We start from the raw sequence: 224182 nt of genomic DNA, 5'->3' as shown, positions 1-224182 counted from the left end.
TACTATTCATCAAACAAAGGCTTTTTCATGCTAAAAGTCGACAAATTTAGATGTTTGCAGATGTAATTTGATTCAACTTATGCTAGCTGTGCACTGACGCATATTTTCAATAACTTGTATTTAATCGATGACACTACAGAGACAAGATATCTAACTGCTCAACTTTATTGTCTTTTGCAAAATATTCACTCATTGTGAATTAGATGCCTGCAACACATTCCAAGGAAGATGGGACAGGAGAAAGAAAAGACTGGGAAAGTTAAGGAATAATCAAAAACACCTGTTAGGAGCATTCCACCAGTGAACAGGTTAACTGGAAACAGGTGAGTGTTATGATTGGGTATATAAGGAGCATCCTGGGAAGGTTCAGCTGTTTGGGAACTGGGGCGAGGTTCAACTGTGTGAGCAAATAGTTTAAGAACGTGCAATGGCAGTGAATTTAAGGATGTCATCACCATGAATCTGGAAAATTCTCACGCACATAAGGCTCAGAAACCCTTCAGAAAACCATCATCCGTCAACGCAGCTGGTCGCTACGTCTACAAGGGCAAGTTAAAACTGTACCACGCAAAGGGAAAGCCCCAGAAACACTGGCAATGTATGCTGTCATCCAAGCTCTTTTTCACGGACTTCCCTGCTAGACCGGACCACTGACTGTATATACTGTGGACAAAGCCATCGTGACCTCATCCATTGGATTCTGAACCTTGGTCGCCGTGTTGGATGAGCTTTACTCCGTCCACACTCAGGTACTCTAAATATGGACATGGGGTGGAGCTAAATCAGCCTGGACGATGAGACCCGCCCAACCAACCCTCTGCTACCAGTTAGCTCAGGCTACCGCTTGTCACTCACAACGGGGACGCCCTTAATTATGCAGAATTTTAAACCTTAATAAAAAAATAAATGACAGTACAATTGTCATGAGTAGTGAAATAAACTATTGAAACCAAAACCATTTTTGTACCAGGCTGTAAACATGTTTAATAATGCTGTAAAGTTGAAGAAGTTTAATATGGGGGTCTATGGGGATTTTCTCCCTTTTGGAGTCAGCCTCTAGTGGCCACTATATGAACTGCTTTTTTTTCTTTTACAAAAATAATATTTCAGTCATTGGACATTTCCTGGAGTTCAGTTAAATTCATCATTAAGAGAGAGTAGGAACATGGCACATGTAAGTCTGCCCAGAGGGAGACAAGACACCTGACGACTCTGAAGGAGCTTCAGAAGCTGAGAATCCACGTATGCTACTAGATGATGTTCAGGTGGCACAGGCTGACATGTAGCCCAGGTTTTACTTTGTCCCATCAATGTGCAGACCAATAAATACAAATGACTGATGGAGGCTGCAACATAATTCCACAAATCCTTGATGCTTTTTGCATCTGTGAGAGGAGCTAAATATGCCATCTCATGATACAGAAAAATACACCAATGAATGGTGGTATGATCTTTAAAGACAATCCAATACTTGTAGAAGGCTATAACGCCAACCCTGTGTTTCAGGTTAAATCCTTTTGTTTCAGATCAAACGGCCCAAGGTCTGAGAAAACTTGTGCACATTAGTGAAAACAAGTGGTGCAATGCTACTCAGTCGCCAGAGGACTATCTCTTGCTCCCTCTCTCTGTCTGCGCTTCATCCATTATTCAGCAGGATAACAAAAATACCCTTGAAGGAGACTAGAGGATAGAGCTGAAATACTGGCTTGTTCTGTGTTTTTTTTTTTTTTTTTGGAGCGGCTGTGAGACGTTCTGCCTGGTCATATCAAATGAACTTACGTACGACGACACATGCAGAGGGACGCGGGCTGACACAGCTACTGGCTGCTGTTGTCATGTGTGTCCTGCACATAGAAAATTACAGGGTGGCGTTGAACAGTTTGACTGAGAACGCTTGTTCTGTTGCGTGCTGGGAGACAAAGAGAAGAGAGAGAGACGGAGGAATACAGATACTCAGCTGTCAGCACATTTATACACATACCAGTGAGCACAGCACATTTCTCCCCAAACCCCTGCAGCAAATGTAAATACACCGATCAGCCACAACATTAAAACCACTGACAGGAGAAGTAAACGACACGGACCATGTTGTGATAACCCATAGCAGTGACGCTCCTTGATGGCAGCAGCCATCCCCAGTAGGATGCAGCCTGACACATACACGAAAACAAAATTAGGAACAACCCAAAAAAAACATGAAGGACAGCACAAGGTGTTGACCTGGCCTCCAAATTCACTAGATCCCAAACTGAACAAGTATCTGTGGGATGATCCACAGAGGCCCCTCCCCTAAAACTCAACATAATACAGGAAAGCACATAAAATACTTTTTTTTTTTTTCAATCTACCACTTCATGATACATCCAAAATTAAGTTGAAACCAGGGCAACTTGTAGTATCTTGAAGATGTTTCACCAAGTAGCACAGCAAGTAGCTTCTTCAGTTCTAAAAGCATGGCAGTGAGTGTGTGGTGGTTTTAATAGGAATGTGTCCACCCACATCTAGATGACTTCCTCTACTCCCTTTTTCAAACAGTCTATCTTCTGTGGGTCACTTGAGGATGTTGTTCTCCTCAAAGGAGTGATCTTGGTCCTCCAGATGGAGGTGGACACTTATGGCTCGGCCAGTAGTGGGTCATTAGAGAGACACTTATTGCAAGAAGGATAACAGGATCAAAATAGGTATTTACTGGTGAATATCTAGCCAAGTAGCTATGCAAAAGCAAGAAGCTGTAGGATCAGACGATAAACATCTCCAAGAAACTCTCCATGTCTAGATTACCTTGTTTCAGTTTGATTTGGGTGCTGGTTGCATATATTAATATTATGTAGTTCTAATTATCTCAAAATACATGCATAAGCTGTTCATATATATTATATCTATAACATTTTCTATCATTAAAATGACATGACTTAGCACAGCTGACTCTTCCTGGCAGTGTGGCTGCTCTGTCCTAAAGGCGGTTTTTGGCCATTAAAACTTCTGGCTGCAGTGGGATTAGTGTGTGCGTTCACATACTGTACATGCCCGCGGGCAGCTCCAGCAGCAGCATCCCTCATTGTCTACACCTCCACTCCCACACTGCCGTATTTGTCATTCTTCTCTCCCCTCAGACTCGTCTTTTTTTTTTTTTACCATCATGTCTCTGCACTCGTCCCCCCCTGAATTTCCATCCCTCTCCTCCTCCTCCTCCCCTCTCTTTTCTCCCGGTGTCGCTGACACAGTCTGGGTCGCAGTTTTAGCAGAGTCAGCGTGTTTCAGCAACACACACACACACACACAAATAGAGGAGGAACAGGAATACCCATGCGACCCTCGTACACGGACTAAAATCCATTCACTCAAATGAGCAAATAATGGGCTGAGTATGTATTATTGACGGTAAAGAGGCTGAACCCGAAGTAGAACCTCTGTAGGAAAGTAAAGCCTTCATGTTTTGTTTGAACTCTTCTATTGGCTGGAGGTTGGTACAACTTGGTCAGTGTTCAGGAAGCATACACAGATGTCTTAAATTTAAACCCAGTGTATACCATCAACTAAAAGTGCTGTACAATAAACTGTATAATGGTGTCGGCTTCTTAATGTATTTTTTTTTCTTCCTTTATTTGTTCTATGCAGTTACGCTGCACTAACCACGGTTTAATTCTTGACTCACTACGCAAAATTAACACCAACCTGTCACAGATGGCCAAGTTTTATTTTGTGCCCTTCTCTTGGAGCACTCCAAATCTGAAATGTCAAATAAGAAATCCAAATTCATGACTTTGAACATGACACAGCAATAGTGGTGCACATTAGTAGTAAACGAAGATGTGAGACAACACAAGATCTCACACTGAAAACGAGGAGATTCAGGGTATGTGTAGTGTGTATTAGTCTAGTATTTATTTTTGACTTGAGAATGAGGTAATCCTTCCTCTGCTTGTTCTAAAAAGACATGCTGGCATACCTCTTTAAAGGCAAAATTGGGAAGTGTGTGTGGAGGGGGGAGGGGGGGACTGGCCTTACAATGGTTCAACTTGGAGGTCAGGTTTATGTAATGGAGGTCAGGGGGAAAAAAATCAAATGTGCCAGGGCCAACATTTACAGCAGACCAAGGGAGTGAGGAGTGATGGAGGAGGGGAAGCTCATGAAATGCTTTCGTATGCTGTGAGCATGTGGACATACAACGTCCCTCTGGAGAGAGGGAGGAGGAGGAGGAGGAGGAGGTGGAGGAGGAGTAGAGGCCAAACAGAAACAAAATGACACCAAGCACCAAACACAATGAAAGATTTAGAGCAGAGGTGTCAAACATATGGCCCATGGACCAAAACAGGCCCTCCAGAGGGACTGGTTTGGCCTGTGGGATGGTGTGAAACATTTTCAATAAAATTCTTAGTTCATTATACATGTGCTTCTTTGCACTAAAACAAAGGTAAACATTTGGAGTAAGTTCTAGGTTATAATGCTACTGGTCTGGCTGGATTGAAATCAAATTGGACCGTATGTGGCCTCAGAACTGAAAGTTTGACAGCCCTGATTTAGAGAAAGTGTAAACAAAGACTGACTCAGACTGACTACAAGCCTCCCAGGCTGCATGAAGATAGAACATCTAAAATTAACTGCCTCTGAATGTGACACACTTGTAAACTAAACATAATTTTAGTATTTACCTGCAGGGAGACATCGTTAAAAAAAGTCAATGTTTATCCGTCTGCAACTGATTTTTTTTCTTTGAGTTGTATATGCTGTATAATGGATTTAATGCTGTAATGCATAGGTCTTCAACAGGGGGTCCACGACCCCTACGGGGTCCGCAGTAGTACTGCAAGGGGGTTTGGGTGATAAGACATTTTCTTTTTTTGTTTTTCAATTCCAAAAAATCAAAAATCAAAAAATAAAAATGTTTGCCTTGTTAGAACACACAGCCAACACCTGGATTTGACATTTTGCAGATGATACAGTCCTTCAGATTTGGTAAGTAGAGTTAAGTTATTTGATAAACACTTAACCGAAAGACATGAAGAATATCTGACCAGTTGCAAGATTTCACCAAACTCAGTAAATGTATTCAAGTTCTGTACCAATGTGAAACTTTTTAAATTAAAAAACAAACTTTAATTCTACTCTATCATTTTTTTTTACTTCACTATATTTATTTGATGTGAATGCTTGGACATGCTTAGAAGATATCTGTAAAAACTCAATATAATATGGAAAATATAACTCATGATGGACATGGACATAAAACTTACCTTGAAGTACATTTTTCCAATGATAGTTTTATATTCTTCTCATAACTTTATTAACATTACAGTGGTACTTTTTCTTAAATAAATTATCTAAGTAGTTCTCCTTCCACATTTTATACAATAAAACTCAGATTCTTTCAGATTCTTTTGATATGACAGAATTAATCTCTTTCCTTCTTAAACTGTCGCGGGAACGTTTTTCTCTAGGTAAAATGTTGGGCTTGTCTGTGTGTGGGTATGAAATCTGATGCAGTCTTTTGTTATCGTGCTAACAATCAATCCATCTAAATGAGTTCCCTATTATTTTAAATGTCGTGCAACAAGCTCTGGCACTACTGTACATAATGATGGTTCTGCCAATAAAAGGATTTAGCATTTGAGAGCGCGGGCCGATCATTAGTTGCACACACAGATCCGAAGGGAGACGAGGAGGGAGTGGAGAGGAGCTGGCTGAGGTGAGGGACATGACATGAATATCTGCACAGCCACAATGGCGGACCGGAGACGTGCAGGGCCAGTCGAGAGGGGTGGGGCTGCTCGCTGTTACGCAAAGGGAAACCACTGCAATCTCTCCCCCTCTCGTCTCTCTCATTCTTGTACACCAAACCTCCTCGCACAGCTTCTCATCACACTTAGGACTTAAGAACTATTCCACAAAGACTGAGCTAATGTTTTCTGTCAGCAGACTGTGTTTTCACTGCCCACGCTGAGTTACAACAAGCTTTCTGTGTTTGAACATGTGAGTATGTCTGTTTTGTGACTGACTTGTTTTACTTAGTGACAGTGACGGCTGGAGAATGAGGGGGAGACAAAAGCTGCCAGCTCTTTTTAACCCTGACATCTTATTCGTAGGCCTCAGATCTCACTATCACCTTCTTGTGACCGTGTCCCCGTTTCTCCTGCGTCCACTAGTGAACCAGGGCACTATCGCTGCATCCTCAAAGGCATGAAATGACCTCTACTGTCATGTGGGGCTGGGCCTTGTAAATATTTGTGAGGGATGAGGAGCAGAGGAAACGCTGACACCTGGTGGTAGAAAATGGTTTAGTCCAAGCTGGAGGACTTTCACTGAGACTGGATACCCCGGCAAATTCAAGACAAAAAAAGAAGTCTAAAAGAAGAAACCTAAAAAGTCTTAGCGTGGTTTTCAGGTACAGCTGCAAATGTTGCTGACACAATCGTGTCTCCACATTTAGGATGAGCGCACAAATTTGACCTGCTTCGTAAGGTTTTTAATATCCAAAAAGATTTTTTTTTTTTTTTTTTTTTAGCAATTTCTGCATCATCAAAATAGTCGAAGATAATGGAGCCTCGTACTACGGTGGCCGACAAGGGCCAAACGGAGGGCAACGGCCCAGTACGTCTCAGTTTGAGAAAAACAGCTTCAAGTATAGAAACGATGCAAAATCACAAACTCAAACACAGGTCTAAAGTAGGTACAAAAAGAGGAACGTGGTTAAAATGGAAAAAAAAAAAGATAAAAACGTGCTGCAAAAAAAAGACGGATGCATCATTATGAAACGCGCCGCAAATAGAGAAACGACGCAAACCATGAAAAGACGCTGTCCTTTATCATAATCATAATCAACTAATTAAGGGCAAAATTATGAAACTACTCAATGGTCATGACGTTTCGAGAAAAGTATCGGTATAGGCGATACTAACGTAGTATTTACTTGGTACTGCTTCATGAGAAGGAATGGAGGGTTAATGGACCAGTCAAACCCAGGTATAGAAAAAAAAAATCTGAGGTTAATGGTATTTACACATCCTAAATCCCAATAAAAAGTTGCAAGAACTCACAGTTAAATTAGTAAAACAACTTGCAATTATTATTATTATTATTATTATTATTATTTTAAAGTAAGTTATTTGTGCTAAAGGGGGCAAATCTAGCCCCCGAGGCATAGTTTTACCATAGAAAAATATTACATCTCTTCATATTTTGGTTGTTTTGAAAAACACAAAACAAATTTTCCTTATATTGTTGTTCAGTACCACTTTTATCCTGGCACTACAGCAAAGTGATTCACATAATTCTTCAAAAATATGTCTAAATAATTCCCTGGGATACTTTTTCTGTGCGTGTCTGTATGTGGAATACATTAACTCAAATTTTGATATATACAACATAATGGCCCCCCAGCCGTCACAACGTGAACTGAAAAATATAATTTATGACTAGAATTCCAAATGAAAAATACTCTTTATTTTCACCAACTACTAATTCCGCCGTCTAGTCAGTAAAAACACACTGTCAACACTTTTTCCTTTTTCCACCTCAGATGTTTTGGCCTGTCAGCGGGGGGACAACAGGTGTAACAGCATTTAGAGGACTGCATTCCATTCAGGTGACCTAATTCCACGGTCACACCAAAATCTGTTACCATCGTCAATACAGTGTATCTGCTGTGAAAAAAGAAAAACAAATCCTTGTGCTATCATAACAGGCGTTACCAACAACATCCACCACGGGTTTTACTCCCCTCAGGTGTCCCTGTAAGCCATGACAGTGACTGAACCAGCGTGAAACATACCAAGAACTTGAAAGTGAAACAGCTGCGTGGAATTCAGGCATCACCGTGTTCAATCTCATGCTTGTTTTCCCCCGCAACTACGTGTAAATAGAGAAGTAGGAGAGCACACGGCGGTTCTGTAATATTACTGTAGGTGGAAATCCAGTTTTATAGATCATGGAGTAGAAAGAAGAAGAAGGACAAAAAGAGGAAACATACTTTTATGATACTTTAATCAGAAAAAAAAGACAATCCAAAGTATCAACTATACTGTACATTTTTAAAAAGTCATTGATTATAGTAATTAAAAACACAGTTACATCAATGATGTAAATTGGCTCTTTGACTACATTCACAACTAATTTCATTTAATAATTTAAGTTAATTTTAAAACACACACATGTGTATACATATATATATGTACACACACATATATATATGTATATGATTTGGCCTCGGGGGGTGGTGGCCAGTGCCGACTGTGTTTTCTGAAGTGTCTATGAGCAAAACTGAGTCTCCCTCTGCATAAGTAGTCCCCGGGAAAATAGCAAACCTCAGCAACAAGCAGACAAACAAGGGATGTGGGTTTCAGGATTTTCCAGTGACATTCACAGTAAATAACAGTCTTGTTGACTGAATGAAAGGTTGCGCAACATCTCCAAAAGACACCAGCACAAATACAACGCACTGGAACTGGACGGCGGCGTGTTTTTCAAGATGTCAAGGGGTTACTGGTATTTTCTGACTGAGAACTTGATGCCGTGGTTGTGGAGGCGCTCGATCAGGCTGGTCTTGTAGAAGGCAGCTCCCGGAGTGTAAACCCCTCCCCTGTCAATAACCACAGAGAGACAGATTAGAGCGAGGTGGGGAGATTAAACAGTGATAATACTTCAATAAAGGAGACAGGAAGACGTGGATAAGACGGGATGACAACTTAATCCTCTCATGTGTGACACAGTGGGGACAAAGGGAAGTTGACTGACCTCCTGGGGAGAGAGTGCAGTTCATTCAGGATGGTTACAGCTGCTTGTACCATAGCAGAGACCGTCGCTACGTAACCCGGCTCTGTCAGCGACAGACACAGAGCTCAGGCACAGAAAACAGTGAGAAAATCAGCAGTTACCCAAACCCTGAAGAGACCCACAAAAGTCTTATGTAAGCGTTCCCATTGCGGTAAATATTCACCAGTGCATATGAATCCAAAGCTGAAAACGGTCCCTAACACACCATTTACTCCTGCATGAGCAATGATTGTTAAAAACGTCCAGCTGTGTGAGTGAATGACACAGTAACTGAATGATGAATCCTATACGTCCGCTATGGAAAGTTGTGGCGGTGTTACCTGCTCCAACGACCTGAGTGCAGATTTTGGCGTCGGGTCGACCCTGAGAGGGATCCGTCCCCACGGAGTAGCCCTCCCCATAAAACGCCAAGCTGAAGCAAGTGTCTTCTATCTGAGAGAGGATTCATGGAGAGGCACAATACAAGACGTTCACATCACAAGGAAATATATACAGATATGGTAGGGATCATAAGCATTCACAGAGGAACCAAACTAGAACCATGTAGAAAAATGTAATATTATTAACATAGAGTAAAAAAACAGTAATAAAATAAGAAGTTAGCCTTAGATTGACTGTTGAGAAGGGTTCATTTTTATTTTTTATTTTTTATGCCTGTAGTGTGAACACAGCATTACGGCTTCCATTCAGGACGTTTTGTCAGAAAGGCTTTTTGAATTTGTAACACATTTAATGTTGCGACAAGATTGACTGCTCCCACATATGATCTGTTCTGACAGCTAACCAAGTAGGTTAGTTACGTACAACAAACTGCTACTGGACACTGTGAGAGGACAGGGAGCGCGTTTCTTAGCAGCTTGTACTGGATCTGCCCGAGGAAACTCTTATTTTCTTGAGATAACGAAATAAAAGAATCCATTGTCACAAGGACATTCTCTCTATTGTTGTGAGAACTAAATATGCACAGCATTAACAACATGAACAGCATTAATAAATAATTGTTAAAGGCAGCCATGCCTGGCTTCATTATTAATCAGTGCATTCATAGAAACACTAGACTGGCAGCGAACTCCAGAATTGTTAGCTCTGTTGGGAACTGATTATGCTCCTGCAAAGAGCCTGACAGGCCAATCAAATCATGATATCCAGGAATGGACAGAAGAGCATGTGTTTAGATTGGCTGTATGCTGTATGTGGTAAGTATTTTTTTCTCTGTATCTCTGAAAACACGCCCCATAAATAAATCCAAATGGAGTGTTACCACAATCAAACTCTGATAACAATAGACACCACATGAATCTGTTCATCTCACTGAGTGTTTGTGTCACCTGCTTCATGGTTGGACCCGCTTTGCTGAACAAACCGAAGGAGAAGAAGGATGGAAACTTTGGGCGAAGACAAAAACAAAAAATCAGTCAGAATATGTACATGTAACCTTTACAAAGCCACACTAAGTTTGACTCTACAAAAAATGTCATAATAAATTTACTCTTCATAAATCTACATGCTGCTTCTGTTTGAAGTGCAATGCTGGCAAATGAATATGAACCGTGCCATTTGGAAACATTTCTGTAGCTTTCTGCAGCTGCATATGAGCAGCTTTGCATGAGCCATTAGCAAACATACAGTACATAATGTAACCGACACTGATCCACATTAAAGCTTTTGCTGTCTCAGATCAACTCCACATAGAAGGGTTTCAGATTATGAATACCAAGGCAGCATAAAGATGCTGGTTAATTATGCGTGTCGTTACCGTGGTGAGGAGTTTCCTGCCCAGGCTGAATTTGACCATGACCCAGAAGAGCAGGCCACCACAGAGGAGCTTCACTACGGAGAAGAGGCCACCGACCCCGACGTAGGCGGTGTACTGGACCTGTGGGTGGGTGGGGGTGGGGGTGGGGGGGTCAGGAAGCAAGGAACCATGTAGATGTTAAAAAGGAGAATTAAAGGTGATGAGGAAGGAAGCAGATGAGGGAAGAAGATTACAGGTGCAAGTGAGGGGGGGATGAAAGATGAAAGAGGAGCGGTGGGTTGACAGAGAGGGGAGGGAGGAGGGGCTGAAGGGGGGGATAAGAGATGAAAGTGATAAAAGGAAAAGGAGGCAGGTGGTGGAAGCAGAGGATGGGAGAAAATTACATAGGTGAGAAGAAACAAAATCGGATAGACGGACGAAAAGGGAGATGGACGCAGAGAGGAGGAAAAGATGAGCTTGAGATGAGATGTCAAAGGGAGTAATGAGCAGCGGGGAAGATGACTCATCATATTTCCACTTGGATAGTGGAGGGCGATCTAAACAACATAATGAGATAGTTTCATTACGGGCCTGTGTCTCTGCCTGTGATCAAAACGGTGACAGCTGCAGAAATTGCTGACCTACTTACAGCAGGTACAGCAGGGGAGAAGGGTTTTTTACTTTCCACAGTCGGGAGGCAGAGAAGCCACGCAGTCAAAATAAGAAGGAGTGTGTGTTCCCAATGCTGAATATTTAAACTCCTCGCGTCATTTCATACATCGCACCAAATGGTGTTCTTCCCTGGGGACGCAGACAGCTCCAAGATGCTGCAAGTAGTTTCAAAAGCACAGATTTCTACAGATTCTAACAGAGCACGCCAAATCATTGAAAACATATATATGTTGCACAGTCTAGATAGTCTCATAGTTGGAAGACAACAGGCTGTTAGATTAGAAACATTCACACTGGTTTAGACCCTCATAAAAATTGTTGCAGATCTAGTTTGCGGTTGTGAACGTGGCCTTAAAGTCTTCTGGTTAAATCACATCATCATCAGAGCTGTTGACGCCTGTGGTTTAAAAGTTTGAACCACACAACTACAGCGGAATTTGTTCAAATAAAATGTCATAATTTAGCCCAGTTCCCACAGTATAGACTAAAAATGGAAAACAAAAATAGCTTAAATCAAGACTGGAGCTTTCACTGAACATTAGCCTCTGAGGTCGAAAGCAGTAATTACAAGACAATGGTAAAATTAGGCTCAGATTTAATCAGCAGCACAAGTGGAAAACTGGCACGGGAAGATTAGATGGCAAATGTTCACCTCAATTAGTTCACAGTGATTCAAAAAGCCCCCATTGTTGGTTATTAGGTTATCCAAAAATGTTTGGAAATTTTTATGGGTACAGTGATTCAGATGAAATGGGGTGATGATCATTGTGGCATCATGGCCAAAGGGACTGTTGTTGAGCCCACAGCCTGGTATTTGAACCCTGATAGCCAGACCAACTTTTTTTTGCGCCAGACAGTCGGTCTGGAACAGCTCCGTTGGAAAATGATGATGCCCCAGCAAAAATCTGACAGGCCAATCACATGCGGCGATGGACAGAAGAGTCATGACATATTCATTCAGGTCATCTGATCTATGTCAAGTTAAATTAGTTTACAATAAACAACTCTTGTCGGACTGTCCAATTGCTTGCAGAATTGAATGTACACGATGGATATACCAGGCTATGGTATTAGGAGTATCTGAAGTTTTGTTGTAAACACTGTATGATAGTATTCAAAGTAGCATAGCATAGTAGCAGTGGCTCCATACTACTACAAAAACACCACATAAGTAATAGGAAACATTGTCATTTGTTGTGTTTGTATAACCTTACTGGTGACTGTTGTTCCTCCTCGTGAAGGAAGCGCTGGGTCCTCTTGACTACTGAGGGGTCAGAACCCATAAAGGGGATGGCATACTGCTCTATCTCCTTGCTGAAAAACACGAAACCCCTGGACACACACGTACAGAAAAATATCCACAGGAATTACTCAAAGAGAAAGCAAAGCGGTTTGCACACACCAAATGTGTCTCTGCGTGCAGCCTCAGCACCGCAGCTCATTTCATCCACTGATAGTCTCCTAAATCTGCCTCTCCATCCCTGCCAGGCCCCACGTTCCGATAAAATCTCATTACAGTGAACGTAAGTCACTCTGCCAGACAGTAACAGTCTGCGAATTGCAGCCATCCTGCAGAAACTTTGATGTGTGATGGATTTTTACCGTTACTTAGAGCTGAACTTGTAGAGTATGTATCAAAGCCCTGGGACTAAACTAACTGGTCAAAGTTTCACTGTGGATCATCAATTCACACCAAATGTTTTTAAATTACATCCGTGTGGTGGTGAAAGTATTTGCTCAAACAACAAATGTATTCACCACTTTAAAGGGGCAGTTGTAAAGGCATTTAGAAATGGGGCGGTGTTAAAACTTTTGCATGAAGTGTAAGCTAAGAGTAAAACAAAAAAAATACAATTTTAGAGGGAATCTCTTCTTAGCTTACCGCGGACAAGTTTCACGTTCTAATAAAAAAGCTTCCACTCAAACTAATGTGTTTTAGCCCGACAGTAATTGCTCAGTTATAGCCTCACCTCCTCCTGACTTTGGCTCCGATCACAGGCAGCGGCTGGTGGCCAAACTTCTTCCTCAGCTGGCGGAGAGATCCGCTGTCTGCGAAGCCATACACCGCAGACTGCCAAGTGGCATCGTGGCCAGTCGACCCCTGCAAGGATGGAAAGCATGTTTAATTAAGTCACCGTGCAGGATACCAGTGATATCCAAAGTTTCCCCCAATTTCCCCTCAGTAAAGGCTTCATTTGAAGAAACAACTCATTTCTTTTGATCGACAGATTTAAGTGACCTGAGCCTTCTATGGCTGATTCACTCACTCTGCCACAGAGTTTCACAAAAGAAACTAATAGCCATATATACACTCACTGGCCACTTTATTAGGTACACCTTGCTAGTAAAAGGTTGGACCTCCTTTTGCCTTCAGAACTGCCTTAATTCTTCGTGGCATAATTTCAACAAGGTGTTGGAAACATTCCTCAGAGATGTTGGTCCATATTAACATGACAGCATCACACAGTTGCTGCTTCTTCTTCAAGGTTTGACGTCTTGTGTGTTCAGAGTCTTGATCACCTCTACATGCCTAAATGCACTGAATTGCAGCCATGTGATTGGCTGACTAACTATTTGTGAATTGAACAGGTGTACCTAATAAAGTGGCAAGTGAGTGTATTATCTATATTTGCAGATTCCGTTTCAAGGAAAATTCAACATGTAGTGATACATAATTCAAACAGGATTCTGTGTACCACGGCTTCACTCAAGGATTCTCTCGATCATTTTCTCTTAAATTACATGTGTGTGGCTCCTGTGACTCATTGTAGAAGCTGTGGATAATAACCTTACCCTGGGCCCACTGCGAATATTCAGGAAGCTCTCCACTGCCGTAAGAGTTCCTGCAATTAGACCAAATCAAACGGATGAAGTACCACTCGAAACTTTTCAAAACACATTTAATTCAAGGGTCAAAATGACTCGAACACAACAACAATCTAAAAGTTAGGCATTCTGAGTGTAAAATGTGGCTCTCACACACAAAATGTTTGAACTTTTCACATATTTTTGCTAAATGAATGTTTTATTCCCACCTTTAAACTGCCTCTGAGTGTAAAGGATACCCAGATCTGCTGGTATGGAGTCAAACCCACAGCTACCAATCACATACACTCCCTTGTCCAAGGCCTTAGTGTGGTATTCCAGCTGCATACGCTCCAGAAACTGCAGAGGGTAAGATGTTGCACAGACAAAAATGTACGTGTATGCAAAGATGGCTCATGTCTCTTTAAGAAGACTAATTCCTAACAGTGGAGAAATTGACTTTTAAGCATCCACCAACCTGAGGCTCCCCACAGATGTCCACGTAGTGGGCTCCATTTTCAACGCAAGCTTTGACCACTGGTTCACCGTAAAATCTGTACTGAGAGGAGAAGGAGAGCGTAAGGCAACCTGGCCAAACGCGAACCCCCGGCACACTCGGACGACGACAATACTCACTGGTCCCACACAGTTGAGGATCACCACACCTTGTTGGCACATGATGGCCAGTGACTCCTCAATAGACACATCGGCAACGATGATTTCAACGTCTGTGCTCAAGTCAGGCATGGCTGATGGAAGGGAGAAAAGATCATCTTTCACGGGCTATAAGAGGAGTGACTCTAACTTGTGATCAGGCATAACATTAAGACCACCTGCCTAATATTGTGTAGGTCTGGGTAATAGTGCAAAATATGCTGAAAATGCCAGCTAATGTGAGATTAATAAAACATTTCCCTAATAGTTAAAAGTCCACTTATAATTTTCAACTTGTAGTAAGTTAGGCAGAGATTCAGCTGAGGGCTACACAGCTCAATAACCTCGCATGACCCTTTTTAAGCAGCAAGCAGTCGAGCTATTTAGCGGTCAAGTTAAAAACCGCATGATTTAACCACCCACCAAACCACAGCCACAACAACTCTGACTGCCGCATGTCTCAGCCTAGCAGCTCTGCTGCCCTGCGACAGTGAAAGGCAATCTGACATTTGATCGTTAAGAGCCTGACAGCTACCACTCTCGTCTCCGTTAGCTACAGCACATCCTGTCAGAGAACATACACAGCCTCCTCGCTGCTTGCTTCAGCACGTCTTCCAGGCGCTGTCTGCTTCTCCCGGCCACGGCCCATTTCAGAGGTACGCCGCCGGGACCCTCTGAGGCGCAACGGGCGACCTCCTCCACAACAAACTGTCCGGTGAACCCCGAGGCACCGAAAACAACAACGTGATACGGTCTGGCGGAGGTCACGGCGGCCATTGTTTACGTTTCGCTCTGAGGTCCCGCTGCCGGGTAACGTTAGTTCCGGTTCTGTGAGTTGGTTGTCTCAGCAACGAGCGGAACTGTCGCAAAGTATCAAACCAGTGGTGTGTTAATTTATTAACCAACAGCAACCGTGGCATGTTGTTGACTACATTTAAGATCATTTATTGTTTTATGTTTTTCCACTGGTGTGGGGTTAGACAACCATTTAGTAAAGTATAAAGTTCACCTGTTAAAGGAAACCAGGGCCCCTCCACCAGCCATTAAACTACACTATAAACATATTATTAATGTATTATAGCTTAAATACATACACTCTCTTTAATCTGGCCTTAATGTTTTCTTCAAATTAAGTATTAACATGGTGGACAGGACACGCTAGTGGGTCAATCTCCTATGTACTGCAGATAGCGATATCCGTCCAGATCCATACATTCTGATTCATATATTTCTATGGTCAACTCTTAACTGCAGCACTGCAGCAGTATGTGGGTGAACTTTCTAGAGAAAATGGTTGGTGATACTGTGGTGCGCAGCGGCATCTAGTGGTCAGTATAGGACTTACACAAACTTAACTGGGCCAAATATACTAAAATACTAAAAATCTATTAAATGGGACACATATTGATTTATTTTTTTTCTCTTCCAAAACAGGACAAGCATAGGAAAGAAAAATCGTAATGACAATGTTCCTTATTTAACAGTTTTTTTTTCTAGTCCTTTGTAGACACAACTGAACATAAATAACGAAACATATAAAGGTGGATTGCATAATGCAACACGTGTTGTTGAACAGTATCCACAGTGGCAAATACAGAGGTAACGTCTGAAATGTTGTAATAACCATGAACTCAAAAGGAAAGATAAAGTAATAACTTCAGTACAAGCCAAGGGATAAAGGAACACTGGTCAAATTTATCGCCATTCTACTGAAATGTGGTATACATAGGTATGCTTTCTGTTGTATCATTTGAGCCATTTGTATCATTTGGTATCATTTCTTTAACATGACATTTTTTTTAACGTGACGCAGTGTGTGCACGAGCAATCCAAATGTGTCCTTTCTTTTTAATTGTTCACCTGAAACAAAAGACTAGATGTTATCACAAATCCTTATGCAGAACATAAATTATAGAGCAACACACATAAGGATGGACATGGAAAGATTGAGCACCAAAAGCATAAACTTAAGGTAAATGTCTTTTGTGAAGTGAATGTTAAATTCATGTATTGCATACCGAGTAATGACCATGATGACTGAAATCACACAATGTATTATGCTTCTATTTGTCTGGTGATACTATCATCAGACAAATGATAAGAGTAATGTAAAACATCTGCACTGAGGTAAACAGTTATGAAACGATCCATTTAAAGGGATCATAAAGGCATGTCTGTATCTGTAATCAGGGTCTATCCAAACTAATAAAGTCTTAATTTCCTCGTCCTTTTCTCATGATGTCAAACATCTGTATGATGTGTCTGGCATAAATACACACCCCTACAGCATAAGGGGTGAGCATAGATGGCTAATCTACAGAGCAACAGTTAATGCAATTAAATAAAAATGAAAAAGGAAAGATTATTTGGTCCATTAATGCTTATTCAAAATATCCACAAACATATGATTATATTAATATTATAATGAAAGCATCTCTCTGTAAAAGCCAAAATAAAACGGCCTAAACATAAAATCATCTGCAACAAATAAGACACATTTATCCACAGTTACGACTTGCTACAACTGTGAGGGACACGCAAATACACACATCTACTTTTTCCGTTTTAATATAAATATAGAGAGCCCCGTTGGCTGGTATCTCTAACAAACAGTAGTAAAGAATATTCTTTTTAATCATCAGACAACATGCTCACTTCATCATGTTTTTCATCTTAGGCGAAGAAATGTGGATTGTGACAGTCTCTACTGTTTGATGTTGCTTTAAGCACCCGTTAAATTATACATCAATCTTAGTCCATTTGATCTAATTCACACGTCTTAGAGAGACAAAGAATGCAGGCTCTTTTGTTCACACAGCCATCGTAGAAGAAATCAACTTGTAAACTCTGTGGACGGCAGAATCTGTTTGACGCTGGTCCTGTTACCACCGTCTTGATTCTAAACTGCAGATTATGTCCACTGCAGATAAAATGTCCAGGCAGCGCTTGTCTGGGATGCAGAAGAAAGGGTCTAAGTCCGGGTTGGCAGCCAGTGTGCCAGCCCTTCAAAGAACCTCCGTATGTTTATGACGTAGAAGTCCACGTTGTGAGCGAAGTCAGTGCAAATGTTGGAGTATGTGTCCACCAGGGTGCAGTAGAGAGCAGTCCCTCCTATGCTGATCACCACAGTAACCAGACACAGCAACAGCAGAATCAGGCAGGAATCACCACCCACCTCATCTACAAGTAAAAGATGAAAAATGTTAAGAACATCAGTCATAGACAAAACATTTTAACATCTGCTGCTTCCTTTGTTCAATCAATATACAGTCCAGTACCACAAAAATGAGAAGAGTTGTGCACTGTTCATGATTGCTTTAGCATTTGAGCCGTACCTTGCTCAGTGCCGTCCTCTGGCTCACTGAAGCGAACCTTGCGTTTGGCATTCTGTTTAATACCAATATTGTTTAGAGGAGGCAATCCATCCAGCGATGCCCGCCTCCTCTTCAGAATGGAGACCAGACCATCTGGGGAGGAGTTCTGAAAGAGACACAAAGAAAAGAAAATCAGAACTTCTTGTCTGAAGCACAACAACACTTTAGGATACACACAATAAGGCCACCCTCCAGTGTTGGATAAACATTGAATTAACAGATATTAAAAGAAAACTGATTTTTGGTAATTTTAATTATGAAACCAAGAAACCAAATGACAACGTACTAACTCCGACCAATTACCAAACTATTTCTACCTTTCTTTTCTAAAATGCTGAAAGACGCTCTTGCGCGATTATCTCTATGAGGGTCAACAGCAGAACCTTCTTTGTTGCTGTTGGAAATGTTCCCATTTTACTCCGGGCGTTCCCCAAGGGTCAAACGTGGGTCTGCTCAGTGTTGCCAGATACAGCTGATGGTTTCCAGACCAAAAGCCGTTCAAAAACCCTCCAAAAACCACAAGCAACACCCCAGAACATTAGATCGATACTTTGTTTAGTACTTTACCCACTCAGATTGCTTATGGCATAAGCACTCTGAGTGGGTAAAGTACCACATTCAGCCCAATTTCATTTCAAGTGGGCCGGACCAGTAAGATAACAGAACAATAACCTACCTAGTAATAACAAACTACAGAATTTTTCTATTTGTTTTAGTGCAAAGAAGAGCATGTACATTGGAGAATATTTATATTTAATAAACTCTCCTTCAAAAAAAAAAAAAAAGTGCAAATGGGGTACATTTCTCTCTGCTCTGAGAAATAGGTCTCAGTGTTGTGTTCTATTCATATTTCTGACTAATATTTGTCTCTTTGCAAATTAATGTTTTATTTATTGCGGGCTAGATTAGACCCTCTGGTGGGCCGCTTTTGGCCCACGTGTGACTCATGCAATCTCATGAAAAACAATGCAGTGGAAGCACAGAAATTATCCGCCACAACTGCTCACATACAGCGACTTCAAAACCATGTGATGACATTGTGTATTCTACTTATAGGCATATGGAGCTTCTATACTCTTCAGAAAGTAGGGCAAGAAGTAGCACATTCAGTTCACTCATGTACAAAAGTGAAGAGTCTTGGGAAAAGTAAACGCACTTTGTTTTTGTTCTTTTTATAAAAACCTCCTAAATTATCACAATCGAATTTTCCCCCCAAATTTACCCAAGTGGGGACGCAGGCGCCCTATCTGGCAACACTGGTTGTGTTACTCTTATCCATTTACAGTATATGTTGCCCTGACGACAAGTCATTAGTAAATATAATGTACAGTATCTTTGTTGCTGTCTACTACCCATGGCAGATTCAGATTTAGCCCTAAAGCCAGGGTCAATTCATATCCAATGTAAAAACTTTGAATTCTAAATGCAATTTTCTGCTTTGTATTTGTACACAAAGGTTCACAAAGAACTTTACAAATTGTTGGACTATTTATGAATACCATTAATCCCTTGCTCCTCTCCAGTGACAGCCTAACATCAGACTCTGGGTTCGGGGCACTGTGGCTAAATCCATCTTTTAAATACAGTCTGGGGTCTATACTAATAGAAGATTTACCTTTAAATAAGGACAATAAAAACATAGTAGCATCATCAAAGATAAACAACAATGGTTGATAGAGCAACTAGCATTGGAGCTTAGCCACAGGGCTTGGCAGAGACAAGTAAACACAGCATTTCTGAAGCACAGGTGCAACAACAGAAGCACAAGTTATACTCTGTGTCAGGTCTGATTAATGTGTTTCATTTGGGCAAGCTCAGGATTATATGGCTCCCAAAATGTAATTGTAAGTCCTTGGCACTGTTACAGATTACAATATGGAGCCTCTGTGTGAGGTTTAAGCTCTCGTATCAAGAGACATTCCTAGCAGAGTGTTAAAAACCACCCTCCCTAATAATCTCTTAACCCTTTATAGGGCTATGGGGTTGAAATTTATAATTTCCCTATCTTCATTATTACTATTACTATTCCCTACTTCCCTTTCCCTTTCCTAACAGTTAACAAACCACGTTGTGATTGTATGGCTACTACTGAAATGGAGTCATCTCTCTTACTGTCAGCCTCATCTGCTGTCATAATTTGTAGGTCAATTACTCCGTGAGGTGAGTAGGTCATCACATTCAGTTGAATCTATACCGAGTCACATTAGTACATCATGTCTGCCACGCACACTGTAAAGCCTGTCTTTCTCTCAGTGCTACAAATGTCAACCTCACAATCATACCCGGGAAATTGTGTGTCCGGTAGTTTCAGACATTTCAATCTGAAACCAAGACACGCCAACATTGCCATCACTAGGGCGATGGCTAAACATGCAGCCAACAGTATTTACAGGGAAATTAGCTAATCTAATGAGATAGTAATGGTTCTATTGACACATGAGTATTAGCACAGGCTGTGAGTCCTGAGTCTCCAGGCCAGCTGGAGAGCTGCCTGACAGAACAGAACAGAAACACTCAAAGCATCATAAAACATGGCTCATCCACAGAAGAACCTGTCTTTCAAATATTTCTAATGCTTTATTGAAGCTCTCAGAGCCCATTCAAGGACATTTTGAAAGAACACGGTTTGGCCTTTTTAAGATGTCACGTTGTCAATAGTGATGTATTATAGAGGCTATAAACTAATGCTGCTGCCTGCTGCTCAGTTTTTTCCAGCACATCACAGGATGAGGACTGAATGAGCAGAAAGCTGTCAGGCTGAATGGCTATTTCACAGCTACTGTACTGTGCATTTGTTCAGTGTTATTTGCTGCCTTTAATTCCTTTCAAAAACCCACCAAATCTGAGGACCTATACACTGATCAGACATAAAATTATGACCACCTTCCTAATATTGTGTACGTCTCCCTTGTGCCTCCAAAACAGTTGTGACTCATCAGAGAATGGAAGTGGGCCTTTTGAGGGTGTCCTGTGGTGTCTGGAAACAGTGGGGGTCTTTGGGTCCTCTGGGTTGAGGGGAGGGTCCTCATCCCACAGATACTTGATCAGTTTGGGATCTAGTGATCTAGTAATTTGGGATCAAGGATCAAGGTCAACACCTTGTGCTGTTCTTCGTGTGTTTTTAGTTGTTCTTGAACTGGTTTTGTGTCAGGCTGCGTCCTGCTGGGGATGGCTGCTGCCATCAAGGAGTGTCATTGTTATGGGGTGGGTGTGTCTGGTCTGGTCTAGGTGGGTGGTACATATCTACGTACCATCCATATGGTGGTGGTCCACATGGTGGTCACAAGGTGGTCAATGTTGTTTACTTCTCCTGTCAGTGGTTTTAATGTTGTGGCTGATCAGTGTATATGAACCCTGACATATATTAAAATGATTTGGAACAGACCTGAGGAAGAACCTCCTTCCATTTTGGTGGATTAACATTTTATTTCTTAATTAAGGTTCTTATTTAAGTTAGCAAAATACAACCTTCCTTGTAAAACACAACACAAAATACAAACCATCATGCACTGAGATACAACACTGGAAAGGGGTCGCTCACAGTCCAGCCTCAACTGGATTACATAAACCACGGGTTAGGCCTTTAGCCTGCATGCTTGTTTGGAATAACTCTGTTTTCATCCCCACCTTTAAGAGGAACCAGGCCCTTCCAGCTGTGTTTGAGCCAGGACATGATATCTTGGCTCAGGCCCTGGCTTACTAATCTAGCACATTTGGCAGAGTAGACTTCCCAAGCGTGAGGCCCCACCAAGTGAACATGGGTGGAGATTCTTTAACAGAAAAGTTGACAATGATCTCAGAGGAGAACCACAGAGATCCTTCTTAGGCGTGACCCGGTAAAGACAAAGAGCTGGCCAGGATGTAAGGGTTTAAACAAATAGTCTTATTTTCTGCAGGCGGAAAGGATAATAGACAGTGAAAGCAGATAAGAGAGAGAGGAAGGAAGGAAGGAAGGAAGATGCATCTAGAAGGTGGTAGATGAGTGTGGAGGAGAAAGGCCAAGTAGAGATACTAAGACATTTTATGTTTACACTGCACTTATAATTGTATAATTTATTCAAAAATAAACAGGAACAAGAACACCAAGGGAAACTACTACTGCAGGTCCTTAGGGCTTGGACCCAGAGTATGGGAACACCCAGCAAGACAGACAGAGAAAGCTAGGAAGACAAACAAACAGTGAAAAAAACAGAGATCATCAATGTGTAAAGGAAGATTAACCAAAAGCAAAGTGTTTCCCTACCCCTTCTGTGTGAGACAGTTTGGCCAGGTCCTTGTCTGAAGCCTGGGGTACTCCTGTTGGCCACTCGACCTTCACCTCCTCCTCCTCTGGAGTCTCTTCACACTGCTCCTCTTCCTCTTCTACTTCCTGTCCTTCCTCACATGTCTCCTCTACTCCCTCTCCATATTCCTGCTCTTGGCTCGTCTGTGGCGTGAGGAGCTCCTGCTCTGAGTCCACGCTTTGCTCTTTTTCCTCATCCCTGTGTGATGTTTCAGGCTCATTGCCTGGAAGGTGGAAGAATGAAAGGCCATTTATTAGTGAGGCTTTACTGTATGTCAGCTTGTGTGTATTGATACAGAACGCCAGTTTATGTTAAAATAGAAGGTCAGGATTAAAGGAGATCAAACCAGATTAAAGGCGATGGTGTAAACATCCACCAGAGTTTACTCTATCATGTGTAATGTTTCCATGGTTTAAATGAAGACCTGTAGCAATGGAATCGACTGCATCCTCCTGTTATTGTACTCTATGATACGGCACACAAACATCACTTACAATAGCTGATGCATGACACTTTGAAATGTTTCTTTCGAGTTGTTGTGTGCCTCTACAGTATCTGGAGGCCATATGTTGATTCAGATAAAAACACAACCGCTGTTATAAGAGAATATAATCCTTCTTTATTTGTCCCATATTTATAAACGATCATCTGAGAAGAAAAGAACCATTAGCAATGAGAGCCTTTTAAAATACTCTGACCTTGAAAATAACTAAATGAATGAAATGCTTTCATACAAGTACACTTTGTGTGATTCTGTTATTAAAATCTGTATTATTGATGCAATTATGTTGATGTGTTGATGTAATTTACATACACTCACTGGCCACTTTATTAGGTACACCTTGCTACTAAAAACTGCCTTCATTCTTCATGTCATACTTTCAAAAAAAGTTTTGGAAACATTTCTCAGAGATTTTGGTCCATATTGACATGATAGCATCATGCAGTTGCTGCAGATTTGTCAGCTGCACATACATGATGCCAATCTACTGTTCCACCACATCCCAAAGGTTCTCTATTGGATTGAGATCTGGTGACTGTGGAGGCCATTGGAGTACAGTGAACTCATTGTCATGTTCAAGAAACCAGTTTGAGATGATATGAGCTTTGTGACATGGTGCATTATCCTGCTGGAAGTAGCTGTCAGAAGATGGTCCACTGTGGTCATAAAGGGATGGACATGGTCAGCAACAATACTCAGGTAGGCTGTGGCATTTACACCATGCTCGGTTAAGGAGCCCAAGAAAATATCCCCCACGCCATTACACCACCACCACCAGCCTGAACCGTTGATACAAGGCAGGATGGATCCATGTTTTCATGTTGTTTATGCTAAATTCTGACTCTGTCATCCGAATGTCGCAGCTGAAATCGAGACTCAGACCAGGCAACATTTTTCCAATCTTCTATTGTCCAGTGTTGATGAGCCTGTGTGAACTGTAGTCTCAGTTTCCTGTTCTTAGCCGACAGGATTGGTACCTGGTGTGGTCTTCTGCTGCTGTAGCCCATCTTCTTCAAGGTTGGACGTGTTGTGCGTTCAGAGATGGTATTCTGCATTCCTTGGTTGTAACCAGTGGTTATTTGAGTTACTGTTGTCTTTTTATCATCTCCAACCAGTCTGCCCATTCTCCTCTGACCTACCACATCTACAATGCATTTTCGTCCACACAACTGCTGCTCACTGGATATTTTTCTTTTGGACTATTTCTGTAAACCCTAGAGATGGTTGTGATTACTCAGACCAGCCAACACCATACCATGTTCAAAGTCACTTAAATCCCCTTTCTTCCCCATTCTGATGCAAGTTGTTTTGATCACCTCTACATACCTAAATGCATTGAATTGCAGCCATGTGCTTGGCTGATTAGCTATTTGTGTTAACAAGCGATTAAACAGGTGTACCTAATTAAGTGGCCAGTGAGTGTATTTCAATCCAATCAATTATTTACCTTGATTACCAGAGATTTATCTGTCACTGCTACAGACAGCTCAGAAGTGAAATTACACTGCATATAAAAGGTTTCAGGTTTCCAGTTATAATCTGAGCTTGTGCTAGTCTCAAAATTACTAACCTCATGGCAGAGATCAATACATAAATAATAACTGCTTTCAGTGAGACGGTGAGAGACGCAGTTTGTTTGTTTAAAAATAAGCATCATTTTTCTAGTCATGGCGCACATGCAGCACACAGCTGTTCATCATGGTGAAACAGGAGTAGTGACTCATTAGAGACAGCAGCTGTATTCAATATCATGTACACCTTAGATATTGGTGTTTATTTACACACAGCAAAACTGAGAATGAATCGCAAGTATTGGCTGGGGACGCATGTACAGACTCATTTTAATGACAAGTGTGAACATAGGTGGTTAAAGCTAGACAGTTGCAATTGGATTGCCCATGAAGGATGTAAATGCAAGGGCTGAAAGGGGCCGTTGACACAAAGATGCAACTGAAGTGTTGCTCAAGTGCTTACTGACAATATTTTGTCGTCGTCTGTCTGATACTGAACCTGTGAAACACACATAAAACTGGTTGACTGCCTCATATGAGTACTGCAAAATGTTAAGACCGTCTCAACCAGGTAATGGCTTCATGTTCCTGGATTCCATTCAAAAGGACCTGCAGCCAATTGCTTTTTCACCATTACTCTGAAGACACTGTTGATCCTGTTTATTCGTCCAATGCTACTTGTAGCCAGTGACACATGTTTACCTTTGTCATGATGGGATTGTAGTGTATTGTTCTTTGTCTGAATGACTTTCAGCGCTGTGTTCAGCTTGTTCTATTGAATGAAACAAAGTAAACGTTTTGTCACGTATAAAAAGTCTGGATTTGAGCAAAGACCAGCATATAAAGGAAAAAGGTTGCATGTCTTACCTCTTCCACACTGACGGATGGTCTGAGTGATGCCAAAGAGAGATCAAGAAAGAGGAGACAGAGGAAGACCAGAGAGACACAGAGCGATAGAGAAAGGTCGGTTACATTAATGCCATCTTACTGAACTTGAACTGAACTTCGCAACAGAGGCTGGTGTCTAATCTTCAGCAAAATCAATTCCACCTGCATCAAATGACCGTGGGCTGCCGTTACATACCAAGAGTCAAAGCAAACGTGGGACGTGGTGTCTGGCATGCAGACCCGAGGTATTTGTCTCTGTCTGTCCGGAAATTACTATCCTGCAGAAATCTTTCATGCCCTGTCTGAAATATTGATTTTCACATTCATTCCTATGTGCGTTTCCATCCTTGCTGTATCCTCATGCATTATCAGTGCATCAAGCCTTTCTTTACGACTTCTCAATGTGGTCTCATTAAATGCAGACGACAGCCAATTGGAATAAAGTAAAATATGGTGCAAAAAGGTTTCTCACTAAGAGTAATGAAGGTAATGGGAGGAAATGCAGACAGTGTGAGAGAAATCTGATCAGTCGTTTGAGTTTCTGCCTTCTGTACATGAGCGGACAATCAAAAAAGCTCCACATCAAAGACACAGTTGTACAAAATATGTGTGGTAAGGACACTGAAATGTGAGAAAGATCTGCTGCTGTGGTGTACCTGAGGTGTGTTCTGCAGATCTGACTCAGCGTCTCGATGTGTTTCTGACTGAGGCTGTATGTGTCATCTGGTAAACAGCTCTTTGTGTCCTTCTTCTCCTTCCACTGGCTCTCTGGGATCACACATAATAAATACATCTTTTAACAACCTTTACATTTAAGTTTTTGTTTTCTGGTAATATTTTAAGTAATAGAGAGAAACAGGTGCGTGCAGTACCCCAGTTCTCCTGCAGGGCGGCGAGGTTGGAGAGCAGACGTTGATGGTAGAGCTTCTCTAGCTGTAGGATCTCGATGGCACAATGATCTGAAAGCGTCACCAGTTAAAGGTGCAACACACACTACGGTGCTAAAGGAATTGTGTACACTTCAATTTAGGAAGGTTGTGACTCATAAAGGATCACGGATGCAGCCTTTAATAAACCAGAAACAATAAAAAGAAAAACACACATGGGCGACAGCATAAAAGGTCTCACCAGGCTCATAATCCAAAGGTCAGTTAAAAGACGAGCCACTAAAGGCAGCTCCATTTTAAGTCAAACAGGTCAACAGCATCCACTACCTAACAAAAAAAAATTACAAAAGCTAGATGTCACATAAAATAGAGATTAATGAAATGCTTCATTGGCCAAGCTAAATTTACATATAGGCTGTGATCATTTTGACAGAAGATCAACTAAGGCGTCCAAGTTGCAGTTTCTTTTTCCCAAAATAAGGAAGCAAGACAGCAAAAAAAACAAAAACAAAAAACTCTTCAGTATATTGTGAATGATTCAGTTCTCCATAGACGTTTAACTTTGATCCTTTACAGGGCAAGGAACCATATATGGTAACTTCAGCACACATTTCAAATTGTTTCTCTGCTCCTCTCAGTGAGGTTTAGAAGCATTTTCACTCAGGCAATCAGAAAAGATCAAGGCAACATTCTCAAGTGAAATCCTTTCCTAATGTGATCTGCAAGGGTTGAAATTATGGATTTCAGAGTATTTTAATGGGTGTCCTATAAAGGGTCGACTACCCTTTCTGCTAATTGTATTAGACAATGTCTAAAATGTCTAAAAGTCACTATGAACCAAAACTATTACGAGCTAACGTCACAATATATGTTAATTAAAATAATGTTTTTTTTTCATAGAAAAAGAAGAAAAATATGTCAACAAAGATACCAGCCACTAAAATGTTTAGATTGTGACATTTTGCATAAGTGGGTAGTTTATTCCATTAAAAGTGTTTCCTGCTCCACATCTCCCCTATTATCCCAGCTTTTGCTGCAAGCTTGTTTCCCTTTCTCTCTTATAAATCCTCTCTTCCCACATTAAGAATTCTCTCTGTCCCTGCGTCTCTTTCCCTCTCCTCTTACACAAACACATAAACACACACCATCCTGCTTTGCAGCAAGACAGTCTGACAGCTGTTACCAGGGCAACAGCACAAACAGCGCCAAAGGAAACTACTACTGCAAGCCCTTAGGGTTTGGAGCCAAAGTATGGGGAACACCCAGCGACTGAGAGGCAAATGAGCTGATAAAAACAACAAGTGAGATGGAGAAAGCTAAGCAGATAAACAAAAGCGGAAAAAACAGTGATCAAAATTACTTTGCTCAAAGAAAATAGACGAACAAAATGAAGATAATTGCAGCATGCAGTTGGTATCACCATCCTACACATTCTTTTTTTTTATCATCGCATGCCAGTCTGGTTCAGTCACGACTCAGCTGGATAATACAAGTGATTCAAATGTCACAATTCATTAAAACATGGGGCCAGTGTGCATGTGAAAGGATACAGTCCTCTTTGAGCGAGTAGGCCTCTGCAATCTTTAAAAATAAAAAGATAATGATTAAGCAGGAGGAGGTAGTACACTGATTTTCAAGTTCTCCATGTCAAGTTACTGTGATGTCAGCATTAACCAATGAAGCATCGAAACACAGGGCAAGGTTCAGCTCCACTGACGTGCGCTGAAAATCATGTTACAGTAATTAGGCCGTTCCAAAATGTAGATGGTTTTGTTTGAAATTCACTAAATCCCTTCAAAAATGAGAATCACATGGAGGGAGCCATACCAGGAACAAGAACCATGCAGACAACCTGTGAGACACAAAGTCACATGCAAGTACTTATGGTCTGGATTAACATGTCTCTGTGGGCTTGTTTCCCATCCAGATGCTTTTACCTTCATCTCACCCACAGTACGCTGCTCAATCAAGTAGTAGTTATGGTTCTGTATGATGATACTTGGCATATCATTTAGACTTAGACTTACTTTAGTACTTTTACTTTAGTAAGTCTAAGTCCTGATTAGTCAATAGTTGAGCTGCAGCTACATTCCACTAAACTAGTTTGGTCATTTCTTTGTTCCATACAGCTGTGTCTTCAGTGGCCTGCAGTTCTTGATTATTTCTGAACCAGCAATTACACCAATCAATCTCTCATGGGAATGTTGCTATGAAGTTGCTCCATCACCTTTAGGTTCAGTAAGAAGACAGACAATGTGTATAATCAGTACGAGGACCCTTCAGGCAGTGTTTTATATACACTACTAAATCTCCCAAAGTGCACGAAAGCCTATAGGTTTGTTGGAACACATCCAGACTGACCGTAGACTAAACATTACGCGCAGTAATACACAGGTTGTGTGCGATTATGACCCCTTGAGCCAAGAAACGATAAAGGTCCCCTCTGTTGCCAAGCGTTAAGAAACCCTTCAGAGTGAAGTTCATTGCTCACAGTTGCGTTGCATCATTTTCAGCAATTCTGAACTCAGGCTGAAGTGCTTCTATTGGTTCAAGATATTTTGTTGATGGTGATGATGAAAAGAAGTCTAAAATATCCGGGGGCTTTTTGATCCTGCAGACTGACACTTCAAACAAGATTTTGTAGAACATGAAATGTGTAAAATATCCAACACTTCCTTCAAAGGAATTCTTGAAGCATACTGGGATTACTTTTTCAGTACATATACATGCATTTTCAGTTTACTAAAAATCACTGCAACACAGAAAACAGAGGGGGCATCTGAGCAGACAGTGTGCACTGATCCGAGAGAGGCGTAGCATAGCATAGAGAACTAAACTATTCAATTTTATTCTATGCTATGCTATGTAGTTGTACTGTGTTCCTGAATGCTTTTATTTAAATTTAATTTTATTTTGTGTTTATTTATTTTTTTTCAACATTTTTTAGCCTTTAGTTTTAGACAGATTGATTCAGGCCATAAAATATTCTAAGTACTAACACAGCAGCACGTATGACCAAATAAGGAGCTTTAATTCTAATACGCGATGACAGACACTGACCGTGTTCTAGACAGAAGTGGGCCAGGCACACTAACAGTATTCGCAAGAACAGCAGAAATCCCTCATAATTGGGACTGAATTCGCCAGAAGAACTCTGACCATGCCTCTGGCTCATGCAGTAACATGTCACATATCTGCCTTTGTCAAGTGAGTCTAAATGTGTAATCCCTCTTCTCTCCCTTCCTTAGCATTTTTAAGCAAAACAGCCTCCCTGCTCCACGGTTACTAACGCAAAGTAAACTAAAAGCTCTTTGCTGCACTGCAATAGCTCAGACAAATTAATCATGTTGTGGCGGGTGTTTGGAAATTCTAGTCTATAATGCGTTGCACACGTAAGACAATACCGATGATCTTGTACTGTGATCCTTTTCGACGGAACTCAGAAGCAGACTATATTTATCACACATCTAATTAGCCCGTCTGTCGAACACCATAATTGTGATCGGAGGCAGGGGGCGGCAGGAAACAAATAAAGAACACAGGGTTGCCAGTTCAAATCCCTACAACAGAACATAATGTTCTTTTCTACCTCAGTAAGTGCTGCTAATGTTTTACTTTCGTTTACAGGCTTATGTAGAGGACAGGCTAAACATTTCTAAGTTCATATTTGTCTCTGTTAACACAGAAAAAATAGACTTTGTAATCAGCGTACGTACACACAAACATTGTGCAGAAGCACACCTACTGTACGTATTGTAGGTGTGAGCATCCAGAGAAGTCAGAGAACATGTGCCACTGCATCCACACCCACCCACAACCCTTTTCTGTCTAAATAAAGACGCACAGAATTCCCTCTGGATTCGGCAGAAAATACTCTTCGCAACTTCTCTCAAACGTTCGACCGCACACACACGGACGGACACACACCTGGTGCAGGGAGTGTGGCAGCACAGTGTAGTCGCTGTCTTCTCCCAGGGTCTGCAGGGAGGCCAGCAGCTCTGGGCTGGGGCTGTGCCGCCCATCTCTGGAGACGCTTCCTAGAAACACAAACAAAATGAAATGCATCTACTGCATGTTGGAGAACAATATTATAGAGATTTGCATCATCTTCGGCTTGTAAACTACATTCGCAGCATATTTGCTCCTGTATTTCACAACTGAATCACTCAGTAGTTGCCATTATCATTTATTGATATGAAAATATGTGCTGCACATTGTTACCAGCAATGTCACTGGTCCTACTCAGCCAGTGAGACCAGCTGCATTATGTCTTCTGCGGCTCTGGAGGGGTTTCATTAAGTCTCCCCTCCCATAATCACATCACGTTGATATCATCAGGGTTAGGTCAGCTCTGGCCTGGACAACGGCTTCATGACAACTACTGAGACTGTGGTTACGACATGGGAAGTCACGTACATTTTTACACTAAATTACAAAGTAAAATCTATACAGTTAAACTTAGCATCCACACGGCCTGAATGTATTTCAGACTGCAGGTGGTGTGGTCTGTGTCGATGAAAAATATAGCTGCGTTTCTGTGGGTGCATGCTCTGCATCCAATCCAACAGACAGGCTAGACCAGTGTGGGGGAGAACGTACTGTAAATTATTAAAGTTTCAAGTGAGGGCTTGCTTTAAGGGCTAGGTTAAGTTGAGGTTACCGGTTGATATTAGACAAGTAGTTAAACAAGCGACTGTGTGTGTGTTTGTGTGCGCAATCCCCAGTGGGTTCGTTACATGCTAAAGCCAAGAGACAAACCTCAGCAGGTTGCCATTGGTGACAGCCTGTGAGCCTGTCACCGTCAGTGTGACAATGAATCACTATTAGCTGTAGCTGCACGCTGCAACTCTTACATAACACGGCTTATCAACTACAGCAGTATAGGACATTACAAACATCCACGAGCATTGGCCGTAGCTTCCCTGTGGCTTAGTATCATCCTGATGATCGTAAGCTCTGCTTTTTCCGGCGCACTGTAACAGTTTGTGGGAAAACCCTGGTCCACAGATGGACGTGGCTAAGCTTTGAGTTGTTCTGAAAAGCTTTCAATCAGCAGTTCTCTGTAGTTTGTGTGCTCTCACTCTACTGCACTGTGGTGTTTAAAGATGATTAACAGGCATTTAATCATCTGAGGCATTTTATTGAATGGAGCGTTTTATGTGCCTCTACCACCCACATTAGCGGACTCTACACACCAATCCAAATTTCCTAAGGTGCATTTAAAAGGAAATACTGCAGTTTCCCTGTCTTGTACACAGATAAAAACTGAAAAGAGTTTTACCTGGGGTGCTATCAATGAACACTCTTTCCTCCTCCTGCGCAGCTCCGGTTTCTGGGCCTTTCGGCAGGCTGGTGTTTTTGTTACCCATCTCTTCTGCTCGTGCAGCGATCTTCTCCCCCAAGTGCACCAAAAGCTGCTCGGAGACCCTCCAGTGGGCCGTGGCTGGGTCTCTTTTACACGCTCTCACTGGAGGAGCATTAACTGACTGACTTTTATCAGAGTGCTTCCTTTTAGCAGAGATAAGCAAATTACTTGGGGAAGTGTGTGCTGTTCTAAGGTTCCAGAAAAAAAAAGCATAAATGGCCACTCGAGCACGAATGAGATCTTGGCAGGTTTGGTCTGTGATCACTCTCGGTGGAGCATGTGATTTAATCCTCCATCGCCTCTTCTGGGTGGCCAAAACAGAGAGGTCTGACCACCGCAGTCTATGAACACTCGGCTGTGGAGGACGTAGTTCTCAGCTCTCACAGGTTTCCTGCGGTCCTCCAATCCTGAGTGGTTTACTCTGCCTCTTATCTTATCCCTTGCACGCTGAGATCAGTGCAGTGTCCTTTCCTTGTCCCCAGAAAGCTGTCAAAAAAAAAAATCAGGCAGATTTTTAACAAAGAACAAAACATATGCTACTTGAATGCAATTCCAGGAGGCATCGGGGAGGGCAAAGAGAAGCGGCATTGCTGGTGAAATGGCAGTTATGTCTGTGACTAAATGGACTTTCTTTGTGTGTGAACCATGACGGCCAACTGAGGCATGGTGAAGTGCTGCACTCTGAATAAGAGGGGTTGAAAATAACTATAGTGGACTGTGTATTCGAACAATTAGCAATGAGTACTGTATGTCACAGCACAGACAGACAGACTGTGTACTATTTATAACATATCATCAGTCCCAACAGAAAGGACATTTTGTAGTACGGATGACATTTTTGTAGGCTATGAAATACTATCCTGGTGTAGCCAGGCTCAGTTCTTGCCGGAATATGATACTGGTGACAAGTCATTTAGGTTTTATTATAAGGTTTAGCCGATACAGAGTAAAAAATATCTCTGTGTGCCAAGTGGATAATCAGAGCCATTGTGATGTGACATGAGGAGACGTGTATGACTATTACTTTTCTGTCTCACACGGCACAACACCAATTTGATTGACCAGACAAATCGTTGCAACAGCATGATTAATTTCCAACATAGCTACTCCAGACCACCTAAAATAGTCTAAGAAATGCTAAAAAACACACAAGGGTAAAGCATAAAAGAATGCACTGAATAAAAAGGAAGCAAACAGTAAAATTAAATATATAAATTTGACTTAATTAACAATTATCAATAAAATTAGCATTATTTATTGCTTTTGAAAATAATATAAAATAGAATACGTCTATACACTGATATAATGTGTCCTCCCAAAATGACATATGAAGAAAATTGACTAATTGGTGTTAAGATATAATTAATTTCATTCCCAAATAAAATGTGTTTGTGCCACTGGACCCATCTCTTCATGTTGCACAGTCTCTGTTGGCGTATCATACTGAAGACTTCTGAAAGTCAGCTCAGTCATATAACATAAACTGCATGAGAGCACAGAGATGAATGTGAAATCTGATGATGACACTTATCTATTTTAACAGTGCCTGACAAGGGTGGGGTTTAGTGTTTGGCCCTCAGGACAAGTTCACAAAGGTTTACCTATAGCTGCAGTAACACTGCTATAAAGGCTGACATTATCACAAAGAATGACCTTTTACAGGACAGTCACTCTAACCTCCAACCAGCCCTGTCACTGTAATTACCACAGAGAACCAAACACAGCACTGTCAAGGCTTTATTTCTACTTTTGCATTTTTTTTTATATTAAGTTTTGCAGACGACCCTGCTTTTGTGTAAACCTCTGAAACCAGTGATTAAAATCTCAAATGTTGCAATGTTAAACACATTCCTGTTCAAGTTTACACAAACGCAATAGCTCTATATTTGATGAGCGTGTGCAGGCAATATAAATGAATTTCCGCCTCACGAATTGACAGTTTTCAGCCTGAGTGGTCTGAGGGCATGAAAGCTGCATGACACTTAGCGTTCATGCAGCATGTTAGCAGTCATGTGAACGTTGTGGACTCTGCAACATGGAAAGTGAAACAAAGTACAAACACCAGGAGCAGAGAGTGACTCAAAGGATGTGTGGCATAAAATTAAGAATGATTCAGGGGAAGCTGAAGATGAAAACTGTGTAAACTAAAACACATTAAGTCAGTTGAAGGTTTGGTTTTACATTCTTTTCACTCATGAATTGGTACATGCTACGTGAAATCCTTACATTTTTCTCATATTAGCCCTTGACTGAACTGGTACTGTACTGACATTTTCAATTTTACCTACTTTCATGAGAGTCAGTTAATCATATCTACCACGCTTACGTCTGAGCCAGCAGATAATAAGTTTTGCTTAGTTTAACATAAAGATCAAATATGGTAGAAAAACACTGGCTCTCTTCATAAGTAACTCATAGCAAGCCTGGCGTAACTGGACTCAATACTTGTTAAGAATAGGGGAATATGGATTTCATTATGGGGCCTGTTTCCACCCATACAGAGAATAAAATACCTCTGCACAAAAGTGGATAGTCCTTCAATCAATGAGAGCCATTTTGTTGTAAACAAATTCATCTCCACAGGGCTCATATAACATGCGTGACTATATTGCCGCTCCTCCTCTGTCCATCACCACACTAAACCCGTCCAAATGATTTGATTTCCAGGGCACATCAATTCCCACCAGAACAACTCAAACCCAACTTTACGGGGAAGTTGGTCTGCACCGCCAAACTAAGACATATCCAAAGACATAATCTGTCATACATCATGTTATTTGGTGAGACTGGTGTTGTTAGATTGTGGACAGATCCAAACTAGCCATTTCTCCACATACCTATGACAATACCTATGATATGAACACTAAACTAACCAGGTGCTTGGCCAATTTTAATATTTTCTGACCAGACTTGAAAAATCTCAGATAATTCCTGTAAAATTAGTCACGCTTTCCTTTAGTCTGGTAAGTAAATAATAATGATTAGTCTGAAAATCTGAGGACATAACACTGTGTCGAAAATGTTAATAGTGCATTCGTCTCCCTTTTGGGTGATTTAAAGTTATTTTTTTGATCTCGACGCTTGCACTGATCACAGTGGACATGTTTCTTTTTCCAATAAACACATCTTTGCTCACCTCATCTCATCTCATCTACTACCGCTTATCCTTACTAGGGTCGTGGAGGTTGCTGGAGCTGATCCCAGATGCGCCTTCGCTCAAGTTAATAAATTAAGTACATGAATAAAACCTGTCAGCGGTTCACAGAGAATTCATCACCTTAAGCAGTTTTTCAATTTTCCAGTCTTTTATGTGATTTAAAACTGCCTGGAAAAAAGAGCAATAGCAGCCTTGAAGGTAGAAATACTCGCAGTCAAGAATGGTGAGCAGTGAGCAGAATAGAATATATAGCCTATATACACTCACTTGTCAAATCATTAGGTACACTAGTGAAAACTGATACATTGTAATGTAACAGTCCTGCACTAAACCGCCCTTCATGACTGCTATATGGTTCTGTTTATGTTGAAACAACGTCAGAAAGTGTTTTTGCCAGGCCCACTGACTAAAATGGGTTTGTGGAAACAACACAAACATGTCTGTACAACACAATAGAGTTCTGTAGTACTACAAATGCAAACTGTTTTTTAGTCAAACTGTTATTTTTAAACAAATGCTGAATACTATAACCTCCATAAAGCTTACGATATTGTGCAGGACTATTATATCAGAATGTTTTCACTAGTGTACCTTATGAACTGGCAGGTTAGCGTGTACCTATATAGGCTGTATAAAGTGATTTGCCTAAAACAAGTAACAAAGCTACTAACAATAATACATTTTCTAATAATATAACGCACATATGGGGACTGCTTTTACGTGTTGTCTGGGCAGTTTTCCGCCGTGGTTTTAATTAATTTCGCCTTTTTAAATAAAAATGCCACACAAGCAGGTGGCAAAGCGCGTGCGTGTGCGCACGTGTCTCTGACGCTTCCGTGCGCATAGCCTCGCGCTCATTAACCGTTATTTTTCTTCCAGTCTCGTGTTTCAGCCCTTTACATCACGCAGCACGTGCACATTATACAGATGTTGAGCTAAAAAAAAAAAAAAAAAAACGCGTTAGCTTGTTTGAATTAGCCATGTTTATATCGTCTTCTGTGCTCTAGTTTAGAATTGCTTCAACGTTTGCTGTCCCGTCGTCATAGGGTTATCGCCCTGCTGATAGGGGAGGATAACAACCAGCGCATCCAAGTTAATGTCTCATCATAAAACGCGGTGCATTAAGGATGGAGAGCCGTACTCACAGCTGGATGGTGGTCCTCGTCTCAACATCAGCGTCGCGGTGTTTTCCCTCTCTACAGCCTCGCTCTGTTATCTGTCCGTCTCTCACACTCGCTCATGCTTCTTGTTTACGGTCCGATCCGGGGATTTTCCAGCTTCCCTCTCATTGCAGAAATATCGATTCCAGCATGACACGTCTAGTTATTTATTTCTTGCTCTATATATTCAAACTAGCGGCCGAGGCTGCCATCTTCTGGCAGATGTGTCACACCTGCTGCTGGGTGCTGGCTGCGGGTTATGTAACCGCGGATGAAGTGGTCATATGATGTTTTAAACTGATGACCCGACGGATAACAAGACAAATACTCGGTCTTTGCATAGAGTATATACATTAGGACAGAACAATGGTTTCAACTTGTCATTGCTACAGTGACTTGACCTGATTTCTGAAATAAAATCCGGGGACATTTACAGCTCGGAGATAACAAAAAAGAAAAACATCACTTAATGTTATCAAGATGAAATGAAGAAACAGAGACAATTACGGTTTCGTTCCTTTTGACATAATTATTCATATTTAAACACGTTTAAACTGCTGTGCAACCGGCTACCGTAATAACTGTTGTTGTAGTCTGCGCGCAACATGCTCACTGGCACTTCCTATCCGACTGCCGTAATAACCGTTGTTCTAGTCTACGCGCAACATTTTATTTTCTCATTCACAAAACTCTAAAATTAGGAACATTTTCGGGGACAGCTTTAGGTTATCCAAACCGGGGACTGTCCCCAGAAATCAGGTCACCCTAAGTTACATATCAACTATCTTAAACGTGCATCTTTAGCCTCTCCCTCTTCCTGTAGCCCAGAATATACCCTGACAAGGAGGCTCAGAGGAATGAAATCTTTCATCGATTAACACAGTTTTGGACTGACTTGAGGTAAATGAGCTCAGTTTATAAATCCTGGATATGGATATTTTAATGTGAATTATGAGTAAGTTCTTCCATAAGCTATTACAAAGATTTTATAACAGTAGAAATCATGTATGTTTTTTAATATATATATAAATCAGAAGAAATTAATGGAATGTACAAATGTACAAAGGCATTTCAGCCTTCACCGCAGATGGAAAATGAATTATTTTGACCGATATTATATTATCTTCAGTTACTTCTCAGAGGCAGGCGTTGCCAGAGTGAGAAATTTTGCACCCAGCTGGTTGGTTTTAAATACTGTTTTGCGGGTAAAAACAGAGTTGGGCGGGTGAACCAAGTTTGGGTTGATTTGGGTTTGTCTAATTACTCTTTAATAGTGATCTGAAGCAAGACCAAAGTGCCTGCTCACCTTCCAAGACAGAAGCATCTTCCCGTCCAGAGCCACTCAGTCACTCAGGCTGCTGCAAACAGCATAGCCTGCTCTGCAAAGGATCTCACAAACTCTTCTTGCGTGTGCTCTATTTGTGCGAAGAGGAAGATGCCTATTATAGTGTCATTAGGCTGTCTTCACGTGACAGCTGTTTGGGCTGCCTCTTTCTTACGAATAGAGACACTCTAGTGGATATCAGTGGGTTACATAACATGGCTGTGTAGTTGCCAGATGTGAACACTTGTGATGTGAATACCGATCCGCCAGACACAAATATGGTACTTTTTCATATTATTTTCCCTAAAATGTACAAATGAATTGGGCATGACAACCAAATATGGAGAAGCTGCTTGCTAACCAAGTTCCTTGAATAAATGTGCATGTGCGGGTCCTTGTTTTTCTGAAATTGGCCAAACTCTTGCAGATTACATTGTGTGGTCACGTTTTTGTCCATGTGGCCCCAAAACCTTTTCTGGGTTAAAACTTCTTAAGACGATTAGGTTAGGGCTAGGCACTGTGGCGCCTGCGGTTTTCATATCTCTGCCGCTGCTGCTGCTTTTGTGGCTTCAACAAGGCAACGAGGAAGTGAAGCAGAAACGGAGGAAGGGCAAAGTCGTGGAAGGAAGCATCTGTGCGTATGTTTCTTTCCAGTTTTCTGTCTCTCCTTTAACAACACTGCCTTTTTAATTGGGCAGCTTAAGGGGTATACTCTGCCTGTTCTCATTACGGACAACAAACCCCATCCTATTGTTGATGTTGTGCTGCGTCGCAATATTACAAGAGATTGTAACATTGTAGATTGTACAGAACGACCATGCAAACATAACTACTCCCTCTTTCGGTTCAGACATACAGAAGACAGAGAAGTCTGAACACAGTGGCCATTTATTCACAGTGATGTACAACATGCTGATTAATAGGATTCACTAAACAAACATCCAGTAAAAGTCTCCTTTTTATATGTAAGTGCATCGATCCAGGTAGACATCCGAGCAATGTTCTCTGATTACTATTCATCAGTACGCCCTTGACGTCTGATTGGCTCAGAGCCACAGGGCTAATGACATTATTCCTTTAAACTAATTACTCCTCCATTACAATTTGGAGAACAATCTGCATTTTTTTATTCTGTCCCCATTCATTCCCTAATGTGTTTTATCAGTCAGTTTATCGATCACGGACCACCCATTCTCAGAAGAGGGTCGAAAAAAAGATTCACAATTTTCTCCTGGCAGGAATTTCAGCTAACTTGTATAGATTATTCACTCGTCTCGTCCAGCAGCTCAATCGCACACTGAGATCGCTGCAAAACGCTTGCTTCAGCGCGGCGTCCTTTTAACCCATGGAGCTTCTTTACATTAGTTTCTCTGCACAGTTTTAACTGTTTTAGCACCAGATATCTATAAAAAAAGGCGTCAGGGGTGGCACGGTATTCCACTGTAAAAACATGACCAATCCCTTCATTAGTCTGACACAGCTTTGCTACAAAATAGAAATTCTTCTTCAAGTGATGTTCAAGTCAGTATCTTGGCTGATTTACAAAAACAACAACAACAAAAACAGCTTGATCAGTCAGTAAAGAATATAACATAAATGTCATATTAAGTTTTAAAAACTTAATAGTAAGCTGTATTTTATTTATTAAATAATTCAAATTGCATGACTTTTTCAGTGAGCGGCACTGTGCACTTGATTGTGGAGATGCTGAGGAACATGTATGCATCAAGTTTCCCCAGAAGTTGCTTAAACGGAGTGATATTGGATTATTAACACACTTACAAAGGTGCTTGACTTTGGCCCTGTACAGTTAAGCACCTATGGTGGTAATAGCCAACATCAAACATACTGTCTGTACAGTATTCGACGGACTGGAAGACTTCCAGAGAACTTGGATAAGATCAAGAGTCTCTTTTGCTTAAAGCGAAAAATGGTGATGTTTTGAAAATTCAACAGATTCTATACAAGGACAGGAAATGATGCAATACTTTGGTGACACTGACATTCCCTGTTTCTCCAGTGAGCTGAAAAAAGCACACAGAACTAAAAGTGAAGCACGAAGACCCTGTGTTAACGGTTATTTACGGGACAGATGTAGAATCTGCACATGTGCAGTGCACGTGGCTATATTCACATGGACACTAGGATTCTTCAAATGATCTCCTTAAAAAGGCCATGTCCCTCAGAATAGACTGAGACCAGAAGTTTTGTGAAGAGTGGAGTAAGGCTTTGATGATCAGGTGAACAGGCGCCTCATAATATGATTGACCTAGTATGCTCTCCAAGTGGAATGAGTATGTTCTTCCTGTGCATGTTTGCATCAGCGTCAGTTGATGCATTCTGTTATATTTGTGGATTTGATGAAAACATTAAAAATCTTTGCACATGCCCAAGGGGCACATGAGCACATATATCCATAAGGTCATTCTACTTCGCATCCATGTAAATAGTAAAGTCAGAACATCTAATCAGAATGATTTGAATCAGGTTGGAGACATGATGTCCATATAAACGTAGTCATTGCCAGGTAACAGTGTAGGTAAGGTAATGGTTTAGCCCTTAGTAAGTGCCTGAAAAATTGCTGCCAGCCTTTAGGACCTTTGACCTCCCAGTGAGGGCATGTTATAGTGCCCTCACTGGGCTGCACTGTGGTGCTTCAGTGTGTGTGTGTGTGTGTGTGTGTGTGTGTGTAATTTCAGCAACAGTGAACACTGCTGATAAAAATCTGAGTCTAAAGACAGGACATCAACCAGGTCTTATGTCTTACTAAGGTACATTTCAACTTAAAACCCCTTCAAGGCCCTCTGTTCTGGGGCTTTTCGCCGTCGCTTCTTATGGCGCCTCCTAGTGGCAGCATCGAAGCAGGTGACCATCATGATGTTGGCCTTGCAGAGGCTCACCCTGTTCTCCAGCCGAGCTGTCACCCCTTCAAGGGCCTCCAGGTGCTCCAGGGAGTCCACCTCGAAAGTCTGCCACAGGTCGACTGGGGACGGATAACAAGATATTATTGTTTTTATTATTTATATTATTGCTTTCTTATGTTCACTATTGTTATTTCAAGACACTTCCTGACCAAAACTATGTTAATACTGACATCTGTTCAACGTGACCATTACTAAAGCCTCATTTAAGGTACTGTGGGACATAAACACCGTAATCTGTGCACGCAGCCTACACCGGTGTAGGTGGTTTCCACGTCCTGCTTCACTTTCAAAGATGGCGACTGAGACTTTTGGCGGAGAAAAGTCAAACTGTGCCTCTGCGCTGTAGCTACCGCATCATACTGACGCAGAGGACTAAACTGCCTAGGAGTCATAAGATCCTACCTTCCAGAACATCACCACATTATCTGTGTATGAAGTAAAAATGCTTTGTGCTTTAGGCATTTTGTTTAAAATGGTAAACCCAAACATTACGACTAGGGCTGCATCCTTTTATGACTTAATTCTTTTTGTGTGGGTACTTTTTACCAATTTCTATATATTCACCCGGTGGTGATTAACACTCAACACACAATCTATTTTTTCTTTCCTCATGCCCAGAAAAAATCCAGAGGTTCTGAAACCAGCAGTCATCACCATATTCTTATCATAATCATCTGTCTCTGTTCTCACAGAGCAATAACTCTTGGGTGGACCGTTCTTGCTTTGAGTGGTGTTACTTCTTCTTCAACAACTTACTACTTCTCCTTTTTTTTTTTTTTTTTTTTACTTTGTTGAACTGTTAAAGTGCTTGTCTGGAAGATTGTTTTTTTGAATTAACATGCATTTTAAAACACTCTTGTGTGGATATAGCATTAAACAGTTAAATATGGTAACAATAACTGTATGATTAACTGAAAAATAAATCAAGACACTGTCCTAATAAAATGGGAGTTTTACATTACAGTCCTGATCTAAGGTGATCTAAGGCCGTAAGCCTAAGCACTGTGTATGGCACCCATTCACAGCAAAAATAGACAAATGTCACTGACACTCGTGGTTCCACTTGGCGGGCTCCAGCATGAGGTCGTGCTTGGCGTCCTCCAGCTCTCTCCTCAGGTTGTTGTATCGGGCTCTGACCCCTGAGATCCTCTGCTGACGGTGCTCCAAAAACTTCAGCTTGGCACTGAAGCACGCTGGCCCCTGGTGGCAAAAACACATACACACATTTCACTGCTTTGATTTATGCACTTGTTATGCATGATAATAATTTTTTAAAATGATAGCTATTTATTATTTACAAATGCCTAACTTTGTGTATGCTAACCTTAAATTCACATTCTAGATTTGGATTATGATACTCTCCACTCATTTCTTTGCTGTCCTCATTAAAATTAAAGTAGCTTGGTCTGAATCGTCCGCACAGACAAACAGCCTCAGAGAGAGAGGCCGAATGGAAAGCACCACCTCCCTCCCTCTCTTTACAGACAAATAAACACCATGTTAGGGAAGAGACATCACCTCTGGGGAGAGAAACAAAACAGATCTGTAGGCGACTAAATAGAGTTACTCTCTGATTTCATTAACCTAAGTAAAACTCAGCAAGGTTGTGCACATTAACAGGAAACAGAGGCTCTAAAAATGATCCTGCAGTATTCCTCCACCACAGCTATTAGGAGACCTTGCTTTTTATTTATTCTCTAATATAAATATATAATAATAATAATAATAAATCAACAAAACACAGGAAAAGATTCAAAAATCTTTTTTTTTCATTAATTGAAATTTGTGCAATGTCTTCTACCTACAGTGCGTTCTGTTTGTCCTTGCGTGTTTCTTTGTTTCTTGCTGCAGCACTGACCCAATTTCCCCCATGTGGTCATTAATATTGTATCAAAGTTGTCGGGTCTGAGGTTGGCGGAGGCAGGGAGCAGCCTCTTGAGGCCAGACCTCTCCTCGAGGGGCCATCACGTCACCACATGGCCCCCAATTTGTTTTCAAGCAGATCTCAACTGTAAATGCAAGGCGGGGTCTTTTATCTGGGCTTTGCTTAACTCGCAGACGGTTCATCGAGTTTGCTTCTCTTAAGCAACACGACGCTTCTGTTTATATAATGAACACCTGATAGCTGCCTGGTACAGCCACAGGCGTCTTCCTGAAGGGCAAATGTCAGGCGCTCTTCTCCCCAGATAAGAGAGGAGGAGGGATTTGCCCTCAGACTGTAACCTTTTAAACCAGAGTTGCTCTCACTGAGATGAACCCAATACTGGAAGTGGGACATTACAGCTGACTGTGTCTGATACGCTCAACTTTATGAGTTTCACATACCGGAGGTGTCTATCTAGGAAGTTGAAAAGCTTGTTAATTTAGCCTTAAACCATGCCCCTGTCTTAAATCCCTCTCCAGCCAGAAAAGTCATAGCACACCATTCCTGATCAAGGTGTACATTTTGATATACAATCCGTCTATATTGTTTCAGAACTCTGGGAGTAGCAAACGAAAAAATTATGGAAGAAATATCACAATCATAACCGCAAAGCGATTGCAATATAGCCACCCAAATTTTTGTCTTGTTTAAAGAATCATTTGTCCGAGTTCCTTGTAGCAAGTTCCACTGAGGAACTGTGGCCCGTCGGCTGCCAGGAGAGGTTGATAAAGGTCGTATACTACCTAATGCCCTTTAACCTCTTAAAAACAAAAATCAAAATTAAACCCAGCACCTGTTTGCCAGCACCTGCTCTTTTCTGCATCCTCTGCACATTGTCGATCTCATAGACCTTCATCTCGTAAGCCTCCGGGATTCCCCGGTCTGTCCAGCGAGACCGCACACCGCTCGCAGAGCGTCTCAGGGGCTGGGGTGCATCGTGGGAAACACGGCGCTGGTGACCACCTACAGCAGGGAGAAAGCGAAAATCCAGGCGAATGCTATTCTATTTCTTAACTTCTCCCCCATTTTCTTTCTCTTCGTCTATTTTTGAACATGTGCGAGTAATTTCATTTAATTCGTAAGAAATGGCTGATCGAGCCATGTTTGATACATTTTAGTTGACCCGTAATCGAGCTGATTTCAGTTTCTGTGTTTGGCATCACATCGAGCCAGCATTTGCTCTCGGACTGGTGCTGCTGCATCAACAAGGTGGCTACTGCTTGAGAGCATTCATGCAACCCTACATTAGTCCTGTCAACCGGCATGCTAAAAGCATCACCCCCACAATAAGAACAAATGTGTATGAAAAATGAAGGTTAATCTCCCTAAGTGGCCTTCGATATTCAGGCCATGTGCCCTTCTGGGAAACTGAGGAAACAGATTGCCTGAGGCCAAAAGCAGCTTCCAGGGACACCTCTTTGGGAATTAACTCAGTTTGCCGGTGCAGATAAAGTAAGTGTTTGCTTTATGTCATAAAACAAAAAGAACTGAATCACTCAAATGAAAGTAGACTATATCAGATGACTTTCAATTCAAAATGACCATCCAACAAAAGCTTTGTCTCCTGTTTTTATTGCCCCATTAGCAGTATCATCTCCGTTAACCATCTTTTCAAAAAAGCACTATTAGAGGTTTCTCAGCATATAATTCCATTAGCAAGCATTGTTAGTATGCACACACATTCTAATTTGCTTGATTTTCTGCATTTATGCTTCCATTAGTAAGTGCCGCCACTGGGTTCATATATTAATGATGTAACTTCCTACACAATTTGGCTTTTAATGCCACAAAGGAAACTAAGACTGACTGCACACACAGATGCGCCATCTCTAATTAATGTCACATTAATATGTTATGCAGCCAGACTGCAAAGCAAAAATGTCTTCATAGAACTATCATTCATGTAAAAGAATTGTTCTTTATGGTTTGAAGATACTAGCTCTTTTTAGAAGAAGGAATTATTGGCTAACTTGGTCAGATTAAAACGCTATACACGCTACTTTGTCTTTCTTCTAAAGTTATAGATTTAGAGCTGTAGACACTGGCTTGACAACTCCATCTGAGTTCCTATTGCATGTTTAAATGACTCTGACCTATTTTACATTTCATGTTAAGTTGTTCTGGCATGAATCTACACCTTATGTCCCTATAATGATTGTGGCAATAGACCACTATGGTTACTGGCGATGCAAACTTAAAAATTAAAAATCTCTTTTACTCAATTGCATTAATAATTTTTTAAAAACATTGACACAATTAAAAGACAACACTGTTTTCCCAGCTAATTATCCACCCCAGGCTAAAAAATGGTATTATTTACATTGTATTGAAATCAATAGAAACCATTGCTTGCTTGCTCTATCTAAAATGTCCAACTCAAGTCATCTGTTACAGGCTTAACGCATATCCTAACATTTTTGCTGGGCTAATCAAAATATTGTGAGATCAGCAAAACTACTCCAGAAACAACAACAAATAACAAGCGCTCGGATTGGAGTTTCTAATTTCTCCAGAGGAGAGAGTCATCCAGTTCAGTTCGTAAAAGGCCAGTTAATACAGGTTTTTACCTGTGTTCCCTCGCCTCCGAGATGATCGGCTGCTGCGTGCCACACTGAGGTGAGAGCCGCTCCTGTCACTGACAGAATCTCTGTTTGACGTGCTGCTGGTGGTGGCTTCACTGTCCCTAAGCATGCTGTCATAACCACTGCTCACCAAACTGTTCCTGTTAGAGAAATGCAGGGATGTCTTCCCCATGGCCGGTGGTAAATCCCCACTCAGAATGCTGGTGGTGTCACTTGCGTGCCCGCTCATGTGATCAGGCATGCGGGGAGCGGTCACCTGACTATATGGGGAGGGAAGTGCAGCCATTTGGTCTGGTCCTCCTGAAGTTGGGCTAGAAGCCCTTTCCTTAAGGAGGTCTGAGATCCGACCATTGACAAACCCCTGGATGGCTGATTTTGTGGATGAGCATGTGGAGCTCTGGCTTGGAGTCCGACTGATAGAGCAATAAGACCGTGGAGGGGAAGAGGAAAAAAAGGAGGAGGTCCGCTCGAAGTTAGTCGTTTTACTGTCTGGGGAAAGACTGGCGCTACGGTTGATGGACTGGTGCAGGTTCTTGTGGGAGAGGCTGAGGTTCTTGATGCTGGGAGCGGACAGCCGACGGACTTTGGGGCTTGCCAACTTAAGTTTTCCAACAGCAGAGAGCTTGGTGTGGGTGTGTCTAGCAGAATGAGCTGCAGGGTTTTCAGAAGGGAAAAAGTGATGACCATGGTCAGACCGCGGATTTTTCCTTGGGCTCCTGCTGGCCCTTGGAAAGGTACAGTCTGCCCCATTATTTCCTTTATAACGTGCCTTACAAGCCCCTTCAGTACATCCCTTGGAGTTCCCCTTAGAGCTCATTGAAGTGCTGCTACTGCCTCTTTCCAGAGCTGGGAAATCCCTTGGGATCCTCCCAAGGGAATTAGTCCTACAAACCAGCTGCTCCAGTTTGGCACTGAAAAGTCTGCCACTGTCCTCAATGGGTGATTTCAGCCTGCTGTTTGTATTATCAGGTTTCATAGCCAGACTTGAGGTCTCAAACATAGATCCAACACCCTTTCTGGGAGCACTATTTGAATCCTGTTTGAACTCTGATCCATATTTTTGAGGAGACGAGATATGGAGGCTGTGGTTTCCAGAGGAAAGCTGCCTGCCCTTCCTCCTGTCTAGAGTTACCCCTGGGCTACACGGAGTGGATGATGTCACCCCCCTTGGGTTGTCCGCCATGTGGCAGCCAGGGTAGATGTCCTGGCAGTTGGCATTTTGCCAGCCCCAAGGTAAACTGCCTGTTTTTGAGGAAGCAAGGTTGGTTTCTAGGCAACCAGGTGAAACACCAAATCTCTTGGGATTATTGTCAACATGTCTACAAATGTTTTGTCCCCCCTCTGAGACCCTTAGTGTGTTAGTGGAATAAACATGCTCACTGTCTCTAGGGTGGCTCTTGTCTGTCTTATGTGGGCTCTTGTCACACATTTTGTTTTTAGCCAGTTTGTTGTGGATACTTAACTCAATTGGATCATAAGACATTTGGCTACAAGATGGAGATGTCTTGTCAGACTTTTTGACAGGTGTCTCAGGGGCAGAAGGCCCACTCCTCTTACTCTCTTCTGGACATTTGACATCTCTTCTGTTGAGCTCAGACCCTGACTTGTTTTGCTCAAAAGTATCATGAGACCTTTCTTTTTCTTTGCCATCATCCAAATTATAATCCTCGTCTGTATTCATTAACATTGGATTTATGAAAGAGGGCAAAACCCTTTTTTCCTTTCTGAATTGATATTGGGCCTTTTCACTGACAGGCCCTGTACCTTCGGGCTGAACAACTAAGCTTTTGGTTGTATTAGAGGCACCTGCTGTTGCAGATTCTTCACTGACATTACTAATTATCCTGATTGGTTGAGAGTTAGCTAAGCCTTGATCATGTCCCTGTGACTGGACAGTGTCTCTGATACAAATAATGTTTCCACCTGTCCTCCCCCTGTCATATGCTCCACTAATGGTCACCTCCTCAACCATAGAGAAGACAAGTTCATCTTGACCTTTGAGATCCAGAGGCTGTTGGACAGTCACTGTGATAGTGGCCTTCATTTCCTTAATGTTCTCTGCAGGGCAGTTAGGTAAGACATCTCCATGTATAACACTTTCAGCCAAGGAGTGTGAAGATGAGCAGGATGGGGAAGGAGATATGGGAGAACTCTTGCCAACTGGTGAGGTCCTTTTATCTGGTTTGAACCAGTCAGCAGCTTCAAGACCCTCTTGCTTCCCTGAAGGCTGAGGTGCACGGGAGCTATTGGCAGCTTTGCCCTGTGCATCTATACCAGTGCTCTGGGAAGAGAGTTCCTTGTATGACTTGTGAGTTCTAGCATTGGGAGGCTCGGAACGACACGTATGGTTAAGACCAAGAGTCTGATTCAGCAGTTCCTCACTGGAGCTGTTGGCACTACACTCCTCACAGTCATATAAACCCGAATCCTCTCTCTGAAAACTGTCTCCAGGGAAGGCACCATCTGCTTCCTTTTCTCCGACAGCACTCTGGCTGCAACCTAACCCATGATTCAACATCGTCTGCGTCGCTTCTGATGCTTCAGTGTCTGCCTGTTTTCTTGTTTCCCTCTGAGGCTGTGATGTAGTTGTGACTGTCTTAAGCGAAGCACCTTTTATGGAAGACTTGAGCATGTCTATAGTCATTTCACTTCCGTCAATACAACCCAACCGTTCTTGAAGTTCAGCGAAGGTGTCACATTTAAGACACTCCCTCTCTGGCTGTTCCTCTGTCTTCTTGTCTCCCTGCAGTTGAGGAATTCTAAGAAGCTCTTGGAGAAGAGCAGTAAACTCTGGGTCATCCATGTCTGCCTTGTTAGGATGCAAAGAAGGTATGATGGGCACAAACTCGGGCTGTGCCAGCCTTGGGGGTGCTTTGGAGTGGACCAAGCCATCTGAGTCTATTTGGATCACGGTATCACAGGACTGGTCACTACTGGAGTGCTCATCTAATTCACCACGCAGCCGGAAAGGACGATTGTCGACATCAACCGCATCGGTGGAGTGAAACGCCCTCAGGGACAAAGACTGAGGCCCTCTCTTTTCTTTGGTCAGACTCCTCCCACAAGGAGAACATGAGGTGGATTGCTGTTGGACATAGATGGATCACATCATTTCATCAGGATTTTCTTTGAGATTCAAAATAATAGTCAACAAGTGGAAACAATCTCAGAGTCGCACAGAACATGCCATAAATTATAAGCGTCCTTTCTATTTTATTCCGATTCAGATATGTTACTATGTTTATTTTCTACATATGCTATGAAGGACGCACCTCAGAAGAAAAAGACATGCTCTGGAGACATACAATCGCCTTCTCTAAAATGTCTCAATTTGATTGATTTGTACACAGCCCCCATTTTTCAAAACAATACACTAGGTGTGAAAACACCCTACTTACACTTTATTTTGTAAAAAGACTGTACCTTTGTCCTCTTCTGTGACCTGCGTATGCGAGAAGCCAGCTGGATGGTAGAGATCGTCTCTTGAAGGTGCACCAGTGAATTAGCGACTTCAGCAATCACTGCAGTATGGCAATTTGCATGACTCAAGGACTCTCGAAGGAGCATATTCAATTTACTGCCCCTGTGCAAACAGTGAAAACACCTAGATGTTAATTGTATATGTTATAGATACTGTTAGTCTTGGTTGGACCAACAGCATCACAAAGTCTTTACAGTGTTTACATCAACAGCAATATTTTATAGAGTTTTTATGGAGTTCTTACTTGCTGGGGGTTGTTTTATGTCCATTTAGAAGAGACAGAACAATAGCTCCCAGTTCAGCATGGGGCGGTTTATTTTTGTTGATACCCCTTATGCCATTACACACATCTATCATGGTCAACTTAGTGGAGCCACGTGATCCTAAGAATGGGAACCAGAAAGTATCAGACAGTGTAAATGTAAAAAGATTGCATGCCTTCGGATACGTATATAAAGAGCACAGTAATTACAAGATATATTGTAAACTGAGTCAACTGTATAAGAATTTACTGATCAATGCTTAAATCGCCAGGTACATGCTAGCTGAATATTTTGGTCCAACCTTTTCCAATGGTGCTGCTCTCTGTACGAGGGGGCTGGACGTGAAGAGTGAAGAACATTATGGAGCTGTGGGACAGGTACGTTACAAAGTCATTGTGTCTGCGTGCGGCAATTGCTGCGTCCAGAAGGGAAGCAGCTCGCTCAGCAGTGGGGGCCTTCACCCTGTTGTGGTTACGTAGCTGAAAAGAAGGAAGAATATATCATATAATCTTACGGGGTGTGAATTTGTTTTGTTTTTTACAAAAGACTGCTGCGTGACTTTTTATATTTTGTTGCATTCCAATATGTATCAACAAAGGTATACAGTAAAGACAGTAAAATAAAAGCTGCAGTTGGCTTTAACTCAAGTTTGCACTGACAAACATTTTCCTGTATACAGTAGGTTTCATTTAGCACAAACAGAGTGAATGGCATACCCACACTAATGACGTGGTGGCTTGCAGTTAACAAACAGCAGTGCGAGGGAGGAGAGAGCTACGCAATCATAATGTGATCAGATGTAATCTATTATGCAGTCTAATAGGATTCACTCCCCACCAGCATTATCTTCTCCAGTACATCGTAGACCATTATCCAAACTGTCTCAATAAAAATCCTTATCACACCTGGAAGGCAATGAGTGAAATCTAGCTGAGAGTGATCACACCAGAAGAATTGCAATGTGAGCTCTCTAGATTGTAGTTGTTAGATAGTACTGTTTATTTTATCATTTAAGGACTGTACTGTACATAATCATGCCAATATCCATCAAATAAGCCATCACCAATGTAGGTCACTGGATCACACTACTTAGGCTGAAAGAGGCACAGCAGAAGCAGTTTAACAATCCTATTTTTCCAAATCAGAAACATCCATCCATCTACCTGTATCCCGTAGACTGGGTCCTCCTGAACTCTAATATGGGCTTTTGGGCTGTCCTGGATACTGCCTAATGAGGGGACGACCTCCCCCAGCAGATCCCTCAGCGTATCTTCCTCTCCACAGCACAGCTCTACAGCAGACACTGACACGGTCAGATCTGTCCAGGTCTTCTCCCGGCGCCGCTCGATGGCGCTGTACAGCCAGGATATGGCACAAGGAATCACCCCAAGCTTCTGGATGTTCTCACCGCTCCCCACCATGCTGGACCAGGAACCTGAGGTGGACAGCAGAGCGTGCAGATCTTTTTACCTATGTATACATACAGCGCTACACATACAATATGGCAATATACACATGGCCACACACACACAAGCTTAATATGAGTCCAAAAAAAAATTTATTTTCCTTAAAGGTCATTATCAACCTGGGTAGGGATATCACTTAGCTTAGCCAGCTAACATGCTAATTTCAAGCTGTGCTTCATGTGACAAGTGCCTATGAAAAATCAATCCATCAGTAGGGTGCTTTGCTTTCACTCTTCAGCTCCATGAGGGTAAAGTCTAGACTGGGCTGTCCATTCCATGTTTTCAAGTTTTCCATCATGTTTTTTTTATCCTGAGGTAGTTCTGGTATAGCTTGGACTAAAGTTTTGGGTGATCATCTTGGTGTAGGATGAAGTCCTGACCAGCTATATCAGAGGATAATGCATGTTGTTCTAAAACTTTTGACTGGTAGTGTATAATGCAAGAGTCCTGAAACACGGATAAATATTGTAGAACTGCTGAAGATTGGCACCAACACAATACAACATGTAAACTCACAACGATACACAAATGGATGCTTTTAGGGACTAAACTACCCACATCCTAGTGCACTTTTGCCCTACATTACTTTTGACTTATGGGCCTGTTTTACCCCCTCATGTCTTATCCAAACTCTAATTGAATGAGGCTAAGAGAATCGGCTCGCCCCAATTAAAGGCCGAGCTGGCTGCCGTTATTCAGGGCGAATAGTATTCTGTGGAGGAGATTGATATCCTCCTGGCTGTGGGCCACATGTAGTCTGTATTGGCCAACTAATTCAATCAGATTTACGGAGAGTGGCGTCATGTGAAAAAGCATCTCCAAGGAGACCTTGTCCTTACCCTGTGTGTGTGGGGTGGGGCGGTGGGGGGATGGGGGGTTGTGTGTGTGGGTGTGTGTGTGTGTGTGTACTCTTGTACAGTTATCTTTCTGAGGACCAGTTTGCAAAGTGAGGACATTTTGGACCATCCTCACTTCTTTACCAGACTGTTTGAGGGTTAAGAACTGGTTTTTGGGTAAAGGTCATAATTATGCTATGGTCAGGATTAGGGTAAGGGTTAGTGTTAGGCACTTAGCTGAGATGGGTAATTGGCTTGGGAATACATTACGTCAACGAATGTCCTCACAAAGATAGCCATACGAATGTGTGTGTATGTATGTGTCTGCCGCAAATCTATTAAACCCCTTCACCAAAGCTAAGTGCAGGGTTCCATCTCTCTAATAGCAACATATTATAGTCCACTTTGTTTACAGTCCCTCCTGAGCTCAGCTCTCTTTAGCAAATATAAAATATTTTTGTGCAGCATGCTGAAATGTCAAGCAATGGGACGCTTTTAAAAAAGCATATGTGCTGCATAATTGATGAGAAGGCTTTTATACACAAAGTAACAGGTAAAAGATGAATAACTAGGGAAGGAAGAGTTGAAATGGCAACACTTTTCTGTCACTACTTAAAAAAATAAAGAAAAAGAGAAAAGCGAAAGGAGAAAAGGGACACATGGAGCAGGATAGGAAGGAGGCTGGAGATGTGTATCAAGATTGATACCAGGACAGAGAGGGGAAATGGAGACACAAGGCACAAGGGATAGAGAGAGAGAGTGAATGATAGCAGGAGTGGGACAGGGGTGCAAGAGGAGGGGAGGAATGGGAAGAGGGGAGGGAGGGCATGTAAAAGCCCCCCACTCTCATCTCGAGACTTTAACCCGTGGCCTCTCACAGCCACCGATTACTCACCCACATCAGCGCATCCCAAACCGAGAACACATCCATCGCTGCCGCTGAGCACACAGCGGATGACGTCAGCCAAGACGCCAGCACACACCTCGGCCTGGTCAGAGAGAACAAAGGACAGCAGGCATCTTACGATTCAAAAAACTGCATCCAACACTGAAACAGAGGCAGGATGAATACGGATTCCACAGATTCCCTTGGGCTAAGATATTGTAAGCAGAGCTTGGAGAAAGTTGAATACAACTGATGGACTGTGTTATTGTGGTGGTGATCCAGGCCCTATCAGTTTTCAGGTCATCAGACAAAAAGACTGAACCAACCATGGTGTCATGTAAACAGGAGGGAATTGTTGCACTGTATACACTGAATACTTGAGAGAACATGTAATGCTAATGCTCCACCATCAAATATCTGTCAGAGTAGCACAAATTCATTGAGATAGATTGGTAAGTATACACATTTGTTGAAACAGTAAGGAATAGACAAACCTGACTTGACTCCTGAGGATAGGCAGCATCCAAGTTGAAGGTCTTCAGAGGACTTTTTCCCTCCCTACCCAGTGTCATTATAGTGTGGGGTTGGCTTCTGGTGACTGGTTCCATTACAGTTACTCTCTTCTTGGATGGGTCAATCCAAAGAACAGGTGGTTGGCCTTGGCCCTGAGACAGCATTGGGCTCACTCTCAGCACGACTTTGACCTGGATGCCGAGGGAAATGAAAAAAAGCCAAGGTGAGATTTCCGTACAGTGAGAAGGGGTTGCAAACTGATTTATGTCCCAGAAGATGAAGTGTAATAACTTCAAAATTGTCTGAAATGATGTCTTCATGAATTTATGAGCTATGACCATAAACATACATTCACCATCAGTCACAGCCATACCTTGTGTTTAGTGTTTCTAATTTTCGTGACCTGCAAAACTATGTTTTAAGTTGACAGACGCGTCCTATGAGTAATTTATGTGTACCTTTCATGCGAACACAGTAAACATGATCCTCTACGAAGGCTCTATGTGGGGATGGACAGAAGAGTAAAAATGGCTAGATGTCATCTGAGCCCCGTGGAGTTACATTTTGTAAATGCCTCGGATTCTCTATAGAGGGTATGTACGTGACGTCACAGCAAGCAGACGCCTCCATGGTTACGGCCACTGAGTCTCAAAAAGTGACAGTTGAAGATGGAGATTAGCAGCATTAGTTTGAATCATAGGCTTTGATACCGCCTAAATAGTAAAATTAATTTTAAAAAATGGTGAAGAGCTATTGTGCGATTGACTAAACCAACAGATTTGGAAAGCAGTCTGAACATATAGGTATGGAAGAAGTGTTTAAGAAAGCAAGTAATTCATAAGGTTGTATCCAAACTGTACTCTGAGCTACGCCAAGCCAGCTCTCACAGTTCATTGTATATAAAACAGAAACAGGAAAAGAAATGTGGTCTCTCACTGTCTGCAGATGACTGGAAAAGATTATGTATATTACAGTGGCAGACAACATGTTCAAACAAATGGCGAAAACACAGCTGGAAAAATCTGTCAAGATTTTTCATTACACCCTTGCAACAAGGAACACTAATACCAAACACAGGTTGTTGGAGAGCCTGTGGTAACAGTGAAGCTAACCACTTTCATATCTTTTGGGAATGCCCGGTTTATATACTGGAGACAAATATACCGTCATCTGGAAGTGTTTTTTTGGTGTAAACATCCCACATAGATTTGACAATTTGTGTTTAGAGAATATTACTTTTGACCGATGGGACTATAGAGATTAAAAAAAAAAAGTCTTGGCCAGATCCTCCCACCATAGAAGAATGATTAGATGTCATAACTTGAACTAACTGAAACTGAGTCTAATCCACTTGTCCAAATCCATACTAGTTCGTATGGATCATTGTCGAGTCCAGTTGTCCTTAATTTGACTTGACAATCCACATTTTTCCCTGGTCTCTCTGTATTTACTGATACATTTCACCCATATAGAGTCAATGATTTCACCATGTTTTTGCCACTCGCGGGGGCGTGGTCGCGGGGGCGGCGGTGACGTCAATACATGCCCTCTATAGAAAGCAGACTTGACAAGAGGTGGTGAAAAATGACGGGGCTGTACTATTTGAATTTTATGTTGGGGAAAGGATCAAACAAACTACAGACACCTTAATATATATAAAAAAAGAGTGATATAATGAAAACAGGGATTCACAACAGCCAGGTTCAAACACATGATCATCACCATGAAGCGTTATGAAGCTCCATTATTTCTGACATCAAATATAACTGAACAAGAATATGGAAGTAGTCATACTTGTGCTCTGGGCCCCCGCTGCCCAGCAGTGATAGGAAACTGTTTTATGCAATATATGTTGTTGGCTAGCTCTGTTGTAAAAATGAAAACCTGGCACAACAAAGTGACACATGTCAAAAGGTATTAGGGTTGAGCATTGGGAGGATGAGCTAAGGATGACATGCTTTGATCTTATGAATCTTTGCAGCTGATATTATTAGGTAAATCTGTACCATTCTGAACACGTCTGTGTTCATGATTCGTGGTCATTAACGCATTTATAAACATAAATCTTAATGAACTGATTGTCAAGGAGAAGAATATGTAACTGAAACATCTCTAGGCTGCAGTAGATGAGTTGATTCAGTTACTGCAACAACTAAACATGCACTGACAACTGCAGGCATACCTCCGCATGTTTTGACGTTAATTCCTTAATGCAGTTCTCTCCAGGAAGCCTGAGATTTAGAGGCTTTAAGGTCTTAAATTCAGTTAGATCCTGACTCTGACAGCCATTCGACATGGCTTATAGGTCTTGGTCCGCAGCTGGAAGTCAACATAGACAGTCAGCCCTATTACGGTTTGTAAAACAATTATAAATGTATTCCTGCTCGAAATTCAGGTCAGTAAGATTTCGAGTAGAGCTGTGCGTCATGACAACCAGTCGAATGTTGTTTTCTTGAAATTACACAGACCTGCATTACACCGCGATGACATCATCCCTCATTGGCTGAATTTGAAAACCTTATTCCATCTGCCACATGATAAGTTCCCGGTGTCTGTGAAGGATTTTTTTTTTTTTCACTTCCCTCCTCTTAATTTTAATACCTTGCGTAAGAAGTGACTCCCTAACCCTATTGAACATGTGTCAAACTCTATTTATGAGGGCTAAATTATTCAAGAGACCCATTTACGAGCGAAGAAAATCTACCTCCGCTCTCACTTGGATACATTTTCTTGCACACCGAGGTACAATAAGCTGAGTGCTTGGGCCAGCGAGGCTGGCGGCTGGGTCTATCCGAGCCCTTTATCTGTAACTCTAGACAAAACCCAAGAGTCCATCTACGAGACAAGGAGAGGGCAGGCAGCCATATTGATCTCCCCGGTTTCTCTCCCAAAGGAGGGGAGGAGAAGGGAGGGGAGGAACAAGACGGAGACATTAGCACCACATTACAGTGTATCACGGAGGAGGGCTGATATAGGATCTCCTACAAATTGACTGTGATCTCTTTACTCTGCATCATGGATGGTAAAAACACTTCCAGGGTGTTGTTTGTGGGCAAGGATGGTACTATATTCTCTCAAAGATGCATCACCAGTTCAAACCTGTTCTAAGCATTTACACATTGCAATGTAATGTACAAAGAAAAGTTGCCCAAGTACTGCGCTACTCAGCTATAGTACACATTTTTTTGTTTGTTTCCATTCTGACAATGGAAATGGGCTAAAGTTTCATTCTTCGGTGCATTATCAAATGACATTTAATATCAGCGACCAGTTAGATTGCGAATAATTGCTGTAATTTGAAACAAACTGCCCCTAAAACCGATAGATCTGCATCGAGATGTGTTAGAATTTGAAGTCCACCTTGCCAACATTGGGCGAGTCTTTGGTCCTAGTGGCAGCTTGTAGCAGGCAGGGGGGTGCGGACGGTGGGTTTTTCTGGATTATCTCCCTGAAACAGGTGGAGAGATGAGAGGGAGCTGGACCAGAAGCCTGGTCCTTTTTCCTCAACGTCAGGTTGAGTTTCTCTGCTGCCCTGCAGGGAAGGAAGAGGGTGGCATGTCATACAACTGAAACCTATGGTGTAACCAGTATAAATCATTTTTACATTGCTACACTCAATGCAAAGATCTGCCCTACCTACTATATGTGTTCTATATTGAACTTGACCTAGTGCTATTTACACATTATTATCATCATTTTGCATTCAATATTAAGCTATTCAAATAATACACAGGTTCATTATTCTTTTTTTTAATTTCAAAAGTGCAACAGTAGGATGGCCATGCAATTGCCATAAACATACATACAGTATAACTCTGTGTGTGTGTGTGTGTATATATATATATGAAATTAAAAGATAAAGAAAATAAAACAAAGCGATAGATTTTGGCTTCAGTAGCTGGATGAGGCGGAGCGAACTGCACTGTTAGCTTCTATTATGCTAATAATCAGTGTGCTTCTGGATGTCCCCTGGGGGCTGAATAGGCTCTTGGCCAATTGCTGACCTGAACCTGACAGAGTCAGTGTGTAATATGTGGCCTTGTGATTGGTTCAGCAGCGATGGGGGCGGGGCCTACTGTGCACAGGAGGCTTAAAGTGACTCTGTGTGAAACTCTGGCTGTTGAGACAGCTCCTGTATCGCTGAATGAGTAAAGTGCTGACTGGAAGATGACGTCTTCTAACTCCATTTATCCCTTTGTTAAAATATGTTGGATTCATGTTAATATGCATCTAAAGAAATTTAAATTTGTGAGAGAAAATTAAAACATCTACCAAAGTGTTTGCGACCCCCTTGCAGTACCTCCATGGACTGCTTAGGGGTAGCGGACCCCCTGTTGAAGACCTACGTTGTCAAGGACATAACTTTAAAGGACGAATAATATGCTTTGTCACTCTGCTGGTTGTAGGACTAGCTGCCTCTGCAATGGTGGAAACACGCCCTGCAATGAAATCCTACACCATGCTAGGTATCGATATATTTACCTGGCCAAAAAGGACATAGCCGCAGTGTTGGCAATGGTCACCACTCTAGAGATGTGAGGGATCTTTGAGCTTGTCTGTACGGTCCCGGTCTCACCGCAGCTCAGAGTGGCATCATCTGCAGCCTGCCAGGGGAGAAAGCTCATTATAAAAATCCAAATCTGTAATTGCACTCCAGCACCGACTCCAAAAGGGGCTATTATCACGGGAATTACTCTAGGGAGTAGCATGGGGTACGTCTGTGTAAGTAGGGCACGGAGAGCGCAGTGGGTTAAACATACACCATTAGTCTGGCTGCATTTGGAGTGTGAGGAATAGATTGTGAAGGCTGTAGCGGCTGCAGACCGAGTTTAAAGCGTGACTCAGAGCTGCAGGGGCGCAGCGCACACACTGCCACACACCATCAGTTAAGCAGCCCCATGAAAAGATAGTCCAACACTTACTACAGCCATAGCTCCGAGGTGCGTATGTGCTCTGAACTCATTCACAACTGTGTGTGCAGCGTGACCCATTCAGCATGCGTCTGCTGCAGGTCAGCAGGAAGTCAGCGAGCCCCGCAGCGGGCCTCGGAGCTAACATTTTTATATTACTGCTCTCAAGCTCCACATCATCAGTGTCCCGGCCTGTTAGGCCACATAACAATGTAAACTCTGCTTTCTTTTAATAACATCCAACCATAAAGTGCCAATTAGTGCCAGAGGAGATCTGTAGTGGTTTGGAATTAGACTCGAGTGGAAGCCTATATGGATAATGTACACATTGCCTCCCTCATCCCCACCCTCATCCTCTCTTCTTTTTGGTCAAAACCTTGGTCAAAACCTTTTTTTTTCTTCACTTTCTCTTTCTTATACGCTGTCCTTTTATTGTCTCTTGTTTTCTCCTGTCCTCCCCCACCTTCCGTCCCTTCCTTCTGCCTCTGATCCTAACAGACTTAATTTGTCTTTTTTCTTACCTCCCTTCTTTCTTTTTTTTTTACTCCGCTGTCTCTGTCGTTTCCTCTCTCCTCACTCTTCGACCTCCACGTTCACTGTACATAACCTGTATCAATCCACTCTGGAGCTGGACCCGCCTAGCTAATCTCTGGTACAGTCTTACACCACCCGAGCTTTATTTAAGGTGTTGCATTGTCATTGTTACATTTAATTAGACAAGTCAATTGTGAATAACAGGTTTATTCAATTAAAGACTCTGTCAGCCCTCTTCCACTCCGGCCAAGCATTCCCTAATGGTCCCTCACTTATGGTTGCCTTCAAATCGCCACACTGCGCATAATGATAGCAATGGTCGATAAAGCAGTAAAATTCCTCATGGATTGTGTCCTTGACTTCGAACGGAAGCAGACAAAAGCAAACCGCTCATTTCAAGCTGTCAGTTTTGTCGCCTCTCCGTGGCAGATTGTATCAGCTCTTCAATTAGGGTAGGCAAACTCCTCCAATCGGATGAAAATCTTGTCTATGGATGACTCATCAGTGTTTCGTGCTGGCTGGTCTGAAATGAGAATCCATCTGAAAGGGCTCATACGTGATGTAATGCTCAAAGACCGCGGCGAAAGCTGCCCGTCCCAGGCAACAAAAAGGAAAATGATGATTCATGTAGAAGACATAGGAAAACAACGCTGTTGTTTGACAGTGAAGTCCTAGAATTCATTATGTAAGATAAGAATGTTTTATGAACCAAAATAATGTGCAGGCTTACAATACTGTATGATTGGACAAGCAAGACAGATGAGAAAAGATGAAGAGTAACTTTAATTGGTGTGTCCTGAGAATAAAACAGCATTCATGGATTTGGTAGGTGGTGTAGTTTGTTTGATGTAACTTTAGTATGAAATGCTGCTTCTCCTTGAAGGTAATACTATACTGTGCGATACTTTAGCTACATTTAGGTTTCTGAGTCAGCTGTACACAGCTCCTATGTTGTAGCTTTAAATGCACCTCCCAGGTCATTGGAGTTGAATCTGGTAAAAGTCAATGAAATCAAAGAAAACAGACAAGACATTTGTGCAGATCGTGTAGGAGGCAGAAGCACAGAGAATTTTATTTGCTTGTTTTGTCCACTTAGAGACAAGGAAATGCCTTTTGGACCAATTACCGTCGGCATTGCCGCCGCTTGTTGTTTTTTATGTTTTTATGCATTTTATGTTTCACCAGGCTACATACGGTGTAAGGATACAGCATAGACCTACACCTTAACTACAGCCAGACATAGGTCTGGCTTTAGCTAGATATGCTCGTGGTAGAGCAATCTCTTGCTCTGTTTCTGGCTCTGTCATGACAAAAAATGACCATTACGCATCAAACCAACCAATTGATGTCACCACCTACAGTTACTTTGGTATGACATTGCTGTTTGTGGAGTGCTCAAACAAACAGAACCAAGTGACAAGATAAAGCCAACAATATCCTGTAAAACAAAAACAGCTCTCACTCACCTTGAATGGGTTCAGCTATAACCTTTTTTATTGGGGACTGGGGAAGGACGGCTCAGTCTGCAATGACTTCCATCACAGTAATGCATATTTCACCAGCCGCAATGTTAAATATGACCATCCCCCTATTGATCACAAGTGCTTTTTGACTGGCTGGCTTTTATTGCGAGGGTAAATCATGACCCAATTCCATTCCATTAGTAAAGTACTTTTAAGCAACGTGCTCCAGCATGGGATTGGAATAGGCCCTGATTAGGCACTATGAGGCACTGGCTTGCTGACATGTGCACCCGTAAAGACATACATTACTCATATAGCTCAATAAAAGGGGGAAGTACACTGGGGGAAGTGTTATATATGATTTAGTGATGAGAGAAGGCTTTTAGGGGTACCTGATGGTAAGTGTAGACTGCGACACCATCAGCACTGGAGGCAGATTTAGAAGTCACCCGATGCTGCTGCTCCTCTACCCATCGATCCATATCGGGGTTGGGGAGCTTGGGTCCCCTGCGTCGGAGGGTTTGAGGGGTCCTCTGAGGTGTCCTGGGGCTTCGCGGGCTGTGAGGACTGTAGGTTTGACTGCGTGGTTGATGCTGAGCCATGGCAGCCTCTCTTGAAGCCCTGTCTCCATGCTTTGTCTCACTTTGTCCCAGCAGTGAGCCGGTGCTGAGGCTGGCTTCAAAAGGGGGCTTGGCTAGTGGCTGACCCCTACTCAGAGCCAGGTGGATGGCCTCCTGTTTGAGCTGCTTTAGACTCGTACCACATGATCCACACTCACCCTGCTGCCTCTCCCTTTCCCTGGACTCAGCGGTGGACCGACTTTGGACGCACAGGTTGTCGTGAAGAAATGCCGACAGGTCACCTGAGTCCTACAAAATGTGAGAAAATGGTAGCAGGAATCATTTTAAAACTATAAACTGGAGCAGGGGCTGCCTGAGATGTACTAAAAACACTCACTTGTTTATTCCTGCACAAAACCTGCCCGTAATTGACCTAAGTTCCATTTTCACAAACCTAATGAGATCACAGATCCAGCCTGAGCGTCTGGTGGAGACATAATACTGAAGTTAATTGGCTTTGTTTGCTTGAGAATTATATGAATGATCACTGGGCGTATGAGAATTGAGTCGTGGGAAGGAACTGCAGGCAATCTTAGCACTTAGTGAAGTAATCATGGAGGGAGCCACATTGATCAATGCTATCCGTGTGATCTGTATAAGTGCAATGAAAAAAAATGTGTTCGCTACACCTTTAAAATGGATGAAATGTGTCATAACATGTCTCTTCCAATCCTCAACAGCAGCACATTGTGGGACAACTGGAAAAACAGGAGACCAACGTGTCGTTGTTGAAACCTCTCATTGTTATAGACAACTGTTTTGGATAGGGGATTTTTTTATAAAAAAAGAACATTCTGAAGACAGGAAGTTTGAAAAAGTTGAAATCACCCTTCTAAAAAAAGGATTCTGACACCAAAGTTGCCAACGTGTATCCTGGTAGTCAAGTCTAACAAAATGGAATCAAACATCAAACGATTGTTTCACTTTTCATCCTGATAAAGACACTCATTTGTTCAACGTCAAGTACACTCATTCCCTTTTTGCCTCTTCCCACCCACCCCATCCATCCTGCAAGCTTCCAGCCATCAATGACCCTTGTTTCCCCAGAGGAGTACTTAAGGGGCTCTCACCTATTATGCAAAACAAAGTCATTTAAACACTTGAGTGCTAAAACCACTGGAGGTACATGTAGCTGCCCCATAGAAAAAAAAAATACTCAAAGGTACGTCCTGATATTCATTGTCAAATAGGCAAACCAGCCTCCACTCATAAATAGAAGTGATGACAGATATATGGCGTAAGACTGTATAGTTGCCAGACGTACGACTGGACTTTCCGTCTGAGCCACCCCTTAAAAAGATGATATTACAGAGCCACGATGCTTTTAAGAAATCACACTCAGATCAATAAACCTGCAAGGAACCTAGCCATCTTATCAGATTTCCACTGACCATGTCTACGGCCGCAACGATACCATACTCTGTGGTCTCTCTTTAAAACACGATGGTAGCCGTGCCCCATCCCACTTAAGAGGACAAAAATAAATAGCCCTCCCTCAAAGGAGAGGACCGTAGAGATGACATGGGGATGTCGAGATGAAATATTCATTCCCATTTAAAACCACTCGCGTCTGAATGTCACTGGCTTCCTTTGTCGATCTGACTCCCAATGATGGATGTTTGTGGTGATAAATGTCCAGATGAGCATTCCTCTAAAAGGCACCGGTGCAGAGACAGATGTGCCCACATGAGCATTAAAACACTTGTTAATAGTCTTGAAGATGCAACACTATATGTGTCCAAACATGTCAAAGCCTATAGTGCATGTTTTTATGAGGGCTGCCAGTAAGTGTTCATTAGTAATACATTTTTCAAAATCCATTGTTCATTTAAATATATTACAAAAATATAAAATATACAAAATCCATTCATTATTTTCACACCCCAACTGAAATATTAAGATTTTTCCATCCAGTATGTCAGCCAATATTAAAAATTCTTGTAATGTTGTACACAAATTTCAGCATATTTTTTTTAAATAAATTAAAAAAATTTAATAATTTTTAAAAAAATTATTATGTGCTGATGTACTTTATATGGTTTTATAGTTTACACATGCGGGGGAAAAATCGTTTAAATTCGTTTTGTTTTACAACACAAATAGTTGCACGAATAAAATGCACAGATATCAGCACATTAATGTATTTACTATTGATACTACCACCTGGTCAGAAGTCTGGAGATGTGACTTTCTTATATTCTATATATTGAGCTCAACCACAACATGAAGATTTTGCTCATGTTAAAACTAACTAAGTCCATTCTATGATCCTCTCTCTGCTCTCAGCCACCTTCGCATCACAGCACCACTGTAACTGACCTTGTAGGAGAAGTGATGGTGCACAGCCAGGCTCAGAGCTTGTTTCTTCAGAGCAACAAGGGTCCCCGAGCACTTCTCGCAGCACGCAACTTTCCGCTCAGACCTCCCATAACCGGGATTCGCCGGCATAGATCCTCTGCACAGAGTCCTACTTCCGAAAGACATGGTGCTCCTGATGCGGTCTCCTACGGTTCCGGGCAGGGACTTGTAGGACGGGACATCATCTCCTCCCTGCCACATATTCCGATGTGAGTCGCCCCTGGACCCTCCGGCGCCCTCAGGAGTGGGGCGCTCCTTGAGCTGGCAGTCCTTCCCTCTGATGCTTGCAGGAAAGCAGACGGGCTCGCAGTGATGCTGCACTTCTGAGCGCTGAGAAATAAATCATTATTAGAAGGATGCATGTGGGCTTTGGTAGTGGGAAATTAGATATCAGTCGACGTGGACAACTGTAACCACACCCAAAATGTGTTTTTTTTTTTCAAGCAGTGCAACAGCATCACCATCCAACTCTACAGACAGTTCAATATTTCACACACACGTACAAAAAAAACATTACTCATAAAGATTAAACCTGACTTACCCAGTGCGCTGCTCCACCGATCGAGGCTGGAAATCTCTCTCCTCTTCCAGTCAGAGATGACATGACAACTTGTAAATATTTAAAAAGATATCCGAACAAAGGCAGGGGGCATTTTGATTTAATTTTGACAAAGCTCCTGGAATATAAAGCCCAGAAAGTCCACTCATATTAGGTTTGAATTGAAAAAAATAAAGACAGAACAAAGTGAGCGGCTGGGTGCAATGTTTAAGAGGTGAAGTGATGGCAGTGGCACATCGGCGAAGGAAAGAGCGCACTGGAGAACACTTCATGAATTCACTTGGCTATTTATTATGACCTCCTCAGGGAGGCGGTAAGGAGCAGCTCAGACAAACGTTCAGGCGGCTGCATGGGGCTGAGTAAAGGTGTTGTTCTTTTCACATTATGATTCGTTAACAATCCATCTCCTAACTGTCTTTTATGTCACTGCTAGTCCGTATGGCCTGTAATACATTCTCGTATAAAGCTGTAAAAAGACTTTTGAAACCGACATTGTGCAATAAATTCCATGTAACAAGGAAACAGTATCGTGGATTTCGTTTCAACTAAATTGACAGAGAAGACAAGGACAAGACAAGGATCTCCATATGGATATACTGTACATCACACTTTTAAAATTATGACATCAGCCGGGCACTGTAGCAGACTGAAAATACAGTATACGCATTAATCCACTTATTTGGCATGGAATGTATATAAAGTTTCACCTGATCTTTCCCATAATGGCGGAAGAATAATATTACAGTGCTACACAAAAATGTTAACACGTCAATTTTAAAATGTCAGGAATAAATAGATCTTGTAAACAAGATGTTTTGATTCTAATAGCCTGTAGTGATAGCCTGGAAGTGAGTCAACTTCCCCTCCCACAATTGTTTTCTGGCAGAAAGTTGGCCTGGAGTCTAGCTGTTGGAACGTGATTATCCCCAAATAAATCATTTGGGCGGACTTTATGTGATAAACAGTAGTGTAGTCATAAATATTATCTGAGCGCCAAACAGTTGAATTTGTTCTCAAAAAAATGACTCTGATTGTGTACACTGGCCAAAAAAAAAGTTGCCACCTGGATTTAACTATAAAGATTGGACTCTGGAGGAATGGAAGAAGGTCACGTTGTCTAATGAGTCCAGATTTACCCTGTTCCAGAGTGATGGGGCATCAGGGTAAGAAGAGAGGCTGATGAAGCGATGCACCCGTCATTTCTAGTGTCTACTGTACAAGCCTGTGGATGCAGTGCTATGGTCTGGGATTTCTGAAGTTTCTCGAGTCTAGGTTAAATGAATGACCAGGTTATTCCATCAGTGAGATAGCTCTGGTGGGGTCCCTGGGAGGGGGTGGCGTTTAAGGGCAATCTTTCAGGCTTATAATGTAATAGATACACATGTATATATATATATATATATATTTTTTTTTTTACCAAATTAAAGGTCAGACATTGACAAATATTGTAAACAAGGAGCTGGTCTTGGTGTTGCACAGAAAATTGTATTTTCAGAAAATACTGTATTTTGCATGTAATTACATACATATGTATTACGGTATTCTGTGCATATCTCTATCCACGGCACTAGCCAGATTTAAACTATCTTAGGAGTACTCTCAAAAGCCCTCTTAGGCTGAATCATGATGAACTAAGAGCGATCCCACACATTAGTGCCATTTTTTCCCACAACAGTGGTTTCTGAGAGGGTGGAGGGGAGTGATTCGTTATTTTGGCAGCGACAGATGGTCTGCGGTCCATGGAGTGTATTACCATGCCGCGCTGCGTTCTGGATAATTACGGTAGAGACGTCATGCTCCTCCCCCACACCGCAGGCTCAGTACTGCTCTTTGCCGGTGGAAGATTGGTTGGACAGCGGGTGCCATTTGGCGCAGTTTTGAGCTACATCCGTTGATAAAGGCATTCGTTTATTTATTTATCGTTGTATTTTTAACTAATCTCGCAGTCAAGCCGTCACAATGAGTGAAATTAACGTCAAAAAGCTTAAAGTTAACGAGCTGAAGGACGAGCTGAAAAAGCGTAATCTGTCGGACAAGGGGCTGAAGGCCGAGCTGATGGACCGCCTGCAGGCCGCGTTGGACAAGGAGGCCCTGGCTGGGGACTCTCCGGTCGACCAGGAAGCAGGGGCGGACGATGGCTTCGGTCAAGCCACCGAGCAAGAGGGAATGGGAGAGGAGGAACAGGGCGATGCGCTGGTAGAGGAGAGCATGGAGGCCAACGAGGACGAGGGGGAACCGGAGAACGGAGGCGACGGCAATGGCGTTGCCGAGGACGAGGAGATGGGTGAGGGGGAAGAAGACGGGGACGGGGACGGGGACGAAGACGACGAGATGGACCCCATGCTCAAGGGAGACGTTGATGACATGGAGAAAATAGAGGCGGAGGACGGTGAGCCCGGGGACCAGGCTGCTGAGGGTGAGTCGGCCGAATTGCTCATGGAAATGTGGCGGCTGCTTGGATGGACTGTGGCTGGGTGGCGGTTTTTGTATATAACGGTGTATCAGCGGCGGGAGGGTGCCGGTTGGGAATGAATCAACTGAACGCGTTACTATACAACAGGGCGTCCATGTTGAGATAGACAGCGTGACCTCACTACCAGGACTAGCCACATAGCTCATGAGCTAACATTGAGGTTAGCGTCGGTGCCCGCCTCGGTTAGTCATTAGTTAACCGTAGTTCGGACTCACAGGCGACGACTTTATCCGCGTTAGCGCACTTTGTTACACGAATATCGGTAGTAAGCGTTATTATCGCGAAGCGAGGCAACCGAGAAACAAAATCCGGTGTAGTTTGGCTTTTCGTTTGGCTAGCTTTAGCTTGCCAGCTAGCATCGTTTTCTTTGTGTCGGTGGTGCAGTGCTAACTAGCTTATCAACCGGTTAGCTTATTTTCAGAGGTTCTCGCATTGACGTTTGGCCCCAAATATTAAAAAGATAATACGTTGTTAGCATTAGCGGTACAGAGACATTCACCACTCACACAAACAGTGCACACATAGGTGGACTGTATGGGGAAAAATGGGAGTGAATATGGAGGGCTGATTACACGCAGATAAAAGCAGTCATTGTAAACAGTCACTTCCGGAAAGACGGAAAGAAAATGTTTAGAATGAATGACTGACTATGGACTGCAGCATGTCAGGCCATGGATGTTTTAGTGCGAATCGGGCCGGGGAGAGCTGAGCTAGTTATAACCGTGTAAACCGTGTTACCGTGCGGAAAAGGATCCCGGCGCTGCACCGCTTGTCTAGCTAGCACGTGGTTAGTGTGTCCGTGGTTTATAGAAAGGATTATTCTTTTTGGATGCACATTGAAAATATTCATTTACGATTTACAGCCACATGTGTAATTCAGTGTACCTTACTGGGGAGGGGAGGGGCTTACTCCAGGTCTGGGTAGGTTTCCCTGCATGATGCATTTGTCCCTGGCAACAGTAAACTTGCCCTCCTTAATGATAAAGACATGTGTCTAAACCTCATTAAAATCAATATATTTGAAACCCTTCATTGTGGGCTTATTGGCCCTTTACTTTGCAGAGACTTGTTTGTTCTAGCCCCATCAAACACAATGTTCACGATGTTAATCTGGGCCAGTTTATATTGTAATTTTACTACCTGGTCTTTAGAGCTGTTAACTATTTTCAGAATATGTTTGTATTGTTTTAAGTGTAATTATTATGAGGTGTTGCCTCTTAACTTAACATTGATGATTGTGGTCGACTCAGTGTAACTAATGAACGGGCTTTGTGGGCCAGAACCCCACTGCCAGTCCGACCTCTCTCTCTCACAAAAAGGAGCACCTCATTCTATATCTTTGTTCTATTTTCAAAGGGGATGCGGACAAAGACACGAATGCTGATCAGAAGAATAAGAAGGGTGTTAAGAGACGCCGGGAGGAACATGGAAGGGGCTACTTTGAATTTATTGAAGAGAACAAATACAGCTGGTAAGGATGGGACAGAGCAAAAATGGCCTTCAGCATCCCTGAAGCGCCATCCATAGCTTTGTTGACTTGTATTGGCTTTAAGTGCCAATGCACATAACTAGCAGGAGGAAAACCCTCATTTTCAACTATTATACTATTTATTAATAACACTACTTCCACACACATGTTTTGAGGGTCATCCCTGACTACTTAAAGAGCCTTACCATTACCCTTTACAGTGCCCACTCACATTGTGTCTTAAGTGGACTGCATTCTGTAGCAGAAGTGCATCTCTCAAGTCTCTATGAATATTTTCACATCTGTTCCTCATGCCACTTATTGTTTTGCAAAGCCCGTTGTGTCATCAAGGTGAATCGAGGCTGCTCAAAGTGAACCCAGAGGAAAGTAGAGGATGCACACTGTTAAATAGAGGGCGGGGGGAGGAGTAGCTGAGAGGCGTGGGAGGAGGGGTCCATTGCTGCAGGATAGCACTCACAGGATGTAGGAAAATTCCCAGTGTTTGGAACGTCCACGGAGGAGCTCGCTATTGACCGTCCATCGTTTTGCCTCGAAATGGTCCTATTTTTTCGTTCTGTTTTTTTTTTATTATTTTTATTTCACTGGTTGTATGATGTCAAGATGCTATTTCTGTCTTGTGTATCATGTTGTGTGTCATCATGATGTGTGAGTGCATTTGCCACACTCTTCCTCCCCTGCATAGATGACATCATGCATGGTGTGCAAGGGTGGTTGGGTGTGTATTTGTTTACATGTACTTACTTCTTGGTCAGTGTTTTTTTTCATTGCGCTGTTGAGACATTGCAGTATCAATGGGCAGATTTTTTTTTTTTAATCTTTAGGATTTTTTGGGAGAAGAATAGGACTGTTGACAAATGTTCAGGGTGAATTATTTGCACATAACTGTGTTTCCGATGCTTCAACTGTTTCCCCACACAAAGACAATTTAATTTTTTTTTGCAAGAATCTATTACTTTCCTTCTGAAAGTACATTTTTAGCTTCCCCTTTTATGACCCCGCCCTGTAAATTTGTGGACATTTAATATCCTCTGTCTAAAATATGTTGAGAGGCAGCCAATGAGTGACCCCACTGCAGTGTCCATATGCTCCGCTCAGATGGTGAATTGTCCAGACTCTAAATCTCCCTGCTTTTATTTAGCGTACACCACAGTTTATGGACAAATATGAACCTGCTGCACAGGGGTCACTGAGCCCCAAATCAGTTTCTTCCTATTAAATATTTAGTGGAGTTGGACCATTGCTTCAGCAAATAAGTGCATACAATAATTTGTTATTCTTTACCAGATTTCAATTAGATTCTTTTAAGCTTCTCATTAGAGGTTTAGTTACTTCTTCTCAAGCTACAGACTTGGTAAGTTGTCGTAGTTCTCACTACACTGATCGCTCTGTTCCAGCGGCTAAGCACAGTGACAACTTGTACTACATAGTTTCACAGAACAGCAAGTTAGTCATGACCTTTTCATTTAGAATGAGAAGTTAAATATAACTTTACTAGCTGTCGCTGCAACGAACCCCACAGCCAGACACACTCATCTGTAATGAGAGCAGTCTGTTTTGACTTCATCATTTTGGCCAGCGGAAAGCCTTGCATGCTGAGGCTAGATGGAGGTGCTTTCTTTCTGTGTATCTTTCACATTTTAGACTTCTCTGGATGCTGCAAGGTAAGTGAAGCCTTCCAAGGCCAACAATACAGCTGACTATCCAAAACGTTTGAAGGCTCGTCTGCCCAATTCACTTCCTATTTTGTTCTCACTAGTCTGTCTCTCCACTTCTTTCCCTCAGTATTTTTCAGCAAGTGGTACCAAAGGCTGGTAGATATTTCACGTGAATTGTCTAATGGATTTGTTGGGATCTCTTTTCAGGGCCTCATTTAAGTCTCCTGTGCCCCCCTTGGAGGAAGAAGATGAAGAGTTTGATGACACAAAAGTCTGCCTGGATACCTGTGAGTTTTTAAACCATATTTGTAAAAAAGACTGACCCAAGAAGATTCAAGTAACTAATGTCTAGAACATTACCACCATTGTGTTTAGTCTACCGTCATAAACCGAATGAACATGACTGTTTTTGTGTTGTAGACAATTGTGACCTGCACTTCAAGGTGTCACGGGACCGTTACAGCGCCTCATCTCTCACCATGGAGAGCTTTGCTTATCTCTGGTCCGGAGGCAAGGCCACGTACGGTGTGAACAAAGGAAAAGCCTGTTTTGAGATGAAGGTACAGAAACAATGCTCATGAACTGTAAATATAGGTTTCCTGTACATTGCCTTGCAGCACTGTTCTAATTTAATATCAGTATTTATACACAAAGGGAGTCTGTGCACGGTGCTTCAAGTTCATCAACTAAAGGGTCAAATTAAGACTAATAATAGTTAATCCTGAAATTGAATGTATTTTGCTCTGTTTGTCCAGATCACTGAGAAGATTCCGGTGAAGCACATTTCCAGCAAGAACATGGAGATTCATGACGTGCAGGTCGGCTGGTCGCTGTCAACAGGCACACTGCTGCTTGGTTAGTGCCGTTACACATGCTCTGTGCATATTACACTGCTGGGGGTGTCGTTGATGCTGGAACGATAATTTCCATTTAGTTTGGTCAAAATCTATTCAGGGCCTTACCAGAGTGATCACTGAATGAAAATTGTAGCCTGTCAACTTTTTTTTTTTACTTTTATAATGGCTTAAAAACGTATTGGCTCCAATTTTGTGTCTGTTTTATACCCATTGAATATTTGTCATTTTATTCATTAGTTGACAGTGAGCTTTGTATTAAAACCCAGTGAGTGTATTATGTGCATTTTCTTGAAGGTCAGCCCAATCAGATGGCTGCTCTGATCCTCTGCCTCCAGAGGTCCCTCTAGTGGGCTGTTAGCAGTATGACATATTAATTTAAAATGGCTTCAGCGCTGTCTGCATCATGGCAACTGCCAAGTGCCACATTTACAAGATTTGTCTCTGAAATATGTCTTCTCTTAAATGTTTTGTTTCTCCTGTTAATGTGTAGGTGAGGAGGAGATTTCCTACGCCTACTCTGGGAAAGGCAATAAGACCACCAACTGCGTAACCGAGGACTTTGGAGAAACTTTTGAGGAGAACGATGTCGTCTGCTGCTTGATTGTAAGATATAATTTTTATCAAATATTATTAGCATCATTGCTCAGTAGGGATGTATAGACCAGTGTTGTTTGGTACCGGTACCGACAAACAATACTGTTATCGGTACTTTTTTAACATCTGTCTCCCTAACCATCCCGTAATCATAACACATAGGTGATGACGTCTAGTCACTTTTACGAGCTGGAGCTTTTTTATGTACTGCAAATTGATGTGCTCTGAAAGCACCTAGTCACTGATCATGTCCGCGGAAAGGTCTAAACCAGGCATCACCAAATAGCGGACCCTGGTCTGGGCACGGACCTGTTATCATTCCAGTATTAAACCTTTAAGACCTGAACATCCGTGTGCGCACAAAAAGAAGCTCACGGTACTTGAATTACCGTAACTCACTGATGGAATTCAAAGTGGGGTTGAACACTGGGAAGTTGTGCTTTCTGGGAAAAAAAAAAAGTTGCCATTAGGGTAATGATGACGCACCGCTGCTGTCGGCTCCAGGTTGAGGAGCGACGCACGATCACGGAGCCGCAGGAGGAGAGAGATGTTTGGAGGAATTCGTTGGTAAAAACAAAGTTAGTCATACCCTTGAGATGCCAACTTCCTGGTGTTCAGTCACACTTTGAATATTGTTAATAGCGCAAACAACTGTGAGTCAAGGTAATTCAAAATTGGTGTGCTGACAGATCCTTCAGGCTTTACATGGTTAATAAAAAGATAAATCATTCCCGCATGCGCCGCTAATCTTGTTAATGTGTCAGGAGCATCATCAATGGCCAAGCCAATTAAATCGATTCTATAAGTTCAGACTTATTGGTATGTTTAAAGTATAGGCTCTTACTTTGAAATCACTTTTCAATTTGATTTTATTTACATCTGGGTACACTACTTGTGACATTAGATTCAGACCTTTGCTGGGAGGAAAGTTTTGTAACTGGAGCTCTTTGAATTTTAATTGAATACCTGAGCGATCTTAAGTGTGGGCCTACTTTATCAAAGTTGACCAAGATTTGTCTCGATGCAAAATTTGTCCGAGACAAATTTTGTCCAAGGGAGATAACACTAGCAACAGCATGAAGCACTTGCAGCGCACTCATAATATAAAACTGAAGGAGTGCGCTGTCTCTGACTGCTTAGACACGGCAAAAGTTTGTTCGCCAAACGCTACTGAGTGCATCGCCAGCGGCACTTGGCTTCTTGTCTGAATCTTCTAACGTCTTGTAATGTTTTTATGGTTTACTCTAAATTACGTTATCGGTATCGATAAAATCATAACAATATACATCCCTGTTGCTCAGTACACGGCACAGTATGCTATCATTTTACAGTCTAAAAGCCAAACAAAGTTAATTAACATGCAGATGAAATGAATGAGTATAGTATTCTCTCCTGTGTTGCTGTACATCAAAAAAGTGTTTCGTTTAATTTCCGGTTGCTCTCTTGCCTTTTCTTAGGACTTTGAGGGTGAGGAGGTGATTCTCTCCTTCTCCAAGAACGGCGCGGAACCGGCTGTGGCCTTCCAGGTCACCAAGAGTACTCTGGATGGCCAGGCTCTCTTCCCCCACGTCATCTGCCACAACTGTGCTGTGGAGTTCAACTTTGGCCAGATGGAGACTCCATATTTCCCCCAGCCCGAGGGCTACACCTTCCTGCAGCAGATCCCAGTCAGCGACCGAGTCCGGGGGCTCAAAGGTCCACAGACCAAGGCAGACTGTGAGGTAAGCAGAGGAAACTGGGTTGACAGTTTTTCCCTTTCATTAGTCATTCAGTAATGATTGACAAACAGTAACCACAAGCTTAGAGTAGTTCAAGGTGAATATTTTTCATATATAATACTTTTTTTTCTTCTATAGATCATCGTGATGGTTGGTCTGCCAGGCTCAGGGAAGACTACATGGGTCAAGAACCATGTCCAAGAGAATCCTGGGAAATACTACATCCTGGGCAGTGACACCATTGTGGACAAGATGATGGTCAGTAGAGATGCCAGCTCTATCATTGCAGAAAAATCCATTTTTCATTTAAAAAAAATAATCCTAATAACTTTGTCTACTTTGATTTATTCTAGATCAACAGCCTGAAACGTCAGTCCAAGGACATCACAAAACTAACCGCCATTTCCCAGCGAGCACCACTTTTCTTGGGAAAGTTCATTGAGATTGCCGCCCGTAAGAAGAGGAACTACATCCTGGATCATGTAAGTGGCTAAATATGATCAGTGTTTGTGATGCAGACGTGACTGTAGAATCAAATATTGTGGTAAAATAACACTATAACTGAGACTCTCCCTCCCTCCCCCTCCAGACTAACCTGTCTGCCCCCGGCCAGAAGAGGAAGATGTGTTTGTTCGCAGGCTTCCAGCGTAAGGCTGTGGTGGTTTGTCCTTCTGATGACGACTTCAAGCAGAGAGTCCAGAAGAAAGTTGAGACTGATGGCAAGGAAGTGCCGGAGCACGCTGTGCTGAAAATGAAAGGTGAAGAGCCCATTATGCACTTTGATTGACCGCATGCCAAGAGATATTTGTTCTGTGTTAGAGCTCTTATTGCACCCTATTCACATCCTGGTTTGTTTTCTTTCCATTACAGGCTTCTACTCTCTGCCTGAGGTAGGAGAGAGCTTCAGTGAGGTCATCTACGCCGAGCTGCAGAAGGAGGAAGCTGCCAAGCTCCTGGAACAGTACAAAGAGGAAAGCAAGACGGCCCTGCCTGCTGAGAAGAAGCCCAACCAGGGAAGCACCACACCGAAAAGAGGCGGCGGCCTGCGCGGTGGTGGTCGCGGGGGCAAGAACCAGTTTGGCCGTGGCGGACCTGGACAGAGAGGCGGTGGCCGTGGAGGCTTCCAGAACAGGGGAAACTTTAGAGGAGGTAAGATTGATAAACGCAATTAGGATTCACATTCGTGCTACAATAATGTACTTTATTCTAACTACTCCCCATCTGTCTGCAGCTCCTGGCCCACGTGGTGGCTTCAACCGTCCTCCTCGTGGCTTCCTGCCTCCCCCTGCCTTCAGAGGAGGATTCCCCAACCGTGGAAACTTCAACCGAGGTGGAGGCCACATGCCTAGCCTGGGCGGATCTCCCAGGGGCGGACCAATGAGGGGCAACATGGGCCCCAGAGGAGGACCCATGAGCAGAGGTGGCCCAATGAACAGGGGAGGCATGAGCAGGGGAGGTGGAGGCAACATGAATCGTGGCGGAAACAGGGGACATCCCGGCCAGGTGGGTTTGGTGATATCACTATCCATGGATCAGATAATAAATGCCATGATTTTATAAATTCAGTCACATTTTTACCATTTCTTTCATGGTTTTTCACCTTTGTCCTGCCTTTGTTCCTCCACAGTTTCAGCAGAGAGGTGGTGGCCGTGGCAACTTTGGCAACAAGAACAGCGGCAACTTCGGTAACAACAGGAACAGTGGCAACTTTGGCAACAGGAACGGCATGGACAAGGCCCAAGCCTTCAACCAGAGCTGGCAGCAAGGGGTCAGTATTCCTGCACATGAGATTGCATGGCATTGTTACACATTGTTCACATGAAAGTTGATATTTTATTGGAATAAGATGGATAGTTTTTGATAGTTTGATTGATAGAAACATAGAGAACAATTAGTTGATATCAAAAGAGAATGTTGTCTATGTTGGCTGTTTTCCACTCCCCTGGTTGCATTTGTTTTTGTGTTGTAAGAAACAATAACATCGTTTTGACCAAATGGAAAAATATTGATTTGTAATGGGCAAAATGTCTTGATGGTTGATAATATATAATACAGTTTGAGGGTGGTGGTGATGTTGAGTATGATCCTTCAGTAACCTCTCCGTCCTGTCTGTCCTGTGTAGTTCTGGAACCAGAAGCCTTGGAGCCAGCAGTATCAGCCTGGATATTACTAAGACACTTGTTCTAATGGACTGGTGGCCGACCCTGAGATATCCACCACTTGCCACGGAACATCCCTGTACCCCGCTGTTTGATTTCCTTTCCATAGAACCCACTTTTAATCATCACAAACCCACCAACTTACAACAAAGACTAAAGCAACATGGAGCAACAACATTCCATCCGAGCAAAGACCAGGCAGCGCGAGTGTAATTGGAGCGTTATGAATCAAAATATCAGAATATACATGTACAGTGTGGGTTCACGCAATCATCGGTTATTTTAGTTTTTGTTGTATATTTCATTATCTTTTCCACCACTTTTAATGACATGCTTTTAAAAAAAAAAACCTGTAACGTCCCAAAATTCTCAAAATGTTGCTGTCCAGCAGATATGATTTATTTTTGTTTTTTCCTTTTAATTTTTTCAGGGTTGTGCATTTTATCTGTGCTGTGACTTTTGTTTTTTGCTTTTTTATTACAAATTGTAAATATTCTTTTTTTTTTTTTTTCGTGTAGTTTGTATAAGAAGCTTAAGAGACCCTAACGATTTAAAGGAACCTTGGCTTCTTGGCAGGGAGCATGATGGTCGATCATATTATTAGACTGTACGTGTCCATAGAGTCAAAGCAGCAGGTAAATTACAGCAAGTTTTTGTCTTTTGTTCCCAATATCTAATCTGTAACATAACCTCCATAGACCTACAATAAACAACTTGTTGGCTTTTTTACATTCTTCCTGGCTTATGACTTTTAATTCAGTTCAAAGGTGTGTTAAAGACCTTTGTACGGGCTGTGGCCTGGTTTGCTACTTCAAACAAAATGGCTACAGGCCCCATTTGGCGCCTCATTAGTTAAGTATTCCCTTCAAGTGTCTAGTTTTTGATACGTCATTCCTTCTCCTTTAGTTATTCTAATGTATATTGCTCTGAGGAAGTGTTTTGGCCAAGCCACTTTTAAGGATAGAAGTAAGACATTATTAGTAATGCACTATGCCTTTTTATTCGTATGTTTTTAATTTATATTAAGATTAGGGCACTGACTATGCTTGACTCTCAGGAGAAAGTTTGTTTTCTAGTTTGTCTTTGTCAACGGTTCCTTTAGTGCAGTAGACTTCTGAGAAAAGTGCAGATCAGTCCTTTTAATTAAACGCAAAATCATGGCGGAATTAGACTTTTTAGTGCATGTATTTATGTTAAAGCCACTTTTTAAATTTCAAACAAACTTCTGACTCTACTAGCTCAGCGCAGAAGTGCTAGAAAGCAGACGGGGTTGCTCATTTTCACCAGCAAACCAAAAGGGCTACGCAGTATCACAAATACTTCCATCACCGGCACCACCCCCCCAAGTTCAACAAGATTCCCCCCCCCTTCTTTTTCTTTCTTTTTTTTCTCCTTTAAAAAAAATTCATGAAAAAAAAATTTAACTATTTTTCACTACAACAACTTACCAAGTCAGCTTGAAAACAAGAGACTAAGCGGTCCAAGAGTTCATGTTTGTGACTGTGTGGCCCGGCAATAATGGCAGCTCCCCATCCCAACGGCTCGTAGTGCGTCCTGGCACCCAGCTTACGTTTCAAGCTCTAGAACAAAAATAAAATTATTACACTAGATCAGAAAGATTCCAGTGGTATGTGTCCATTGCTTTTATTTCTATCTGCCCGTGTTGATATCTATTAAACGTGTAAATACTAATTCAGCCATGCAAGAATGTTCATTAACCAGTTGACTGAGTAATAAATGTGTTGTGGTTAAGAAAGTATTAGTCTGCCCGCGTACTGCTGTGTGATGAATCTATTTAAATGTCTTGGAGAGTTCGTGCCCTCCTTTTTCTTTCTTTTTTTATTGTACTGGATACATAAATCTAGCCGAATGCAAGCTTTGAGTTTACAGTGTAATCTATGATACAACAGACACTATATTTTTATCGCTTTGTGTTGCAGGTTGTATATCAGGTCTTTTACTATTAAACCAACAGTGCGAAAGCTTTGAGACTTTTTGAGATTTGTTGTCTTTTCTATCTGACCGTTTTTAATATTTGTGTTTAAAAATTGGAATTGTATTTTTTTTTGTCTCTATTAAAGTTAAAGAAGCTGGTATATAGTGAGTTTGTGGTTTGTTAATGTACGTGTAAAAGCTTTTCATGCTTTATTGTCTTCAGTTTGTGTTTTCGAAACCGAACGCCTTTGAAAGCATCTTTTTAAAATCAGAATTTATCAGGTACCTTTGGACAAATCTAAAATACATCCTTCTTACAGACTGTATCAAGTTCTACTCATTTTGCCGTTTTCCTGTCTTCCAAAGGAGCCCTCTTGACTGCATGCTGCTGCCACCTCCATGCTTCACAGCACACTTGTGATCATTATTTGGCACCAAACATGCTGTCTTATCTGATAGCCACACAGCTGCTGAATGACTCAGAGAATCCTTCTCTGTAAAAGTAAATATTTTGCCAAATGTTGGATGGATTCTCATGGATTCTTTCAGTTATGAATCTGACAAGTCGATATTTCTGGTTGAATGTTTAGTTGTCGGTATCCAAGTCAACAAATAACAGAGAATGTGTTCAAAACTGAACAAAAAATAAATAATCCGTCACATCATCAAATTGATATTTAGTAGTCCTGCCATTAGCAGCAGTAGAACTCTGATCCCCTCAAGCCCTTCACACTGTAGAGGGTAATCTTGTCCCATTCTTCTTGAATTTACGCTTCTGTTTACGCTTTGAAACAGACCTTTTGATAATCAACCACCGATTTTCAAAGGGGCTCATGTCCAGGGATTGAGCAGGCCACTCTAAGACCTGGATACTGAGCTCCTGCAGCCAAGTTCTACTGGCCCTGGATGTGTAGCAAGGGGCATTATCTTGTTGAAACATCCAGTTTCGTGTGTAGCAGGGAGCATGTGGGTTTGGAGAATGGCACAATATTTGACAGAGTTCAATGTGCCATCACAGACAGTGAGATGACCAACTCCAGCAGCACTCATTCATCCAAGCCATGATACTGCCTACACCATGTTTGACAGTAGGTACTGTACATGCTGGAGATAATGCTTCACCTGGTCTTCTGTGTACCCTCACATTAGCAGGAGGAAGATAAAGCTGGAAACTGGACTCATCTGACCACAGAATCTTCTTCTATTTCCTGACTGTCCAGTTCTTGTGTGCTTGGACCCAACGATGCCGGATTAATTTATGTCTCTGACACAGGTTAACCTGGCATCGTTGGGCCCCTCTACAGTGATCAGGGGCTTCTTGACAGCCTTCTTAAGGACTTTAAGCCATGATCTAAAAGTCGACCACGTACAGTGCAGATGGAACACTGGACACTAGTTTGATTTGACCACTGCTGTTGGAGCTCCTGTGATGTCATTCGGCGGTTTTCCCTGCACATGTTGACCAGAATGCAGCCATTTCTTGCTAAAGAAACCCTTGAATGCCCACATCTTGGTTTGTCTTCCAAGCTGTTGGTTCGTCTGTGTTTCTGCAGAGTGGATCCAGCTGCTGGAGGACTGCGTCTGCATTTCCGGGCCATCTGACAGCAGCTATACTCTCCCTGACTAAGAATCTGTATCTTCAGGTGTTTCCTGCGTGAGGTTCCCTGTTTTGGTCATTTTTGTCTCTGAAGAACTTTCAAATGTGCTTGCTTTATATAGACGCAAAGCACGGCAACAGAAAAATGTGTCTTTTCATAAAAAGCACGGCCTACATTAGTGGATCACTGGTACCAAAGTTTCTTACGAATTTTTATGGAACCACTCAATTTAAAATTTTTAATGGCTGTTTTGGGATTTGTTTAGTATTTTGTGACTGTACTAAAAGAATTTGCACTTGAAGAGCGAAGAGTGACTCTTAATGCAATATTTCACAAATGCATGGGGTGTCGTATTTGTTCATTCAGGAAAATGAGCCAATATCACATATCTTCGAGGCACAAAAGCAGGCAATGCTCGTTAATTAACTGTTAGGTTAATATTAACAATAGAAATTTATCAGAGATTTATCCTCACAACGCAGGAAAAGGTCACAAAACCTTCTTTTAAGGGTTTGGAATCCACAAATCCACAGTCAGACAGACTGTGAACAAATGGAGGAGATTTTTAAAACGACTGTAACCCTCCACGGGAGTGGTCGACCAACAAGGGTCACTCCGAAAGCAAGAGGCATAATTTGGAAAAGGTTTTGTGGACAGATGAGTCCAAAGTAAGTTTGGTTGGTTTAAAGGAGGGACTCATGACCGGAGACTAACCAACGCTGCATTCCTTTGAGTCTCAAGATAAACTGGGTCATGCAGAGAGACGACCACTGAAAGCACACAAATGGCTCTACAAAAGAATCATTAAAGAAGAACCAGATGAATGTTTTGGAAGTCCTGACCTTAATCCAAAAGATGTGTATTTTAAAAAGCGTGTTGTGAAAATTTTTATGCCGAAATGTAGAAAATTCTGAAGGGCTTGTAAAACGCATAATTTGCTCCAGAGATGATGACTTGTAACAGCTTTATTCACCATGTCACAAGAGTATTTGTACTGACATTTCCATCAGCCTCAAAGACGGTGATCACAGCAAACGACACTGAACTATGTCTGCTAAAACCTACCGGGCGCGCTTGTGTGCGTCTTCACTATTTCATATCGGCATCTGTCTGTCTTCATAAGTGTCAAAATACACTCCTTAAGTCTGCTTTGATTTATTGTTACGAAACCGGTGATGAAAGCCGACACTGCAGCTGAAGGGTTGTCAATCCAACAGTGCGTAAGGCCTTTTTCACATGCGTGTTTACAGTACCACCTGTGCTTCTTCTATTCACTGCTGCTGCGTGATGGCAATTCACTTCCCTCCCAGACAGACGGCTGCTTGTCTTTGGCAGGTCGGCATGTTTACCTACAACAGCAGCATATTAGCGAATGACAAGACCCCCCGCTCAGACAGCAAACAGTGCATTAGGTATTGGCTCTGATTGCCAGTGTTTGGCCCGGTCTAAGCCTGATGTCAACGCATGAAGAGCCAACTCTGGCTTAATGCGAATTGACTTCATGTTGCCCCGTATGCCCTGCCACGTAGATACCATCCCACTGTAAATAAAGCATTACAAGCAGGTTTGACCGTCGTTGTAAATGACGGCGTGCCCCCAGCGTAACAAGTGTTATAAGTCATTAGGCAAATTATTTGCTCTGTTTTACATCTTCCTATAAGTGCAAATGACACGGTGAAAGACCCGGGCAGCTGCATGCACTGTGACTGCATGTGAATGCCATGATGAATGTGAATGGGGCCCGAGACAGCAGGGAAGAGGAAGACCCGGAGATTTAGGTGAAACAAAATACTTTATTTTCCATACAACATAAAACTCATCCATATTATGTACAGCTTGAAAATATAACACATGGGACAGAATTTGAATGACTGCAGCAGATTCGACACAACTCATACATCAAATTCGAATAAAAAACATATCAAAAATCTAGAAAATATACAAAAGTGCTTGTGGTGGGAGATGGCAGTTCATTGGCAGCGGGACCGCCGGTTGTGTGTGAAACCCCCAGTAAATGTCCATTTAAATAGAAAGTACTAGACGTGTGTTAGAACCTTTAAATACATCAACACCCCCGTGGAGGAAATACTATAATATTCCTATAACGCTTCCCAGGAGTCTGTGACTATAGGACTACTACAGATGTCTCCTGTAACTTCACACTATGGAGACATTGTCCAGCGTGCATGCACACCTCTCTACAATCATGTTGGGGAACTCGGCCACCTCGATCTCTGTGTAGTCCCCTTTCTTCACGAGGTACATGATAGGCAGCGGGGCGCTCTCTGACGCGGTGCACCGCCGCTCGCCGTAGCCGTAGTTGCGCTTGGGCTGCTTGCAGCCTCCGGTGCACCTGAAGGCCTGGTAACCTGCCGGCTCGATGATCCAGTACTGTGTCCAGGTGAGCGCACGGAAGTTGATGAAGTATTGCTCTCTGCAGCACGTGTCCTTGTTTTGGTTGGCGTCGCAGTCTCCGCGAGAGCTGAGGGGAAAATGATAAAAATAAAGTTAGATGATTGCTGTTAAAACGATCAAGAATGGGGGGCTGGGGGGGCAGTACAACGGGCCCTGGATCTCTTAGCTACACCCTTGTCATCCAAATGCCAGTTAAACTTTAAAAAGTCACTTAAGATCATGACTGTGAAATGGTGAGGTGTTCTGAATATACAGAATATTCTTGTTGGACGTGTTGCTAAGTTTCGTGGTGCCAGCAGGCAATTTGCTACTACAATTCTCCAAATCATGAGAATTAGTCAACTAACGCCCCCGTGCCACACTACAACACACCTATCAGTGCATGCAAATGGCGACAGGTCAAAAACAAAAAGAGGACATGGGCTAATTGTCACGCCGATACAATATCCTGTATATCAAAAGTTCGCGCCCTTACCCGTACTCTTCGAGGTTGAGTGTGTAGAGGATGAGCTCGGGCTTTCCCAAGGTGTTGTCCGTCTGCTCCTGGGTGGTAAAGCGGACACTCTTGGCCATCTCTGCCGCGTAGCTGCCAGGTCTCTCGCCCTCGATCCACACCTCCAGGTGCATAGGTGTTTTCTGCTGCGTCTTGGACCAATAGTGCACCGCCTGTGTGACATCAAAGCTCTTCCAGCCGGTCTCGTGAATGGGGATCAACCTGTGAACACGATAAGGACGATCAATTAAAATGAGATGCAGGTGACGTGAAGATCAGCCCCCGCGAACACGACTGTGTCGCTGCAAAATTATTTTTATTTTTTATTTTTGAAGAAAAAGAAACTGTAAGAAACAGAACAATCCCGTACCGTGAATCTATCAGTGATGTCCGGTTAGATCCGTTGGGCAGCACCTCCACCCAGTAGATGCTGACCCTGGCGTTGTTGACGGGCCGGTGGTTCTTCCTCTCCACCGCGAAGCGTTTGTGGTAGGAAGCCCGCTGGTAGAGCTTCAGCTCCGCCATGGTCACCTCGCTGTTATCCGGGATCCTCGCTTCCATGTCGAACACCATGCGATGCCGAGTGGTGTCAGAGTACACATACTCCCCGGAAATATCTGAAGCACACAACATTACCAGCGTTTAGTATTTTTTTTCCTCTTGGGTAGCTCTAAATTGCTATTTAAGTAAATATATTTAGATGCGTAAAACTGTCTTTGCGCACAGGCTTCACAATTACGCACGGAAATACAGTGCACGTAAAAACTATTTCAAACTATGTCATACAAATTGCGAGTTGCACATTTTAGAAACGGAAGCGTTTCTTACCGGCGTTGCCAGGGATTCCCCTCAGGATGCCCGCCAGGCTGGGCAACGATCTCCGTCTCCTGCTGTGGTGCATCTTCAGCATGGACGCGTACTTATTTTTGATGTGCGCAGGAATGATCAGGTTCTCCAAATCCCTCTTGTGGATCTTCGGGACTTCATCCAAACCGAGCTTCTGCAGAAGCGCGTCCTTCATATCCTGATGCGTAAAAGCCTTGGAGAGGCCGAAGAGAGCGGTGCACAGGACACAAGCGCGGAGGAAATCCATGAGTAAAAACTTCAGTGTGACAGACAGGCAGCACAGTAGCAGATACACAGTGTCCCCCCGACGCTCCCACCGGCCCCTTATATTGTTGCGGCCCTCCCAGCCGTTCGCACTTTGTCGATGGGGGCAGGGACCATTATCAGAACAAAGGTGCGACCATACAGCCCCATCCTAAACAGGATATCTAAGTGACCATACTTCAAACAGCAACAATTAGACTCGAGTGCCATCCGCATTGTGGTGGTGTAATTTCACCATAGCTCCCCTATGTTTGATGTTGTTTCGGCTTGGGTTGCAATGGATGCCAGAACGGGGATAAATAAGGTAATATAGATTCAACTGGAAAGTGCGTATATGACAATTCATTTACAATCTCCTCATGCAATATCACGAGTTTTAGTGGTTGTTCAGCTTTGTTTTGAAGGCCACAGTCATCACAAAAGCATAGAGCGAATGTTGAAATACTCTTTCAGGGCCTTCCCTTGCCTACAACTAAGAGAACACAGTTATTAGAAGAGTTGTTTGGAATAGACTTTTTAAATTTAAAATATTTGAATCAGTATTGGCGTCGTTATCAGTGAAAGCTTTATGACAGTATGATTTTCTATTGCTTTCCAATTCAAGTTGATTCTTGAAGACTACTGCTGCTTAGTTGATTGACTTCAAGACGTTGCCAGCGCTCTCCTTATCTGGACAATTAATTTCTCCTGAATTAGACACACGTCCTCCTGTGGTGCGGTCTCTGCTGCTGCACATGTGCCCCCCAGACAGACATCTCTTGACCCTGTGAACCTGTAGTGCCCTCTCCTCAGTAGCACCCTTGTCTACACACACCCGACACTCGGGACGTGTACATTCCACTGGACGATGTCAGGCAGGTCCAGTCTGGCAACAGTCTGTCACACTGTGGATTTATTTCTGTCTGGGTGGCCGTAAAAGCAGTTCTATCCAGGAAAGGTGGAAGATCTGGACGCGGCAGTCTGTAGATTTCGGTGCAAGCGAATAACTGGGGAGTCCAGGAGGAAGTAGTGCACATGGCTTGGAGGGAGGAGGAGGAGGAGGAGGAGGAGGAGGGGGCACAGGATTAGATGTTTATTCCGAGCCCTGTCACCCATTCTTGGCCCTCTCCAGCAGATTAAAATTATTAGCCAAACAGACAGTTAATCCAGGGGCCGGGGGGCCGGCGAGGATGTGGATTGGGGCAGGCTCTTCACAGGTTGGTGATTATCTGATTCCATTGCGAGGATTTGCCTTGCCTTTTTTGTCACACAAACATTAGAAGAGGGGTGCTCTCGCTGGCTGCCCAGAAGGCCCGGGCTCTGGTTGTGTATTGGGCTGTGTTTGCTTAGAGATGTCAGACAGACTGGAGGGGCACACAGGAAGAGCAAATGACAGATGACTGCCAGACCTGCTCACTGCTTCTGCTGCTGCTGTAGCGCCTGCAGCCTACCGGCGAAACAAATTATTAATTAGGGCTGGAGAACTGATACTAGGCAACGCTATAATTACATGTGTACAAGTGTCATTTATAGAGATCATCCCAAACATACAGTGACAGGAAATCTTCAAAGCAACATACCGCTGCGCTTGTCTTTAATTAACTGCAAATCTTGCAAATGTTTGCTCTTTTTATGTCCGTTTTGCAACTTTAATGTTTAAAATTTTCACCTGGAACTTTCAACTCTGCAAATGTTGTTGGCTCTTTGGACTCATGCGTCATATTTGTTGCTCTTTTAGGTTCATTTTAATTCTGAGACTTTTTTTAATTTGATTTTTACTTTAACGAGACACATTATTGATTTTTATTAGTTTAACTGATGGGAACAGAGCTCATTAATTAAACACTGATCAGTTCTGACAGTACTGTGAACCAGCCTGTGTTTCATTTTTATCCCTGGCCAGATGTTATAAAGGAGCTTTCAACTGCAAAATAATTTTAATATAAAATGTATATTTTATTGTATATATTGTATTGTTTATATTGTCTTATTGTATATAGGTCTTATTCTTCCTCCTTTTTGTTCTTATATTTTTTTTCACACGATGCGCGTATTCTAACTATAATTATCTACTTACTCTTATTTATTCTTATTGCCTTCATTGCTCTTGTTCTTAACACTGGTACACTCTGAGTAGGAGCTGCTGTAACAAAAAGTAATTTCTCACTGGGATCAATAAAGTAATTCTGATTCAGATTTTTATGTGTATATATAAGAATATACATGTTTTATTGTTATTGTCCGGCACAAAACAACAACAGTTTTACACTGTGGTTTATTGAAGTAGCTATGATGAAACCCAGCTTCCCACCTGGGATTAATAGTTTTGTCTGATTCTGATGCAAAATAAACATATATGACCACAATACTACACAGAGTTAGGCCACGCTTTGATGACAGAACTTTTCGGCCTTTCAAACACTGAGAATCCATTCTAATGGGGTTATTTAGCAGCCATCTCCTTCAAAGGTGAGCTCCAAACTGCTCTATTACATTGTCTGATGTCAGGATCATCAGTGCAGACATGTAAATTCAAAGCAGCTCTTTTGTCCAGTCCAGTCAAGGGCCAGTCTAAGCGCCTGAGCTCCCTCCACGGCCTCGAGTACATATGCCCGCGCTGTACCTCTCTCTTCCTCACATTACAAGCCCTAATTCGGGAAATTAAGATGGCCTCTGTGTGATATTTCTCAGTCTTTCTTCCTTCCCATGCCAATCAAAGACGAGCTGCCTGTAGTTCAAAGCTACATCTGATGCTCCTAGGTGCCATTTCTTTTCAATCAAAGGCCAACAAGCTCCCACAATCAACAACGCAGGTGTTAATTAACATCCAACCATTTGCATTCAAAAGCAGTCCAATTTATAGGTCATTCCCTTCCATTTGTGAAACATGAAATCCCCTTTGCTCGCAGGGGCTGCTGTTTGTAAATGGCTCGGTTTAAATGGTGCCTGTGAGACAAATATTCCAGTGGGCTCCTTCCCGGGGAGAACGACTGGTTCCCCGGCCTCAGTTTGGTTTGGGCATTAAGTTTAGAGCATCTCATTATGGACGTCTCCCTGAGAGCCAGGCGGAGCTGCTGCATGCTCCAAACAGTCAATATTGAACTTGTGTTGGTGGTCACCACAAATTCCTCATTATTCACACGGCTGCTTTGTCACCGACTTCCTGGCCTGCCGTTGCCTGCTTTATCTGAACATCAAATATTTGGAGAAATGAACCGCTCTAGTTTGCAAATCAATGACCATTCACAAGGAAAAGAAAGGAAAACACACGTCCAAGATGTACTCAGTGTCTGGATCAAATCCATCCAGCTGGCTGCCAATAATCATCGATCAGTCTGTGAGAAGGGGAAAGTGCTAGACCTGCGCAGGGGGCAATAGGCTACAATTATTGCCTCCACATCTAGACGAAGCGCAGGACAGTCTAATTGCATTTCACACAACTAATGACGGATCAATCAGCGCAGAGACATGGGGTCTAATCCAAGAGTAGACCGAAACAAATAGGATCAGACATGATTAGTTGGGGGCTAACGATAAATATTTTCATTAACCTTTGATAAGTGCTACTAATGAACTGGCCGATAAAGTCAAAGTCCCTCTAGTGGATGAGAAATCCAGTGACTGTAGAGTCGGTATTATGAAAGATATTCTGTGATGGAAATTTGTTAAAAACTGATTTGCAAAACAGGCAAGATGCACAGCTGCAGTACCCTGTAGAAATACTCTTGGCTGTCAATGGTTGTGGGGAGACAATTTGTACACTAGAGGGCGCTACTGTAACACAGGACACCTCTTTAAGGGCACTTGCTCACTTTTTGTTTTGTGTTTTTTGCTTTATATCCCTGTTATCAGTCTTATTGGTATTATTATTTGCGGTAGCAGTACAGTAATGCATTATTTTTATACAGCAATAGGATTAGTATTATATTTTATTTTATTTTGTTGAAGGGTACATAAAATTTTCTATTTAATTCCATACCATTTAGTTCAATTTTTTATCTCATTATTGTAATGTGTTTTTCTTAACGATATGTTTATTAATGTTTTTCTGCTTATGCAAATTCAGCAGCGTCAAAATAAAATAAAAAAATTATTTTAAGAAAAACAATTGCGCCTCCACAACCAAACTACACATGTACATGTAGATACACGAACAAAAATCTTCTCAGACAAAGATAGAAAAGGAGAGAGAGAAAGAAAGAAAGAAATGCACAAACACACAGTCCTCAAGTTACACTGAAATTCAAAGTCCATCACAGTCCTCCCATAATTAAACGTAGGTTGAGCTTGTTGCGAGGTTTATCTATCTATCTACCTGAACACCAGTTTTACTCATCAGCTTTTATATTCCCAAACTGAACTAATCCATACCCTTAACATGCAACTATTTTTATTGGAACTGATGAAGAGGTGTTTCTTTCCTGCTTATTTTTGACACTCAGAGGATTCATAGCCTTTAGAGCTAGCGTGTGGTACACAGACACACTCTTTTAGGCCTGTGTCCCCACCCCCCCTCAAGACTCAGCTGCCGTCTAGGCCGTTAATGATTAATAGATGTACTTTGAGCTGTGATAAGAGCTGCACTTCAGAAGGATGGGCACCTCCAAACACATGAGAGCACCACGCTCTAGGCTACATAAACCCTGTCCACGCGGGTGTTTATATGCTGCCCAACGGTTGGCTAATGCAGCGCGCCGTTGTCACATTATCACGTTTTAGACTTGTCATTACATCTAAAGACGGAGTGTAACTTGAGTTTGAATGCCTGCTCGTGGCTGCTCTGGAATCAGCAGGATTGATTATCCACATAATGTGGACTGATCTTCATGGAAGTCATAGACAAACCAAACAATTAGCACATGTCTGAAGCAGGAAAAAGTAAGTGAAGAGAAATGAATTGACTTGTATAACCTGATTTGGCAGGAGTAGCAATATCTCACCTTATTTCCGGTAAACTCTTAAGAGACTTGCACAACAATGAGGAGGAGTTTTCCCGTTCACGTGCAGAGCACTCTCTCTCCATAAAGTTCAGCCAAGACTTCGCCTTTTGTCTCATGTGCCCACAGAGCATTGTCCCGGAGGTGTTTTGGAACTGTAGTGGTCTCCTGCAACCTTGAGATGTTCTTCAGAAAGCAGGGATTTCCTTCACGTTGACCTTCCATCGATAACGTTCTTATGTTGTGCTTACACAAATAAAGATTACAGCAAGCTGTAGCTCCTTCTACAGATGTGTTGCTGTTGAGCTTGGGCTCCCACCCACTAGCATAGGGAGAGCAGCATCAATCCTGAATTTCATTCATTTGGAGACAAGTTGTCTTTTTGAGGACTGATGAACACCCAGGTCTTAACAAACACTTCTATGGCTGTTTCAACTCTCTATTATGCTTCCCCCAAAGTTCCTGTGATTAAGGCATGGCTCACACCCACCCAGTCTTTCTCATGAGGACTTTGTCACTAATCTCGATCTCACCTGCAGTTGTGTTTAGCTTTGTTAGTTTGCGCTCAGCATTAAGCCTCGCTAACTCGCGAACAAGAGGTAGTGACAAACATGACACAGCATGACCTTGTAACCAGCTCTGAAACATAGGAAACACATGTCAGTATTACAGATACAATAAAGTGCAAATATTTTTACATACTGGTAAATCATTTTGATGTATAAGCCAAGACCACACATGCATTGCAAAATGCTCTGGTGTCATCTATTGTAATGCATATTGCATAACTGAGGACGGCCCTGAGTTCAGACTTGCAGATATATAGCCTCTGCCTATTAGGGGTTCCAGCTATCAAGTCTCAGCACAGGTAAACTTAATGTTTTGCATGCAGTTAAAGGGACAGCAGTCATTGTTATTCCCTTCTGAAGAATATGTGTCCTCTTCGCACCACGCCACCAGCAGACTCATAGACGGCCTGCAGTTCCCATTCACAATATTGACAGCCCCCACCACCAGAAGCCCACACCAGCAGCCCCCTCCCTCCGCACAGCAGATGCTATGACGGGCGCCATGATGATGATCTGGGATTTTGCCTGCAGCAGCAACCAGAGATGCTACAACTATGGCAGATGGGCTACGGGCGCTACATGATTAGACGGATTCAAGCCGGGGCACAGCAAAGATGGAGGACAGCGGTTTAAGCGCATGCGTGGAAGTTCTTATAATCTGTTTTTGTAAAAACAACGGACAAATGTCAGACTTGGGGCGCAAGGCGTTGAAGCTAAGATGTTCTTCATTAAAACGAATAGTTTGTGTATTTTGTAAACGCTCACGTGGTGTTTTTGAAGCCTGAAAGCAGGCTAACGAGCTATGCGTCCATTTGTAGCTCATTCATATTTTACAGCCGAGCCCTGCTTCCCATAATGCAGCGCGGCGTTGCGGATGCAGCTGTCTACTTGGCTATCTTTTCTGTCGAAAGCCTCTGGCTGCGAGCTGCTGGTAGCTTGACGGTGCAAAGACGGCGAGAAGCGAGCGGCCGGCGGGGGAGGCAGGCGGTGCGAAGGGAAGGACGGGGGGAATCTAGGCTGTGTCCCGTATTTGGAATAAGCGAGACGAGAACACAGTTCTCCTCTTGACGTGAACAGGCTGCCGCGTAACCTTCAAAAAGGAGCCGCATTTTTGACGGCTAACGCACGGAGCGTCGGGACTCTTGAACTAAGCGTCATTTGGGAAAAACCGAAGAGACATTTGGTTTCTGGACGAAGAATGGGATTTAAAGAACATATCTGCCAGCGCTGAGTTGTGGAAACAAGGAGGTATTTTCCAGCTGGACGAAAAACTGTCGAAGAAAGACCGAATTAAGCCGAGCTTTATTGACACTACACAACACACGTCAACTTCTTGGGAAAAACGGGGGCAATGTTGGCATTTAGGCACGGAGGAAAGTAACGTTAACGTTAGCTCAGAAGCTAGCTAAATAGCTAGCCTAGCAGGCTGCTAACTAAGCCTGTGTCGCCTTCCATTCCTGGAGCAGAGGAGGGGCGCTGGGGCTTTGTAGCATTGCAGATCTGCCTTGCATTTTTTGGGCTGCAGTAAGAATGGAGAATCCCAAATATCCGCCACAGCAACAACTCAGGGAGGTCTGCTGAGCGACATCGACTCTATTTTTTTATACATTTCGATCCGAGAAGACCTGAAACTGCCAGCCAGCGTTGCGAATTCATCAAAATCAGCCGGCCCGGGGCAGCAGGGTCTGTAATTGTGACTACTTCTTTTCTTATGTGCCCCCGTGGGGATAGGTATAAAAAATGGGGAAGTGCTTGCATGTCTTACCCACCTCCTAGATTCTGGATCTCGAGAGGGAGATCATGAATAGGTCGGCTTTAACGCAAAATTAGCCCCGGCCTGCCGTCAACACAAACTTTTATTATTTTCGAGGCACACTCAAGGTGAGAGAACTTCTTTACAGGCCCCTCTGCGCTATAACTTAACAGGCCGATCCGGCGCTCGCTCATTTCCCCCCCCCCTCATCCCTCCATCATCATTACTTTAAGAAATCAAGAGCCGGAATAAACATGTCGGGAGAGGTGCGTTTGAAGAAGCTGGAGAAGCTGATCCTGGACGGGCCAGCTCAGTCTAATGGCCAGTGCCTGAGCGTGGAAACGCTGCTGGATATCCTGGTGTGCCTCTATGATGAGTGCAACAACTCACCGCTCAGAAGAGAGAAAAATATCCTGGAGTTTTTGGACTGGGGTGAGTAAAAAGCCTATCCCCTTTCTTGTTTGGCCTGTGCATTCAGCCTCCGTGTCTTTTTGGTAAGATGATAAGCTAATAATGTTGGTGGTGCAGTGGCCCTCCCTTCCCCATCACATTCCTTTTATAGTAGTAGTGAGGCTCAGTTGGCCTGCTCTCTTCTCACACAAACCCTCCCTAAAACTAAAAGCAAGGCCACTTTATTCTTGTGCAATTAAATGTTTTATGCGCTTTGGAAAAGCACGGAGCGCCTGCAGCATGTTAGGATTACAGCAACACACGTTAAACAGAAGACACGGTTTATTGCCAAAAGCAGATACGTTGTAAAAGACGTGCTACCAAGTTGACAATGGGACGGAAGGAACGACCGTGAAGAAGATCTTAAGCAGGCCCTTTCTGAGTTTTGATATGAATCCAGGAAAGATCTAATAAAGACGCCCTTGCCTTGAAGCCACTGCCTGAAAAATCACTCTTACATAAAGTAGATGCTTGTCTGTCATTGGCACGCTCCCTCCACCTCAGCTTTCTATTTTACGTGTCAGTTTGTTTTCTTTTCGTATGGGTGTGTATGCGAGAGCTTGTTGATATGCTTCTGTCCGTGTCACAGAGAGGTTGCGCTGAAAGAAAATGAGTGGTGTTTTGTTCTCAATCCTGCGCGGAAATCAGATGCACAAATGTTTAACCCGAAGTTTGATTAGTTTCTGATGAAAGAGAGGTGTTTGCACTTTTGTAACTTTCCCACTCTGGTTAAAGCAAGGTTAGAAAAAACAACACACAGGAGGCAGGAGGACCACACACACACACACACACACAAACAACGCAAGCATTTGTGCAGAAGGGCTGTGTGTGTGTGTGTGTGTGTGCATGTGTGACATTGGGGTTAGGTTTGTGCATGAAGCAGGAATGTGAACAACTCACCTTTTTTATCTAGCGCAGAGGCCCAGCTAGCTGCTGGAGCACGCCTGGATGGCCTGCTTGTCTTTTAAAGCCCTGAATGAAGTGCACAGCAGTGAGGCAGGAGCAAATTGTTGCCCTCACAGACAGAAACGTGGATCAAGACAGATTAATAATACATACGGCAATAAGAGACAGGGTTATAATGGACGGAAAGTGCTGTTTGATGTGCTTACTGGCATCTTTGCGTCTAGCTTCATTTCTATTCTACGATGTTAAACAAGCAGCATTTTGGCTCATCGTTGACAGTCGGTGTCAAAGAGAGACAGGATGGATGGAAAGCCAGTGAAATGGTGGTAAACCTTTGGTCTCCTCCACCAGCCGCCGTATGGAAAACCTATTTTGTTGGAAAAATGGAGCTATTCTAACTGGAAGTGGTTGGATTTGGGTGATTATTGCATCTGCATGAGGGTGAAGAGTTGCGTTCCCTCCCATTTAAACCTAATATGTATTTTCCCCTTAGGATGTTTTTTTTTTTTTTTTCCACATTTGCAAGATCTCAGCTGATCTGCTGTACTCAGCTGGCCATGCAGCGATGCCAGTTAGTCCTGGCCTTTAAGGAAAAGTGCTTGGGTGCCAAGTGGTGACTACATCTTGACATTTCCCTGTGTTGACACTAGAAACTCCTTGACTGAACTTGGCCAGACACAACACACAGATGCTCCCAAGCAGTCATAACTGTGGAGAGGTATCTTGCTGCTTATTATTGTGTCCCACTTTAGTGGGGTTGCTTTTAAAACTTCCCGACTTCAACAGTTAGTATCAGTGTATATAATTCAGTCGCAGTTTGCCTACACACAATGAATTGATCAGGAATCCTCTATGCAGTCAAAACCTAGGCTGCGTTTGTTTATTGGGGATTGTCCAATTCTTCTGTACTTAGTCAAAGAAAACCCAAGTATACGTTCACAATGCTTCACGTCTCTGCCATGCTTGTACATATATATATTGTGTACACAGCTAAGGGTGCAACACTGTAGCAGTTAGACTAGAAATGTAGTTAATGTTACGTTCATCATTGAGTCTCTCTCCAGTTATTATTTGTTTTTTTTATTTAAACAGCATTCATCCGTACAAATTGTAAAGTACAGCAGCCTGATGTCACAATGGACATCTGAGTGAAAGCTGAGTTGCTCTTAGTTCTCTGTTAATTTTATGTCTTTTGAGAATAATTAATTGAATAGCACGGCACCAAGAATGGATCCATTATAAACAGAGACTCCCAAAGGGTCTTTTATTATGGCTGGGGTGAATTGATGAATTAAGGGATTTTGTTATTGGCACTTCTGGACCAAATAGTTGTAGGACGTCTCATAGATTAATTACCAACAGGAGGCGTTCCCCGCGAGAACTACATACTTCCAAGGAGCCTTTCCTTATTTCTGTTTTCATCACTATAGCAACATAATCGCCGGCAGGTAGTTTTACAACGCAACAACAAACAGCAGCGTCTCGCATGTTGTCAATAAATGGCATTTCTCTATGTTTTGTTTCAACCCTTTTAAAGCTAATGGCAAGAACTGGTGCCTGCAAGCTAATTTCTTCCTAATTTTGAACCTTTTTTTTTTTTTTAAATCGGCGGCGGGCCAGTGCTCACTCATGTGTTGGTCAGTCAACGTACAGTTACGTCAGGACTAGTCACTGTACAGTTGCATCACTACTACAGTTTTCTGTTGTGCCTCCTCCCCTGAAGTAGGAGCTACAAAAAAAGTTCTAAAAACAATGATCTCACATCTGCAATTTCGACACATGAAATAGGGCTACTAACAAAAGTCAAACGCGCACGATAGTGGACCACACCTTCGCGGCATAGCCATCAACAGAAAATATGGCAAAGGTGAGGTCAAGTCTCTTCTTGTCGTAAAATGTTTTTAGAACGTCACCACTCCCATGTTTTCTTTTTTCTTGGCAGAACACTCAGGTCAAAGGAAAAAGCACACCTGTTACACATGAAGAACATTTTGCAGTGTTTGGACACTTACTGGCTAGATGTTAACAGAAGAGGTGACTTAGCACCGTTACCGTTGACTGTTTGTACTTTGCCTGAGAGTACATGACCAATTGTAGCCTATAAGAAACAGATTGGATCAGAAAGATAGTGTTAAGTCATACTCAAAACACAGTTTAATCCTACATACAGCAAAATGGTTCAAGATGGGCCCCATGAAATCTAAGACATGTTCAGCTTGTGAGTGATCTGCCTTTGTCAGCCACACAGAGGCTGCACATCCACATCCCCCCTTTCACAGCAAAGGCGCATCATTGTAGCTTAGTCACTTCGCCCGTGTACCTTTTTTTTTTGCCAAAGCAGCACAGTCGTGACAAAGGTGCAGCAATACTCCTTTTTCCTCCTGAGAACGTATATGAGCCAGAAGAGAAGGCAAACATTTGCATCGGTTTTGCTTTTCTTCTTGTTTGGTGACCTCATTGGAGCTGAAATAGAGACCCCTACATGACCTGCAGCCACAGGGGAAATGAACACGGGAAAGTACGCTGTATCCTGACTCCTTACATATACCCCAGGTTTTACACTGGCTGAGGCCTGCGCTCATGGTTATTCTTTTAACCCTGGCTTGTGCAATTCAATCCAAGCCAGTTAATCATCCTACCTATTTGTAATCTCAGGTGTTTGCATTCAGTTGTGTCAAATTTAAAATATTTTTATGTTACTGATTGTTGCTAATATAAAACAACTGCCTTAAACCTTAAAATAATGGAGACATTACAGAGTTAACACGAAGGCTGAAAATGATTCCTCGCAGAATACATATTTCTAAACAGATGAACTACACCAACTCCTTTTTTTCTACAGAACAAGCAATTCTCAATGAGGATGACTAATGATTTTACTGGAATGCGACGCTCTCAGTTTCACATTGACCTGTGGTTTATGTTGGCCGTTTGTATTAGTATTTCTGTCTAAGCCCATCCATGATGTTGATGCCTGAAAAACCGATTACAGTCTCAGTTCTCAAACAGCCCCCCCATCATGACCTGCTTCTTGACTGGTCCCCATTCCTTCATGATTTGAGAAATGAATTGCTGGACAGTCAAATGAAAATGGGAAACCATGCCAGGTCACAGTTGGCAAACATGGGGGAGGCTTCTTGACCTTTTCTCCATCCGGCTCAGTTTTAGTCTGCAGTGGCCAGCTGTTCAGCTGCAGCTGATGTGTGCTCCACCCTGCAAGGCTTTCATTGGCAGCATGCCGCACACACTACTCGCAGCGGAGACGCGCACACACACACACACACTTATTATTGTGGTTTTTCCTAACTTGCCTATCTTGTAGTGCTCAGACTTTAGTTCCTCCCTGTTACTCCTGTTCTTGTACAGACGAGAAGAGCAGTGATTCTGTAAAAAAAAAAGATAAATTCAGTTTTAAAGTTCGCAACCCTTTAAGCCTCAGAATTCTTGATCTTCATGTGTGTGGACTATTTTAAGCGATGTGACTGCTAGCTACTTTGCCGACTGTGTTGTAGCAGCGAGCCCAGTTCAAGTGGAGATAAAGAAAGCAGGAAAGGTGTTCCAGTGCTTTGAGTTTTGCCATCCTTAGGAAGTTAATAGGGAGTGGAGAGTAGATTGTGAAACAGTATTATATGACGAGGACGAGATGCTTTGAGACGATAATAAACTGACAAAGAAAGAAACTGAAATAGTTGCTGTCTCATTACGGGAATTTCAAATCACTTGTAAACAGTTGACAGTGACATGTTCTAAATCACAGCTCAACCACAAATAACGGTTGTGAAAATACTTGTAAGCATCATTGACCATCTGTGTCAGCCTACGTTATCTCTTGTCTAAGGTCTTGTTTGTCGGTGTTTGTATCAGACGTTAGAATCCTGTGTGGGCTGGTCGCTGTGAGGACATCCTCGTTACCTCTCTGGCCATTTCCTATCGGGCTATCCACAGGGTGTAGCAGGCACAGAGACAGGAAGGAACCGCAAGGACTCACTGAGCTAGTGCGGATCCGAAGGGTACATGATGTCATACCAGGAAGCGGGACAGCTGTATTGCATTGTGTCATTGTGTACTCCGTGCTCATTCATTTCCAGCGTTTTGGTGTTGGTGGGAAGACGCAAGGTCACAATGTTTACTTCCTTGCTGGTGGATGTTGACACATACACAGCAGATGCCAGCGTGATCACTTGAAAACCCCAAGCTCTTTGAGTATTTGTCATTTTTTTCACATACACACACAGCTTTTTACATTGTCCTAAAGGGACTCCTGAACAATCAGACATGGCAGAGGGGCCCATGTATCCTGTCCTCGCTCGCTGTCCACTAATTCACACCATAGTTTAGTGTCCAAAGGGGGAAGTCTAGCAGCCACTTACACTTTATTAGGCTTTTTTACTCTTTCATTTCATTTTCTCTTTGTCTAAATAACCTGCGGCATTCCAAACAAACAAAAGATTGTGTAATCTGTTTAAGTGCCTGAAACATGGATACATTTTGGCATAAGCACTTTTAGGTATTTGCTTTATTGTTAGATGTGAAATGTTCAGGTCAGTACCAGCTGGTTGGCTGCTGGTGGTAGAGACAAAAACAACAACAGTAGATAAGAGCTGTTCTGGTTCTGCTCCAAGGTTGCCAGTAAAACTACAGTGTGTTGCTTTTATACATTTTTATTTTTAAACTGATTTAACATAGAAGACACCATACAACTCAGTAGGCTTTAGAGATGCTGAATGTGGATATACATGTGGACATATCCAATCTATATTTTCTAATTCTTTGGCTACTTTAACCGAGTACTGGTCGTATCTTTGTAGTTGCTATACAGGTTTGAGAGTGGTATCAAATGTTCTCATGTCGACTTCAAAGTAGAATAGGATTGAGGGAGTTTCCCAAAAACTATTCAGAGTCACTCAGTTGAACATTTAATATGGGAAACTCCAGTCTGACAATAATTAAGATGTAATGTTTGAAAAAAAAAATAAGTAACAGGCCAGTCATAGTTTTGGTGACTTTTTGTCATTTTAATGTGAAACATGATGGATTCATGACTTCCTGCTATGAAGTTTGTCTGGTTTCCTGTGTTGGGACGTCAAGAGACTTTTGTCATATTGTAGAAGTTCTGATGGGACTACCAGCGAGGAGTGATGGATTAACTGGCACCTGTGATACCTGATGGCACTGTTGGATGATTAACTGCACCTTTAGCAGGGGAATGAGTGCACGGGGAATTATTCATGGCATTTTCAGCAACATCATATTCACAGATGGCCTTTAAAAACACTTAGTCGATCCGTCTAGGAGCTTGGAAGGCAGAGACGCGCCTGCTTCTAATTGTGACATGTCATTAAAAAGTAGCAGAGGTAAGGTTAGCTTCCTTTCTCCATGTCCCAGAGGACAGACCGTAGCGCAGGTCATTAGCCAGCCTCTCAGGACCCTTGGGATCTGACTGCAAATGGCCTCTCCTCCCTCGTCTCTTTTCCTTCTCTTCTTCACCCGTACTTCTCATCCTTCCATCTCTTTCCTTTCCTTATTTCCTTTTCTGCTTCAGTCTTTCCCATCAGTGCCTGCTATTTGGATTTGGCCGACTTCTCCATTCAGCTGTCTGTCCCTCATTTGGACGAGTGTTCTCAGACCAAATGAAAATGAAGCTGCTCCGTTGGCTGCCAGTGGCTCATCACTTTTGAAAATAAGTCAGTCTCTGTTGGATGGACACAAAGGTGTACACTGTATACTTGCATTAGCAAAGAAAAAAAATGTCATAATTTCCAGCTTGTTAGCCGTTGTCATGGTTTATATTTAGTACCCAGCGTTCACATTCCCACAACCTCAACCAGTGGTTTAACTCTATTACTTACTGCCCATGCAAACCTATTGGCATTAACATGAGAGGTGTGTTTCATTTATGTGAAATTTTAAAAGGGTTTAGTGCTACTTCTAACGCTTTTAAGTATTTTGTTTCACACCGTTCATACTGAAGGCTAAATGTTTGTCTACTCTCCCCATAATGACTCTTCAACTCAGAAGAGCAATTAGCAAGTCTCTTTTTGCCAGCAAAGTCTGCACCAGTGACACACTCATCAACGCCACAGACAAAGTAACATTGTATTCTCACAGGACTTTTTTTTTTTTAATGTTGTCAAAGGGTGAATTCGGGAGAACTGCTCAACCCCTCCAAACGTTCAGCTGAAATAGTCCCACAGCCAGCTGGCAAAGGCTCGCCCTTGCATAGTTTCGTCTCTTCCCATACTCAGTGAACCGGTAGTATGTTTCCGTGAATGGGAATGTATCCACACTGGCCTTCCTGAGAAAGATGTAAGCAAAAGGCACAAACACACACATGCTGGGTATTTATTCTCAAAACTATATGCAATCTATATGAGAAATGAGCTTTGACTGAATGGATACAGCAGATTGAAAGGATATTCCATCTTTGTGTCGAAGTGTTAAGTTAAATTAATTTGGGTAATGTCTTCCTTCAACTACCGGCTTTATAATATAAACACCACATCCTCTCCAATAGTGTATTTCTTCCATTTTTTTTTTAATGTGTTATGCCTTAGATGTGGAAAGAAGACAAATATTATGTGGATCATTCCCAGTCTGGGGGAAACTATATACCTAACCAAAGCAAAATCTTGGGATTAGGGAATATAAGACTCTTGAGCAGAAGCCATAGAAACACTTTAGCTTGCACGTTATGCTGGGTTCAATTCAGACTGAATATATCATTTGTTAATTATTTCACCATAATATTGACGTTTTGTGACATGCTGATTCCGTGCAAAGGAAGGCTGAAGACAGACTTCAAAGAGGCAGAAATGTTAAATTTAATCTTATTACACAAGTTTTTATTTGTATAAATTTTGGAATTTTGTGTCTCCATTGTGTCTGAGCCCTGGTGAAAACCTCTGAAGTGTTCATATAATCCCAGGATCCTCACCAGGGCACGAATTCATAAATAACATGGAAGAACATTGCAGCATGTGATCCTCTTTGGCCCTTTTGTTTAACCTCCCCCAGTTTCCTTTTTTTCCACCCCACTTTCTTCTATCACTGGATGTTTCTCTGACATGCAGAGAATGAACCAGGGAATTTGGCGTGGAATCCCATCTGTGGTAGTATGAGGAGGTGCCAAGAAATTCAATTCGCCTCTGCTCATGTCCGCACGTGGTGGGCATGGTAGCGGGGACATAGAGTTAGTCCGATTCATTTTATTGTTTACTGTTGTTTTGTTTTGTTTCAAAGTAAATTCCCGTTTGCACCAGCACAGTTAGCACATTAGATGATAGCCTAGGTGCGTAGGATATGTTTTATTAATGGGGATGCTGTTCTTCGCTTACTGCAACAGCTGCGCTATTGTGTCCTGACTTTCTTTCACTTAGATGTATCAGTAACTTTCTTGTTCAGATTTGCATAATAATACGGCTACTATGATCATCAGTTTTGCCGTATCATTTCAATTAGGAAATATTGTTTTGATGCCAGAAATCAGTTTTAAGATTTGTCAACAACTATGGTTTCAGAACATGATGTACTGAAGTGACACTCGAGTGGTTCAGACCAGACTCCTGAGGGGGAACAAAGTCAAATGTGAACCTATTTTTTATTTTTTTTGGATTTGAATTTCACTTTCACCAGATGTTTAACTGTTTCTGTAGATTTTCTATCTCCTTCTCCATCTCCGCCACTCCTTCCTGTGTAGAAAAAAAAACTCTGAGCTGAGCTCCACACCTCTGGCAGTGGCTGCTTTATGCCCCCTCTGCACGTGCTGCAGCCAGTGCATCCCCTGGCTGCTTTGAGCAGAGGGCTCAGCTCTGTGTGTAAAAAGCGCTGACTCAGGCCCAGCCCCTCATAGCCGGGCTGCCTGTGGAATTTAGAGCTGAGGTGCAATGTTAGGGAGAACGACAGCTGTTTAGATGAGGCCAGGTCTGCTTCTTTGTCCACCAGCGCCACCCACCCCATTTGCTTTCCTTCTGTCTGCCTGTCAGCTCTTAGTGTTGCTCTTGCTTTCATTGTTTAGCTCAGTGTCAGTCTGTAATTTGACTCGATCTGCCTTGCTTTTACTTTACTGCTTTGTAATGCTGCACATATCTTATTGCTCATGCCTTTGCCCCCATATCCTCCCTCTGTAGTCCTCTCCTCTATTCTATCTCTTGCTGTCCTTTATTTCCTCTGTTTGCTCTCTCCTCCTCTTGCCCTCCCCCTCCCCTTCCTGTCTCTCACAGCTCCTCTCCCCACCTCCCTTCCAGACTGCTGCATCCTAGCTTTGCCTAGTGACAGACGAGGGTTGGGTTGGCCTGTGGCTCTGTGTAGGGCATGCACCAACAATATCATTCATTTTGGATGTATGCAGACACGTGTCTTATTGGAACAGTACAGACTTTAAGTTAGTGTATGCAAAAGAGGCATCCGCACAGAGTCAGACAAGTCAGTGCGGCCAGCAGTGTTCTGACAGCATAGAGCTGAGCTGCATTTATAATAAAGCGCCTCTGCTGCATCTACACACACACACACAGGCTTTGATTCTCTGTCTCATGCTGTCATATCTGTAAAGGAAGCTTCTTGTCAAATGGAAAGGATCAGTATTTGCCCTTTGAATTTGTTTAAGCTAAATAAGGACTAGTTTCCAAATTAGCTGCTTAGCAAGACCGGTTCAACAATGCAGCAGCAGTGTAGCAGTTACACAAGCAGACTCCCTTGAATCCCGGGCTGCTCAGAAAACGTGGACAAGGGTAAATTTTGTCCCCACTTCTTATCAGTGGTGCTGCAATGACGCAGCTTTTAAATCAGATGCAGATGTGCAGAACTTTTAAACTGACATCAGTAGATATTGATGTGCATTCACGTAAGACTCGAAACAGGTTTAGCCAGTCAGACGTTTCAGTTTTAAAGGAACTGATTTTAATTGATTAATTTTTGTACACTTCTGATTCACAGTATCCACCCAAATGCAATTTGGTTAGTGTTCATTTCCACATGTATGCATCCCGCTCTTGTGTTATCTGGGTTACATGAAAATCAGGGTTATCCCTATTTTAGCGTGAAAGTGAACATAATGCTTAAGAAGCTTGAGAACTGCCAGGCCAAGTCAGAAGTTTATTCATATAACTTACCGGATTTATATTCTATATTCTCCTAGAGAAAGACAACAGTTTTATTTTTAGCCCCTCTCATTCCCACTTAATATTTAAACGGCAGTGGTTTGGCTGATCTGGGATCAGATGCTGCAACAGTTTTAGTTTTAGTGTACCTTCTGTATGGCTGAATGTGTTACTTATCTCAAGGACTGCCACATTGTCAGTGGCTATTTCCGCAGCAATCTTGCTGATGTAGTTACGCTCTGAAGAATTTCAATGACAGATGAATTGTGACGGACACCTTTTAAGTATCTGGTAAGAATACATATAAACCTCAAATTTAATTCTAGATTTACAAAAGCAATTCTCACTGAAACAGCCCTTGTGCTTGTTCACTCTGCTGTTGACTCACTAGCATTCAATCTTGCATTTTGTGGCATTTCTGCTCAATCTTCTTAAGTGGATAATGAAAGAGGAATCGTGAAAAATTATGCAAAGAAGATGACAGATGAGGACAAATTGAAATAGTTGAAATAATTAGTAAAGCCCACAGAGTTGGCTCGGATTCGATGAAGAAGATATCAGTCAACATGATGTTGCAGTCTTTGTTCCTCTGCCTCAGTGCCTCTTGCTATAGCTGACGCTAACGGTGTGTTGACCTTGGCTTGTGGTGCGTTGGTGAATTTGACAATGACCTGACCTATTTTTAGGCCTGTCCATATATCTGTGCCGCTTTATCCGCGCTTGTCTCTTGCACTCACTGTTCTGACCTCACTGTCTTTCATAGTGGAGACGCATGACTCAAATAATGTTGGATGGGCGAGCGGTTTGTCAGCAAGCATTCATCCGTCTCTCACCTGAATGGCGCTCTTTCACACCGGTGGGTCTCACATGCAACTGATCTGATTGTCCCTCAGAGCTTCAGCAGAGGACTGAATCACTGTGTTGTCTGGGTAGATTCTTAGTGATAAAATGAAACCCCTGTGCAGTGCCTGGCAATCTGGTTACACATTCACTCATATGCATGTTTCCTCTTCAGCGCCGTTAAATTCAGACAGTGATTTGGTGGTTTTGTGGCATCTGTTTTGAAAGGGGTGTTGTGGGTTGTGGGTAAACGTGTAATGTGGCACAACTGAAAGACTGGAAGTGGATGTTTTAAAATCTCTTATTTATTCCAATGAATTGTATATGCGGCCTGACTAACCCACTGCCCGCTATCTTCAGCTGTCCCTATCTTGCGTCTCCTCTGAGAAGTCTCTGGTGGAAATCCTGTGGTCTCTCTGATTGTCATCTCAATTGTTTTCCAGAGTCGTCTCTGTTGTTCACCCCTATATATAGACAGCTGCCCCGCGCTGTTTCCTCCCTCTGCTGAAGGTCATGATACAGACACAACAATTTGACATGCTGCTGATGAGTAAATTTCATCACCCCCCAAATCCAATTGTTTTACCCTGAGGCGTTTGCAACAAGACTAAAAAGTACCACATTAGTTACTTCATTTGCTTTTCCCCTTCCTGTTTATTGATTGCTCATATTTTGTAGTCGTCAGATTGGGCCGAGTTTGAGTAGAAATCTGTTTAGAATGACCCAATATTTTCTATCTGTTGTCCATTATCATATTTTGTTAAAAAAAGGAAGTGTATGTCACGTATATTACACAAATTTCTGTTTCTGTCTTTTGTTTGTTATTACACCGAATTTGGAAAATCTTATTTTGTGTAGCGACTGGGCGGAGCGGAGCTGCAAGCGTTACTCTAATGTTCAGATGAAACCTTATACATTAGTCGTGCGTTGTGGAAGGCAGAGTCTTGAACGGGACTTTATCTGATGTAACAAGAAAAATGAAGATAGATAATGACCTGACATTTGCCTTGGAGGGCACAAATGCATTCATCAGTGCTCTAAACAATTTAGCAGGATATGCTACATTAGAGGATGTTTTGCTGCTAAAACCAAAAGGAAAAGAAGAAGAAAAGAAGCCATTCTTTGAATTCTTCATAAGTATATACACTTTTACTATGGCCCCAAGCACAATAATCAAATCACCAACTCGAAAAATCACCTGCTTGCTTGCTCAGCTGTGATTGCAATTATTGTTTTATAGAGGTGCAGAGCACGTGGTCAGTTAGCCATAAATACCGGTCTTTGTTTTCATCTAGATTTATTGTTTTTAATTGCGAATATTTCAAATATTTACTCTGAAGTGAATGGTCCCAAGGAGCGCCATGTATGTTGTGTAACAGTGCAGTTGCAAAACAGGCCTTGTCCCACTCTGTATTACATTCAGGACACTGCAAAGTGCAGCCTGTGGTTTATCAGCCTGATGAGATAGTTGGTGTCTGCGATCACCTAGAAGTCTCACGTCCTCGTCAAAACAAGGGCCCGCCCCCTGTAGCCTCCCACGCTGGCTCAATCTACTTATCAGTGAGGTCATTAGCCTCGTAACAGTTATCTAGGTGTCTGCCTCCTATTGCGTGGCCGCTGTTTGTTCTCGTAGCTTACTGCATTGGGACTGAGCTTACGGATCAGTCCTAAATGGATAAGGCCTGAGTTTCCCTACCAGGTAAACTCTTGGATGGATCATTTAATTGGTGGTCCATTTACCTGAATTCATTGAAAATATGGGGCTCTCATTGCCTTGTTGATTTAAGCATGGACATAAACACTCTTTTAAAAAACAACAACAACAACAAAACACTCGCCTTTGTGCTTTTGGATTATATTTAGCCCAATTTAGTCATAGCGTTTATGTTGGGAAGAGTAAACTTTGTAAAGGACTAAGCATCCTCTTTGCTTATCATCTATGTTTGTGATATAACATTGGATAGTCTCTCTTTAATAGCAACTTGGAAAAGACCCAGCCCTGCCCAGATCAAATCTTTGCATCTCTGTTAGTTTCGGATCCTAGCTTGCACGATATCCTCACTTGCAAATATAATGAATTTTTTAGTAATGGTCACATGTGTGCCTTCCTCCTGCTGTGAACGGGCAGCATGTCCCAGCTCGCCCAGCTGTGGCCTGATGCATATTTTCAGGATGCTTTTGGTTACAAGTCCCAGCACTGACACCTTTCTTCTGGAGGTTATAATTAGTAGCCAAGCTAGTCTTTTGTGCAGTAACGGGGACTGGTTGTGGCCTAGAAAGTGTCTGCTGTGCATGGCTGCAGCAGAGGGGGAAGTGTATATATAGCGTAGCACTTCAGTCCCCTCCATTTATTTTGGGAGCAGAAAGTGGTAATTTAGTGGTTTTCTCCAGATTTCAGTGTCCGTTAAATTCACAGCCTACCCATTATTGTTTTGTTACAAGAGGGGCCACCACCTGCCCTAGAAAAGTTTGCTGCAGTGTCGTATTAGCAAGGAGTTCCATTTTTATTTTTGGGTTATATAGCATGCCATCGATTTTCTCTTTTACTGTCTGATATCTGTATTTTTGGGTTTTACTTTCCTCTAAACACATCCCAGTGTGTAGACACAAACAGGAAGAGTTTGGTTTACTGATCCTCACAATTTAATCTTTCTCTCAGACCAATTCCAGTACAAAGCAAAGACACATTATGTAACCATAAATGTTATGTGTGGTAAGCCATGACAAATCACAGTTTAATTATGATTCCTGGTATTGTGAGTGATTTGATTCTCAATTCAAAATGATTTTTGCTTTACTTTGTTATTGCTGGAAGACCCTGTAAGTGATGGGTTATGAAGTTGAAGTTGGCCTGATGTAACCAGACACAGCTTTTATCAGTCTGGTAACGCACCATTTGGACTTAACTGTGAAGCTGCTTTCAACTGATGTATAGTTGGATACTCATTATAACTGTATAGCAAGTTTGATTGAGTGGCAAGTGTCCAAATTGCACCGTACCAGACAGGTTAGAACAGGCTACACATTTCTAGTGTTGTCTCAAAAGTTCAGAGTGTGGAAATGGAGACAAAAGGGACACAGTGCAGCATTGTTCATTGCTGTTTCCTGTGTCTGACCTGATAACTGAGGCATCTAGGTGCAGTGCTAAATGTTAGCAAAGCTGACTATACTACTTGGTCAACTCTGAAGAAAGCGCAGGCATATTAATGACGGCTGCATTCCTCTTAGGGGAGGTCCAGCTCTTGTGCTTGCTCTATTGGTTTATTGTTAACAGAATTCCACCTGTGCTTTTGCTTCCTACGTTTGCAATGAATACGGTCTATTATTCTTTCCGTTTTTATTTTAAACTCTGAAACAAATATACCCCAGAAAATTATGCCTCGTGCCAAAAAACTGTTAGATAAGCATTAGCCCGTCCTTGAAATACAGCTGATTTATATTTCTTCTCACAATTCCCGGGTCATTCATAGTTCCCGGAACGTTTAATTAAACATCAGGACAAACTGAAGGCTACTGATACAACATAAATACTTCAAGCAGACATTCTGTCAGTGTGTGAAGGTTTTTGGTAGCAACAGTGTAGCAAGCTACAACTTTGAAGATGACCTCACTTATTAGCAACAATACATGAATAACCATAGATAACCCACGGGGATAAATAGAGTCCTATCCTTTCTTATCTTCTTTTTAATTATAAGCTGCAGTGTTCTTTAGGCTAGCTATGCTCTAAATGCGTTACGATTTCTGTCCCTTTCTCACACGCCCCACCTGTCTTTCTTTTGGTCCCATTACCTCTTTCAAGATTGTTCGAGTTTAAGTGGGTTATGTCAACTTAAGGACAAACTAAAGCACAAAAGTAAAAATCCATTTAATTAACACTCACTTCTAGCATGGAGCAGTTTTGGCTTTGTTTTTGTGTCGGCTATTGTCACTTGCGTTTTTGCCATCGCTTCAGGTCCTTCCTGTCGCCTCAGCGTGAGCACACCTAGCTGGGCAGGTTTCCAGAGAATGAAAGGGATCTTGGGTTACCTCCATCATCATGACACATATTGCCACAGGGAGCCTGCAAACACGTCTTAATGTAGGATAGAAAAGACCTGGGTCGTCTGTATAGTGTAAGGCACTCTGGTTGTTTTCTCCAGTGACAGCAGTGGGGGGAGGTGTATGTCCATGTATGTCAGTGAATAGTTTAACTACGTGTGCATGTATACAGATAGTTTTACTGTCTGTGAAATCTCAGTGTTTTCTGAAATCACTCCCCATCACACTCTTTTATTTTCTTTCATCTCAAACGCCCCTTCTTTGCTGTGCCTCCTCCCTTCTTCGCCACCCATCTTCCTCTTTCCTCCCTGTCTGTTTCCTTTATCTCTTTTCATTGGACTCCCTTTGCTCAACCCTTCTGTTTGTCTTTTTCCTCAGTGTCCCTTTTCCTTTGATGTTCCTACAATCTTTCTCCATCTTATTTACCTGAGACACGAACCCCCCATCTGCGCCAGATCCGTCTAAATATGCTCGTTGGCATCGGGTTAATTTTTGTGTCTAAGCCCCTGATAAATGGACAACAAGTGGATGTGTTAATCCATTTGGGTGGATCCATTTATAGCATGGGTGGTCCCAGTGGGAATCAGATCCTTAAATGGTGCAATGTCAGTGCTGGGCTGTACCAGTTGAGCCACAGAGCACAGCAACAACCCCCCTCATTTTCCACAGGCTGTTGACATCCAGCAAGGGGGAAAAAAACAGAGGGAGAGGATGAGCCCAGAAAAGGCAATGGGAAACTTGTGCTGTAATATCTGTCAGAGTGTTGTGACATGTTGGTGCTGGAGAACCACTGGTAATAAAATCTTACATTTATTTAAGTGACTGCCTGGTGACTTTGATCTAACTGATCTCGAAGTTTACGGAGTGCTGCTAGAATGTGACAAGGTACCACAGTTACAGCTACATTCTTGTGTGCACATCGTGCCAACCGGAATTTTGAGCGCTCGGTATTGGAAAATACTGTCTGGGTTGCTGAACATTCCCACAGCACATGCCCGGTATTCCTAGCTCCAGCTCTTGTAACCACACTTAGTGAATTTTCCTTTCAGGCTCATGTGGGAGCTCTGGCTTGTGAAGGCTCTAAGAGGCTGCCATAAAGTCATTTGTTCCTGGTATTGAGCAGCAAGTGTTTCTGCTGGCAGGAAAAGCAAAAGATTCACACAGCTGCCATCGCCTGTTTCTCCAGTGGTCAACTCCAGTGCAAGAAACAATTTGAGAAGGGGAGATGGTCTCAGGGTGAACATCACATCTTATCATTTGATATGCACTCGGCTGTTGCAGGAAGAATTGTCTGTAAGAGTGAAAAATCACTGCACTGCAAATTTTAAACATTTCTAAACCATTTTTTCTTAAGTAATGACGTTGTCCAAAATCAACATGAAATGCGTGTATAATCTAACCTGTCCATCTGTACTGATGGGAGACCCTTAGACCTGCCATCTGAAAGACCCTTGGCCCGTACAATAAAGGACGTTCAAAGAGGACACCAACTGCCGCCTTAACATGACACAGCTGTGATGACCCATTTATCAAGTCAAGAAAATTTGAATTTTCATTTGATTTTGAATATCTCACATAGTAACTCACTACATGTACATTCATTAAGTAATTTTCAACAACATGATGTACTATATTAATATAGGAAATAATAATGGTAACATTGTTTTCCAGCACATTCTGAGTTGGGATTCAGTTCTTGCACTGATAGCATTATATGATCAAGATTGTCTGCGTGACTTGAATCCTACAGCGCCATCCTTATTTTGGCATCCTGCTGCCGTATCATTGTCATCGTTCTGCTGTTATCAACACACAGGAGAGGTACAAAGGAGCATTGCCATTTCCACCACCAGAGTGGCAGACAGTAAGGAAGCCCAGCCGCTCTGGGTAATGTGGCCTGGCAGGCTTCTTTCAGAGTAACTCTTTATCTGCAAACGGTATCGTGATGCTATGTTGACACAGAATTGTGTAAATCAACTTGTTTGCGATGTGGGTTAAACAGGTTGATGTGCAGGCTTAGAGACTTCTTTGAAGTACTGGGAAAAACTTTGTGTTAGGAGAGCAGAAACCGATGTAGCTCAGCCACTCCGAGGTAGCTTTTCTCACGATGCTTGCCAGGCTCCATGCTCGCTGCAGCAGTGTGAGCTTTAACACACACTAGATCCAATCTATTGTTTTGTCAAGCGCTGCCTCCCTCCCTCCTTTTCTTAGTTGGGAGTTTGTGGTTTCTTAATATTTTGGGAACATCCTGTTTGTTTGTTTAACGCTGTGCGGCACAGATTGTCTAGTTTATAGCCTCAGACCATTCCTGCCCTCTTATTAGTGTGACAGCGCAGTAAAGACAGACTGAAGATGAAGGAAAAGACGGAGGACGAGAAAGAGATATCGAGAAGAGGCCGAATCAAGTGGTCAAATTGGAGAACTTGCTCAGGAACGACTAGAAAAGAGTCAGAAATCCTGGAAAAGAGATGAAGTGATGGAAATAGAGAAAAATGGGTAAGGATGACGGGGGGAAAAGAGAACGGCACTGAGGGGAATTTGAGGTTGACTGTGGTATAGTGGAGGGGGGCGGGGAGGGGAGGGTTACTGCAGACAGACAGCACTGGGAATTCTGGTGTCACTGCTGTGCAGCCTAGCATTAAATGCAATTTAATGCTCTAAGGCATGTTTACAGACTATGTAAGTGATTCCCAGTTTTCCTTTCCTTCCGGTGCTTATCAATGATTTAATGGTCTACTCCCCCTTCTTTGATAGATGACATGCATCATACATGACAAAATATGTGTTCTGTCAGTGCCCCACCACCTGTGTGTACCCAACGTTTGTGCATGTGTCATGAGAGAGAGTGTCACAAACGGAAAGCTGTTATTGGGGCTGGTCGGGCCTCCAAGCTCACATATGCTGGGAGAAACTCAGGTTGTGACATAAAGGGGTCTGGTTCTATTTCCATCTGTAATTTGCGTAATTTCCTGGATGTTTTTAAGCTACCTGCAATTGAATTGCTTAAAGGGTGGTGTTTCTGAAGTGTCTCTGGCCCAGAAAACCTTTCCCTTTTTAGGACTAGGTTATTAGTATCACACCACTTCAGTTTTTCCTTTGATGACCTTGGTGCACTATTTATTCAGCCCTCACTTAATTGTATTTATTCTGCCTTTGTTTAACCAGGAAGTAATTTTGTAATGAGGCTGCTGTTATTTCTTGCAGACCAAGACTTTGTATTTACAAGACAAATAAGCCATGATGGGTGTGGAAGAGATTTTAGCACTTTTCTAAAAATAGAAAATCAGTCCTTTTGTTTTAAAACTTGTCTAATGAAAAAATTAGTTTTTGTAATGGTACAAATCAAGAACCTATTATACTTTGTTTTAGGAATGATGGGAATATTACTTAATTTCCAGGCCATAAGTTGCTTTATTGGGAAAATGATACAGGAGCTGGTGGACAGTTCTTGAGTTGGCTGTGCATATTCTGCTGACACTGTGGTGCCGCAATGTCACATACGTAGCCGTTTTCAAAGGGAACGTAATGTAACAGCCTGTCCTGCCCCATAATTATGGGTAAGCCTGTGACCTAGCGAAACTTAAAGCTGGACATTTATTTGATTCATTCCTAAAGGCAGGGAAGTCAGAATAGTTGAGTTGAAAAAAGAGCCAAACTTGCAGTTAATGCGTTATGTTCAGAGACCTACGCCGACCCTAGCTTCATAACTGACACTACACCCCCCAGAGTTGTAATCACAAGAGCTGTGATTGGTCCACTGGGGAGTAGTGTGTTTTTGCTTCAGTATTTCCAGCCGCTTCTCTGCGAATTGATTGTTTTGGATCACTAAAGGATTGGTAAGGTGACTGAAGAGGCTTGGACATGCAGACATTTGTATGACTCGTGAATTCAGCAGAAACGAGGCAGGAAGTAGAAACAAACATTTAAAAAAGACACAGCGCCAACTAGTGTTTGGATGGCGTTACAGAGCCAGACTGACGAACGCACAAATATAAATGGCTTACACCAGTGTTAGCTCTGTGCGCAAGTCAGCGCAGTACTGTGATTCACCTTAAGACCGGTCATTTCTGATTCTGGTATAATAATAGCCCCAAGTTATTCAGGTCTGTCGTCATAATTTATGATGCAGAGTATTTCCTCTGCAAAGGTTTGAGCAGTCTCGCAAAACTCCCGGACTGCTTATGACGTGTGGTAGGTTTGCCCCCACAAGCAGGCCTGCTTTGCTCAGATGTAGGAAGGCGATCCATGAGTCTCTTCCTCTCCCCTCTTCTGTTCTCCCTCTTCATGTCAGATCCTGGAAAGCCTCTCTTTCTCTCTCTCCATCTCTCCGTCTCCCCTGTCTCTTGCGAGCAACATTTTTTAGCCGTTACCTCACCCATTATGGCTTCCAGATGTCCCTCCGTCCCACTCTGGAATTGGGGATGGGGTTGGAGTGCGGTGCTGGTGTAAGGGTTGGACACTTACTGTAACTGGCTCAGCTGCTGACTGGGCCTGAGTATCTGATGCCTTTTTTCATCTCTCCTCTCTCACTTTTTCTCAGTCCAACTCAGTCTCAAGTTCTCTCTAGCTTGATTTTTTTCCCCCGGTATACTCGGTCTCCATTTCTCCTGACTTTTCCCTCTCATTGTTTTTATCCCACAGTTGTCTTCTGCCCTTTCTAGTTTTGTCCTTCCCATGCAATTTAGTCCTGAAGAAAGATGATCTATGGAAGTGACTATTCATTCAGCTATGTCTATTGAATGATTTTGTATTAGCCCTTCCAATCAAATCTCAAAGAAATCCTGAAAACCCCCAAACTATCAATTCACCTGGAGTTGGTACGGATTGATACGTTAGTTGGAAAGCTGTTTTTGTAATGGATGAGTGACAGATGTCTAAAATGTCATTCAACCTCTGTGTGTCTCTGTTTTTGTCCAGCTGCATCATCATAGATTATCTTTTGTCCTGTGTAGCTCCCTTTTTTAATTTTCTCTTTTCAGTTGCTTAAAATCCAAAAATAGCAGCAATGTGTAAATAGTTACAGATTCCTATTAACATGCATATAGTGAATATACACGTATATGTATATCATGTGGAAATGGTTACTTTTCAAAGTGCCCCATGGTTAATTTTCCATGAGTAACACATTCTGCACTTTTAAAAGCGCCTTCTCATGTAGATGGAGTTTATGCTGTTTTTTTTTATAGAAACTTTAACTAAAGTGGGTGTGCCACTTTACTGAACATTAAGGAACAAAATGTACAGTAGTGGGAATACATTTTTTTTGTTCTAAGAATTTCAGTTACTTATAGATTTAGTTATTTCATTACAAAGCAGTAATTAAGTTACACCCAGCGCTGAGTCACACACAGACACTAAGCATGTATAAGAGAGTTCATACTGCTTGTAGCACCTAAGACACACGCATGCACTCCCCAAATTTCACGTGAACACACCCTTGAGACATAGCATGCGTGAAACACAGTCTGAGGTCCATTGTGTGTGAGTGAACACACTCGCCTGTAGTTACTGCGTTTCACAAAATGGCTCTGACTATGGAGAGAGATGGGCCCGATAAGCATGCAGAATTTTGGGCTAAACCAGTCTGGCTATGTGGATTAGATGGCGTCACTCATGTTTTTCCAGTTTCGCTGCATCTTAAGGCCTGCTGCTGAACGTGTGTGTTTCGCACAGTACGGCCTACAAGTGTATGTGTGTCTTCCACTGTGCACTCGTCGCTTGTCTGCGGATGGATGTTTTCCCCACAAAGCACGCAGTACATTTAATGAGACTGACATGTCATCTTTTTCCAATCTTGGCTCACTCGCCCTACACATTGCAAAACTCTCTGAAAACAAAGACCTCTAGTCATGTTAAAGCTTGGATAGCCACCTCCCCTAGTGTTGCCAAGGGTTTCTGCCACACCTTGTCTTAGTAACGGTTGCTATGTTTAAATCTACCTGTATATTTTGCTAGTGATGCATGATGAAACTGTGCGGTGTTTTTTCTTTGTTGTCAAAGCCGTTGTAGCGAGTCTTTATGAATCCATGTCAGATAGTATAGAAAGTACAAACACACTGAACCCAGCGTAAATAAGGGGATTGTGTGAGTGTAGGCATTTCTTGTTGAAGTTTGAATGTTTTAATTGTTGACCCTGCATACTCACGTAATAGACATTTTACACACCGGAATAACAATTTAATAGCTGCCCTGTCCTTCAATAAACCACCTGCAGTTGAAGTAATGCCCAGTGACTTTCCTACTCAAGAAAAGCTGTTTCTATAATTGCCTTGGTTGTGGTATTTCTGTCACGACCAGGGCGAGACATAGTCACCAGTTGTGTATCAGATACAGGGAAATAGACCTAGTTGGATGTGTACACATATTTGTATGGTTCTATGTTTGTATGTGTGCTCTGTTGTGGACGAGGCCTGTGGGCTCCTGGCTCAGAGTTGAAAGATGTTTCTCGTGTGGCTGATTTAGTGGAGCTCCTGAGTCAGTGTGCAGCTACTAATCAGTGTTTTCTCTCTTTCAACTGGCCTGACTCTATTCCCCTTAACTCTAGGGCCCGCCACCCTCTAAGCTCCTGCTTGTACAATCAACAATTAAACCCGAAGTGAATGGGATTTGTATTATAGCCATATGGTTTAAAATTACCAGTGACCCACTCTACTTTGACAGATCAGTTGAGGTGAAGTTGGGTGTGATGAGGGTCCAGGCTGGAAGACAGGTTTAAAGAGATGATCTAGAACACTGACCGTTGCAAAACAATGCATCCGATACAAAGTCCATGTCCATAGTTCATTAAAAACATCGCTTTTTATCAGACAATTATAATGTGATATTTGTCTTTGGGGAGACCTATGAAGGGAAAGATTTCCTGTTTGCGTGTGATATGGTGTTTGTTGAACTGAGTCCTTGGTCTTTCTAAGCTGGCAGGCAATGTATTACTCCCTATGTATTATTATCTGTTCTTGGCTTAGTGTTTTTGTTGGAACTTGTACTGTCAGAAAGTTAGATAATACGTGAAAAAAGAGAAGCAAGGAGGCACAAGAGCACCTTGTGAGAGACAACAAATCAGTTGTCACAGCCTTATGTGTTTGGACTTGCTGTGATATCCTGGTCAGCTGGCTGAACACCGCTTACCAACTCAGATTTAACATGGGTGATCACCCACTAGACATAACTACATACACTGGCTCTGTAACTGTGCCGAGACACGGTACACTAAACTGACCCTCACTTTCCCGTGGTCCTGTGGTCGTCGCAGGCCAGGCCAGCTCTCAGTGGAGTCAGGAGGGAGTGTGAGGAAAACACAGAGCGAGTGTTGAGCTATGAGTGACCTGTTTGTTTTATTTCAGCAGGCATTTCCCTGTTTCACAGTGGGAGAATGTCTTTTTCCTCAGCATTGGAGGTTTTGTAAAGTCATGGCAACCAGATGAGTTTAGCGTGATGTTTGGCCAGTGAGGAGCTGCAGACAGGCCAGAGTGTCAGGCCCTCCCATCCCTGACTCAAAAGAGCTACTGTTTGTAGAAGTTAAACTCTGAGATGTATTTTTATGTCAATGCCTGCTTGTCTATACGCTTTTTTTTCATAGACAGGCATCAAATACCTTGTGTAGTTAAAATAAGCTTTATATGTCTATGTTATCAGAAAATCTGTGTGTCATTGTAACCAATATGCTGACCTTGGTGAACTTGCAGCCAATCCAGGTTATCCTTGGCATGCTGGGATCATGTAAACCAGGAAGTGGTTGAATAGCTTTCCACAAATGAGGGAAATACTGACTTTGTCAGGCATAGATGGAATCTGTCTAGCTTTGTGAGAGAACATTGGTGACCCTAGCATATTCCTCCCAAGTCCCCTTTCCACCAGGAATCATAACTGTAGTCATAACAATAGCTAGTTTTATCATTCAGCCTCGCTGTGTCCGGTGTAGTTTGCTATAAAGAGAATCAGGCTGTCACAAACACTCAGATAAAGTCCAATTAGATAGTCACAGAGCCTGATATGGAAATATTGTAGTTGTGTTTGTAGTAGGTTATCACAGAACTATCAGAAGTATGTTTCCATAACCATGGGTCATTTGCGTCTCTAACAGAAACTTTTGGACTTTAAAACATGCCCAAGATGGTTTTATTCAAGTTGACCAGCAGGTATTTTGCAGATAGAATTTGTAAATGGACTTGGTCAGTAATAGCCAGAGTTGGTTATCACTGGCCTAAACTGTTAATGATAAAAATTGAATTGTTGATCGAAGTTCCCGAAAGTTCAGAAAGACATTCAGGTGAAGCTAATATTCTAATAAACTGGGTTAATTGGAGAATAATCAGCTGATTTGAAACTGACACATTCTGACATATCTCATTAATTAGACATGATGGTTTAAGCAGTGTTTCCAACAAAATTTCTTTCTTTTTTTTCTTTTTTGTGTCTGGAGCCGTTTCCTTCGGGCTGTGACCTGCTCTCTTTAAATACTTGTAAATGTCCACGGTCTAAAAGTCAAAAGGTTTAAAGTGGAAGTTATGTAAATTTTTTTATCAGCGAACATCATAAATAGCTCTCATGCTATGTGAGTTGTCCGAGCTGTTTTCTGTGTCAGGTTAAATTCCGTTCAATGCAGGTGTGCGTGTAGGTGTGTAGGGGTGTGAGTGTTTGTAGGTGTGTGTGTAGGGGCTCGGGGGAGGAGGGGGACGGAGAGGTACTTTCAGGAGCAAAAGAAAAAACAACGCAAGCACAATGCTGTTTGAAAAATGCAAAAGCATTTCTGATTCATTATGGTGGAGTAAATTAGACCCTGGTGGGCCACCGTAGTAGTGCTGTGATATTGGCTGTGTGACATTGCTTGTTTTTCCTGTGCATGAAACATATTGTACATATAGTAATATTATTTCTTAAAAATTAGTAATTTGCTCTGTCATTAGTGGAAACACCTTTATCTTTCTGCCAACAGTGTTGGGAAGCCCTGATAGTCATGATGGCAATAATAACCAAAAGACTTCACTCCTGCCTCCACCTTTCGTCTCTAGCAAATGCTTTGTGACACAAAATGTGACAATTTATCGTGGGATTTTCCTTTATATTTTATGGTTAACATGACCTCTGTCTTCTTTCTCTCTACAGCTAAACCTTTCACGTCCAAAGTGAAGCAGATGCGCCTGCACAAGGAAGATTTTGAGATACTTAAGGTGATTGGACGAGGAGCCTTTGGAGAGGTAATACATCTTCCATACTGTGAACCTACAGTTTGAGTCTTTCTTTTTTTTTTGTTCAAGAAGCAGATGTTGTAATTGTTTTCTTGTAGATGAACGCTGTGACTGTGTTTTCCACCTGTCTGCTTTAGCAGTCAGAACTATTCTCTTAAACACTCCTACCTTTTAATACCTCACTCATAAAAGACAAGAGCGTTGTTGCATTTGATAGTGGATTACTTTCTGCTGCATTCCACCGGCTGTGCGTACTTTGGTCGGCCACATGAGCATGACTGTACTTGCAGCTCGAACAAAACTTTAAAAATCTCCTTTCGCATTTAACCTGCGAGCAGAAAATGAATCGGAGGCAGCGTGGGTTTAAACGTTTGTGCAGATTTGTCATTTATGTGCGCCTGTAGGGAAGTTGAAACATTTGTCACCGGGTTTCAGGTAATGATGTCAAACTCGGGGAATGTTGGAGGGACAGGTATTGTAATCCTCTGCCAAGTGCCTTACATAATTTCTGTGTCTTGCGAAGACCTGGTGTCTCTGAGCTGACATTTTTTTTAGTCGACGCAATAAATTGTGGGTTTCATTGAATTTGGCCTCTTGATCCATTCTGCATGGGTCCAAACATTTGTGTGTGAGTTTGTTATCCCACATCTGTACAAACAAGTCAGTGAATTCCTTCTGAGTCTCCACCTATCAGACCACTCTCGTAGGTGGAGAGAGAGAGAGAGTGATAGATTGAGGGACGAAGAGAGATTTGGGCATGGCTGCTGCGACTGCAGTACCAACACCAAATACTAACATGCTCACTTGAGCCTCTGCAAGGAGTGCTGGTATGTGCATGCGTGAGTCATGTGACTGCGTAGGTTTCAGGCTTGTGTTCAGCGATGTGGTGTGACCCATGAATTGTTCTACCTTGTGGTAACTTTCCAGTGCTCTTTCGCTGAACCAGCTGTGCTTGTACAAATGGTGCATGTCAGAAAAATTAAGTAAGCTTGAGAGGCTATTTATTTATTTATTTATTTTTACCAGAGATGGCTCTCCGGTTGAATCAGAAGAGTTGTATACAGACTTATTTCCCAAAGCCTGGACATGCGAGTTAGAGAACTCTGCTACCTTCAGCATGAGGAGTGTAATTTCCCAGACGTTGGCCAGTTTTTCTTAATGACTGTTACAAAGTTAAAATGTCCTAATATATTACAGATAGGTGGCAATGATAAGAGTAATTTGACAGAAGGTCAAGCAAGCGTACAGAATGTGTTCAGTAGGAAGGCGTCGTGAAAAAATACGAGTGAGATTTCTTTGGAGTCGCTTTTGGAAATCTTCAAGAAAAATGAGCGCAGGGAGTCTCAGAGTGGAAATGTGATGGTGGTAGCAGACAGATAGCGGCAGAGTAGGATGGGAAGACACGGGATAGAAAAGGAAAGAAAAAAAATACTTGGAGTGGAGAGAGGGAGTCAAGAGAGCTTGAGTGCAGGATGTTTTGATTTCGTCCTCCCATTGTCAGCAGCAGGCAGAGAGTCGGCACGGGTGCGTGACACTGGAGCTCGTCTGATGAATAGACCAGTGTGTACTGGCACGCTGCCTGTGAGAATGCAACCATTAGGTCTACGTTGCCTCTTCATTAACACAAACGGCCCAAATCGCCCTGGGTTTGGTGGAGGTAATTCTTCACACAAACAATGCTGAGGTCGGAGGTTTTGTTCTAATGGCTGACTTTGCTAAACATGTATGTCTTGGTGGTTTCTTTGAACCCGTTGGCCATCAGTCAGTGTTCTGCATCTGCTCGTTGCATTTGGTGAGAAGTCAGCAGCCACAGGCTTGTAAATATGGGCTTGGTTGTTAGGTCTGTCAGTTCTGTAGCCACTTTGGAGCATGGCTGGCATGTTTTGAATCTTATACTTGGTATGTGGAATAATTAGATTAACTGCTGCGTTTCAAGTCTGTTTCTAACTGATAAAAGCAATTGTGTCGAGGCTTACAGAGCGTACTTTTACCCAGGAATAGTGAAGTAAACTCTGTGTTTGGGCCTGGACCAGGCCTGACAGAGAGGATGAGAAAGGAACAGTAGACAGAATAAAGGAGAGATGGAGGAAAGGACAAAAAGCCGTGCTCCGCCAAGAGCGGTGCACTCCCTTTGTCGTTCCTTTTTCCTTTTTCGTTCCCTCTCTACTCTGGTGAGGGATCACTAGGGGAAATCCGAACACTGCAGGAATGTTATCATTGTATTGCATTAGCAGCATTCCCTCAGTCAATTTAATAGACTACAGACTCTTCTGTTGTATGTGGCGACTGGGTTTGTTTCACTAGTCTTCTGCGTGTTAGTCTTCTAAATTCCTCCTGCTCTCTTTTTTTGAGTGAATTTTTTAAATGATCCATATATGTATATTTTGGTGTGAAATTCACATTTTTCGTCTTTTGATATGATGAAAGAGGCCAAAGCGAAAGGGATTTTTTTTCTTCGTCAGTCAGTATATTGGAAGAAATTAAAAAGAATAGAAGAACTCACAGGCACAGGCACAAGATTGCGAGAAGCGTCTCTCTGGCTGTCAGCCCTCAGTGGCTTGTCACAGCAGCTTGTGCAGCTCCTTTTTTGGCCAAACCAAAAGCCAGAGCTGAGGATGTTTGTCAGGGCAATGTTTAGCGATTATTAGTCAAGGGAAAGTTGGCAGTTGTTATTCTGTTAAGATGGTTCAAGAGGGTATGATAAACGGTGTGAATTGAAAAGCAGTATGTTGCGTTGAAGGTAAAGAAAATGCCAATATATAAAGATAACACTGGCGTATTGTACTACTTGATAGTATGAGTTACTTTGGTGTAATGTGAGATTATTGTGAAACGGTGCAGAGCCTCACTTTGAGTCCATTACAGTTATTTTTATATTATTTTAGATCAGAAACACTTTAATGTTTAACTCAATCCAGTTGAACAGCACCACAATGAATGATGACCATCTAAGATGATGATACAGTTTAAACACCTTTCTGATGCTGATGCTTCAACATAAAGTGACCATTAGAAGAGTCATGCAGTGAGTTTTAGTGCAGGATTGTCACATTAGAATGCAGTAGTTTTCTCTAGTGTATGTGATGATCTGACAGGTGAGTGTATGTGTCAGGTACGATAACTTTATGTGAAGTTCAGTGTCTAAGTTGTGTTCATTTCCAATCATTAAACACAGGAGAAGGAAAGGAGTGTGTCCATTTTAGTTCTGGGTCTCTGCTAATAGAAAGCAGGACTCCTGTTTAAGTGTCCAGCTGTGCAGTGATGCGTGTATGAAGCATGTGAGCACTGCTTCAGGTGGTGTGTGTCTGCTGGCCTTTTGGGTCAGCACTAAAGTTGTCCTGCAGTGTCTATGGTCACTTCCTGTCCCTTATCCCTCCACTCCACGCCGTGTCTTCCTCCCTAGCGTCCATCCTTTAACTCTGTTTTTTTTTTGTCCTTTCTCATCCAGCTCTTCCTTTGTTGTCTTTTGTGAATCTTCTCCCTCTTACAACTTTTATTTCTTCATCCTTCCTTTGTACCTTCTTTATTTTCCTCTACATCTCACTTTCCTCTTACCTACTATATGTGTCAGTGCTTTACTTGATTCCTCCTTCTCCTTTGTTCTATGATTTTACTAGTCTCACCCCTTCTTTTCCTGAACTGTGCGATCATTGACTGGAACTATTGAAATAAGACATAAATTATGCTGGAGCAGCTACTCTTTCTCTCCTTTTTTCCCCTGTTGCCTGAAAAATAACATACTAAATCTCTTTGCTATTTTCCTATTGGTCCCCCCTTTTTTTTTTTTTTTTTAAATAAAGCTTCACATTCTTTTCCAACATTGCTGTCACTGAAATTATTAAAGCATTTTTTTTAACACTCCAACTTTTGTTTTTGCAGGTTGCAGTGGTAAAAGTGAAAAACACTGACAAGGTATTTGCGATGAAGATTCTCAACAAGTGGGAGATGCTGAAGCGAGCAGAGGTGAGTGTCACTACCTGGCATTTCATGCTGTTCAATGGGCGCGTCGTCATCAGTAGTACTGCTTAAAGACAGCAGGCTGTGTCAGTGTGAGAGACACTTTTGAAGAAAATAATAAAAAGGATTGTTGACTGATATAGAAAGATGGCCGCTGTCAAAGACAAAGTTTAACCACAGTCTGTATTTATCCACGCTCGGCTCAGGCCTTCACCACTAGGTTTTTGCAGAACATGTTGCTGCCTGAGCCGCATGAATTGCCGATACATGTTTTTCTCATCTACCTCTTCCTGACAGTCTGACATTCCTGTTGGTCCCCTGGGTCTTCAGTCTTCATGCCTCATACGTCACTGCGTATGTGCGTGTGTGTGCAAATACTTGGACATGGGAAGCGATGAAGGGCAAAAAATGTACCGTAGTACACCGAGTATCTAGTTGGAAATATTTTAATTTGTACCGACGTTTAGGACATTTGGGACATTCTGAGCAGTTTAAAGTTATAACTTGCTCTCAGCATGTGGATTGACAAAGCAGTCAGAGGTCAGGGTGTGTTTGAGGCATGACACATTTCTTTCTCTGTGTACATAATTTTACGAAGCTACTGTTCAGCTGTCAGCACGGTCTCCTTTAGGCTTATTATTTTGTTGCTTTCCCATTGCACTTTTCTTTCTGTAGTTACGTTTCCATATCTAGTGGGTTATTATGGATATGCAAAAAACGGGGCTTTTTGAGAAAAAGACTGTTAAAAAAATCATGCTTCCTGTTTACATTTTGTTTAGGAAACAGCTTATTACAGAAATATTTAAACTCTGTGGTCAGTTAAGCTGTATTTATGGTGTATCCAAATGCCTTGATAACTAAAAAAAGCCTCTGACTTTTCCATTGTCACATCAGTGGACTTGTGTCTCACACTATATATGTTTTTCCAAAACCCTAAAATCTCGTGTTGATACCTGCTTCAAGCTCTATGTGGCCTGAATGGAGTAGAAACGGAGCTAAATAGGAACGGAGCTTTGGGCTTTGGGCTTCCCTTACAAGCTCCTGTTTTCTTTTGTTATTCAGAAATCAGTGGCAGTTTTTATGTTCAGAACTTTGGCCTAAATGATGAATCAATTTCATATTGATGTGAAACAAGGCAGTTTTCATAAGACTGTAAATTAGAATATTCAGTGCATCATGCAGCTTATCGTCCTACAGCTAATAATAATTCATTTAACTTGTGTGTCATGTGTTATAATGTGTGTTTGAAGCAAAAGTTTAAGATGTCATCTTTGCATTAGAATTCATATTTTGATAGTATATAATATGGGAATGCTCCATGAAATCTATTACACTGTGAGCTGAAACTTGACTTTAAAATTACAGCGTATAACAAAATATACAAGTATATTGGCAAACTCTCTACATTTAGCATGGCTCAATTCTGCTGTGTCATTATTTACTGGTGGAAAAATGTTTTCAGTCTTAAACTGTATCGTGTCGTCCTGATTTCATTTCACCCAGAGAGAACTAAAGCTTAAGATCAGATAAATTCTGGTACAGACAATAACCTGACCCTTAAAACTATGTTAATGCACTGACAGTCAACAATGTGTTAAAAGATTAGCAAGCATCCTAAGGCCAAAGTGTCCTTCACAACCTCCAAGCTTGCATTTCTGAAGAAGGTTGTGGCTTTTTACCTCACATTCGTAATATTTGACATATCAGTTCTGTTAAATGAAACGATTGTTGTCTCTTTCCACAGACGGCATGTTTTCGAGAAGAGCGGGATGTGTTGGTAAATGGGGACTGCCAGTGGATCACTACCCTGCACTATGCCTTCCAGGACGACAATAATCTGGTAACGCGGGCTTCTCTTTATCCTTTGTTCTGTGTGTATATTTGGCCACTTTGTTACTTTCCATGAAAACAACTACAGACTTTTCCTGTTAGTAGTTGGGCAGCTGCACCCTCCACTTTTACTATATCGCTCTACAGTTCATTTATATAACACAGTACCACCTCATGATGGCTGACACTCTGCCAGACTCTGACCAGCATATTCAGTTCTCGCCACAGAGAAAAACATGATTTGGAATTGTAGGAAATTGTCTCCAGGGTTTTTTTCTTTTTACGTAAAAACCCCAAAATGAGTTTGGAGTTAGCTGGTTGCGAGCCAAACTCTTTCTCACTTTCATTTGCTGCTGGAGGCGACCGTTCTCCCTTTAACCTGACAATCTGTCCTCTCTGCGTGACCCCGAGTTCAAATGCCAGAACTGCTTATCATTCCATTTCCCACATTCTCACAACAAATGCTTTACCCTGGACACTCCCCAAAGCTTTAAAAATACACACCGCTGCCAGTCTAGCGATTTATTTTTAGAAAACCCCTTAAAGTTAAACCATTTAGGTTTCTGCCCCTTGTGGTTAGGGTACTGTGAGAAAAAAGGAGAGCTGGAAGAGGGTGGGGGAAATGAGGGCTGGTGTATTTTTGACTTTCTTGTATTGTTTTGTGCATAAATGGCCTGTTTCATAAAAGAGGGATATTTATTATTTAAAAGTGTAATTAATAGGTGCTACCGCTTTGCTTTTGAACATTAACTGTGCTGCTGTGGCATATTTTTCTGACGTTTTCTGACGTTTTCTGTCTTTCGCTCTCGTTATTTCCAGTACCTTGTCATGGACTACTACGTGGGCGGTGACCTCCTGACTCTCCTTAGCAAGTTCGAGGACCGGCTTCCAGAGGAAATGGCCAAGTTCTACCTGGCTGAGATGGTGCTGGCCATTGACTCCGTTCACCAGTTACACTACGTCCACAGGTGAGCAGTTTTAGAAGGTGTCTGTGCGCCTCAGGAGGCATGAAAGTGTGTGTCTGACTGAGCAGTAGGTTCTGATGATGGATATTTGGTGTATTTACATTATTCCTGCTGCGTGGGCAGTTTTCCAGCTGTGGGGAGAGCTTTGCAGCTAAATGAAAATAAATGAAAACGGCATGAAAATGAGTCTTTAGCCATATTGAAAGGAGTCAGTACTGCTGACTAATTATAGAGTATATTAGATTGTGTTCCCGTGTGTGTTATCATTTCACTCCTGTTGAAGTTATGCCTGTGTGTGAGAGTAGCAGGATGTCTTGCAATTTAACATGCAGGGGCAAAATAAATACTCGAGGTTAATTACTTCAAGTATTAGTAAAACGCTCTATGACTACAGCTTTACATGCAGGCATAATAAGTAATTTTATCATAATAATGCATTATATGACGGTGTGAAACATGCGACAGTGTGAAAGGGTTTCCATACTGTGATGACAGAGGCTACTGGACTCTGAAAGTGATGAGACTGAGCCAAGATAGTAAAGTTGTGAGGCTGACTGTCTGCAGCTATGGGGCTTGCATGTAGTTAATGATCTACAGAAAATGATCCCCTGTTTATAAGTTGTCTCTACGATGGTGTGCTTCACAACTTAACTATATTGGTTAAACAGTGACAAAGCTCGCAAAGCTCACTGTACACTACGCCTGTGAAGATTCAGGTCACGGTATCTCCAAAAACACTGAAAGAAGGGCAACTAGACTTGGAGCTTCTTCGGTTCTAAAAGACATGTGGGCAATTAGGGTTTAAATAGGAACATCTGTGGCTGTTATCCATCACAAACTCACATGACCCCATATTTAAATGTGTGAGGACACTTCTTCAGGAAAACATTGCAGTAATTGCAGTAATGCAATAACATTGCTCTCTCCATATTTTGCCATTTGTTTTTATTTAAAAGTTACATAGAAAAGTAAGTGAAGTTAAATATAAAAATAAATGAATTAGAATACAACCTACGATGTAGTGAAAAGGGGAAATACTGCTAGAGTGCATGTTTTCATTAACAGTTATTGCTCATCTTACATTTAAGTCCCTGTCCTATTTCCAGTCAGAGACACTTTCACTCATTTCACAGAATTAAAAATAAACCACCTAAAAGCACATTGTTCACAGGGCACAGCACGTGAAACCGTTTTCCTCTCTGACGTAAATGTCACAATACATCGTCAGCCAATGGAAGATGCCCTTGGGAGCAGGATATAGGGCTCTTGCAGACAGGAAGTAGTCACGTTGGTATGTTACCATAATTACAGTGTCGCTTTGGCTGGGGTCTTGTCACAACAGTTTTGTTCAAGTAACAAGGGAACGATAGCTAGATGGAGAGAAAGATGAGAGGTGGATGGAGACGAAGGGAGGGACAGAAAAAGGCTAGATAAAGCCAGGCAGCTTGGTATTTTGGGTGTGTCTGTAGTTGCTCACATGTCTAATACATCACTGCGAAGACAGACACATAGACACGCACTGGGAGTTCTAGAAACATGTATATATAAGTATATAAGTAAAGAAAGGGAGCGAAGGAGACGAGCGTGGGGAGCCACTAATTGCATGGTGTTATCTGGGGGCTGTGGGTGGGGGTTGGCAGTGGCAGCAGCGACAGAGAAACGGATGGAAAGGAAAAAGGGACAGGGAGGAGGGGACAGCACTGTTTCTCTTTAAGTCCCCTTGTGGACGCTTTGGGACAGTAATGATGGGGTATGGGAGGTGTGTGGGTGGGGGTGTGGTGCTGTTACCTCCCCCCTGTGTACCAACCCCCAACTCCTCCTTTGCTCTCACTTGTTCGCTCATTCCACTCTCGTGGGAGATTTGTATGCTTGCTTTGTGAAGGGTGGAGACAGCCATGCAGGTCCCCTGAGGAGGGTGTGTCCTGCTGGATAGTCCCGTCTGATGAGTGAGGGCGTGCGCATTTGGGTGCACGTGCATCAGGGTGTGTTTGTCTTGGTGGTGATTTGTATGCGTGAGTTGAATGTGTGTCTTATTCTTATGAGTAAGTTAAAGGGCAGCATATTAACTCTCTAATTTAAAGGGTTTAATGTCAATTAATCAAAAAACACCCACTGTCTGCCCTCGGCTCACTCAGTTGCAACATACACACATAATTAAGCTGCTACTTGGAAATATAAATAGGTAGGTTGTGGCTCTATAGCAGCGCAGTGGTTTCCCCAACTCTTCTCTTGGGAGAATCTGTGACGCCATTTTCTTCTGGGAATATTTAAGGTACCGCTCCACATCCCGTGACCCACCATCAGTCCTCACCAAATCATAAAGGCAATATGTGCTTCCAAATCCTGTGTGCTAGTTAAAACAGACTAGTCCGGCTTTTCCAACACTATTTTTTGGTGGAAAAGTCAGTGAAATAGTGTTCTGTTGGTGAAATTAAATTAAATATATCTTGAATATTAGTGGTCTTTACACTTTTCAGAGAGAAGTGATATTTGGTTTTCAAGCTTTTGTATTCAGAACAGCTATAATATCCTAATCCTTTTTCCCCCAGTCCAAAAAGAAAGTATACAGCCTAAATCCCATGTTTGTGTAAGTCCTCAAAAATAAAGTCTTATCTTTAGACAAGTACAGCTCAACAAGACATCAGATGTAGTGTTGATCAAGATGGGGGTGGATTATGAACTAATGATTGTGGGAGTAATCTTATGCTCTGGATCCCTAGATGGAGTTAAAATTGATTTAGTTTACAGGCTTTAAAAACAAAGAAAGATAAAGACATGCCTCCGTTTGAGTTAAAGGGACATTTTACAGTCCCAGTTTAAACTCTATCAAGATGCGTCTTGACTTTCGAGCTCAAAAATATCCTGGAGATATTACACCAGACATTGGGTGGCCTCATCATGTGGATTTTTCTCTTTTGTCAGACTGTTCGGTTTACTTTTGCATGTTGTTTTCTGTGTTGTTTGCACGCCATCGTTGGTGTCTCCATTGCTTGCTTTGTAAGAAATTAAGAAGTCATGCAACTGTTCCATGTGCACTTTGGCCTTATGCAATAAAATATATTAAAGCAAGAAGCTTCTACAGAAGCATTTTGATAAAAGTGATACTGACATGTCTTGTCATATTGCCCAACTTACATCTGCACAATTTACATAATTATCATATAATAATAATAATAATAATTAAAGTATTCTATCTTACCTATTATGTTCTTTTCTGGTCTTGCTGAACTCGCCACAATGACAGACTATTTAAAATGAATATTTGCCGTCCTGTTGACACTGACGAAGTTGAAAAGAGGCTAGATGAAAGAAACGGGGAGCAAAGAGTCTTGGGGTCAACCTTCTGTCCGCTTTAGCTGAGTCCCATGAGAGACAGCGTGTGTAAGTCAGATGCAGAGTGAGGCTGTGTGTGTGTGTGTGTGTGCGTGTGTGTGTGTGTGTGTGTGTGTGTGTGTGTTCATTTATTCAGTGGTCAGTGATCTGCGTGGCCTCCCAGAGGGCCCTGACAAATGTTTCAATAGGCCAGCTCAGCGTGGCTTTGTGCTGCCTAGCACCACATCTGTCTGCCCCGAGAGCATGTGTGTGTGTGTGTGACGCAGTGAGATAGGGGGATTCTGATAGTCAGTATAGAGGCGGGGGCTGGTGTTGAGACACGGCAGTGTGCGAGTGTGTGTTTGTAAACTGCCGGAGCGTGAAGATTTGCTGTGCTGACTTGGATATTAATTTAGTCGCACGCGTATGAAAATGTCACGTGAAGGTGTGGCCGTTAACATCTGTTTTGAGTGGATTCATTCACTGTATTGTAGAGTTGTGTGCATGTGGCTAATGGTGTGTGTTGCCCCATTGATTGCAGCCTTTGTGTCTTTTATTATTGATCAGGGCCATGTGTTTTTGCTGGGCCAGTGATCTAAAAGAGAACGGGCCTCTCTCTCATTAACACACAGGCACACGCTCTTCATCATTATCTATCAAAGCGCGTAATTCACACTGTTAATTGTCTGTAACTGTGTTTTTGGATGACAGAGGCATTCCTCCGTTTATCCAAAGATGGAATAATGGATATGTTTTAATAGTGAAAGGAGGAGGAGGTGTGTGTTAGTGTTCGTGTGTGTGTCTCAGCATCAAGTGATGCCAGAAGTCACACAGGCAGCAGCTCTTTGAACCATTAGTTAACAATGCTTGGCTGGAGCCATGTGGACAGGCCTTGTCTTTGCTGTTTCCAGTGTTGCTGCAGGACACACTGCGTGTATGTGTGTGTGTGTTGTGAGGTGGCGTCCAGATGGCATTCACAGATGGATGCTGTGGTCTTAGAGGAGATTACCTCTCTCTATTCCCGTCTCTCTTCTGCTCCTTAAGACAGCGGGAGCCCTGTGACACAGTAGCCCAATTAGCTGTGCTAACATGCCTAGCCTAGTACTGGGCCGGCATCGCTGACTGAAGGAAGCTAAATGTGAGCCCGTTGTTGCGCATTGTTATCCTTTGTGTGTATTAATGAGGGCTGTTTAAGTGGCTTCATTAACCTGCAGCAGGTTTAAGTTGAAAGGGAAAGACAAATCCTCTAGAAGGTGAGAAATACTGTGTTTTTTGGCGTTGAGGAGACAAAGAGGGGTCGGGGAAATTTGGGAGAGGAAGATGGTGGCGATGCTATTGTTGCTTAGATGAGAGGAAGTGAGGGGAGTGGGCAGACAGAGGCTTTGCCGAGTACTAAGTGGTTTATCAGGAGCAGAATCCCCCATCCCTCACCCCCGCCATCCTGTTGTCTGCCACACACACACATTTGCACACCCATTCTGCCAGGCAGGGGTCAACTCATGCTGTCTGCTCTTTGGCAGACCAGGAGTCTGTGTTGCAGATTAAGGCCTTCCAGCGATGGTAGCACCTGTGAATATACGTATGTACGCATACAACCACACATCCACGTGCCTGCAGTCTAGTCCAAGTCTTACGGGTGCCGTTCGGGATTTGTGAGGTCTGCACTTCCCGTCAAGGTGATCCACATTCTGTGTTCAGAGGTTGTGTGAAAGAGAACCACATTTGTAAGAAGGAAGGGAAATTTTTAAAACTGAGAATGTGATGTTAGTCATGTGAAAATTCAACTTTTTATTTATTGTTTTTTTTATTAATTCTTTAATAGTAGTTTAAAGGATGATATCCAACATAGTTTGTTGGATTTCAACACATTTTTCAGTGTTTCTTGTGAAACACAGCTCACAGCTTTTCTAAAGGTTAAAAAAAGTTCCAGATGTTGTTGATAACATTTTAGAATGAATAAGCCAACAGCTGCGTGATTCGTCATGACCATGTCAAAGTTTGCATTCTCTTGCTCAAACCTTACATTATGTCAAGGTTCCAAGTTTTTAAAGCTGAACTTATAGCAGCAGCGGATAGTCCAAGATAAATGTCCTGTAGAGACTTTTTTCTTCCTGAGAAATTTTAATCTTCTGTCTCCATGTTTTATGTTGGTTGAAAGTATGACCTTGAGTGTCATGTCAGTTATTTATGCATGTTTCCCGCCTGCCAAGTCCATGTTACCCCAGACTGGTTGTGTGGATGTATGCACTTGGGTACGATATGTGGTTTCCTGCCAAAACGCTATACGCAGGATCCACTTTGGAAAGGGATGTGCAGTCTGGAACTCATCTGTGATCAGTCAGGCTCTTTATTAAGACTTCTAAGTAACCCACGATTCATCAGTGATTTGGTTATATTAAGTGTCAACCTATATATATGTTTTGGAGCCCAACGTTTATGGGTCTATACATGTCACATATGTGTACATATTACTTTAATCCGTGGTTTTATAGGTTGGTGTTTCGGTGGCGTCTCTGAAGAGCAGATAGCCAGCCCACCCCCTGGTCTAACCCCATGAGATGGGGCTATTAACACTACTGGAAAATAACAGGGGCTTCACATGTGGCTTTGAAGAGACCTCTAGCTGAAGACCGAAGCATCAAAGCCGTCTTCAAAGACCATTTTTGTCTGTTCACTAAAGAAAAAAAAACTCTGGCATGGGCTATAGTCTCGTGTCATTATCGAGAAGTTTAATTTTTTTTAAAGAAAAAAATGTTAAGAGGAATGTGGGGGTTTCTAAAGCTTTAACTGATTAGGTCTTGAGGTTAGTTTGGTAACTTGTTACTGGACTTTATTTGTGACCTTAGTGAACCTTTTATTTGATGCAGCGTTTGCTTGAGCTCTGATTGAAGCTAAATCTAAAAATAGACTGCAATGGTTGAATAGTTTTAGAGCCACAGTCCACAGAAAAAAAGAAGACTGAGGCAGTTCTTCTACCTTCAGAGCCTGTGATGCTGCACAATATAAATAGATTAAAATATGTACACACACATGGAGCAGAATGCGGGCAGCCTTTTGGAGGCTTTTTTTTTCAAGTGTTGACTTAAAAGCTTTCTGTTTTATTCGTGCTCATCTTCCTTTCATTAGTTTCACTGTTAGTAATTATTAGCATGTTTGTGCATGAGTCAGGGACAGGGAGTGTGGGGAGGTCTGCTTTTGTTTTATTATTTTCAGCAGAGTCATGCGGTCATTGTTCAGAAATAGCACCAGCTTGGTTGAGTAACCTGTTACATCAAGAGTGATTAGCGGGTTTGTGAGTTCGACGTCAACCCCCTGACTGATGGCATTTATCTCTTGGTGCTCTAAGCTAGCTTAATGTGCTTTTGGATAGTTTCTAAATGGTTTTTCTGTGCCCCCCCCTTGTAGCTACCATGCGTATTGAGGTGTGTCATGGTTTGGTGTGTTGATAAGAGCTTCAGACGTAGGGCCTGACAGGGTCTACCCTCAGGGCAAATCACTGGAATGGTCAGACAAGGACAGTCTATGTTTAGCCTTCATGGTGGGATACAGTAACGCCTCTGTTTTGTACCAGTCCACCCTTCGGATTATTGAGGTTGTTAATATGTTTTTTAGATTATTACGATACGGATTGCAAGCACCTACGCACATACATCAGCCTGTTGTGCCCTGAAACTAGAAGGTCAGGGTTGAAGCGGAACTATAGCACTTGAATTCCTGGAATTACTCAGGAAGCACATGCTCAGAGCCAAAAACTATAGACACAGGTCTACACCAGGCCACTTGATAATCTTAGCCGAGGATCTACAATAGCACATTTAGACTTCCATGTAACACAATGCACCAGCAGTCCAACACTAACCACCTGTCAGTAACCACCTGGATGACTTCCAGCACATTATTCGCCGTGTGACAAATTCCTGACGGTTTGTTCAGACCTACAAGTTGACGTCGCTGCCACCAAGCATGCGACCGTTAGTATAGTTTAGTCTGCGGCTAGTGTGCGTTTCATTGAGTTTGCTGATGAAATGGCGAAAGCAGAATATTGAAAAGGTTTAGCCGTGGTAGCCAGTAGACAAAAACTCCCGTCTTAAGTAGCGATTCATTTACTGACTGGATTCCAGCCACATTGTGTATCTGTAATGTAAACGTATCATCGGCAGTAGTAATGCAGAGCAGATGCAGGGTGAGAAGAAAATCTACGGTGGCCACCATGAACACATCTGTAAAAGAATGTGTTGTCAGTGAGCCTGCAGCCCCCGCCCGCCTCTGTTCACACAAATATTGTAGGAAAATGGAGTAGGGGAGTGGGTCCGCTCAGGACACAAGGTCTTTTTTTGGCAAGCGGGAGTATGTTTGTGTGCTGCATATTTCCTCCAACCAAGTGCATTTTTGTGTGTTGTTAGAAGCTCTGTCCTGCACGCATAAACGCATAAACTCTGTGCTCTGCTAATTTCATCACAACTGTTTTCAGTGTTAATTCTTTCTTTTGGTCAAATTAAGGCTGTCATCCTGCTGATAAATGGGCTGAGAGAAAATTCTGTATATGAATTACTTGAGAATTATTGCACACAGGCTTTACCAGCAAGTTAAGACAGTTCCATTTCCCCAGGTTATGACATTTAATTGGAGGATGATTGATGAAGAGTTGCACCATAATATGAGATCAGGCTTGTGTGTTTTGGATGTCCTATAGGTATTGTTTTGTTTTGAAGAATGTCTTCGTTTTCTTGATTTGCTTACTCAGTTTGTCTTTCTCTTCTTTTTGTACCCCTGTGCATCCTTCTCACCCCCTCGTCTTTCAGGGACATTAAACCTGACAACATTCTGCTGGATATGAACGGCCACATCCGCCTGGCTGACTTCGGATCCTGCCTCAAACTCATGGAGGATGGGACGGTAAGTTCTTACCACACTGCTGCTGATGCCTTCTTTGGTCCAAAGCAAACATACCAGAGCTTTGCTGACCTCCTTGTCAACCCCCAGGGGTCTCCCAGGAGAGAGTGCGCGGTTCAGCTCCTTGGCTGTACCGGCAGTTTACGATTCAGACAGCTCTCCTCGCGAAAAATAAAAAAACCCATCAAAAAAACATTCCCGTTAGGTGTTACATAAAAGAAAAAAATGTCAGGAGGAAATGGATCAAAGCGGTTCTGAAATATTAGTTATGAGGTTACATGACCTTTTGGAAAAATAAATCTAGGTTTGGATTAAAACTGGGGTGTATTTCTTTGGCTTTTTCTCTGTATTAAAGCAACTTCCTGAATAAGAAATATGATGCCAACATATGTTGGATCCAGATTCTGGAAACTGCCTTTTTTCTTCGTGTGAACCTTTGAGCACTTAATAATGACCGTAATATCCGAACTTTTACATACTGAAACTTCATAATTGCCTACACAGATTGACATTCAGTATTTGCTATAAGTGGAAATAAGATGAAAAACCTTCTTCATTGTTGTAGTTTTTGCTGGAGTTGTGGTATTTATCTTGTGCATTTCCCAGACGTTCGCCTGTAACTTATCATCATCACTCTTAATTCTATTTCATGTGGGCTATGCTTACACACTGAAATTTAACGATTGTTTTTGACAGTTTGAGATTTTGCCTCATGTTAGACTTCTTTACATTTTGCGTCATTTCTCTGACTTTTGATTTCTCCCTCTGCCAGGTCCAGTCCTCTGTGGCTGTGGGAACTCCAGACTACATCTCCCCAGAAATCCTCCAGGCTATGGAAGATGGGAAAGGCAAGTACGGACCTGAGTGCGACTGGTGGTCACTGGGAGTCTGCATGTATGAAATGCTGTACGGCGAGACTCCTTTCTATGCAGAGTCCCTGGTGGAAACCTATGGGAAGATCATGAACCATAAGGTGAGCTTGTGGAGTTACATTAATGTTCAGCTTTCCTCTTTACATATTTTACACTAGTATCTCTGCTACTTCTGACCATAACTGACATATTTTACACAGGAGCGATTCCAGTTCCCACAACAGATAACAGATGTGTCAGAGGACGCAAAGGATCTGATTCGCAGGCTCATCTGCAGTCGAGAGCACAGACTGGGCCAGAACGGCATAGAGGATTTCAAGCAGCACCCATTTTTCACTGGTAGAAAATGAATTTATTTTTTACAAATGTTGCAATGTCTTCTTTGATCTGAATGTTGTTTCATGTATACTATAAATTTGTACATGGCCTCATCAAACTTAGTGGTTGGCTTTATTTAACTTTTTTCTAAATTGTTCTGTATGCTGTGTTATTGTTTTGTCATTTTTATTCATTAATGCGTTAATTAATGCTCATAATTTGCCATTTCCATCTGTGCTAATAAATGGATCAACTCTTCTACCTGGAACCTCTTTTTTTCAGGCATCGATTGGGAAAACGTTCTTACATGTGAAGCCCCCTACATCCCAGAGGTCAGCAGTCCTACAGACACTTCCAACTTCGATGTGGATGACGACTGTCTAAAGAACTCTGTAAGGAGATTAAGATGAATATCATATTCTCACATGGTGGTTTGACTACAAATGTATTCAAATGTTTTCACATGTGTGTCTAAAGATGTAACAATCACACGTCTTTGTCATGTTTTATAATCATTTCCAGGAAACCATGCCCCCTCCCTCTCACACTGCCTTTTCTGGCCACCACCTGCCCTTTGTGGGTTTCACCTATACAAGTAAATGGTAAGTACCAAAGAAAACAAACACAGTGTGTGTGTATATATGTATGTGTGTGACTGTAAGTGGATGGACTGAAATGGAGGCACGTCCTCCAGCATAGTAATAATAATCATTTAAAAGGTAAAAGAACAATGACACCTTGCCATCAATTGACTTCATATGTAACCAGTGATTTAAATAGGCCTATTTCCATGCAGACCCTTCCACTGCGCAGTGTTATTATCGCTCTATCTGAAGTAGCGTAGCAGTATTAAATTAGCCTCCCTGCCTAATAAGGTGATGTTCATGACTTGCCGTCGATCCTCATGCTGAAGTGCTACTCGTGAGAAAGCAACTAGCTCACCAGTTACTTCCTTATCTCTTCAAGGCTCAGTGATAATGACCTTTTCCTTTCTTTCTTTCCTGTTCCCCCTCTCTGTCTCCATCTTTCCGACTCACAATCCCCATCTCCCTCTCCTCTCCTTTTTCTGTGACTCAACGTCTTCTCATCTTTCATCTCTATCGCTGTCGTCCATTTCTCTTTCCTGTTTTCCCTCCCCTACTGTTACTGTTATTTCCTTCTGGCCTCTTTCTCTCCCATATTCAGTGGTCCATATTTTCATCTATACAAATGTGTTTTCCGTGCTAATCATGCAAACTCTATATTATTTTTGTCTAATTTCTCACTTTATTTACTACTGGTTCTTGTTTGAAATGGTTTCGTGGCGCCAGTGTTTCTTTTCTTTCTGCCTAACTTCTGCCTCATCTACCTCCCCTTTAGCTACCTATCAGACCGGGGCTGCCTGCGACAGCTCTCAGGTGAGCCAGGTAAGACCGGGCAGGACCAGCTGGACCTGGATGTCAAGCGTAGCCTGGACGACAGCCTGGCCACTGAGGCCTATGAGAGGAGGATCCGCCGCCTAGAACAGGAGAAACTAGAGCTGAGTCGCAAACTGCAAGGTGAGGTTTAAAAATATTCACCACAAACTAAGCCATTTATTTAGAAAACTGTATCAAAAGTTCAGAATATTAAAGCATTCACACGTACAGGTAGAGACTGTTTACACCACATACACAAATTTGGTGCTCTTTTCTCATAAAACGCACAGAAATAATAATTCTTTTCTGACATGTTACAGAGTCGACTAAGACAGTGCAGGAGCTGCAGCACAAGACAGGCGAAGGCCCCATCAGCTCTAACAAGGAAGTGGAGATCAGGAGCTTGAAGAGTGAGATCGATATCCTCAAGAAGCAGATTGCTGGTCAGGACCTTTTCTGCTCAAAGCAGCTTTTCTTTCATACATCTATGGCTGACTCTTAGTGACAGTCTACTAGGCTGCATTCAGACCATCTCTGTAAATGCACACCTGCATTTAAAATGAAAATGTATGTGTTTATTAGACTCAGGCCACCTGGAGAAGCAGCTGGAAGATGTGACATTGACTCGTAGAGACTTGGAGGACTCATCAAAACACATCAAGACTCTGGAGAAACAGATGAAGAGCGTTGCACAGGAGAGAGACGACCTACAGAAGGTATAACAAGTGCTGGAAAGATTACCTGTAGTAAAAACACAAACGTAGGGTTCCTCAAGAACAATCAACATTATGTATGTTATGACTGGTCCGAAGAGTTGATCTTCACTGTTTTTTGTTTTGGTCAGGACCTCATGGAGGCAGCTGAGAAGTTGAAGTCTCAGTCAAAAGAGCTGAAAGAAGCCCACAGCCAGAGAAAACTGGCCATGCAGGAGTTTTCTGAGCTCAACGAGAGACTCACAGACCTCAGGTAGAATCCCTTTTCAAAACTAAAGACTGGCAATTTATCATACTGTAGGGAATACCAACTAATACTAGGGCTTGCCTAGAATTGAATACAGAAGTGGTATGCATATTCTTACTTTAATGCCTCACTATGAGCCATAGTGAAACCATTTTTATAAATGAAAGACCATCCAGTCTGACTGTTTTCCTAATTTTTACTTAAGTGCGGCATTTACAATCTGCTCTGACTGAACTCCACACACAGGTCAGCTAAGCAGCGACTGACTCGCCAGTTGCGTGACAAGGAAGAGGAGATGGAGAGCCAGAATCAGAAGATTGAGGCTCTCCGCCTTGAGGTGCGAAAGGCTGAGAGGTCCAAGAAGGAGGTAGAGTAGACTCCCTGTGGTTGTTAGCACACCCTGTTCTGTCTTCAGTGACTGGTTGGTACACAATTCAAGCTACACTTTGTGTCTGTATGCTCTACCTGTAGAAACTCCATAGAAATATCACTACAGTGCATTACGAACAATGTTGTTGTGACTTTAATAAAGAATGGATAAGGTCGCAAAATCAAATGAAAATGATTTCATTTGATTTGACATATTGTTTCGTGTGTGAGTCAGCACAGTGTTTGAATGTACTTTGAAAGCTGAACTGTGTATGTATGTATGTGAATTTCTAACATAGGCTTGTATCTAATGACTATAGTTTGTGTCTGTTATCAGATGGAGGCACAGGCAGAGGAGCAGTCAGTGGAGACTCAGAAAGAGAAGAAGATGAGAGAGCGCAATGAACAGTACAGCAGACAGCTGGAGGAAGAGCTGGAAGGGCTTAAGGTAAGTGTGTAAGGTTTATAACCTGTGCTGCTACTGGATCTCTGCTCATCCTTAGAAGTTAGGACTGTGAAACCAAGAGGATTGTGACTGTCTGTATGGATACAAAGAATCTTATTGGTACATTTCTCACTCTTTCCTCCTTACTTACGTCTCTGACGCTGAACCTCAACAACTTCAACTTCCATCCTCACCACTCAGCTGAAGCAGGCTGGCTCCCCTGCTGCTCCAGCCTCGGCTGACCAGACCCAAGAGGTGGGGCGCTTACGTGGAGAAATGGAGAAGAAAGCAGTTTTATTTGAGGAGGAATTGACGCGCAGGGATGCACAGCATAGCACTGATGTTAAGGCCTTGCGTAAAGAGCTGAGAGATTCTGAGAGTCAAAACCTCACCCTGCAGAAAGAGATACTGATGCTCAAAGACAAACTGGACAAGAATCGCCGTGAGAGGTATTTTATCTGTTTGTTTTTGTTTGTCAGGGGACTATTGGCACCCAGTATTTCATACCACCTCATATACTGATATATATATATATATGATATATTTTTTTTGTTTAACCCTGCCAGTCTTTTATATTATACTGTAAGTCAAAATCACATTATTTTATGTTTTCATTGTCTTTTTCAGTGATGATTCCATGAGGTAATTACTTTAGAAAAGCTCAGTCCCTGTTTGGTATAAATGTAGTAGTAATTGTGAAGTGCTATTTGTTATTGAATAGTAAACTCTAGCTATTCATCAGAATTTTAAGGCGTGTGTCCATTGCTTATCGCAGTGGTTCTCCCGTATTTTCATTCACTCGCTTTTCAGTTAAGATTAAAATAATCACCATTTCTGAGAAGATGGTTTCGCGAGGAATGACAGATGTTATAAGGTGTCTAAACTGATTGATATTTAATGATATAAAAGTTACGAAAATCATTATAAATGAGGAATTTATGTTTGCAAGTCTTTTTCTGACATGGCTAGCTGTCAGAATGAATCAACGACTTAAAAACAAAGCTATTAGTGTTTTTCTCTACTCAGTAACATACATAGTATCATTTTACCCTTTTATAGGTCTAGTGTGCAGGATCTGTTAGCAGAAAGGGAATATCATTTGTATAATTCTGCTTTTATTAGTCTGTAATCGGGTACAACTATGAGTCATTGTTTTTTTGTTAGCTTATAATTAGGCCTTTATATATACACGGGAAGCAGGTTCACTTAGCTTCTACTATGACTACCTCTGTGCACCGTTAGGTTTCTACAGTAGCTCAGAATAGACAAACCAAACAATCAAGAGGACCATTTGTGTTAGTCACTGTACCTTCCCCTATGCTGGAAAAGGGAGGGGTACTTAGTCAGCAAAAATCTACTGCCTCACAGCTAGATGGCACTAAATCCTCCACACTGGGCCTTTAAAAAAAGTCTAACGATAAAGCAAAGGAAACTTTTAATTTAATAAATGAAGGGGACAGGGGCTATGTGCACCAACCAATATTACCACAGTGATGTGTGGAGCTTAATATCTCAGCACAGCCCTTTTATTTTTTACCTCCTGAACCACAAAATCTAAATTAGCCAAGCCAACTCTTGAACTCATATAATATGTCCATTTAAGGACCATTTCTGAAATTAAACAATACTGTAGTAGATAAATATGGTTGTTTTTAGTGTTGCGACTTCCTTTCAATATTCTACACTTTCTTTTTAAATGGCAAACTTAGGGCAAGAGTGGTCGAATAGAAGCATTTCATCAAAACGAGCCAAACTGAGATTATATGCCAAAAACTGAAGAGATGTTATTTTTCTGCTGCGGCCCTCCTGGTTCTCCGGTGCACCTGATCCCCCTTCGAGAACCACAAGTTTAATCAAATTTTAATAAAATGTTGTTTTTATGGAGAAAGCTTTAGAGCTTTGTTTTTGTACCCTGTAGCCTAACCTTCCTGTCTGGTGTTACTGTCATATCATTCGTATGGCATTTTTCAACTCACCATTGTATAATATTCTAACCGAATAATATGTACCTGATCTTAGCATCAAGTCTTTGATTTAGCTTTTGGAGAAGTGTGTGAAGCCTAAGGCCCACGTAAAAACAAATGTAGGAGGACAGACAAGCATTTCTGAAGTTAACAGTGGAACTGGTGAACGTTTGATTGCATTTTTGATACGTTTATGTTATGTCAGCAGGTCACGTAGAACTTAGTGTTTTAGTTGATACCAAAAGTGATGGATTGTACACATATTAAAGTTCTGACATGGTGTTTCTGATTAAATGACCAAGCCTCAAGTCAAAATTAGTTAAGCATTTGTAAACTGTGGTTAGTGAATAAATGTAGATTTGTACGATGTCACAAGTTTAACAATCCATATGTGTGTTTTTCATCCAGCCAAAGCGAGCGGGAAGAGTTTGAGACGGAGTACAAGCAGAAATATGAGAGGGAAAGAGTCCTGCTCACAGAAGAAAACAAGAAGCTGTCCAGTGAACTAGATAAGGTACAGTACCCGTTCATACTGCATATGTACTCAATAAAACAAAAATCAGTGCGAACACACACATTTTATAAACAAGTCGTCTTTCTCACCTTCTTTTTGTACATTTTCCCTTTTGTTTTCTCAGCTTTGTAGTGATCTGTTTATATGTCTAAAACTCACATCACACACACACAGAGGAAAAACACAATACTTTAACCCCAGGTAACCCCTCTCAGAAAGCTCAAACTCTTTCATCACATTCCTCCTTCCACCCCCTCTCTCCCGGCTAATGCCAAAGAAATCACTGTTCAATATCCCCCGTAAAAACACTGTGTAGCCTCCTACACAGTCAGATGGAATGACTCTCTGGATTGTGCTCTGTTGACTTTGGAAATGGCTCTTGGAAGTTTAAAAAGGCCCCCAATTTAAACAGTGTCTAATAAGCTGAGACATTTTGACATATGGAATAAAATGGGAGAGTGTTGTTTTTAAAGTCTGCAAAAGATAATGTCTCCGTGAAAGAGATAGAATGTATTTCAGTTGTATCACTGCAGTTATTTAATGTGTTGTTCTGTTGTTTTACACACTGATAAATGATACGTCTTTAGCAATTCTATTTTTAAAAAGCTCGAGGACAGATTAGATCTGTCTGTAAGCTAGTCTTAGTTCTTCAATACGTTTTGGAGAGGGAAAATATTATTGTTTGACTAGTGTTATCTGTCATGGGAGCCAACACATTACGATACTGTTAGCCTAGAAGCAAACGCAAACCACTCTATCTTCAGTTCTGACGCGTTTGTTTTTGTTTTGTTTTTTTAGTTTTTACTGTGGGAGAATGAGGGGATACCGCTCAAGTTTAATTTTCATAGTTGGCTGGTTTGAATTGGTAATGAATGTGAAGAGAAAGATATAGAGATCAAGACAACGTTAAGATTGAACACAAACTATTTAATATTCTCTAATTGTTCTTTGACCTCCTTCCTCGTTGCTGCTCGTACGATTCATCAGACCCTTTTCCCCCTTTTGGCAACTTACATTGCTTTATATTCATTATTAGCAAAACGAAGGTCCCAAGGTTGCATTTAAAGTTACGTAGTACGTCCGATTACATTTTTACTTCAGAATGTCAGACTCAAGAGCATCAAGAATGAAAGAGAAGATAAAAATATAACAGGCATTTCAGTCATGGCATTTAATCAGATACATACAGAGGTAATGATTTGACATCAATACAAAATCTGAAGCGGTCAGGCCAGCCCGACAGTCGAGATAAATTAGATAGTGTGTTCCATAACAGAGTTCACTGTTTGGGTGTGATACACTGTTGAAGAATAGATACAAAGATTTCTTTGGTACATGTTTGTGTGGTTCTAAGTGTGAGCAATCATTTCATCATCAGCATAATTACACCTGGGCAAGACTCTGAACCACATCCATGGAGAATCTTGTCTCATATTGTGATTTAAGTTGGGCTAAACTTTATTGAATATAGCACTCGATTTGGTGTACTCCTCTCCAAAAAGTAAAAGTCAGGAAAGTGGGCACTTCATCTACTGTGTTTGAATATATCTCAGTGGCTTCCAGCCTTTTCCATAACACTGACAATGTTCTACGACCTTCAGCTCACAGATACTGTAAACAGTTTTTAGAAACCAGCTTTGGGATTGGACCGCAGTTGCAAGACGGTATTCAAATAACTCTCTCATTACATCACAGTACTGACGAGATGCAAGGCACCAAAAATGTGCCCACAAAGAAAGGTATTCAAGCAAACAATGGGCTTTTAGACCTGCGTGTGCATTCTGTTTTCCTGAATCCATGGTTACATCATTAAATGTTTAGTAGAAAGTGTTTGTCTTGTGTGATGCATAATCTGGATCATTAAATGTGTCCTCATTAAGACACTGATTCATTTTACATGTGTGTATATATTGACCCAGTCATCATTTTCAAGGCTGATCACCTTCACAGTCACACAGCAAAAAAATCTAATCTAAACTAATCTGTTGGACTCATTAGGCAGTATTTTTTTTATTTTTTTTTAATGCAGTATAATGCTGTTGAGGGATATATGTCAATCTTTTTACTAGGTGCCAGACGTATAATGACAGCTTTATGATTCCACACTTTTAGTGTTATGTTTAATATAATAATGTTTCCCATGTGTGCTTTCTCCCCTAGCTGACCAGCATGTTTGAGAAGCTGAGCAGCTCCAACAGGCAGCTGGAGGATGAGATGAGGGAGCTGGCTGATAAAAAGGAAAGCGTGGCTCACTGGGAGGCCCAGATCACAGAAATCATCCAGTGGTACGCACACAAAACTGAACGCAAACACACGGCGACTGTTTCAAATGTCCCAAATTCTTCCTGAGGCATATACAGTACTTGCCCACTCATGCTACAACGCAAAGTGAAAGACGACTGTATCCATTCTCGCAAAGTGTGAACAGACACACGTACTCTATGTCTAGTAGTGTATTGGGTTCCTTACAGTATAACTGCAACGTTTCTCACATACTTCTCATGATCGTAGAGCTACTTGACCCTCCCTTCCTCTCAGATCATTTCCCACTGCAGCTGACACCTCGCCAGCTGCTTAGCCTCCCTCTGTTGGACAAGCCTAGAGTCTTTACATAGCACACATACCACGCACGCACGCACGCACGCACACACACACACATACACACACAGAGTTCGTCCATCCAGACACAGAAACACACACCAGTGCAGGCACAAACACATTCCAAACATGCATGTACAAACACTGAGTCTGGAATGTACGTTTAGGAAAATGTGGAGATCACCGTGGCCCCCTGGTGGCAGTGGTGCCCTACTGCAGGGGAGAGATTAGGCCGCAGGATCACTTAGTTGGACAAATATTATATGTAATCTACTTATCGTGCCTTTTTATTCACGCTTAAGTTTGAAATGGAACATTGTGTCCTAAACTGCACAGTGTTCTTGCAGGGAAAAGTCATAGTTTTTTTGGGTGGCAGCTTAAGTTCATGCTTTTAATACTGTTTATTCTGCCCTCGGTGTTGGGGATTAATAATATACCCAAAGCCACCTATACACTAAATTTGTGTCCTTAACTGCACATATGTGTGTGTAGTTAATGATGTGTAAGTTCTGATGCATATCTTTTGTAGTGACAGCACCTAAAGAGCATACAGTGATGTCACTTTGTCTTAAAGGCAGAGTTTACACAATGTGTTTTAATTCCTCCTTGTGAAGGATGTTTGTAAAGAGGTTAACATAACTTTAGGTTATTAAGTACAAATTTAGATTTTTAACCATTGATGGATAAGGGTTTGGCGTGTGTATGCATATATAGTGATTGCAAATATGTGCGTTTGTGTGTGTTTGCTGCAGGGTGAGTGATGAGAAGGATGCTCGCGGCTACTTGCAGGCTCTGGCCACCAAGATGACAGAGGAGCTGGAGGGACTAAGAAACACCAGCCTGGGAGCGAGAGCCACGGTAAAACATACTCACGGATAAGTAATAGATCGTAGATGTAGCATTCTCTCGTTATACACGTTAAAATTAATGAAATGTTAAATGAATAAAACTGCAGCAGGTCCTTAATCTCTCCAAGATATTTAAATGAAAACTAGTGCGCCTTAATTGACATGTTTTCTGTTCTGCTTATAACTTTTAAGCCGACTTGGCTGTTTACTTAGTCATTTACTAACTCTTTTTTCTTCTTCACTGTTTTAGGACATGCCGTGGAAGATGCGACGTTTCGCAAAGCTGGACATGTCGGCACGTCTGGAGCTTCAGTCGGCCCTGGACGCTGAGATCAGGGCCAAGCAGGGCATCCAGGACGAACTGAACAAGGTCAAGGCCAACAGCATTTCCACAGAATGGTACGGACACTTCATAATACCCCAATATATTAAACTCCCACTTTTGAAAGTTTTTGTATGCCTTCATGCCAGTGAGCTGCATAATGTGGTTGGACACATTGTTTCTCAGGACGACTGTTTCTGTGGATGTACTTTATATATTGTATGCATATCCAGTACAGAAACAACTTGAACCAATTTCCTCAAATTTGGTTCGCTTAGACTCAAGAATGATTTAATTAAAATTTAGTGGTCACAGTTGAGTTCAAGATCAATCCCACCACATGTTTTTGGCTTTAACTCACCATGTTATAGCAAACGTCTGAAAGAATGTAGTGATGAAGTGATGACATTTTCTACATAAACGGTCAGCTTTGCTGTGCCATTCAAAGAGTTTTATTAAATTCTTGAGTCTGAACAGACATGGACGTAAACTGTTGCTTGACTGGCTGGTGGAGGCATGTAACCGCTAGGCTGAAATTCCTCTATGAACCACAACTGAAACATTTCTGATGCATGATTGACTCTGATCCACCAGTAAACTGCAGGAGGTGGAGATTAAAAACCAGGAGCTCCTTTCTGAGATCGAACGGCTGAAAAAAGAGACGGAGGAGCTGCGGCTACGAAGGGGTAAATATGACAATAAAAAATACATCTTTAGTTATTTCCACAAACTCAGTGGCCTTACATGTTATGATGCAATGATTTATGTGCGCGCTTTTCCCTTTTCTCCATTGTGTGCTTTGGATGAATGGACACTCTGAAATGTTTCTTAGGGGATTACCACAGTAAAAGAGGGTTATGCCCAAATTAGAGGCTTTTGCGTCACCTCCCACATCTGACAAATGAAATCATGTGCTATGTACATGAAAACGTATTGTTACGTAGGTCATATGAAACTTCCCTCAGTTCTTAGACACAGGACATGTGACTCATTTGTTTAAGTCGGCCTTTGATGTTCTAATATCACAGACTCAACCGCTGTTGTGTTATTTGTTCTGTGTCTATAGGAGTCAAGCACCAGGATTCCCAGAATTCCTTCTTGGCTTTTCTCAATGCCCCCACCTCTGCCCTGGACCAGTTTGATGTAAGTATTCAAGAACGGAACTTCTCAAAGGAACCAGTTTATTTAAAGAGAAAAAAACTGATGCAGCTTAGAACTGATGATAAAAAAAAACAATGATTAGCTTTGAAATCATAAATCTCACTATTCTACTCATTGTGTTACATTTCTGCTTTTATTATTTTGTTCTTTTGTTCACATGCATTCTTCTGTCTTTATATTTGTTTTATCTCTTTGGTTGTTTTCCTGGCATCACTCTGTGGTACATCAGGACTCTTATTCCTCATCCTCATCTTCTTTAATTGAGTTTTGGGAAGATGTAAGTTTGTCATGGTTAGGCCAAGGACTTGTGTGCCTGTGTACATGTGACAGTAGCTACAGGGCTGTTAGAATATGTCCTAGATGTGAAAGACAGTCTGGATATCGGTGTGTTTCAGTGTTACTATGAGGAGGAGCAGATCCACTGAAAAAATGTCAGTCCTTCCACCTCCTTCCAACAAGGAATCAATCTTATTTTTCTTAAAAACAAGTCAGAATTTGTTTCCAGTGCTCATCATGGTTTCTGCCATTATGTCATTGCACTAAAATCTTAAAGTATTTAATAAAATACTTTAATAATCTGATGTGACACTTAATAGAAACACTTGTGAAGGTGGACATTCTTACAGTGAGCTGCCCATGTAAGTAGGTGTTTGCTAGGTCATAGGTTAGTGGACTGTTTGAATGGCTGTACTTTGGCTTACTTGTCTTAGGATTGGTATGAATGGAATTAAAGTAACATCATTTGTCTCCGTAACCCTTTTCCGGCAGACCCTGACATTTCACCGTTCTCTGTACTGATTTACCCAAGCTGCTCCCTCTCCATTACCATGTGTACTCCTTCCATTAGCACTCATCCGTCTCTTTTCAGTACTCATCTCAATCCTTGTGGACACACACTAGTTTAATACAGTGCTTCCCAACCACCAACTTCCTGAGCCCAGAGCAAATAAACAACTTTATTTAATCAAAGAAGTATTCTCATACATGTGTTCAAGAGAAAATAAACAATCATTTTGTACATTTATACAGATAAAGTCAGAATTTTAAATAGAATTAAGGGGAAATCACTAAAAGTATTTTAAAAGAAGTTGGTTAAGACAGTTCTGTCAAGATGAAATGGCTTAAGTTTCTGCAGCTTATTGTAAGAAACTTGTAGAAAGTTACCGGAAACTTCTAGTATTAATGTGACATTTCACATTCTTAAAGTATTGGTCCTAACTGACCAAGATTAAGTGTTAGGCATTGGGAAAAACTTGTCATTTGCCTGATGTGTATGCAGACTTAGAACTCTTGGTTGGGAACCACTGGCCTGTTATAATCCAGCCTTCGTGTCTGTCCCTCAGTCCGTTTTAAATATGTGTTTTCAGATCTGTTAGACAGTCTTTCTGATATTCATTCATCTCTGTGTCTCTGCCACTCTCTGCCTCTCCTCCTGCCACTGAAGCGCTCGCCATCCGTTGGCCCGGCTAGCAAAGGCAGACGTGTAAGCACCATCACTGCACTCTGCGGTCCTGTCAAGCCCGCGTTTAATTTGTTTGTGATTTCCTATGTGTTTATTGTGGCTGTCTGATTGCATGGCGGGGATCCTGGAAAGCTTGTTGATTTTATGTGCTGTGGAAGGGATTTGTATTTTTTCTGTTTATATGTCGCTGTATTTCTGTGTGTGCTGCCTGTGTTCTGTGGTGACTGTGTTTTGTTTTTTTTTTTCTGTTGGTGCAACTTTGTGAATGGCCATGCATGGTTTGTGGTGCTTGTGGTGTTTAAAAATAGCATGGTCATTGGGCTGCAGTATGTTATAATAGCAGGGGGTGCAGCAAAGGTGTGGCTAGCTTATTTGGAGGTTCAGTGGACGACCACAGTATCTGGTTATTTTTAGATTTTTCTTAGTGTATTACAGTATGATGCTTGGTCTTCTCTGAAAGCATGGATGCTGCATATTATTGTCTAGTTTATCCTGTTTAACTAACACTTTTTCTCTTTCTCCATCCCTTCCCCCTCTAATCATCCACTCTATTTTTGCCTTACTTTCCTCAACTTGTCCATATCTCATCATCCTTCCTTTCTCTCTTCCTCATCCTCTTCTCTTATGCTCTCAACTTCCTCTTTGCAATTCTTTTTTCCTGTTCTTACTTTTCCCCGCCCCCCCCTCCCTCCCCTCCCTCCCCTCCTTCCTGCCTCTGCCCCCTCAGGTGGACTCTATGGATAACTTCACCCCATCCAACACTCCATCTCGAGAAGATGACCCCAAGTCCCACCTCAAGTCCCGATCACGTTCACCTTCCATGGCTAGTGATATGGAGCCCATAGAGGTCAGAGGATCTTTGAGTCTGTGCGAGACACTGAAGTATTCACCCACTAGTCCCTGTTCCTCCAGCCGTGCTTTTCTTAGGATAAGGAGACTTTTGAATGACTGCCGGTTGACTATTTCTTAACCTTGTTACCGCTGCATCCACAAAAAGATTAGTTGGCTAGCTTAGCATTGTAACCCTCCCTTAAAGCACATACGCTTGGCATGTCGAGGAACGGCAACATAATACTTCCAAATATTTAAATGGACAATTTTATCATTACATGTTTAGCTGAGCCTCTGCTACTCACAAAGCTGAGACTGTCAGCTAGGTTGTCCCATGAGGATTGGAAGTAATTCAGTTAGGCAGAAATTCGAGGAAGCAGCAGTGATAAGAAGGAGAACAGTGAGGCCAGCAGACTCCAATCTAAATTGAATGTAGACGTGTTCTCAGACTGTTGTTAAATGTGGTGCGGCAACTAAATATCAGCGTCCTGTCTGGGACCTGTGGTTTGCATTTTTAAGGATTAAATATTAAACAGCATTGTTTTTCTATAAAGGAGCTTGTGGGAAATTGCAGACAGTTTGTCAATGCAACAATCCGTGCTTCGGCGATCAATATGAAATACTGTGTCACCTTAACTTAGATTTTCTTGACTGAGCCTTTTCTTTGGGAGCTATAGCCTGTTTAACCTACACTTTGGTGCTAATTTAATAAACAGACCACAGCCACGATGATGTGTCTCACTGCTATTTGTTTCTGTTTTTGTTTCTTCTACTGTGCAGTTGATAGACCATCCGCCTCGCACAGTCCAGACCCCCACCATGCGCTCTGGAGGATACGGCAGCATCGGACGCTCCTCCCCTAAGGTTAAACAGTTTTACTGTACAGTCATTCTTTACTGATAGAAAGCTGTGCCTCATGTTTTTCTGTTAAAATAACCACAACTATGTCCCTCTTGCTCACTGAAACTACACAGCCCAAAGCACATCAGTTTGTGGTGAAGTCATTCAACACACCCACCAAGTGTAACCAGTGCACCTCCCTCATGGTGGGACTCATTCGTCAAGGTTGTATGTGTGAAGGTAAGAGAAGAACAACAGGGAAGGGAATAAAGCTTGTGAACTGCTCAACCTTGTAGACGATGTTGGATCTCTTAAACTCACGCAAAACATTCCGTGAACTGCAATACCTGTTTTCAATGTCTCACCTGTCTTCATCTGTCTCCACCTGTCCTTGTTTGTCTAGTGTGTAATTTCTCCTGCCATGTAACCTGTGCGGACAAGGCTCCAGCTGTGTGTCCTGTGCCCCAAGATCAGACCAAGGGCCCCCTGGGCATCGACCCCCAGAGGGGTATTGGCACCGCGCATGAAGGGCACGTCAGGGTGAGTGACCATGACTTTGGTTTTTGGGTTGTTATTGACCACAAATATTGACACAGTGAAGTGAACACTCAGAATAAAAGAATGCAGCATGCAGACCTCAAGAGACCCACTGGTTTGAGTTGTTTATATGAGTCTGAAACCAAATAGACTTGACTTCCACTCTCTGTGCTGTCTTCCTCCACTCTCACAGAGGTAAACATGAAGCACTGTTTATGTCGGCCACTTGTTGGAGGCTGTGTACAGTAATAGAAAGGCTCGCGCTGGTCCAAGTTTTCTGATGCTAACCATGTGTAACCATGTGTCTGTTGTAGATACCCAAACCAACGGGGGTGAAGAAGGGCTGGCAGAGGGCAATGGCTGTGGTCTGTGACTTCAAACTGTTCCTCTATGATCTGGGAGAAGGAAAAGCCACGCAGCCGAGTGTAGTAGTCAGCCAAGTCATAGATATGAGGTAGGAGAAATACTCTCTGCTAAAGTATCCTTGAGAAAGACATTGCACCCTTGTTGCTCCCAGACAGGCACTGGCATGTGAATGTGTGTGTGTCTGTGAGAATAAATAGATGTGTCATTGTCTCTGTAAAGAGTTTTGTGTACGAATAGGCAAAAATGTGCTGTACAGAACAATTACCAGCTCTTCATAATTATTAGAAATAGGCGCTAAATGATGTGTTAAACGTGTTAAGCAGTTAATTAACCATTGAAGTTTTTTTTGTAATGTATATTACATAACTTTTGCCTTTTGGCAGTGAAAGTAATTACCAAACACTGTACTGCAGATGTGCACGTGTGACACATGCCTGCGTTCTACGGTGGCCTTGTCCTGTCAAAGGCACATCAGTTGCTATCTGTGTCTTTCCTTTCTATTCAGGTTCTTTTTTTATCTGGAACATCTGAATTTATTTTTTAGATCATTTCCTAGTTTGTTTCAGTCCTGGAGACCACCAGAGATGGTCTTTCAAAAAATTATAGAACCCAAGTTACATTCATATTCCCTGTTTCTTCTGTAGTCTCCGCTGTATTCCTGTAGGCTAACCCGTCTGTGTCGCGACAGTTGCTCCTCTATCTCCTCTATCGCTAACTCTGACAAACAGTCATTGCTACCTCACGCCAAATTTAAAACTGTAGTACTCTAGTATTATTAACATTCCCTCAAATGTGTACAGATGTACAGCTGACCATTCAAGTACAAGGAGCAGAATATTTTAATTAGTGAATACTGTTAGAAGTGGCATTGTTTTGTGTATCTAACCTGTGACCATATTCTCTCATTAAGGGATGAAGAGTTTTCAGTCAGTTCTGTCCTGGCCTCTGATGTCATCCATGCCAGCCGCAAAGATATTCCTTGTATATTCAGAGTGAGTGCACTTCACATCTTCTGTTGACATGCTCTTCTCTGCAGTAAGCGTATCTCCCTGTAAGATGTGGTCAAAGTTCTATATCACAATTTGTGATGTCTTTCTGATTTAATTCCTGGTTTGTTTGATTATTTATCAAAGTACCAAAGTGGCGTATGTGATGTGCATGACATTTATTCAGGAAAAGGACGCAATGTGACCTTTCCCTCTTTCCTCATCTCTCCTCAGGTGACGGCGTCCCAGCTCTCCCCCTCCAGTAGCCACAAGCCCTCCATCTTGATCCTGGCAGACAGCGACCAGGAGAGGAACAAGTGGGTGGGTCTCCTCAACGAGCTGCACCGCATCCTCAAGAAGAACAAGCTCAAGGAGCGCTTCGTCTACGTCCCCAAGGAGGCTTACGACAGCACCCTGCCGCTCATCAAGACAACACAGTCTGCTGCTATCATAGGTGGAGTATATTAGAAAATTAGAAATTCACAGAAACCACTGGGACTACAAGAAGCAGTTGAAATATGTCACTGCAATTAAATGTACTTTCCTCCTTCCTTGTCTCTTCATCCAATCTATTTAGAGTCATTGTCTCGAAGATAGAAAGTTCCTTGTTCATGTGAATGTAGTTGACCTAGAAACAGCCATCTTTTTCTATTTGTAACCAATTAAATGAGAGGGAGCCTCTGGGCCCAGATGTTTGATTATTGCCACGTTTTGAAAATAGAAGCTAGCAAGCAGAGTGGAATATTTCCTGCTCACAATGCCCCCTCTGTCTCTTACTGGCTCTGAAATGACCGTCTGGCTTCATTTGCTTTGCCCTCAGATCACGAGCGTGTCGCCCTGGGCAATGAGGAAGGACTTTTTGTCATCCATGTCACCAAAGATGGTAAGATCCACTTCAGAGCAGACAGATTCAAACAGAAGATTAACTCCTTCTGCCTGACTTTTGGAAGAACTTTCTATTCTCGTCTTCTCACTTGTCACCTCTCCTTTCCTGTTTTTCCCGTGCTCTGCCCTACGCTCTTCCTCTGTCCTCAGAAATAATCAGAGTGGGGGACAACAAAAAGGTCCACCACATAGACCTTATTCTCCAGGAGCAGCTGCTGGCGGTCATTTCTGGCAGGAACCGCCATGTGCGCCTCTTCCCCACGCAGGCCCTGGACGGCCGCGAGACCGAGTCCTACAAGCTGGCTGAGACAAAAGGCTGCCAGACTATCGTCTCCGGCCCAGTCCGTAGTGGCTCTCTCACCTGCCTCTGTGTGGCCATGAAGAGACAAATCATATGTTATGAGGTCAGAAACGTTGCCTGTCTTATACAGAATGTGTTGAACACATTTTTTATCATTTGAAATGTTTAATGTAAGGGATTTAAGCTAGAAATCAAATTATCTCTGGCTTGTTTAGTTGATGCATCCTCCTAATAGCTCATTACATGTTTTAACCAGTTTTTATGTTTTTTGAAATTCCAATTTTGCAGGTGAACAAGAGTAAACAGCGTCACCGTCGACTGAGGGAGCTGCAGGCTCCGGGGGCAGTTCAGTGGATGGGTCTGCTCAGTGAGCGTCTTTATGTGGGCTACCAGTCCGGCTTCATGCGCTACAGGTACTCCATTAGTTTACTGCTGAATCTAAATACAGTAGAAATGTTTAGTCAAATTGGATCATCCTGACTTGATGTCTGTGAAAACCCCCACAGTGTCCATGGTGACATGTCCCCGGTCAGTCTGCTCCACTCAGAGGACCACACCCTGGCCTTCATCCCTCAGCAGGGCCTGGATGCACTCTGCGCCGTGGAGATTTCTAGCAAAGAGCTGCTGCTGTGCTTCAGCGCCATCGGAGTTTACGTGGACTCTCAGGGCCGCAGGTCGCGTCAGCAGGAGCTGATGTGGCCAGCTGTGCCCAATGCTGCCTGTGAGTGTACAAGTGCTGGTTTAATGCAACTGTTTTTATTTATACAGATGCGAGATCTGTGTACTAAGTCTTGATGCTAGTAATGGAGTGGAAAGCAATGGAGATTTAGGTTGAGGTGTGAAGTGTTGTGTTAACTGTTATTTTTCCTTTTGTTCAGGCTACAACGCCCCCTACCTGTCAGTGTACAGCGAGAACGCTGTGGACGTGTTTGATGTCAACACTATGGAGTGGATCCAGACCATCCCCCTGAAGAAGGTCAGCATCTCTTTTGAATGTGACGTGACTGAAGTTTCAGAAGCAATAGAGAGAACTGGAAGCTTCTCTGGCTCCACCTAGTGGTTTCTTTGTAAACTCAGAATGAATCACTTCAATAAAAGAAATGAACGACTGATGGTGGATTTCTCTGCTTCTCCCTCAGGTGCGACCTCTGAACATCGAAGGCTCCCTGAACCTGCTGGGGCTGGAAACAGTACGCCTTATCTACTTCAGAAACAAGATGGCTGGTGAGTGAAAAACTACTCCACTAAAAACATTTAAAACAGGATTTAATATTATTTTTAAATGTGAATGTGTTCTAGATCTGCTCATTCAGTGGCCAGTGAATAGTCCTCTTTTACTCGTCTCTCTTTACTCTATGGGAACATGACATGTTATATTGATATCCAATTCTGTTAAGTTGCTACTCATAGTTCAGTTAGTATGGTAGAAGGTAGTAGTTGCTATTTATTTTAGTCTTGATAAGTTGATATTATGAGAAAAAGGAAATTGAAGTGTCTAAGTTTCAACTTCAAATGTTGCCTTTTCATTTAATGGTCCCATTTTCTCAGTCAAAGTAAGACGGCTCACAGTCACAGCTGTCACTGCAGCACTTGAACTCAAATGCACAGTTTTGTTGTCGTGCTGAGGCTCCTTATAGTTTGTTGTTTGAAGTGAAACTTCACGTCCCTGGAGCTGTGGCGCTTTGTAGTCGTCCACGTCAACACGCATGTGGGTTTGTTGTGATCTTTCAGAGGGTGATGAGCTGGTGGTCCCAGAGACGTCAGACAACAGCAGGAAGCAGATGGTGCGCAGCATGAACAACAAGAGACGCTACTCATTCAGGGTGCCTGAGGAAGAGCGGCTTCAGCAGAGGAGGTACCTGCAACACAAAGCAGCACATCCCACCACGTATACAGCTTAATGCTGCCTCTTTTACAGCCTCTAATGTGACCAGTATATTTAAAATGTTTGCTTCACCACCGCCTTCACCAGATTTTTCCTGAAATCTTCTGATATCAAGTTAGGTCCCAGACACCATTTGTTCTCCTGCACCAGTGTTTGCATCACTGCATCACCACAAATGCTGAAGGAGCACCTGTGTGCTCTTTGTCCTCAAAATATAATTCATGTTTAATAGATGAGAGAAGAAGAGCAGCTTAGTTCCTCTTTATCTGCTCTCCTGCACTCACTTTGTGCAATTGTGACTCTGAACGTCTTTTTTTTTTTTTTGACTCCAGAGAGATGCTGCGAGATCCAGAGATGAGGAACAAGCTGATCTCCAACCCAACCAACTTCAACCACGTGGCTCACATGGGACCGGGAGACGGCATCCAGATCCTGAAAGACCTGCCCATGGTACACACGCTTACACACACACACACATACACTACATGTTAATAATACATTACACACACAGTGTCCTCAAAGGAGCAGGCACGAGACAAACCCAGACACAGAACCACAGCGTGTTGAAGATGTGTGTGTTTGTACACGCCCCCTGCTTCTGCTGAACCATCTCCCCTTCTTTACCCTTAAACGTGTAGCATGGCAGCACCGTGAGCAAAGAAAGTCGTCCACACTCCATTTACTCCCTGCTCTGTAAACTAACTGTAACAGCTCTTCCCGCCCTCACGTGGATCCATTCACCGAAATGTGATGGTCCCGCTTCCCCTGAGCTCTCCTTCGTTTACGAGTCCCTGCATGTGTGTCGTTTAGGCCAAACCCCAGCAGTGAAACCACACACATGATGAGCATGTATTTATAGCTGTGCGCCCTCCTCACTCCTCTCCCTGCACTGCACTTTGTCTCGTGTGTGCGTGTGCGTTTGCTCTCTGCGTGTTTAAACCAGAACGTCCGTGTTCAGGAGAGCCGTGCTGGATTCAGCGGTTCAGTCAGCATCCCCTCCCTCGCCAAGAACCGGGCCGAGCCGGGCCGCTCCATGAGCGCCAGCAGCGGACTGGGCATACGTGAGTAACAGCAGCCCCGTAAAAAAAAAACCTCTCAGAAGCTCGGCCGCCTCACTGGAGTGCACCGGTTAACTTGGCGTTTCGTGCCTTCCCCCTCTATCCAGGCCCGTCCTCTCAGAACGGCAGCGCTCTGCGCAGGGAGCTCTCTGGCGGAAGCTATGGCTCCAAACGCCAGACCATGACCTCCCCCTCTGAGAGCTCCCTGTCCTCTGGGGGAGGGATGGACTGCGGGGACGCTCCGCTCTCGCAGTTCGACAGAGAGGTCAGTGAATTCATTGAAACTGAGCATACAGCTTCATGTACGGTTGACTAAACGCTAAAGTGCTGCCTCTTTCAGAGTTTTGGAACAGTCGCCCAAAACTAACTAATTGTGTCTGAGTGACGTAATTAAATTTTTGCTAATCAGGACACATGATTGTAATACAGAGTTAATGTCAACCCGGCATCAGCCTCGTATGAACAAGTCTAAATGGAGATCACGATTGTTTCCTTGTGACTATAGAAGTTAGACATGAAATTATCGCTAGATCCCATATTCCCCTCTGGAAAAAAAAAAAGAAGAATAAACTCCTCCCATCAGTCACAAGCATCCCGACATCTTTGTGCAGACCTCTCACCTCATCCCACCACTCCAACCAGCGTGTTAGCTCCCTGTCCAGTCAGTCAGCCTCATCCTTCTCCACTATAGAGACTGATTCCTGCTTTAGGTTTACGTCAGACAGGTTGTCTCCTCAGAGTGACACGGTGTTTGTCGTGCTCCTCTAACAGTAACGTCTACCTAGAGTCAGACCCTGGTGACTTACTGTCGTTCATGGAGTTAGCATCTGTGCCACATTAATCACAAACCAGCATCATGTGAATAAGAACTGTCAGATACTATCTACAGTAGCTTTTACTTCCACCCCCCCCCCCACCCTCAAACCGCCTGCCATTCTCTGTGTGGCTCCCCATCCCCATGGCCCATAAACCTGGACACTGTCGACTCCATTTCTGCCCCATCCCTCGCCTCCCTCCACCCTTAACCCAGCTGTACCCCGCGCTCCCCGCCTGCTCTCTCCCACCCCAGCATGTTGTCTGTGGGCTGGGCGCTGAGTCTGAACTCTCCTCTGCAGTGGCAGGCAGTCTCACCGTCGGAGAAGACCCCTGATCTGAAAAGGGCTTTAAGGACCCTGCTTAGTAAGATGAAGGTAATGTGTACAGCTGCAACGACCCCACACACCTGAGAGCACCGTGTCACTCAGTACGCACCCACACGCAGAACACAGTGTATCCGTTACTTCCAGGCCGACACTTTCGGTAGCATGAGGTGCGTTGAAAAAACACGTCACTGGGAATCCGCCGGCCCCACCCTCCTCCCCCCCCCCTCCTCTCCGCTGCACCATTTCAGCCCCGTCACATCAGCGGCATTCTGATGGTTTGTTGCATCCGTCACGAAGCATCAGCTGCACCGTCGCCGCGTCACCCGGCCTCCGCGGCCGGGTTCGGACGCTGACGGAAAGGTGCAGCGCTGCTTCCCATCGCTGCCCAGTCACAGAGCATGTCTCCTTCCATGCCGCTCCCTGACGGCCGTGTTTCTAACCAGGAGATGTCCGCTTCAGAGCACAACTAGGCCACAGGCTCAGGGTTTGAACCGGGATCTGTCGGCATTAAACAAACGAGGTGATAACTGCACAAAATCTGCATGGTTTGAAACCCGATGTACGTTTGAAATTGCTGGTTGGTCACCACACAGAAGGGACGTTTAGACATTGTAGCTGGGCAGCACTCCTCAATGTTCCCTCTCATCGGGATGTTATTAGAGCTAAGAGCAAAAAACACAGCTGCCCATCTACACTGACTGGTCAAAGGCACTGGTGTGTGTGTGTGTGTGTGACTGTAGCAAATCTATAAAAATGTCACGTGTGAATATCAGTGGTAGGGTGACTGTGCTCTTTAAGGGACTGGATGGAAACAGGAGCTGATGACTGCACACGAGTCTCCACTCAAGCGGAAGACATTACACAGCACAGAGACTGTTACGGACGTAACCTGCGGATGTCAGACACACAGACGGCTACATGAAGGCTGATGGGAGTCATACTGTACGACCTGAGTACAGTATGAGGTTAAACCCACTCAGCCCCCCGCCCCTCCCTCCATCTGTCCCGCCTGCATGTTTGTTTTCCTTCAGCCGATCATTTCAGGTCAATTGAGCCGTTCATCTGCTGATGGGGTGGACTGTAGTGGAAGATGAGGTGGGGGTGGGAGCCGCAGCAGATTGATAAGCAGAGAGAAAGGCTCCCGATGAAGACCGACACATGTGTAGCTGTTAGTTAGGGGGGAGTCATGTTAAAATATGCTTAGAGCTTCGTTAGCGCTCAGACACAGGCCACATGTGACTCAACAGCAACAGCAGACTTAACAAATGACAGGAGGTGATTTCCTTGGAAAGAAGCTGCTTCTCATTTCTGTTTTTCCCTCCTCTCCTCATTTGTCTCCTCTCCACCAGGACTCGGACTCGCCCCGTCACTCCACGGCCTCCAACAGCTCCACCTTCAGCAGCCCTCCAAGTCCGGCCTCCCCACACAAGACCAAGTCCCTGTCCCTGGAGAGCACAGACCGGATGGGCTGGGACACATGAGCCCCCCCCCCGGCAGCCTCTCCCAAAACCAACCCCACCGACCGACCAACCAACCGACCGACAGCACAGGACTCCGAACTCTCCTCCTCGACCGCAGCCCCCCCCCCCCCCCCCCCCTCCCCCTTCCTCCCCCACCCTTCCCCTCCCTCCCCACTTCTGAATATTCCCCCCGTCACTGCCCAGAGAACTGCACCTCCTGTCTGCTCGCTCCTGATGAAACATTCGTCCCCACTTCACAACCAGTTCGTCTCTCGCCACGACGGGCAAAAACACTAAAAACGTCTCTCTGTCGTCTGTTTGAGGGAGATTCTGAGGGAGAGGGTATCTTAAATCAGCGGTGGTGTATTCCAGGGTGCAGATTTGTGTGTGTGTGTTTGAGAGGAGCTGGTTTGCACTTGCCAGCGCGCGTGCATGTGTTTATGCAGAAAGGGCGTCAGATATAGGAACGACAGCCTCCCGTCTGGGCTCTTGTTGCTACCAACCGACACTACTCGACCCCCATCGATTCATTCAGAGACTCAAAAACCTCACCATGCAACACTAAACGAAGAGGATTATTATTGAGAGCAAATGATTTGTACTTGTACATAGGACCCGTTGGGTTTCAGGGGACGATATTTTAATTTATTTATCAATCTTAGACAAGGAAAGGGAGGTTTGCTTCTTGGCAGCCTGAAGCAGACGGGTGGAGTTTAAACCCCTCCTCACTTCCCACGGTCGCTTTCTTTCCGGGTGCTGCAAAACTAGAAGACGGTTAAAAAAAAGAGATAAAGAAAAGAATGAGTTTTATTTTGCTCCACATACTAAGTGCAGTGACTTTATAATATTTTTTATTTTGACCATTGGCAAAAAGCTCCAGGCAGCGGCTCTCATGACATCATAACTTCAGCTGTGCTACTCTCTTCCTCATTGGTCCAGTGCGAGTGGCATCACGTGTCCTCCATCGTAGTTCCAAGCAAACTGACCAACCATCACAATAATGTACATAGGTTCAAAGTAGAGAGTAATATATGATAAGGAAAATACTATAGAGAACTACACGGGAAAGAAAAAAAATCCTCTTTGACTTTTATTTGTTTTCTTTTGAGTGATTTCTGGGGTTGTATTCACACAAAAAAGCCATTTTAAACCACTTTCTTTTTTACCGATTCATTTTAGATTTGTTTGTTTTATATTGTTTGTCTGACACGCGTTGTGTGTGTTTTTTTTTTTTTTTTAATTTCCCACCTGGTTTGAGTGAAGAAGCTCACACTACTGGCCGTACTGTAGAGTGAACACGTATCACACACGTATGTGCACACACTGAGGCGGCGTCGCTACGCCTCCTCCTCCTCCTCCTCCTCTTCCTCCTCCTCCTCCGACTGTGTCTGGGAGGAGGTCGTTCAATCAGCGGTTCATGTGTGTGTTTCTAAACTGACTGTGGATGGAGAAGCTCAGTTCAACCAAAAATGGACAAAAGAGGGAGTCGTTGTTTGGGTGACGTGTCGATTAAAAGCTACATTTTGCGAGAGCTCTTGATTTAAAACAAAACACTAAAACGAGAATGTAAACACTACAAAGCGGCGAGAAAGTCGGCACTTGGGTTGGTTGCTCGTCTCGGGTGAAATGACCTCAGTGCTTCTTGTAGGAAGGACGGGGCTGGAGCTCCACTCCTTTTTGAAAGAGCGTTCGACGGCGCGTCGGCTTCTGGCTGCAGAGCGAGGCATTCGCAGCAGAAAAAAAAAAAAAACTGTTCCATCTGTTCGTCTCCTTCCATTCACTGTCAGACTGAAAGGCATTTCACCTGAGGAGACGCTCACAGGGCATAATGTGACAGACCTGGAAAAAAAATGCAACAATGTGGTTAGAATGTGGTCTTATTTGTGTGCTGTGGCCTGCTGCTGGGGCTCTTCAGCGCGATGCTGCAGAGGGGTCGTAGTCCTTGTCGAAAGCCTCCGGGTCAGACTGCTCCGTGCTATATTCCACTTGTCTCGTCAGAAAGGGAAAAATGCTTTGGTGGTCATTCCTGCCGATTCCCCTGTTGAAACCAAGTAGCTCTAAACAGCCCATTCCATTGTTTTTGTATCTTATTTTATATGAACAGAGAGGTTTTATTCCAAAAACATCTTAGCAAACGTTTTAAGCTACAACTCTCCTTTAGTTCCTGCTGGAGTTGATCTGTAGAATGTATTAGCTGGAGGGGAGGGCCTCAGCCAGCTGTTTTAATATTGGCCAATATTGTACAGACTAGCTGATCCCAGATGTCCCAGTTTGCGGAGGGAGGAAAGGGAAACTCAGGAAATGTCAGAGCCAATGAATTCTTTTCATTTAGGTGAGAGCGAGCGTGTTTCGTTTGATGCGGAGAGCAGGAGTGAGTGAGGGACGTGGTGTAGCTGTGACCCGGGTGGAGACGGCTGGAAGACAGGGCGGCGAGGACTAGACGATGATGTAATGTTTCAGGGGTGAAGGGTGACAGGTGGTTTGACGGCTGAGGTGCCACATTGGTAACATTTAAGTGGAAGAAAATCTTAAAAAAATTAAATAAAAATATTCAATCGCCTTTGCATTTCAGTGAGGTCTTATCTACAGTACCTTCTATATTATTTTGCTCTTTCATATCATATTACACTTTTTTCTAGGATTGCTTTGTAATAATTTGTACAGTTTTGCATGTTATAGATGTAATCATTTTTGTTTTCGGTTTGTTGTTTTACTTGGACTTGCTCCTTTTTGAACGGTTTGGGCGTTTTACTGAGGATAACCCACTACAGGTGATGTAGATTCTTTTTTGCACAAGAAATATTTAAGGTGTAAGGTCAAAACAAAAAATAATGTATGGAACTGGCTGCCACACTGATGTGGAGAACTCATTATATTAACCTGACTCCGATGTATTTCAATAAAGCGGAGCGCTGTTACAAATACACACCCTGAGCGTTACTGTGTGGTCATTTCATCTGCTCAAAACACGTTCTTTAAAAAAAACTTTATTACAAATGAACAACAGAGGCTTTTTACATCTATGAACACGTGTTGCCACTAAGAGGAAAAGCTGCTCTAACATTTCCAGCAGCTACATGTAAAGACACTACTCTGGATCTAAGTGAAGGGCTCACTATCATCTGTTCAAACTGTAGAGACGTGTTCAGACAGAAAGCAAAGTCACATTTAGTCTCTTTACTCTGCTCTCTAACAGGTCTTCCATCCCTTGTCTCTTTGATTCATAAAGCCCACCTGTTTGATCTGCTTAAACTACCAGAAATGTTTTTCCATGCTACATTTTGTGTCACCTTCTTGGGGAATTTCCACAGTCTTTACTTCTCTTTCCATTCTGCCTGAACACAGTCGTAAGGCAGAGTTTGATGCAGCTCTTTTACCTGTAATTCAGCCTCTTATGAGGTACCTTGATATTAAGAACAGCTTGGAACATTTGAACAAGAAACAAATTCTGTCTTATTTGTTGGAGAAGATAATGATCTAATTTAACAATGTGGACATCTGAAGTGAAAAAAGTAATAGTTCAAGTGTTGGCAGTGAATCCCCTCCTGAGTGCTAAGAAGCACAAACTAGAGGACAAAGCTTCTAATGTCTGATGTTCATCAATCAAATCCTGTTCAGCCCTTTATACAAAGAACAGAACCAACTAAAATCAGTCCAGTCTGTCGGTGTTGGTCAGTTTGTTCTTGACTGGCACAGACGTTTAGGTCCAACAGTGAAGCCTCGTCTTCATCTACTCTGTTAGCATCCATGACACCTCCAGGACCATGGTGGTTGTGTAAACTGGACTAGATTCAGTTTTTGGGATCAGCTGGTTGGTCAGGAAAACTTGAGGACATTTTAAGGCCAGGATCCAAATTCACTCCATTTAAAAACTCTAGCAATGTTTGTCCTTAAGCTCTGAGCCTGAGTCTAAACAGAGCTGGATCCCACTCAGCGTGCTGTCAGACTCTGTCTGGATCCTCACACATTCTTCAACCTTCTCCATAAAGAAACTCCAGTCTTGTTCCAGGCTGAGCGTCCCATACAGCAGACAGAGTTCAGGCTGTGGCTCCGTCCTCCTCCAGCACCCTGTGAATCCCATTTCCAGGGACGCTGAGAACAGCCTGCGTGCCGCTGCTCAGGTCTCTGATGCTGCTGTGTCGTGACTGAGTCTCCAGTCGTTGGGTGGAGCCGTGCCGTGACAGGCTGTCGAGGCGATTGGTGCTGCAGTGTCTGGACTGTGACTGGTCGTTGAGGCGAGGCATGCTCCCATAGGGCAGCCGCTCGTCTGTCGCCCTGAAGCTGGAGGCCGTGTACCTGAGAGGAAGCGCAACAGTCATCAGCTTCAAGCAGAAGGAGAGGTACTCTGGAGTTAGAGAGAGTCGAGTAGAAACCTACCTGCCGTCTCTGGAGCGGTGCAGGCTGCCGTGGTAACTGCTCATCTTGGAGCGTGCGCTGCGCACTGAGCCGGCCCGGCTGGTGCTGGCGCTGGGTGGCTCGTCCAGCATGGCCAGGTGAGTGGAGGAGGCGTGGGTGGAGGTCCCCTGGGTGGACGTGCCCCGGGACTTCCTCACGATGGGCGTGTTGGGGTCCCTGAACAGCTGGGCGAAGTCGGGCTCCTGGAGCACCTGTCGGCTGTCGTTGACCATCCCACTGCAGCGGGGGGAGGAGGAGGGGGACGAAGGGGAGGGAGAGGGGGAGTGGAGCGTAGGGAGGGACAGACGCAGGAGGGTCGGGAGGGAGAGGGGGAAGGTGGTGGGGTGATGGGCGTGATAGAAGAGAATGGAGGAGTGGGTGGAGCAGGCGGTGGGAGAGGGGGTTAATGCTCTGATTTTGGAGGGGAGGGGGGTGAGTGCAGAGAAGGGCCTGTGTTCACCAACAAGCCACAAACACTCAGAGCCGATAAAGAGCTCTTTACTGTCTGCAGGACCTCACTGTACGTTCTCTACGGTTCCTCACTGTACGTTCTCTACAGTTCCTCACTGTACGTTCTCTACGGTTTCAGGATAATGACAACAAGCTCCTATCACAGTCTGTGCTTTAGGTTATTGAAACATTTGTGTCCTCCTAGAAACTATTTAAAAATGGATACGTTTTAATCAGCAGCGTGAGGAAACCTTAATTCAAGTGTTCATAGTTTCATAGCTTGTAGGGCAGCTCCAGCCGACCGACCTTTCTTCTGACAGTCACAGCACTTGTTCAGAGAAAGGTTGATGCAGTCAGAGCAGCTCAGAGCTAAACACTTTGACACAAGCTGGTTAAGGCTGGTTGTTCCTACCACTATTTAATCATTACACTAGAACAACTGGAGATGTAGAATCCACTGGTTTTCTTATCTAATTAAACACTAGAGGGAGATCAAGTATTCTGTGTGAGTTACAGAATGAAACTTATTTCAGAACAAACACTTGCGGCATTAGTGTAGAAAGTACGTACTCTTTGCGTCTCTTTCCATGGAAGAAACTGGCCCACTCGAAGCAGGTCTTCTTACTGCCCACCCAGAACACAGAGGGGATCCCTACAACCAGCATCATCAGGTACTTGATGAGGAACAGGACCAGGTCTGGGCGGCTCGTACGCTCCACCTACAAGAAACACACACACGGCACAAGTGGTCAATGGTCAGGGTGAGAGAGAGAGGGACTCAGACTTCAGTGTGGGAGGAAGCCCTGGACGTGGAGAGACAGAACAACTGTTTGCAGCTAAGACACCCACATAGTGAGCAGCCTGAAGCCAGGAATGTAAAGTGAGTGAGGGGGCTGCAGCAGGAGAGACCTGACAGCTGGTGAGCTGCAGGGCAACGACATTCACAGATATAAAATAATGCTCAGTATCTTTAGCTAAAAATAGCAGGCTGTGTAGTAGCAGCTCTACATTAGATGGTCATGTACCTCAGTGACTGTATGTCAACAGTATGAGCTCATTCTGTGTGTGTGTCTACTCTACATCATACTAACAGAGCAGCCTCGCTGGAGGCATAAACTCAGCCACAGCTCACACACAGGCCTCTTTCTCCAACTTGACAGCTGATAACCAACATTTCTTCTCAACCGTTTGTAGAAAAGAAAGTTTAGGGGCCAACACAGCAAGGCGACACTTTGTCACCACAGTGCTACTTCCTGCCATAGCAACAGTCCTGCAGCTGGCAGAGAAGCCCTACTACTGTCCCTGCCCCTCTCTCCCTCTCACACACAAATGTAGTCGTGATGGCCTCATTATGACTGAGCCAGGCAGAGCCGCGAGGCTCAGCCATCCACAGATACACTCATTACCCCAGAGAGATAAGAGACTGAATGGATGACTAGAAGCAGCACGCTCATTACAGACTGTATGTCAGTGACCACGTCTCCACAGCATCAGCGGACAAATACGTTGGATGTAGTTTATTGAAGTTAGTTGAACACACATCCTCAATTTCTTGCTCTTTGTATATACTTCATGTCACTCAGTTTGTGTTTATTGCGGCAATGAAGAGCTGAGCATCACTTATTCTGTGTTCAGCAGAGAAGATGTGTGGGCCTCAGGGCAGGCTTTTAAGATAAATATAGTAAGGCACTTTGAGTCTATTGATGCATGCCATGTGTGTATGAATATGTAGCACAGCACAGCTGTAATTATGATGTGAAGCACCTGAACCCAGCGACCCCGTCCTCTCTGAGCAGGAACACACACACACACACACTGGATTACTCCACTACACTGCTCTCACACGGTGCTGTGTTTATGGGACGAGAGCAGGACTTCTCAGTACAATGACATTCATGTGAGCCCACATATCTCCCCTACAGCTGAAGCTCCTCTGTCACGGAAGCAACTCTAAACTTTACTTTAACATGAACCGTTACATCAAAGTCCCTAGTGGCTGAGGTTCATATTAACTGATTCAATTAGACATCAATACACGACTGGGTGCTGATCCTGTCAATATTTAACCCATGATTAAGTTTGCACACATACATTTAAAATAGAGTCTAAACCACTTGGAGATAAACAGGGAAAGCAGATGTGCAGACATTAGTAGGGCTGGTGTTACCTTGCTGAACAATACAGAGAGAAAGCTTTAATTATTTACAGCTCTATCAGATGATGATACTGCAGTGTGTGCCAACACTGGAGGCCACAGCAGCTCTATGAAGCATTTCTGCTACTGGAGACAAACATATGATCGTCTCTTATATGGGAGAATAGAGGGATCCACATCAGTGCTGGACACAGAGATGATGTGTCCTGATTATAAATGACTGTAATGCAGATTCCTTCCAGGTCAACACCTTGTGCTATTCTTTATGTTTTTTTAATTGTTCCATAAAGGTTGCATCCTGCTGGGGTGGCTGCTAGTGTTGGGCACTGAGAATTGTTTCCAAACAGGAACAGCCTTCCTAATGTCCGGTTCCGGAACCGTTAAGAAGATGTTGAATATCCAAGGACGGACTGGCACAGTGCAACACCTGTGAAAAACGTACTACTGCCAAAGGAGGATGCACAACAAACTTGACAAAACACCTTCGCCTGCATGGTATAATAATTAATCGGTCCATTCTTCAGGTTATCAACAAACTGCAATTTATCTGCAATGTATGTGATGACGTATGAGGGAGGAAAAAACAGGCACACAGCTCTCACAGCGGGAGGTCTGACCCCGGACTTTTGCCGATGTGGAAGTTCACCAAAGGCGAGTCGACCCAGGTCTGAAAATGCTGTGAGAGCTCCTCGTCTATAGACCAAAACTTGCTTTTGAGCTGAAGCTTCTTCAGTGATACAGTCTGTTAAGCCGTCGAGTCAGAATGTAACAGGCAGATATATCAGGGTCAGAGTGAAAATAAAAATACGACCTGTTGACCTACACCTCAAAGAATCGGAATGGAGAATCATTTAGAACAGGAATCGAAATTGAGAATCGGAATCGTTAAAATCCAAACGATACCCAACCCTAATGGCTGCTTCATCAGCGAGTGTCATTGCTATGGGATGGGGGCGTCTTGTCTGGTCAGGTCCTAAAGTTTCCCAGCAGAACACTGAATTGTCACAAGATGCTCAGTTATTCACTTCTCCTGTCAGTGGTTTTAATGCTGTGGCTGATCAGTGTATTTTGGGGATAACTGAAGGTGAGATTTTAAATGTCAGTTTTAACGTTTCTGTTGGCAGCAGTAGGCACAAGCACATCAGCTGCTCCTTGTGCTGGCAGGCTCGTCTCTTATTGACTGTCCCAAAGGGAACACTAATCCTTAATCCACAATTCTATGAATAGGAATAAACTACGCATTATTTTTGTGGGTATTTAAGCCCATCTTTAGAAGTAAGATAATGTTCTGTATTGAGCCCATGTAGATATCATGAACATCAAGCCTCAGCATGAAAGTTACCGACTTGTTAAGAAGTAATAGTCAAGACCAATGCAGGCAGCAAACTGCTGAGTAAAAGTACAGTTAACGGCTAACACACTGAGGTAAGTATCCTTGTATGGTACCTGATAAGGGCAGGGGATGTGGTAGTCTCTACACTTTTCCTGCACCCAGGTCGTCTCCCAGATGGCTCTGTAGCTGTTCTCATAAAGGTAGCAGGCCAGGACGGTGAGCAGAGGAACCAGGTAGAGCACGGAGAACACCCCGATACGAATCATGAACTTCACCAGTTTCTCCTGGTTCTCCTTCTCCAGAGGGATCTCCATTCGGACCCGGTTAAGTGCAGCGATACCTGCCAGCAGCAGTGCCACGCCCACCTATGATAACATAAGAAGAGATAGGGTCACATGTAAGAACTGACTGAAGTTAGCAGCAAAAACGATTTGCTTCAGTTTATTCAGGACGGTAAGTTGCTATTCATAAAGTTAATTATAAAGTTTCTAATCTAAAGAGAGAGATAGGTGTGCTGACAGTGTTATGTTACACTCCTCACCACTACATCCAGTCCTAGAGGGGCCAACAGGAACCAACGCAGCGCCGTCAAGTTGTAGAGCCCCACAAAGCAAACACCACTGATGCCGTCTCCCTCGATCTTGTTCATGGCGAGCAGAGTGACAGTGAGGACACCGGGGATACCCCAGGCACAGGCGTGAAAGAGGAGGGCCTTCTTCTCTATAGCCTCGCTGCCCCACTTTGGAACTGCTGCCAGAAACCAGGTGATGGTCAAAATGACCCACCAAACACTGCCAGCCATGGTGAAGAAGTACAGCACCATGAAGAGAAGAGTGCAGGCCTGGGACAGAGACAAATACAACATGATGAATTAATATCAATATGTAGCAGCAGCAGAAAAGAAAAGAAAAGAAAGTCAAGGACTGACCTTATTGTGGGAGCCCTGAGTCACTGTTGAAGCTCTGAACCTCCCAGGACTTGCTGCATTACAGGAAACTTTGTCCTCCAGCAGAAACCCCAGGAAGAAGACCAAGGACACCATCATGTAGCACACTGCGTAAAATATAATTGGTCGCTCTGGGTAGCGGAATCGTGACACATCAATGAGGAACGTGAGGAAGGTGAAGAGTGTGGCGGACAGGCAGACGATGGACACCACCCCAATGAAGTAACGGGCGAATGTTAGCTCTTCACGGGTGAAATACATGTTGGGACATGGGGGAGAGCAGTCACGAACCCCCATGAAGGAGTACCCGAGCTCAGGGTTGATTTTGAGTTCACGGGGACACCAGAAACCGTAGTCTCTCTGGACGGAGATGGGCGACTCGGTTGTGTCTGAGCTGGACAGGAGGTCTGCGGGACGGGGGTAGGGCTCATCACAGTCTGGGAACCTGGGAGGACATGACAGATGACAGATGATGACATCAGGGTATTTTCAGCTGTTCAGTCTTTAACAACAGACTGGACATGCTGCTAACATTGTATAACAGCCAATTCAAAAGACTTCTTTAAACTAGATTAACGTGTTTTCTACCTTCCAGGCAAGTGGTGATTACGGGTCATATAAGTACAGTATGATGGAGCAGAACCTCAACCTGCAGAGACTTGAAACTTGTCTGAGTTAATCCGTTCTATTGAGCATTTACTGCTGGTGTTTTCAGTCTAAGTCACATATAGAGGTGGGAAAAAGATGACAAGGCTGAGTAAAAAGACATAGGGAATGCATCACTGATGAAAAATAAAATACCACCATCAATCATCCATACTCTGATGAGCCACAACATTATAACCGCCACAAAAACTCCAAATCACCTGGGCCTATACTCTGTGTGACCTCTGAAGGTGGCCTGTGCTATCAAGCACCAACGTCTTGACTTGTTCTAGCACATCCCCCAACACTCCAGTAAATGGTTTATCCTTCCTCAGGCTACTCTTGGTAAAGTGCTCACCACAGCTGATGTGAGAACATCACAAGCCTTGTTGTTTGTGAACTGCTCCAACCCGGTCGTCAGGCCATAAACATGTGACCTTTGTCAAAGTTTAGCAGGTTTTTACACCTGCTGCTTTCTTCCACATCCAACACTGACTTCTCACTTACTGTCCAATGTGTTGCACACTTTAGCAATCATCCAAGCTTGAGTCAGTCCATACTACATGTTTCATCTGTGAGTGGTCAAAGTGTTTTGGCTCATCTGTGTTTGTTCTAGTCACAAATATTTTTTTTTTATAATGTTCCATTCACTCTCTTGGGCCAAATCCAAACACAGTCTGCTTGGCATCACCTCCTTACTGTCTCACTCACTTCTGATGTTGTGTTGCTGGTCATACCTGTGCCCTGTGTCATTAATGATGTTCCTAATTTGATGTGTGGTTGACTGTCAATTACTTGGCAGCAAAACTAAATTGTCCTGTTGGACAATAAAGTTTAAAACAACTGATTCCCCAACAGTTCACAATAAATCAGGGAGACATAACACACAGAACTACATGTATTGCAATGTTCAGCACAGAAATAATATAACAAATTTACTCTGATGCCTATATAACAGTTGTACATCTCCAAATATATTTTTATTTAGAAGACATAACTGTACTTTCTGTTACAACCTTGAAGTTCAAATCGACTAATGTCAGATGAGATGAGTAACTTATTTTTCTAATCTGTTAAAAAAAAAAAAAAACAGTATCTTTTTCAGTCTCTTCTATTTCGTGGTCATCAGAATAAGTCATTTCACGGCTATTGGTTTGCTGCTGCAATATTACTCCTACCACAAAAGAGTTAGTGCAATAAATCTGGGGGAGAAGAGCTGCTGCTGTTGTGCTAACCTGTTGCAGTCCATCTCCTCTGGCCAGCTGACACCAAACATATCCATTAGTTTGTAGCAGTCGCTCTTGGCCTGCAGACAGAGGCGGCGGCAGGGCAGAGTCATCCGGCCGTACTCAGTACAGACTGGTGCGTAGAGGGCACAGAGGAACATCCTGAGATCTGGAGAGCACTGCAGGTTGACCATGGGATGGAACGGCTGCGTGGAAACAGAGAGAAAAAACATTAAGCCTACAACAAACCGGTAGTAATCAAAATGAGGTATTTGAAACCGTTTTAGGACGTAACACCAGAGTCCTTGGCAGGAGTGTTACTCCATCTTCAGAATGTGAACCCCAGAGAGACACAAAGAGATCAGTGGAGCATGTCAACTGACATTTTCTGGAGATGGGTCCTCCAAAACAACTCTGGCCTCTTTCCTAATAATCCTCTCCACCCCAATCACTTCAGCTCCCCCTTCCTCCATCTCCCCTGGCTTCCTCCTGTCCCCCAACCTCCAGATAGGAGGAGCGTACTCACAGAGCTGCTGCTGCTGACAGGACCTTTGTGTTCCAGGGAGGACCATGCTGAGACTGACTGACACACTATAGTAACGTGCAGACAGTCACACACAAGGAAACGTACCAACGGAAGTATATTATTTACATGCTAACACACCCACGAACCAGCACAATAATACTCTCACACTAATAAACTGTGCCAAGAGGCAGTGTGAGTGCAGGAAGCAACTGTGGGCCATGTTGAGAATATGCAAATAGGAAGAGTCGAGTGTGCACATGTATGGGTGAGTTAGGGAAAGCATATATCCAAATTCATGTATGCAACTGTGCTCGGATGCAAGTTTTTGTATGCATTTATTTGCATAGACCTTTGTGTTTGTGTGTGGTTCACAAAGGCACACAACCACACCCAAGTCAATCAGGCACACACCCTCCCCCCAAATTTAAAGACAGAGGTCTGTACGATAGAGAAGGACAGGGAGGGGGAAGGGTGAGGAGATGACAAGCAGGGGGGCAATTTGTCTGTGTTTTTGTTAGCGCCTTGTATATAAAGCAGGAGATATGGTTATAGTTGTAACAGGTTTAATATTCACATGGGCTTCTATTAAATATTAAATAAATATGTAAAAAAAAAAACAGCACATCATATTTGTGCTTTTAAAACAGCGTGTTGGGAATCACTAAAGCCTGAACCAAATCTATCTTTTTATATTACAAATGTACTAATGTTGTGTTGCTGAACTAATGAGGCACCACTGCCACATTCAAAACACACTAGTGACACAGTCAAAGGAGCACCTGACCTGCACAGACTACAGGTCAGTGGGTCTTTATAATATCCTGACTGATAGGTACACATTACAAAACAAAACAGATTTAAGTCATACAGTAAAAAAAAAATCATGATAGATATTTTAAATGAAAAGAAAATCGGTGCCTCCCTGTTATTATGAATCACAATCTGTGCCTTCTAATCCTTCATTTAAGACACAGGGCATAACATTGGAAATGAAAAATGTTGACAGAATCTGGATCTCTCATCTGTAGCTGTAGCAGAAATAAACAATAAATAATCTCATCTCTTCTTTGCCCTCTTTCGTTTTTTCTGTTTGCCACCTTAGAAGCAATCAGATTTAAATGCTATTGTCAGCCGTTCCTGCCATGTGGGTACGACATCAGTGCACATCCTTCTGAGAGCATGTTTGTCTGTCACCCACCAGTGATGTCTTCATGTAAAACGGATTAGAATGGGTGTTAGGCTTGGCCCTTAAAGCACAAAGCACCCACATTCACGCAGCTTTTGTCATTGTCATGTTCATACCCTGTTTCTGACAAAAGAAGTAGATTGATGCACTTCCACTGAGAGGAATTAGGGATGGATCCACAATGATTTATCAGATTTGTGTTTGCATTTAGGATCTACAATGTGAGCCCTATTAGCCTGGCGTATTCATACGCTCTAAAATGCAGAGAATCAATCTGGGTAACTTACACGCCTGTCATAACTGAGATCAATCAACCAGTGAGTCATATCATTTCTGTACAAATGGAGTCATCACGTTTCACTGAGCACTGCTGTACAGTGACACAGCCACAATCAATAGAGCAAAAACACAAAGCCTACCCTCCTTACATCAGGTCTGTTACTGATCATCACTATGAATCACATCGTACTGTTTTCTGCTCAAACACCTCAGCAACAAACAAACCTTTAATTTACATCATGTGGCATCACTACCACTAAGTGGTCCTCAGATTTTCTCACAAAAGTCAAAGTTAAACCAGTTATCCCATATATAGAGACTGTTTTGTAAAGTATAATTGAATATTTACAGTTTACTGCTAAAAGAGAGACCAAAGCCAAAACCTGGCTTTATACCTAACCCAAATTTCATTAAAATAAAGAGGACAACTCACAAGTTTGGGCACATTATACGCTGTGTGACAGGTTAGTAGGATCTTGTAAATTCAGAGGTTATAAAAGCCTCAAAGGGCTTAAAATAAATAGAAAAAAAACAAAGAATTCAAAATAATGGCGGTTGTTTACTGACATGCTTTTAGACTATTAAATTACAGCTGCAGGCAGGTTCAGCAGGGCCACAGAAACAGAGAAAACATGGAGTATGTTGTTTTCTGGACAAAACACAATCTTGAATGGCAACGCACACAGCAACAAAAGAAAAGTAGGTGCTACTGTACTGACACTCCTCCCTACGACTCTCTTTACATTTTGTTGCCAACGTGCAGTCTTGTGACTTCTATTACTTCATCTGATGTCCCGTCAGCATGGGCTGGCCACTCAAACATGACCTAATGCAGCTAAAGTGGCCTTGAATCTTTGCCCTCGCACGCCGCTTTGATTACTGCAGGCTACTGTTACGCTCCACAGCACACACTGTGCTACAAAGTAAGATACAACGGCAAACTCATGCATAGTCGTATACGCTACAAGGACGTTGAACTACTTGGGGAAAACTCTCTCACATCCATCCCTCTCCTATTCATCATGCTTCCCACACATCTATTTTTACACCCCTCCATCATCCATCCCTGCTACACTTCCCCTCCTCCATCTCTTCTCCATTCATTCAGCCATTTTATGACAGACGACCCATCATGTGAGCCAGCGTGGGCATGACTGAACTAGTGGTAAATGGGACATATGGCTGGTCTCAGCTTTACCAACACAGTCGGCAGCCTAAACAGCTCCGATCGCCGACATCTTAAAGCCCGTGGAGAGCACGCGGTCTACAAGTGTACACAGTGTTCAGCGTTCAGCACTGGAAACAGCTGGAGAACCACTGGCCTGATGAATGGTAGCGGTTTGTCATGGCACTTTCCACCCCAGAGTCAGCCGTGTAAGGAGAATCAAGCATGTAATACACAACTTGGTCCGATGGTGCAGGCCTGGGGGGTATGCTAATGTCATTTCAGCTTCGATCCCACTGCTGCACTTATTATGTATTCATGGGAGTTTGTTAGGGTATTTTTGATCTCAGTCACACACACAGTCAGATGTGTTAGTCCTAGAGAAGCAGTTCATTCTGGGACTTCCCAAGAAGATCAACCACCAGACAGAATGTGGGACTTATATTTACATATAAAATGTTTGAACCTGTGCAGTTTTTCAAAAAAAATAATCGACAAACATTTTTATTCCAAATAATCCTGAATCTATATCAGAGTAGTTAGCAAAAGAAGTCCCAATAGGCCTGACAGAGACCACGAACAAGAAACACAACGGGAGAGGACTTGAGGACAAACTTAAAAAGCCTTTCTTGGAAAAAGAAATGTAGTAATGAAATTGTAGAAATTATTCAATATCTCTCAGTTTCTCTCTTACAGGCAGATCCTGTTTAGGTTTGACTTGACTGAAAACTGTTTAATCATTGATGGATATGGATAAACATCTTAGTTCACTGTCATCAATTCACCTTGGAAAGGTAAGAATCACTAAGAATCACTAAGCTGCAATAAAAGAAATAATAATTTATTTTCTAAATGTTTAAAAAGACCTTTTCTATAGCAGCAGACATTTTAACTGTGTTCTATTCAAGTGTCCATGTAAACCATGACAATATGAGCTCACAGACACTATCAGCTGTACACCAGGTACAGCTGATATATAACTTCAAATTATATTTAAATCTATATTCATGTACAAAAATAACTTACTGATAACACTGAGCCTGTGTGTGGTTTGCAGTGTGGTGCACATATCTTCATGTGGCTTTGCATATTTCTGCATATTTTTGTTTGGCAAAAAATTGTAATCTTCAAAAATGACCTTAGTTTCACCTCCATGCATTTCTGACATTATCCAGTGTGTTTCCAATCATATCAAGACTGTCATGATATTAATTATTAATATGGTCCGGTCCAATGAAATGCATCCATGGGTGGCAGTATGTACCTTGCTAATGCCAAAGTAATTACTTTTTAATGAAGGCTCTGACTCAGCTGCTGAGATGCTGTGAGTGATGAATTGATGACAAAGAAACCCACCGTGGCCAACTGGTCTGTGTTGACTTGGTCTTTTATAAATACCTCCAAGTCACCTCTCTCCCCATCATCCCCCTCCCTCATTCAGCCCCCCTCTCTCTCCCTGCCTCCCCCTTATCCCTCTTTCTCCTCTGCTGCCATTCCAATTCTCTAAATTTCCAAGCTCAGCACCATGGCGACGAGTGATGCATCGCTAGGAAGGAGGAGGAGGAGGAGGAGGAAGAGGGAGGAGAGCGGGGTTCGAGGAGGTCAGGGTGCAGGGTGGAGGGGACCACCTCCCGGGAGGCAAGAAAGCCTCTGCTCCCTTTGTTAACAGCACAATTGGGACTGTTTCCTGGGCAACGGGTGAGCCCAGCGTAGGGGGAGGGGGAGGACAAAAGAGAAGGGGAGGGGGGGAGTGGTGAGGAGAGAGAGAGAGAGAGACGAGGGATGGGTCGACCGAGTGAGCCGTGTCATTCAATGCTAAGAAAGTGTTTGAAAACCTTACGCTTTGACAGTGTGTAATGTCCACATAAACACTCACACACACAGAAAGGTTGTTGTGGACCAGCGACTCGCTCTCTGGATGTGCTTCTTATTCACTGCACAGCCAATAAACACGGTGTTGGACATTAAATAAAACAAGAGGCTCTTTTATAGCCTGGGTCACGCTGGGTAGGGTTTATCAGACCATGTTGTTTCTGCATGTGTGTGTGTGTGAGTGTCTGCTTTTAGCTGGAGTACTTCTTTAGTAGCTGACACAATAAGCATATTAAACCATTTACTTCTTGTACACTGCAGCGTGTTTTAACAGACTTGCAGTCAGCAGAAGGCTGTGTTAGCATCTGACATAAAGTATCACACACACACACCACTCCTCTCCTCTCCTTTAGAAATCCATTCACACAGAATGGGTGGAGTATCTGGGTTATTCTACACAGCAGCTGTAACATGACACAGTTTATCTGGACGTGTTGTAAACCTGAGACAAGAGGCTGATTTAACGACCTGAAAGGGGAAGGAATAGAGTGGAAGTAGGACTGAGGAGATTAAAAACAGGCCATTGATTGGGCCTTTGTGTCATCGCACACCCTTCATACAGCATGAAATACAAACCCAACACACACAAGGAAAAACTGAGATCAAGCTAACCAGGAAAAAGCCTAGCAACCAACCTACTGGCAAAATAAGAAGTGTCTCTGAACGCACCCCTCAAGGCATTTTTTATCTTGCTGCCATTTAACATGATTCACTGGCCGGGCTTTGGCTTTGGCTAAACAAAGCCAGTTATCAATCTAATGTAATTAACATCTCTGACCCTTGCTTGGCCCATCTGGCCTTGAAGAAACATCCAAGCAATGCCTGTTCTAATTACTTTTACCATGGCAGTGACATGACTCTTCCCGAAAATCACCTCCACGCCCCCCAACACATCTTCTCCTTCGAGACACAAAGAAGGAGCCGATAACTTCATTTTTTGTCTTACGTAAAATAAAGGAATACACCGGACCTCAGCCCAAGAAACAGTTTCTTCATTTTGGCAGACATCTTCAAATAGTTATCCAATAAAGCACAATGAAGCACTTAGCTAATAATAGAAAAAAGAAAATGCGCTAAGTATTATTTTAGAAAAGGCCAACTAACACAGACAACAACTGCCCCAACGTTTGTGAGAACAATAAAGCATAAAGGATATGTGAATTCAGTTCAGGATTACTGAACCAACTCCACAGATAAAGAGCAGTCTTTGCTGTGCACTGTACACAATGACGGAGATGAGAACTAAATGCCATCTGTTTTGGATGCCATGGACAGCTCATACCAGCTTAAGTGATTTCCTGTGATGAACCCACGCAGATTTACATTCGGCTACAGTGTGCAGCTAACTCTAAATAAGGGGATTTTAGCCTGTTTCTTCTTTTTCTTTTTGTGATGCCAGTCAAATCCGCTACGCTTTCACTTATCTAATGTGAGTGTGCCACAGTATCATTATGGCACAGAAATAGCCGATTCCCAAGCCCTGAGGCAGATGCCCCACTTCAGCTTCGAGGTCATTCAGCGGTCAGCGATGACTGACTGAAACATAACATTTTAAGCCTAGCCTAGTTTGCGTTATCTCATTTTCAGGCAGCTGCAAAACTGTATTTGTGGAATATGGTAAAACATCTGCCATTTAAACCGGTCTTTACACCTGTGTAAATCCTGTCCTTTATGTGGATTGCAGCGTGATACACCAACAAACCTCTGTGCGTTACCAGACTAAGTACCACAAGAAGACTAATGGAAACATCATTAGACAGCATTCTTTACGCATTCTTGAAGGTTTAAAACTAACGATACTATAACAAATTGTTCTACTTTCTCCAACAACTAAAACCTTAAAAAAGCCATGAAAAGCAAGGCATGAAAAAAGGAATCAGAAAGACACCACTTCAGGGGGTTTGGACAAAAAACGCAAGAACGGCAGGCGTTGGTTCTCATCCAACCCTCTGTTTCTCCACGGTGCAAGGCATTCATCATCATTATCATGGCTATTCAGCAGACCTAATTCCCTTTAAAATCAACTGTCAATTCTCATTTGGCTGCCCTCAACGTCTTAGAGCCTTTGAATTCTCCCATGAGCTGGATCTGGGGCGAGTTATCTGGAAAACAAGAGCCAAACAGACGAGTAGTCTGCGTGATTTGGAACCTATTAGTTTCCAGACGTTTTTCCAAACTCAACAAGCATTTGTGAGCACTAAGAGAGACTTAATTGTGAATCCATGACAAATTGAAGTGAACACCGTCTAAACCAGAAGTGTCTCTGTTCGCAGCAACACACACAGTGTGACTAGATGTAAAGAACTCAACTGGCCTCCAATATTACAGCACCGGGCTAGTTGCCTTTAAGTGATTTTTTCCACACAAATCTGCCTGAAAACTTTCTGAAAACAACCATCAAAAAAAGATCCCTGTAATATGTTAAAAACAAGTTGGCACAGTGACCAAATTCAGCAGATGAAAGGGAATATTTCAGCAAAGACAGGAGAGGACAGTGTTCATGTGAGCACACAAGCAGGGAACTGTTAGCATATTTTCTAAAGAAGAGCCCAAACGGGAGTGCAGCTGTGATTCCTGCAATGAGATATGATGCTGTGCACTCCCACAGCTGGACAGGGGCATGCTCGGAGGTTACATAACCCTGGATTTTCGTGGCACGCTGCTCCTCCCGCCCTCCACCTCTCGATCTCTGTCTCGCTCGGTTTGTCTGTGCAAGATACAGCAAAGTGGAGCCTGCACAGATGGTCGGCAGGGTGCCACACATGGACATCGCTGCTGTGCCAGGAGGGCCGGGGAGGGGGGTCGAAGGGTAAAACTGATTGAGGGAGCGTGCGTAGGTGACAACATGATCCTGAGAAAGACACACTGATATACAGTTTGGCCAACAAAGCATCCAAGTTGACGTTTTGGAGCGGAGTGACCCATAATTGCTCGATACACTGAGCTTCATAGAGGATCAGCCGATGTAAAGGGTGGGATTAACTTAACGAGGGGATGCATCTGCTCCGTGATTGTGTTTGACTCAACATTTCTAAGGAGATAAGGCGGCCATAACAACAGTCAGATACTGTGGCCGGTAAATCCATAGGTTATCTAAGAAGCTGAAATGTGGACTAAACGCTGACATCTGAGCTTTAATCCACCATCTGAACCAAACTCAAACAAATTATTGTTTTGTATCTTTACGCTCAGGCTTAGTTGACTAACTGCTCAAAAGCTTGTTATGTAAAATAGCTGCGAGTCACAACAGCTGATGTGAAGAATCCCTACATGTTGGGGTAAATCACTTTGACTGTCAACATGCCAGATGTGCAGCCACGAACCATTTCAGGACAACTTAGCCGGCTAAATCTGTGATGTTTAATAATGCACCGTTCTCATGACCTGGAGGGACTGAAACTTAATTTTAAGCTCAATGTTTTTGTAATACACTCCTAGTCCCTGGAGCTAGAGGAGGCACATTTAAGTAGGCTAACGGTTAGACTTTACCAACTCTCAGCGCACACAGTTAGCTGTGGTGATAGCTATCTAGGCTACTGATGTCCATGGGGTAGGCAGCGCACCAGACACACTGAACCACATATTCATACGAGACAGACTAATTAGATAACAATCCTGCTGCCCTGACCTGTGTTATATCTCTATCAATCAGCCGATCTATGTAGAGACAAAGGCAGTCTGTTATTGTCCTTTTCTGTGCCTGTAAATGTGTCAACTACACGGCCACAAAAACTAGCACCACAACAAAGAGTGAAAAAAAAATACTCCGGAAAGGTCACGCAGAAAGAGAGGAGGAAAAAGGACAACGAAAAATCGAGAACAAAAGGTCAGATCGCTTTAAAAAAAGAGAGAATGAGAGAAAAAAAAAGAAAAATGAAAAAGGATGTAAAGCCACTGTCAAAATTTTCACCAGTTAATGACGGACCAACTGTTTCAGAAAAGAATAGTCAAAAATATTTGTTAGTAGGAGGATTGCGGGTGCACTCAGAGAACAAATGTTTGAGAAAAGGTCCCAGGTCACAATGGAAAATATATTCATACTATATATTATACTCTGCTCTACTCCACACATCGTTTTAAGTGTAAACCTAACTGCTCCTTCTATACAATTTTTGGAAGGACAATAAATCTGCAGCAAATGCCTTTACACTTAAATAATCAGAAAATAAAAAAAAATATTATTTAGAAAGAAAAATGTAAATGTTGTGCCCATATAATATAGATAAAAAATTATGTTGCAGGAAGAATTAAGGTTAGATTTTTAGAAAAAAACCTAATCACTGCAACAGCAGTAATTAAGAAATACAATAAACAATAACAACAATAAACACTTCAATATTCTCCATAGAAAAGATTTAAAAATAACATTAAATCAAGCAATAATAATAATAATAATTACAATAATAAATAAACCCAAAGCTGCACGACTTTAAACTGGAAATTTTCCAATTTGCTTTGTACACGGATTCAAATTTAAAACACACTTTCTTACATTTATACTGCATGTTGGATATCTGTTAAATATACTCTCTTTCTGAAATTATGTTAATGTGAACACGACTGGGCCCAATATCTTGTAATTATATTTTATGGTGGATTTTTAATTTACAGGCTTATTGTGCGTTAGGTATGGTGACTCATAAAGCCACTAATGGACATAAAAAAGTGATTTCCATAGTTCTCTAATCAAATTCATTACTGCCGTCATGGTTCCACCCACACTGACCGCACAGCGGGATGGACACAGATTATTTTTGTTTAATCCTTAATCATTTTAGTCGATTATTTGTGTTATCATCATCATTATCAGCACAATCTAGGAAATATCTGAACCATCGACAGAAACCTAACAAATCAGACGGAGCTTGGGCAAAGGTTTTTACGTGATTTTCCATCAGCTGTCGGCGTTGTACTGTACCTCCATGGCGAGGGCGGCCGTCTGCTGGTCGTAGTGGTTCAGTACGTTGGGCATGAAAGTGGAGTTGTAGGGCAGCCCTTGGCACATGCGCAGGGTGATGGGCTCGCAGGTGAACAGACTGTGGCTCCCCGCCGCCGCGTCCATCGGGATGGCGACGCAGGCAGTCAGCATGGACACGGAAAGCGCCCACAGGAGACCCATGGCTGGTGAGCGCGGGGGACGAGAGACGCAGGGAACGGCAGGTTGGGATGAATCCCCGGGAAAAGGAAAAAAAATCACGAGGCTCACGGACTGACTGGTAGTCTCTTACTCCTCATCAGATCACGGGCAAACAATCTGGATTGGGCAGCATAATTCAACGCAGACATGGTTGACGCTGGCCGCATCCATCGCCGTGGAGATCCCAGTCGGCGTCCGCGCTGTGTCACAAAGCCTCCATCACCTGAGGGATGCTGCAGTCCTTTAAGATGCTGCGCTCGCACTCCTCCCTCTCCTACTGCCTTGACCAGCGGCGATGATGCTCCGTAGGAAATATCAGTGACAAGCTCGGACGGAAAATAATCTGCAAGCAGAAAAATAATGACACACATGTTAAAAAATTAATAATAATATTTGCAGTATATTTTGCTAATAACAACCTATAATAAAGTGAACATTAGTGAACAAAACAGCCTTTGTGTGCTGGTCCACAGTTAACTTGTATTTATTCTGACAAAACAGCCTTTTCATCAATAACTATAGTGGCTATAGATGACTGATAACATTAACAGCATATATTATTTAAATAAAGGACAACAAAGACGGTCACACATGAGACAAATACACAAACTATCACTATAATATGAATTTACACTGATATTTCATTTTTTTGCACTACTTTTTCCATATATTTTATCAGAATTTCATATGTTTTCCGTCATAAATAATCGTAATTGTAATATGTAAATTAACAACAGCTCAGAAACAGTTCAGGTCATTATTTTTAGCCCGTTTTTTTTTATTTCGCCATTTTCTCCCAGAACGGAAACTACCACATTTACATGACAGTACACACCCATGACCACCCGGTACCTTTCCATTCACCGCCACGGACAACATAAATAATACTTTTTTTTTTTTCTTCACCTGTCTCTTTTGAAGGGTGTCAAACAAAACAAAGCTACGTTCAGTTTATTCAAGTTTCTTCTCAATGCGACACTGGCGCGTCCATTATCTACCTGTGCGTCAACGTTAACGGGCTCCTCCTATAGCTCCGAGCTGCGAATCTCATAAATTAATTGCCGCTCGTAAATGTGAGAGCAGCTAACTAACGATACCGGGAGGCTCGCAGCGGCGGCTTGTTTCTCTCCTCCCGCTTGCAACACAGCCACGGCTGAAATTTAAAAACATTTCACAGATAGAAATGTCAAGCAACGCAGCGCAGACAAAAGATGACGGTTAGTTCATCCTGACTCAGGGTAACCGTGGCATATGCAGCCCGCTCCGCGCCGGTGTTACAATTCACCGCACCGCGCCGGGCGGCGACGGAGGCGGTGGTTCAGGAGAAAGGCTCCGCTCATGAATGTGAACCGGGCGCAGGGAATTAAACGCAACTTTACCTGAATGCGGTGGCGAAAATTCACGTGTGGCGACGGGGTCTCCGCAGCTCCTCGAGTTGGTAACAATGAGTGAATGTCCCTCCACCAGCAGCACTCTCCTCCTGTCCTCCCTCCGTCCTCCTCCTCCCCCCCGTGTCCCCCTCCCTCCTCCCCACCGGCAAGTCAAGCCCGCGCGATTTTCAACGCGGCTTCCTCTCGGATCTGTCAAATTAAAAGCCAAAAAAAAACTCGGATTTATGAAACCAGAAAACAGGTATTTCAGAAAAGATAACACACAAATAAAACAACACGACTACTATTAAACATTTTTCTGGAGGTGGAGATGTAATTCTATTTCTATTTTTTATGTTACTTTGTATATTTCATCCCCCCTTAAATGTACGCTACAACTGTAGTTGCCAGTTTTATACTAAATATACAAGATAAATAGTTTTTAATGGCTCAAAAAAGAGTTTGAGAAAGTTTGCCTTATGCCATGGTAATAATGCAGTATATAATATATTTCACCCAGCAACCATTTGTTTTATAGACGTTTGAGTCTTTAAGAACATTTGCCGCACTTTTGCTCGGATATATATACATATATAAAAGCTTTTAATTTGTATTATTTATTTATTTTTTAAATTTACACCTCTACTGTGAATGAATGATGTCTCATTTCCGGTTCTGCTCTGTGTGGGTGCATGTGAACTTGACGCAGTTCTCCGTCTTTCCTCACAGCAGGTTTTCTGTCTTCTGTTGCGCGCGACCGCCCATCCGAGGACGAGCAGTCCCTCTGCCTTTGAATGAAAAACTTCTCCGACTGCTTCTCTAAGAGGTTTAACAGCAAAACAGGCCACGGGCGTGTGATCAGGACGCGTACAGCTGTTTAATGTTGTAGTTACACCAGACGCATGGTTGCATGGAATGATGATGATGATGTCTATTACAACAGGTCTATATGTATTACACTGACTATTTTGACTATTAATTCTATTTCTATTGTAAGAAAGTCAAAGCAATGCATTCACATATATTTACAACACTGTAAACCTGTAAAAAGAAAGAAAGAAAGAAAAAAAATACAAATTTGAATTTATGCCCTTAATTTCAACTGGCCAGTCACTGTAAAATGACCTTTATTAACTGGGAATAGCAAAATGTTGTATCTCTAATTCCCAAAATATATTCCCAGAGTCACCTTCCTGGAAATATACCCGCTGTGAACATATTAGTTTGCAGTATCCGTGCATGAGAGGCAGATGGTCTCTGAAGGAATTGCAGTGTCAGGCCTTCTGAGCTACATTTGTCATCATTAGAGCCAGTGACGCCTGCACACTCCACGCTGCACAAACTCCACTGTGGACTGTTTCGCTACAGCCCCCTCCTTGTGTGCGCCTGGCTGTGACAGCCAGTCCATGCAAGGAGAGTACACTGAGCGTCGCTATGGAAACAAGTAAACTGTGCAGAGGCAAGTGGGAAGAGGAGCTGGGTGCACGGACACAAAGGCCACAAATGCACAAAGACGCAAAGTGTGTTTAGGAGTTGGAATTATCTCTTTCTGCCGGCCGAGGAGGACTGATGGTGAGTTAAAAAGTTGACCAGAGTGTTGTACAGTTCTGAGCAGCTGTGTCATGTTCTCACGCTGGAATGCTGAATTTGGTGACAGCAGGAATGTTTGGACTTTTGAGAGGAATCTAATAACAAACATGACGGGGAAACAAGAAGTTTTGTAATAATTAAGTTTCTGTTTTATGTGAGATAAAAGTGGGTATGTTATGTCTGTAGTAATCAACAATGGTAGATATCTACTCCTAATCTCCACTTTGTTTGTTTTAGTACATTATCTTCAGATTCTGATTATTCCAAGATGCCACTTGCGCCCAGGTCTTCTGCAAGCAGCGCCAAGATGCAGACTAAACGGAGTGCTTGGACTCCTCTGAACAACCCCCTGGCAAACAGCAAGGTCAGATACACTTAATGTGAAATAGACCCATCTCTGAAAAAGATAGTTTTTAAGAGTTAATTTATGAGTTATGCAACCATGACTTGCATTGTTTTGAGTCTCAAACCATCTAAGAAGCAGTAAAAAAAAAGGCCTCATTTATGGAACCGGTGATGATCAAAACACTAATCACTAATGTTTTAAATGAATTTTATAAGCTACCTAGAGTTTATGTGATTGTATGCGCAATCTTAAAGTAAAAGGAACCGGTTACTTCAGCTTTTGACAAATGCATTTTCAGTAAAAGGTTGAACAGTTCTTTTTGAAATGAGGTGGAGGAGATGGAAATGGTGACATAAAACCTCGAAAACCATACACTTTTCTGCACTTGAAGTGAGCACCTGAAGCTGAAATATCAGCTACAGCCAAAGTTAATGTAATGTGCGCGTTAGCATTAAAGTTTCAGCTCGTACTCGTGCTTTTACGATGTCTGTAAAGATTCTAGTAGAAAAATCTCAGTGACTTTGAAATGCTTTGCCAAATACACAGTCATAGACACAACCGATGTCTTAGACTGCTGTAGATCCTGAGCAGGAATCACAAAAGCTTGGCCCAAAGTTTAAAGTATTATATTTAGAATTACTAACCATGTTCACTATCACCTCCTTTCCCAGGTGTTTGAAGAGAGACGGAGCCTTCTGGCAAAGTGGGTGAGTGAGTCACAGACCAATACACCCATCAGACATAACATTATGACCACCTTCCCAATACTGTGCAGGTCTCCCTTGTGCCTCCAAAATAGATTTGACTCATCAGAGAATAGACATGGGCCTTCTGATTACGTCCTGTGGTTAGTTTGGGATCTAGTGAACTTGGAGGCTCAACACGTTGTCCTTTTCGTTGTGTTTTTTTGGGTTGTTCTTAAAATGTTTTTGTGTGTGTGTCAGGCTGCATCCTGCTGGGGATGTCTGTTGCTATCAAGGAGAGTCATTGCTATGGGATGGAGGTGTCTGGTCTGGTCTAGGTGTTATACCAGGTCCAAAAGTTTCCCAGCAGAACATTGAAATGTGACGAGATGTTCAAGTCAGTGTAAGGTGTGAATGGTCTCTTACATGTCCTCATCAGTTTGACAGGTGGTCTGACAGTCAGAGGAGGGCGGTGCTGCAGGACTTTGTGCTGAGCTGTTCGGTGGATCAGCTCAGGTTCCTGAGGCTCAGTGTGAGCAGACAGCTCCCCCTGCAGGCCGCAGACTTCGCCTGCCTCCTGCCCAGAGCCCTGTGCCTCTACCTCTTCTCCTTCCTGGACCCACGCAGCCTCTGTCGATGTGCCCAGGTTATTAACATGAACACCGGCTTGCGGTCCACTCTTCCATATGAATGACTTCATCCATGAATGACTTCATCCTCTGTGTGCAGGTCAGCTGGCACTGGAAGAGCATAGTGGAGCTGGACCAGCTGTGGATGCCAAAGTGTCTGAGGCTCAGCTGGTGCATCAGGTTCTCCCCTACACCGTTTGAGCAGGGCGTCTGGAAGAGACACTACATCCAGACTGTCCAGGAACTACGACTCAGCCAAGTTCAGGTCAGGAGCTCAGAGACAGTGAGCTCATCTTTTATTGGGTTGTTTTCGTGCTCTAAGATACAGTACTCAGGCGTTGTCTGTCTGCAGACTGCTTCCTTTTACCAGCAGCAGTCGGCGGTTCCAGATGGTTCAGCAATCTGTATTAGGCATGAAGAGCCATCAGAAGCAGTCCTGACCAGGGAGGAGGGTCCTGCGTTCACCACCCAGCCACTCAGCAGCGGTTCTGGCAAAGGACTGAAGAAGGAGAAGCAAGCAGCAGCGCCGCCACCATGGAGAGACTCTGACAGACATCCTAAAGATACACTACGCTTCAACTACCTGGACAACCTGGACCCCATTGAACGGACACTGAGAGAGTACGGCAGCAAGCCACCATGATTTAGTGAATGGTTCAGCATAAACACACTATCACCTGAGACACACTAGGGCTTTTATTAAAAGTCGTGGATGATTTTTTAGTATCTACTGGAGAAAAAAGGACTGTGCAGCTGCTTATTACAGCTTCCACCCTCTATAACCAACCACACTATATGTGTATATACTCTTCTATACTCGTTAACTGAGTTTTTTTGTCTTATTTTGCATCCGGCCTCACAATTTCAGTCTAGCAAGTCTGCCTTAAAAACACAAGCCATTCACATTTGGGATGGGATTACATACTGAGAATCACCCATTACCACCTAAACCTCACTAATGCTGCTAAATCCAGCAGTCTGGCTGTTGGCAGCAGCAGTGCCCAACACCTTTTTCTCTCTCCCCCGCCACAAAATGTGTAAAAAGAAATGGCTGCATCAAAAATATTGGCACATCACTATTTAAACACAGTGAGGTGTTTGTTGCACATCAACATACGCATTTTGCAGCCTGTTGATGTGAAAAGGTATCGGCCCTCTTCTTGTTTGACACACTTAAATGTTTCAGATCATCAAAGCAAATTAAATAGAAGATAAAGGTCACACAAGTAAACACATAATGCAGTTTTAAGGTTTGAAAAAGTGATAGCCTCCTAAACGCCTTAGGAGCAACAACTGAAATCAAGTGTTTGCGAAAACCTGGAATGTTGGAATGAGGAATGAGGAATGTTGGCCCACTCGTCTTTCCAGAACTGTTGTAATTCAGCCTCATTGGAGGATTTTCCAGCATGAACCTCCTTTTTAAGGTCATGCCACAGCATCTCAGTAGGATCCAGGTCAGGACTTTGATTACGCCTCTCCAAAGTCTTCATGTAGTTTGTCTCCATCCAGTCAGAGGTGGTCAGACTTACTGGTGTGTTTTGGATCTTTGTCCTGGTGCAGAACCCAAGTTCTCTTCAGCTTGAGGTCATGAACAGATGGCCAGACATTCTCCTTCAGGATTTTTTGGTAAAAGCAGAATTGTTCCATTTGTCACAGCAAGTCTTCCAGGTCCTGAAGCAGCAAAACAGCCCCAGACCGTCACACTACCACCACCAGATTCTACTGCTGGTATGATGTTCTGTTTCTGAAATGTAGTGATCCTTTTACTCCAGATGTAATAGGACACACACCTTCCAAAAAGTTCAACTGTATATTTTTCCCCAAAAGCCTTGGTGATCATCAAACTCCTGGCCAAACTGAGATGAGCCTTTGAGTTCTTTTTGCTCAACAGTGATTTTTTTGAGGCAAATGAGGCCTGCAGTTTTTGGATGCTGTGGGTCTGTTGTGACCTCTCGGATGAGTCGTCTCTGGTCTCTTGGGGTAATTTTGGTTTGACCGGCCCCTCCTGGGAAGGTTCACCACCGTTCCATGTTTTGACCATTTGTTGATAATGGCTCTCACTGAGGTTCACTGGAGTCCCAAAGCTTTAGAAATTACTTTATAGACTTTCCAGACTGATAGATCTCAATAACTTTCTTTCACATTTGCTTTTGAGGATCTTTTGGTCTACTTCACTTTGTCAGATAGGTCCTATTGAAGTGATTTCTTGATTGAGAACAGGTGTGGCAGTAATCAGGTCTGGGCTAAAGAAACTCAGATGTGATAAACCACAGTTATGTTTTAACAGGAGGGGGAAACACTTTTCACACATGGTCATGTAGGTTTTCCTCTTAATAACAAAAACCTTCATTTAAAAAACACATTTTGTGTTTACTTGTTTTATCTTTGACTAATATTAAAATTGGTTTGATGGTCTAAAATATTTAGGTGTGACAAACATGCAAAAAAAAAAAAAAATCAGGAATGGGGCCAACACTTTTTCATGCCGCTGTATGCCGTAATCCCCACTGACTCTGTCATGTCCCTCCAGGCAGGCAAATAGCAGAGCCCCCGCCTCCCGCAGTCACCCATCGCAGCCAGACGACGCGAAGAGGAGGACGCTGTCTGAGATGAATTACAAGCTGCGCAAGGCCAAATCGCTGGTAAAGCGCGTTCCATTCATCACCGCCGCTGTGACCCCACTGTGGCTGTGACCTCCCCATCCGAATTCAAAGGGAATGATAAACGTGGGGCGTCCTCTGGAGACTGCGCAACCAGCAGGCATCATGCATTATGGAGCAGCGTTTACACACAGATACGTGTTAATGATGAGCTGCTCGGGGAGGGGGCTGATGGAGAGGGAGAGCCACATTATGCTGATGACTGTGGAGAGGGTGAAATAGAGGACACTGTGGCATTTAATATTCAGGCTTTGGTGAAATCATCATCCATTTTTTAAATAATTTAATGCATTCAATACGACCGTGCTGAATTGACTACATTTGAATCTTTTCTCAGTGTTTACTTCAAGGGAAATTTGGTTCGTCTCCTCTTTCAGATGTTCCTCAGCTCCAACTGCAGACCCCACCCGTCCCTTCCTCCTCCTCCTCTCCATCATCATCATGATCATCATCACACTGGTTCATCGTGGGCGTCTCACGGTCAGGACCACCCCTTCACCAAGGAGACAGCAAAGAGGCTGCTGGGCCTGCCCCGCTGGAATGCTGGGATCCGTCCGAGGCCGGTGAGGACGGCGGTGCCCCGGCTCAGCGTGGAGGCGCTCAGGGCGTCCCAGCGCTCACACAGGAGCACTCCCAGTGAGTCACCCCACTTCTTCTCTGGGCTGTGTATGATGCAATCACGCAGGAAAAACAACACAACATTTAGTGAAAAAAAACAAAAGAGTCTGCAAGAAAGGCACAGAGTTATTAGACATGTTTTATGATATGGAGTTCAGTACAGTATAATATTTATTCTGATAGTTAAGCACGTAGATATTGCAGTCTGCAAAATGTTTAAGTGTAATATTAACCAAAAAGGATGCTTCAAACCAGATTCAGATGGAGCGTTGTAGACAGATAGGTCATGTGTTCATGTGATCAGATTACTGCAGATATTTTTTCAGACGTTGTTAAAACCTTTGCGGGACCAACTGATTTAGATTAATTAACAGGAAAAGGGAAAGCGTGCACCAACACGCTCAAGCCTAATGGAAGAGGTGATGAAATTCCTGGAATTAGAAAAGATTAACCACAATCTGGAACCCATTTATAGACTCCAACTGGGATGAGTTTGTTGGATAAACCATGACCTGCATGACTGGGAAGGATTTCAGTGTCTCTACCAAAGTTTAGTGTTGAGCTTATTTGTTTTTTTATTTGATTTACGTTATCGATCCCTCACAGACATTATTTGTTTCTGCATTTTGGGGGTCATGGGAGACAGGGATGGATGCATTTCTCTGACTTCACGGTCTCAAAACTGCTTCTCTAACCACTACTCAACATCTCCTTCCTCTACAGAGCCGAGAAACATCTGTGTAATAGAAATAAATTACACATAGGACTCAAAATACAAATATAACTACAAATATCTAAAGATGACTGCTATAATATATATAAGGAAACCCCAAAACAACCATGAGCTTCAGGATCTAGAGGGTAATCTCCAGAGAAACATTCTGACTCTGTAAAAGATATTCATCTATACATCTGTCATGCTCGAGGACTGAAAATACCACAGTGATGTATGGGCACACTTGATAGTGATATTAGGCTATTAATTACCCCAGACATGCATGTTAACCGGATGTGATTGAAGAAATCCACTACATGATGTGAAAGAATTACACGTTCTGAGGATCCAACAACGGACATCGAATTAAAACTGGACAAATGGACTGCTTAAAAAAACACTTAAAAAAAAACAGTGCACAGAGAGGTGTCATCACGTTGTGTACACATTATTGACACAGCAATAAATAATCCAAAAAATGAATTTGGAACAGTTGTCTAGTGGTTGGCACCGATTCTTCTCATCAAAAAGGTTTGGTCCTTTTGGCTGTGGCCTCTCGGTGCAGCATGTTTTCCTCTCCCAAAATCCAGTCTGAAGACATGCTGTATGCAACACGTCTGTCCTGGGTATACTTTACCTCTTGTACAATGACAGATGGGATAGAATCCAGCCTCCTCAGACCAAATAATTCTGACAGAATTTTCTGTAATTGATGTGACAGGACTGTGCAATGTTAAAAACCATGAAAAGATATTTTGTTTACTTTGAAGAACACATTTTTAGTGTTACATCAGCCACAGCTGGTGGTTAGAAAATCTGTATCTGCATGATTCTAATTTATCATTATTATTACTGATCACAGGTACACCACTGTTTGAGGTTCAGCCCTGGACTGTCTGCATTGAACACACAAGCGAAGAAGTGAAGAATGTCGCCCTCATGCGGAGGATAGCGGAACTACAGCAAACATCAGGGGGACCTGATCCAAAGATTCACCTCTAATCTGGTGGCACTGTTCAAGATTCTTTTTAACATTTGGATGCAAACTTGCATTTTTGTAAAAATGGAGTAAAAGTCATTGAAACGAGAACTCATGGACATGAAACAATTAAGGAGAATACTTGAGCTAGCTTTGTTTAAAGTCAAATGTTCTGTTGATAACTGATGTCTTCATATGGCATTTAAAAGAACAGTGGTGCTTATTTTTATAGACTTTTCCAGACTTCAAGGTGTTTTAGGACAAACTGCATGAACCTCAGCCGTGAAGGATAATTTTGAGCTGCTATCGTGAATAAGGAATCCAAAAGACGCAGTCTGAGTAAGAAATGTACCACCTTTATTATCCAATCCACACATCCCATTCAGTATACCAAAAGCAATTTATATAAACAGTGAACTCCAATAAACAAGAACTGTCAGTTTAAGACAAAAGCACAACCGATTTCGTCTCAGTATTCAAAACATCTTCTTGCATTCGAAACACAGTAGCACATAAGAGGGGAAGCTCCGTGTACATCAATCATGACGTGATTTTTGCCTTTTAAAAACCACTTCAGTCAGATATGAAATATCACCTGTCATACGTACACCTGGCTTCAAGTCGACATGTATTATTCACTCGCTGCATATGAAACATTGCATCCAAAGTACGGCTCACACACATGTATGTATATATTACTAAATACAGGGGGTGGGGAACATAAGCCACGGCCTTATATGGGTAACATGTTAATTTAATGCTAACGACTGAAGGTTGCCATGCTAGTCCAATGGATCAGGTTCAGTGTAATGTGTTAATGTCTTTACGTGATTCACAGTCCTAACATTTGTCTTCTTCTAAGTCTTTAAGGCCGTGTCGTGCTCTATGATGAACTACAGACATCTCCATACGCTCGGAGGTGAAGTTGGTGGATGATTGTGAGGTGTTAGATTGTAAGAGCAGTTTGAAGATGAAAGTTTTAGCAAAAGTAAAATGAATTTGTTGAGTCCTTTAATACAGAGGCCTCTCCAGTGGTCTTCAGAGATGATAGTAATATCCAACCACGGTTTTACTTCACGTGATTTAAAATATATGTGCGTGTATACATACACACACAGATTGTCCATCCTGGTTTGGAGCTGCTGCTTGTGAATAGAACCAAAAGGACAATCAGGAACGTCAATGGTGTGATATTAGTAGAATGGTTTGGAATATTAGTAAGACATGCTATAGTGAAGGGGCTCGAGGCTACGATCAGAAATGGCCACGCGCTCAAAATGTTGCAGTTACTCTGCTTACAGTTTGATTTAAGGCAAAGTTTGGAGTGTTCATTATTTTAAACCCCAAGGCTAGGGGTTGTTCAAATGTTCACAAGACGCCATGAAAGTTTCAGTGATGAATTCAAACAATATCAAAAATCATATATATAAAAAAAAAAAATTCATTCTGGTCACATTTTCCCTCCAGTGGAAACTCAGGAAATGGATCCAAATATTTAGAAAAGAAAACGTTTGAGGAAAAAAAACATGATCTTTTTTCTAAAAATCTTGTTCTACTAAGAAAAACATAATTTATTCATAATTAAAAAGATTTTTGGCCTTTCTTTTAAAGAAAGTTTAATAGCAAGACAGAAGTCACTCGAAAGATGGCAAAACGCACAATGATTCTCACGCAGACTCAAAAACAGTATCATTTGGTGGGGATCTGATTGGATCATTCATTTGCATCATCTCTACCTCTTCTTTACATGAGACTTTGACACACTGGATCTTACTGGACGTGCAAAGTACGTTTTTATGTTCACAGTGGATTTATTTTAACAGATGAGTTTGAAGAGAAATACAAGAAAAAAACTCCAGAAATGCGCTCTGCAATGCATCCCCCCGACCAGTCCCTTATCTGCTTTCAACATTTAGCCCTTCACTGCAACAGGAACGTCCACCTTAACGCTGACTAAACACTCACTCATTTCTATGTCGTCATCCTTTGAAGATCAAGTGAAAACACAACTTGATTGCACTTCACTTGTAACATGTTAACTTTGTGGTTTCAACAAGAACCAGTGTCAGAAAAGATTCATGTTATTTTAATAAAAAAGTCCATTGTCAAATAAAGGATTGAAAGGATTTGTTGAAGGACATTTTTCTGTGGCGTTCATTTATTCCCAAGTGCAGCTTTTGCAAAGCTCAATTATAAGGCTGATAGGTGTCCATCATTAACAGCTGTTAACAGTAGAGGCAATTCATGTGACACTCTTTTTTTTTTGCAAAGTAGAAAGTACGTATTCTGAAGGTTTCAATAACTTGGAGGGAATGACTATGCAAATACACACAAGTATTAACATCGAGTCTTTTTTAAATAATGTAAACATATACATCTTATTTGAGGTCAGAGCAGTGATCCTCTTCATATCTATTTATAATATATAAAAAAGAACAAGTATTACTGGAGCATCGTCCGGATGTTCTTTGGAGTGGACTCGTGATTCAGGTGTTTCGTGGTGAATCTGAGGACAAACAGAGTCAGAGTGAACTTTACAGGATGTTCAACAACAACTAAAACCAAGGCAGTCTGAGCTTTGTTCACACTGTTTATCAAATTTCCAGGACAGGACTGGGAATGGATTCAGTTCATTAAGTTTTTATTGTTGAAAAATGGGGAAGATCCAGATCATGTCTCTCTATTCTTTGATTTTTATCTCTATTTCCCTGTCTCACATGAGTTTTGTCTGTTTGTATATATTGACATTAACCCTTTACCTCCTTTAAATTATTGTGAGGACTTGGTGAGGTCACTTTATCAGCCTTTTAGGTTTCCACAATGTCCTCTCTACCAACAGAGACGTCTACACGTGCTTTTTGTTTTTCATCTTAAGTGTGCGAATAAATTAAAAAACAAACAAAAGCATGCAGCAGTGTGTGTCTCCATGAGGCTCTACTGCAAGCACCCGACCCACATTCAAAACCACAACTGAAAAACGGCAAATTATAACGGCCACAGTTTCCAGAGTCGAGAAAGGGCCCCGCTGGAAATGACAGAAGCACTGGCATTTTACATCAGGAGAGATACGAAATGCCACAAAATGTCTTCTTGCCACAAATAAACTCATTTAGCGTGTGTGTATTCTGAGTTTTCAGGGCTTGTAAAATGATAATAATTAACAAACAGGTCTTAAAGACAGTTTCACACAATTAATTCGAGTTCATTTTAATAACACAAAGACAAGACGTTGGACAGGTTTTTGAGTGGGAATGAAAGTGAACGCAGGATTTAGAAATGAGTGTGCAGATGATGTGTAGGTGATGAGGTCAGCCAGTCTGCGTGGGGATCCTTTACCAATATCAAAAGCACAAAGCGTTCCAGGAGTCCAATTTTATTTTACTCCAGGTCAGACTTGAAAACACACTTCATGTTGTTTGGAAAGCTGTAGGAGCTTACACTTGTGCGTTACGTACTAGTTAGTGAAGAAACACCTGAACTTTGTATCGAATCAAAGAACGAACTTACTTGAGCGCATTCAGGAGGCCGTCTACGTTTTCTGCTGGCTGGTCCTTCAGGACTTTTATGCAGCCTTTCATCTGAAGAGACATTAAAGAGTCAGAATGACAGGGCAGACAACCCAGCGCCGCATCACAAATCATCCACCGAGCCTGAGTGTGGGTGTGAGTCTCCTACATCTATCTTGGAGGACTTGGTGAAGGCGCCGTTGGGATGGACGTGGTCATAAAGAATGATGACTCCGACCATGACCCTCATGCAGAACAAGACCGTGTCCTCGCTGCTAAAACGACTGGAATATTCCCTGCAGACACAAAGACGAGGAGAGAAGCAAGGTCACATACGAATCTCCACAAATGATGAAGACTTGGGGCTAAACCGCGATGAGGAGTGTTGATTTGAAACTTATCAAGGCTGAAAAAATGTGAATGAAGAATATTCAAACTGGTTCTGCATGAACACAACTCAACTTCTCTTCTCACATGTTACCGCAGCTCATTTTTCACATTCTGACAGTACATCCTCTGTAACATCATGCAGTCGGACCAATAAATACTTTAATACATAAATGAACTAAACCATGACTGAGGCTGGATCTTTTCAGTGGATCAAAGTTGCTGACGTTTTATTTGATTGGAGGTTTCAGATTAGATTAGACGAACTCACGGTGTCTCCAGCATGACCTTACAGACGCTGGCCATGGTGCTGAGACAATCCGTCGTGTTCTCCAGTGGAAGAGTCTTGTTCTACAGAAAGGAACAAACCACATACATCATTTCATGTGCTTGTTATTAATAACCACCGTAAACCTAAAACATGTTCTTTACAAACTTCAGGCACATAATCAAGATGATGGAGTAAACCTGTTAATAATCTCTTCATCTCTTCAGTTATCTGACAGAATAACGATGAAACAAACGTCTAAATAACAAGCTGTTTGTCGTGAAGTGCTGGCACTCCCACCTCTGATACAAAGTTTGTGGTTGCAGTGCTGAGTGTTTTCAGCATGGGCGTAGCCTCCGCGTAGAACAGAGACATCCTGTTGGCCATCTCGTTGTTGACTTCATTCTCGATATCCAGCTGTGGGTGCAGAAACAACACGGATGATGCGGTGGTGTCAGAGTTTAGTTTCTTTCACGGCGCTTCTTAGCAGAACCAGAAAACTACAGCATCAGGTTAGATGAACCTGTTCAGTTTGATGCTTTGAAGCAACCTGATGAGTCTGTTCTTTGGATTTTGATGCGATATTGAAAAAAAAACACCACACCATCCTTTTGCATCACATTTCCCTCTTATGACTGAGGATGGACTGCATATAGTTAATACATAGAACATAAAAGACTTACATTCATGTTGTTTATCCGGTTTCGACTGATGGTTCTTCTGTAGTAGCTGAAATCGTTCTGGATGGCAGGGATTCTCATCTAAAGGAAAACAACAAAGCACTCAGTTTTCATACATCCTCCACAACAGTGTTTCATACTAGTGTATTGTATGCGACACATACTACGTTGACATGGACACTCGTTTTCAACTGGACCCAATCAGAAGAAACAAGCCCCATTAAACCCCCTCAACCAGAATTGACTGTTCATATTAAGAGTTATTGTTGAGATATATCATGAGAAAGATTTTGATCGAGCTGAAGAAATACTGTCCATGTAAACGCAGACGCTGAGCAGCATAATGTCACTATAAGACTGTATGAGTGCAAGTGAAGTCCAGCAGACCTTGAGTTCATCGAAGCGCAGAGTGAAGTGGAGGATCTCGGCGAACTGTTTGGCCAGCGCCTGCTCCCTCTCCAGGTGCTGAGTAGGCGTGAGGGGAGGGCAGGTCAGGCACTCCAACAAACTCTTCAGAGCCTCCTCTAAAGACACATGGACATCAGCAGATGTAGGTCTCGTACAAAACTCTGGAATCTCTGCTATTCAGTTTTATAATGAATTTTATCATGTAGTACATACAGAACAACAAGAGATACAACTAATTTTGTATGGCACAGTTTTATTTTACTATCACAGACTTTCAAAATACCTAATGTACAATCGTGTATCTTAAACCCAGAAATTGAAACTTAGCTGTGCAACTGTGTGTTAGACACAGTCAGACTTATTCAATCTTTATCAGCGAATCTGAAGAAAGGGACTTGAGGAGTCAAAAAGTCATATTCCTGCAATAGGACATGTTGTTGTGCAGCATGATCATACCTAGTCTGAGGGAGAAACTGTAGAACTTCTTGAGTTTGATGACCAGCGGGCAGACAGAGTCCCAGGCTCGCTCCTGCAGCCTGTGGTCACTTGGGTTTTGAATGGCCTGGAAAGAACATAATCAACTATAAAACATCCAGTTTGTCACAGGTAGTAGTGTTTTTTTTTTTTTTTTTTTCACCATGTAGTGAAAAGACGTGTAGCTGTGTGCGTTTCCTTACATCTCTGATCTCCTGGCCGGCCCCTTTGTAGGCCTGCAGGCCGGTCAGGATGCTCTCCGAGTCCTGGAGGACTGCGTTCACCTGGTTCCACACCTCACTCTCTGCTTCTGTCGGCTGTGCATCTAACACACAAGTGCAAACCAAGGCAAACACGCGCACAAGAAAACAACAGTCAGATCAACTATCATGGCGATCGATGGAAAAACAAACGATATGAACTTTTGCCATTTCACATCAAGAATCACACTATATTAGGTGAGGATATTTAACTCTGCCACCATCATTTGTTTTCTATTCATATTGATGTGAAGTGGCATGAATTAAATAAACGCTGGGACACTGGGAGAACAGGGGCATGTGTGCTGAATGTTTCTGCCACTAAAAACTCACTTTATCCATTAATTGATATTTGAAAATCTGTCACAGAAAATGGGTGAAAATTAAAGATCAAAAACATTCAGCACACTGAGCGGTGTGTAAAAGATGAAAGCTGTTTCACTGTATGTCATCATATGATTCCTTCTGCAGTCAACCACCAAAATGTGCTGCCTCGGGCGTCCACAAACCAATCTACGTATCAACTAAACTCTGCTCTACTACTGGCTCCACAATGTTCCAATACTACGGATTACACTTAGACTAGATGCATCTACTGGAACTAAGCTTAAATACAATATTTTTTAAGAATTACAGATAAAAATATCTTTAGTCTGGGAGCACTAAGGCAGCAATTTCGTGATACTTGACTGTAAAAGATGTATAGACTGCAACAGTGCCACGTGTCTGCACGGCAGTGTCATCTAAAGCATGCTTTAACAGAGGCATGGATGGAGCTAAAGTAAACCTGGCATCGGACACAAGTCCAAAAAAGGAACAGATCTTCTTCTTTCACGGCAGCAGCCAGTAGCTGAATTAAACAGAATTCTACCGACTCGCTCACAGGTTCACCGACGCTGTTTTCGCGAGAGCACAGAACGTGCTTCGACATGAGCTTTAACTGCTTTCGCTCTTCTGCAGAACCCACATGTCTTTAACTCATCTAAAAACGAAAGTGATGATATCTGCGTGAAACTCGGGCTTTAGCCGTCACAGCCAAAGATGAGTCCCCCTCTAAAAGAACAGCTCTAAATATAGAGCATCGCTGGCATTAAAATTCTGCGTCTGGGGTCTGTTTTGCATTTCAAAAACCTTCCACTCCCATCACTTCCTCTTTGCTGAACAAACAAAGCCTGAGGTTGGCTACATTGTGAGCGCAGCTGAAATGCCACTGTGGAGGCGTATTGTGTTTTGTTGCAGTTTTTTTTTTCTCTCTTGTAAGAGGTTTCAGAAAAAGGGCAAAGCAGATTTGTTTGCTTTAATGAAAAATTAATCTCATTTGTCCGTTTGTGAACATTAGGGGCAGTGATGTGGTTACTAAAGTGAGGAAATGTGAAGGAATGTTTTCCATCTTAGATTTAATTAATGCTGATTATGTAATGAAATAACAAGTACAGACCAAACAATAACACAATTATTACATCAGAAATGGGTCTCAATTCAATGTTAATCATTGCATTTTGCAGCTTGTATAAAATGTGCACACATGGGGGATGCATGCAGGCAGGTTAGTAGAAGCACACAGCAGTGGTCAAGGGTCAAATCCATTCTTCTTCAACTTGGCATGAGGACAATAGAATTCCTATTTTAAAACCATAATGAAATCCATCATGAATAATAACAACAGCCTTCAGAGGCGACGTTAGAAATGCAAAGGAGTAGGGCTGCCAATGAATGGGCTGACCCCTGACCAGTCAGAGCCGCTAAACGGAGGATAAAGGAAGAGCGGTTTAAGGAAGATGAGGGAGGGTCTAGAAGAAGAAGGACAGGCAGAAGCAGCGCTCACTTTCAAAGTCAAGGAAAAAGTTTGGCCCCTGTTCAAGCTCTGTGCAAGTGAGCACTTTTAACAGATTCCCCATTTGGTTTCTGCAAGAGAGAGAGAGAAAAAAGAGAAAGGAAGAAAAGTATGCGTGATGTTAAAAAGTCATCAAATATGTTATTCGATCTGAGACGGTGGAGCGGGAGGTCAGGACCAAGCGGAAGAAACAGGAAGGGGAGGAAAAAAAGGAGAAGATTGTGGAAGAGAAGCAGAATCCTTTCACGGCGACGTCACCGAGAGCAGAGACCAGCTGACAGAAAGCAAACAGCTGAGCAGGTTACACCTCCTCCCCTCCCCACACCTCATTCTCCATCCATCTTTTGTTGCGCTCCCCTGCCACACTTACTTTCAAAGTCCAGGAAAAAGTGTGGATAGTTCTCTATTTCCCTTGTTAGGACTTTTAGCAGGTTACCCATTCCAGCAAACCTGATGATCAGAATACAGCGGTAAATAAACAGACACAGACTCAATGTACGCAGAACATGTTCACACAAAATACATTCAGTGTGTAGTTTAATGTGTAACCAAACGTTTAACGCCTCGATTTATGCATAAACATACAGAAGACAGACAACAGGACATTTCAGCCTCAGTTGTGATGTTGGTGATGCTTCCACTTTGGCTTTGTGGTGCATCCCTGATATAAACATACAGAGAGGCTGACTAAACTGTGACCCTGTCTAAACGCTGAAGCACAGCTCCAGGTACAGTTAGTGTTTAACATCATTTGTCACTGTGCACAAAAAGAAAAAAGAAAAACTTGTGGGAGCAGAAATGCAAGAAGGATTTTCGATCCTGTCTCCTTCTCTGGTATTTTCATTTAATCTGACGTTTTGCAAATTGGAAACTTGTCAAAATAAAATAAAAACTGCCCATCAAGTTGACAAGTAAGAATTTAAACACAAAGATACTGAGCTCACTGTCACAGAAGAGGCAGATACTCATGCATTATTTTTTATTATTTCTTATTTCTCTATTATTTTGCTTGACCTGAGCAAATCATTTCTTCAGTCACCCTGCTTAACTTTGCAGACATTATAGTCCAACTCACACTGCACATGTGTTACACAACAAAGTTAACTTCTTCACATTGTGCAGCTGTGAGTATGGTTAGTAAAGAGGCTGAAAGAGCAAAGTTTCCTCCCACCCATGTAAAACAAAACAGAGCATCTGAACTAGTTTCTCTGCTCTTTTGGATTCAGGCCTTTTTAAACACAGTCAAACAGAGAGATGAAGGTCTAAATTATAGCTACACTCTATAAAGCTTTTATTGGAGGCAAAAGGCAGTAGGTAGGTAGCAATTTCCAGGGGGAAGTTACCTCCTCGGCCATGGAGGGTGGTCACAAACTCTGTAATCACGGCAGGCCTTAAACTTACAGTAGCACAACACGGGACCACGATTACGGTAAAAGAGAGACGTCACAGCACGTGACGGGGAAGCAGATGAAAGTAGCGTAACCAAGCTAGATTAAAAATATAGTACCAGATGTCATTTATGATAGGTGGGGAAAAAGTAATTGATATCTGAAGAAAATATAAAGAAAGTAGATGAGGAGGACTTTTAAATCGGGGGAAGAAAAAAAAAACATATGTTCTGAAAGTCTGTGTATTCAGGCCACGTGGTCAGACTGATACTGTGGAGTCACTTCTTCTCACACACAGAGATGCAGCTTCCCTCGACTTAGGTCGTAGAGCGAAGTGACAACAAAAGAGACACTGTGCTGCAGTGTGCACATGATAATCATACTGCATTTTTCTGCACAGCCTCAAGCGAGCTGTCGACTTTTTCCAATGACTGGAATTCACTTCGCATCTTGCGCTCCTTGTTAGTTCACATATAACTGACAGTCCAAATAATAACGGGCCGCATACAGTTCCTAGAGTAACGCCTCATTTCTGAATAAGTTACACTTGTTAAAACGGGTCCGATTATCAGCTCCAGTCCAGTTTTGATTTAATATGTGGTTATACCAGAAGGAGGCAGTGTTGATTCACTTTAAGGTTTCACCAACAAGGATTTAAGCCGTACTGTAATGGTGTCATGTTGGTACATGTCCTGTAGTCGTCTTATATTTACTAGACAAACCTAAACCTGGGGCTATTAGTTCCTCAACAGTATGAGCCTGATTCTGGTTCCACCACCCTCAGGCACCTGCTCAACATTAAAGCTGTTAGTTTTAATTCATGGACTTATCAACCACATCTGAAGGGAACATTATTGTCCATGAGTCAATGGACTATGTGACAATCAAGGTCCAGAGAAAACTAGTACAAGTAGCCTTTTCATTCATTTTAGTATTTCTTAGAAAACATAATTTTTAAGAGATGTTCTTTAAAAAAAAAAAAGTCTCCCTGAAACTCTGATACTGTTAAATATAATTAACTTGTCATTTCCCAAACTACACAGAAGTCACATACAAACTCTAGAGACGTGATTTATGACTTTGAGTGATTGCTGTGTGCATGTTAACACAGCTAATGAGTCAAATAAATGTGAACACTTGAGGGAAGTGAGGCGAGGTCACTGAAACAGAAGTTGTTGCATTCCGACACGCATGTTAAGGCCACTGTTTATAGGGAAAGAGACTACTCAGAGCAAAGCATCTATCACAGATGTCTCAAGGACTGAGCTGGTAGTAACAGTTAGCGATACATACATACAGCGGCCGATGAACTATGAAGCTAAAACTTCACCTCCGTAACGTCTAGTAAGTCAACAAAATAACTAACATTATGTCCCACGTTAAATAAACTTTTATTTATTCATTTATTTTTAAATGTTAGCCAGCTAAGTAACTAGCATGAGAAAAATGTGAACTTAAACATTGCCCCCTTTGTAGTCCTTGAATATGTTGGGGTTAATCTTCCTTTACAATTACTGCTGTTGATCCCTTCTGCGTTAACAGCATCCTCAAAATCCCACGTGCGAGTCGATCTGCCACACAGCAGCTGCTCAGCGCAAATATGAATAACATCATCCAAGTATTCAACAGTGGAGAAACCTGATTTACAAATAATTCAAGCAGAATTCTAAGCAAGTTAGACATGCCAGTTCATGTCTCCAACAATATCTTGTGACAGTTGTGTGTGGCTCTTATTCCCCCTCTGAGGTAAACAAACCAGCACAGACAGCTTTCTCTTCTATTTCTTGTTTCTGAAGCAAACAAGGTGGAAATGAAACGGGCAGACGACTATTCCACACAACCTGAAAGTTAACTAGACTTGGAGGAAAAACTACATCATGACAAGTATTTTTATCTGAGTAAATGGAACACCTGTCGCTACGCTAATTGTGCTAAACATGCAAACAAAATACAAAATAACTCCCTGATATATCTAAATTAGTGAGTTTAAGTTAAATATCAGAATCTGCAAATCTTTCTGAAAGCATTAGAACAAAGTCTGAACTATAAACTCAACGATAATCCCAAAACACACACTGGTCAGGTGTCTTATTTTCACCTGCCATTTTCAAACAATAACCATCTCTGTTTCAAATAAATACATGTATTTTTTCTAACTATATGTCCTCTTACATTCCTATTGGAGTGAAAAGAACCATGTTTGGAGTGATTCATGCCTTTTCCATTTTAAAATACACTGATATCATACATCATTTATGATTAGAGGGAAAAAACAATAAAGAAAGAACACAGAGATCTGAGAGCATGGGAGGAGTCAGCATGAAAGTATATCTGAAAGTATTTCAGAAATATGTGAAACTGAATTTGTTACCTGTGTAATGTAATACTGTGTAATGTGATAGTTTAGCAGTAGTAGTGTGAGCTGCACTACAGATGAACTACAAGTCGTTGCCTGGTGTCTGCAGGGCAGGGGGCTAAACTGTGACGAGACAAACACATCTTCATGTGCACATCTCGTTCATGCGGTCTGCAACTCAAGACATTTTTCTGTGTTATGCTACGAGGGTTATGAATAAATACACAGGGATTTTTTTTGTCTACTCAGTTCCTTTTTCACAAGCACTAATCTATGCGGACTGGACTGACAGTGGGGAAACCGACCGTCCTCTTTCCCGTAGCGTTTGCCCTCAGCTGATCCAGCTTGAATTAAAGTGCTGAAGATGAAACCACAAACTAATACAGCTAAGACAAATGGTGTTTCCCTTTGCATGACCCTTTACAAGAAGTCCTGATGTAAAAAGAAGAACAAATACACTTCCTGGAAAAGCAATTACCAAACCAACTTTTTAAAAATACAAAACATGAAATAATGCTAAAATCTCTTCAGCCGTATAAATAGTATTAAATCCAGGGCCAGATTAGTGTGACCAAGAGCAGTAGTCCCTCGTTTGTCAACTTATTGGGTCATGAGCTATCAGGTTAGGGTCGTAGTATTGTACTGCAAACTGTTATTCCACTGCTTCACTGATTCATCAGAAACTGGAAAGACACACCAGATGATATTACAAGGTAAAACAAATAAATAAAACATATCAGATGATCTGGGAGCTCTGGTAAACATATAACATTTCCACCACTTCCTGGCTAACAGAACAGTTTGATCTAGTTCCAATGTACTAAAAGACACATGCAGCCCGAACACACTGGATGTAATCAACCTGTCAACAGCATCTGACGTTATACTCACAGGATCACATATTTCTGTGCAATGCTCATGCAGATTCCATCCAACACAAAAGTGTGTTGCATGCGCTTCAGCTGTGAGAATTTCACGTGTCATGAAGAGGCTGACAATAGCTGCTGTCACTGTAACCGCTTCACTGTTTCTCCAACGTGGAAGCAAACAAACATGTCATCTGGGATCTAAGCCTCATGTCAGTTTCAACCCCTCCCTGTCACCCCTTGTCAATTCATTTGTCTATTTTTCAACATGTCAATATGTTTGCTGCATTAGCTTTACATGATACCTTTGTGCTCCCAAAACCACTCGTCACCGACAGAAACTCACTACAAAGCCCACTGCCTTATATAAAACTCAATTTAAACATCCCCACTGCGCTCTGTAACACTGCCTGAAGGCTTTTGGAGCTTCATAATTTAAATTTTAATTCTATGCACTTAAAGCACCAAAATGAGATCCTTGTTTAAAATCCCACCTCTGCTTTGTGGATGTTTCAAAGAGACTCTGAACAGAAAGAAATCTGAGCAAACACATGAATCAAATGACTTCTGACTGCATTATAACGTACATCAGAACTTTGAAAAGTATAATCCTCAGTCAAAAATACTTTCATACCTAACGTATAAGCCTGCATAAATAAAAACTAAAATAAAACAAAACATAATACCGTGTAACGGGATTTATTTGACTCAGATTCTTGTTTCATTCTCAGTTTACTGATTAAAGCTGCTTGACTAGTATCACTATGAAGCTGAGTTTTTTATACCATTCATAAAAAGGAGCCCATGCACAGTAATACGAGGGGTGCAAATCATATCCTGCTGTTGGTATCATGTTGTTCCACCCACCAACAGACGAAGAAGATAACACACCCAAAAATGTTTCATAACCAAGAAAAAAGAAGAAAAAAAAGAAGACTAAAAGCAACATTTCACTTATTTCAACATCTATTGAGGAATGAATTTAACTCCATACTTTCGACATTACGGTAATTTCACTCATTTAACAAAGAGACATTTAAATGCAGTGACTTTTCAGATTTTTAATTATTATTTTTTTAAATATCAGAGACATTCTTCAGGAAAACAGTATTAAACTTCATCAATATGATTCTTCCTTTTGGGAATCTGACATAAAGGTTAAGGAACCTTTTGTCAAACTCAGAAACCGGAAATAACCCCATTAAACATTTACAGGAGTAGAACTTCAGCAGCTTTCGAAGGAAAAACTTTCAGGCTTAATCTAACAAGTGCAGGCTAATCCTCGGCATAATCACCTAAATCACAGCATTGTTGCTGGGCTGATGTGCCTCTACCACAGATTACAGTGCGGTCTTGTTCAAACATGATTGTCATGGCTGAGAAACACTCTCTTAATGTGTAAATGGTGTGTTTGTCTAAGTATGTGTGTGTGCGTATCTACGACGTACCTTCTCTGGTGGAGGACCTCAGGTTGCTGTCTATATCATCCGCTTTCTCTTTGTCTCTGAAAGAGAAAACCGAAGAAGTGTTAAATTTTAAATCGCCAGAGGAGAAATAAATAATACGGGGAGGAAAAACACAGCGTGTTGTAAAAACGTGCGTGTAAGTGCTCATCCTTCCCTCACACATCACACATCTGCTGGTCTGACAGGTAGAGTATCAACTTTCCACATTAACCAACTTCCCCTTTTCTGCTGACACGTACAACTACTTGACAAACAAATACGAGCCTACCCATCACAAAACACGCCACTGAATTATTCAACACTGAAATCTACACCCTCATCTGTCCCTTGTGTATCCAAAAGAAAAGCTGATTAAGCCTCTGTCTGCTGCATGCTTACTGGAGTATTAAATATCCCATGACAAACTGTGGCTGCTAATGGTCTCTGGGATGCACTCTACTGAAAGTCCCTGCAGGATGAGAGGAGAGATCAAATACGTTGTCATGTTCTGTCAAAAATTAGGTCAGCGCACAAAACTAACATTTATAACACAGAAGAAAACTGACAGGATAACCTCTGCTAGCTGCTCTGTTTTCATTTTGTTCAATTACAGTGGCCTTATAATTTGAAACCAGTTTCTGGACCAAATTATGGGCAGTTTCAGACACATAACAGCTGGCAAACATGGACTCTCAGCTCATAAAAGCTGCTCATGTGGAACTAAAGACTGAAAAACTGGATGTAATGTGACACATACAGTCCCTCTTCCACAGCAGATCACCAGAATGGCAGAATATCATTATATGACAATATACTACTGTCTGGTGCTGCCATATTGTCTAGACAAACACTGACCAGGCATAACTTTATGACCAGTGACAGGAGAAGTAAATAACACTGACCATCTTGTTCTGCTGGGAAACTTTTGGACCTGGCATTTTTTCATGTGGATGTTACTTAGACATGTAGCACCCACCTAAACCAGACCAGGCACCCCCACCCCATAGCAATGACACTCCTTGATGGCAGCAGGATGCAGTCTGACACAGACACGCACACAAACACGCTTTAGGAACAACTCAAAAAACATGAAGCACAGCACAAGGTGTTGACCTGGACTCCAGATTCACCCAAACTGATCAAGACCCGAAGACCCCACGAACAACATCCTGTTAGACACCACAGGACTCATTCTCTGGTGAGTCACAACTGTTTTGGAGGAACAAGAGACGCAACATTAGGACAGAATCTGATGCCTGATTGGTTCTTTGCTGCAGCACATATTGATACACTTGTCAACAACAAAGTAGCTTTAACTTGTGGCCTGGCTGGAGAAAGTCAAAGTAAGCTACTGCACTGTATGGTTGATGTTGTAACATCTTACTACATGCTTGAAATGTTTTTGTTTCATGGCTCCACGCACTGTGGCTCGTTTTGGCCTGACCAGTTACCAAACACAGGGTTAGAGGCAGTAACACTTCCATGCATCGACACCACTATATTTGCGTATGAAGAATGAGAGGCTTCATGAATACTTCATTAATGCAGTTTAAAAAAACATAGATAGCTAGCTGTTTTAAGAATCCATTTCTGTTGCTTGATATACTGGTATGCACTAGTGGTGTTGATTTCCATCCCGCTCTGCTTGGTAGTCTTGGTAGCATGGCATACACAGAAGCACTAGAGGTAGTCTGCTCTGCACTCGAGCAGAACATGTTGACGAAATGAATTCAGTATCAGCTTGACCTGGTGAATGCCTTATTGATGCTCCAGTGAACTAAGGCAATAAATAAAAATACAGAACACAGTCCTGATTAGACAATAAGGACGGGGCAAAACTGTGTAATGTGTGGAATAAACTCACCCACATTAACAGTGACGGAAAAGTGCAGAACATACTCAGTGACAGGAAGCATTGCTCAGATACTTCATTGTCCAAATACTACACATAGGGAATTGTTGTATTTAATGTACACTTGTTCAATACACACACACTCTCACAGACACATACACTGATCAGCTACAACTGAAACCACTGACAGGAGAAGTGAATAACAATGAGCATCTTGGGACAATTCAATGTTCTGCTGGGAAATTTTTGGACCTGACATTAACATTAATGTAGATGTTACTTAGACATGTAGCACCCACCTAGACCAGACACCCCCACCACATAGCAATGACACTCCTTGATGGCAGCAGCCTCCCCAGCAGGATGCAGCATTACACAGACACACACACACAGAAACACAGAGGTCCCCAATAAGACACAGAGGTCCCCACTAACAACATTCTGTTTCGATACACTACAGGACGCCCTCAGAAGACACATGTCCATCCTCTGATGAGTCACAACTGCATTTTTACTTCTCTTCTGCTTGAGTTTAGTTTCATTAAGAATGAAAACTAAGACACTAACTGAGCAAGTATCTATTTACATTATTTGTATTTTTGTAAAGCAGAAAATCTTAAAATGTCTAGTTTTGTCTAATCATTGGCCAAAACCCAACATGAGATTTTTCGATATGACAAACACATACAGTGTGTCTTCACAACAGTCAGTCACAGAAGACTGTCCTTATCTCCCCAGCTGACCCCCATCCAGAAACAGGATGGATGGATGGATGGATGGATGGATGGATGGATGGATGGATGGATGACGGAGACATCAGACACTCCTTAAAAGGGAATAGTGTGTAAGCTCCATGTGGTCTGACACATGAGTTGATTTCACTTCAACATCACGCCAGAACGATAGATACACACACAAACACACACACACATTTCATGTGTCCCTTCTGGACCTCTTCGACTCACACTTGCCAAAACACCATGTGGACAGCACAGACTGAGCGCCGATGAGAGCAGACACGTCACGATCACATCCATTTCACCCATCAGACATCCAACTTCCCCGTTTCTCTGCACATTACACACACACTTTTTCTCTTTTTCTCCGTCTCACTTTCTTTCCTCTTCTCTGCTTCTTCTTTCAGTTGAACAGAACAGGGTTTTACCTGTTTTTTGTGTCAGACAGTCAGATGTCACGAGGCAGCCAGCTCATCTACACATGAAACCTGAATGTGATTACCTCAATTAACCAGGAAGTTCAATTACAAAAATCAGCCAGCACACAATGGTCCATATTCAAAAAGTCAGCTATTAGCCAGAGAGCTGGTCATTCATCCAGCTCTTTACTAAAGTCAGTTAGTTATCCCAGTAGGTCCTCCATTCAATAAACTAACCACACATTGAGCCAGGCACTCAGCAGATGAGTCAGTCAGTTTAGTAGTCAGTAAGTCACTAAATCTGTCAATCATGCCGGCAGGTGGTGGAGCCAGACAGTGTAGAGGGAGATGTGGGCAGACTTTCAAAAAAATAAACATGTTTTTCAGGAAACATCAATCGAGAGCTGGAATGGAATTTTCCAGTGACCCCACAGGACGAACATGCACAATAATAATAATACAGGCCCGTTATGTCTAGTGGTAAGATATTAAAAATTATGACTGTACTAATGTTGATATAACCCCATGAACCTCTGCTGGTGCATCTTAACATTACAAGAAGAGTTTGGCAAATCTAGGCAATCGCCTACAAACTGTCACCTATTCTCAACCTTCTAGTTCTGGTTTAGTTCCCATAAATATGTGATACTGTGGAAATAAATGCTTGAGAAAACATTAGATGTTATTTCACAGATTCAGTCATGTTGCTTTGTTCTATGTGTCTTGTTCTATGTTTTTATTGTGTCCTAAATATTGTGTATTTCCAAAGCGCGCTCAAAAAAGAAATCCCACTGCTTTTTGCTTTGTTTTGCTTCTCCTGTTTCCTCAAACAAAATTTTCCTCGCATGGAAATGAAGTGACATCCACCAACAGACACATGATGACACAACTTGATAATCACACCCAACCCCAGAACGATATACAAGACATTTGCATGTCTCTTTGTCCGCACACATTACACTGAAGGCCTTGTCTAAAAACTATTCATTTCCATGCCGACAGCTCGGATGTCAGTTAAAACCGGCACGTGAACATGAAAGAGTAGAACACCGGAGGACACACACAGTCACAGTTTGTTCTGCAATGATTTACCGTTTAGAAAAAGGGAAGGCGTATGATGAAAGGTGTTAACACTTGTTGGCTGAACGCCTGGCAAGGAGGCAGCTAAACCTATGGGGTAGAAAGAATGGAAATGACAGGCTGCAGGCATGATGATGAAGAACGGGAGAAAATGACAAATACAATCCTTGGGGACATTGAAAAGAAAATATCCAAGAGAAAATAAGTTGCGCATCCAAACAAAATCTAAAAACCTCAGGCATCATAATTGTGCTGGTGCCTTTATGTTGCTAAAGGGAATGAAATGCTGAAATAAAGTAGAGCAAACTGAGAAAAGTAGAGCAAAACTAAGAAGCACGGGGAGAGACATTCACTTCTGCAGCAGCACGAGGAATGTTGTCGAATCTGATTGATCTTATCGTCAATACAGGGTACAGGGAAAAGATAATGACCAACAGAAAGGTATGCGTCTCTTTAAGGTGTATAAAACGCCAAGAAGAACATACTTAGATGTACAAGGCCCAGTGAGTGTCCTACTCCAATGGTCTACAGCCAGAGTTTACACAAGGACACATAAGACTCCATATCCCACAGTCCACTGGGTTAAATGGACCTTAGCGGGGAACGTTCACAAGTCCCTCTTATCTCGCTCTCATATCAGCTGTGTTTTCACAGCGTGTTCAACATCAGCCTAAAACCACAGCGCACACTAAACGAGTACACATGAGATATCTAAAGTCAATTTGTCTAGCAGCAGTTTGAAGCAGGGTTTTCCTACCAAACAAAGCACAAGCTCAGGTATGTAACCACAACATATCCTGTGCTTTCTTTAACAGTTAAGAGTGATCTCCTAATGTACGCCATGAGAGGCTGATGTCACCTTCAATACGTCCTCACAAATATACTGACTGTCAACCATCTGTCCAAGATGTTGGACGTTAACTGCCATTCAACCTGAAATGACTCATCTCTGGTGCTGGGATGTAAAGTAGCCTAGAGAAACATCATACAATGTCAAAACCATCTAAATTCATTGCAATGTAAACCGGGGACTGGAAATTTCATTTGAAACTTACTAAGACATAGTGAAAACAGGACAGGAATTTCACAAGACCACAAACATAATGGCAAAACAAACACTTTGCGCTACTGAACTGGATGGTAAAGTTTATTGTAACATGCTGTTTGTTGATTGTGAAAAAATAAACAGAGGACTACGGAGAGTGAATGGGAAAAATAAAACTGTGAAGTAACATCCTGTGTATTTTTATTTGCTTTGATGTGAGGGTGATGAGCTGAGGGATACAAAGACACAAAGCTAGTCAGAGAGCATTCGTCAAGGCCAAGGACAGAAGTGTTCCAATAACCCACAGTGGAAATACAATGCTTCATTGAAAAGGAAAGCTTATTAACAAAAGCTCTTGACTGTTACAATGAAAGGGATACAAGCAGGGAAGCACACTGCTGAATTGAAGCCTCTCTCTTGCACTCAGTTAAGTCATTTTCTTGCCCAGAAGGAAGCACAGGCCATGACCCACTTAGTATCAAATACTACTGCATTCAAGTTTCACATTAAAAAAATGTCTTAATTCAGATTCAGCTACCTTACACAAAGCACATCTTTGTCCATAATAAACTTTAGTCTTTATTAAGCATTCATTCATACACAGAATGACAAACAACCATTCACATTCACATACATCTACATCTACCTACGTCCAATTTAGGACCATGAATTAAACTAACTGGAGGTAGCTGGAGTACCTGGAAAAATCCCATCTAGGTACAGGGAACAGGAAGCAGGTTCAAGCACAAACCTCACTCAAACCTTCATCGAGCTCTCTCTACAGTCAATCCCCAACACAGAGGCTGCCCTCAACAAATTCTCATTGGTTCCAGGAGTCTTCCATACTTTTCAGTGGCAGGAGGACGGAAGACAAACTGTCATCATGTGAATGAGACCATCAGCGCAGCCATATTTTGGTGAAAATAGACCAGTGTAATTAAGTCTGCACTTCACAGCTAAACTACAAACATGGCATATCATTTAAATATGGCTGGTTAAGCTTTCTGAGTTACGATGCTCCATCCGCTGTCACTCCAGTATCAGATATACTTAATATTTCACGTTAAAATAATTAGGTTAACATTATTTCATGTTGTTTGTGTTATTCATTCATCAGTTAATCTAAGTACTGCAGATGAGCAGATTGTTTTACCCCCATGACCAATTGATTACTTGAAGAATAGGTCCAGTTTCAGTCAGCTAAGATTTTCTTTGTTTGACTCAAGCTCTAACCCAACCAACCAACTAACTAATTAGATCAGATGAATTAGAAGTGTTGCAGAAGAAGCTGGAATGAGAGACAAATACCTAGCACAAGTGGTATGCAAAAAAAAAACAAAGCATCATTTAAATGAACAATCAGCCACAACGTGAGACATGTAAAAGGGACGAGCAGTTTCAATATCTGTTGAATAATGACCAAACTTTGTGAGATCAGTAACTGCTGCTCTATTACCTCCTCCATAAAAGCAGCAACAGGAGACCTGGGCACTGACCCTTGATAGCGTGACAACTGTTCATGTACACATCGTTGAATGTATAAATACATTTTTTTACATGAATGAGCATCACGTCCACCGCTGGAAAAATGTGTATTCAAAACATGACTCAAGTCACGCAACACGAGATGGTGTCAAGTCCCAGATGAGACCATCTTTACGGCACATTTCCCAGCAAGGTGACGAATGACGGGCATGTGTGTGAAGTGGGCAAGTGTCTTGGATGGAAAAAGTCACCGCCTCTGCTGCGGATCTTAAAGCATGAAGAAGAGGGAGGGGCGGAGAATGAGTGGCGGGGGAGGGAGACACATCTGGCACAGGACGACCTGACTTTTACTGACACCCTCTAAGGGTTCAAGCCAGGGTTAACCCTCAATGGAGGTGCAACGGGCTGGAAGGCTGAAACGCACCCACGAGTAAATGAATGTGCGTGTTTTTGTCTGGAGCATCTTTCTTCCCTTCTGCATGGCAACAGCTGATGAATGGAGGATGGATTCATAACAGCTCACTGAGCTTCAGCGCTGTGGATTTTTGGGGGGATTGAAGGGGAAACGGGGACATCGCTAACCCTTATTTATCTGACAGTGTTGCGTGACAGCAGGCACTTACCCTCCCTCTATACTCACTTAATGGGATCAAACGCTTCTTTCATCGTAAAAATTGCATCTCACTAGCTTTAAGTCTTTTAACACTGACATGCATGACCCTCAACAGAACCAGTTAAAAATAGGAAAGTTGCATTCACAGTATTTCATGTAAACCATTTTATTCATCAGGTCAACAGGAAAAGTGTCAAATCTGCTCACCGAACCCAGACTAGCTCCACAGAGGAAAAATGTGTTTGGGTTCCTTTGCCCTTTTTGTAGGTGGAGCACAGGTTTATATGTGTTATTGAATAATCGCATCATTAATCCTGTACTGAAATAACTGACATTAATAACAAAAGCTAAGGCATTTTGTCCCTCGGATCAAAATGTTTCAAGCCTCACCAACTTTTATGATAATTTATTTTTGACATTCGAACACACAAAAATAATTGTACGTCACACAAAGCTTCTCGAGGCCCCACAGAAAACCAAAAACTAGCTGAACCTGATCTGCCGTTTGTGGAATCTGGTTCCAGTTTACTTCGTTACACTCACAACTATTTGAGCGTGTTCACCCAACAACACCGCCAAACGCAAAATCAAGCAGTAGAGCTAATAAAATATTGAACATGGCGCACGATTAAACAGAAAAAAAACATCTGACCTTCAGCATATATATACACACACATATATATAAACGTGGTGCTGTTCAAACAGAAAATCCCAGAGGGAAGAAAAATGACCACCAGCCAACTGCTGGAACATTTTGGCCACGTCTAGGAGTTTATCTACCAGTTACTTTGGCACGGTATCTGATATGGAACGCTGGTAATAGAAATGTAGCTCTAATTCTGGTGAAATGTGACAATAATTATCCAAAAATCTACAATCTCAAGTTAAAGTAGTCCTATCTAAAGAGGAGCTTCAGAACGAAATGTCTTTTGAAACTGAAATTGTCTGAGGAGCAAACATGCCTCAGCAGACAGTGTGTAGCGATCAGCATTTTCTGGATTTAGCAGACGAGCAAGAGCTGTTTAGTAGGTTTAGTAATTATAGATCAATAGCCTAGAAGAATCTAATCAGAAGCTGCGTAATGGTGCATGCAGAACATACTTTACAAAACACAGTGTACTTACAATGACACGTTGCATCTTTGCATTCTGTCTGTCTTTGCATGAAGAGAGTCAATAAACAAGCTAAACCTCTTCTTTCTTTTTTTTTTTTTTCAATAAATTCAATGAATTATTTGTACATGCACAATGATGTCACAGCACAATTTTCTTGCCCTGCGCGTGTGCACCAAAACCTCTCACTTTGCGTGTCCACATATGACTGGATGGTTGGTAGCAATGAAACAAGTCCATCTGTTTCATGTGTTAACCCAGTGGTTCTTATTTCTGTTAAGTCGAACCATTTCCTTTGCAAGAGACTTTGTGTAAACCATAGGAAACCAAAATCAACACCACTGACCTAAAATAACTTGTGTTTGGGAATCTCTAGGAAAATGACTGGCAAGTGCAAACCAATTGTTTAACTGGTGTGTCTCACTACCAGTGTTATCATAAGTGGCTTTACAGTGTACTTTTCGTGTAGACATTTTCTGCGTTTCTTTCCTGTTTTCCTTAAGGAAAAATATCACAGTAAGTGGAACTGAATGTCTGCAAAACATTTCATGGACGTCCAAGTAAGTGAAGAGAAACCTTTGATCTGACACAAACTGGGCCTTCACAATACACTAGTCTGCTGAACGTATTAAGTATTAAGCAGATCAGTTGGTGCTGTAATTGCCTTGAAATCTGAAACTACTAATAATAGCCGAATAGCTAGAGCCGTGGATCATAGATCCTATTATTTTGAGATCACTGTAATGGAGGGTATATAGCATATATATATATAAAAGTAACTATGAAGCTGATGTTCTACTTGACAATGGCCCACAATAAACAGGAAACATCCAGTGAGCTCCACTATGAAGCACATGAAAAAAAAAAAAAAGTGGCATATGGTCAAGCACTGCTCAAGTCAATCCCCTTACTGTAATTGTAGGCCCCTTAAAAAATAAATACATCACCCTGTCCCTTAAAGACAAACAACACAACTGGCCTTTATTTGTGCATCCATTTTTAAAACCCCTCTGTTGTTTTGACTGCCCAGGAAAACAGGCCTTCAAATTGGGTTAGGGGAGCTGCGTCTCCCTCAGGCTCACTTTGCTGGAGCAAATGTGACAGCAGGGCGTGCTGGGGGGTTGAGCTCAGCTCGAGGGGAGGTTGGCTGAGTTTTGCCCTAATATGGACACAAGCCGGGGGGGGGGAGATGGAGGGGGGTTGCTGCTAGGAGGCAGGGGAGAGGGTTGGCTGGGTGGAGAAGGGGAAACCTGCCCAGCACCACCACAATGGCAGCCTTGCTTCCCACTGCTGTATCAGTGACGCTCTTTCTCCTCCCCTCTTACAGTCTACTTCACATACCAACACAGGATTCAAATGTTTTGGTCTGCTCACTGAACTGAACGCTCCGTACGCACTGGAGAGCTCTTTAGCGGTCAGGAGCCGTGCACAGAGCGCGGCTCGCTTTCAAGCGCTCACGTTGCTCTCTGAAAGGCTCCCACTCAGAAACTGTACATCAAATACAGTATCTCACAGCCACACACTCAGCGGAGTCAGTGACAGCGAAGCGCAGACGTGAGCCTCCTCCTCGGCTGCGGCGCTCAACTCCGTTCAGCCGCTGACTCCGTGCGCCCTCTGGTTCAGTCGGCTGGGCACGCTGCCTAATTTTACACTTGCTCGGTACAAACTCGCCACTATCCCTGCTCCACATCTGGCCTCTGGTGCACGGAGAGGGAGAGGGACGCCGATAATGGCAACAGAGTCGAGAACTCACAGTGGCTTTTTTTTCAAGAGTTCAAGGGGAGAGGCTGGATTGGATGAAATAAACTACTTAGAGAAGCTTCTGTCAATGCTGAGAAAGAGAAAGTGGGATAAGGAGAGTGAGACTGCCATGGTATGTTGGAGCGCGTGAAGAGAACAATAGGGGGAGGAAAAGAAATCAAGGCAAAAAGCAAGTAGGAAAGTAAAGGAGGGCGGTTGGTATTTAGAAAGGAGGAGGAGGCAGAGTGGCTGTCTGGCTACTACCAGCTATTTCAGCGTAGAGTGGGAATCCAGGCGTAGAAATTCCTCCTACGTCTGTTCAATGCCACTTCTGTTCCGCTGAGCCCTGCATGTCAACAGCAATGCAGATACAAAGGGAACCATGTCTGTGTGTGACTGACTCTTGTGTGAAACTAGTGTTAGCAAGTGTGTGTGTGACTTCATCAAGAGACGTCCGCCACCAAGGCTCGTTCTCTGGTAATGGCAGCCAAGTCACGCTCACTGAAGCAGAAAGATCGTAACATACACAAACAAAGGTGCTACTGCCGTTAAGTCATGTGATAAAAGTTTATGCTTTCAGAAAAGGGTAGATAGCAGGTATATCTCTAGCCTTTTGAAAATGTAAATACCAAAGAAATAGCTTTGTATTGTGGCATTATGTAAACTTCCTCACTTGTCATTATCCTTCCATGACACCATGATACAAAACGATGACAGGAATTGGTTCAGAGTCATTTTAGCAACAACAAGTTGTACCAACACAGTGAGTGGGGCACAAGGGTGTTCCTTACAAAAACAAACCTACTTACAGCTTTCCATAAACACAGGATCTAGTCTGAAGGATCAGTACAGTACAGTACCTTGACCTTACCTTACCAGGTGCAGCGGTTTGGCCAAGAAACAGTGAAATGCTTTTTGTTTTTTTTCTTCCTTACTCTGCTTTTATTTTGTCACCTTTGCCCTGGGAGTGCATGCTGTAAATCTTATACTTTCCTGGTAAGTTGAAACCATTCAGTTCATGTAGTTGAGTAAGCAGAACACACGGTCCCCAAAAAAGGAACTCTGACTAGTGAAAGTTATAACAGTGCTTATCTGTATCTGTAATTCATCTGTATTTCCCAAATCGAGACTTCACTATCTTCAGAAGTGGTTCCACTTTTATAGTTCTACACGCTGCACAGTAAAAATACAGATTGTAGAGGAGGAAGTAGTAAATGGAAAGAATGAATCTATGATTACAGAATCAAATGATAATCAGCACACAGCTAACGTTCAGTGATCAGAATCAGAGTTTTGAGTTTTAAGTTTTAAATCATTACTCCGTGGTCTCGCGGACAGAAACACACACAAAGTAAATCAGTTTTGTCAAGAGTTAGTGCCCTTCCCAAGCTGCTGTTGCTGTTTTGGTATCTCCCACTACAACACCCTTCTCCCTACCTCTGCCACCACAGACTGTTATATTGCCATGAGACAATAAACAGCTGTAAATCTCTAGATCCCTGCACCTGCCGAGATCAGTGAGTCCACTGCTGAATTGCAGAAAGCCAGTGAGACAGAGGCCAAGATCCCTCCACCAGCTGCCAAAGGCTACTAAACAAACGGGGTGGCAGAGCTTCCAGATTTCTGCAAAGGTTAAATATTTTGCAGCTTTATACACTCAGCTAATGGTATGTATATTGTTGCTGTTAGCATCACAAACCGTTTGCAGGTTTATAAGGATGTATAAGCTCCCAAAACACTCCGATCTGGCATTAGCATAAGGGAGGCGGGCAGGCAAAAAAAAAAAAAAGTGTCTGGCAGGTGATTTCACGACATAAACCAGAAGTGGGATTCACAGAACAGAAGTGTGACGGGGCCTGGTGTTTGTTAAAAAAGTGAACAGAAAAATGCGATTCACAGTTGTTGATTTACAGGTCTTATGCAGCGTAAACTGGTGGAATGACATACCAGAGAATGAGGAGATGAGGATAATCCACTCAGAGTAACTCTTTTAGATCTCGTTTCATAACTTTCAACCTGGTTTTGTGCTGTAACACATTTTCCGAGGCTTTCCAATTTTCCAACGGCCCAGAAAATATGATGCTTTAGGCATTTTGTGCGAAAATAAGCTGCCAGAGCGGAGCAGGCTCATTTTTGAAAGCAGTTTGCACAAAATCAATTGAGCATACGGAAAGCATTTTAAATGACCGCCACTCAAGTTTCAGATACTTCGGCGAAATGATGCTGCGCGATGCAGATCTATCGTCTGTTATTAAATAACGGCGGAAAAAACGGGAACCAAACACTTCCCGATAATCAAAGCAGGTGGATGTACTAGGAAATGTGAGCTGTGCGGTTTTGAAAGCTGGTGGGTTTAAAAAATCCCTTTAGTCAACAAAAAACGTGTTCCGCCATTATAAAATAAAACTCGAAGATTGTCTCAGTTGTTGCTGAGCCAAAAACAAAAAAAAAAATCACAACATACCAAAGTAAGCATAGCAACAGCAATACAGCCGCAGCTGAAAAGACAATAAACATACCAAAACTGACCATTACAAGCACGGCCTCTACACACTAACAGGGAGAGTGGACTGAAAGTGCACAGCAAACAGGCTCACAGAGGGCTGCTCTCCCGCTGACAGGATGTGAGCATAAAAAGTGAAACGTGAGTGGGAAGTGTGCAGGGTCATGAGGCAGCGCAGTCGTACACACACTTTTTCTCACAGACAGACGGATGAAGGGACAGGCGTAAGGGTAGTTTGGGGTGAAACAGGAACTTGGATCTGGCATTTTGCTGCGACACAGACTGCAGAAAACAAATAACACTGACGGCTTCGGCGTTAAACATTTTAAGCTTTTAAGACAATAAGCTGTTCTAGCAGCGGAAATTTATTAATTCCGTTGTACAAAATTGTGAACCTGAAAAGGCTCTTTGTGTCAGTTAATTAGAGCTAAAAGGCTAACCTTGATTCATAGGCCTTTTTTTATTGTAGGAAGAGCCTGCGTGCTAGGAATAACACGGAGGATTGATCCGTTCTACTCAAGTGTCCCAGGAAGTCGTGACAGTGTGACCGAGAGCAAAACAGCACAACAACAGGATCCAGAAACTGAAACCGTTTAATGGGATTCAGCGCTTTTCCCAAGTATGAAATTTAGAGCTGCCTTCCATAAAAAAAGGCTCATTATTGGTGGTGCGTACTTGTCTCGCAAGCATCCCGGCCCACCCAACAACAGGTGCAGAAGCATCCTTTTAAGATTTTGACACTTTTTACAGTCTCTCTCTTACACTTGCACACACTCAAAATCTGTTAACTGAGAATCGGAGGCTCTGGAGCCAGTGAGAAGTCTGTGCTGTGTTTTCGGTTCCAGCCCAGATGGCACCATTGGCTGAGTCAGCAGTGGCTGGTGGTCCGCAGTAAACTGCTTGATTAGTCGTTCATGACAGGAGGTGCGCCCAGCACTAAGAGTCAAGAGATGCAGGAGTGAGGGACCCCTTAGCTGTTGTTGTGTCTGAATGAAAGCAGGACTTTAGGAATGCTCTGACGCAAATAAAACATAATTACTATGAACTAACCAGAACAGTAGACGGCCTGAAATGTGAAATGTTTGAATTCTCTATTATTACTTCCCATTTGCTTTCTTTTCATGCAACAGTGACAATAGAAAAAAAAAAGAAGGAGAAACTGTAAATCTGGACAGACTTGTACATGCAAACAAATGTGTGATCTACTGCGCCAGAGACAGTTTGCAATACTACAAGACAACCTCGGAATCACACTTGAACCTTGAGACTTGGCACTGGTGCAATGCTAGGACGATATCCTGAGGGATTTCTAATGTAGTGTCACAAAGCAACTTGGGGAAACATTGCTGGACGCTGGAGAACAAAACTTGCTGTTACAAGCAGCTTCATTCAGTTTGAGAACAGCCAAACTGCAAATATCACATTACCTTTAAGCGACCTGGTCACACTTTAAAATTTGTTACAAGACTTTAGTAGGTGGAGCCTTGTTGTAATATGAGCTGCATGGCTGTAGTCATTTCACACACCACATGGTCACAACCTTGCCAACTTACTCACCTTGTTTTATGTGGCTATCTCTTAACAGCCACACTTTGCTAAGATAAAACTTTACACCAGACTGCCTTACGATGATAAAAAAAAAGGAAAATATTCATGCATGGGCTCTTGTTGTAGCAGCCCAGCAGTGTTAAATAAGCACAAATGAAACACAGCACTGTAACACAAAGGCTTCCCTGCGTGCGTGCCTCAGGCAACCTATAATGCAGCAGCAGGTTAAAAACCACAGTGAGAAAAAAAAGAATGCCACTGTTCAACAGGGTGTGAGATACCATATCCTGTTTTTGTGTCACAGAAGAAAATCTTAGGCGGTGAGAGAAGACAACTACACGACTTGAAACTGCTATCTAACAGCCGCCGCTCTGCCAGGACCACGGTCGAACAGAGTTTCAGCCACACACACACACACAAACATGCACAAACACGCCGCATTCAGATTCTGCCAAGTCAAATTTGTAAAGTCTGACATGTCCTTTTCACGTTTCAGTGTTCTCCCTTTGGCTTCACCACGCTGCGTCAGTGCAACATCTGAGCCATTTCTATGGTCCACAAGAAAACAGAAAGCCAAGAAGGGATGAATTAATCACGCATAGGATCGAGTTACCAGGTGGAGATTGGAAGTAATGTCAAAATGATTCTGCAGCGACACAGAGCTCATAGCTGGGATGTTCCCAAAGAAATCCCCAGACACTAAGAGAACGTTCATTCATGTAAATCATGAGCGTGCATCTCATCCTGGTTGGAGACTTAGTACAAATGTCTGATAGAGTCAAACACAACATCATTGGTAATCATTTTAAAACTGCTGCTCATGATAATGACTTGAGATCTTCTTTTTGGGAGCTACACAAAGCCCCCGCGTGTCCAAACTTGTCCCCACAGCGTAAAAGTGAGCGCCGAGGCGCACAGCTAGGGCCAGCCCATGCAAAGAACATGCAAAGCATTTCAACTTCTACCAAGGGAGATTGGGCTCGTTCACAACGGTCATTGTTGAATGTTTAAGTGACAGAATTCAACCAGCATTCCAGAAATGCTGCAATTACAGCCTGGCATACTGACGGAGACAGGACAAACATGCACACATGTGCTCTTAGACACACACACACACACACACACACACACACACACACACACAGTTTTGTTGGGAAGTGCAGCTGTTGCTGTATGTTCTCTGGAACAAAAGAGCGCCATTTCAGTGCATTCAGGGCCATGATGAAGCACATTCCTCTCACAACTTACAGATAATAGGCATCTCAAGTTGGACTGCAGTTTAGAGACGGCAGCAGCGAAAAGCTAGCCAGCGATTCTGAATCTGATGCGTTTATGACCTTTCGCACAGGCTGCAATTGAGCATTTCAGAATGTAAACCTCTTTGTGTCCAGACAGTCTTTAGTCATGACTTATTGCTCTAACGACACAGAGGGACTTTAGACTTTAGCCTACATCTCAAAACGGCAGTGATTTAAAGCATTCAATCACATGCTCCATAGGCAGTGATACATTGCTGTTTCTGGATGTGATGAAGTTTATTTAAATATCACCCCATGGACCAAAACAGAGTTACTCACTTGGAGTTCCTGTCAAGAGACGAGAAAAAGAAAACAGCTGCTTTTTTTTTGGCGTTGAGGAAGGTTGGCTGAAAATGAATTTAGTTTCTTTTATTAATTGACTGAATTGAGACAGTGCACATTAATCAACTGATGCATTAGGCATCAGTGTAAACGCGGCGGATTTAGCACAAATGCTACATTTCAGTCGCAGTCCCAAGGCAGGTAGTTTACACAAAGCAAACACAGCAGACTTTAAAAGACCTCACAACTACAGATCACGCAACAGACAATTAAGAAACCAGACGTAGGCAGATAGCGTCAAAACAAACTGAGAAAGACACAGGCAGACACACAACATTATAAGAAAACACTCTGACTCAGAATTACAAAAAGATCAATGGACCAAGAACCCGACAACAGGCATCAGATTAAGACCGGTATTCAGACTATATGAGTGCGTGTGTGATTTATCTTCATGCAATGTTTGAGACTTGTGACCAAGCAGTTTCCCATGTGGATCATTAAAGTCTAAGTCTGCTTGTCACAGTTTCTGATGTGCGATGGTAAAAACTTGTTCTGGGAATGTGTTCCTCTTGCATATACAACCATTTAACTGAGACTGATAAATGCACAAATTACAGCACAGGAGAGGATATAGCACCCCCCACCCCCCACCCCAAACACCTGCCTGTGAATGAACAGTAGGTTGTTGTCAGTCTGGTGAGCACTCTGCATATAATACTAGTGAACACGCAGTGATTGCGGATGTCAAGAGTTGTTAACCCATTATAAGTTTGAACAAACCGGGCTCCCGGAGCACGTCCTCTTATTCGCCCATCCAGTTAAAGTCAAAGCAGAGCCACATGAGTGAAAAACCGATAACTCGTGTGAAACGCGCCTGGAATCTGACTACTAGTTCCCCGCTAAGTTTGCGAGCTAACCACTGCGCCTTTTTTAGCCCGCACCGCTGTCAAACAAGCCCGGGAAAAGGCAGCTCACAAGTTGAGAGTCGGAGAAACTAGGCAGGGCACGAGTGGTGATAAATAATAGCCTCCTCAGACTTGCAAAGCGGTACAACGATACCCCAAGTCCAACTTCAGCGTCCAGGAGTGGCTAACGTTAGCTAGCGGGTTAGCGCTTCCTCCCGGCCGGCTCCTCACTCCGGGAGACCTGGTTTGACAGTCACTGGTCTGGCGGGGACACGCAGCTTGGCTCCACACCAGGGGAAGTTAGGTTAAAGCCCACGAAACAAGACCGAAAAAGTTGGTCAAGCCCCGACACTCACCGGTACGTCTCTCGGGGTGGTACTGTGGAGGAAGTAGAGGCCGAAGTCTCGGTCTGAGGAGCACTTTCACCGACCTCGGCAGCTCTGTCTTTCTGTCGGTCCCCCCTCAGCAACAGTCAGACAACAACACTCTCAGCAGCACATTACCCCTCCCTCCGGTCCGAGGAAACCAAAGGAGGGAGAAAAAAATAAAAAAAACACACAGGCCGCTCCCATTCAAGTTCTAATTGGTTCATTTTAGGGACAGTACGAAATTATTGTCCAATGGCAACGCGGCGAATGATTTGCTCTGCGCAGTGCGAGAGAGCGTTTCTATCTGAGAGATCAAAGCAAAAATTGACTTTATGGCGGAAACTACTCTCTGTGAATGGGACTGTTTGCGAGTGCATGTAGGGTATTTTTTGTGTAAGTTTTATGCATTTTATTCTTCGAAACAGCATCGATGTCTTGCAATTTGACATAAGGACTTAACATGATTAAAATGAGCTTTATTTACTGTAATGTTACGGTCCTCTAGCATTATATCATTTATTCTTCCTTTAAGGATGAAATCACTCATGCCTGAGCTCAATATAAGACAGCACCTGTAGAAAATAGTGTTAAATAGTGGACCAACAGCAAAATAAGCTTTAACTAGTCAGATGATTGATTCACTGAGAAAGGGATGTTTAAACCACTTTGAATTTGAAGGAGGTATCATGACTTTGCAGGTGAGCTGCTATCTAAGACTGGTGGATGAAATCAAAGGCATGATGAATAGGGCCTCCATACTTGGCCCCGAGGGCTGCAGTGCAAAGCAACGAGAAAACACACACACACACACACACACACACACACACACACACACACACACACACCTTTAAAAATGTCAAGGCTCTAAAATGGAAACATACAGTCTTTACAGTGCAAGGCCACACGGCCACACGTAGCTTCCTCATGATATTCTTGTGCATGTTGCCACGACGCGAATGCCGGAGTCTTGAGGAAGCTCATTATTGTCAGCAGTGTGGTTGAAGGTATGTACAGGGTAAACCTCTGCAGAACTGCAGGGACCAGTTTGATGACGGCGTGGGGGTTAGAGTACACCCACGTCTTCCACTACCACAACCCGCTTCTTGTTCGGGAGTTAAATTTCCTGCAGAGCAACTTTAAATCAAAAGACAGTGAGTGTGTTCATTATTCTGACAAGCAATCTGACCATATGTTATACTTATCTACTGATGTGTTATATCACACGAGTTATGCAATTACTGTGTGAGACACTAGACAATGGTTAAAATAGGTCAGTGAAAGTGAAAACTGAAACTATCACTGACTGTATCGCTACCCGAAGCACACGAGGAAGAAAACACTGCAGAGCTCGAGTGTTGAATTTAATTTGCTTAATCAGAGTCACTGAAAAGTGTTATGTTCAGTGCATATTCAGTAGAACAGCATTCTTTAACTCATACGAAAGCTTGTGTGCATGCATGTGTCTGACTGAAGGTCTTGGCCCAGATTTTCAGTCTATTAAGATGTTTTAAAAAAACTGTCAGTGTTTTGGGAGTCATAAGTTGGAAGGTGATCAAGCGAAGAGTCACATAAATTCAAAATACAAGCCAAAGTGTCTAGTTTGGGCAGCACATTAAATGCATTGTTCCTTTGGGCAACACCTTTACTGTCTGTCAATCAAAATGTGAATGATTGTTCAACTAAAACCGCCCAAATGTGACACCTGGTGGCCACTGTTTGTAATGCTGCCAAGAGCACAGACATACAAAAATAATGTAATTACGAATGTAATTTTGAGATGTAACACCATGACAAAAATTGTAAATTAAAATGGTCAAATAAATAGTAAAATAATACTTTTATGTGAATATTTAGATTAAGTGAAATAATATATACAGCTCTTAGCTGACAAAATATTTCAATCTAATATCACAGGACCCTAAAACAGGCAGTAATATCTTGAAACAAAATAACACAATCTCAAAGAAGTCGTGTTTAGCTAAAATATGTACACAGATATCACAGTGCTTGCAAATGTTCAGAAGACCAACAGAGCTGCAGGAACACAAATGAAAATCTTCACCTCTGGGTGGCAGTAGCTCACCGCACAGCTGCTCATGCTTTATACTGGATGTACACAACTGAAATGAACATCATGCAGGAAACCTTTTGGTTTTTTAATGATGCACGGCAGCAAATCAGTCTATATAAAAACATCATTTGAGATTTATTTATTTACTTTTTTTTCACTGGTATTTGACCTCGAAATGTCCTGCATCGCATAAAAACGCATATATGCACCACGTACCTTAGCCTGCAGTTGATGTTTAATGAACATAGTTCGAGAACTGTGGGCGGGGGGGTTTACTTGCAGTCTCCCACTGTATTATGGAATTACAACGACTTTGTATTAGCTGTAGCGTGATGTAACACAGAATCTTGCCATGAAAAAGTGACTCATCTCGAACATGAGTCATAGGCGCATACTGTCATTCAACTGGAATGCTGCAAATGTATGTTAAATGTTATGCTGCACCCTTTGAACTCGATCTAATGGTGACAGAATCGGGACGGCATGCCGTGCCATAATCCCCTGAGAAAGATGCATGATACTACATGAAGCAAAGCATGATGTCAGTGATACTGAGGTGTGGCGCACTACAGCTAGTTCTTTTTATTCTGCAAAATGTGAAATACTTCACAGTGGTTTGGAACCCGTGATGGCGGCATGACCAGGACGTCAGTAGGTAGATTAGAGAGAAAGTTGTGGCCCTGAGCAAGGACAAGGAAACCTTATTAATTGCACTAATTTACTCACAAGACGAGGATTGAAAATGAGCTTATTAGGGTGACACAATGCAAATGGCTGTTGTTTCCGGGAGGTGTCTTCAGATGCACACTGAGAACATAGCACCTATACTAATATTAACATTCAGACCCCCTGGAGGCGGAGGCGGAAGCACAACACAAAAACAAAAGCCGTGCTACTGCTCCCTTCTGTGTTTGCTGTTGGCGCTGGGCAGAGCAGAACAACGTGCTTTCATCTCCCGATGTCCATACAAGGCTGGGTGCCACGGCACGGTTGCTACAGGCTGCACGTTTGGATCATTCCGGCCGATCGACAGCACACTTAGACATAAAGAGGGCGTGATCGCATTTGATCTGCAAATATTAAGCGTATTCTGGGCTAAACGAATCGCTTTGATTCGCGTTTGCTTCTGTTTCGGGCTGTTTCGGAGCGTCGGTTTAAAGCGCAGGTTTGTGAAATGTTAAGTGATATGTCAACATTTCCATTTTTGTGGGTCAGGATCTAAATGCTGCCAGAACAGATGTGAGTATGTACGGCCTCTAAATGTCACTAGTGCTGTTTGATGAAAAGGTTTTTGTTGCCCAGTGGACCAGGTGCACTGAAGTGCCACTGGTACTTCCTCGCAACCTCTCCCGCACTGTAAGCGCCCAAATGTCACCCTTTAAACACCCAGGTTGCGTGCAAGGGGGCCGCAAGTTTCTTCTCCGATTTTTCTCCTCAATATGTAACTCCCACAGAGAAGGACGAATCAGCTTAAACACCAAGTAAAACATCCCTGACCTGCCGCTCGGGGGAAGCGCCCAGCCTTGCTGAAGGCCTTCGCGTGGTCCAGGCTGCTCTCAGCTCCCTGTTTGCTTCAGTCTGACCTTGTCAGTCGCAGCTATTTGAATCGAAATGCTGTCTGCGTTATGCCTGCTTCAAAAGCAGGCTTAGCCTAAGTGCTCCGGCACCCTTGTGCCTCACAGTGCTGTCACGCTAATTGGGTGAGCTGTGCAGTCACACAAACACATACATATGTCAGTAAACACACTCTTCAGACCCCGGGGACACTTGTTGGATCTTTCTGGGCATTTTCATCTAATTAACTTGATCATAACCTCCATACACTTCTCTCTTTCTCTCTCTTCCTCCTCTCTGCCCGTTTCTTTGCTGCTCACCGAGTCATTATCAAAGCCGCTGACTCCGGAGTTTTGCTGTGCTGATGGCGTTTTGATGGCGCTTCCCTGTTTAGTTTATGTGATATGTTTCGCTTCCATTTCCCTTCCTCATCTCCTCCACCTTTTCGGACATTGATTTGCCATTGAAAACTGCCAATCAATAGCACTGGGTAGCGTTTCGAAAAGGATTTGTGATAACTGGTGGCAACCTGCATCAGCCTATAGACATGTCAGAGAACAGAACAACAGCAGCAGCAGCCACTGTGGGGGTATAGGCTGATCAGTCTATGTGAGTTTACTTGTGAGACAGAAAGAGTATAGAGTGATTAAAAAGAACATAGCAGTGAGAGCATTGTTAAGCTATTGTGCACACACACCTCAGGCTCTGACATCAGATTACAGTCTGACATTAACGGGGAGAGTAAGGCAATGTAGGTATATGAACATTTGCTGTGTGCTCAGAAATCATAAATCATTCTTAAATGTTAGAGTTCAGATTCCCTGATGAAGTAATCCAGTAATGCCTTTTCTGCAGAGCTCCAAAAATCAATGCAAAAATAAAGCAGCAATTCTGTTAAACTGAATCCTAGAGGCATGGTCCGGCCTCGTTTGGCCTGGGTATGAACTCAAATACTAAAATGCTCATTGTTGTGGCCTATTTTCCTCCCTCCCGTTGTATCCCTTCACCCATCGCATGTGCCCAAGGTCTTTGGCTACTTTAGATGTTTCAAATTCTTATCTGTCACATCATGCCAATGGGGGAGGCTGGTCCCGGATTCATTCTTCATCATGGCAGTGACCCCCGAACAGCCAGAATCATAAATATCCAGCAACAGAAACTAATCCTTCACTGGATGCTGTTTCCCCCACAGAGCCCTGATCTGAACAAGTACTGTACGTGACAAGTAAAAGACATTAGACACAGTAGGAGATGTCGCTAAACGGGTTGTTTTTGGAGAGGTCAAGCAGAAACAGGCTGTACACGCATTACTGAAACATGATCTACTTTTAAACTCATGTTATAAACTTGTTCAGTCTTTGTTTTTTTTGTTGTTTTTTTTGACTCAGTTTTGGTCTCCACCCACGTTTGAGGGATATATTTGTCTCTGTCTCTTTTCTGGTAAAGAACTTTTTGTTAACTTTGTCTGTAGATTGTTTTTCAGTAGTATGAATAAGCTATTGTAATGCAAGGCATGCTAAAATGTGTAAATAGTATTTATTTGCAGACATAATTCCCTGCGCATAATTCCCTTTATAATTATTATTAATTTCCCCCCCAAGTGGCAAATAAATAAGTAAACTAGCATATAATTTAAATAAAATAAAACTGCCACTTTATAATATTATTACACGTTTTTAATTACGACCCGTTTTAAAGGCTGTGTTTAGAGCAGGCAATATTGCAGCCATCTACGCAGAGTAAATCCGTGGGAAGCGTTTCAGTACATCAAACATGAATCAGCACTTGGAACCAGCAAAAAAAAAAAAAAAAAAAAAAAAAACATGGACGCGCTGTTCTGTTGCGAGCCGCGCCGTTGGTGTTTCCCTGCCCCTCTCTGCTGATGCTGAGTGAGTGAGTGCCTGTTTGACACAGTGTTCTTACGCAATCAGCCGAGGCACCGGAGCGCAGCAATCAAGGAGGCACGGGGGACTACTTGGTGCAGGAGGGAGCGACAGACTGGGCGCTTCCTTTGAATGTCAGGAGGGAGCAGGACGGGGACAAGCAGGTGCTGTAGGGAGCGGTCAGTAGGTGTGGTAAGCAACTCTCATAGTCAGTGTTAAAGAAGCAGGCACGGACTGAAGGGAAGGGGCTCACACGGGACTGAGCAGAAGAAGAAAGAGAAAAAGATCAAGGCAGACAGCAGGGATACAACCCATAAAAACCAAAGAAAAAGGAACAGGAGAAACAGATGGATGAAGGGAGGGCAGAGTTAAAGGGCCTGTGAGGGATGGTGCTGTCTCTACAGCTCAGTGCACAAGATCTCAGAGAGTGAGAACACTGCAGCACTCACTCCTGCCTCCACCATTCTCGCTCTGGCCAGCATCGCAGTGAATTACGATTTATGTCTTAATTAAATGGCCGTGATAATGGTAAAGACCCAGACCCTTAACTCTGTCTGTTTGGGGAACTTACCGCACATGTTGTACCAGAGAAGTTATGGGTCTACATCTGAGATTAAACCCACAGCTTCTGCTAGCAGGCTGCTTTTTGCCACTGCACTAACGAACATGAAAATTAAAGAATTGCTGTGTTCTCTTCATTCTCCCCGTGTGGAGCGGGGAAAACAAATGAAAATGTTCAAATCAGATTTATGCACTTCACAGTGCAGCCAGAAATATACTCGCCGGCCACTTTATTAGGTACTGCATTAGGTAGTAAAAGGTTGGCCCCCTTTTGCCTTCAGAACTGCCTTAATCCTTCGTGGCATACTTTCAACAAGGTGTTGGAAACATTCCTCAAAGATTTTGGGCCATATTGACATGATAGCTTCACACAGTTGTTGCAGATTTGTTGGCTGCACATCTTCTATTGTCCAGTGTTGGTGAGCCTGTGTGAAGTGTAGTCTCAGTTTCCTGTTCTTAGCTGACAGGAGTGGTACCCGCTGTGGTCTTCTGCTGCTGTAGCCCATCTTCTTCAAGGTTGGACGTGTTGTGCATTCAGAGATGGTATTCTACATTCCTTGGTTGTAACCAGTGGTTATTAGAGTTACTGTTGCCTTTCTATCATCTCCGTCTGCTCATTCTCCTTTGACCTCTCACATCAGCAAGGCATTTTTATCCACATAACTGCCGCTCACTGGATATTTTCTCTTTTTCAGACCATTCTCTGTAAACCCTTGAGGTGGTTGTGTGTGAAAATCCCAGTAGATCAACAGTTTCTGAAATACTAAGACCAAAAACCATACCACGTTCAAAGTCACTTAAATCCCCTTTCTTCCTCATTCTGATGCTCGCTTTAAACTTCAGCGAGTTGTCTTGATCACCTCTACATGACTTAATGCACTGAATTACAGCCACGTGTTTGGCTGATTAGCTATTTGTGTTAACGAGGAATTGAACAAGTGTACCTAATAAAGTGGCCAGTGAGCATATATATGTATAAAGAGAGAAAGGGAAGATACTAAGCAGTAGACAGATCTCTGGTATGGATTATAGAATTACATTACATCCTCACTTTCTCAGTCTTCAGGTATTCATTCTGTGTGCACAAAATAGTTCCCTTTGCTAATATCATGTATCCCCTTAGTGAATTGGTTCTGCTTATTAGCACTACCAGAAACCCTGAAGCTGCATTATCGACTGGTGGTGCTTCTTCTCACATTCAAGACTTGACAGCATAAACCTGACTTCAAATAATAGAGTCTGCAACTGAAGCTACAAGAAGTGAGCTGACTCCCTGATGGCACGCTAGCTTGCTCTACCTCAGTGTTCAGGGTCACTATTAAACAATTCAACTCCAATTTAATGTTCTGCTGTGAAACTTTTGGACCTGGCATGTTACTTCAGCATGTACCTCCCACATAGACAAGACTAGACACCCACATCCCATAGGAATGATGCTCCTTGATGGCAGCAGCCATCCCTGGCAGGATTTAGCCTGACACAGACACAAACCACCAGAAGGCCCATGTCCATTCTCCGACGAGTTACAACTGTTTTAGAGGAACAAGGGAGACACACACAATATTAAAAAGGTGGTGTATTGCAGAGAAAGTTGGGAACTTTAAAGATGGGGCAAAGAAACTATAGGAATTGAAAGAAAAACAAAACACCCAAATCCTTTGTTGTCTGTCTTGTGTGCCTGACTGCTTCCATATTAGTTTTGTTTCAGTTTTAAATTGAAATCTTCAGCTCCTTTAACAAATTAGAACTTCTTTCACTTATTTCATTTTTAATATCACTTCAACTGCTTTGTAGTTGGGAGTTTCCTCACCCACAAATTATTTGTGGCAGAAAGTTGGTATGGACTTTCTCTGTTGGGGGCTGACAATGCCCTGGCTAAGATCTGCTGGGCCAATCAAATCATATGGGCGGGCTTTATGTGGTGATGGACATAGAGTAACAGTCACACATGCCATCTAAGTGCTTGCATGACTGTACATTTGCATGCCGAGGTAACTTTTCCTCCGTATCAGTTGAACCGTACCTTATAATGAAATCCAGTTTGCGTAATAACCAGACCTAATAGTCTGATGAGAATTACGTTTGGCTAGCTGCTTTCAGTATTTCAAGTGTTTCCACAGCTCCACATTTCAAACAAACAGAACACACACTGTTGTGGAACCCGCAACACTGAATTTCGAAGAAAAGCCAGTGCTGAATGATCACCACAGAAAGCAAATTTGTTCCCTCCTCTGGCAGTGTGGGTAATTCCAAAAGATTCATCAGTCCAATAAGATATCCAGTCAGGCTTTTATATGCGTCATAAAATGAATTTACCACCCTGCCTTAAAGCTCTTATTTTTCACTGCTAGTTGTCAGTGCATACTGAACCGTGGCAGCCTCTTTACTCACTTGATTGCCGCCCGCGCCTGACTTACAATGAAGCTGTCAGATTAAAGAAGCCCCCTTTATATGCATATGGGGAGGGAGGGGGTGGTTAATGATAATTTTAGCAGGCCTGACCGATTAGTAATCTTCAAATAAATGACAGGAGAGGACAGAAATGGCAAAAGGTCGTAAACAAAACAAGACAAGGCCTCAGTTGAGCTATTCAGGCTAGTTATCAAGAACTGGTCACATGTTCTCTTTAGGTGGTGCAGAGTTGAAGTAGTATGCCTGACACATATTTTCCCAACATCTCGCTTCTTAATGCGAGCCATCACGGACAGCTCCACAGAGCACAGCTCTAGGCCCTCCTCTCTTCCACGTTTCATCATCTGAGCGGCCCTGAAGCTGCTTGATATACCGGGCACAGAGGCTGGCAATGATGAGACATAGAGGAGAGGATGAAGAGAAAAAAAGTCACAGAAGAGGCAGAAACAGACAGAAGAAACTGATGTAGCGGAACAAACAAGGAGGCAGATGGTGATGGATTTAGAGAGGGATGACGGGAGTCTCAACATGTGAAAAAGTAAAGAAACATTAAGATCTTAACTTCGCCTACTCTGTATACTATCAATAACCGTATACTGGAAAGTAGCACTTTAAAAATAATATCTATAAAAGAATTTTGTGAATTCACCAGAAACAGCATCAGTGTTGTGTGCACTTCTGCCAGAATGTGAGAACTTTAACAGTTAGTGTTAGGCAAGTGAAAGAATCTCTATTATACAATAGTGTTAGATCTTTCAGGATTATGTAACAACACATTGGATAGGGGAAAGCAATTTGCTCATGTTAAAAGCAGCATTATTTTTGTACACCACACTTACAATGATTCAGGTGGATATGACTTGATTTGATTTAGCAGACAATTCCACACCCATCTTAAGTATCTACATCATAGATTCTTTACTTGGATGTTTTTGCATTTAAGCGTCATATTTCAGAGTCTGCCTTCACACCTTATGCATGAGATGTTTGTTACTATGACGTGCTGGGCTTGAAATTACTTTTCCTTTTGACCACGAGTTATAACACAACATTAAGTGCACTTGAGGTGCATATATGCACCATCCTGTTGCTGCACTTCAGACAATCACATGATTTGTACTGTACATACAGAGACGGGAACACAGTGGGCATAAGGTCTACAGTGCAACTGATATTTTAGTTGTTTAGAAGCAGATGACTACTGATTGCTTACTGTTGTTTCTGCTTTCAACAAGCTCCCCCTGCATCAGGAACATATGCGAATTATAGTCCCTGGAATTCCAGCGTGGTGTCTCAGTTGATGCCCTGCAACTTGTGGTTTCATTTACATTACAGTTCCATTCTTTGAGGAGTCGCACTGCGGTGGAAGCTCTCTGACAATGCCCTGCAATGCAGCAAACGTACAACTTTACTCTTGACAAAGAAAGATTAGTCATGACTAGGAGATGAAGGTTATGACAATAATGTACTTTTGAAATGAAGAGAATGTAGTTTATGAAAGAAGTAAGACCGGAGATCTCATGCAAGTGAAACATTTAAATCTTAGAACAAGGCACAACCCTGCACCACTAAGGGCCTGCTTACTTTGTCTGGTACTAAAAGTAGCTTCTGGTAGTTAATTTTAGCTACCACATGCATGTGTACGTGAAATGTGTCTCTTGCTATGCTTTCCGACTCCTCTTCATTTGTGCTACTGTCAGAAAATACTCCTAGAAGTCACATGTTTTTTGATGCAAGAAAATGATAAAATATATGGAACTTCACTTGCTATAATGTGTGCTTAAGTGGATCTGATTTTAACCCCCACCGCACCAAGACTTTAGTCGTTGTTCCTTCTCCTGTTGATTCCTGGTACTTAAACGACATCATGCATCTCTCACAGGTCTCACAAAAGCGTAATGTCATCCACTAACTCATGGCTCTCGACAAAGAGAGACATTATTGTTATAATGCACCATTACGTTCACAATTTAATAAACATTTTGTGTCTAATGGGGAACACACAGTACAAGCTATAAAAGAAGAAGATCAATGTGAGGTTAAATGGAGAGAATGTGTGTTTCTCTGACTTATTTTGTTGGGTTTGCATTTGAAGGATGCCATAAACCGCTGTTTGAATCCTAGCACGGATTTCTCTGGTATTAAATTATCGTACTGTGTATAGTATTTGACTTTGGCCTCGTACAGTAATTGGTAAGCAGCTTCATTCCTCACATGTATTTTGCAGTCTCTAGTCCCCTTCACTCCTTCCTGGCCCTGAATTTAATTCAGCGAGTGTCCACCCCTCGGGAGCCCGGCCGCTCCCTCAGTGTGTTTGCACCCATGCGTGGAACTAACAAAAAAAGGAAGCGGTCAGAAAAATGGATTTCTCTTGGAATGTGGAAGCAGCTGCTTTGTAGCAGTGACCTCCTCGTTTGGTGAGTTTCTTCATGAGAGCTTGTCTGCACCGATGTTTGCAGAGGGGGGAAAGCATGACCTTCTGACAGGACAGCTGATGTTGTCTTCACACACGCTGATGTTCAAGAGAGTACCACTCCTGTAAAATGCCGTGAGGAAATTCTGCACAGTGTCTCTGAGAAGATGTTCACCTCATTAAGTCCAAAAAAAAGGCACATGACAGGAAGAGAAACCCAACTTCCTTTGGTAAATAATGGATATTCTCTGAAATATACATGAAAGCCTCTCATTCTGCACTTGAATTATGTAATGCAGGGCTCTGTGAACCTCTCCCATTCCCAGTCGGAGTTGAAGTTGTGTAACACTCAAGACGGAAGTCAAAGACTTCGGGGCATCATCATTA

The 224182-nt window shown here is 42.6% G+C and overlaps 9 protein-coding genes across 23 annotated transcripts; 3 read left to right on the top strand and 6 right to left on the bottom strand.

Moving 5' to 3' along the window:
• Positions 1-7963: 7963 nt before the first annotated feature.
• sccpdhb (saccharopine dehydrogenase b) lies at positions 7964-15470 on the bottom strand. Its single transcript, XM_047573769.1, has 12 exons — positions 15217-15470; positions 14618-14730; positions 14460-14540; positions 14212-14341; positions 13970-14019; positions 13147-13277; positions 12391-12508; positions 10526-10645; positions 10098-10154; positions 9090-9201; positions 8731-8812; positions 7964-8575 (listed from the first exon to the last, which is right to left on the bottom strand). Exons 1-12 carry the CDS (start codon positions 15410-15412, stop codon positions 8476-8478), a joined length of 1290 nt encoding a protein of 429 aa, XP_047429725.1. The 5' UTR covers positions 15413-15470; the 3' UTR covers positions 7964-8475.
• A 553-nt stretch (positions 15471-16023) lies between these two features.
• On the bottom strand, positions 16024-37181 carry cnstb (consortin, connexin sorting protein b). 2 transcript variants are annotated; one of them, XM_047573771.1, is made up of 11 exons: positions 37069-37181; positions 31362-31931; positions 30008-30117; positions 27631-27661; positions 26066-26152; positions 25850-25961; positions 25173-25194; positions 25008-25077; positions 22253-22515; positions 17971-18115; positions 16024-17815 (listed from the first exon to the last, which is right to left on the bottom strand). In XM_047573771.1, the coding sequence occupies exons 2-11, from the start codon at positions 31447-31449 to the stop codon at positions 17607-17609; spliced, it is 1137 nt and encodes a 378-aa protein (XP_047429727.1). In that variant the 5' UTR covers positions 31450-31931; positions 37069-37181; the 3' UTR covers positions 16024-17606. The 2 variants fall into 2 exon arrangements, with proteins under 2 accessions (XP_047429727.1, XP_047429726.1); XM_047573770.1 differs by lacking the exon at positions 37069-37181 and adding an exon at positions 35748-36197.
• Positions 37182-37955: 774 nt separating this feature from the next.
• On the bottom strand, positions 37956-62764 carry kif26bb (kinesin family member 26Bb). 2 transcript variants are annotated; one of them, XM_047574271.1, is made up of 15 exons: positions 62388-62763; positions 61808-62176; positions 59261-59737; positions 56444-56565; positions 55322-55493; positions 51943-52152; positions 51458-51551; positions 49424-49695; positions 48562-48739; positions 48242-48380; positions 47940-48099; positions 44502-47601; positions 42728-42897; positions 41060-41210; positions 37956-40069 (listed from the first exon to the last, which is right to left on the bottom strand). In XM_047574271.1, the coding sequence occupies exons 1-15, from the start codon at positions 62448-62450 to the stop codon at positions 39870-39872; spliced, it is 5877 nt and encodes a 1958-aa protein (XP_047430227.1). In that variant the 5' UTR covers positions 62451-62763; the 3' UTR covers positions 37956-39869. The 2 variants fall into 2 exon arrangements, with proteins under 2 accessions (XP_047430227.1, XP_047430228.1); XM_047574272.1 differs by having other exon boundaries at positions 39870-40069; positions 42742-42897; positions 62388-62764.
• A 1456-nt stretch (positions 62765-64220) lies between these two features.
• Positions 64221-75446, top strand: hnrnpub (heterogeneous nuclear ribonucleoprotein Ub). The gene is made up of 14 exons (XM_047573373.1): positions 64221-64821; positions 66235-66349; positions 68230-68309; positions 68443-68582; positions 68778-68877; positions 69370-69482; positions 70931-71194; positions 71330-71449; positions 71545-71673; positions 71781-71949; positions 72062-72340; positions 72423-72694; positions 72819-72959; positions 73314-75446. The coding sequence occupies exons 1-14, from the start codon at positions 64365-64367 to the stop codon at positions 73362-73364; spliced, it is 2430 nt and encodes an 809-aa protein (XP_047429329.1). The 5' UTR covers positions 64221-64364; the 3' UTR covers positions 73365-75446.
• Positions 75447-78662: 3216 nt separating this feature from the next.
• Positions 78663-86822, bottom strand: lft1 (lefty1). 3 transcript variants are annotated; one of them, XM_047573733.1, is made up of 5 exons: positions 85821-86822; positions 80620-80830; positions 80162-80408; positions 79774-80013; positions 78663-79365 (listed from the first exon to the last, which is right to left on the bottom strand). In XM_047573733.1, the coding sequence occupies exons 2-5, from the start codon at positions 80810-80812 to the stop codon at positions 79041-79043; spliced, it is 1005 nt and encodes a 334-aa protein (XP_047429689.1). In that variant the 5' UTR covers positions 80813-80830; positions 85821-86822; the 3' UTR covers positions 78663-79040. The 3 variants fall into 3 exon arrangements, with proteins under 3 accessions (XP_047429689.1, XP_047429687.1, XP_047429688.1); XM_047573731.1 differs by having other exon boundaries at positions 80620-82327; positions 85821-86820; XM_047573732.1 differs by having other exon boundaries at positions 80620-82244; positions 85821-86820.
• A 516-nt stretch (positions 86823-87338) lies between these two features.
• cdc42bpab (CDC42 binding protein kinase alpha (DMPK-like) b) lies at positions 87339-154060 on the top strand. Of its 9 annotated transcripts, none has more exons than XM_047573720.1 (44): positions 87339-88571; positions 112574-112665; positions 116536-116619; positions 118358-118453; positions 119263-119411; positions 127523-127616; positions 128386-128586; positions 128686-128824; positions 129086-129195; positions 129326-129405; positions 130163-130341; positions 130521-130643; positions 130783-130916; positions 131045-131166; positions 131407-131497; positions 131867-131977; positions 132176-132423; positions 134347-134452; positions 136613-136737; positions 137803-137908; positions 138149-138297; positions 138815-138906; positions 139287-139363; positions 139611-139658; positions 140826-140864; positions 141571-141690; positions 142455-142538; positions 142649-142754; positions 142918-143054; positions 143366-143505; positions 144328-144409; positions 144638-144857; positions 145224-145286; positions 145439-145692; positions 145878-146002; positions 146096-146310; positions 146468-146565; positions 146729-146813; positions 147321-147444; positions 147807-147924; positions 148418-148535; positions 148640-148797; positions 149648-149722; positions 151024-154060. In XM_047573720.1, the coding sequence occupies exons 1-44, from the start codon at positions 88394-88396 to the stop codon at positions 151153-151155; spliced, it is 5427 nt and encodes a 1808-aa protein (XP_047429676.1). In that variant the 5' UTR covers positions 87339-88393; the 3' UTR covers positions 151156-154060. The 9 variants fall into 9 exon arrangements, with proteins under 9 accessions (XP_047429676.1, XP_047429675.1, XP_047429674.1 ...); XM_047573719.1 differs by having other exon boundaries at positions 87340-88571; positions 131407-131527; positions 148433-148535; XM_047573718.1 differs by having other exon boundaries at positions 87340-88571; positions 131407-131527.
• Positions 154061-154105: 45 nt separating this feature from the next.
• On the bottom strand, positions 154106-173965 carry fzd3a (frizzled class receptor 3a). 2 transcript variants are annotated; one of them, XM_047573729.1, is made up of 9 exons: positions 173829-173965; positions 172231-172792; positions 162294-162490; positions 160396-160858; positions 160009-160308; positions 159581-159832; positions 156550-156698; positions 155512-155766; positions 154106-155430 (listed from the first exon to the last, which is right to left on the bottom strand). In XM_047573729.1, the coding sequence occupies exons 2-9, from the start codon at positions 172429-172431 to the stop codon at positions 155172-155174; spliced, it is 2076 nt and encodes a 691-aa protein (XP_047429685.1). In that variant the 5' UTR covers positions 172432-172792; positions 173829-173965; the 3' UTR covers positions 154106-155171. The 2 variants fall into 2 exon arrangements, with proteins under 2 accessions (XP_047429685.1, XP_047429686.1); XM_047573730.1 differs by lacking the exon at positions 173829-173965 and adding an exon at positions 173448-173609.
• A 1312-nt stretch (positions 173966-175277) lies between these two features.
• On the top strand, positions 175278-184304 carry fbxo16 (F-box protein 16). Its single transcript, XM_047573690.1, has 8 exons — positions 175278-175391; positions 175647-175773; positions 176427-176462; positions 176878-177084; positions 177168-177688; positions 179598-179709; positions 180105-180363; positions 181923-184304. Exons 2-8 carry the CDS (start codon positions 175678-175680, stop codon positions 182060-182062), a joined length of 1371 nt encoding a protein of 456 aa, XP_047429646.1. The 5' UTR covers positions 175278-175391; positions 175647-175677; the 3' UTR covers positions 182063-184304.
• On the bottom strand, positions 182376-213058 carry fam49a (family with sequence similarity 49 member A). Of its 2 annotated transcripts, none has more exons than XM_047573688.1 (12): positions 212890-213058; positions 195915-195970; positions 189848-189927; positions 187966-188087; positions 187745-187850; positions 187268-187404; positions 186884-186961; positions 186501-186617; positions 186204-186283; positions 185715-185841; positions 185547-185617; positions 182376-184545 (listed from the first exon to the last, which is right to left on the bottom strand). In XM_047573688.1, exons 3-12 carry the CDS (start codon positions 189918-189920, stop codon positions 184482-184484), a joined length of 975 nt encoding a protein of 324 aa, XP_047429644.1. In that variant the 5' UTR covers positions 189921-189927; positions 195915-195970; positions 212890-213058; the 3' UTR covers positions 182376-184481. The 2 variants fall into 2 exon arrangements, with proteins under 2 accessions (XP_047429644.1, XP_047429645.1); XM_047573689.1 differs by lacking the exon at positions 189848-189927 and adding an exon at positions 190227-190306 and having other exon boundaries at positions 212890-213057.
• Positions 213059-224182: the final 11124 nt, after the last annotated feature.

Source organism: Mugil cephalus, chromosome 21 (genome assembly GCF_022458985.1).
Source record: "Mugil cephalus isolate CIBA_MC_2020 chromosome 21, CIBA_Mcephalus_1.1, whole genome shotgun sequence".
Taxonomy (NCBI): domain Eukaryota; kingdom Metazoa; phylum Chordata; class Actinopteri; order Mugiliformes; family Mugilidae; genus Mugil; species Mugil cephalus.
This window is presented reverse-complemented; position numbering and strand designations above follow the sequence as displayed.

Bases quoted from the DNA above. Each gene is read 5' to 3' on its own strand.
- fbxo16 (XM_047573690.1), top strand. From the start codon at position 175,678: ATGCCACTTGCGCCCAGGTCTTCTGCAAGCAGCGCCAAGATGCAGACT. The intron at 177,085-177,167 runs GTTATTAACATG...CTCTGTGTGCAG, and splicing joins GCCTCTGTCGATGTGCCCAG to GTCAGCTGGCACTGGAAGAG. The intron at 180,364-181,922 runs GTGAGTCACCCC...TACTGATCACAG, and splicing joins CTCACACAGGAGCACTCCCA to GTACACCACTGTTTGAGGTT.
- fzd3a (XM_047573729.1), bottom strand. From the start codon at position 172,431: ATGGGTCTCCTGTGGGCGCTTTCCGTGTCCATGCTGACTGCCTGCGTC. The intron at 160,309-160,395 runs GTCAGTCCTTGA...TCTCTGTCCCAG, and splicing joins CTCAGGGCTCCCACAATAAG to GCCTGCACTCTTCTCTTCAT. The intron at 159,833-160,008 runs GTGAGGAGTGTA...ATGTTATCATAG, and splicing joins CTCTAGGACTGGATGTAGTG to GTGGGCGTGGCACTGCTGCT.
- kif26bb (XM_047574271.1), bottom strand. From the start codon at position 62,450: ATGTCATCTCTGACTGGAAGAGGAGAGAGATTTCCAGCCTCGATCGGT. The intron at 62,177-62,387 runs GTAAGTCAGGTT...TTTATTTCTCAG, and splicing joins TCGGTGGAGCAGCGCACTGG to CGCTCAGAAGTGCAGCATCA. The intron at 40,070-41,059 runs GTCAGTGACATT...ATCCGTCCCCAG, and splicing joins CGCCAAGTGGAACCACGAGT to TCGACCTGTGGCAGACTTTC.
- hnrnpub (XM_047573373.1), top strand. From the start codon at position 64,365: ATGAGTGAAATTAACGTCAAAAAGCTTAAAGTTAACGAGCTGAAGGAC. The intron at 69,483-70,930 runs GTAAGATATAAT...GCCTTTTCTTAG, and splicing joins ATGTCGTCTGCTGCTTGATT to GACTTTGAGGGTGAGGAGGT. The intron at 71,450-71,544 runs GTCAGTAGAGAT...GATTTATTCTAG, and splicing joins CCATTGTGGACAAGATGATG to ATCAACAGCCTGAAACGTCA.
- cdc42bpab (XM_047573718.1), top strand. From the start codon at position 88,394: ATGTCGGGAGAGGTGCGTTTGAAGAAGCTGGAGAAGCTGATCCTGGAC. The intron at 127,617-128,385 runs GTAAGTTCTTAC...TCCCTCTGCCAG, and splicing joins AACTCATGGAGGATGGGACG to GTCCAGTCCTCTGTGGCTGT. The intron at 131,978-132,175 runs GTAAGTGTGTAA...CTCACCACTCAG, and splicing joins AAGAGCTGGAAGGGCTTAAG to CTGAAGCAGGCTGGCTCCCC.
- lft1 (XM_047573731.1), bottom strand. From the start codon at position 80,884: ATGGATTTCCTCCGCGCTTGTGTCCTGTGCACCGCTCTCTTCGGCCTC. The intron at 80,409-80,619 runs GTAAGAAACGCT...TGTGTGCTTCAG, and splicing joins GGGAATCCCTGGCAACGCCG to ATATTTCCGGGGAGTATGTG. The intron at 79,366-79,773 runs GTAAGGGCGCGA...TTTTCCCCTCAG, and splicing joins CTCAACCTCGAAGAGTACGG to CTCTCGCGGAGACTGCGACG.
- fam49a (XM_047573688.1), bottom strand. From the start codon at position 189,920: ATGGGGAATCTGTTAAAAGTGCTCACTTGCACAGAGCTTGAACAGGGG. The intron at 187,851-187,965 runs GTAAGGAAACGC...TGTTCTTTCCAG, and splicing joins CCGGCCAGGAGATCAGAGAT to GCCATTCAAAACCCAAGTGA. The intron at 186,284-186,500 runs GTGGGAGTGCCA...TCCTTTCTGTAG, and splicing joins CCACAAACTTTGTATCAGAG to AACAAGACTCTTCCACTGGA.
- sccpdhb (XM_047573769.1), bottom strand. From the start codon at position 15,412: ATGGCCGCCGTGACCTCCGCCAGACCGTATCACGTTGTTGTTTTCGGT. The intron at 14,020-14,211 runs GTGGGAATAAAA...GTCTAATTGCAG, and splicing joins CACTCAGAGGCAGTTTAAAG to GAACTCTTACGGCAGTGGAG. The intron at 12,509-13,146 runs GTGAGGCTATAA...GTGTGTGTCCAG, and splicing joins GGAGCCAAAGTCAGGAGGAG to GGGTTTCGTGTTTTTCAGCA.
- cnstb (XM_047573771.1), bottom strand. From the start codon at position 31,449: ATGGGTAACAAAAACACCAGCCTGCCGAAAGGCCCAGAAACCGGAGCT. The intron at 25,195-25,849 runs GTACACCACAGC...GGCATCACTCAG, and splicing joins ATCTGCAGAACACACCTCAG to ACCATCCGTCAGTGTGGAAG. The intron at 22,516-25,007 runs GTAAACATGTGT...TCCACCTTCCAG, and splicing joins ACAATCCCATCATGACAAAG to GCAATGAGCCTGAAACATCA.